This window comes from Botryllus schlosseri, chromosome 13, assembly GCF_051294905.1.
Source record: "Botryllus schlosseri isolate E-star chromosome 13, Bs_hap1, whole genome shotgun sequence".
Lineage (NCBI taxonomy): Eukaryota > Metazoa > Chordata > Ascidiacea > Stolidobranchia > Styelidae > Botryllus > Botryllus schlosseri.
The window spans coordinates 22,298,304-22,586,661 of NC_137248.1; the positions used below are offsets into that span (position 1 = coordinate 22,298,304).

General features: G+C 39.7%; 2 protein-coding genes and 6 long non-coding RNA genes across 17 annotated transcripts; 5 read left to right on the forward strand and 3 right to left on the reverse strand.

The window, feature by feature from the left end:
• Positions 1-28,758: 28,758 nt before the first annotated feature.
• Positions 28,759-54,719, reverse strand: LOC145453315 (uncharacterized). Of its 2 annotated transcripts, none has more exons than XR_013919712.1 (3): positions 54,561-54,719; positions 51,375-51,470; positions 28,759-28,847 (listed from the first exon to the last, which is right to left on the reverse strand). It is a non-coding gene; the product is annotated as an uncharacterized LOC145453315 (long non-coding RNA). The 2 variants fall into 2 exon arrangements; XR_013919713.1 differs by lacking the exon at positions 28,759-28,847 and adding an exon at positions 35,454-35,470.
• Positions 49,245-50,838, forward strand: LOC145453341 (uncharacterized). Its single transcript, XR_013919735.1, has 3 exons — positions 49,245-49,720; positions 50,243-50,584; positions 50,647-50,838. It is a non-coding gene; the product is annotated as an uncharacterized LOC145453341 (long non-coding RNA).
• A 136-nt stretch (positions 54,720-54,855) lies between the features above and the next one.
• LOC145453318 (uncharacterized) lies at positions 54,856-64,057 on the forward strand. Of its 2 annotated transcripts, none has more exons than XR_013919719.1 (2): positions 54,856-61,559; positions 61,791-64,057. It is a non-coding gene; the product is annotated as an uncharacterized LOC145453318 (long non-coding RNA). The 2 variants fall into 2 exon arrangements; XR_013919720.1 differs by having other exon boundaries at positions 54,856-60,021.
• Positions 64,058-92,201: 28,144 nt separating this feature from the next.
• On the forward strand, positions 92,202-95,054 carry LOC145453317 (uncharacterized). 2 transcript variants are annotated; one of them, XR_013919716.1, is made up of 3 exons: positions 92,202-92,330; positions 92,410-92,584; positions 94,777-95,054. It is a non-coding gene; the product is annotated as an uncharacterized LOC145453317 (long non-coding RNA). The 2 variants fall into 2 exon arrangements; XR_013919717.1 differs by having other exon boundaries at positions 92,209-92,340.
• On the reverse strand, positions 92,406-95,675 carry LOC145453324 (uncharacterized). The gene is made up of 3 exons (XR_013919725.1): positions 95,473-95,675; positions 94,766-95,099; positions 92,406-92,526 (listed from the first exon to the last, which is right to left on the reverse strand). It is a non-coding gene; the product is annotated as an uncharacterized LOC145453324 (long non-coding RNA).
• Positions 95,676-108,695: 13,020 nt separating this feature from the next.
• LOC145453295 (uncharacterized) lies at positions 108,696-243,139 on the forward strand. 6 transcript variants are annotated; one of them, XM_080331278.1, is made up of 27 exons: positions 108,696-109,620; positions 109,674-109,812; positions 109,868-109,931; positions 112,889-113,057; positions 113,525-113,698; positions 117,225-117,312; positions 172,148-172,293; positions 185,035-185,131; positions 186,799-186,944; positions 193,832-193,867; positions 203,473-203,631; positions 203,697-203,781; positions 210,558-210,604; positions 214,262-214,297; positions 218,211-218,307; positions 225,759-225,842; positions 226,961-227,021; positions 228,108-228,197; positions 229,640-229,769; positions 231,834-231,991; positions 232,053-232,234; positions 233,441-233,566; positions 238,235-238,345; positions 238,416-238,637; positions 239,846-240,000; positions 242,589-242,756; positions 242,818-243,139. In XM_080331278.1, exons 1-27 carry the CDS (start codon positions 109,377-109,379, stop codon positions 242,919-242,921), a joined length of 3,318 nt encoding a protein of 1,105 aa, XP_080187404.1. In that variant the 5' UTR covers positions 108,696-109,376; the 3' UTR covers positions 242,922-243,139. The 6 variants fall into 6 exon arrangements, 4 of the variants coding, with proteins under 4 accessions (XP_080187404.1, XP_080187405.1, XP_080187407.1 ...); XM_080331279.1 differs by having other exon boundaries at positions 185,035-185,128; XR_013919700.1 differs by lacking the exons at positions 242,589-242,756; positions 242,818-243,139 and adding an exon at positions 239,578-239,743 and having other exon boundaries at positions 239,846-239,979.
• A 16,479-nt stretch (positions 243,140-259,618) lies between these two features.
• On the forward strand, positions 259,619-269,539 carry LOC145453310 (uncharacterized). Of its 2 annotated transcripts, none has more exons than XR_013919704.1 (3): positions 259,619-260,515; positions 263,695-263,796; positions 268,518-269,539. XR_013919704.1 is itself a non-coding variant. In XM_080331297.1 (3 exons), exons 1-3 carry the CDS (start codon positions 260,044-260,046, stop codon positions 268,647-268,649), a joined length of 396 nt encoding a protein of 131 aa, XP_080187423.1. In that variant the 5' UTR covers positions 259,619-260,043; the 3' UTR covers positions 268,650-269,539. The 2 variants fall into 2 exon arrangements, 1 of the variants encoding a protein (XP_080187423.1); XM_080331297.1 differs by having other exon boundaries at positions 259,619-260,205.
• Positions 269,540-285,498: 15,959 nt separating this feature from the next.
• LOC145453321 (uncharacterized) lies at positions 285,499-288,035 on the reverse strand. The gene is made up of 2 exons (XR_013919723.1): positions 286,718-288,035; positions 285,499-285,690 (listed from the first exon to the last, which is right to left on the reverse strand). It is a non-coding gene; the product is annotated as an uncharacterized LOC145453321 (long non-coding RNA).
• Positions 288,036-288,358: the final 323 nt, after the last annotated feature.

A 288,358-nucleotide genomic window follows, 5' to 3' on the forward strand; every position in this document is an offset into this window, starting at 1 on the left:
GCTTAACTGTCGTTTTTCATTGTGTCGCATGCTCATATGTCGGGCAACCATATTAATATTGAAATAAACTCGGTAGGAGTTATCTTCGGGAACAGATTTCTAAAGGAATGTAGTAATCAAGTATAGGCCTACACATATAAATAGCTAAATAATTGTCAGACACGTCCGAGAGAGAATTCACACGAGACAAAATGACCTACCACTGTTGCAGTAGGGGGGTGCCTTTATTTTGTACATGCAAGCTAATGAAAAGCTAATGCAGCTAATTAAGCTAAGGAAAAGCTAATTAAGCTAATGAAAGGCTAATTAAGCTAATGAAAAGCTAAGTAAGCTAATGAAAAGCTAATGAAAAGCTAATTAAGCTAATGAAAAAGTAAGCTAATGAAAAGTAAGCTATTGGCAAATGCTGCTATTCGATCTATTTTTAGAACATGCTCGCGGGCCACTCCTCTGGTCCTCGCGGGCTACCTGGTGACCCCTGCCCTACATAAACCAGAAACACTTGGGTAGGAATACTGGAACCGATTTGGGCCTGATTCGAACTCCCAACCAATTCGTTTTGCAGCTGCGGAGCTGTGAATATATTCAAGCGAACTAAAGCGGAACTAGTCAAGTATATTCCGCGCTAAGCATTATTCTTGTCGGATATTATAATAAAAGATCACGAGCGTCAATGCGTTACGACTCGCTAGTCGATAGGCTATACCTTGCCCCTCCCTGTGAAATATTATAAAGCAGAAGTGATACGTGAATATCCCAATTCAGCGCAGCAAATATATGCAATTACAAAGTAGTACATATCCGGACGTTTTAAACGTTAGTTTACTCATTGCTCATGATCAGGATGACAATGGTGCCGATGTCTCACTAGTACGTCATTTAGGTTTCGCAAAGGTAACGAAAAAGAAGTCTTCCCAATTTTGAAATTATGCGCAGAATGATTCAGTTCTAAAGAAAACGATCAATAATCTAAATTATTATCTGTCGATCATGATGTGAAGTTTATTTGTAAAATAAAAATTACTGTCAAGCCCGCAACCAATATCCGCGCGAATTCGGTTTACCAGACATATCGCGTGCCGAAACGGGTTAATCCAGTTTTGTATGATGCATTGATTGATAGCAGGCATGCTGAAGCTTGTGAGACAATGCTGTTTTCAAATCCTCCTTGCCTTCCTAACTAATTACCATCAAGAAATGAACTCCCTTTGAAATGTCGTTGATGTTCATGTTCGTTCACGCTATCAAATTCAGTTTGCAAACATAACCGGCCACATTATCATGTTAGGCGTGCTGGCACTTTAGCACCGAGTAGGCAGAAAAACTTCGTCAGAGATCACCGCTGTATGTAGTGCCGAGATAACGTAGTGGTATAATCCACAGCTGCCACACCAATGGGTTGTGGGTTCGAGTCCGACCGAGGTCGACTCCAGAATTCCTACCTAGGTGCCATCTCATCCGTGTAAGCGGTGTCTTATAAAAGCCAAGAATGCGGGCCGTTGTACAAGTCGGCCGCTACGGAATAGAAATGTAGAAAATTGCCTGGTGTAAATGACCAATGACCATGACCATGACCATATTAGTCGAGACACACCATGAACACCTCAAAACAAACCTGTCGGTGCCGTCAAATCTTCCGGTTTGCAGGGTGCAGTTAGGTCTGAATTGGCACTATTGCAATCATAATTCAAAAATCCCTATTGAGAATCGAATATCCAGATTCTAAACTTGGATTTAAAATTTCGGATTTGATACATCCAGAATCATATGAGCAAAATACTAACCTGGACTTACTTCCTTGCTTCATTGGCTTCATTTTTACATTCGCTGGTTTCATTAGCTTTTCATTAGCTTAATTAGCTTTTCATTAGCTTACTTTTCATTAGCTTACTTTTTCATTAGCGTAATTAGCTTTTCATTAGCTTCATTAGCTTTTCATTGGCTTACTTTTTCATTAGCTTACTTAGCTTTTCATTAGCTTTTCATTAGCTTACTTAGCTTTTCATTAGCTTAATTAGCTTCATTAGCTTTTCAGTAGCTTACTTTTCATTAGCTTACTTTTTCATTAGCTTAATTAGCTTTTCATTAGCTTACTTAGCTTTTCATTAGCTCAATTAGCCTTTCATTAGCTTAATTAGCTTTTCCTTAGCTTAATTAGCTGCATTAGCTTTTCATTAGCTTGCATGTACAAAATAAAGGCACCCGTATCGAAGGGGAATAGACCAAACGCCACGCGTGCTAAAATTAACGGGACATGCACAAGTAACAGATTTACCTATCAATACAATTGAAAAAGGTTTCTGACATCTGATGGGTCACAGTGTTTATTACATGAGTGGCTTCAATATTCAACATTCTACGAAAACATATGCACTAGGCTAAGAAATGCGTAGCAAGGGTCCTCTGTTACTAAATCACTGAATTGGTCAATCCAAAGCTTGCCACAAATCGAGACACAGATTTTAAGTCTCGAGCCTGTTCGGTATTATGCGGATGTTCAATGTTCATCAGTTAAGACTCTAAATTGAAGGATAAAACTATGCCAAGACCAACTAGTCATCAATACTGTTTCTGACTTATATATTACACTGGTGAGCAAAATGAAATAGGCTACACATATTTTGACAGAATATCTAGAAGTGTTTCTGTTTTTTGTTTTGTTTTGTTGTAAGGTTGCTGATAACGGATATGTGACATTGGTTTCGCTCTAGTTTAAAAGATACGTATACCCCTATAAAAGCCTCAATTACTGTATTAAGCCCCTAAATATTTGATTACCAGAGAACCCGGCCCTTGGAGAACCCGGCCCTACCAACCCGGCCCTTGGAGAACCCGGCCCTCGGAGTATTCACCGGCAATCCTAATATCCCACCTCCGGCAACCCTAATATCCTCACCCTACCCCTAATATCCAACCCCCGGCAACCCTAACCCTATTCCTGATATCCCACCTCCGGCAACCCTAATATCCTACCCTAACCCTAATATCCCACCTCCGGCAACCCTAATATCCCACCTCCACCAACCCTAATATCCCACCTTCGGCAACCCTAATATCCCACCTCCGGCAACCCTAATATCCTACCCTAACATCCCACCTCCACCAACCCTAATATCCCACCTTCGGCAAACCTAATATCCCACCTCCCCCAACCCTAATATCCCGCTCCCCCAACCCTAATATCCCACCTCCGGCAACCCTAATATCCCACCCCCGGGAACCCTAATATCCCACCCCAGGCAACCCTAACATCCCACCCCCGGCAACCCTAATATCCCTCCTCCACCAACCCTAATATCCCACCTTCGGCAACCCTAATATCCCACCTCCGGCAACCCTAATATCCCACCTCCCCCAACCCTAATATCCCGCTCCCCCAACCCTAATATCCCACCTCCGGCAACCCTAATATCCCACCCCCGGCAACCCTAATATCCCACCCCCGGCAACCCTAATATCCCACCCCGGCAACCCTAATATCCCACCTCCGGCAACCCTAATATCCCACCCCGGCAACCCTAATATCCCACCTCCGGCAACCCTAATGTCCCACTCCCCGAACCCTAATGTCTCCTTTCCCAACTACCCTACCCAACCCTAACGCCCCACCTCAACCTACAGTTGCAATAACGAGCAGACCACGAGTGGTTGATATGTGAGCAATAACAATCGTTGGGATATATTTTTCATCTGAACATTCACACACAATGTACAATGCGATAAGACCCAATGCGATGTCATGAACAGATACGAGTATGTCGAACGTCGCACGTCCGCCCCGCGCCAAGTCAATTCAACACTGAGCCGACCACGCAAGCGTGATCACGTGATCTGATCACTCCGTGACTGCGTGATCTACGCATGCCCTGACCTCCTTACAAGATTGACAAATCAGTTGATAATAACATTATTACTTTATTAATTCATATTAATACTTGTGAATACACTTAATTTCAAAATTTCCCGAGGAATTCACCGAGGGCCGGGTTCTCCAAGGGCCGGGTTGGTAGGGCCGGGTTCTCCAAGGGCCGGGTTCTCCGGCAACCAAATATTTTACTTGGTAGGAAGCAAATTGTAGCTTTTTACCTTTATACTGCGCAGAAATAGATGATGGACTGTGGTAGGCTACTTAGTTATTCAATGAATAGGAACTTGAGCTGGTGCGAGATGTCTGTTTGTCTAAAAAGCAATCTGTTAAGTCTAAAAATTGTACTTTTGCAAGACGGAAATATAGTTTTACCTAAACCTATTCGTTATTCTACCAAGATGAAAGAATGGGTATAAAGCTATCAAATCTGTCCTTCCAGAGCTTACAATACTACCATGGACCTGGTATCATTGATGGACCTCAGATTTGAATAAGGATGAAGTATTCTAATTTGATATGAAGAAAGGAGCAGGGAAGCGAGTGGCGCAGTATGCTAAGCGACACCAATGGTTGTTCGTTCGAGTTTCGACTCGGCCACGTTTCTATATCGGCTCCTCGCATACATCACTGTATTAGCAGCGTTTCGAAAAAGTCCAGCGTGATGGTGAGCCGAGCCAAGGAATTCGGCAGCAAAGATAAAGTTCCGGGCGCACGCAGAACGGTAATCACTGATGTTGGGAGCGCGCGAGTGTGGAAGTCGTCCGGATGAATACGAAAGCGAAGATCATGAACATTACAAAATCATTGTCGTGAAGCACATGACCGCAATAGGCGATAAGCACCACTGTTATGCGTGAAATATATAAATAAACAAACAACAAAGGAGCAGCACTCTGCTTGGAATTCCTCTAGGGAAGTAGTAAAAAACGTTCTGTAAAATCACACAGCACCTACAACAGCGGGTGGGAAAATTGCTGTCTGTATTTGGAAAACTGGTAGAAAATATGAGCAATAAATTTAACTACCTGTTCAGTCATCATGTTATATTTACTGCTGATCTTGGTGATTAGATTGAAGAGCAAGTAAAAGTTTCCACAAATACATCAGAACAACAACATAAATATACCTGGGCATATGAGATGAACATATTATGGCAAACTATTGTTGGAAGCTTTCGAAAGACTGTCCTAAATTGCTTACGAGCAGAAATCGTACAAGAAACAATTATAATTTGAGACAAATTAATAATATTATATTCCCAGTGATTAGTTTGAATGTACAATAGGTAATTAATGACATAAATTTGATTGAACTAATGCGAGGTTATTGAGCACTTGTGCAGATACTTATATAGCAATTTTATTATAGTGCTGGACTTGGAAAAAAACATTCACGAGCGTGTTGGATATATTCGTTCGTTCTATGTGTAGAAGTAGCCTATTTATACATATAATAATTATGGATTGTAGAAGCGTATTTGAAGGTAATATGGTTATGATGTTGTCAGCATTGTGAGTCCTGGAGTTAATCCAAAAGTACAATCAGCAAATCTATGAACAAATAGCTGATAACAAACTCAAGCTTACATCGAGTTCTAAGCATCGGGACAACCTAATTTTGACAATGAGGACGACCAGCTTATAAATTATCGTCACTTTTCTAACGCGTACGTCATCATCAAGTAAATGTTTTTTATTTTTTATTTTTAATATACAAATACATATATCATATTTACATGTCGTCGATCACTATATAATAAAATTGCAATATTGAATTTTGGCTTAGTATCCCAATTGTATTTAGTGCGGCCCGCGAATGGACTCAAATGTTGAATGCCGCCCGCGAGCTAAACAGTTTGGTCACCCCTGATGTACATGATATCCGTGAAAGTTTTCAACCATGATAAATATAATTCCCTAAATTTACTGGCATCTCCTGTGTTTACAAATAACAAGAAGATTGAATTTCTAAACTTAATTTTACGACTGAGCTGTTTTTTGTTGTTGTTGTCGGGCCCATACAGCGAAAATATGAGATTTTAGTCAAAATATCACCAAGGGTTATCTCTAAAACCAGAGTCAATTAAAATAAACCAAGGACATATTTGGAATCGCTGCCTTTTAGAACACCCAAAAACACTCGTACTTTACCCGCATAAAACTATGTGTTGACGAATGTTATTGTAATATTTTGACCCTATCTCAGCCCACGTTATTGGATATACTATTAGATCGTATGGATGTGATGTCTTCGGAATCGTAGAGCACGTAATTGAACACCTCAAGCCATTTTCATGCAACACGGTCAAGATCAGTGGCGGCTCGTCCTATAGAGCAACTGGGGCATTACCACACCTAAAATTCTGTTCAATCACAGTTCTTTACCATTTATAGACGGACAGTAATCTATATATACCGAAATCACAGCGAAAATCGCATTCTTCTTGTCCTTTCGCTTGTAAATGCCCATATATAGCGAAGTCTCTGCGAAAATCGAATTCTCTTCCGTGTTTTCGCTTTGCGAATGCCTAGCCGGGGCATGCCCCGGTAGCGCACATAACAAGCTTTCACTGTCTATTCTCTCAAAGCCGCGCACAATAAATAAACAGTGATTTACTCTCTTCTATTCATAAAATTACCGAGCAGGTGGGGCAACATAGCCTGGTTGCCCTTAGGGTGTGATGTAACAATCGTATCTATATCTGAACTCGGTTACCGTCATATGCGGTTAGTCGACCTTTGCTGGTATAGGTCGATTTTGATGGTGTTTCACACCATGATAATTCTTGAAACTTGGTATGTCATTTCGTGATGGTGGTATTTAACACTGTCCCAAGTTTCAGGGTTTCTACTTAAAGTTTAGGGTAGTAATTCCGTTTCTGAAGTTGAGTGTGTTCTGATCCGTCATGTATCGCAAACAGATTTTACTCGAAAGCCGGTATTGGTATCCCTTGATTTTGACGATGTTCCATACCGAGATCGGTCATGACATTTGGTACGGTAAGTCTTAATGTTAGTATCGAACGCTGTACCAAGTTTCAAGTTTGTCACTTTACTATGTTAGTGGTAATTTCGTTTCCTAAGTCGAGTGAGAGCTGACTCGTCATTTATCGTAAACATATTTTACGCAAAGCCGGTATTGGTCTCCATTGATTTTAACGATGCTCCTTACCTAGATCCGTCATGAGCTTTTGCATGGTATGTCTTGATTTTAGTATCGAACACAGTGCCAAGTCTCAAGGTTGGCACTCAATGATTAGGGCAGCAATTTCGTTATCAAGGTCGAGTATGGTAGAGATGTGCGCCGATCTGACACTTAGCCTACCTAACGCATTGAGGATTTCACGCAAAAGCCGGTGTATCTGTGTTAACGCTAACTGTGTTCCATACTCGATAGGTGATAGGTGATCAGATGATGATATCATGAAACAGTTAAGTAACATCCTCGGTTTGCATTCAAATATTTACTTTTATTTTATATTCTCCAATGTCAATTTCACCGTGAAATTGTGGCCTTCAGGCCATTTTCTTACAATTACAACCCCTGTCAAGCGCGATAGCTGTTTCGTTTTCGATGGCGGCTAACAGCTGATCGCTTAATCAGCCTATTCCTCAGCAAATTTGACGCAAAATTCGGTGTTGGTCTGTTCGTATTAATATTGACAGTGTACCATACCGAAAACGGTCATGAGGCTACTTGATGATTTCATGTAACAGTGTACCAAGTTTTCGGCTTTCATCCACGTATTTATTCGGTAATATATTTTCCAAAGGCGATTTTGTTCAGAACAGTCGACCTTTGGAGGCTATTTCTGAGTAGTTTTATTGCCCTGGCGAGATTTCAATTTGCATTTTTGGAATCAGTGCGAAACTAGCTTTCGATAAAGATCGGACCTCTCAAATTATGCGGACGCTTCGGTCGTGAGCTATGGGACTACCAATTATGCTGCTTTCGGGGCGATTTAGTGAGTCAGGTTTTAACGCCTAGACGCGCAGTACTTCGTCAGCCCCCCCCCATCCCCCCCAAAAAATAGTAAAATTGGGTTTGGGGCTCCCATAGGGTGATAAACCTATCCCTATCACCTTGTTCGCTTTTGCCACGAAACTAGCTGTACTGTTAAGTGAGCCAGTGCGAAGCGCGAAAATTTTCGATAATTCATGATAAAAATCGGTCAATATGATCGGGAATTGCATATATATTGCTATCATTTGCTTGTCCTCGCTGCTCACGTAATCAGATTTACCGGTAGAGCTGAGTGAGGTGTCTTGGAAACTGTAGGGCCCATTAGTATGATTCTGTAACATGTTATTTCGTGACCTCCTGTCTGCTAGATCAAAAAAATATAGAATCGCCCAAACGTAGGCTTATCAACTAAGAGAAGCACAAGATTTCAAATTGGTACTTCTTCACTGGAATATAATTTTACCCTGCAAGATGGTATTTGTCTCGTGAGGTTAAGATTCCAAGACAGTATTTTGCATATATAACGACGTTTTCGGTCAGCATAAGGGCAGTCCTGTTCGGCCAAGGTTTTCTCGCTTGGTGCGTCGTGGCGCGGGAAAGGCTAACGCCGATATGGCCAATGCCCATTTCTATAAATCTTGCGCATTTTTTCTTGTGGATGAGTACGCAAAAATCAAGATATTTGTCAGCATGAAATCACGCCTACAAAAAAAAAATTGAAAAAGGTGCATAAATTTTTATAAAAAATACTCCATAATTTATGCCAATTCACGAAATAATTTTGAGCCCCGTTCGAGCTCGCCCCCCCCCTTCATTGGGGGTTTGGCGTGCGGCAGTTACAGTCCTGTCTTTAACTATATCTATAGCTACTGCTCGTTCAACTGGACGTAACGATAGCAGTCTACTCACGACTTTCCTGCAATCTTAATTAAAAACTCCAGACTCAAAGCCAAGCTAGTGTATTTTATATATATAAATTTACATTTTTGTCATAACTCGATTTCTTAATATTTTTTGGTGGCCGCAAGAAGGCTAGCTTGGGCCGCATGCGGCCCTCAGGGCCGCGTTTGGGAATCACTGCTATGGACAGTAAGCCGTATGTGTTGTGTGACAGTCTCCAGCCCCAAGGCCAAAATCTCCTATGCTGTACCGAGACCGAATTTCCGAGGCTGCTATCCGTAGTTCCTCAGAATTATGTTTTGGATTCAATATGACGTGTCCAATATATGAGATAACAATTGCGTATGTGTCCGAACTCGTTGACCTTTCCAGTTAGGCTTACGCAATCTCTCGAGTTATAGTCATTTCCATTTCTGCAGATAATTAGTCAGGTATAGTTTGAACATGAACCGTGTCGAATCTTTGTTCCGTACGCCGTTTACGCAGTTACCACACTTCAAGTAGTCGCAGCACACCGGCAGACCTCTCGCGGCACATACGTTAAAATCACTGTTGTCGGGAAGTTCGTGTTACCGTACCACCAAGTTACTTGTTTACGTTGGAAAACGCCATTGTGACGTCATCTTGATAAAAAGTCGCTTGCAGCCCTTGCCCTACCACCCGATATTGTCACGAGCCGCCACTGGTCAAGGTTATCAATGAGTTTCAAGCTAGCAAGCTTCGAGCGGGTCCATTGTAAATGAATAGTCTATTCAAGCATGTTACTGTTCTCGCGAACAAGAACAATTGTCGCTATTCGAATGGTATCGCAATCGCTGAAACCTACCAAACCAATCGAAAAGTGAAGCTCTTTTCACCACACACACGCGATTCCAATTGAGCATTTTCTCACGGGTCTCAGTACTTTCGCATGCTGGTTGCATATATACTGCGGGGCTCAGATTACAAGGATAGGACCATTCGGCGACGGCAATTATGTAGGGTTACCATACGTCCTCTTTTAAGATGATTTGTCCTCTTTTTTTACTTTTTTGAAAGTGTCCTCGAAGGACGCCCTTTTGTCCTCTTTTTTGAGATTTTTTTTGAGAATTTTGGTCATATTTATAGCATTTTTTTTTTTAAGTCAACCGACTACCAAGTGGGTAAATTTTACCACTTTTTGAGAATTTTCCTCCGGTTTTACAAGTCTGAAATTTCTGAAAAAGTGTCCTCTTTCTAGATTTCCAAAATATGGTAACACTACAATTACGACACCTGGACATATCCATATCGAAGGTGTTAGCAAACAGAGGGCGGTCGTTTGGCGCCATGGTATTTTGGTAGCCCACTTCGAGGAGTCACATGTCGACCGATACTTCATGTCTTGGTGTGCCCTGCTGCAACACCCTATAGACCAGTGGTTTTTAACCTTAGCGACAGCGACCCCATGTGGGCGATTTGGATGTTGAAGTGTGCGTTACACAAAACAGTACATAAAATTATTACATCTTCAATTAGTTGAGTGGTCAGCGGGCTGGATTCAATCGCGAAGTATATTGAATAGCAAGGTTCAACCCGACAAGACCGACAAAAATTCGACCTCTCCCCCATCGTATTTAGTACAACCCTTTAAAATACGAAGGCGGCTCCAGGCTATGACAACTGGGGGCTCTGGAGTGAAGAAGGTTAAGAACCGCTGTTATAGACTAAGGGATCTCAGTGGTCTCAAGCAATGGTACAAATATTTCGCTCACCCATGACTGCTGCTACAGTTATAAATTATGTATATGTTTAATTTTGTGAGAATAATATTTTTATATTTTGACATGGGGGTACCAAGAAGCAAACGACACTGAATTGTGAAAAGCGCAATTTAAAATTTCAAGTATAAAAGATTTGATCAAATATATACTATTTGTATTTAATAATGAAATAACTTTGAGCCCCCTTCGAACTGGTCTCCGCAATTGGTGGGTTCGGGGTCGGTAGATATGACCATTGTTACACTTTCAATACCGAACAGATATGATCCATTCAGTGGCGGAAGATTTCTTAGAATGACATCATTGATTACAGAAGATTTAGTATGGTATAGTGGTGTAGGCAGAAAACAATTGGGGAGAGGGAAAATAGTTGATGAATTCATGGACCTCCCATCAAATAAATAAACAAAAGAATAAAAATATTATCTTTGGACATTAGTGGGTGACGGACACAATAGCTCAGGACTTTGCTTTCCAGACCCTCCATCCCTTTACGGGCAATTTTGTCGTTGCTCTTTCTATATACATACATTTCACAGGCACACACGGACGTTTTACGTAGCAAACTAAGTCTGGTATTACGTGGTTTGCGATCGAGGCGAAAGTATTGGTGAACGCAAGATTTACCTGTTTATGTCTAATAACTTTTACGCGGTATGCATGAAATCGCAAATAATCATGTTGCGAAAAAATGAATGTGCATATATGTGCAAAATCTTTTTAAATAATTTGGTCACTAATGTTACTTGCATGTATTGCATATCGTGATCAGATTTACCGGTTGGAAGTGATTTTTTCATCCATATGTTCATAAATTTTTCTCGGGTGCGCTTCAGGTGGCTTCATTGGTATTACTTAGTTTGTTGAAGCATGCTGTTATTTCGTGACCTCATTATTTCGTGACTTTAGCGAGAATTATCGGTCACAGATTTGACACTACATGCAACTGAAGTTGACGCTGCGGTAAAGCGTTTCTTGGAAGTCACTTCAAAATCGGATCGACAAGTGATTACTAATCTCTGCTTATGCGTTCTCATCGTACGGCGAGGTGTCAGGTTTTTGCAGTAGGTTTTCAATGTTATCAACAACTATTATTCAGCCTTTTGACATCTGATTATTATGACGAGTCAACGAATTTACGAGATATTACATGCATATACCGGTGCATGGTGGCACGGAATCTAAGTTTTGTCACAACACGCTACTTCTTTCATGTCATTCACAAAATATGACTTATACCTACGGTTACGATTAGGGCTGGGCAAAATCGAGTACCTGAGTGATTCGATTCTGGATCACGTAATGTACTTCGACTGGAGTCGAGTAATCGATTATCGCTCATTATGACGTCATAACAGGATTTTCTACGTCAAAGATCAAATATATACCGTTTATACTACCATATAAGAATATAATGCCTGTTATTCATCTCGCAAATGATACTTTGGTATTTTTTCGGCCATACCGATTTCATTCCACTTGATGACAATGTTGTGGGATAATCATGATTTCGTAAATGTGCTACGTCCAGTAACCTTCGTAGCTTTGTACTATATGTTTCGTATGCTACGATACCGCTAGATCAAGATTTCAAGGCTTCAACAGTGAAAATTAGTATCGAAACTATAATTCTTGTTGATAAATTAGCTTTCAGTGGCGATAAGCGTATCTTTTCAGTACTCGAAAAAATCGAATTTTACTACTTGACTCGAATCATTAAAATTAAAACTAGATTCAGATTCGAGTACTCGAATCATTGTGCCCAGCCCGATGTTATGGAATCGGGAAAGGAGGACACTTTTATGAGATCATAATAAAAGTTAGTTTACCGAAATAGAAAGCAGCTGATTTTACAATATTTACTGGAAATCTTGTTGAGTTGATTGAAAGGAAGGCCATCACTCCGGCTCGACTCACACATTACCCACTTTCTTCCTACATCTGCGGTGTTGACTAAAAAATGAAAAAGTCATTTTTCAGATTTGATTCCAGCATAATCCGTCTAGCTTTTAGCCCAAAATTTCCGTGGTCTTTTCATTTTAGGCTAAAAATAAGCACAAATTGTCAAAAAGGAGATCATTTGGCCGAAGGGAGTAGATTTCTTCCAAAAGAGAGCAATTCTTCCTAAATGAGGACCTAGGGTAAACCTCTTTATGGCATCAGATCAAAAAAAGGTATATCCAGGCCAACGAAACTAATCGCGGCCTCGAGGTGTCATGATCTCTGATTTAATTCGTATTTGACTAATATGATGATAAATAAATCATCCTGGCAGCGTAATAAAGAGTATCTTTGGTATTGCAATGTTTATTGTATGATAAACATAACCTTAACAATAGTTTATTTTGAAAATATATAATTTACGTTACACCGCACTTGGCGATAAACTGCATGTGCAACAAGTCAGTAAGTTAGCAACAAACAATATATTCCCATTGCCAAATATATTCCACTAGAAACTTTTCGACTGAATTTCATTAGGAGCGAACGTCAGTAAATGATGTTGACCATATTCGAAATATAGAAAGAATTCTGCCGTTGTGACGTAACAAAAATATGTACACAGAGTCGCGAGTGACAATAAAAATCGTGTATTCAGTTTAACGAAGGTTTTTTTGTGAGATATAATTCCTGAACATTCGTTTTACTTTCAGATTAAGGTTGTAAAATCGCTTATTCCTATGACTACCGTTTCACATCACAACAGCAGGAGAGTGCAAAACAAGTTAGTCGTATGGCTATTCATTGAAGATAAACGGAACAAGGCCCGGCATGTTCACTGAAATGTTGTGGTGTGGGTCTATCATTGCTGAACATACAGCATTTAAGTCCAACTATAGTTCCATTTATTATATGGTATGGGATCAGCGCCATGAAATGCGAGTTTTTGCAACTTTTGCAACTTTATTTTTACAGCTTCCAACAGCTTACTAGATACTCAGAATCTATGTACAAACTTGTTTAACCAGAGTTGTCTCCAGTTAACATCAAGCAGAAGCATGCGGTTTAATGGGTCGGATCACCTCGACCACGAACGAAATTGCGATGTCATCATAGTTCGCATACCAATGCGAAGAATCGCAATACCGATTGTCATTACATATGATAATTAATGTTGTGAAACTGTACCTCACACAAGATTTACAGAGTAAGATTTTCGTGGAATACATTTTCACCAAGTTCTTCAACTTTATAACTTGACTTCTTGACATCTTGACATCCCGTTATGAATACTCAAATGCAATCGGATTATATTGGTAAAGCTGTTTCCACTTGTAAGAAGTAGGCTATAAGTAAGGGTTAGGCAATTATACTTCCCCGCGGGCCAAATGAGAAGCAGAAATATGTTGGCGGGTCGAGTAAGAAATTTTAGAAGATCCAGCGTATTGATTTTATTTCTAAATTGGAAGGAGTGAATTGCACGAATTGGTGCTCAGTGGATGTGTTGATATTAGGAATGACAGAGTGGCGGTTAATTACCCAAAAAATATTTATTTGCCGTCATATTTTGAAACAATGTTGAACATGATACCTTTTGAACTTTCTTTAAACCCCTATCCACGTTTTTCTATCAATAAATAAAAATGTATTTAGAATGGCCGAAACAAGCCGTCGTCATCCCCCCAAACGTTGGTCTTGGGCCCCCCATAGAATTCTAAACCAATCTACTGGTGGCTTCGCCCCTAGACCAGCCCCTATCGAGATGCACGAGATGTCGTGTATACACTAAATGGCAACGAATATGCCCTAATCGCGCCAAGCGCGGATTTTTTTATTGATTCATGATTCAATCGGTCAATAATATAGGTAATTGCAAGTATATTGCTATATTTTTCAATCTCTCTCAGCCCACGTAGTGGCCTATTCAGTATTACCGCTAGCTGAATGAGGTACTGTCTTAGAAATATTCGGGAGGGCCCGTTGATATAATTACTTCGTTACATGTTATTATCTAGTGACCTCCCGTCTGCTATGTGAAAAGATATCGAAATCGCCAAAGCGTACCAAACTAAAAAGACGCACCCGATTCCAGATTGGTATTTTTTCACTGGCAAATATTCCGGTTCTGGTTTCCGGTTCGGTCTATACATCCTATGGTTTTAGTCCACGCAGTAACATTAAAAAGTAGATTTGATGTTTTAAATTTCAAGCAATCTTTCGCGGGCCGCACTTTGCCCAGGCCTGCTATAAATCATCGCCCCGGATGTTCAGGCACCACAAGGGAATCGACCATACCGTTATGTGTAAATTCAGGCTTGTGGTCACATGATTTTACTCTAATCTTTTCAAATCTAGATTCATATGCCACAGTTATAAACCGCTTTGTCGTCGATGAGCTATGCCTGCAACTGCCGACTATTTCTCCTTAACTGTTTTTGATATTTTCTTCCTCGTTCATTTCGCAACAAATTCTGTTATAATCGCCAGTTATTTACCGATTTACATCGTATTATCTATTTGGTTTGTGAAACTATTAACGCCCGACTTCTTCAAATCATGTCGGTTACAATATTATTATTAGGGCTGGGCAAAATCGAGTACCTGAGTGATTCGATTCTGAATCACGTAATATGCTTCGAGTCGAGTCGAGTAATCGAGTATCACTCATTATGACGTCACAACAGGATGTACTATGTCGAAGTCCAAATATGAACCTTTTATGCCACCACAAAGAACGTAATGCCTGTTATCCGTCACATTAAAGATACTTTGGTATTTTTTCGACCATACCGATTTCATTGCACTTCTTAACAATTTTGTTGGATGATAATGACTTCGGAAATGTGTTATTTCCAGTAACGTTCGTAGCTTTAAACTGTGCCTGGTGTGCTCAAACACGGCCAATCAAGGTTTCACAGCTTCCTCAGTGGAAAATAGTATCAAAACTATAATTCTCGTCAGTAAATTAACTTTCAGTTGAGAGGACCGTAAAATTTCAGTACTCGAAAAAACCGTCTTTTACTACTCGACTCGAATCATTAAAATTACTACTCGATTCAGATTCGAGTACTCGAATCATTTTGCCCAGCCCTAATTATTATCCGTATTGCGCAAGTTCAATTATTATTTTCCAAGTTTTCCACCATTACACTTTTAAAAATGCTTAAACAACTACAGTTTTACATATTTATTGATTCAATTAATTAATATAATTAAATAAATACTATGACATATTCTAACTTCTAATCTTCTGACGCACCACTGCTGCGGATTTATGGCAAACGATCTGGTTTTACCCCGCATTGGCGTACCCGCCGTAAGAACGGGTGGATGACCCCAGAAGACTCATCAATTGCGACCGCGTAGGAACACCAAATAGGAGATTTTTCTCAACATGGCGCATGTACAACTCCAATTGCGGCGCACGAAACAGCTCGACTGCAAAACAACCAAAAGAGAGACAGATGGAGTAAGAGAGACAGATGGAGTAAGGAAAGTGCAATAATGAGCAAAACAAGACAACTTTGCAGAAGTAACCGAAGGAACATTTTTAAAATGGAAAATGACAACAGCTCGCCAACCGTGACTGTTAATACCCTTGCAAGTACTAGACACTGTGTAATAAAAAAAATGAACACCAGAACTCACAGAAAGTTGGATTTTTAACAAAAACGAAGAAAACTATTAGGCACTAGAACTTCAATTTGGCCAATAAGACCCGACTCCGCAAGAATCACTTGACGATACGAAATAGGGAACTGGTTAACTTAATTTTGTCTCGGATTAAATTCGATTCTAATTGAAGCTATAATTAAAACAAATTATTCTTTATTTTTATGAACGTGGGATGAATGATGACCATGCCAAGCAAGGTAGTACAGGATTTCCTATCAACTCAATAATCCATGGTTCGGAAACACCATCCCATACTTGAAAAAGTTGAACCGGACTGGCATTGATGGGTCGCTAGAATCGTCATTAACCCGACACATGTTATGTAGGGCTGGGGCAGGGGCGGGATTGTAACCAGGTCGCAACGTTCTGATTCACAAGTCAATCTCACTTTCACAGTTTTGACTCGAGTCTCGTCGAGTCGCAACAGAGTCAATTCAGGGCGCAAAACCGACATTATATTTTTGTCTGCGCATAAAGCGTATACGTATATGAATTTTTCATGTCCTTTATAAAGTTGTAATTCCGACAATGTGTGATGTGTGGGACTGAAAGCCAAATATTCGATTCAGAATTGAATCCCTCAGGTACTAGATTTCGATCAGCCCTACTGTTGAGTCAAATCGGAATCATCCATAAGGATAACAATAGCATATATGTATCATGAGCATCGTCGATGATATCAGGAGTGGTCTCTGGATGCGAAAAAACATGTCCGGTTTATGTAAAATATACATGGTTTTCCAATAATAAACCACATTCACGCATATCTCCAGAAAATAAAACAGCCGCAAAAATATCAATAAAATCAGCGTGTGGAATCAAAATCACAAGTCAACACCGCTGGGCGGATGAATGAACAACCAATACCTAACGATGATGACGAAGATACAAAATTGGAGTTGGGGATCAAAAATCAAATCATCGACCGAAGGAACTCCATATTGAATGTAAATGACAGAGTGAAAAAATACAACAACTGAGAGAACTTAAAACTGATATTGAAATATCGAACAATTAAACGAACAGAAAAATCGATTATCGAACAGTCAGAAACCATAATACTGCAAAACAAGGAGAAAGGCTACAATGTTCCTTAACAACAATCGACAGCCTAATTTACTGCACTGCAGCAGTTATATCAGAATGTCACTGCAAAATATCAAGGCCTGCCTACAAAAAGAGGAGCCAAACGCTTGGCAACGTGGTATTGAAAATAATGTTGCAGAATTAAGGTGCCACGTTGCCATACTCTCAGAACTAAAAAGAGGAAATGTTACTTGTAAAATAAAACGCAAAGTAAAAGGAATTGAACTGGAGCACCACATCAAACTGCAATCAACGAAAAGTGACAATGTTCAATGCTGAATTGAAAATGAGATTAGCGCCAAACCACTTAGGCCTACTTGGTTGAGACGTTATGAAACTCGAGAAACACAATACCGTCAAAACTTACTATATACTATATACTCGGAAAGACGGCTAATTTTGCCGAATGGTGAAAAGGATTGAAACCACAGAATTAACAGCCACAACAGATATGGAATTATTTTGGAAGAATATATGGGACACTAACAGATCGCACATCTCAAATGCAAATTGGATAAAAGACTTCCACACGGACATGTACAGACACTAGAACAAAATGGTCTGAAATCATTAAACAAGAAACCAAACCGGTGCACAAGGCACGCTATAACGTATCTAATAGATAACCGTGCATGACAGTGAAACTAATTATGGCATTGCCGCTTTAGTACGGTAATAGCTTTGTGAATGTTGGACTGCTATGTTAATAAAATTAAATATACCCTTCATTTTGTTTATTCTAGACTTCACGATTTTGTATTAGCGGTATTATTGCTTCCAACAGCGAGGGATTATGAACCATGCATGTTTCATTTGCGAGATGTCACGCAGGTGTCCTGGTCATTGTATCATCCAGACAGAAAATAAACCAGCAGTTGCAATTCCACCCTCGAATTTGACGCCTGGAGACAAAAATATCATACGTGATCAGTTTGTTGATATAAAAAAGATCCTCTTGCCTCCTCTTCACATCAAACCTGGTCTCATGAAACAATATGTAAAAGCTTTGGATTGTGAAGGGGGTGTTTTAAAGGATATATGTTATGCATTTTCTGGTCTCAGTGAAGAGACAAAAGAACTGGGATTTTCAATGGACCTCAAACTAGGCAATTGTTAAAGGATTAAAATCTTGTATAATCAATGTTGCCATTCGAGGCTAGAGCTTGGAATGCTTTCGGTGCTGTTTTTTTGGAAACAGAAAAGCAGAAAATTATAAAAGATCTCTCAAGGGAGCTACTGCTTAGTTATGAAGTTTTGGAATGCAGGATGAGCATCAAAGTTAACGATTTGAAGAGCCATGCGGATGAGTTCAGACAAAACCTCGGGAAAGTTAGTGAAGAACAGAGTGAACGTTTCAGCCAAGCTATTCAAATTATGGAGGCACGTTTTCAAGGCCGGTGGGATTTATGGATTCATTTATTTCCCACACCAGTAAAAATCCGGTACGAGCAAGGACAAGGACACAGTCGCCACCTGTACCTGGATCTTCGTATGATAGCCGACTATTGATGGAGTTGGAAAAGTGAAATTCCAGATGCTGTTCGTAAAAGAACGTCCCTCAAAAGAGAATTTTTAAGCTTATAAATGAATACTTCATATTTTATGAAAGTTCTTTTTTATGTTTCTGAACTGGCCCTGCCCAAGTCCCTGTCTTCCGAATTTCTGCACTTCATTGGAATGTCTATGTGGATATTGTGTGAACTCTAGGCTGTAATTCAGATAATACCTTGTTATTGTCCTATCCACATGTTCGTCAGCATAATGTAGCATTTAATTTTATTATGGTTGCTCTTTTGCACGCCTATTTTTAATTCCGGGGCATACAACTTCAATAAAGACAACTCAAATTTGTATGAATCTAACATAGAATGCTTGTGTGCTAATTAAAGCTATATTATTGCGGGTAAAACAGTGTTTATTGCATCAGAATTCCTTGTTTTGACAACAGAGGGGGGTCAAAAATTGAATTTTTCAAAAAATTAGGGATATTTCATATCTAGAAAACGTGATGTGATGGAGAAAATCTGAGGCCATTTCCGGATTCAGCGCCCCAAAATTAGCCAAAATCAATTGTCAAAACCCAAACCTGTAATTTTGTGTAGACCAGTGTAATTATACATCTTCGGGCGTATACCCGTTGGCAGGAACGAAACGGCGCTTCGTCAGGCCCCCCGAAAAAAACTTGGGTCTTGGGCTCCCATAGGGTGATAAACCGACCGCCCCCCATCACATTGTTCGCTTTTGCCACGAAATCAGCTGTACTGTTTAGCAAGCCAGTGCGAAGCGCGAAAACTTTCGATAATTCATGATAAAATCGGTCATAAGATCGGGAATTGCATATATAGCCTATTGCTATCAATTTCTTTTCCTCTCTGCTCACGTTACCAGATTTAATGGTAGAGCTGAGTGAGGTGCAATGTTCCCGCTAAGCAGCGCACGTGTGCAGTGCTGTCACGGTCTCTGCGCACAGAAAATCTACGTTGCGTACAACAAATCCGAAGTTATGACCTTTTTTTAGTCGTTGCGCATTGTTGTCCAAGGGTGAGTTGTTGAGTGTGCGCAGACCCATCAAAACGTAGAGCGAACATTGTGAGGTGTCTTGGATACTGTAGGGCCCGTAACTAATATTTCAACATATTCGGGCGGGCGAACCCGTAGGTATGACTTCGTTGCATGATGTTCTTTCGTGACCTCCTGTCTGCTATATCAAAAAATATAGAATCGCCCAACAGAGATATCACCCAACAGGAATATCTAGTTTTAGATATCCCTGTCGCCCAATCGTACTAAACTAAAAGACGCACACGATTTCAAATTGGTATTTCTTCACTGGCATATAATTTTTCCCTGCCAGATGGAATTCGTCTTCTGGGGTTCAGATTGCCAAGACAGGAACATTCGGTGCCAGTAATTGAGGCGCCCATGGACCATTAAACTTATATGTATTTTGTATAGTCTATATAAACGATGTTTTCTGTGTTAATTTGCTCTGAATACTCATTAAGGATATGTCCTACCACCACATCATCTACTGCGAAGCCAGCATTTTTCTTCAGCGCCCCCATACCACCCCCTGAGCCCAGCGCCCCCATATCGCACCTGAGCGTTTCCGCCCCCTTCAAAATCGCCAGCGCCCCTTGGAGGGCGCTAAAGGCTAGGTTAAGAACCACTGGCCTATATTAATGTACACGATACCTAGCTACGACTCGGGCCACATAATGCCACAATGCTGGAGTACATATTGACGTTTTAAACGTCGCTAAATGTATCAACTGAGGCAATCAAAAGATATAATACTACCATAAAATCAATATCTCCCGTCGCTTTGTAAGCAATTTCGACGAGGACTTACCAGGGAATATAAGCTTACGCCTTAACGGTCCAGGCCAGACCGGACAATGTATTCGGCGTCTGAGTATCGCTACATTGATATTGAGCTGAGTGTAAATCAGGTTTCTATACTTGCTACAAATATTACCCCATTAACAAGTTATATACTATACAGCAGTGGCCAACACCTCAATTGCACGGATTTGGTTTTAATGATGCAGTAAAGATACGAAGTCAAGATTGACCCCGTCCGCCTGCTGGATTTTTTTCATCAGAAAACGATATCAGTTTCATTGATTGGTTGAATAAGCATCATTCGCTGGCTACGTATTTTGCTCGTGATGTTTTTGATTGCGGGTCAAACTTACTAAATATTCACAAACGGAAACCTGGATATTTCGAGCAAACGTTTGTAACAAAGCAAGTAAAACATTTGAGATTGTCAAGGTGTGTGCTCGTTTAGTGTTGATTTTTAATGCTGCCAGCGCCATGCATAGAGTGGCCCGCAGCAGTTGAAATGCAATAAATATGAACCAAAGATGTTGTAATGAAGTGAAAATTGTAATATGAAAAAGGTTCACAGTGTAGAACCTACCAAGGTTCTGTTGTGAACGCGAACCTCTAAATTTCCGAGGTTCACACCCAGAAGGCGAACGTGAACCTCACGTTCACACCATCCCTATTCTTTACAGTTCCAAACTAAACTTATTACAAGTTATTAGCATAAACTAATATTAAATCACCTTATATATACGCGGCTTCCTTACATTCCAATGGCGTGGTATTCAGAAACGTCGGCGAATATCCTCGTCAGGGGAGCAAAATGTGGCTGGTTCTAATCTTGGCCAGTCATACACTACTGGCGCCAGAGCGCTGGAAATCGTCTATTACAGGTCACCTTGTTCGCCGTAACAACTGGTCAACTTAGCATGCGGCGCTGATATTTCTAGTTTCCCGAACAATATTATACATCCTAAACTGATATTCCAACTCGTCAGTCCTATCCGTGACAACGAATGTAACCAGCGATACCGGCCGATAGCCACAGCCCTATAATATAATATAGTGGCTATATCTACGATTGTCAGTTGTTTCTTTTACCCTACTATGTACTATACTGAAATTGGTACTAGGGCCAACAATTTCCGTATGACAGACCCCAGTCTCGCGAACGAGGTTGAATCAGGTCAAATCACCACGAGAATGATATCAGTAACATTCAGTTCCACGTATACATTGGCTGCAGAGATTTTCAAGCTAATCAATTTTGCCAATAGCCTGGTAAACTTCAGAAACGAGTAACTGTCAGTAATTTTGCGAAGAAATTCTGGTAACTTGACTTTAGAGCTCAATTGAGGTAATATTACATATCAAAATGTAAAATGACAAGCTACGCACAGTTATTGGCAGCTACCGGTAATTCGTTGCAAAATTTACGGAGATTTCCCAGTAAATCTACCAGATTTTTTTACAGTGTAGGTTTATCACCCTATGGGAGACCAAGACCCAAGTTTTTTTTGGGGGGCCTGACGAAGTGCTGTTTCGTTCCTGCTAACGGGTATACGCCCGATGATGTTTAATTATTATTGAGGGGTCATATCTTGTCAAACACACATTACTCAGCTCTAGCCTACCTGTAAATCTGATTACGTGAGCAGAGAGAGGATAAAAATTTATATCAATATCTATGCAATTCTCAATCATATTGACCGATTCAATCACGAATTATAGAAATTTTTCGCGTTTTGCGCGTGCAGGCTAGAAAAGCTGACGCAGCTAACGGCCCCCATGTAGATAAGTAGCGATAAACAGTGTATAACTTAAGGGGGGTCTGGGGGGCGAAGCCCCTCATAATTTCGGTTTATCATCATATGGGGGGCCAAGACCAACGTTTTATGGGGGAGCCTGACGAATTGCTGTTACGGCCCCGGTGGTGAGGTGCCGTGTGCGTCTACTCTACAGCTTCCGCGAGCAAAATGAGCTAGCCAGTGGATTGTTATCTATAGGACCCTCCATAAGAATATCATCGCATTTCCGATACATTGGCATGAGGCACATGCAAGTTTGAAGTAAATATTCGCAAAATAATTTATGATAGTATATAGGCGCACCCATAAAATAGTCCAGCTGCAGGCGATCGATACTGCAGCGATTTGCGTGATTTTTAGTACAGTATTTGGTTGGGGTTAGCGTGGCGATCATTTCAAACTATATCTATCCCACTCCCTGATCTATAATCCTAATGCGAGAACGTTTGAAATATGACCAATAAGGTATCTCGGTATGTAAATAGCGTAAATGTGGCGGACAATGTTTCAGACGAAATATAATTATCAATCACATTGAGCTATTAGTACATTGCAGCATGATTTCTCGTAAGATGAATATGGGATCAACATTATTGTTGTTATTATTACATCACAAAATATAATGTCATTCCAAGTAGGCTACTCCTAAATCCGTTGTACAAGCGTGTATTTGTTCCTATATACACAGCGTTCAATAAGTCACACATATGCGATTGTATTTCGTGAACAGCGAACAGCGTACGCTTAATGAAGCTCGCACAGATCACGATAAAATGTATAAAATACCTAAGTATGAAAGTATGGAAATGTCGTTCCTTACCATAGATTAAAATCTTCCATTCCATACCATACTTGCATTTTTCCATATTCCATACCAAAATATCGATCCATACCATATCATACTTCCATACCATACCATACCATACCATACCATACCATACCATGCCCTGCTTGCAAGTGTAATGTACCAGATAAGGCCGTAAATATCATAGGCCCCGGGAAGTTATAGTCAAGTCAGACAATCATGTGGTTGTAACAATGATATATATCATTGGGTTGAATTGATCAATTTTTTCTGCCAGTTTGGTAGGAAAATAAAATGATAAGAGAAACGTTCACAAAACCCAGTAAATGCAAGAAAGCGACATACTAAAATAATGGAGCGACAGTGATGAAACAGCAGTCCACTTCATGGCTCCTGCGCAATGTGCCCTCTTAGGTACGCACGTGTGCGATTGCTTTGAGCTGACACGGTCTCTGCTCACATATTATTTTATTAAAATCTATGTTGCGCACAAAAAATCCGAAGAGATGACCTTTTTTTAGTGGTTACGCACTGTTGTCCAAGAGACCGCGCAGTGAGTAGGTGAGCGCTTGCTGCAGACTTGTCAAAATTAGAGGGAACATTGCTTCTGAGCTATATGTTAACGGGGCTAAAAGCACGCATTACTCACACTAGAGTCGTCAATACCGTTCAACATCTATTATAGAAATGCTGCATCATTTGAGCGGCTATATCCTGAAGCTCACTTCATCCCCTACCAATAACCCAGCGGGAGCAAACGGACCCCAGGGTCATTGGGTTTACCGATGACGTCGTGATCGGCACACGAGTGTACCGTACCTTACCTTGGATGATCTTTACCAATGACATTACGATAAGTTCCAGCAGCGTTTCCAGCGTCGACCTCACAATCCCTCTCAATCTTACTGATCTCACAACTCGTGCGGCGACTTACCGAACTATTAAAATGTATACGTAAACTCTTTCATAGTGATCAAAGCCGGAGACAGATGATAAGATGTGAGCAGAAGCACATATTTCGTAACTTTATCTGATGAAGTGTGGACTTGCACATATTATGACACCACTGCGGCGAAAGATTTGAGTCGACTTTATGTGTTTGTCCCATATTGCATCTTTGAATGCACAATTTTGTGTCTAAATCGATGCTTTCGATTTAGAGTGTAACATTACGGGAAATTTGAAAATTGAACTGTTATAATTGATTTCTTGAAAAAAAAGGTATTTTTTCCGATTCCACTATCGAACAGAGGTAGTCAAAGTAGTCACCGTCGCTACTCAAGTGGAAGTAGAAGTAACGCCGGAATTTCTACTCAAGTAGAAGTAGGAGTGGCGGTTCACAAGTAAGTAAGTAAGTAGATATTCTACGCCTATTTGTTCCTAAAAAAGTGAAAACTGTCAAATAGAAGTAGTCTAAAATCATAACTACTTAATAAGTAGTGCAGGCAGGCAAAATCTACTTTAAGTACTTCAAAAAGTAGAAGTACTCCGTTACTGACCACCACCGCCCCACGTATTATGGGTTGGTGCTTACTTTTTTTGAGTCAACCTTGTCTTTCAAATCGAAATTCCCATATATTATGGATTTTTAGTTGTCTCTGTACGATCGCATGACTCTCTAAGCTACAAAAGAGGGCAAATTGCAAGAAAGAAGGACATTACGGCGTCCTCGGCGAACATTTTATATTTCTAGAAGAAAAAACGACAAATTATCCTAAATGAGGACATATATGGTAAACCTGAGTAATGTGTCCTGGTAATGATACATAATCATAAAATTATATATGATACTGCGAAAATCGTTACTCGATCTGTTAGAAATTACCGCCTTACGTCAATTTTCATGATCGTAAATCACCGATCAGGGCAAGTTTTTGTTGCTGTTAAATCCGTGGAAAGCTGCATTTATTTTTGAAAAAAGTTGCAGAAGTTGCATTATGACCACATTTTGCTCGGTTAACTAAAAAAAATCAATTTTCCGGCTCAGCTCCCGAAATACCCGTAAAATCGTTACTTCAGTGCTGATTTACGGTGTTTCAGTTGAATTTGGCCGTGTATTTCACCAAAATCGAAAATACTTTCATGAAAAATCAAAAAAATTGCAAAATGTTACAAAAAGTTGCACTATAAGATTCCTTCAAACAGCTCAAAACAGCATTCTACATATCATACGAGTATTTAGGAAGCCGCCGGAAGCTGTAGAAAAGTTGCAAAAGTTGCAAAAACTTGCCCTACTGATCACTGATTTTTCGTAATACATTGTCCGACAATGGATACCGTGAAGTCTCAATATAGTGTTGTGTACATGGAACGTCCCAGCTGAAAGGGAATTCCGGGAAATTAGTCGATTAAAGTTAGTTGGATGCCTCGAGTTGGGTATTTGAGAGAAACATTTCGAAATATACCTAAACTAGCTTGTTAGACGATTTTCGGTGCACTGATCTCAAGCAGACATGGGGTGAGTACTTCATGAATGTAATCGATTGCGATTACGATTACTTCTGAATGACGCGATTACGATTACGATTACGATTACAGCAAAATCAGCAAGTAGTCGATTACGATTACGATTACATTGGAAAAGTAATCACGATTACTAACGATTACATTTATTTTGCATCTTAGAGATTATATTGGAAGACAATATATGGATTGCGCTGAAAAGGACTAATGAGATGACAAACTTCCTTGAAAAAGATGCGTCATTTGCTTGTTACGTCCTAATGTACACATTGCCCATTTTTATAATGGACGATTATTCGCACCCAGCGATTTGCATTCTTGCCAGGTCCATGACTGCCGTACCCCAAATTTCCCAATAGGGTGGGGAGCGAGCTCGAAAGGGACTGAAAAGTATTTCGTAAACCAACAAAAATTATAGAGTATTTTCGAGAGATTTAATTAACTTGAAAATTGTGTTTTTTCAAGTTGTAAAATTATGCCATATTTGTGTAATGCTTTCAAAAAAACATGTTGTATGAGCCTACGGACTATTGCCTCTCGATTTAGCCGACATACATCGATATAGGTGGGTTGGAACCCCTCAAGATAGTCGGTTCAACAGTTATACTAAAGATATTTCGTCAAAGAAGCTATATTTACCCTATATTTTCAATTGTCACTGTCAATCCACATTCGTGACGTCATTGCTTAAAAAAGAAGCAATAAAAAACATGTTTTAAACAATGGCCTTCTTTTAAACATGTTTGCTTTAAATTGATTTTTATTTTAAAAGCAGCCCTAATTTATAGTAATAGGGATTTAGGTTCCAATCAATAACGTGCCATGACACACCAAAAGACATATGCAGTTTCGACCAACACGCGACTTCACGAAGTGTGCTACTAAAGAAAGACCTTGGCCCAAACCTAGGGTATGTGCCCATTGTCAATCGCCGCGCTGTGTGGGCGTGACCAATAGTCTGGTCCTTCCAATCTGAGCCAACAATGCAAATGCCACTCCTGGGCACCCACAGAGCATTAAAGACATGACAATTTGTGTGTGCGTCTAACGAAAGTCTGCTTTTAGTCTGCTACGTTTTGGATACAACAATATCTTTCGATTATATAGCAGACCGAATGCCATGAATTAACAACATACACCAAATTAATTATAACAAGATACCAGACGTAAATCTGACCATCGGGGGCAGAGAGAGGATTAAAAATTAATAATAATATAATGCAATTACCAATGTTATTGACGGCATTCAGTCTTCAACTTGAAAATATCACCCTATGGGGGCCAAAGACCAACGTTTGGACTGGGAGACGAATTGCTGTTTTGGTTCTGATTCTAGCTATATCCCACGCTAACATGATATATAAGCCTATGGCTATGACGGCAGGTCCCTATGTTGAGTAAAGGATAGAGAAATAACGATTGGCACCCGTTTCAAGTAGAGTCATATGAGAATAAGATGAAGAGAACATAAAACTCTGCCTTCAACCTAATACAGAAAATGTAGGCTACTGCAAGCGGCCGTTACGAAAAACGGCAAAAACGGCTCGGTTATGATGTTAATCAGTAGTTGTTGATGTTTAATGCTTCGTTTTATTTGACGAGTACAAAATTTCAAATCTTTGTCCGGTGTACATACGTAGCCTACTACATGGGCCTACTGCTTGCCAATCAGCAACGGTCAGACTGCGTCTAACTAAGCATAACCAAACATCAATAGACAAGTTACTATTTTAAACTAGGCAAGTGGTGATTAATTATCCTGCTACGATGTACTATATGGCGTGGGGAACGTGTTGATAAGCTGATAAACAGCACGGCGGGTGTTCTTACAATCACACTAATGTACGTACATCGAATATCTATTTACTGTGGATACTTGTTACGCAATGACTAGCAAAGCTAATAGGCTACTTCTGACGTAATAATGAGCAATGGCATTTGAAAATAAGACGTTTGTGCTATCACGTAACTGGTATAACATCTCTTCCTTGTTCACGAATATTCAGTTCATTTCATAGTCCTTGTACAAATAAAAAGTAATCGTTCTTTCACAAAAAAATCGATTAGATATAGGAAGTAGTCGATTGCGATTACGATTACTTCGGAATTTTTTCGAATGTAATCGATTGCGATTACGATTACTTGAAAATGCTGTAATCGTCGTAATCGATTACGATTAGTAATCGCGATTACCCCATGTCTGATCTCAAGTCACGTGTTGATAAATATCTGTTGACGTCACAGTGCAACGATTCAGGTTTATTATGTTCCGGGGTGTAGAAGTAGGCCTTTAGCTAACCACAGTAATATAGGTTCAGCTGGCTGACTACTTAACCTGGAATCCCGACTCCTGGTGAGATCTCCTTAAGACGCAGATATGACACAAGACATACCAATATATTTCAGACGTTGATCTAAGTAGGTGTAGCAGATGAGTCTAGCTGATTCTGTGGAATCAGGGTTTATACTAGAAACAAATTACGGAACGGGATCGGATGTCTCTCGGTTGCCATAGAACGGAACTAGAATATACAAATTATACATTTCATGTTTGGACAATAACAGAGATCGCCTGCAACAGGTTTAAAATTGTGCCCATGTAAACTGGCACCTTCCAATATCGTGACATGTCCGAGTATCACCGAACGGAAAGACCAGCTATAATATAACCGTGACTTTGACATGCGTGATCCCGAGGTATGAAATCCTTTCGCAGACTCTTACGAATCTTTTACCCTACAATCAATGAGGTACCTCAGAGAGCAAAAAGGGAAGTTTCTCCACAAAATCTTCTACCTCGACACTGTCACTTTATACACTAACGCGAAACAATAACTTCATATTGTTAATTTATTCGCTAAAAGCTTTTCGACTAACTCTCATCAGTAGCGAACGTTAGTGATAGGGTGAATCAAATTCGAAATGTAAGAACTATTTTGTCTGTATGACGTAATAATAACAAAAACAAACTACTAGTAGACGGGCTAGATACGGTAGTAACGGTACAAAACAAACGTTAACGAGTACATATTCGGTTATAAATACACTCAATGCGTGTCCAACTGCCCATAGTCTCTCTCATCTAAGAGTTGCTGCCCTTGTCAAATTTTCTGTTCACCCTGCTATATCCTATATGTCCTATTTTAAACGTCTATGACACGACTCATAATGACACTATTTCTCGCCGCAGTCGGATATGTGTATTAAACAAAACGCAGTCAAATTTAACATATGCAACAGTCAGTGTTCATATCCGGACTTGGGACCTGGAAAATAAAATGTTATTTTTAATAGAAGAACATAATTGTTAGTCTTTCATTCATTATAAGAAAAATACTCCATATGGAAGTCAAGAAAGGCCATGTCACGTGTACGCAACCTTCTTTTACAGGGACTGTATAGTTATAGTAACATGATAGGTAATTATATTAAACACGTTTGGGTTTAATGGGGAGCCTTGGATATGTAGGCTATGTTACGCTTACATGCATACTAAGCATATTGGGCGTAGATCTCATTTCTGGATTGACTTAATGCATGGGCGGTGCAAGAGGCGTGCATTAGACTCATTGCATCTTGTATGAGAATCGAGTATCGAGGATGTAATTAATTATGGTTGCAAAAGGGTAAGGGTTGAATCGCTAACACATACACAGAACTGCTCATTAAGGTAGTTATGCTAGTCATGCTAGTCATGTCCACATTTTTAAACTTGATTTTATGTATACAAGTTACGGTCTCTGCAACCGAACTTCAACGTAACGATTTTTCAGTAAGCAGTTATGTTTCCATGCTACTTTTACTTCTATTTAACGGGTTTTCATAGCGATTTTGAGTGCAGGCAGATCGCGGTTTCGATTTCCGAGGTCTCCACATTTTAAGCCTTATTATCAGCTCGCAGTACAACCGCTACCCGTATAATGTTTGCATGTCGAGTATAAGGGTATTTAACTCAGCACTAAAATGCCAACGGACTAGCCGCAGGGGCCCGGTTCTCGTCGCTATAATTAAACGAATACCTTCGCCGCAGGTACGCGATCCCCGACGTTATAATGATAGGGCCAAATCAGCCGCATGAAAGCGAGTCTAATGAATATAACGACAGACACCAAGTTAGTTGAAAAGTAAAACTAGTCGTGACCGATGCAAGACGGATTGAAACAGCGCTTTCCCTCGATTCTTGTAGTGACCACATTTCATACGATTCAGTCCTTTTCATGTCACTAGAATAAGGGTGATTAAACAGACAGTGAAACGCCGCCGGCGTCTTATAACCTAATAATGTAAGCTGCGTCGGGTGCTGCTATAATGTTAGGAGCGAATATAGTAGAAAGTCCACGTCTACGCATATTACCGTAGTAAAACGCAATTCACGCAAAAGTCGATATTGCTTTGTGATGATTTTGATGTTGCTCCATACCGATTGGGAAGATAGGACTCCTAATTCCTTAACTAACTACATAATCTCTAGTAACGTAGTCAGACGCATAACGGAATTTACGCAAAATCGGTATTGCTCTGCTATAATTTTGACCACTATGTTTTGATAATAACTTGCTTCCGAGAAATAGATAACATTCATTACACGTTAGATGATACTTTTCCTTTATATTCTATTATGTGTATTTAGGGCTAATGCGACATCACTATGTTGGCGACAGGGCTGATTTGAACACACCAATTTTGCAAATTAAACTTATCACCCACCACGAACACTCAATGAAGTACACCCTGGAGCACCCTCATAAATGCTCCACAATTCGTGACGTATAATAATAAATAATTGAGCAGATAATAAGCTGACAAAACTGATACTTGAGTACTCCGAAATGTACAAGTACTTTACCTTTACACGTCGTTTTTGTAAAATGAATACTAATGGCACGCGAATGATCATAGACTAAGCTTGCTTTCAGAGTTGGAAACTAAATGCATATGAAAATTTAACTATGTTTTCCCCTCACGCATCAAATGTAGGCATACTCAAGTGTTTATAAGACGGCGAATAGTTCGAAGGTTGTTGGTATGCAAGGACGTCACATAGAATTGTGGAGTTTAAACTATAATCCAGTGATCTATTTTCAATCACTATACTTTTATTAATCTAAACTAAGTACTGTTAGTAGGCAAACCCTGGAAAAGTATCCTCTGATAAAAGCAGGAGTAATTCGTTATCTGTGAAATAAATAGATGGCGCGCAATATGAGCGGTGTTACGATGACTGACAAATACTTTGAATTAATGCATAGAAGTAGCGATTTCGAACTACGTAAAAAGTTAGTCGAGCTCACGCATTTTCCATTTTCAAAAGTCAAATTACGACGTTTTTTGTAAAATGAATAATTATTTTAATGAAAATTAAAAAATAAAGAAAAGAGCGAAAAATTACATTTTATCCTGGAACGCAACAAGAAAAATCGTATGAATTTAAACTACTTATTCATGACATACTAATAACTACTTGTAAACTTTTTCACATTTTATAACACTTTAGTAGTACTTGACAGTTTCAGTTTTAAATAAAATTCGGAATCTAAACTAATCAAAAAATTCGGTAACCAATTTCGCGTAGGCTATGCATAAAAATGAGGAAAGTTACATCAGCGCGTGTTAACTAGTTGTATTATGTAGCTTGCAATTCATGCAAGTTTCGATACTTCCACACTGAGTCTTTTAAAGTAGATAGAAACGAAAAAAACTAATCGAAAAAATTTACGAAGTTTGGATGCGGCATTTCTAAAAATTATTCATACCCATGACTCGAAATATTGTTAACTAACTCATGTTTTCGACATATGATGAGCGTGAAGTGTACAAATTTCGATGTTGCGCAAACACCACAAACTTTGCTTGCTTTCAGAACTGGTAACTAAATGCAAGACAGACTTATGCATTGCGAAAAAAATAAAACATTTGGGCGTCCCCGAATGACATTTTACTTAAACTACTTATTCATGACATAATAATAATTCTACTTGTACACTTTTTCACATTTTATAACACTTTAAGTAGTACTTAACAGTTTCAGTTTTAAATAAAATACGGAATATAAATATAATCGAAAAATTCGGTAACCAATTTCGCGTAGGCTATGCATACAAATGAGGAAAGTTACATCAACGCGTGTTAACTAGTTGTATCGAGTTATCGAATGATTTTTTCCTTACATCAAAACAACTAGAACGTGTAACTACTTTTAAAAACGTATCTAAATGAGCTCCAGGGCATTGTGATTATGCAGCATACCAAATTTCATCACACATTTCATGATGGAACAACTTTAAAACTAACGCAGTTCTATAGTAACTTTTGCCTAAATCTGTTTTCGGTAGCGTGTACATATACATAGTCAGCTTTAATAACAGAAATACCATGCTAATATGTGACTCCTCACCTTGAAACTTGGTACGTAGTTGTAGGACATTGTGATTATGCAGCATACCAAATTTCCTTGCGCATTTCATAATGGAACAACTTTAAAACTAACGCGGCTCCACATCGACTTTTTGCGTGCATCTGTTTTGCGGTAGCGTATAGCACGTACCTATACATAGTCAACTTTAATAACGGAATTACCATGCTTAACATTGAATCCCAACTCTAAACTTGATACGTAGATGTAGGACATTATGGCAATGCACCATGCTAAATTTCATCACACATCTAATGAAGGAACACCTTTAAAACTAACGCAGTCGAATACCAACTTTGACGCATATCTGTTTTGCGTGAACATAGCATATACCTATACATAGTCAATTTCAATAGCAGAATTACCGTGTTAAACATTGAATTCCCACCTTGAAAGTTGGTACGCGGTTATAGGACATTATAAAAATGCACCATACCAAATCCCATCACACATTTCATGATGGAACAACTTTAAAACTAACGCGGCTCTACATCGACTTTTTGCGTACATCTGTTTTGCGGGAGCGTATAGCACGTACCCATACATAGCCAACTTTAATAACGGAATTACCATGCTTAACATTGAATCCCAACTCTAAACTTGATACGTAGTTGTAGAGCCTTATGGCAATGCACCATGCTAAATTTCATCACACATCTAATGATGGAACACCTTTGAAACTATCGCAGTCGAATACCGACTTTTACGCATATCTGATTTTCGTGAACATAGCATATACCCATACATAGTCAATTTCAATAACAGAATTAGCATGCTAAACATTAAATTCTCACCTTGAACGTTAGTACACAGTTGTAGGACATAATAACAATGCACCATATTAAATTTCGTCAGACATTTCATGATGTAACACCTTTAAAACCAAAGCAGTTCGATACAGACTTTTGGCTAAATCTCTTTTTCCGTATCGTAGCACGTGCCTCCACGTACCTATACATAGTCAACTTTAATAACGGAATTACCATGTTAATATTCGACTCCCCACCTTGAAACTCGGTACGCAGTTGTAAGACATTATTATGACAATGCACCATGTCAAATTTTGTTACGCATTTCATGATTGAACAAATTTTAAACTAACGCAGTTCCATACCGACTTTTGCGGGAGCGTAGCACGTACCTATGCATACTCAACTTTAATAACGGAATTACCGAGCTAAACATTGAATGCGCAACTTGAAGATTGGTTCACAGGTGTAGGACATTATGACAATGGAACTTATCAAATTTCATCGCACATTTCATGATGGAACACCTTTAAAACTAACGCAGTTCTATACCAACTTAGCATGAATCTTTTTGCAGGAGCGTAGCACGTACCTATGCGTGATCAACTTTAGTGATGGAATTACATATGTAGGCCTAATTAAGTTGCGACACTCTTACAATGATTCGTCTTGCTTCCTATAACATCGCACTCGATGCCCTCGTTATTAGGCTGTAATCTCAGCCTGAGCTATGTCTTGAAGCCTACGGGACTCTGCAAATTGTTTCGATTAATTTTGTCCGTTTCAATTTAAGATAAGGAAGCCAATTTCACTCAATGAATCGCTGCCTACGGTACTCTACAAAATTTTCTGATTAATTCTCCCTATGCTTATTAATCGTAAGAAAGATGAGTTGACACCTAAAGTACGAAATACTTGTTCACTTGAGCTAATCCACAGCGCTTGGAGTGGAATTTTACGGGGTATGTGGACTCATTTCGTAGGGCTCTATGCCATAGGAGCATACTTCACGCTCCAATTCGATTCCCACACATTCCATATAATTACTAACAGAACCATTGAGTACCAGCCTTGACCCGACAGTACGACGGAGACTATCAAAATATCGAGAGGAGCCCTCTATTCTTTTCTGAAATAATCAAGGTTTTATCAGGACTTCCCTTTGTATAAACTCCAGCAGAATCACTAATAACCTCTCAAGTTTACTCAACTCGTTTAATCTCATACTCGTGTACCAAATACCTATTTTCCGAAAGTATGATAGAGGCTATCCCTCGACACTCAACGATTCGTAATTTTGCTGGAATACAAGTACAATTAGGGTTGAAAAGTAACTGATATAGGTTGTTATGTTTGTAGGATATTTACACTTCTACTTACCGCTTTTTCAGGAGAAACTGCCTACTTTTAGGACTTTATATTTCAAAGTAGTTTGAGGTTACGTTTGTATAACCTTGATAAGGGCTATTATCAAAAACTGCTTTTGCTAAACTCTTACACTTTCACTGAACTTTAACACTGAATCTTGTAAAGTAGATAGAAAAGGAAAACTATTAACATAAGGTAAGTGAGAAGCACGCAAATTTCGATTGCATACAAATGCCACAAACTGCGCTAACTTTCAGAGTTGTTAAGTATAGAAGTACTCGTACTTCTTGAGAATACTCAAGTAGGTTTTTTTGCCTACATGCACCACATAGTCTCAAGTCCTTATGATATTGGAGTACATCAACTTCATGATAGCTAGAGTATTAAACAGTAATAGACCTAGAGTACTAACGTTTTACTTACTCGGAAAGGACTACTTCTACCTTATTTTAAAGGATACCTCGTTCGAAGCGAAAATGTATGTGGTTTAGGATAACATCCAAGATGTAGGCTCACTTTGAAGGTTACTTCGTAAAACTCAAATATTGCGCAGTGAGAGTTCGCAAATTCTCGAAGCATTTTTGTTATTTTATTGCGATAAGTCATTCTGCAGCGCGAAAATGCGTCGTAGGATATAGATGAAACTAGCACCACTCATCAAGACCGCTGAAAACAGTACGTTTCAACATTTAGTAGCAGTAAATTTCTAATCAAGTACAAGACGTGATGATTTCCGAGTGAGTTAAAAAGTAAGTATTGCAGGTATAGTTTACCTGAAAACCGAATACTCTGAAATAGAAGTAGATGCAGTGTAAATAGTTAATCACTTAATTAGGTTTAGTGCAAGCAGATAAAACCTATACTTGAGTAGTACAAAATGCACGAGTACTTCGCTATCGCCTCCCTCCACGTAATAAGTGACTACGGTTTAAGACTGCTTTTACCGATACTCGTCGGTTTCAGTTTTAGATAGAATTCGGAAACCAAATAATTTCATAAACATAAGCTAATTTAACGAATTTACTCGAATGTACTATGCCGCGCTGATAAGATTAATTATAATATACTTATCATGTTACAGCGATTTTTCTAGCGTAGAAAATCTTTAAAATGTAGTAAGCAGGCCAAATGAAGATATTCGTTGAGCTGAATAAACATAAAAATACTCTAGACTACTTTATCGGTACTTTACAGTTTCAGTTTTAGATAAATTTGTCCCTTTCACCTATAATTACAACTCCTCGCTATCTAAACATGTTTAGAATATATTATTCGCGATGATACGAACCCGTGAAGTACTCAAGTAGCTTTTCGTAGGATATAGATGAAACTGACAACACTCCCCAAGACCGCTGGTCCACTGAAAAAAGTACATTGTAGCAGTAAAGTCCTACTAAAGTACAAGAAGTAATGATTTCCCAGTTAGCTGAAAAGTAAGTATTGAAGGTATAGTTTGCTCGAAAAGGCGACAAACTCTGAAATAGAAGTAGATGCAGTGTAAATAGGTAATCACTTCATTAAGTATAGCGCAAGCAGGCCAAACCTATACTTGAGTACTGCAAAATGTACAAGTACTTCGCTATGTTCTCCCTCCACGTAAAAAATGACTAGGTTTTAGACTACTTTATCGGTACTCGACAGTTTCAGTTTTAGATAAAATTTGGTAAGACTTTAAATTTTAAAGTAGTTTGAGCTTACGTTTGTATCACCTTGACAAGTAACATTATCAGACACGAAAATGATACTATCACCTAATATAGAAGTTAACACGCGTCAATGTGCTTCGGAATCCACGAGAAATTGCTTACTAAGAGAAGTATATTCTTGTATACACAATAGTGGAGAGAATCTTTCAAATGTAGTAAGCAGGCCGATGGGTATTGGTTTAGTTGTATAGGCATAAAAAACATTCCCGCGCGCTCTTAAACAAAACACTTCCTAACCCTACCACCTAATACTAAGGCGCGCGCGGGAATGTTTTTTATGCCTATACAACTAAACCAATACCCATCGGCCTGCTTACTACATTTGAAAGATTCTCTCCACTATTGTGTATACAAGAATATACTTCTCTTAGTAAGCAATTTCTCGTGGATTCCGAAGCACATTGACGCGTGTTAACTTCTATATTAGGTGATAGTATCATTTTCGTGTCTGATAATGTTACTTGTCAAGGTGATACAAACGTAAGCTCAAACTACTTTAAAATTTAAAGTCTTACCAAATTTTATCTAAAACTGAAACTGTCGAGTACCGATAAAGTAGTCTAAAACCTAGTCATTTTTTACGTGGAGGGAGAACATAGCGAAGTACTTGTACATTTTGCAGTACTCAAGTATAGGTTTGGCCTGCTTGCGCTATACTTAATGAAGTGATTACCTATTTACACTGCATCTACTTCTATTTCAGAGTTTGTCGCCTTTTCGAGCAAACTATACCTTCAATACTTACTTTTCAGCTAACTGGGAAATCATTACTTCTTGTACTTTAGTAGGACTTTACTGCTACAATGTACTTTTTTCAGTGGACCAGCGGTCTTGGGGAGTGTTGTCAGTTTCATCTATATCCTACGAAAAGCTACTTGAGTACTTCACGGGTTCGTATCATCGCGAATAATATATTCTAAACATGTTTAGATAGCGAGGAGTTGTAATTATAGGTGAAAGGGACAAATTTATCTAAAACTGAAACTGTAAAGTACCGATAAAGTAGTCTAGAGTATTTTTATGTTTATTCAGCTCAACGAATATCTTCATTTGGCCTGCTTACTACATTTTAAAGATTTTCTACGCTAGAAAAATCGCTGTAACATGATAAGTATATTATAATTAATCTTATCAGCGCGGCATAGTACATTCGAGTAAATTCGTTAAATTAGCTTATGTTTATGAAATTATTTGGTTTCCGAATTCTATCTAAAACTGAAACCGACGAGTATCGGTAAAAGCAGTCTTAAACCGTAGTCACTTATTACGTGGAGGGAGGCGATAGCGAAGTACTCGTGCATTTTGTACTACTCAAGTATAGGTTTTATCTGCTTGCACTAAACCTAATTAAGTGATTAACTATTTACACTGCATCTACTTCTATTTCAGAGTATTCGGTTTTCTGGTAAACTATACCTGCAATACTTACTTTTTAACTCACTCGGAAATCATCACGTCTTGTACTTGATTAGAAATTTACTGCTACTAAATGTTGAAACGTACTGTTTTCAGCGGTCTTGATGAGTGGTGCTAGTTTCATCTATATCCTACGACGCATTTTCGCGCTGCAGAATGACTTATCGCAATAAAATAACAAAAATGCTTCGAGAATTTGCGAACTCTCACTGCGCAATATTTGAGTTTTACGAAGTAACCTTCAAAGTGAGCCTACATCTTGGATGTTATCCTAAACCACATACATTTTCGCTTCGAACGAGGTATCCTTTAAAATAAGGTAGAAGTAGTCCTTTCCGAGTAAGTAAAACGTTAGTACTCTAGGTCTATTACTGTTTAATACTCTAGCTATCATGAAGTTGATGTACTCCAGGGGTGGGCAAACTTTTGAGCTCGCGGGCCGCATTCAACATCTAAATCCATTCGCGGGCCGCATTGTATAAAACTGAGATTATATGGCGAGGACATGGAGATTCTATGTTCCTATTTAAAAAAAAACACATTGCTTTGATGATATCGTACACACGTCAGAAACATAGTGGCGAGATTTCAGAGGCTGGTCGACCTCAATAACCAATTTGTCAAAATTATAGAGATGAAAGCCGTTTGTCCCGATTCTTAGAACAGGATTGCAATTTAAATCTATGAGCAGTGATCCGTTCATAGAATTACTAATTCCACTTTTGGCTCAGTTCCAGGACACATCATAACCATGTTAGCTTCAAACACGCATCTGCGATGTGTAGATAAAATATTAATACCCCAATTCTACGCATACAGAGAACGAATCTACCTAAGACACGCGCAAATCGTTTCTATAAGCACATCACTGATATAATTAAAACTGCAATGAAGTGGCCAATATGAAATCCCACTCGTCATCCGAATAATGTCAATCTCGTTCAGGATTTCTGTGATATAGTTGAAACCTTTCAAACTGCGTGCGCCTTGAGATCGGGCTGTCGCGCCAGAAATTATTCCTAAAGTAAGGAAGTATTTACCTCATAACAGTGGCTTTCAAATTTTTTGAGACACGCTCCCCCCCCTTGTGATGGTGAAAAATTTTGCGCCAACCTTATCGTCATATAACAAAACGCAACTATAGGGTGCTAGCAACCTAACAGATAGTTTGATGGCACGGATGGTTACGAATGTGGATGAGGAATTTTTAAATATGAAATTGAGACTAAATACAGAGCAATAAACATGACATGAATGAGAATCGCGCGAAGCGCGAAAAAATTTTTCACTGGAGGGAGGGCGTACCCCAGTTTTAGAACCACTGTCTTCGAATTATCATGGTGAAATATACTAAGAAAAAGTTTAATGAAGTCCCTTCATTAATTCGATTTTTAGTGCGGATTATATCAATATTTAAAATAAGTTTCTTTAGACTCTCGCGGGCCGCACAGAACGGTGTGGCGGGCCGCATGCGGCCCGCGGGCCGTAGTTTGCCCACCCCTGATGTACTCCAATATCATAAGGACTTGAGACTATGTGGTGCATGTAGGCAAAAAAACCTACTTGAGTATTCTCAAGAAGTACGAGTACTTCTATACTTAACAACTCTGAAAGTTAGCGCAGTTTGTGGCATTTGTATGCAATCGAAATTTGCGTGCTTCTCACTTACCTTATGTTAATAGTTTTCCTTTTCTATCTACTTTACAAGATTCAGTGTTAAAGTTCAGTGAAAGTGTAAGAGTTTAGCAAAAGCAGTTTTTGATAATAGCCCTTATCAAGGTTATACAAACGTAACCTCAAACTACTTTGAAATATAAAGTCCTAAAAGTAGGCAGTTTCTCCTGAAAAAGCGGTAAGTAGAAGTGTAAATATCCTACAAACATAACAACCTATATCAGTTACTTTTCAACCCTAATTGTACTTGTATTCCAGCAAAATTACGAATCGTTGAGTGTCGAGGGATAGCCTCTATCATACTTTCGGAAAATAGGTATTTGGTACACGAGTATGAGATTAAACGAGTTGAGTAAACTTGAGAGGTTATTAGTGATTCTGCTGGAGTTTATACGAAGGGAAGTCCTGATAAAACCTTGATTATTTCAGAAAAGAATAGAGGGCTCCTCTCGATATTTTGATAGTCTCCGTCGTACTGTCGGGTCAAGGCTGGTACTCAATGGTTCTGTTAGTAATTATATGGAATGTGTGGGAATCGAATTGGAGCGTGAAGTATGCTCCTATGGCATAGAGCCCTACGAAATGAGTCCACATACCCCGTAAAATTCCACTCCAAGCGCTGTGGATTAGCTCAAGTGAACAAGTATTTCGTACTTTAGGTGTCAACTCATCTTTCTTACGATTAATAAGCATAGGGAGAATTAATCAGAAAATTTTGTAGAGTACCGTAGGCAGCGATTCATTGAGTGAAATTGGCTTCCTTATCTTAAATTGAAACGGACAAAATTAATCGAAACAATTTGCAGAGTCCCGTAGGCTTCAAGACATAGCTCAGGCTGAGATTACAGCCTAATAACGAGGGCATCGAGTGCGATGTTATAGGAAGCAAGACGAATCATTGTAAGAGTGTCGCAACTTAATTAGGCCTACATATGTAATTCCATCACTAAAGTTGATCACGCATAGGTACGTGCTACGCTCCTGCAAAAAGATTCATGCTAAGTTGGTATAGAACTGCGTTAGTTTTAAAGGTGTTCCATCATGAAATGTGTGATGAAATTTGATATGTTCCATTGTCATAATGTCCTACACCTGTGAACCAATCTTCAAGTTGCGCATTCAATGTTTAGCTCGGTAATTCCGTTATTAAAGTTGAGTATGCATAGGTACGTGCTACGCTCCCGCAAAAGTCGGTATGGAACTGCGTTAGTTTAAAATTTGTTCAATCATGAAATGCGTAACAAAATTTGACATGGTGCATTGTCATAATAATGTCTTACAACTGCGTACCGAGTTTCAAGGTGGGGAGTCGAATATTAACATGGTAATTCCGTTATTAAAGTTGACTATGTATAGGTACGTGGAGGCACGTGCTACGATACGGAAAAAGAGATTTAGCCAAAAGTCTGTATCGAACTGCTTTGGTTTTAAAGGTGTTACATCATGAAATGTCTGACGAAATTTGGTATGGTGCATTGTTATTATGTCCTACAACTGTGTACTAACGTTCAAGGTGAGAATTTAATGTTTAGCATGCTAATTCTGTTATTGAAATTGACTATGTATGGGTATATGCTATGTTCACGAAAATCAGATATGCGTAAAAGTCGGTATTCGACTGCGATAGTTTCAAAGGTGTTCCATCATTAGATGTGTGATGAAATTTAGCATGGTGCATTGCCATAAGGCTCTACAACTACGTATCAAGTTTAGAGTTGGTATTCAATGTTAAGCATGGTAATTCCGTTATTAAAGTTGGCTATGTATGGGTACGTGCTATACGCTCCCGCAAAACAGATGTACGCAAAAAGTCGATGTAGAGCCGCGTTAGTTTTAAAGATGTTCCATCATGAAATGTGTTATGGGAGTTGGTATGGTGCATTTTTATAATGTCCTATAACCGCGTACCAACTTTCAAGGTGGGAATTCAATGTTTAACACGGTAATTCTGCTATTGAAATTGACTATGTATAGGTATATGCTATGTTCACGCAAAACAGATATGCGTAAAAGTCGGTATTCGACTGCGTTATTTTTAAAGGTGTTCCTTCATTAGATGTGTGATGAAATTTAGCATGGTGCAACAAAAGTCTGTATCGAACTGCTTTGGTTTTAAAGGTGTTACATCATGAAATGTCTGACGAAATTTGGTATGGTGCATTGTTATTATGTCCTACAACTGTGTACTAACGTTCAAGGTGAGAATTTAATGTTTAGCATGCTAATTCTGTTATTGAAATTGACTATGTATGGGTATATGCTATGTTCACGAAAATCAGATATGCGTAAAAGTCGGTATTCGACTGCGATAGTTTCAAAGGTGTTCCATCATTAGATGTGTGATGAAATTTAGCATGGTGCATTGCCATAAGGCTCTACAACTACGTATCAAGTTTAGAGTTGGTATTCAATGTTAAGCATGGTAATTCCGTTATTAAAGTTGGCTATGTATGGGTACGTGCTATACGCTCCCGCAAAACAGATGTACGCAAAAAGTCGATGTAGAGCCGCGTTAGTTTTAAAGATGTTCCATCATGAAATGTGTTATGGGAGTTGGTATGGTGCATTTTTATAATGTCCTATAACCGCGTACCAACTTTCAAGGTGGGAATTCAATGTTTAACACGGTAATTCTGCTATTGAAATTGACTATGTATAGGTATATGCTATGTTCACGCAAAACAGATATGCGTAAAAGTCGGTATTCGACTGCGTTATTTTTAAAGGTGTTCCTTCATTAGATGTGTGATGAAATTTAGCATGGTGCAACAAAAGTCTGTATCGAACTGCTTTGGTTTTAAAGGTGTTACATCATGAAATGTCTGACGAAATTTGGTATGGTGCATTGTTATTATGTCCTACAACTGTGTACTAACGTTCAAGGTGAGAATTTAATGTTTAGCATGCTAATTCTGTTATTGAAATTGACTATGTATGGGTATATGCTATGTTCACGAAAATCAGATATGCGTAAAAGTCGGTATTCGACTGCGATAGTTTCAAAGGTGTTCCATCATTAGATGTGTGGTGAAATTTAGCATGATGCATTGCCATAAGGCTCTACAACTACGTATCAAGTTTAGAGTTGGTATTCAATGTTAAGCATGGTAATTCCGTTATTAAAGTTGGCTATGTATGGGTACGTGCTATACGCTCCCGCAAAACAGATGTACGCAAAAAGTCGATGTAGAGCCGCGTTAGTTTTAAAGTTGTTCCATCATGAAATGTGTGATGGGATTTGGTATGGTGCATTTTTATAATGTCCTATAATCGCGTACCAACTTTCAAGGTGGGAATTCAATGTTTAACACGGTAATTCTGCTATTGAAATTGACTATGTATAGGTATATGCTATGTTCACGCAAAACAGATATGCGTCAAAGTTGGTATTCGACTGCGTTAGTTTTAAAGGTGTTCCTTCATTAGATGTGTGATGAAATTTAGCATGGTGCATTGCCATAATGTCCTACATCTACGTATCAAGTTTAGAGTTGGGATTCAATGTTAAGCATGGTAATTCCGTTATTAAAGTTGACTATGTATAGGTACGTGCTATACGCTACCGCAAAACAGATGCACGCAAAAAGTCGATGTGGAGCCGCGTTAGTTTTAAAGTTGTTCCATTATGAAATGCGCAAGGAAATTTGGTATGCTGCATAATCACAATGTCCTACAACTACGTACCAAGTTTCAAGGTGAGGAGTCACATATTAGCATGGTATTTCTGTTATTAAAGCTGACTATGTATATGTACACGCTACCGAAAACAGATTTAGGCAAAAGTTACTATAGAACTGCGTTAGTTTTAAAGTTGTTCCATCATGAAATGTGTGATGAAATTTGGTATGCTGCATAATCACAATGCCCTGGAGCTCATTTAGATACGTTTTTAAAAGTAGTTACACGTTCTAGTTGTTTTGATGTAAGGAAAAAATCATTCGATAACTCGATACAACTAGTTAACACGCGTTGATGTAACTTTCCTCATTTGTATGCATAGCCTACGCGAAATTGGTTACCGAATTTTTCGATTATATTTATATTCCGTATTTTATTTAAAACTGAAACTGTTAAGTACTACTTAAAGTGTTATAAAATGTGAAAAAGTGTACAAGTAGAATTATTATTATGTCATGAATAAGTAGTTTAAGTAAAATGTCATTCGGGGACGCCCAAATGTTTTATTTTTTTCGCAATACATAAGTCTGTCTTGCATTTAGTTACCAGTTCTGAAAGCAAGCAAAGTTTGTGGTGTTTGCGCAACATCGAAATTTGTACACTTCACGCTCATCATATGTCGAAAACATGAGTTAGTTAACAATATTTCGAGTCATGGGTATGAATAATTTTTAGAAATGCCGCATCCAAACTTCGTAAATTTTTTCGATTAGTTTTTTTCGTTTCTATCTACTTTAAAAGACTCAGTGTGGAAGTATCGAAACTTGCATGAATTGCAAGCTACATAATACAACTAGTTAACACGCGCTGATGTAACTTTCCTCATTTTTATGCATAGCCTACGCGAAATTGGTTACCGAATTTTTTGATTAGTTTAGATTCCGAATTTTATTTAAAACTGAAACTGTCAAGTACTACTAAAGTGTTATAAAATGTGAAAAAGTTTACAAGTAGTTATTAGTATGTCATGAATAAGTAGTTTAAATTCATACGATTTTTCTTGTTGCGTTCCAGGATAAAATGTAATTTTTCGCTCTTTTCTTTATTTTTTAATTTTCATTAAAATAATTATTCATTTTACAAAAAACGTCGTAATTTGACTTTTGAAAATGGAAAATGCGTGAGCTCGACTAACTTTTTACGTAGTTCGAAATCGCTACTTCTATGCATTAATTCAAAGTATTTGTCAGTCATCGTAACACCGCTCATATTGCGCGCCATCTATTTATTTCACAGATAACGAATTACTCCTGCTTTTATCAGAGGATACTTTTCCAGGGTTTGCCTACTAACAGTACTTAGTTTAGATTAATAAAAGTATAGTGATTGAAAATAGATCACTGGATTATAGTTTAAACTCCACAATTCTATGTGACGTCCTTGCATACCAACAACCTTCGAACTATTCGCCGTCTTATAAACACTTGAGTATGCCTACATTTGATGCGTGAGGGGAAAACATAGTTAAATTTTCATATGCATTTAGTTTCCAACTCTGAAAGCAAGCTTAGTCTATGATCATTCGCGTGCCATTAGTATTCATTTTACAAAAACGACGTGTAAAGGTAAAGTACTTGTACATTTCGGAGTACTCAAGTATCAGTTTTGTCAGCTTATTATATGCTCAGTATATTATACGTCACGAATTGTGGAGCATTTATGAGGGTGCTCCAGGGTGTAATTCATTGAGTGTTCGTGGTGGGTGATAAGTTTAATTTGCAAAATTGGTGTGTTCAAATCAGCCCTGTCGCCAACATAGTGATGTCGCATTAGCCCTAAATACACATAATAGAATATAAAGGAAAAGTATCATCTAACGTGTAATGAATGTTATCTATTTCTCGGAAGCAAGTTATTATCAAAACATAGTGGTCAAAATTATCGCAGAGCAATACCGATTTTGCGTAAATTCCGTTATGCGTCTGACTACGTTACTAGAGATTATGTAGTTAGTTAAGGAATTAGGAGTCCTATCTTCCCAATCGGTATGGAGCAACATCAAAATCATCACAAAGCAATATCGACTTTTGCGTGAATTGCGTTTTACTACGGTAATATGCGTAGACGTGGACTTTCTACCAGTGGCGGCTCGTCCTATAGGGCAACTGGGGCATTGCCCCACCTAAAATTCTGTTCAATAACAATTCTTCACCATTTATAGACGCACACCTATCTATATAAACCGAAATCACAGCGAATATCGTATACTTCTTGTCCTTTCGCTTGTAAATGCCCATATATAGCGAAGTCTCAACGAAAATCGAATTCTCTTCTGTGTTTTCGCTTTGCGAATGCCTAGCCGGGGCTTGCCCCGGTAGCGCTCATAACAAGCTTTCACTGTCTATTCTCTCAAAGCCGCGCACAATAAAGAAACGGTGATTTACTCTCTCCTATTCATAAAATTACCGAGCAACCGGGGCACGATAGCTCTGTGCCCTTAAGGTGTGATGTAACAATCGTATCTATAGCTGAACTCTGTTACCGTCATCTGCGTTTAGTCGACCTTTGCTGGTATAGGTCGATTTTAATGGGGTTTCACGCCATGAAAACTCTTGAAACTTGTTATGTCATGTCGTGATGGTGGTATTTAACACTGCCCCAAGTTTCAGCGTTTCTACTTAAAGTTTAGGGTAGTAATTCCGTTTCCGAAGTTGAGTGTGTGCTGATCCGTCATGTATCGCAAACAGATTTTACTCAAAAGCCGGTATTGGTATCCATTGGTTTTGACGATGTTCAATACCGAGATCGGTTATGACATTTGGCACGGTAAGTCTTAATGTTAGTATCGAACGCTGTACCAAGTTTTAAGTTTGTCACTGAACTGTGTTAGTGGTAATTTGGTTTCCTGATTCGAGTGAGAGCTGACTAGTCATTTATCGCTAACAGATTATACGCAAAGCCGGTATTGGTCTCTATTGATTTTAACGATGCTCCTTACCTAGATCCGTCATAAGCTTTTGCACGGTATGTCTTGATTTTAGTATCGAACGCTGTGCCAAGTCTCAAGGTTGACACTCAATGATTAGGGCAGTAATTTCGTTATCAAGGTCGAGTGTGGTAAAGATGTGCTTCGATCTGACACTTTAGCCTACAACACATTGCGGATTTCACGCAAAAGCCGGTGTATCTGCGGTAACGTTAACTGAGATGATGATATCATTCTCAGTTTGCATTCAAATATTTACTTTGATATTATATTCTCCAATGTCAATTTCACCGTGAAATTGTGGCCTTCAAGCCATTTGCTTACAACCCCCTGTCAAGCGCGATAGTTATTTCGTTTTCGATGGCGGCTAACAGCTGATCACTTGATCAGCCTATTCCTCAGTAAATTTTACGCAAAATTCGGTGTTGGTCTGTTCGCATTAATTTTGACAGTGTACCATACCGAAAAGGGCCATGAGGCCACTTCTCGATAATGTCATGTAACAGTGTACCAAGTTTAAGGCTTTCATCCACGTATTTATTCGGTAATATATTTTCCAAAGGCGATTTCGCAGCAGACCTATAAGACAGTAATAAAAACGTATGTGTCGTGTTACAGTCTCCAGTTTCAAGACCAAAATCTCTTATGCTGTACCGACTACCGAGACCAAATTTCCGAGGCTGCTATTCTTAGTTCTTTAGAATGATGTTTTGGATTCAATAGGACAGGCCCAATCTATGAGATAACAATTGCGTATCTGTCCGAATTCGTTGACCTTTCCAATTAGGCTTACGCTATCTCTCGAGTTATAGTCATTTCCATTTCTGCAGATAATTAGTCAGGTCTAATGCGAACATGAACCGTGTTGAATCTTTGTTCCGTACGCCGTTTACGCAGTTACCACACTTCAAGTCACAGCTCACCAGCAGACCTCTCGTGGCACATACGTTAAAATCACTGTTGCCGGGAAATTCATGTTACCGTACCATCATTAAGTTACTTGTTTACGTTGGAAAACGCCATTGTGACGTCATCTTGATAAAAGTCGCTTGCAGCCCTTGCCCCACCACCCGATATTGTCACGAGCCGCCACTGCTTTCTACTATATTCGCTCCTAACATTATAGCAGCACCCGACGCAGCTTACATTATTAGGTTATAAGACGCCGGCGGCGTTTCACTGTCTGTTTAATCACCCTTATTCTAGTGACATGAAAAGGACTGAATCGTATGAAATGTGGTCACTACAAGAATCGAGGGAAAGCGCTGTTTCAATCCGTCTTGCATCGGTCACGACTAGTTTTACTTTTCAACTAACTTGGTGTCTGTCGTTATATTCATTAGACTCGCTTTCATGCGGCTGATTTGGCCCTATCATTATAACGTCGGGGATCGCGTACCTGCGGCGAAGGTGTTCGTTTAATTATAGCGACGAGAACCGGGCCCCTGCGGCTAGTCCGTTGGCATTTTAGTGCTGAGTTAAATACCCTTATACTCGACATGCAAACATTATACGGGTAGCGGTTGTACTGCGAGCTGATAATAAGGCTTAAAATGTGGAGACCTCGGAAATCGAAACCGCGATCTGCCTGCACTCAAAATCGCTATGAAAACCCGTTAAATAGAAGTAAAAGTAGCATGGAAACATAACTGCTTACTGAAAAATCGTTACGTTGAAGTTCGGTTGCAGAGACCGTAACTTGTATACATAAAATCAAGTTTAAAAATGTGGACGGATGAGTTATCTCTGACCAATAGAGTAATATAACCGCCTATAGTTTGGTGGGGTATTGCTATAATGTATATCCAAACAATCGTTGCAGACTCTGAATGTTGCCTAGGTCCTTATCACAAAAAATCATGCCGTCGATTCTAGCCAAGGTAAGTTTTGACGTGGAAATCATAAGTCGTAAAATATGGAGACTGCAGAAACCGTAACTTGTACACATAAAATCAAGTCTAAAAATATGGACGGATGACATTAGTCCTAAATACACAAAATAGAATATCTGAGAGAAGTATCAAGATGCGGCAATCAATGCAGTGTTGATATAGCAATGGATTGATGATGTGGCACTATAGGCGTGGCGCTTGATGATGTGGCACAGATGACGTAGCAGATGAATATACCCTTCGGGTATGAAAATGGGCGTGGCAATTAGGATGACGTGGCGCTCTCTGATTGGCGGGCAACAAAATTGCTTACCCTCACTACTTACATCACTCTCAAAAGCTACCATGCGGTGAAAAATCAGGCTTATGAAGCATTTCTAGTTCATGATGATAAAACATGACCAGTGGATGATTTGTGACTGAAAATTGTGATTTGGAATTGACGCGACCGTTCGTAAATTTACTCGAATACGGAATGACTGGATGATACATAAAAATGACTGGAGTTGAGTCGTGTCAAACGTTAAAATTAGAGAAGGACTTGTGACTTGGAACGCCGGGACTTGGTACGACCATGGACGCAACAAACTATCAAGCTTTCATTTTGCAAACCAAGTAAATGTGCATATTTCTAGGCTAATTTATTCCATTCCGCTACGTGTGTTTTATGTGAATGAACTTTTTGATTTCAATTCGGGTACCATCATAAATCGGGTCGGAAATGGACAGAGGGTATGATAAATCTTATCGAAGGTTATATCACAAAGGGTACGATCGCAAGGAAGACTGCTATTACTATGACTCAATATTTATCATATTTAGGTTTTTATTGATCTGTTCCATTCGAAAGAAAAGGTAACGCTGATTGATTTTGACTTTGGAAACGACAGGAATAATAGCCTAGGATCAAAACTCTGCCAAAAACAAGGATTAGGCTACATTGCTTGAATGCTCCGATATCAGATCAATTTTTGGTAAATTCTAACATATTCTACCTATAATTGTGGCACATCACATGTCCGCTAGCTGCAATATTATAACGTGACAGTTTTGACGTCACGATGCATTTGTCCTCTCGCATGATGTCGCATGATGTCTATAACTCAGTATTTTGGAGAATTATGCCCACCATAAAATATGATTATGTTCAAATCTCATAACCGGGATTTTTATCATGTCAAGAGTGAATAATACGACAGCAAATTAAGTTTTCACGAATTTTGTGGAATGCCTGTCTGCATGGCCCCGTCGAATAAGGCACATTTGCAAATTATGCCATTGAATACCCCTTTATGCTGCAGCCCGCAGCCTATTCAAATACTAGGAAATTGGCCTGTGAGCACATTTGATTTTAAGACTTCTGGTCAAGGGTTACCATATTTTGAAATCGGGAACGGAGGATACCATTACCAAATCATAAAAGTTAGTTAATGAAGCCGGAAAACAGTCTATTTGCAATATTTACTGGAAATTCTGTGGCGTTGAGTAGAAAACGGTCATCGTTGTTACGCAACACTTTTTACTTGAATTTTGTGGTTACATTCATTGGACTTCCGAATGACCCCTTTTACTCAGGTTTTCAGTTGGGCATGTCCATTATCTTACACGTAAAAGCTGTAATGGAGGACGAATTGTCAAAATGAAGGACGTTTAGGCGTCCTCGGAGGACATTTTTAAAATCCTGAAAAAGGAGGCCGAATCCTCCTAAAGGAGGACGTATGGTAACACTGCTATTGTTCGAATCGTAGGTTTGTAATACACTCTCTCCTCTGAAATGAGTCCGTAAGTTTGTAATACACTCTCTCCTCTGAAATAAGTCGGACGATATACAGTACGGTGGATAGGGTTCTGGTTTAAATCAGGCTGATTTAAATCAGTGTGATTTAAATCAGGTTTTTTTCGTCGATTTTTGATTTTAATTTCACCATTTTGATTTTAATGATTTTTTTGATTTTTTCAAATTTTCTGACGAGATGCGTGAATGTGGTTTATTATCGGACAATCATGTGCGTTTTATATAAACCGGACGTAGTATTTCGTCACCGGCACCGTTATGGTTCAGCTATTTGACAGACAGGCGGGAAAACAGCAAAGAGCGGTAGTCAATCACTATGTTAGTGTTTTTGCTGTGAATGGTTAGTTGTCTACGACATGCTGCTGCTATTTCCGAGGCACTCGTGCGATACCGACAAGGAAGCGCAATCCGGAGTCTCTATCGAAAGATTCCCTAATCTCTGATGCCTAAGCGTTGCAAAAATCAGTTTGCAGTTATTGCGGGCTGGAGCGATGGGCCAACTAGCTGTGGAATGTGAACACAAGTAAGATACCATGTCATTATGTGTGATTCCTATTTATGTAGCTGCTTGAATACTGGTTATGGATTGAAATAGAAACGAATCTGTGCGTGCCGTAAACAGGAATGCATACCGTAAAACACCATTTCCCTAGATTTATCAGAACACGCGCATGACGTTCGGTGAAAATCTCACCCTTGACTCATCCCCTCAAGCTCGATGCTGAGCAATCAAAGGCTATACCTTTTGCCATTGGCAAACATCTATTGGGCAATCCCGCTTGTATCTGTTATCCAAAAATATGGTAGCTCGTAAGATTGCTATTTACGTTTAATTTTACTTCAGAAAAGGAGAGACAATGCGGCACTTGGTTTTTGACTTAAACATGCATGCTGTGCTCAGAACAAGCAAGCTCCAATTACATAGAATAACTGTAAGCAATGATAGCGACATCAAAACATATAGAAAGAAAAGATTTAGACCAGTGGTTTCAAAACTTTTTTTGACTAATCGCATGTCTGAATTAAAAATCTTGCATTTTTGCAGCCATCTCTGGACAATACCTCTGCTGCCCTTCTCTTATCAAGCTGGATGTGGCTCAAGCTCGACATTAAAAAGACAATTGCTCTTTGTGCGGACGATAAAGTCTAACGTTGTCAAAGATGCAGCTATAAGAGCATTAACTCATGTCGGGGACCATCATTTAGTTTCATGGATTCTAGATCCTCGAGTTAGAGGATGTGGCTTGGACAATGGACATTAATCGCAAAAGAGTTGTTCGAGACGTGGCAAAATGATTATTTTCAAAGATGGAACCAAAATGCAATGATTGGTCTGCTGGTAACCTATAATCGAACAATGAATGGATTGATTATGATTGTGAAGTTGGTGAGTATAATTGTGTATACTCCACACACACTGAATGTCCCTTATCTTCCCTTGATTTTTAGGAAGTTTCGATGCAGAATCGAGTATCTCGGTACCATATCTAATTCATCAGCCAGCATTATTCTCGATGGATCATGCCGGTGTTCTCCAAAGCTTTCAAGACTCGCCTTTCGTCCGTTGCACATGCTGCATCTTGTGAGGGGCATCAGTCATGTGCAGCCGCAACTGCAAACAAGAGTCGTGATTGCCTGCCACAGGCAAATCTTGAAGTGATGCTGCGAGTGAAAGATCACTTCATGGACTATGGTACTAACAAAGCAGAAAAGATTTCAGGAAGACCAACAGTTTGCTGGCAGAGACCAATCCATCAATCAAGATAAAGATGCAACTATAATGGATGGTCCCGAGATAAATCAACATGTTTCTCGCTACTGGAACAGATCAGTAATGATTCTAACGACCCATCATTACCACATAGGTTAAACGAACGTTTTCAGCTGTGTGGGTGATGATTCACAGCCCTACATTATGAAAGTTTAAGCGTTATCCTTCATTACCTTGATTGAAAGTGTCGTCATTCATCGCATTTTCTTTTATTCGTGTTGTTGTTGTTATTATGGGTAAAAAAACCAAAAAAATCAAAAAAATCATGATTTGAATTAATTATTCGATTAAAATCGATTTTAATCAGAGGCAAAATGATTTAACCCGGAACCCTAACGGTGGACGTTTTCAGCAATAATTTGACTGATTGAGACAAATTGATGCGGAGAAAAACACGTATACTCACATATCCCCGCTGCATCGGCCGCAACTGCCACAGCCAACCAAATTCCGAGTTTCAATAAAACATTCATTTTTGATGGTGATATTGTTGTCGCTCTATCTGAAACATCAACATTAAGTTATTCAGACTCCCATTCTTAGTCAAGTATTGGAGGTTTGTGTTAGCTCTTTCTCACCATCTCATCGACGGAAGCGATATCTTGAAAAGCCAATAAGTGGGTCATACATAACGGCAGATACGGAATCATAATATCGAAACACCATGAATCCCACATACAACAATCCGGGCTGTTCATCGTCACCCTAAGCGCGTGTCTTACAAAAGTGAAAAACAGTGGGAAGTGCTATAAATCTTTAGATTGTCCATCGCATGAATATTCTAACCTAAACGCGTTCCAGTAGATTCGCAGAACCAACAGTGAAATTCTCACCGTGTAAAATCAATTTCCGCACTAACACCGATAGGTGTCGAAATTTGGTCAGCGGAAAGCCACGTGAAATTCGTGGCCAGCAATTGCAGTTTTAAAATTAGCCGAGAAGTATTTATTACACATATAAACAAGTATAACCTATGTATTACGATCATAAAATGAATATGAAATGGGCTATATCCTGGATATGTAATGTATATGATAAGGATTTTGGATTCTAACCGGAACGGGATGCGAGCGGTTTTTCCGATCATGCCATTGCCAAAGTCAAACTGAAACAGATCAATAACAACTGCAAAATATTTATTGTGCCATTGTTATGTAAATGTCCTACCTTCGAAAAATATATATTGGTGTTACAGTTGTGGAGCTTACCTGACCCATGATGTAACGAAAAGGGTAACAATATGCCAATGATTGCCACACCGACCTGATTAGATAGCTAAACGCTACGCAACGCAAGTCACAACCTTTCGATGTAATACTATTCTGATTCTAACGTTTGACCCGACTCAAATCGAGTCATTTTTATTTTATCAACCAGTTAGTCAGAGTTCGAATAATTGTACCACAGGTCGCGCCCAATTACAGGCCAGAGTTTTCAGTCACGAATCAACAACGGGTCATATTTTATCATCATGATCAGGTAATGTTACATTGGTCTGTCATCGCATGGTAACTTTTGAAGATGATGTGATAGCATAGTTTGATGAGTAGTTTACACTTTGGGAGTAGTTTTTGAGTGAATTTACAGTTTTCAAATCAGAAATAAGATATTTGCCAGTTGGATATTGTCGAAGACTTCAAAATCCGAAATACCGGCGCACGCCGCGTGTTAGAGACCACTGATCTATTCTATATGCAAGGATAGTAGGCCTGCGTAGTGAAGATGGTACAGGTATTGATTTTACAGATAATAATACATCGTTTTGTCATGCCACAGTGGTTTTATCAACTCTAGAATTGAAGGGGGAAGTCTTAATGTAGGCCTAATTGTGTGCGAAACGGTAATCCATATTGCAAAATATTTACTGAGAATTTACTCTAAAGCAAACCCCAGCTCGGATGGGTTATAGAACAGTGTTAGGCAACCTATGGGTCACGACCCCAAGTGGGTCGCCTTCACTTTTTCTGGTGTCGCCATAACCCATCATATTGGATTGACCACCGTAACAGATGCGAGTGTTTTTTTGTTCTAGTTTGAAACGTTTCACTGTATTTTTACGTACACCTTGCTTCATCGTGTCACAATTAGACTATTATGGTGTAATAATGTAAATCTATAACCGAATAATTGTGACAACGAGGCACGAGCCGCACAACACTTTACCTTTTTGTGAAGTGTCGTTAGATGTTCATATTTTAGTAAATACTTTTTTAAAACATTCAATCCGACATACTTTTGTGTAGTCACATTTCACTATATTGTGCTTGCGCCAGTGTATACATAACTCTTGTTATTAGTGTCAGCATTTTTTCAAATGCGTTTCTCCGTATTGAAAGACAAAATGGTGTCGCATGAGGATATTTTTGTTTTAATTGAAACAGCGTCTGAAAAAGGTTGCCAGACGCTGCACTACACCTCAGGCTATACTCATTTGAGCACTACTGTATTTTTCGCGGAAAAAGGATCGTTAAAGACGGGTTCAGGATCGATCATTTAATGGGATTCTTCAACGAAAAGGTTTGTTCCGGGATTTTGACTTTTCTTACTGTCCGAGTACCCGCATTACAATCACTGGCGACGGGAATCACCCGACAACCCAGTGACTCTTCAACGGGGATCCCACGAGCCAGTTGCACGTTTTCCGCACACATAATTAAGATTCGTGATGAAACGCCCGCCTTGGCCACTCATGGTTGCAGGCAATTGGTCCCGATTAGTGGTAGGATTGTGACTGTGGCGGTAGTACGTCGTCTATCGAAATCGAAACCACGTCTTTCTGAAATGCCGAGTATCTTTCAATTATCTTCAAGCTCATTTAAAATTAAGTAATTGGTTACACGCTGTTGCGTTTATACGGAAATATAAGATGCAACATTATAAAGCGAACTGGTTTCTAAAGGGGAAGAACTCAAGTCGCATTTATGATGTTTCGCTTCGATTGACACTTTGGACCCGGTCGTATGACTACAAGGAACATACGAGGACCTGGTAGCGATGAGGAGCCTAGGTTTGTCTGTTTGTGGTATTCATGGTGTTTGTCGACTACTATGGTGATTTACACCTGGCCAATTCTCTTCATTTCTATTCCGTAGATGCCGACTTGTAGCACGGCCCACTTCTAGGCTTTTTTAAGATTTTAAGACACTGTTTACTTTACACGGATGAGACGGCGAGGAGGAGCCTAGATAAACCTCCAAAACTTCAATATGAGTTCTGAAGTCGACCTCGGTTGCAATCAAACCCGCAACCCATTGGTGTTGCATCTGTGTATTATATCACCACGCTATCTCGCCACACAGGAGCCTAAGTAAACCTCTTAACACTTCGGAATGAATTCTTGGGTCAACCACATACAAACTCGACGCTCCTAATTTTCGGTGTTGCATCAGTTGAATATATGCAGTGACGTGCGGCCCGGGAAGGCAAGTGAACAGGTGCGTCACCTGCTAATTGCGTAATGTTGGGTACAGAAATGTTCATATAATTGGTAAAATGGTCATTCATGAACAATTGAACGTCGCTAAGAAAATATCGACACTGAAGGTTTTCACAATAATTTTCGTTTATGACAGGGAGTTAATGTTTCACTTACCTGTCCTGACCGCACGTCACTGAACGCTACTCTTCAGAAATCTAGGGCGTTATTAAATTGACCGTATTATTCGCTGAAGAACAATTCGCTTATTCGCAGGCACAGATGCAGGCACACGAGGATAATCCAACTGAGCTCCCGAGTTTTCGACACCATACTAATGAACTGATGCAACCGGATTTGTAGGCCATGTACTTTGCTTCCACTCGATATTATTCGTGTGAATTGTGAAATTGATGAGCTCAATGCTTCCTATGTTTTAATTGGATGGGAACGAGGAACGTAAGCCATCCGATAAATGGGCATTTTTACACATATGCTATGCTGTATAAACGGTCAAAACATGTCGATAAGTTACAGCGTCGTACAGCGTACACCAAAAACGTAATGCCAAATACATAATAAAATATTTTGTCTCAAAAGATTCTAACTTGCGAAATGCTAAAATTGTCAGTAATCTATAAGGAGACAACTTGATTCGACGAACAATAATCTCCTATACGGTTTAGGCCAGGTGATTCAAACTCAAAACTGGTCGCAGGTCAATATCCAGGTACATAATACGTCGCTAGTCGGCTGTCAGTAAGATGATGCAAGAGTGTCTAATTGAAGTAATTAAGCTCTCGTTGCTCGCATCGTCAAAATAAACATCGGAGCTGGCAGTGAATCGCACAAAGCGCGACATAAATCATCATGGTCATTGTCATGAATTTGACGGACAATTATTCTGAATTCGAGAGCGTAAGAATCATAATTTATGAAAACAAAGATATATATATATATATATATATTTACCTATTAGACTACTTTGGTGGACATTCCTGTTTTGAAGCAGTTGGGCGACAATTATCGCCAACAGAAGGAGGCAAGCTAGGCGGCTTGAAATAACTCGATTGGTTTTGGAATATCGATTCCGCGCTTTGTCACTGGTGATTTGCGGTTTATATCGCAGCGTTTAGAATATACACGAAATGTCCTCCAACTGCGGTCGCCCTAATTTTTCCCAACTTTTGCAATATCTAATAGACCACTTTAGTGGACATTTGTTACTTAGGGAGACAATTCGCCATTTTGAATTACCAGACCATGACCATTGCTGTTACTGAACTTAGGTGGACATTGACGTCGTATTATATGACAAGGTTCGGGAACCGGTTTCGTCAAAAGAGTCATTTACCAATGACAATCACTTATGACGTCACTATTTGAAATCCACGACGTCATCCTTGTACGATATCGATGATCGCGATATATAATTCGCCGTTTGTTAGTTTTTTATTCATGGTGTTTTGACTAATTTGGTAGTTTTAGAGTATGCCTATATTCATTTTTTGATTCCGTATTCACCGACTTTTAGCACAGCCCACTCCTAGGCTTTTATAAATCACCGCTTACGCGGATCACATGACGACGAGGAGCCTAGATAAACCTCCAACACTTGGGTAGGAATTCTCGTGTCGTCCTCAGCCGGACTCGAACCAACAACCCATTGGTGTTGCAGCTGTGGATTATACCAATGATCACGCCATTTCACCACGCACATATTTGCGTTTGAAAACTGCAGTGAAAATACGGAACATGTGTCTTTATAAGAAGCTACAGTTGGCCATGCTGCAGATTAGATCACCAGTTCTCTACGGCTAGTATGCAAATAACTACGACATTCAATAGCTACCTTGCTGCGATAGCCGATCTCAGTTACCATAAAATAATAAATATATTCATTTATTATAATCGACCCTAATATCCATCGGAAGCTTCTTGTTTCATGGACTTGGAGTGTATTAGCAGGTATAAGGCAATTTTCGGCTTAACGTAAGGCACACTTTTTGATCAATTATTACTAGTGCTGCAAGACAGAAACCTTCGAATAAAGACCACTTTAACATGTCTCTACCTCCTATCTCAGACTCTCGTCATGTTAAAGCCGCTTCAAATCGTTACGGATTAGCTGGAAATTAGTCCACTTCATTAAAATAACTCCATTAAAGGGTGGTGGGATAATTTTTTGAAATTAAGGACGACGAAAATGAAATGAGCTGACAAGCAGGTAAAATACGGGTAAATATATTTCTCCAGTGATAGTAACATGTATTTTTGTCGGACCAATTTAGATTTCATGAAATCAATCCCAGTTATGCAGGGCACACCGATGTCTCTCTGCCTTGATTCGAAGTTTTTACTGATTGCAAAGTCGCCATTCCTAAAATCTCATCCACAGAGACATCAATTGCATTCCTCAGCAACTCAGCGTTCGAATATTTCTCTGCCACTTGACATTGACTGATCCAGGGCGTAAATGATGCCGATTGCAATTGAGAATGGGCTATGCCAATGAATGGTATTTATGAGTTGAAAAAGCATTTATGGTACTTCACTTAGGCGTTGATACTAGAGCTGTGCATGTGCTGGAAACTTTGCGAGCTTCAGGGAAACGAAATGGTAACCCACTGAGCTTATAAAGCACATTAGATATTTTCTGGTCTTTCAATATCACCAGAACCCCCTTCTTGTCATAAAGTAATAAAAAACATTGGTGATTTAACACGATATATGGATACAATTAGTTATTAGATGGTATTCACCGAATGTGGAGGATGACATGAAAAAAGGACGATGACTTTTGATAGGAATAAGATCCGTCACGATGCCAATAAGTCTTATAATCCGCCTGTAAGAGTACTATAGGAGTGCTGCAGAGCAAATGATAGAATATCATAAATATCAAATTGTAGCGTGAAGGAATCCACCTTGGACCGATGAAGAATATAGATATTGACTATCACTTGAAAAATATATTTACCCGTATTTTGCGTGCTTATTGTGGTCGTGAATTTCAGTGTGTAAACTACTCTATTGGAAAATTATCTCACCATCGTTTTAACGTGTCTATTTCAATGAAGTGGACTAATTTACAGCTAATATGTGTCATCAATTTCTTTCATTTACTGGCGATGTAGGCCCTTGTCAAGATCAAAACAAGTCTAAGGGACATCCCTGCCTCTTCAGGCATAAATGGAACACGATTTTTGGTCATGTCGGTGTGACGAAATTGGTCACCGTAAATACTATTATTTCAAAATTGACCGAAATTTGCATTTCACTGGCCTCGGCTTCTACGCAGCGGGAAATCCAGCAAACCTAACCGAACATTCGCCGCATTCATAGACACGCCTAGATCTCCAATTCAATCATGCTCGCTAGTGAGAGCGTGGCGAGATAGCGTATAGTGGAATAATCCACAACCGCAAGACCAGCTGGTTGCGGTTTCGGGTCCGACCGAGGTCGACTCCAGAATTTGTACTAAGGTAATAAAGGTTTATCTCGGCTTCTACGTAGCATCTCATTCGCGTAATCGTTGTCTTATGAAGGTAAATATGGCATAAAAAACATCGCCATGGTGTAAAATGTGAACAATGTAGTCGAGCACCGTGAATATCAAACAATAACGACCAAAATTGTTGCGGTACGCTATATTGCGGCGTGAGAATTGCTTTCATGAATCGCATCGATCTGATATCGTCTATGTTCACTGTTCATACTTTCGCAGTTGAAACACATTAACCTAGATTTACCGGCTCGGAGTCGAATGAATCTTCACTAATCTATACTAAAACAGTCAGAGTGGGTTTGTTGATGCAGCCATCCACCAGTAAAACCAGATTCGAAATAGTGAAGTCATGTAATATTGACCTTGATACCGATAGATTTCATTCATGTGTAATTTCGTAACTAAAGCTATATTTGTCGCCAATACTCCGTTGAATACGCGTTTTGTAAGGTATCATAAATGTTACGGGTAATGACCCTGCCCGATCAATTATAATTACAATTATCAACATGGCCAAAGCGTCAAACCCTGTATAAACCAATCCCAACCTATCTTCATTTCGAATTGCGAACCTCCTTGATTACCTTGGCGCTTGATGGGGTCATCATCATTGTAACCGAGGTATTGCACGCGACGTAATATGATTTAATAGGCTCCAGGCTCCGCCCATGTCTGCAGGCCTGAGCTTCAAATCCCGCACTGATCATAAATGTCATAAAAAATAATTCCGGATTCCAGCCATTCACTTATTAAATTGTCAGCTTACTCTAAAAAAACACTGCACACCAAATTTGGTTCAATTCTAACAAGCATAGGACTCCGCAGATCAAATTAGAATTTTTAATTTATTAGGTAAAATTTTTAAAAAAATCAAATTTTTCTGCCAACCCCATGAAATTGTTGAGCTGTTTTCAAAGACGATGCAAAACAAATTTGACTCAATTCCGACCAGTAAAAGCGGAGTTATGTGAGTTTTTCGATTATAATCCTCGGATTATCCTGGATCGGTGGATCATCCGAGAAGTTCACGTTTTTCATAGGCGGGCTATCCGAGGTTCCGTCTCGGTCGTTCACACCACTGGGCCATACGAGGTACCGCTGCGTTCGTCTTCGGGCCCCGCGTAGACCGATACCCGATACGATCGTATCGGACTTTCAGCCGACTTGGGATCGGCCTTCAAAAAACAGTGTATAGCGCTTTTTTCACAGTTTTTTTAATCACCGATTTCTCGCCAACCGAATATCGTAGCCGGATAAATTTGGTACCGGCAGACGCGTAATTCGATTACGATTCCAACGATGCCCGGGAAATGGGGCTGGGACGCGTAGAAAAAGTTTTCTTCCAAAAACCCGTGATGGTACGCCAATACGGGTTACGCAATTGGTTTTTCGATCGGTCGGTATCAGAACAGACATCGAAATACCGATCGACAACCGCTGGTCCTAGGGGTTCGACAGAGTTATCCCCGTTTTCCTCTCGTCGAACTGAACGCGATGATATCCGATTCAACGGCTTGGGACCCGGGGTTGGCCCGGTATTGGCGTTTGAAAAGTCGGTTTTTGTCTCCCAAAGGCTACCGAATTCGCAGAATATACAGATCGATCAGTAGCTTAGGAATAGCCTACTTTTATCACAAAAAATTTAACATGCCGCCTTACTTACAGAGATAGGCGCAATTCACAATGTTGAATTAGGTCGATGACTTTAGTGTTGTATACGTACGTGCGACCAATTGCGTGCCATCAACTGGTAAGGTCTCATGTCCGCTGTCACCGAGTGACTGAAGGATTAGTTTCAGCGTTTTAGCACTTTAGCAGGTTATAGTAAATGGACGTTACTTTGGAAGATGTAATAGCAGATGATGTAGAATGATGAAGATGATGTTATTAGCAGCTCATGGCCCCCAAGTTTCATGACAAGTATATTAGCATGAATCCTATAAACACGAATCTCATAAGAAAAGTTTAAGATGCAAACATGCCATGCGTGATGGAGTTACTTCCCAATCAGTGTTTTCATCGAACGATCCGTTGTGCGTATTGAAGAGTATTCTACATAGCTGCTGAATTCTGCGTACAAATAGCGTGTAAAAATGGATCGCCACGCCGACTCCATTTCCATGACAAAAAGTGAGTATTGAGTAAAGAATGCATTTCTCTTCTGTTGTGTTATATTTCACGCTAACTTTATATTTCGCGTTAACTTTATATTGTTTCCCGATTAATTTCAAATAGTTCAACTAGATAGTTTCTAAATATTGATAAATCGTATTTAAACGCTGTTTGAGAGAGCATATAGTTACGATAACATCTGCATTTTCGTTTCATTGATTCTTTTTAAAATCCAGTGTGTGGCCTATGCCTGATCGATACGATTGTCTCGGTCGTGAGACGGACGCAATTGTTCACTAACACGCCTCCTTTGATCTAAGATATCTGGCGTTGTACCGGTCATAGACGGTTACAGTCTTTTTGTAATGATAATTTTTATCAATACGCGTACATCAAGCTATATATCATATACGCGAGCAGCGTATAACCTGTTCAAATGCTGGTTGAATACAGAAAAACGAATTTTGCGCGTGTCGGTAAGACCAGACATGCAAAGTCTTCCCTGAACACGCTTCACCTAATCGGAGATATAATGCGTTATGATGGTCTTATGATGTTGCAGTACTGTGCTGTGGATGGCTTCTATCGACACACATGTACCCAGCCATTTATAAGCTATTTTATGATGATAAAACCTGTTAAAAGTGTAGGTTCTATACGGCAAAACATTACGCGGCTAACGATGTCGGCAGGCATGATTGAATTTTCACAAATGCCCGTCCGCCATGGCATCATATTTGCTTTTATGAGACTTTTAGGCACTTGCAAATTGTACAAGATAGCTGCAATTCAAAAGAATTCATTACTATCAATCTATTGGACACTGGCGTAGCAAAAAATTGCCAACGTGACTGGTGAGGCCGTACAAATGAGCCCGCAGACTTTGCCGTAATTTAGCTGACTGGTGTATATAATAACGCGCCATAAACAGCGATATCATAAGTTCTGGATAGGAAAGGACGTATGCCGATCATGACGCCAATAAATCGCACGTGGTGATGTGTATTGCCTTTCATATTGATATGAAAGAAACATCACTTATACTGCGTAGAAACGACGCCCGCGTGTCACCTATGTGAGACAATATACCCTGTATTATGATTGTCTTTCGAATTGGCAGATTTGCTAGATGTCTAATGCCATGGATAACAATACTTTATTCGTTATCATTAGTTATCATTGATCACAAAAACAATAGCTTAGTGACTGTGAAGTGGCTGCCGCGTTGTGTAATCGACACGCGGTGTGAGTCATCTTACGCAAACCGCAACACGCACGCTCAAATCGCATGTACGTCTGAGTTCATTACTTGATAACTGCATAAGGTAAACACGTCACTCAGGACTCTTTCGATAGATGATACAGCTGAGAATTCGGTCAAGCGATCACTATAACATAATAAGGATTAGAAATGGCGTCACGGCCAAATGAATACCAGTTTTCTCTTTTCTCAGATGAGAAATCGAGAACACTCGGGATAATTAAACTATGATATCCCATCGCAGTCGCCGTCAAATTAGCTCAGTTGGTTGAGCATTGAAACGCAGAATCTGGCGGTACGTTAGGCGTTGGTACAAGTCCCGGGGTTCGGATTTTATGATCAGTTTTGTGAATCCACCCAAATTTTTGCATATAGGCCCGCCGTTCAGTAGCTCAATCTTGATGAAGCAACTTATCATGCTGCATTTTTGTTTTGAAATTTACTGAAGTTGTGTATCATCTCCAAACGCGAGTGTACTGTGCATGTAGTTACCAATTTGGCACTACATCGCTGCATTATTTTTCAGCCACTACAAACAATCGAGACGTCAAGATAGCTGGGAACTCACTCCAATGAATTTGCCGTCGAGCTGTTCAATGCGGACTGCGGAGGCTTCATATAATCAGACGCAAATGTGAATATCACTCCCTAGTCTGCCATAATGAGCAACGATGATGACGTTATACGCTCTGATCTCTTCAACATCAGTCAGTCAATATATGTAGTGTTGCCTTGCCTTGGCTTGAACTGACGGGGTCGTAATTGATACCCGAATCTGACTGCTTCTTACCGTGTTTTATAATAGGGAAACTAAAATATCTGTACTCGTGGAAATTATTAGTTAGTGCAACGTATACAATGTAGAATTGTGGGCTGTAAGCCTATACTGAGCGTTGTAACCGACGCATTGTGCGAATTCGATCCTCTGGTATTTAAAGCTGATACTAGGGATGGTGTGAACCCCTGAAAGGTTCAGGTTCGTGTGAACGCGAACCTTTTTAAAAGGTTCTGTGTGAACACGAACGTGAACCTCATGACGTCACGTGACGTCATATTGCTAATTCCAACCCTATCTTTCAATGAAGTTATAGCCTATATTAATGTACACAATACCTAGCGACGACTTGGGCCACATAATGCAACAATTCTGAAGTACATATTGGCGTTTTAAACGTCGCTATATGTATCAACTGAGGCAATCAAAGGATATAATACTACCATAAAATCAATATCTTTCGTCGCTTTGCCAACAATTTTGAAGAGGACTTACCAGGGAATATACGCTTATCCCTTATCGGTCTAGGCCAGACCGGACAATGTATTCGGTGTCTGAGTATTGCTACATTGATATTGATCAGAGTGTAAAATGGGTTTCTATATTTGCTACCGATATTACCTCATTAAGAAGTTATACAACAGTAGCCAACTCCTCAATCGCACAGATTTGGTTTTAATGATGCAGTAAAGATATGAAGTCCAAAGTGACCCCATACGCCTTCTCGAATTTTTACATCAGAAAACGATATCAATCTTATTGATTGGTTGAATAAGTATCCTTCGCTGACTACGTATTTCGCTCGTGATGTTGTGTGATTGCGGGTCAAGCTCACAGCAGAGAGTCACTAAATATTCACAAACGGAAAACTGGATAATTCGCGCAAACTTTTGTAACAAAGCAAGTAAAACATATGAGATTGTCAAGGTGCATGCTCGTTTAGTGTTGATTTTGAATGCTGCCAGCGCCATGCATGGTGGAGTGGCCCGCAGTTGAAATGCAATAGATTTGAACCAATGATGTTATAATGAAGTGAAAATTGCAATATATGAAAAAGGTTCACAGTGCAGAACCTACCAAGGTTCTGTTGTGAACGCGAACCTCTAAATTTCCGAAGTTCACACACAGAACGCGAACGTGAACCTCACGTTCACACCACCCCTAGCTGATACCATAATATGTTTGATAAGTGTTTGATTTGACGCTCTCCTGCCTCAGCATTGTGACGTTATGAAATGACAAAAACAAGTCAACTAATTTACTACTTGCACTTGGCTGCTTTTCAATCCTATGTTGCCACATTTCAGCCTGATCATAATTATTTGTTTATGTTAGCTTTTGCAGAGTCATTTTATCCGTGTATGTGATGACGAATAAACCAGCTCGATTTTTCTATCAACACTCCTGCATGGTATGAGCGGATGACATGAGCTACGTAGTTGAATTTAATGTAAAACGTATACGCTTGATTGATGTCAGGCGTTTTCGACTCAGATATGTGTTTCTGGTGACGATGATAGGGTGATTACAATAATTTATGGAATAAAACAAACTTACGAAAGTATGGAAAGCTGTTTGGGGTCACATAGTCCGTTGGACCTTGCGTATAATTCGAAAATTACGAGATATATTGTTATTTATTATGCTGGTTGGTGCTGTTCTCCTCTCTCTAGCAACGAAATTGTTGTGGATGTGGAGAGGGGATGATTACACCCGCGGCCATATTAGGTCACATTTTATATTCATCTGCTTTGACTACTGCGTTCTGAGCAATATATTATTCTTGTATAGGTATAAAAGCCATAAATCCAGGGACTGTTACATAGCATCTCGCCTCACATTGATACAATTAAGAATCCTATATCTATTCGGTGATCGCCACTTTGACCGAATGTAGCACTTTTGACCTATGCAGTCTCCATTTAGATGCGACCACGTGGACCTGGTAAAATGTTTGTATAATTAATGATTGATTAGGTCTATAAAATATTGATAATTGCGTGTATATTGCTATAAATTTTGTATCCTCTCAGTCCGACTTCCTGTGCGGTATGTAATCAAACGATATTGAACTCGCCTATACGCAGGCTACTAAACTAAAAGAAGCGCACGATTCAAAATTGGTATTTTTTCACTGTTCAATAATAATTCGGGATGGGATGTCAGTTGCCCTGTGGGGTCCAGATTGCCACGACATGAATATAATGTGCCAGCACTTTAGGCACCCGTACAAATACATTTTTATATCGAAGTTTACGGTCAACATAAGGGCAATCCCTTTCGACTAATGTGTTCTCGCTGACGATCTTTTTGGCACACTTCTATGAGACCCATGCTCGCCCAAACTTCATATATCTTCTTACATCTTGGCGTGGTAATGGTCAACGCTTAGATGCCTACTTTCATAAATGATGCGTATTTTTTGTGGAGGAAGGGTGCCTAATAATCAAAACATTTATCTACATGAAATCGCGTATAGTGCGAGCAGAATTAAAAAGATGCAAAAATTTTCAAATATTAATTGTTCATTCACGAAATAATATTTGGCACCCTTAATAAATACCGCGCTTCGTAGTTTCATCATTCTCCTCTTTGTTCAATATGTCGCAATGCATCTTTTGTACCGCACTGTTCATTGTCTGGCTTGAGCGGAAACAATAATTTGAGCTAAATTAGAAATAAAAGTCGGGTGTCCGCGGAGGCTCGAGACGGTCCAAAGGGGGTCCGCAAGGACATAAAAGGTTGAGAATAACTGACGTAAGGTATATTCCTTATGCTCGCAACTGACAGAGCATCTTCAAGCGGCCTTGACACAAGCAAATCAACGACCTATCAGCTCAATATATTGGGTGCGAGAAATACTACAGAATATTTATCATGCTATAACCAATACATATATTTGATGGAGCTGTATTAAGGTAAAGCAGTAATTCTTTTTCACAATGTGTATCACGAGTGTTGAACAACATGTAACAATGATGTAGTGCCTTTTCGCCTATGCTAAGAGCTAATAAGGGCCCAAATATTAGGAGTCGACATTAAAATCGTACTACCCGCGGTGTCTACCAAAATCGCAACTAGAACTTATGTTGAGTCATCACAATGGTGGTCAGCATTTTTTGTGTCGTCATTTTTTAACACAGTGTATAAATGCTTAAAATCCCTATATATACCGGAATGGTTCGAACTGAGTGAATCCTAAACAAAAACTATCATGTATGCAAAGCGGTGTCATTTTATACACGCGAAAAGTGGAAGAAAATCCCCCCTATTGGTTGTCGACTTAATGCCACTTTTCAAAATACGGGGTTTATACAGGGGTCAAAATGTCGCCATTGTAACTCTAAATTCCTGCTACTTCATGGCTTGATTTCTTTTGTAAGGGGCAAATGAGGGACTAATGAGCGTGGTCCCAAACGGATTTGCTTAACAGACGATAACAACTGAGGGAAAAATGTCGCCAAGAATTAGGGGGACACAAAATTGTCTCCCTATTTTTTTCGTCCCCCTACTGCTACAAAAATAAGTACGATTGTCTCCCAAAGTAGCCTAATAGGTAAATCTATATATATATATGCAATGCATTGACCCCCAATCGGGAGTACTTGTTATTTTGGTAATAATGGAGTTCTGACTCTGCGATCATATCACACGCCGTAGTTCTGAGCTGCCGACTTGAAGCACAGCCCAGTACCATTATATGCTTTTACAAGAAATTGCTTATACGGATGAGTCTGCGATCATTGATGCGATTGAGAGGTCGACCTCAATCGGTCTCGAACCTGCATCATCGCCAATCCTGCCGTATAAACAGACTGTGTTGTGTGTCGTCTGTTCCTCAATATTTCCGATTAAGAAGTAGTAACAGGAAATTACACCGCAATAGAAGCATTGAGCGGAAGCTGTAATATAAGCGGCTTCCTCGAGCTGAAATGAATTCAGCTGTAAACGAAATAAATGTAGTTCCACGGTGTTACATTTGTTCCAACCATGTGAAGCGGCGTATTTGCATTTCATAAACATCTTGTGTGTAAAATTTTGCAATTTCACCTCGAAATATTGGGTGATAATTGTTGCAACACACCCGTAAATGTAGAAGGATCTCAAAGAATACACGACCACATCTTTAGCGTGTTTAAAGAGGCACTGCACTCTAAAAATGATGTGGTTTCAAATTAAAGGGTAGGACGTTTGCTTCAGAACGCCACCGTAATGGAGTGGCAATGTATTGAAATTTACAGAAACACATCAAGCTCCAGCAGTCAGGCAGAGATCAAGCCTTATATAGTTGTCAGCCGACTTCAAAATCTGTACATATTAATACAGTCCATCCTCAAGATTACCGGACCACGACTGACCTATTGATCTCGCTTTCCATGACATGCCGCCCTATTCCTTGTCGCTTTCTTTTTCTATACTATCTTCTTTACTTTCATTCAGTGTGCATGCCTCCTCTTTACATCGCCAAGGCCAAGGTGGGTGTCAGATTCCATAGACTACTCCTAGTCGCTTCGACATCTTCCTGTCTTTTCATTGTAGCGCAATGTAGCGCAATGTGGTGTATTGAACTGATAAAATTGCTAATAAACCAATGATGAACCTGCACGACAGATGGCGTGATCACATGGTATGCCCACCTTGAGAAGAGCTTGAGCCGTCTGGATAGAAAACAGATATTCGAGACTCTATGACTATTCCTATATGTTTTAAAGAAAGAGCAGCAATGACAGTTAATAACTTCAAGCAGCTACTGACCAGAAAAGATTTCTTCATGTGAGATGACTACAGAGAATGTGTGACTAATTCTCTTGCTCTTCTCAGTGCAGGTGAAGATATACATCAGGAGTTCTCAACTTGCCTTGTATAACAGGCCGCATTTTAACGGCAAAAGATGCTGCGGACCGCAGAATAATATTACCATGTATTTGTGGGCTACTATTAAATTTAGGCTAATGTAGCCTATTTACCAGTCGTATACGGGCATTTAGTACATTTTTATGCATTATAAAGTATTAATGGACAGCGTTCGTAAGTTTGCAGCTGCTGCTTGTTGTGAGAATATGTGGGCCTATCTTCTAGCGGCGCAAGTAAATCATGTCATGGAGCGTGCATTGCATTCGTTGCCGAGTCGGTATATGCAACTTCAAACCCTACCACCAGAGAACCGAGCTCAGTTTCAATGCGTGAGCGAGCAAGTATAAATCCCGGTAACTTTTGCGTTACAGACGCCATTATCACATTGAGCTCTGAGTGATATGAGAAGAAGTCTGGCGTTCGGGGCCGTTTCTGAGCAAATCAATCACCCCTTATCATTTCCTTCCATGCCTGGGGCCCTGCACCAATAGTTACAGAAGCCGGCTTTGTCAAGTTGATATTTTTCGCTGGTCCCCTCCCCACGTTTGCCCAGCCAACATTTCCTCTGCATATATTATGCAGAGTCGGTGGATTCGTCCGAGGCTGGGTTAAAGTAGTCTATGCGGCAACGTGTAGGCAACACTTTTTAAAAGTGTAGGCCTACTACATAGCGGGATTCTCTTGAATCCGAGTCCAGCCGAATACCGATTCAAAACAATAATAATCTGAAGTCGAGCATACATCAAGAAACGCCCCAGTAAAGCAGTTGTTCTCAAACTATTTTAGACTCGCCCCCCTTTTTGACAGGGAAAAATTTCAAGCCCCCTAACGCCATATAACAAAATGCAACCAGAATGCTAGCAATAAAAACCGCTAGTTTGATGGCATACTATACAGCCAGGCAGACTATACACAGTGAAATAACTGTGAATTGGAGATAAATTGCGCCCAGCGCGATCATTTTTTTCAGTTACCTCAGTTTCGCGCCCCCCCCCCCCTTCAGATGATTCACGCCCCAGTTTGAGAACCACTGCATTCAGCAACGAGTAATCAAACGAAACGATAAAAGCGATAAAAGTGCTAAGCATATAAATTAATTTAACAATACTGTGTCAGTAGTACTTGTGTTAATAATGAAAAATGTCGCGGGCCGCAAAATAAACGTCTGCGGGGCGCATGCGGCCCGCGGGCCACGGGTTGAGAACCCCTGATATACATCATCACAAACTTGGTGCAACACACCATGCAAGATGGATGGGCACGATTCTGTATGCTCAGAAGATATTCATGCAGGATTATCAGTTACAATACAAATCTGAAGAAGTGGAACTACTGCATCGCTTCAATTTGTTTTTAGTTCACTTTTATATACCTGCCTGGGTTGATTCCAGCATCGGTCGTGATGGCATCAGGTAATGACGTGATATTCACCCAGGACATGTTGAGTTACAAGGAACATGATGAACAAGTTTACAAAGCTGCTTTACAAAAGCTTTTAAAGTACGACTGGTGTATCGTGGAGGAACCCGTTGCATATGCCTTGTTTTCGCCGAGTGAGAGCATTGAAACCCGAGAAAATATGGAAAAGACGCTCCTGCAAGTAGAGCGAACTTCAAGTTTCAGAAGTGCAACCGTACAGATCAACAAGGACATAATTTGTCTTATTTTATTGGGCCACAGTTGTGGTACATATTTGATCTTTTTGAATGCTCTGGGGCGTGGCTAACTCAACCAGTTGATGTTCGGAACTTACCAGATTCCTACACAAGTGAGCTCCTACATCAATTCTGTCAAAGTCGTTAATGATACCGCAGAGCGAGGTTTAAAGCTAAGCACAGACTTTGCTGCAATCTTGACTGACAATGAACAACAAAGAGATAGCGTGCTTCAAGCTGTGGAACAGCATAGGAAGACAGTTGGAGACAGCAGGAATTCAACTGTAATCAAAAGCCTGTAATCTGCAACTTGTGCCTGACAATACAACACTGATCCTGCAGGGTACTTTTTTAATGTCTTTTGTAAATAGTGCTTTTTGCCTTCATTCCATGGTGAATAAAAAGTGTTATATGCGTTCATTTATTGGTGAGACGTCGACCAGACGTAACAAGTACTACTGAGATGTTGACTACTGGTGGGAAATTTTTGAGCTTCACTCATTGTGAGTAAGTTTTAGAAAGGTCGAAGGTAGCAAGATGCATGCATCTAGTTTATTCGCATCTAAACTACGAGAGCACCTGTGCAATACATAGTAATACTGTTATACACATTCTGCAGGTAGATAATAACTTGAGGGGTTGCAATTTTGTACTATGGACTCTCGATTTCAACATTAACAAAGGCAATATATCATGTCTGCAATGCCACCAACTGCAGCACAACAGAACACAGAAATATCGTTACCAGCAGTGTTCGCAAAGTAGGTGTTTCAGTCAATCAGTAGCTTATTGTTATCGGCTTCAATCAATCAAGATTATTGGCTTCTGTTTGCCCGCCCACTTCATCGATGCCCCGCCCACTCGCCGACGGCTACTTTCAAGCGCTTTCCTGCGAGCTTCTTTCAGGCCCATTATTATTTTAACAATAATCTACCGGATAAGTCATGAATACGCAGTATTCCAAACATTTTCCAAATTTTGAACAACCCTAATGTACACTGTAGAGCCGGGAGTCGCAACTTCCAGCCTAAAGCACTGCCTCGCCAGAGCATGTGTGTCACATGTAATCTAAGTACATGAATAGGTGATGTACCTTTTTACGCATCACGACGCTCTGGTAACCCAGAAGAATCAGCTGGCGTTCGCGTGCGTTGGCAGACACGGGAATTGAGTTGTTATTTTCATCTACAGATGACGTTGACCCATGATATTGAACGTACATATCGTTACAGAACAAAAAATTCAACTATATCGTCGTGTGCATACAATCGATGTTAGCGCCTATCAATAAGGAAAAGGGCCCAAATATTATATGGATGGCATCGACCATGAGCAACAACTTCAACCTAAAAGCACGCAACACGATATCAACGCAATACATTGCACCGTAGTAATCATCAAGCGATTAGGATTAGTAATAACTTTTTGTTGCACTAAAATCGTGAATTACGCTTAATGTTACCAAAAGTTGCAGTAAAAAGTGGCATTTATAATTTTTTACAATTTGTAGGGTATGAGATATTCAAAAGGTACCATTGTATCACCCGACAGCTTCAGATTTGTATGATCTCTGCATGTTTCGTTTTTCTACGCTGTTCAGTCGATCATGCATACATTTTGATGTTCTTTAGGTTTGAAACCTACATGACAGCATTTCGCAGTCAGCTCCTGAAGAGCTGTCAAATTTGGTACTTTCTCATATCACGGACGGCGAGACAGCCAGAAATTACACTTTATGCCGTTCCGTAGCTCGAAAATAACGCAATGCGGAAATAACTTTTCGCAAAAAGCTAAACAGCAAAGCGATAACCCATAAAACAAGTCAAATACCACACCCCAAGGTCTATAAAGATGACCCAAGGCATAGCAGCAAAATTAGTGTTGGCGAATTAATAGAATGAGGTGACCCAGTTACAATCGAATTTTCGGCGGTCTCGCCTCGGCACCCGTCAAATGGGGGAGGATCTCAAATTTAAACGGCAGTGGATCAATCAAACGATCTACTTCCGTATAATTCAGATACTGTCGTGCTTAGATGGGGTTGTTGGACTTCTAGCTTGCACGCCATTGCGTCATAGATAATAATGAGATGCAAATAACAAAAATTTACTTGAGCCAATTTTTTGATATTTGCTATACCATATTCCTTAGTAAAACATGTTTCTGGCATTTAATTGCCCCAAGTGTCGTTTAAAAAATGTCATTTTAAGCTTTCTTAACTGCCCGCACCATGTTCGTCAATCTCCTTTATTGGCATTTCTATTAATTGTGACGTCACATTGATCTAGCATTCAATTCATAATAGTTGGTTGTTAGCAACAACCATCTTCTGGGTCTCAGGTATTCTGTATTGGCTACACCAAGAAATCTCAAATTCCTTTTCGTCTTATTCTGATTGTGGATCTAATGCAGGAGTGGTCAAACTACGAGCCGCGGGCCGCATTCGGCCCCCAACACCGTTCTGTGCGGCACGCGAGAGTCTAAAGAAACTAATTAAAATATTGATAAAATGCGTACTAAAATCGAATTAACGCAGGGACTTGATCAAACTTTTTTTTAGTATATTTCTTCATGATAATTTTAAGTCAGTGGTTGGCGACGTGAAAGCATCTGAGGGGGGCACCAATCTGGACTCAACCGAAATTTTTTTCGCGCTTCCTCAATTCATAATTAGTGCTCTGTATCACGATTGTTGAAATACAATGTTCTTTCAAACTCTCTACTAGTTGCTGACGATTACCCCTGACGAGTGTCAGCCGAAAATATTCGGGTTCATTTCAATATGAATAGACTATTCAATTGTATATTGAAATTCTGTACCTCCAAGAAGCTCTTCAAATAGCAACTTTATACAGTGCGGCCCGCGAATGGATTCAGATATTGAATGCGGCCCGCGGGCTCAAAAGTTTGCCTACCCCTGATCTAGTGAGTATATCATCTCATCGTTAATGTCAACATCACAAATGTAATATTCTGCTGGCTGATTTTGAAATATATGTGGTCTGTATAACAGTTTGAAGATAGAAGGTTTTTATACTTATTAACTTTACTTTGACATGGAGATTGGGGACAAAGATAAGTACTGGGCTTTTCATGTATTCTGCGAAACATGAGAATGAAATATGGATGGGTGGCTCTGGCTAAGGGAAGATCGGCATTCAATGTGATTTGTTATTAAAGAAGTTGACGGGAAATTCAAAACCTCATAGATGACTGTTATTTCTGTATGGGTAACATTCCAAGGTTCAGAATAACTACAAAAAGACATTGCATATCCTTCTATGCCATCTACTCTTTAAGCACCTGTTCCGTATCGCAGTAAGTTTTCACTACCCAAACTATCAGGGAAAAAGGCTCCAAAAGACTCGACAGTGCTTAAAGATACAGAAAATGACTCCGATGACGACTTCAACATCTACCATATAGATATAAATCCCAAAGCACACAGTAACCAACACGAACTTGATGATTTAGTCGGTACTCGCTAAATTAGATGAGGAAATTCTAACTCCAAGGTTGAAACTAGGGAACGATGTCATTAGTCGAGAAAAGGGCACGAACGATTTTTACGGTATTCCATAATCCCAGCAGATTTCTCAGTCTATAGACCCAAATCATGCAAACAAAACTACTTCGGAAAATTTTTGAAGTGTTTCCATCCTTTTTTAAATCTACGGTAGCAACTATTTGTGTATATTCCATCGTTTTGTAAGTGGATTTGTACGTCCAATAAGGAAGTATGCGTATTATTACAGGGCAATTTTGAGTAAAACGAGAAATCACATAAAGAGACATTTCTCAAAGACCATGGATACTTCAAAAGAAATTTTTGTATTTTAGTGATTGGTTTGGAATAGAAAAACACAATAGGGGAGATGTGGTACCGATGGATCAAAAATTGGAAAATGATCGCTGGCCCCAAAATGTTCAGCCGAAAACAGCAGATCTTTTGCTGGCTCAGCACTTTGATACCAGCTCTACCTGTCGCGCACGTGTACATGAATACCCGTCTTTTCGAAAAATATTTATGGACGTTTAATATTTGTTGCTCGAACGCGTCATCGGTCCCCACCCGGTGGGTCCAATGGCACACAACCCAGGGACCTATGACACATATACCCTAAAAAACTCAGATGTGACAACTTTTCTTGCTCAGTATTATAATCTGAGCTACAGCAAGCCAAAGAAGAATGTTTGGTCGCAACTGTCAAAAAATAGAATAAGTATTAACTCAAATGTTGTCATAAAATCACGTTTCGATTTAGGCTCGGACTTAAATTTGAAGATACATACATATTGCCCGAAAATCGACAGTGTGACTTCCAAATACCTCATTATAGCGATAAAACATCATATGCAATTATTACATAAAGATTTTCTGTACGTAGGCATGTTTTATTTGTTTCATGATTAGTATGCTTGATTATTTTGCTTGATTTGACTATTGTATCATCGGTCCCCACCCTACGAATTTTTTACATGATTCGAAAAATATTCTACTCAAGGAAAGTACTGAAAAAAAATAATAGGTGCCATTATATAGCCTGATACAAGCCCTAGACTTCACAATAAATATGATTGCTGGTTTGTTCGTGTTGAAGGTTACAAAGAAAAATGTCTATGTCGATCTAAATTTAGTTCACACCCCCCAAAACAAAAAACATCTGTGAGAGACCACATAGCTCGCGCACGTCGAATTTTTTTGTATGTGAGGAAAGATTTTGCCAACATGCAATTGTAGACAAGTTCACGGAGGGTAATCATGGAATTATCATACAGAATTTTCAAAGTATTTTCGGTCCCAGTGATCCATCGGTACCACATCTCCCCTACACAAAAATTTTGCAAAGTTTTGTTACATGGTGTTATTTTTGGTCCATAATAAGAGAAGATTTCTCATTTCACATACGCCAGTCACGCAAACAGAACCACTTCTGACAATTTTTAAAGTGTTGGTTTGTTACTTGAGTAAGCTATTTTTGTTCATATTACCATTTTCATTAGCGTTTTCTTACCTCCAGTAAAGAATTCTGTGATTAATACGGAGCAATTATGGGTAAAATAAAAAATTAGAGATATTGACATTTTTTCAAAATTTTTGGCACTTCAGGAAAAATTTTGGTATTTTTGTAATTAGATTGGAATACTAAAACACAGTGCATAAAATCTTTAGCCAACTAAAACTTTTGCAAAATTTTGTTACATGGTTTAATCAATCACATAACTGTTTGTTAAGCAAATAAAAGAGAGAACCATACTAGAAATAGTTTTATTGCATGTTGTTTTAGATCCATCGGTTACATTTTGCGCACCACTTGATAAATTTGCAGAAAAAATAGCATAAAAAATGGGAAAAATTGTACAAATTCCTTCGAAAAGCTCAAAACATCGCACTACATAAATTTTGAGTATTTAGAGAGCTCCCGGAAGCTGCAACAAAGTTGCAAAACTTGCTCTATGATTAGGCGCCGCAATCATTGTTCGCTTGTAATTGTTGATTCGACGTCACCTATTCTTAGCTCAGTTGGTTTGCTGTTGGTACGCTGTTAGTTGCAATGTGTTACGTGTGGTCGTTGGTTGTTGACTGTTGTTTGTTCTTCGTATAGATTTGTCTCCCTAACCGCATTAAAAAAAAACTAGTTTCGCGACCCTCTTTAAATGCCATTAACGCGGATTATTCCAATGTCAACCTTTATCAGCGGAGTTCCATTTCGGAAGAACGGTTTCGGAATTTGAATTGAATTTACAAAGGGATTTCTGAAATGGCATTGAAAAAGTCTCGTTAAGAATCGCTGTCTTTAAAACAACGCGCATCGGTATGGAACGATAAATATCTTTCATCGAAACTGTCGATGTGAGAATCCATACGATTGCTAACTAGTTTTATGTATACATACATTTATAGAAAAGTATAGGACACAGCAAAAATCGATAGGCAAAGCCTGCGCAGCACATGCTATCTGTTAAACGAATTCTCACATCATTTCCTTTGTCGATGGAAAAATCCGCACGAGTTTGTGACGAGGTGGCAACTTATCACTTGGCAGGATATATCCTGCCATCAGTCACTACGGTCGGCGGTTATTTCATCGTTGAGTTGACGCACGTTGTTCATGTTCCGGACAGTATAGGTTACTATCAAAACTTATTCTAATTCGGTTGAGCACATATGCGTTTTGTAATGTTAGCTCATGGAAAAGTAAACAATCAGTGTTGTAGAATTCTATGAGAGGTAACATTTGGTGAATAGGAGAAATTAAATAGCCTGAGTATGTTATGCCATCTTAGCAGTCAAATATTACTTGAGTACCTAAATAAGTGAAGCTACTTCGATACTCTGGTTTTCAATTATCTGGTTTCAGTTGACGCAAGTTCTAGGGCATAGCTAGGCGGTGGTCAAAACTCTGTAACCCATTACCGTCAAATATTTTTTTTAAAAGAATAGTATAATAACAAATCCTGTCACATTTTTCAATATACCGTATATGCCGTCCAGAAATGTAGAGACGTATCTGGTGTGTACGGCCGCGCTCGTAGATCTTTCCTGCTACATCTGAAATGTTCATTGAGCAGATTTAAGTTTAGCCAGACTGAGAATGCATCAAGTAAACGCATTGAGCTGCTTAGCCAAGGTGTTTGGTAACGAGGCTTTCATTCTTTGTGCGGGCACTCGAATTACAGGATGCTTCTTTGCTGTAAAGCATGGTGGCTATTTAAACCTTGCGTTCTTGTTACCCGAGCTTGTTTCACCTGATTTCACTTGTGCTTCATCATTTGTAAATTTCCTATACATAAAATTGTTTAAGTATGATCTATAGATTGATTGCCGGATTACTATTTATTTTACACCTCGCCACACAACTGTCAAAAAAGCATATAGTATCTGTGGAAAACATGACATAGCCAGATAGCATTACCACGCTACGAGCATTATTAGCTTTGGAAATTTTGCAAAGGAATAGTACTTGTTGGCAATAACCATGCTTGTCTTGAACTGATTGTTTAACCATTTTGTGAGTACTTTTGGCGTGCTGACTAACGTACTGTTCATATAACTATGTGATTTAAAAATCTCATACTGCAACACAAATGGATTGAATACGACTCTATGTAAAAGCTTTGTTTCTTGTATAAGACCTACAAATCATAATAGGTTTAGTTGAACCAAGTAACAATATACGGTAGTACTTTGATTCAAACTGTCATAACTTCGTTGCTTGCTGTTAACTATACGCCAGAGGTCGACCTAAACCGCAACTCTATACAAAATGTGGCATCGGCATATAGCCTACACCAGCGGTTCTATAACTTTGTAGAACACGTCACCGATCTGTGTTTCTCACCAGCCAAGCCTGACACATGATAAAAATTGTATTTCCAATATTAGTATATGCTGCGCTTTGATGGGCGGGTATGAAACAGAGAATGTGTCCTTCATGGTATTTTTAATGCAGGACTAGTTTGTATTGGGTGCTAAACATACATTATTATTTTCCATCCGTTTTCTAGTCATTATGGCGAGTGGAATATCTTGAAGCTCTCCAATCCCCGAAGATGGGCGATTGATTCTTCAAAACCAAGCACTTAACAACAAATGTTAGCTTGATTTAGATCGGTGGTTCCAACCGTTTTCGACTCATCGATCCCTTATCCATCTCGACACAAATTTTCACTCCCCATATTTACGGATGCGAAAAAGAGGACATATAAACGGGATTTTTATTCATTTTAATCTAATCGCTGACGAATTTACTTCCAAAAAAGATATTTTGAGGTGGTAGGTTCTCGGAAAACTCGGTTTCCGCGTCTACTTTCCATTGAGTTGATCTTTTTTCGCGTCATATACAGAATAAGCCGTCTTCACGTGCATTTTTGACGGCGCTCATTAAATATATTTCATTTGCACGTTCTAACATTTTCACCTCCTATCGCCTCCCTGTAGACCCTTCGGAATTTTCGCTCCTTGTTTCTCAAATTCACCCTCAGAGGGGCGATATCGCCCACGTTTGGAACCAATGATTTAAATCAAGATTTTAGACGTTTTTGTATTTCCATCCTGTCCCCAACTCTACTACTGTAACTGATACCATCCCACGCTACCCTTCCTGTCTGTTGGAGATTTCAAAGATCCAACAGAGTTTTCCAAATGTTACACAAATTTCACTATGACTTCAAATCTGTTTTTTGACACGGGGGTGAGCACCGTTTTATGATCAAATTATATTGCCATGACAAAGTTTTTGCTCGTGCACTTGGGAATGCCAAGTATCAGCAGATAATTATGCAAATAAATTTATTTTCAAGAACGTTACATATTACATACATTTAAACAATCGGTCTGGTGGAGTTTAACTTCGTAAACCCATGTTTGGGGTCGCAACTAGGTCAGGGCAAAATCGAGTACGTGAGTGATATCATTTCGAATTTAATTTTGAGACGACCAATCGAGATTTAATGCGTTCCACCGTAGAAAAAGTATCGCGCCAGTAACTCTCATTGACCAATTAACTGTTAGAGACAAGAAGCGTATAATTTTGGTGCGCGAAAACATCATGTCGCACGATTCTACTCAAATCATCAGAGGTAATACTTGGTTCCTATTCGAGCACTCTATTCATTGTGCCCAGCCTAGTCGAAACACATACGTTGAGATTCGCTGGCCTGACGTATTTCCTGACGCATTGATTACGTTCACCATCTAATTTAAGATGATTGGCGATGGAGTTTCAATAGGAATAAACCTAGTATGAATTCTAGAAAGGCATCTTTGTATTATTCCTCATACGGAATTTAAGTGCCCCTGACTTCAATACAATGTACCAGTGATGGTCCAATATTGGCATTTGAGAATATTGGTTCATCTAACATATAATGAAGGTTGGGGTGATCGTGGTACGTAGAGCAGTGGTCGACAAACTTTTTATGACGCCACCCAAATTTAAAGGAAAAGGGAAATGGTATTTGCATCCTTGTTTTACGATACTGAGAAAATATTTCATTTCGGGCTGAAGCTAAATAAAGAGAGTTAAGTATGCACCAATTACAGCGAAATGTTGGTATTTGAAACTTAACTGAAGTGATTGTTTTCAATAACTTTTAAATTACGAGATCAGATTGATGTCCCGAACAAAGTATTTGAAGGTGTTTCAACATTTAAATTTCCCTGTTAACGTGATGGTTGCTCCTGCAGACACGGTTTCACTCTGCAAAAGCTTAACCGCATGCCATGCTCTACTTACAATCGATTCATGTGATTCGTTTTAATATACTCTTAGTAGTGAATCCGACTTCACATAGTCGTGTCCTTAACAGTCGCTGAATGACAAAATTCACGTACGTTGAGTTGCATAGACAATTAAAGTTAGAGGTGCCAAGCCTCGCCGGCGTTCACAAATAATCCATAGCTGATGCGGCATGGGAATGTACCTGTTGCTTTATATTTCCAGAATCCAGATAGGTCCATATGTCCTCTCCTAGTTGTCCTCCGTTTTCAATCCAAGTAAGATATCCTCCGATAACTCCCAAATATCCGCATTTTCGCTTGAAGATTTAGGCGATCAGACAGTGAAGTCTGCACCAGCACCAGCAATAACGTAATAAATAATATAGTATGCCCATATCATCAATATCATGGCCAAATATATTACGAAAAAAATTATACATGACGCATTTTATCAATATTTTTCAAAATATTTCTTGAGATTTTCATGGACCGCTCTAATACGATATACGTGTTGTTTATGTTATCATCTATGGCAGGGGCGGTCAACTTCTCCGGTCGGCAGGCCGGATATGGGAAAATAAAGCACTGGGCGGGCCAGATTACAGAATATATATATTATACCTTAATCGCGTATTTATCCACCTATAAAAGGAATCAATTGTATTTAATGTAAACTTCAAGTTTAAAGCACAGATACCGAAAACAACATTTAATGAATTTATTTACAACAGCTATTGAAGTCAATCACACATCTGTGGTCGTTCAATATTTTCAACTAGTTTTCTGAACTCTGGTTACATGTCGTATGCGGAAACCCTTAGTAAAGACTGTATGCTAACATCAGTCATATTGGAACGCAGCCTTCCTCTTTAATGTTCGTGGTTACTACCTTCGAGTCACAAGTCATCTCGAGTCATTGCACATTTTGACTCGAGTCAAGTCGAGTCACTCGATTTTCAAAGGTGACTCGGGTGAAGTCAAGTCGCTCGATTATTGGAGGTTACTCGAGTCAAGTCGAGTCAAGTCAGGTCAAGTTGAAATTTCAAAGTACTAGACATGATTCAAAGTCATTACATTTTGCTGACTGTTTTAAATACAGATGAAGTACCCAATTCTGAATCGAGGAACGAATAAAGAGTTGATTATAAGCGCAAAAGGCGCTGTATCGCTCACGCATACGCAGAACTGCTCAACTACGCAAGTATAGCCTCAGTCTTTAAATATCAGCCAAAATACAGGATAACATACGAAACCTCAGAAAATTTAGAAATGATATAGTTCAATACCCTACCCATCTACTTATCAACGATATACAATTATAAACGTATGAGCGATACAAGAAGAGGATTGGTTGAGGTGAGCAAGTTTACGACAACGTAAGCTGTTGTATAAGCTCCGATCACTGCGTTTGCGTTCAATTTAAATGTGATATAACAATGGAGGCTCGGTAAAATGCACAATCACTGATTCATTGGTTGGCAATCTGAACTTATATAAGATACAGCGATTTAGTTTACATCGATTACTTGGTGACTTGAAATTGACTCGTAAATTTTGTTTCGAGTCATTCTGCATTTCTGAAGCGTCGGGTCAAGTCAAGCCAAGTCATTTTTCCAGGGTGACTCGAGTCAAGTCAAGTCATGCGAAAAGGTGACTGGAGTCATCCCAACACTGGTTCATGGTCGAAAACGAACAGAGCAAGTAGTTTAATGTCCATCTCTCGCAGCTTGGCTAACTTGGATTCGTTCTGTGACGCATAGAATTTGTCGAAACTTTCAGAATAAAATTTCATTTTCATGGAAAAACTCTCAGTGGGCCGGTCAAAATCCCTTCGCGGGCCGGATCCGACCCGCGGGCCGTATGTTGCCCGCCTCTGAGCTATGGCCTAGATTGCATCAAATAACTGTCCATCGGCAATTACTCATTCTTGGTTGTATCGAGAGAATGTTGGTCGACCATGATGATTAAAATCGTTAGACCTATTCCATTAATGTTTGAAAGATTAAAAGAAATACATAGTCATTAACTTAACATGTGATATCCCAAGAGTATAGCTGAGCGTTGCGAGGCATAGGCCTACTCGATACACATATTTATATCGAATTTATATAGCTGACTGGCAGCACATAAACTCTTCGTTTTTAAGACTTCGGTGATATTTCTCACTTAGCAGGAGACTATAGATAACTGAAAATATACATTGAAAGTTCAAGGAAATGGAACCAGCTCGAAATAGCCTTCAAAGTCTGGTAATTGGCATTGTTGCTAATAATGGCAGCGACGCAGCACAATGACCATAACAATGGCCCTTGCACGGTTGCGATTGTTTACAACAATGCAGATTTTCAGACTTTGATGTGTATTTTGAGTAGGTTCCGCTGTCCTGATCATGTTTTAATGTATATTTTCGGAATCAGTGCGACAGTAGCTTTAAAATAAGATCAACTTTATTTAATTTGAGCGCTCAGGTAATCAGCTATGAGATTAGCAATTATGCTGCGTTCAGATTGCTGAGCAGTAATTTGCTCCGGGCAAGCAAGCGTGACGACGGGTGTTACGTATCTATCCGTAGCTTAGTTATCTATAATGAGACGGATGCTTCCGCTAACGCCGGTATACGTGCGCACAATTTCCGCGTGGTCTATGTTGGGATACCGTATTCACAATGAATAGTCGAGATGAAACTTTCTGTATCAGTTAATGACACCCAGAGGTATTTGACATCAACTCGGATTCAACGCCGAACATAAATCATCCAAGGTTGTTTATCTGATATGGTTTGGTTACACGTGTCTATATTTGAAAGATTTTGCCGCATGGTTCTGGATTGGTTGATTGAAAATCGGTGTTTTTAGAAGCCGCCCAGAAGTTAGATTAATCACTCGTAGGGGTACCTAGACTAACGTTTTTTTAGGGGGAGTGGTCTGACGAAGTATACTGTTTCGATTCTTGTTGTCAGTAGAGTGTACATTGATAGAGGTATGGGACATTTGTAACAGATAATAACCGTACGCCTTAAATTCTACGTAGATATTAGCTTTATAGCTTTCGCATATGTGTTAAAGTGAAAGTAACGAAAGGTAACTTGAGTCAAATACATTACTTGTTTAATTTACAGGTGTAGTGGCCTTTTGTGTTGTGCTTGGTCTGCCTGCGGTAAGCACGGTGCTGTGCTGGAGCACGCCAAACACCCGTCTTGTATAATCTTTGTTCAAATAAGCCTCATCAATATGATTGTCTGGCTGCAAATTAGCTATAGAATACTACATGCTTTCATTCTTTATTTCATGTTGATTTGCGAATTCATTTCAGTCTCCCTTCGCGCTCGCCCCTGGGGTGCGACAGTTATGATGCTGACCTTGGCATATAGGAGGACGGTTATGAATTTTCGATCCATTCAGTGTGGTCACTAGATGTGGTCAGTAACGAATGACTTCTATTTTTCGAAGTGTTCCAGTAGTTTCCCTCTACTTTCAATACTTACTCAAGTAGATGTAATTTTCAGATACTTCTAGTTCATCATATTTTGTGACTTACTTACTTTTCGCTATTTACAGTTTACCATGTGAGTAGTGTAGTCGATCGGTCGCACATCGCGCTTTTTTGCATGGGGTAGTATAGGGCGCGGTCGCATGCTAACGAGAAACCGCGGGTGGCATGCTAACGTTTTCGGGTATAGGCTCCGGTCGCATGATAGCGTTACAGAGATAGGGATCGGTCGCATGCTAACGTTTTCGGGTATAGGCGGCGGTCGCATGCTAACGTGAAAACTCGTGGTGACATGCTAATGTTTTTTGGTATACGTGCGGTGGCATGCTAACGTTCCAGTTATAGGGTGATGAAGTGGTGTTTCGGCTCCTCTCGGTGGCATGATAGCGTTACGGAGATAGGAATCGGTCGCACGCGGCTTAGTTGTTGACATGTCGTACTTCGTGTTGAATATGCATTAGATAAATAGTCACGTGATTGAACCTTAGTTAATGTGTATATCCCAAATTATTAAATATGACCGATTCGAGTTAATCCCAACGTTTACGGTGATTACGACTTCAATATATCGTTATTCTTATGGCGGGGGTGGCATGCGGCTATTGCGTCTTATGGATGCGGCGGTGATTCGTACTTTCGTTGATAGAATGCGAGCGGCATGTCCTACTTTCACCAAAAAGGGTGTGAAATAGTTTGCTAAATCTAGGAATCAGTCGCTTGGTAATTAGTTTACCACGGAGCCGGCGTAGACGGTGATTCGAATACCAACAATAGCCGCGTTCACAAACTAACACTCCAAAAAGGTGTGAAATATTTCCTACAAGCGCTCGCAAGATAACACATCATAATAGCCATCTCTCGCGGTTTGGTGTTACAGAGACAGGAATCACTTGCAAGGTAATATTTTGGTAATTAGTTTACCACAGAGCCGGCGTAGACGGCGATTCGAATATCAACAATAACAACGGTCACAAATTAACACTTCAAATTGCTGTGAAATAGTTTGCAAAACTCCGCGATCGCCCACAAGATAACGTCTCGGACATAACCATATTTAGCGACTTGGTGTTACAGGCATATCGATCACTCACGCGGTGAAATTTTCGTAAACAGTTCGGCACAGAGCTTGATTTCACTCGTAAGATTTAATAAGTAACGAATAACAGACCGCCAGTGTCGGTAACTTGAATAGCGACAAATTGTCACTTATTTCCGCTCTAACCCTAATCCTTTGTGAAGTGAACGCTTATTCAAAAGGGTGTGATATCATTTTAAAATCCAACGACGACTCACCGGATAATGCTTCAGACATAGCAATCCCTCATACCCGCCCACAAGGTAATATTTCGGTAATTAGTTTGTCCCAGAACCGTCGCAGACGGTGATTCGAAAACCAACAATTTGTCACTTACACGCGATCGCTATATGTTTCACGCCTCCCGAATAGTGGCTGACTTTAGTTGCGTGATAAGATCCATGAAAATATTCAATCAATGTGTTAGTTTGTCAACTTGAAATGTAACTCACTACACAAATCAAGTTGAATCGTATTTGAATGTATTGATTCGATCCAACTCAAATCCTTTGACAAATCCTATTAACGCGATCTGTTGAATCGAACGTAACCTGAATATTACTGACGCCAACATTCACCCGCATCGGATCATTCACACATTCCACGCCGCTGTTTTAACACTTATAGAATCAATACCAACTATCTCTAACCCGATAATATTCAATCATTTTGGTAATTTGCCAACTTTAAATCCATTCGCGGGATGTACTAAAGGTAAATCCAAATAATCCAGAATGAAATATTTGGACTTTGACATTGCGTGAATTGAAATAGGTTTGACAAACATGACTACCAACTTTCACCCAGTCACATTTCAAGATTATACTTTGAAACAATCCTTGAAACTGACAACTCTATTCACGACTCCGTTTCCGTTTGTAAAATAGAGTTTCAGAAATACTATCACTATGACAACTCAACATTTTAACATCTCGCCATGCACAAACGAGTAAAATACAAAAACCTTGGTAAGTCAATCCGTATGTAGTAACTCACCAAACCAAAACAAAAAGTGTCCGTATGAAAAGTAGACAAGACTACGCGAGTAATCACTACAACCCACAAACATACCAACTCAGTTGTATCCATATCCCATATTTTTTATTCAACTGTAAGATGAAGTAATTACTACTTGGCGCGCGGTTTGAGATTAACACATTACATTTGAGTATACGAGATTTGAATGTCTGACCAACGTAGTTGAGAATTCTTACAATCGAACGCAGGTGTTATATTGAATTGAAAATTTTCACGAATTGACACATTGATTTTGACATATGAGATTTTATAATAGTCGATCATGACTTGATTAATAAATTATGACATTATTAGACCAGGGTTGTGTTGATGGTTATTACGATACCAACAAACTTTTCAGAAACATTGTTATTAACATATCGATTTGTAAAACTAGATTAACATGTCTGAAATGTTTTGATTGGGAAGATTAAGCCGTGTTCGTAAAGACTACGCAGCGTATTGTGGAAATCAGGAAATAATTTACAAATGTAATTGTCTCCAGTAACCAAGACTAAAGATGAAACAACAATTTTCTTTGTTGAACAATAACCGGTACAATACTTTATCGTCCTAATCTGCGGTGGGAATTGAAACACTTTCGCACATTTCCCGGTGTCAAGATATCACACTAGGTGAATTGACATATCGCCGCTTGATTAATGCTTAATCCGCTCGCACCATTTCACACACTTTGATCATTACAAAAAACAAATTGGAATATGTTTGCTAGATGCATTCAATTCAGTTAGAAATGTCTGGTACACAACAATCGTAATATCAATGAAGTACTTGCTACACTGTAATTCACTTAACGTGTTTTGCATTGTTGTTCATTTGTAGTATTGATTGTTTTTGAACCCCCAAATAATAATTCCCCGACATGAAACCAAACCGCTGAAAGTCGTTACCATCACAACGAAACAATTTGTACGATGTTTGCCAAATGTATCCTATAGTTAGGTGTACTAGAATTATTTGTCTAACTCTAACACATACACCGACAATGCAATCGAAAATTTTTCCGTTGTCATTCGCTAGAGTAAATGTCATCACAATACTCTGTCACTAAAAGACGTTACTTGTATGTGATTGAATCCCTAACAATTATCGCACTAAACCGAGCTCCAAAGAAATTTTACTCACTCGACGGATATGAAACAACGTCGCTTAATCGGTCTACATCGTTTTTCTAAAGGTAAATCATATCCATCCAATAGAAAACAATTTTCACTAGCTTGGTAATGAAACCGAAGTCTTCATTCAATATTTTGTTTGTGTCAAATACTTTGCAATAAACACACTGGAGTGGTTGAGCTTTACATCATCAGACTGTAATCTGTAAATCAAGCTTACATCCGATTTGTAACTGTATTGTTTACCTAACCGAGTTGTATGCACAGTTTGATATTGTCGTCATTTAGTGATTGTTGAACATACCACTTCGAAATACTGCGTTGATCATAATTTCCATCATCGTGATAAGCGAAGTACGTTTGTTTTGAATTCATAACAACCGGTTTTTCTATGACATGATAAATAATTGATAAGTTCTGCTTAGAAGATTGGTTGCATATCACGAAAAATAATATACCGCTCATATTATTACTGTTACTCCATTCATCGGTATTTTTTCCGTTGTCGATTTTCAAAAGAGTAAAATTTATTACTTGAGTTGTTCTGCTTACTATATTTAAATATAAACTCACCCATCTTTCAACAACAAACAATGATAAAAAAGTATGCAATCAAACATAACAAGTTTTACCGTAGGACACTAATTATTATCCCACATAACTCATTTCTTACCGAAGACATACGAAATATATTCATGTTACACGAAAATACTCGATATTCCCATGCTACAAACCTGTACAATGATTGGTGGTGCTTTCAAACTGTTTCGATACCTCAAGAACTTTATTGTCTGAATGGTTGTTCATGTATCTTAATAATCAAGTAGTTCAACACAGAACTAGTATTAACAGAAACACGAGAGTTGTTTACACAAAAGTTTGTATGTGTAGAGTATGCGAATACCATGTGTAAGTCCAGCGCAATTGTGGTATCCATCCGGGTTTAGTTAACACAATTTACGACACCGAGATCGGCTCATCTTTCGTAAGACAACGAACCAACCAAGGCTTCAGGATATGTCCACGTCATAGCAATAAATCAGCTACTCCAATAACAGAGTACAAATGTTTTCTAGATGCGGTGCTTACATCTTACACACAAATCAATCTACTTTGCTAACGAAAAGTGCTGAGTCATCACATGGTTGTCCTCACAACAATACAACTAAAACATACTATCATACAAAATGGTCGTTATAGTCACCAACGGTACATCGTACAAGTAACAAGTCTCGAGAATCCAGTTATTCAAAAAGTGCGAAAGTGTTTCTACGCCAAGTCGTTATGTTGACGAAAGCGTATATTGTAATATCATGATCGATTTGTATTCATTGGTCACAAAATGTCACTACTCTAAATAATTATTTTTCACTCAAAAGCATACTTGTCACCATTCGTTTTCATCAAGCCCGAGTTCAAGAAACTTACTTACTACGACATGATTGTTATTTTTATGTTGTGTAAATAGGTAATAATTAATTTTAGTAACACTATATCAACATCATCGAGTTGTGCGAAAAGATTTACATGCGGTCTTGTGGTTTTAATCGAAGTACACAGCACGGTCTAATGTAGAGTCATCTCTATTGTACAGCAACTCGGTAATCGAAATGCATGCATTAACATTTAAACAGCGATCTTGTTTCGTCACGCGAAAAATATGTTCCCTATCGCGATACTCTGCACAGGGAGTGTAAATCCTTTTCACACTCGTAATAGTACACCAACGGCTACCGGCGACAACGTTTAACAATACCAATGACACTAAACATACGACGCCTACCCAAGCAAAATTACGATTTCACCTGGAGGTCAGCCGTTACCTGAGTAAAAATACCATTGTCCTTTGGGGATTTATCGTTTACTCAGAGTAACAATACATTTTCACTTGGGTCTATCGTTTCCCATAGTAACAAACCCCTTTTCCTTTGGAACTCTATTTTTTCCCTGGGTAACAAACCTTTTTCACTTGGAAATATATTTTTTCTCTGGGTAACAAACCTTTTTCACTTGGAAATATTTTTTTTCCCTGAACAACAAACCATTTTCACTTGGAAATATATTTTTTCCCTGAGCAACAAACCATTTTCACTTGGCGGTCCGTCGTTTACCTGAGTAAAAATATCATTTTCCTTTGGAGATCTGGCGTTTACCCAGTGTAACAATACATTTTCTCTTGGTCATCTAGCTTTTCCTAGAGTAACAAAACCATTTTCATTTTGAAATCTGACAAACACACCTGACAATTTGGTATTTGTTGTATTGACGATAGTTTGAAATAGATTACAACGAACAGTGACGGAAATATACACGGACTACCGGTTTCAGAGTATACCCCCCATCAGTCGTATCACATCAATATCATCAGTTAACCACATACAATATGCTCTTGTACACCGAAATGCATGTTTTGGAAAATTGGACAATAGGCTTCGATAGTTCTGTGATGTCCGGGTTCGTGCTTTGGATTTTCCAGAGTCAAAAGGTCTGAATAAAACACGTCCTCGACGATGGTTGATATGTGGATAACGGTGTTCGGAAAACGGTTGGATTTATGTCACCCATCGCGATAACAATTCCAGGTCGAGCTTTCCCCCGCATGTTTACTATATTGTGTCTTTATTGGTCAATGTATGTCTCGACATTCAGTTTGAAATCGGAAACCCTGATATGTATGTAGCCGGATCCGGATATCAACTCTGAATCGATAAACCAATGAACAATATTCAAAGTAAACATGTTACACCCTGTGTTTCCACGAAAAACTACCAACCAGACACACGTCGCGCTTGTTTGCCCACACCAGTATACGCGTAAATGGAGGTGTGTGACATTGCATGCAATGTGTTGGTATACAAACATCGGGGAGTAAGCCTTCGATCCACAGACATTATCATAGCCGGTAATTTCGATGCAGATCGAATGTCATCACACCCGATAACAATACCAATAAGCCACATTGCAATGACTCTGAGTCCGCGCTATTACATCGATATTTCGACACCGTTCACTGATTTACTCGACGGTGTTATCGTGTTGTAACATTACAAGATAGTCATGACTCTATCTGCAGACGGACCACCCAGACCAATTGGATACATCGGTCAATATGCACTGTGTTGTCGACACCGAAGTTTTCTGCTGCAGCGTTTGATCTAGTTGAACTATCGAAGTACGGTGCTCGAAATGATTGCGATCAGTCTTTCAGTCACGATGCATGGATGTCGCTACTCTCACATACCGACTCCAAATAAATATCGTGAACAGTGATTAACCAAATCTCGGACTGATACTGTGATCCAATAAGGTGTGTTTCTGTGGAATAAATAGTGTAATCGTACACCACAATAGAACACCACCTCGTGATTTCACACGCAATCATAAAACACACTTTCGTAACGGTCCAGTTCGTCCGGTGACATTTCGAAACGGTCATCGCCACAAGAGATCGAGGTTGCGCTCGTCATATCGGCAACATTTTGAAACGGCATCGTCACAAGGCTATTGACGTCGATTCTGTTGGTCATATCGAAGAACAGGACAATCCGTTTTAGAATGTACCGTTTTTCAAGTCCCTGTACCATAGTGTTACGACACAGACAAGATGCGATGGCGGAAATAATAAAACACGGAAGGCGCACTTTGGTGTTATTTGACATGGATTTTACACCCGACGAACCTCACATTCGAGCGATGCATTGGAATGACGCTTGTATTATTGACATCGAAAGGAAAGAAATGTATCGATTTATTGGTTTCGTACATATCCAACAAAAATCTGGGTATATGATTGTGCATTAGGGTTGTTCATAATTTGGAAAATCTCAAAATTTATGCGTATCCATGTCTCACTCTATAGATGATAGATAAAAAACGTCAATGAACCAGCAATAAGCTCACAGGAAAGTCGTTAACATTTGTCTAAATGCGTTTGAAAGTAGCTGCCGTAGAGTGGGCGTGTCAGCGACCATAGAACGGCAAGCAGACTAGTAATCACGAAATCATGGACCTTGATTGGCTAATCTGCTATGCTTGAATGATCATGACCACAGCGGCTTGCTGATCAGCAGGTCAAGGAGTCGGCTAACAGCGGTGTTTCTGTAAGCGCATTGCATGATGGTCCCCAGATAATGATTTAGGATTAATTCAGAACATTTTGAGTCACGAAATACATGATGAACAAAAACAGCTGCTTCAAAAAAACTTTAAATGCATGACTGGATGGCTTATTGTGAAGGTAACCTTTGTAGCCAGTATGCCTCGTTTTCATTGAGGGAAAGCATAAAAACACGCCAAGAAATATTGCAAAGGCGCTTGGGCAAGTGGAGAGCGAATATCTAGTTTCAGAGGGGATGTACCATCATTGAATACAAATATAAAACTTGACATTTATACTACTTCGTCGGATCTTATTAGGCTCTTGTCGTGGTATATAATTGAAGTCTTGACTGCTGTAAGGGATGGATGAATCAGCCATTTATGCTTGGCACTTGTCAGATTCTTGCAGGCTAATGAATTTTATTGGCAATTGCTGTCAAAGCCTTCAATGATGTCGCGGAAAGAGGTATAAATGAAATCATAGACTGTGCTGGTAGGACCAGCAAAAAGACAGATCGCTTGCATTGCTTAGCATGTCCCTAATGAATCTTGATTCGTTACCGGCTGCATCACGACTAATGCTTGAATCAAACCAGACATGGACATAAAAAGAATCTATTGAAGCGGTGTGGTAGTTACACTTCTTCAGAGTTTCAATGTTAGCTACCTGGTCGGCCCACATATCTTTTCAGCATACAGGATTGTGTCAAGAATCCATTTCACACGGTGTGCTGCACCAGTTTGGCGATTACTAGTATACCTTACCTTCAACGAGAAAAGCAGTACCACTTGGCGTATAATCTCAAGCATATCAGATAGGTATTTCTCGGATCTATACTTAGTTCTATAAGTTCACAATCATTCGCTCTCACCCCTGTTATGCCTACAAGAGGGTATTGTTGCTCGAAACCTCTCGTTACCCAGTTTTAATTCTAAAACATTCAATGACCAGGTGTCTCATTTTATTATTAAATCACCAATGTACAATGCGCTTACAGAATCATTGCCGTTAGCGAACTTCTTAAACTCGTAGAAGCACATAATCAGCAAGTCGCTGCGGTCGTCATCATTCAAGCATAGCTGATTAACCAATCGAGAGACGTGATTTCGTGATTACTAGTCTTCTCGCCTTTCTATGGTCGGTAACACGCCCACTCTACGGCAGCTACTTTCAAACGCATTTAGACAAATGTTAACGACTTTCCTGTGAGCTTATTGCAAGTTCATTGACGTTTTTTATCAATAATCTACAGAATGAGACATGGATACGTATCTTTTTTGAGTTTTTCCAAATTTTGGACAACCCTATTGTGCATGGTTCGCATATTCGACTGTGAACGCTCTATTGGTATATGTTGTACAGTTCACTTTCACCGTTGTGTGAATAACCCATGTTACGGTTCCATGTTTTTGTGTCTGTATGCCATGCTTCAGATTGACTCAGAGTCATTGCAATGTGGCTTATTGGTATGACATTGTTATCGGGTGTGCTTGATGACATTCGATCTGCATCAAAATTACCGGCAATGATAATGTCTGTGGATCGAAGGCTTACTCCCCGATGTTTGTATACCAACACATTGCATGCAATGTCACACACCTCCATTTACGCGTATACTGGTGTGGGCAAACAAGCGCGATGTATGTCTGGGTGGTATTTTTTCGTGGAAACACAGGGTGTAACATGTTTACTTTGAATATTGTTCATTGGTTTATCGATTCAGAGTTGATATCCGGATCCGGCTACATACTTATCAGGGTTTCCGATTTCAAACTGAATGTCGAGACATACATTGACCAATAAAGACACAATATAGTAAACATGCGGGGGAAAGCTCGACCTGGAATTGTTATCGCGATGGGTGACATAAATCCAACCGTTTTCCGAACACCGTTATCCACATACCAACCATCGTCGAGGACGTGTTTTATTCAGACATTTTGACTCTGGAAAATCCAAAGCACGAACCCGGACATCACAGAACTATCGAAGCCTATTGTCCAATTTTCCAAAACATGCATTTCGGTGTACAAGAGCATATTGTATGTGGTTAACCGATGATATTGATGTGATACGACTGATGGGGGTATACTCTGAAACCGGTAGTCCGTGTATATTTCCGTCACTGTTCGTTGTAATCTATTTCAAACTATCGTCAATACAACAAATACCAAATTGTCAGGTGTGTTTGTCAGATTTCAAAATGAAAATGGTTTTGTTACTCTAGGAAAAGCTAGATGACCAAGAGAAAATGTATTGTTACACTGGGTAAACGCAAGATCTCCAAAGGAAAATGATATTTTTACTCAGGTAAACGACGGACCGCCAAGTGAAAATGGTTTGTTGCTCAGGGAAAAAATATATTTCCAAGTGAAAATGGTTTGTTGTTCAGGGAAAAAATATATTTCCAAGTGAAAAAGGTTTGTTACCCAGAGAAAAAATATATTTCCAAGTGAAAAAGGTTTGTTATCCAGGGAAAAAATAGAGTTCCAAAGAAAAAGGGGTTTGTTACTCTGGGAAACGATAGACCCAAGTGAAAATGTATTGTTACTCTGCGTAAACGATAAATCCCCAAAGGACAATGGTATTTTTACTCAGGTAACGGCTGACCTCCAGGTGAAATGGTAATTTTACTTGGGTAGGCGTCGTATGTTTAGTGTCATTGGTATTGTTAAACGTTGTCGCCGGTAGCCGTTGGTGTACTATTACGAGTGTGAAAAGGATTTACACTCCCTGTGCAGAGTATCGCGATAGGGAACATATTTTTCGCGTGACGAAACAAGATCGCTGTTTAAATGTTAATGCATGCATTTCGATTACCGAGTTGCTGTACAATAGAGATGACTCTACATTAGACCGTGCTGTGTACTTCGATTAAAACCACAAGACCGCATGTAAATCTTTTCGCACAACTCGATGATGTTGATATAGTGTTACTAAAATTAATTATTACCTATTTACACAACATAAAAATAACAATCATGTCGTAGTAAGTAAGTTTCTTGAACTCGGGCTTGATGAAAACGAATGGTGACAAGTATGCTTTTGAGTGAAAAATAATTATTTAGAGTAGTGACATTTTGTGACCAATGAATACAAATCGATCATGATATTACAATATACGCTTTCGTCAGCATAACGACTTGGCGTAGAAACACTTTCGCGCTTTTTGAATAACTGGATTCTCGAGACTTGTTACTTGTACGATGTACCGTTGGTGACTATGGCCCTTTTCATACCGGATTTACGAAACTCTTTCGGGAACAAGTTCCGAAACAGGCGATGTTCACATAGAGAAAAAATTACCGAAACAGTTCCGGGAAAAGGGCGCGTTCATACCTATTTAGAGTTACCGCGAACTTATGTTCATACAGGTCGTTTTTTCGGTAAATTCGCGGGAAATAATGGCCAGTATGAACGCGATTCTCCGTAAGTGTTGATAGTTACGAAACCATGTCTGTGGGGTGTTCCAGTTGTAATATGCTTGTGGAAAACAATGTGGGAGAGGCATATACGTGAGATGCGAAGAAGTTGGCTCCAACTTTTAGCTATGGGATGTTGCGGATATGCCTTCTCGAAGTGTATGGGGCTCTATACTCAATATCTGTATCAGTAATAGAGCCCGAGCATGTTCCTGGCTTGTATATTATCAACCGAAGCTGAGAGCAGAAACTGAAAGCCAGCAAAGAGGATAGAGTCCTGGAATGAAAAGAGCCACCAAGGCGATCACATCTGCGTACCAGGTACGACAAAGTCAGTTTATCTTTGTGATTGCTGTATAATAATGGTTTGGGTAAATCTAATCTTATGTACACTGTACAGAGAAACCAGGGAAATCGAGAAATTCGTGAGAGAAACATTTGGTATACTCTGCGACGAGCTTCGAGACCATAACGAAAAGCAGCAAGCAAATTACACGAACTCAATTTCTCTTGCTTGCTGAGTAGCTGTCGCTCTTTCGAGGCTAGCCAATGAAGCCAATCGTTTATAGATCCAGGTAAACATCAGATGGATTTTAAGAAGGCAACTGTCACAAGTTGATTTTAATAAAAATTGCTGGTGCCTAGTAGGGCTAGCCACAATGATTCGAGTACTCGAATCTGAATCGAGTATTAACTTTATTGATTCGAGGCGAGTAGTAAAATACTACTTTTCGAGTAGGCTACTGAAATTATACTGAAAGTTGATTTACTAACGAGAATTATACCGTAGTTTTGACAAACTTTTCCACTGAGTAAGCCTTGAAACCTTGATTGGCCGTGTCGCAACATACGAGATATAGTACAAAGATACGAACGTTGCTGGAAATAACACATTTCCGAAGTCATGACCATCCCATATAACACTGTCAAGCAGTGCGATGAAAACGGTATGTCGAAAAAACATTAAAGTATCTTTAATGTGACGGACAATAGGCGTTATGTTCTTTATGGTGGCATAAAAGGTAGCCTACACATTTGAATTTTGGCATGGTACATTGTGTTGTGATGTCATCATGGTGATACTCGACTCCAAGCGTAATAAGTGATTCAGAATCGAATCACTCAGGTACTCAATTTTGCCCAGCCCTAGTGCATAGTAATATTTCAAAATTTGTCATGGCGGAATGTCAGCCAGTTTTTGCGTAGCATACCACTGCAAAAAGGTCAGACAAATTTGGTCTTGAATCATTATGTCAGAAGAAGAAGTCTGAAAGACCAATTGTTCTTGCCAAGTAGGCTACTTTCTGTCTCAAAAGTAAGACCCAAATTGATGGAAAATAGACTTAAACTGGAAACTGAGCAATCAACGCAATGTCTTGGACTCGAGTCATAGAACCATGACTCGAACTCGATGCTCTGATCGATGAGTTGGACTCGGATTTGACTCGGTGATAAATTGAAAATGACTCGACTTGAATCTAGTCAAAACTATTGAAGTGGGATCGACTTGTGACTTGGTTACAACCCTGCTCACTTGACTGAAATTGCTGAAAATGAGACCAAATTTGTATATTTTTTGTAGTGTAGTCAGACATGCACATCAACCTACTTATTTAGTTACTTTTGAAGTTACTAAAACTATGTAGTTCTAGTTGTGGATTTGAAAAAGTGAATAGTTTCTGGTTCTAGTTGCGGATATTTGAAAGTGAGTAGTTCTAGTTCTAATAGCAGATTTTGAAAGGTTGATAGTTCTAGTTCAGGGCCGGCCAACCCGTGGCCCGCGAGTTAATTTCCGAAATTAGTAGTATTATCAAAAATGGATTGCACAGATTGTGAACTTGCAAGGCCAATCAAAAATTTGATTAGTCTGGCCGCAACACTTAAGATGTGATGACTGAAATATCAGTTCCTACGCATTGGTAGGTCTATGAGCCAGTCACATTTTGGTAGATCTTCATACACTACAATAAAGCAGAATACTTTGCGATAGATTTCAAATGTAAAAATTTTCTACACGCTCGGCTTAGCGCAACATCTTGTCACTCGATTTCTTGCTTTTAATATTGTTACCCCTTTGTGAAAATGAAAGAACGCCTAATCTATCAGATTGAGTCTAACTATATATATATTCGCGACCTCCCGTTTGCGCTCGCAGAAAGACCGTCGACTATGAAACCTAGGCTCAAAATGATTGCCGCATGTTGGACGAAGCTTTCGATATCGATATGTCCAGGTGCCGAATAGTCCTGTCCTTGCAAACTGAGCCCAGCGATATACAGCAGGCTTGCAATATAGTCAAGTGATAATATTATTAATTTATCAACTTAAAAAAATTTTCGTGCTTTGCGCGGCTAGTGGCCGGCAGAATAGTTCGTCAATCGAATGTGGTGATTTGGCTGAAAACGTTGGCCACCGCTGTTCTAGTTGCTAGTTTAAAAAATTGAGTAGTTCTAGTTGAAGTTGCGTATTTTGAAATTCCAGTACTTTGTACAAGTCTGAGTGTTGTGGGTGGATCAAAAATTACCACAGCAACATTTGTACCAAACATGCATTTGCTGCATTCAAGTTTTTTCAGGCTGACTTCATGATTGGGAGCCAGAGGGTTCCGTACTAGCCTACATAACTGATGACGCAGCCTATCCCTTTCGGCCCCGGCTCATGGAGCCTTTTCCCTGAAACACAAACAGAGCATAAGCTAAAGCTAATTTCAAATATGTAATATAAATTTCCTTTCTGCTGCCCTTAAAATTCACAACTGCTTTTTCAGAAACTTGGCAAAGCACACATGAAGGTTGAAAGATTTTGGTCGACTGAAGGCGCGGTGTTCAGCTTTTATCATAAACTGCAATCCGCTAAGGCCAGAATGATACAGAGGATGGTATACGCAATGAAGACAAGACCTGGTGGTGATCCAAGTATCGCTGGCCCAGATGTCGGAAATGCCCTGTGTGACTTTCTCAATAAACAATGCTCTTGCTTAACCAGATGTGTTTGTGCTGTTTCATTTTATTCATGAGAGAAACTATAACTTAATGCACACTTGCACAGTTCCGCCTTTTCACCTTTTTCGTCAGTATCCTCCATCTAGACCTGTGAAAAGATCAAATTGAGTTACACTTGCCTAACCTTGCATAACAAAGGAATGACTTGGTTGTAACAAGAAAATGAAGGCATAGGTGAAAACCAAATTATGGCTCGGATGATGTACGATGGCTTACCAGCCCGTTGGTACAATTTGAATTTTTGGTTAGTGAGTCAGAGCCAAGGACATCATTCTCTGCTGTGCTGCCACTATCAAAGCAGATGTTACTAAATCCCCTTTTCAGTAGGCGTATATGACGGTGACTAACCTACAAACAGCATATCCATGGTTAGAAACTTGCCTTTGATGTAACAAATTTGGTAAGGGTTAAGATCACCTGCCAAATTAGTGTTGAAGTGCTAACGTTTTCAGGCAACTCACCCAACGCTGCATCATTTGGAGATGGTGTTCTATCTTTTTAGCCGTGCTCTGTTTACAAAACCACAGAAAAAAGAAGCTGACTAGTAGTCAGTGACTACGTATTGTGAGCATACAGAATATAAATCCAAGAATAATGCATTCCCAACACCATTACCAAGAAGATCAAAATGCCGCAGGTATCTGACCTTGAAATACAAGCAGCCTGAATGAACAGCGCGTTACGGTAACTAAAAGTTTGATTGACAGCGTTCCGGGAACCCAGCTGCGCCATTCATGTTCATACTCAGTCGGTCCCGTAAAAATCTCCGAAAATAAGCGCGTTCATACCGCCCCGAATCACCAGTGTTATGTTCACATAGAGGGGTTCCGGTAAACATTTTCGAGAAATGTTATTCCCGGAACCCCGGTATGAAAAGGGCCTATAACGACCATTTTGTATGATAGTATGTTTTAAGTTGTATTGTTGTGAGGACAACCATGTGATGACTCACCACTTTTCGTTAGCAAAGTAGATTGATTTGTGTGTAAGATGTAAGCACCGTAACTAGAAAACATTTGTACTCTGTTATTGGAGTAGCTGATTTATTGCTATGACGTGGACATATCCTGAAGCCTTGGTTGGTTCGTTGTCTTACGAAAGATGAGCCGATCTCGGTGTCGTAAATTGTGTTAACTAAACCCGGATGGATACCACAATTGTGCTGGACTTACACATGGTATTCGCATACTCTACACATACAAACTTTTGTGTAAACAACTCTGGTGTTTCTGTTAATACTAGTTCTGTGTTGAACTACTTGATTATTAAGATACATGAACAACCATTCAGACAATAAAGTTCTTGAGGTATCGAAACAGTTTGAAAGCACCACCAATCATTGTACAGGTTTGTAGCATGGGAATATCGAGTATTTTCGTGTAACATGAATATATTTCGTATGTCTTCGGTAAGAAATGAGTTATGTGGGATAATAATTAGTGTCCTACGGTAAAACTTGTTGTGTTTGATTGCATACTTTTTTATCATTGTTTGTTGTTGAAAGATTGGTGAGTTTATATTTAAATATAGTAAGCTGAATAACTCAAGTAATAAATTTTACTCGTTTGAAAATCGACAACGGAAAAAATACCGATGAATGGAGTAACAGTATTAATATGAGCGGTATATTATTTTTCGTGATATGCAACCAATCTTCTAAGCAGAACTTATCAATAATTTATCATGTCATAGAAAAACCGGTTGTTATGAATTCAAAACAAATGTACTTCGCTTATCACGATGATGGAAATTATGATCAACGCAGTATTTCGAAGTGGTATGTTCAACAATCACTAAATGACAAAAATATCGAACTGTGCATACAACTCGGTTAGGTAAACAATACAGTTACAAATCGGATGTAAGCTTGATTTACAGATTACAGTCTGATGATGTAAAGCTCAACCACTCCAGTGTGTTTATTGCAAAGTATTTGACACAAACAAAATATTGAATGAAGACTTCGGTTTCATTACCAAGCTAGTGAAAATTGTTTTCTATTGGATGGATATGATTTACCTTTAGAAAAACGATGTAGACCGATTAAGCGACGTTGTTTCATATCCGTCGAAAGAGTAAAATTTCTTTGGAGTTCGGTTTAGTGAGATAATTGTTAGGGATTCAATCACATACAAGTAACGTCTTTTAGTGACAGAGTATTGTGATGACATTTACTCTAGCGAATGACAACGGAAAAATTTTCGATTGCATTGTCGGTGTATGTGTTAGACAAATAATTCTAGTACACCTAACTATAGGATACATTTGGCAAACATCGTACAAATTGTTTCGTTGTGATGGTAACGACTTTCAGCGGTTTGGTTTCATGTCGGGGAATTATTATTTGGGGGTTCAAAAACAATCAATACTACAAATGAACAACAATGCAAAACACGTTAAGTGAATTACAGTGTAGCAAGTGCTTCATTGATATTACGATTGTTGTGTACCAGACATTTCTAACTGAATTGAATGCATCTAGCAAACATATTCCAATTTGTTTTTTGTAATGATCAAAGTATGTGAAATGGTGCGAACGGATTAAGCATTATTCAAGAGGCGATATGTCAATTCACCTAGTGTGATATCTTGACACCGGGAAATGTGCGAAAGTGTTTCAATTTCCACCGCAGATTACGACGATAAAGTATTGTACCGGTTATGGTTCAACAAAGAAAATTGTTGTTTCATCTTTAGTCTTGGTTACTGGAGACAATTACATTTGTAAATTATTTCCTGATTTCCACAATACGCTGCGTGGTCTTTACGAACACGGCTTAATCTTCCCAATCAAAACATTTCAGACATGTTAATCTAGTTTTACAAATCGATATGTTAATAACAATGTTTCTGAAAAGTTTGTTGGTATCGTAATAACCTTCAACACAACCCTGGTTTAATAATGTCATAATTTAATAATCAAGTCATGATCGACTATTATAAAATCTCATATGTCAAAATCAATGTGTCAATTCGTGAAAATTTTCAATATAACACCTGCGTTCGATTGTAAGAATTCTCAACTACGTTGGTCAGACATTCAAATCTCGTATACTCAAATGTAATGTGTTAATCTCAAACCGCGCGCCAAGTAGTAATTACTTCATCTTACAGTTGAATAAAAAATATGGGATATGGATACAACTGAGTTGGTATGTTTGTGGGTTGTAGTGATTACTCGCGTAGTCTTGTCTACTTTTCATACGGACACTTTTTGTTTTGGTTTGGTGAGTTACTACATACGGATTGACTTACCAAGGTTTTTGTATTTTACTCGTTTGTGCATGGCGAGATGTTAAAATGTTGAGTTGTCATAGTGATAGTATTTCTGAAACTCTATTTTACAAACGGAAACGGAGTCGTGAATAGAGTTGTCAGTTTCAAGGATTGTTTCAAAGTATAATCTTGAAATGTGACTGGGTGAAAGTTGGTAGTCATGTTTGTCAAACCTATTTCAATTCACGCAATGTCAAAGTCCAAATATTTCATTCTGGATTATTTGGATTTACCTTTAGTACATCCCGCGAATGGATTTAAAGTTGGCAAATTACCAAAATGATTGAATATTATCGGGTTAGAGATAGTTGGTATTGATTCTATAAGTGTTAAAACAGCGGCGTGGAATGTGTGAATGATCCGATGCGGGTGAATGTTGGCGTCAGTAATATTCAGGTTACGTTCGATTCAACAGATCGCGTTAATAGGATTTGTCAAAGGATTTGAGTTGGATCGAATCAATACATTCAAATACGATTCAACTTGATTTGTGTAGTGAGTTACATTTCAAGTTGACAAACTAACACATTGATTGAATATTTTCATGGATCTTATCACGCAACTAACTAAAGTCAGCCACTATTCGGGAGGCGTGAAACATATTGGGCTCGAAAGTCACGTGACTTTTCAGCATAGCAACCACCGTCTGGGGCCAAGCGCGTTTCTGGTATCATCTTCTCTGCGGCAGTAATGCATTTGTATGTCGCAATTTCTGCTACTGCGCTGGTCTTTGCTGTCACATTATGTGTTTGTGTTACAGGCTTGATTTTTTTTCCTGCAGATAGATGACAATGTATAGTATTCAATTAACATGATGGAGTATAGAGCAGTTTAAGATAGCCTATTTCAAACAAGTAATTCCAAGGTTTAGTACTTTCATCTGGACCTACTAACTATTCATCGTATGGCTGCAGCATTATTATGCTTCAAGTGTATACTTATCGACACGGAGACAGTGATCAGTCAACATCGGAGATTATTAATATTGTAACATTACCGTACCGTGTTAAATTTGATTTCAGATGGATTTGGTTAAGCTACTTTTACCATTTGCGAGTTCTTCAAAAATAATCCGAATCTGGTCAAAAGAAGTCAAAATGATTTAGACAACGACCATCCAATATCAGCAATGTATGGTGGTGATGGCAAAGAATTGGGAAATATTCAGTTCAGCCATGAGTATAATGAAAGTTTATGACGTAGAGGTTGGTAACTGCAAAATTACCTGAAAGATTGGGGAAGCGTTGGAATTGAGTTCGAATCCCACTTGACGCAAGTTGGTCGGAGGCTTATCTGGACTCCCCACTGCTTACCTAACTACATGAGCAGCGTCATGTAATCAAGCCCAGATGGCTAAGTAAAGCCGTTGAGGCTCGAAAATCGGCACCACTGACGAGGACGTATGGAAGCAAGCAAGAGAAGAAAGAAAGAAAAAGCTTATCAAAAAGCAAAGAGACCCTTGAACTTTAAAGCATTTATGTTGTGGTGGAAACAGACGATCATCATCATCATCATTGGTTTATTAGCAATTTTATCAGTTCAATACACCACAAAATGCGATACAATGAAAAGACAGGAAGATGTCGAAGCGACTTGGAGTAGTCTATGGAATCAGACACCCATCTTGACCTAGGCGATGTAAAGAGGAGGCATGCACACCGAATGAAAGTAAAGAAGATAGTATTTCCACCTTTTCAGAGTACTATGTAATATTGCATACTTGCCGGAGTGTTATATTTTTTAAAGTAGTTTTAGGACATGTTTGCGGCACTTTTGTAATGTGTGTATATTGACTGATATCAAGTGTCCCTATTCTACCAAATCAAGATCATTAATAGACTTGAGCGTTTAGAAGAAAGACTTCATTTTGAAATGAGTCGGTGATACTATAGTACTTGCCCAGCATCACAAGTACTTTGACAAGTGCAGGGCAGCTTGTGCATTGCATACTCAAAACTGGACCCGACGATTTCCTCGAGATTCTGAATAGAAGAACTACCTAATTCTGATATAACAATATTTCCACAACAATACTTTCTTAATCTTGCATAGTTGCATACTCTCGCTTGATTTTACAAAATTCTAAGAGTGCTGACGAAATCAATAACTGGCCAATAAATTCGACAAATTCACAACTTGAGAATGTATTTCCTTTGTACCGAGAATGAAACAAATAGAATGTAGGTATTGGTCACAGATTAGGTATTCCTGATTAATGTTGCCAACTTGCCATAAACGGATGCAGGTTTGACTTAAGCTATACACTGCTACTGTGGAGGTAGTCTTAAACTGACGACTCACTTAAACACACAGAGTTGGCTTGAAAATGGGCAGTCATAAGCAATACAATTGATAGGAATGTGTTGGTATATCGAAATTGACGAGAATAACAGCAAGCAGTGTAACGAGCACTCCATCGCAATCTGTAGTTATTGCGTTTCTGCATCGCGTCGACGTAAGTATCTTCCATTGACAAGCCAAGATCCTGAACGGCGTTTGTGTAAATTCACGGTGCTCTGGCCATGAGAACGACGGTAAGGGATACCAGTGTTGTTGGGTCCGTATGGTTACGAGGCTGGTCTCACAAATGACCTACTGGTGGCATTGATGTACCATATGTCGACAACAATGTCAGTTCCTTCCCAGCGTTTTGGGTGGATTTCTACAAGTTCAGGAAGTATATGTGGTCCCGACTTTTAAGGCCGGTAGCGTCTTGAAGTGTGTCGCTCCACCTCCCTACGGTGACGTCATTCCATAGACAGTTGAGCTGCATTTTCTCACAGTTCAAGGGGTAAATAGCGTGCGTGTGCTTCTCGTTCTTGCGATGATGGAGATGGTGTCTTCTGGAGAGCAGTTTTTGGCAGAGATACCAATTGCATCATACAAGATGCCGGGATCAGAGATGCCCCAGATATGGTTTACATATAGTGCACAGTGCAACTTCACTAGCACAGCAATCAGGTACAGATTAGTGAGGCTACCATCAATGTTTGCATTGATTTGTTAAACATCTAAAAGTATCTATAAAGAGAAGCTACTGAAAGTAGAAAATTTTTAATTTGGCTCAACTAGCCAAATTTGCTAAACATTTTTTGAAAACTCAACAATTTCATGGCATAGCCAGTAAAATTTAATAAAACTATTTTATTTTTTCGATAAATTCAATTTTTTTAAAAATCTGATAGCTTCACTTCTGCATGTTGGAATTGAGCCAAATCTAGTGTGCAACCTTTTTTCAAGCCACCTAACAATTTTGTTCATGAGCCAGTGAAATTTGGAAAAAAAGTTATTTTTGAACAACACTGATGTATAGAAACTTGACCAAAATTTAGAAAAACATTGGCAACAGTGCCAGTACTAAATTATAGGAAGTAGTGTCATGAGTAACAGCAAGACCTGGTCTCCCATTAAAAGAATATTTACATTCCAGTTAAAATGATACCAAATTGTAAATCGCTGCATCATCAAAAAAACCAAGTCGAAAGTACGGTACTCTTATCCTTGTCCGGCAATAGCAGTCTTCTCAGCACTATCCTTGAAACAATCAATAACTTCCTTCTGATTGGCATGGTTGAATATAAATTTGGCTGACCAAAATTCTTGATTATCTTTTTCGATAAATGGCACAGATATCTTAAAAGCTAACCGATGCCTCCAGTTGATGCATCTATTCTTAGGCCACTTTCACTACATAAACACTTTTAAAAAATCTAATAATTGTGGCTTATCTTAAATCATTTGCTATTGAAGCTGACTCGATTACGCTGTCTTGGGGCACACGAGATACCGGTATGATATTTGATACCACCAAACAAACAAGTCAACATAGTTCAAATGTTAATTATATTTATCAACATAGTTCAAATGTTAATTATATTTATCATTCTCACTAGCTTTATTAATTTCAGTCACTTTCCTGTCGTTTTCTGGCAATTCAGAAGTCGATGGAAAGACTACTCCGAATTGTTTTCTCATCCATTATAACAAATTGGCACGTTATACCCTGGCATTTTGCGCGGCTGCAAAACAACATAATCCTACCTAGTTAGTATCTAAAAGTCCTGAAACTAGCTAATAAGTCATAGAAGATAACATAAAACCCAGAACTGTACTTCAAACAACCTCACTGAGACAGAAAATACGATTTAAAAACAGACCAATATCGCAAATTAACACAGGCAGCGGCTATCTAAGATAGTTGTTTGGCCCCAGCGAACCAGAAGTCACGTGACTTTCGAGCCCAATAGCGATCGCGGGTAAAGGCTGTATCAGACGAGGCGATGTCGGCGAAGCGTTAGTGTTTGTTTTATCATCGCTGCCATCGGCCGAAACGCCGCCGATTTAAGGCTTCTCTACACGGCAAGTCGCCTGACCAAACCCAACCCAACGTAACCGTGGTTTCCATCTATACGGGTTGCTGTCAGCGGTCCAATGGGCCGTGACCGTCGTGTTTGCGCAATCTAGGGGCTGCTATGTACTTTGAGTGAGGTGTAGGCCTATTTCATCGCTATATAGAATTCACGCGCCGTGTTCTCTACGAGATTTAAAAAGTTGCCTGTGGCTAGTTTCAAGTTGGCGACCCCTGAACTGAACTGACAAATCTAGACACAAGCTGAAGCAACACATTCCAGGACACAAGTGCAGGGCAGACAGATTTTTTCATTCGCCACAGTAAAAAAATTTCTCAGGGGTCATCCGTAAGTACCGACGATATTCCGAAACACGCTCCAGACGATACTCTTGTATGAGCCGATGATATTCACCATACCGCTCTCGTCGCAATAAAATTGGATGCACCCAAAATGTACGTTTTTTGCGTTTCTTTTTCAGTACATTTTTCCAATACCAAAGCATTCCCATCATCTGCTGCTGCCACGCCATTACTTCATTGGGTCGAATCCTGAAACGTCTTGAGGGTACCATAATGTATACTGGTACCACAACCACTACATCACTGTTCAAAGAAACAAACAGAATATACCGATACTGTAAACATTCATCAAGGCTATGCTAAAATGCTATATTTCACAACAACAAAATAATATACTCATATCCGATTCCTCACCCTTTGAATTACACAGAAGAACCCACAAAGATACTGTTCTTCTTCAGGAATACTATAATATCTGTATACTATACTATACTATACTATATTATACTATACTACTATAATATATCTATATACTATACTACTATAATATATCTATATACTATACTACTATATATTATATCCCTATACTATACTATACTACTATAATATATCTATATACTATACTATACCACTATAATTTCCCGACGAGACTACGGTCCCGCAGACCGACGAGATCGCTCGCTGAGCGAAAGCTTGCAAACCGATCCGTAAATTAGGAGAGAAACCAAACCGATGTTCAGTGAACCATATACATAATAGAACAAACTAAAGAAATCCGGTTTGGTTTGGTCCGGCGACTTGCCGTGTAGAGAAGCCTTAAATTGACAGTGTCAATTAACTCGGCGACATCGCCGGCGATGAGAGAAGTGGGAGATGCGCTCATGCGTATCCATATATAAACCAGTGTTGAGACTTGAATAGCGTCACTTTTGCTCAAGCCGTTTGGCGGACGGACCTTCTGGCGAGGCATTGCGAAACGAATTACTGCTATATAGTACTAAATTATTGAGCCGCTCCACTTATCCAGTATAAGCCGCCGTTGCAAAATCGGATGCACCCACCACCTTCAAGTAGCATCAGCACGCGCATATTCTTCTGCAGCTATCATGGCAGTCAAAACTCGTGCTACCTTCAACTTTTTTGACCTACCCTTACAAATACCATACTACCATGGTTCAGAGAAGGTTTCATTCGACAAGACATTGCAGCATGAACACATTGGACAGACCGCATCATAACCATATTGCAGAATTAGTTTCTAACAGTATATTCATATTTATTGACCCGAAGAACTTTTCGCGTGCCTCTTATCAAGAGCAACCGGCACGATAAAGGATACAGAACAGAGATGGATTCAAAACCAAATGGCGAATTGTGACGCAATAATGCAAATTTATAAATAACATGAATGGAAATTCAGCCATAGCAACAATGCAGCGTATATAGCAACAAGCAACTTGAAAAGTAGAGCGCGTGAGGTATAAAATACAAATACAATGAGACAATGCAGCAACAGAGAGGAAAAAATTGAACAAAAACACGGACGAACAGCTAAGAACAACTAGTGTGAAATTTTAAGATTATACAAAAATTCTTTCTGGCGACAAAGGACCGGGTTGTTTAGTTTGATGAAAGTGGATTCCAAAGCAGTTAAATGAAACATTGATCTACCCTTGGATAAAACTGAAAACTTGTCGTCTGAATAGTTCAAGGCGCAAGACGGGTTGTCGATCAAATGTTGGCCAATTGAAGAACTGCTTGCCAGCACTTGGCTGTACGATTGGGATTTTGATGCGTGTTTGCATTGCTGAGTGACACTTTCAGAATCAGGGGACTGCGATGCCGATCTTATCCTCTTAGGAACGTGCTGTTTGATACGCTCAAGCAAGCGTTGGGATGTGCGTCCCACGTACCGACTGTCACAGTGGCATTTGTATTCATATATTACCATACTTTGATGAAAAGCAGGCAGCACATCCTTTCGCGTGTTTGGCAAAATTTGTTTCGTTGTATACACAATCCTCGCATTAACAGTGTTGTAACAAGATTCGACGCATGATCTGATTGATTTGGTGAATCTATTAGAAACAGAGCCAAGCCAAGGAAGGTGTATGTACACCGGGCATTTGTTAGGGCCGAAAACTGTAGGTTGTCTGAATTTGCGCATTTTCTCCGCAATAGCAGAGTCAATGATGCAATCGGGATATCCATTTTTGGACAGAATGGATCTAATCCAATCTAATTCTGTGGACAATTTGTCTTTAGAGCAAATCATAAGTGCTCGATGCACAAGGGTGGAGATCAAATTTAATTTACGCTTTTTCGGGCAAAATGGGTTCCCCATAACATAATGACCGGTGAATGTTGGCTTCCGATAGACTGATGTGGTGAATTGGTGACCCGTTTTTTCCACCAATACATCAAGAAATGGTAGGGAACTATTTTGTTCTTTATCGACTGTGAATTTAAGGGATTGGTGCATTGAATTTAACGTATCGAAAAAGGCATCACACTGTCGCTCACTTTGAAAAACTACAAACGTATCATCAACGTATCGATAATACATAAGAGGTTGATCAGGGCCCGAGAATAACTTATTCTCATGGAACCCAACAAAAATATTCGCGAGGGTAGGTCCCAATGGTGAACCCATAGCAATGCCGTCAATTTGCTTATACATCATATCGTTGAAACTGAATTCAACCGACGAGGTTGATATTTCAAGCAGCTCCAAGAAAATCTCCCGCGGAATTGGAGGAGGTTCAAGATCACCATTGTAAAGAGTGTCAGCGCAAATATTGAAAGTTTCAGTCAATGGCACATTAGTAAATAAACTAACAATATCGAATGAGCTCATATAGACATCATTGGGATCAAGGCCGAAATTTCGAATTTTCTGAACAAATGTGAAGGAGTCACTCAAGCAATTATCTGAATAAACAGACCGAACCGGTTCGATAATTGCGTTGAGCCATTTTGCTAAACTATGTTGTGCCGAACCAGACATAGAAAGAATCGGACGCAGTGGCGTGTTAGCTTTATGTATTTTCGGCAAGCCATACATACGCGGTCTTTGTGATCCACACGGTCTGATGAATTCATAGACTTCTTTTGGGATAACCTTCTGATTTTTAAGAGCTAGTAGACGACGATGTAGTTTACCCTCATTCTTTTTCGTATTATCATTCGAACTCGATGGTCCGAGGAAACTGAACTTGGAAGAATCTTGAAGAATGCTCTCCATCTTTTGGCAATAGTCTGCTTTGTTGAGAATGACTACTCCGTTACCTTTGTCCGGTTTTGTTATGTAGATATTCTTGTTGGAGCGAAGTGATTTGATCGCTTGCCAACATTCCTTTGTCATTAAAAAATCACCAACGTCAACAGGAGTACCAAAGTATGCATGGGCTAAGTCACTCAACCTAGCTTTCAAACTTGAATACTTCTCTCGGCTATTCGCGGTATGATGCGCAAGTTGAGCCAGTAATACTTCAAATTCGGAAAATATCTCTTCACGCTTCACATTCGTAGGCGGCATGCAGAAGTCCAAGCCGTGCGAAAGCACAAATTTTTCCGAATTCGTGAGCTCATAGTCGGAAAGATTATGAATCAAGTTATCGTTCACTTTCGATTTTCCAAACCGGTGTTGAAATAAAAATTGTAAGTTGCGTTCATTCTTCAATTGGTTTTGCTTTTCTTTTTGAGCATCAATAATAGCATAGAATTAGTTTCGAATATTTTCGGCTAGTTGTAACTTTGTTTCTGGATAATTTTGACCAGACGTGACTTTTGACTTCAAGTCGAAAGAAAGAAATCGTCAGCTCGACAACCAAAACGGACAGTGTACCCCTTGTTATAGGACTGGTAGCACTCTAAAGTTGTTTTGTCAAAGGTCCAAGCAAATACAAACCAGCCAACTCTAGGCCTTAAATGTATCTAGCTCCGCTGCACAATTGGGATTCTTCGGAATATTTATTCTGTTCGGATTTTCTGGAATATGGACAAGATTTTTCGGATTTGCATGGGTATTTGGATGAGATTGTTCGTGTTCGGAAGGATTGCTCATCAGAGCTTTGAGCTGTCGGATGGATTCATATTCTCAGAAATCACTATCCGCCCATCACTGATCAAAATACGATTGTATGTACGTTGGTCAGTTCAGTGTACCTGATCTGTACAACAACAAAAAACCGATTCGCAGATGTCAATCATCCCCGAGCAGGTTTAAATGCAACGGGTCAACGCCTTCTGAAACTAATCAAGTGCAACGATCTCTCACATGGTGGTGATCTCTCACATGATGGTAGAGAAATTATCGGCCGACATCGCCGGCATCGCCTCGTCTGATACAGCCTTAAGTGACAAATTGTTGGTTTTCGAATCACCGTCTGCGACGGTTCTGGGACAAACTAATTACCGAAATATTACCTTGTGAGCGGGTATGAGGGATTGCTATGTCTGAAGCATTATCCGGTGAGTGGTCGTTGGATTTTAAAATGATATCACACCCTTTTGAATAAGCGTTCACTTCACAAAGGATTAGGGTTAGAGCGGAAATAAGTGACAATTTGTCGCTATTCAAGTTACCGACACTGGCGGTCGGTTATTCGTTACTTATTAAATCTTACGAGTGAAATCAAGCTCTGTGCCGAACTGATTACGAAAATTTCACCGCGTGAGTGATCGATATGCCTGTAACACCAAGTCGCTAAAGATGGTTATGTCCGAGACATTATCTTGTGGGCGATCGCGGAGTTTTGCAAACTATTTCACAGCTATTTGAAGTGTTAATTTGTGACCGTTGTTATTGTTGATATTCGAATCGCCGTCTACGCCGGCTCTGTGGTAAACTAATTACCAATATATTACCTTGCAAGTGATTCCTGTCTCTGTAACACCAAACCGCGAGAGATGGCTATTATGATGTGTTATCTTGCGAGCGCTTGTAGGAAATATTTCACACCTTTTTGGAGTGTTAGTTTGTGAACGCGGCTATTGTTGGTATTCGAATCACCGTCTACGCCGGCTCCGTGGTAAACTAATTACCAAGCGACTGATTCCTAGATTTAGCAAACTATTTCACACCCTTTTTGGTGAAAGTACGACATGCCGCTCGCATTCTATCAACGAAAGTACGAATCACCGCCGCATCCATAAGACGCAATAGCCGCATGCCACCCCCGCCATAAGAATAACGATATATTGAAGTCGTAATCACCGTAAACGTTGGGATTAACTCGAATCGGTCATATTTAATAATTTGGAATATGCACATTAACTAAGGTTCAATCACGTGACTATTTATCTGATACATATTCAACACGAAGTACGACATGTCAACAACTAAGCCACGTGCGACCGATTCCTATCTCCGTAACGCTATCATGCCACCGCGGTCTATACCCACAACGTTAGCATGCGACCGATCCCTATCTCCGTAACGCTATCATGCCACCGAGAGGAGCCGAAACACCACTTCATCACCCTATAACTGGAACGTTAGCATGCCACCGCACGTATACCAAAAAACATTAGCATGTCACCACGAGTTTTCACGTTAGCATGCCACCGCCGCCTATACCCGAAAACGTTAGCATGCGACCGATCCCTATCTCTGTAACGCTATCATGCGACCGGAGCCTATACCCGAAAACGTTAGCACGCCACCCCCGGTTTCTCGTTAGCATGCGACCGTGCCCTATACTACCCCATGCAAAAAAGCGCGATGTGCGACCGATCGACTACACTACTCATGTGTAGAAGTATTATGTTCTTCCAATTAGATAGGCACCGAGAGACAACCAGAACGACGATACTCAGGGTTCGTGGAAATAAATATGACGTGACCAATATGTTTCCACAAAAGTCACGGTCAGGTGACACAGTAAATAGAGCTCACCGAAATGTTTGGAATTATACGATTTACCATATTTTCAGTTGCTATCCTAAAGCGTTAATGTAGTGTCCGATACAACTTACCGTATCGCTCTGCCTGTTAACTACAGGCCGCATAATATGAGCGCGGGCGTCATACAATCACATTTTCTGAAAAGGGGCACTGGGCCGAAAAAGGCTATGAAATCACTGCCCTATAGCAAAGCTATCATTTGTATCGCATGATGCGATAGAATTCGTATGGTATCAAGAAGAAAAAAATATATCACCTGTATGGGAATTAGCAATTAACACGACCCACCTCTCTACACCGTCCGCAAATGTCAGTGGTAAAGTTTTGACTGTTCCTAACTGCGTAGTTAAGACTGGTTTTCAGAACAACTTACCGACTTGAGTAGTTTTGTGTAAAGTTTGCGCTGCTTCGCAAATCATCCCTTGTACTCGTACTTGAGTATAGTTCCGCGTCGCTACTTCTACTTCCACTTGATTAGACTCCTTGATTACTTTAGTAGTCTCTGATACCAATCGCAGCTCAGCTTTGTCATGTTGGGTTTCAGATTCTCAAGTGCCACTGCCAGATCGTTCATAGCTCCTGGTCAAAATTCACGTGCTAATTTCCACTGCAAATGTTTAGTATCTCCAACAATTACCATGATCAACTCATTTCATCTGCTGCTACTGATCTTTTTGTTTGTGTCAATTCGTGGACAAATAACACCTAACAGTGGAGTTCTGGCATCAGCTGGTGGGCCGACTGGTTTGAGACTGGGTGAAGTTAAAGACAGTGGTAAGCATACCGCGATGTTTCCCCCTGTGCATGTGAACGAACATAATTTTCAGGAAAGAATTTCGAAATACTGGTTCTCAATGGAGTAGCAGCTACATGGGGACAGTGGGACAGCTGGAGTGCGTGTACTGGATCATGCGACATTGGTATTCAACAGCGACGCAGAGAATGTCGGCAAATAGTCGTCATTGGGTAATATTCTTGACATAACATCGAACAAACACACTCCAGTCGAGATTTTATACAGACAGGCTCCGGGCTCCGATATCGGTACAAGAGTAGGATGCTTCGGATATAAGGGTCAAATTAAGGTAAAGCCCATTCATGCCGGTGGATTTGTCACATAGCATGCCATTTACGCCGGAATAGCCAGGTGCATTAATCCTGCAGTCTGCAAACCACATTCTTAACTTGATACTGAAATGTTTGAAATTTAAAACAATACTACTGCATTTGTAGACAGGTTACGTATTCTACCATATCCTTTAGTTTAGCTGATAATCACAGACTGTAGCATGCAGCTATACAGTTACTCAGGTGTTTTATTGTCAGTTCTAGGTGTCCATGAGCGACACAACGCCTTTTTGCATGTCTCTTTAACATTATTTTCGGTATTTGACTCAAAAAAGTGGCCAATTAATCTGTCTTTCACATAGCTAGCAGAATTTAATGACTTTTAATCACCACTCAAACTTCGAAAATTCAATTTGAATTGAATTGTGACTGGACTCGTGACTCGACTTGACTCGAGTCACCGTCGAAAATCGATTGGCTTGACTTGACTCGAGTTACAATGTGCAATAACTCGAAATGACTCGTGGCTGGAAGGTAGTGCTTTGGTCCCAACTCTGCTATTGACTACTGACGCCGTGAATTACACAGTCCACCGTGTCAGTAACGAAGTAAACAGCACGCTCACAAGTCACAATTCGGAAACACTCCTGTTTCAAGTACACAAGAATGAAAGCACAAAACAGATCATTACATACTGGAAAGCGCGCATCCAATCACTAACTCTTCTCATATATTCAACACCATGGGGTTCGGTAATCGAATTGACCAGCTTCCAGGGTTGTAACCAAGTCACAAGGCTCCGAGTCACAAGTCAATGTCACTTTTATAGTTTTGACTCGAATCAAGTCGAGTCATTTTCAATTCACCACCGAGTCAAGTCCGAGTCCAAGTCATCAAGCACAGGGTCGAGTCCGAGTCATGGTATTATGACTCGAGTCCGAGTCCAAGTCATTATGTTGACTGCTCAGTTCCTAGATAAAGTCTTGTTAAACCCACTTTTTATAAATTTGTTTGGTGATATCGAATGGTTCGCATTTATAATATACTAATTTTCCTCACTTTTAGTAGTTTCTGGTCACATTTTCAAGTACCAGTACCAATAGGCGAAATCCCAATCGGGTGGTTAATTTACTATTCTTCAAAATTACAATGAAATGTCGGTCTTGGTCATCTGATTCTCGAGTCATATGACTTGGCTCGAGTCATGAGCAACGACTCGAGTCCAAGTCGAGTCAATACACAGATTACTCGAGTGGAGTCGAGTCATTTCAGTATTTTGAAAATATTTACTCGAGTCAAGTCGATTCATCAAACAATCGTGACTCGAGTCGGACTCGAGTCGAGTCATGACTCGAGTCATTACAACCCTGCCAGCATCCATATCGAAAATTGTTCGCGGACTGTAACGACGTTCTGGGCTGCTTTGATGCGTTTCAGCATTACACGATCATGCGCAGGATTGAATTCCAATTCGCAGGCATACACAATAACACACTGTTAAATTTCGTAATACGATTAAAAAGCTACCATCAAAGAACGGGCATTTGCTCGTCTAATTTAAAGAGACGGCTTATCTCTGCGTGAGTGCCTCCAGATCGACATGTGCAAGTCAAGCAAGGTCACAATTATCCTCTGGAGTCGCTTCGTCTTACTCATTAATTCATTTCCTCAGCTCATATAAGCATCACTCCCATTTTGTGAAATACATAGTGATCAATATTTTTCTAACCGCACAATCGGCCACCAGTGTTGGTATACTGATGAAGAAATTCTGAGTATGACGAATACCCACGTCCCAAAATAGAGTAAATTACGGAGTATGTATGTCATATCTCGCATACCCAGGTTTAGCGCGTTATGTCTGAACCATTTGGACATGCTTAGCTAGAAAAGGGTGGCGCCAATTCCTAATTTTTAACGATCACCGCTATATTTTGTGAATTCAGACAATAGTACTAGAATATAGCATCTTATTAAATACATCGGAGCAGGAGCTATTTTTCAAACAACCAGCTTCGGTTTGGGATCCGGCTCCATTCGAAGTTTATTTAAAGCTTCGGCTTCGGCTCCGGTTCCGTTGAAAATACACGCTCTTCGGGAACCTGGGTTCTTCGCGTCTTCATCGGCAACCGTGTCATAATCAGCAGATTTAATATATTAATCAGTTTTAAACACACCATGAACAATGTAATACACGAGACACATAGTAATGTATTGAATAAGGCTGGACACAATGATTCGAGTGCTCAAGTTTGAACCGTGTGTCGGTTGACTAAAAAGGTCAACTTTCAATTTTCTCGCTCAGTGCCCAAAATACAGTTTTTCTATCACTTTATCAGGTGGTTGACTAAAAAAAGGCCAACTTACCGGCTCAGCTGCCGAAATACCCACCGGAGCGTACTTTGGTGCTGATTTACGGCATATCAGTCGAGTTTAGCCGCGAATGTGACCAAAATTCTCAAACATCATGACAAAATCTCAAAAAAGAGGACAAAGGGCGTCCTCCGATGACGCCTTCAAAAAAGTCGAAAAAGAGGACAAATTCTCTTAAATGAGGACGTATGGTAACCATAGGATTATACCACTACGCTATCTCGCCACTTTTTTGCCCTGCGTTAAATCCTTGATACCTCGATTGGTCGTGTCACAGTATCCAAAACATGCAATGCATTTCCATGAAAAGGTATGGTTGAAAAATATTAAATTATCTTTGTGAGGTAGCACTAGTATGATCTTTGATGGCGTGTAAAGGTTATACATTTGTACTTGACGTAGCATGGATATGCGTATCATACAATAATGTCTGATACTAGAATCAAATCAAATCGAATCACTCAGGTAGGCCTACTCGACACTGCCCGGTAATAAGAATGATAAGAAAGTAGGATGTGAGAACAATCAATTACTGTCTCACAATCTCAATGCTCCGTCGTGACCATTCAATTAACTTCCTACATTTGCCTGTTCCTTACAGGGTTGTGCTTTAAGACCTTGCGTTGGTATTATATCACCATGGTCACAATGGTCACCATGCAGTGTGGAAGTCGGAGATGGTGTACAAATGAGGACTCGAATTTGCGTAGGACCTGGAGAATGCGTTCAAGACACGTTTGACATAAGAGGATGCAAGAGTGTTTCACGCTGTAAGATGCTTAAGCTGTTACTGCTTTATCACATCAAAGGACCGCATAATGACTCCGTAATCTCTTGTTGACAAGACCAGTGCATTTGTGGAAAACAGTAAGATAATGTGTGGAGTATTTTTCTGCTCTGCATTCAACTTTGCAGCTGAATCTAACTGTGATTGCTTATTAGTTGCATTATAACTGCCGAATCTTCAAGTCTCTCGATTCAGTTGAACCTGGAAGAGAGTAGCCGAATCTTCTGAAAGTTAGATAGTACTACCACCGAACAGCTACACTTCCAACATCATGAAAAGTTATATGTTGACAAGGCCCATCCGTGACTGAATGATAGCAGAAAATTCAATCATTTTTCGACTCCCACACAACAGGTTGTTCCCACGATTGGGCTTAGTCTTGGTGCTTGCGCCAGTAATAACCCAAAATGTGGCACAAGATGATTTCGTACACATGAAAGTCTATCCCAGACTCGTGGACGGGATGGACTGCCTATACAGTCTGCACGGTGTCATGCGGAGGCGGTCAATCGGTTCGAACAAGACGCTGTGCTGCACCTGACGGTAGCCACGCAGCAAACATATCACAATGCTCGGATCCATTGAATTTGGGATTTTTCCAGTTTCGGGCATGTTGGATTCGTTGTGAGTACCTATAGTAGCCTACATCGTGTAATCCAGGGGTCTCCAACACGCGGCCCGCGAGGTCCTATTTTGCGGCCCGCGACCTGATTTGAAAAAAATTCAGAAAAACGCTTAGTAAATCATGTTGAAACGCTAAAATTGATTTCAGTTGAAACATAATGTTGTTGTTTTTCAAAGTGAGCCATTCTATGTGCCCACTATCACTATTACTCACTAGTTGATACGGCTTCGGCATGGTAATATCATTCCATGGATGAAGAATTTGCTGGTACGAATGGGCATATTGCCTTGACGTGCAATGGCCCACCACTGCCAAGACCGAGACGCCTGCAAAACGACTTCGGGCGCTCCAAAAGACCATGCTTTACGAGGAGATAGTTGTCTAGCAAGTAGGCCTACCGTGTATAGCTAACCCCAATATTGATTCTTCAATCCATGGGTGGCCAATCTGCAGCAGTAGAAGGAACATTATGCGGCTGTCGACACTTGTAATAACAACCCTAAGTTTTCACAGATACCCCCTGCATCAGCTGTATCTGGGAATCTGATCACATTGGCCGAGAAAGGATAAATATTTTATAGTAATATGTGAAACTATACTAATATTTATTGACGAAATTCACTCATGAACATGAAAAATTTTTCGCGCTTCGCGCGACTACAGATTGGATCTCTATGGCTCTTTACAACATAACTACTAACGATTTGGTGCGCATAGTAAGTCGATATGTGCATATAGATTAGTTCGGAGTGTACCGGCAATGGACATGGACATGATAACGTGGGTATTTGGCCCCAGCTAGTTTATCACGACTAACCACCGGTATGCGGCCGCAGGCTACATGAGTACGCGAAATGCGGCCGTGAATTACAAAAATGTTGGCCACCCCTGTTTTAGCGGCTAAAGAGTGTTGTCATTGTCAGGTATCGTGTACAGCTCATAGTCCAAAATATAATGACATTGATGATCATGATACTTTTTGTTGTATTTGTGTTTGTTCAATAAAATATTAGTTCTTTTGTGGTGACTATAACCGTCGCCTATTTTAGAAAGCACAGCGTTGTAATAACGTAGAGTTATCAGACGTGGTTGTTGAACTGCGTTGCCTACTTTTATATCGATATTGATGTCATGCGGCCCGCGGCCTCCAGGAATTTGGAAAAGTGGCCCGCGACCTATTTTGAGTTGGCGACCCCTGGTGTAATCCCATAGAAAGGGATGATTTTAATAGGTTTGTAAAGACAGAGAAAGAGAGCGACCTTAATATATTCTCGCGTGAGTTTGCCGCATCGTGTCAGTGCCCAATGCTACGATTATGCGAAACAATAACATGATATTGTTTATTTGTTCGATAAAAGCTGTTCGACTGACTCTAATGAATTAGTCGCGAACGTCATTAATTGGGTGAAGGAAATTTGAAATGTAGGAAATATTTTCTTGCATGATGTAATAATAACAAAAACAAACAAATAGCAGACATACTATCGAATTTCTTACTGCAAATGTTATACCTCGAAATGGATCTTTGTATTCAGTTCGTGCTACTGCAAATGATAACATCAATAAAACTGATTTAGTATTATCAGAAGGGCAATTTTATTTGATAAGTTAAAAAATGTAAAAAATTAGGTCAAAATTGTTTGTATCGTAGAACTTATCGGGGAACTTATCATTTTAGATTTTACAGCTTGTAGCCGGCCCATTTTCTGCTCATTGTAAATCATAAACATTCAAATGAAACAAATAGGTTGGCATGGTGTTATGCTCAACGTACCGCAAAATCCTAACTGAAGCAAGACTGCGTGGGCATTGCAAGGTTCTTATATCAAGAAGCGCATTATGAAAAATTGTGAAGTAGACACCTCTGTCAGAATGACGCAACACTATGCGTCACCATCAGTGTACGCAAACATAACGTCAGTGTTGGCAGCCAACAACTGCTACTGTTGAACGTTCTTTCTCCATTCATGACAAGCTACTTAGTAAGGACAGACACTCTCTACATCGAGAATGTAGGAAAGTATCTTTCGTTGTACTGCAACAAATTTTAAATATTTCTACCATAATGTGTGATGTACTATTGGAATTCTTCATAGGGCCAGATTTCGTTAAAATCAAGATTTTTCATGAAAAAATATGTCAGTTTTGAGTCAAGAAAACTTTTTCAGGCCAAACTACTTCGTAAGGATCGACAGTTTGACCCAGAAATGAAAATAAGTATAGTACAATTCTAACAACATGTGTGAAAACACCTAATTTTCATACGTTAAGTCAAAATTTGGTCGAAATTCAGTTTTTGAAGATAGAAAAATGTCAAAATTTTGATTTTAGGTAACAATCTTTCATTTTCAGGTGAAAAAATAGACCTAATTATCGGAAATAATTTTAATCGGGAACATTCGGTTCCACGATCACTGATGTGATAACAGCTCTACGATCACTGATTTGATCAAATAGAACAAACCATAAATATTATGCGTGTTCGGTACAACATTGCTGCATGTTAATTACTATCTAAATCAGGGGTCGCCAACTCAAAACGGGTCGCGGGCCACTTTTCAAATTTCGTAGAGGCCGCGGGCCGCATGAATTCGATATCGATGTAAAATAGGAAACCACGTTCTAAAACTCTACGTCAGTACAACGGTGAGCTATCTAACATATGCAATGGCCATATTTGACCACAAAAAAATATTTTATTAAAGGAATGCAAATACAACAAAAAATCATTATCACCAATTATATTTTATTTTGAACTGTGAGCTGTGGACGATGCCTGGAAACGGTTTTCAGCGACTAAGGAATCGATATTAGGACAAACGAGACTCGTTACTAGCTGAAAGACCATCGCGACGTAAAGCGTGATCTTGTGGGGAAGCCCTAAGCCAGTGGCCCTCAAACTTTTTTAGACACACACCCCTTTATAATACTGAAAAATCGTTATATCACAAAATGCAACCAGAATGCTAGCAATCCCAACGGCTAGTTTGATGGCATGGAAGGTGCTAGCTGTTGATAACATAATTCTATAAGATGAATTCCGGACTATACACATAGCAATAACTATGAAGTAGAGGTAAACCGCGCAGAGCGCGAAAAATATTTCATTTGAGCGCATCTCCGCCTCCCCTTCAGATGCTTTCGCACCCCCACAAGGGGCGCGCGCTCCCCAGTTTGGGAACCACTGCCCTAAGCCGTTTTCTATGTCTCGGTCTTGGCAGTGTTTGGGCCGTTGCAAGTCAAGACAATATGCCCAATGCCCATTCACATCAGCTGATTCTCCCTCGATGGAATGCTGTTGCCATCACCACAGCCGTTTTAGCTATAATGACGAATAGTGATGTTGGGCACAAGAGAATAGCTTATTTTGAAACAACAACAACATGTTGAAACTGTAGTTAATTTCAGCATTTCAAATTGGTTTTCTTAGCTTTCTTCCTAAATCTCAAGTCAGGTCGCGGGCCGCAGAATATGACTTGGCGGGCCGCGTGTTGGTGACCTCTTATCTAAATGTTACTGTAACAGGTGGATGTCCGGAACACATGTTTGAATGTGACGATGGGCATACATGCATTGAAGGTTATCAATTCTGCGATGGACATAGAGATTGCAGGTAATATAGCTAATGGCTGATTCTTCTAACATTTCGTGAATAATTTTATCGCGATTTTCGACACGTGGGCGCTGTGCCAACATGGGTGTTACGAAACAGAGAATCGACACTATGTTATAATATAAAATATTACAAAAATTGGGTACAATAACCCCTCAGGCAGTGTTGGGGGGAATGTCTTGAGTCAGTCTCGGGTCAACTTGTTCACTCTTGACCCAACACAGGGGTTGACTCGATGCGATATTTTCTGGTTCAATTCAAATCAAAAACTAATCTATCTCGTATCGACTAAGTCGCTGTCGACAAGATGATGTGACTTTTGAGTGCATTCAGTCATGAAAGACTGTGCTGCCTGGTTTTACTAAGCATCCATTGTTTTGTCAGAATTAAGTTGAAAGCAAAGGAAAGGATCAAAACAGCGATTCTTTACCTACATTCCCGGTGTCCCCGCAGTTAGTCTCGGTGGCTCCCTGGACACACATCCTGATGGCATACTCGTCACAAGTCATCGAGTCTTTACAAAATTTTACTCTGATCACGTCAAGTCAAATTCAAGTCAAGTTGGCTGTAAAATGCGGAGTATAAGATATCATTCAAGATATTGCAATCTGCAGGGGATTTGTTTGTTTGTTTGTTTTGTGGTATTCATGGTGTTTGTCGACTACTATGGTCATTTACACCAGGCAGATATTGTTCATTAATTTCCGTAACTGACGACTTATAGCACGGCCCACTGTTACTGTGGGCATTTCATGTTAATCTTGGGGGGTTCAATAATTTAGGAGCCACACTTGTATTCGCTAGATGGCGTATGCTTGACGATACTGCCTGGTCTGGTCTAAGGGAATATTCTGGATATAGCTGTGATAGAGTACAGTTTGTCAATAGTAATTGGCCCACCGGACGTTCCCCCACTGTATCTATCGATCTTGTTGGGACAATATCTTATTCACGCTACTACTGTGTCGTATTATAATTTGGATATAAGGAAATTCGATCAATTGGAACTTCAAGCAATATACTGTTTCTACCGTACTTCAAGATCGCGTATATTTACATCGGGAAACTTATAGGACTTTGCGGCGCTGTGAGTTGAAGGGAAGACAGCTTACACAGAATCATATAGGCAGTTCAGCGACCGCAACACCCACCTCTAGGCTTTTTGTAAGACACCGCTTACGCGATGAGGTGGCGAGGAGGAGCCTATGCAGGGGATTTGAGTACAGAGTTAATAACACTGGCCTGGCCAGGGTGGGGTGAGTAGTTATATAGATCGGTCGTGACCTGCCATTGTGGCTTATGGGCCCGCTGACACGGTGCCTCGAAACTCGTGGTGGCACATCGTACTTTTGGACCCCCCCTCTCGGTCGCACATCGTAATGCGTTCTTATGGGTGCGCTCACACATCGTACTTTCTGGTATAGGCATCTGTCGCATATCGTATTGAAAACTCGTGTTGGCACATCGTACTTTTAGGTATAGGCATCTGTCGCACGTCGTACTTTCGCATGTCATGTTTCGCGTATAGGCAGTGGTGGTGATTCGCCATGTGTTCTTATGGGTGCGTCGGCATATCGTACTTTCGGGTATAGGCATCTCTCGACTGGTGTTGAATATGTATCAAGTAAATAGTCACGTGATTGACTCTTAGTTAATGTGTATACCTCAAATTATTATATATGTCCGATTCGAGTTAATCCCAACGTTTGCGGTGAGTGCGACTTTAATATATCGTTATTCTTATGGGCGCGGCGATGATTCGTACTTTCGTTGATAGAATGCTAGCGGCATGTTGTACTTTCACCAAAAAGGGCGTGAAATAGTTTGCTAAATCTAGGAATCAGTCGCTTGGTAATGTTTTGGTAATTAGTTTACCACAAAACCGGCGTAGACGGCGATTCGAATACCAACAATAACCGCGTTCACAGACTAACACTCCAAAAGGGTGTGAAATATTGGTAAAATCCCGCGATCGCTCACAAGATAATACCTAAGACATAACCATCGCTCGCGACTCGCTGTTACATACATGCCGATCGTTGACAATGTAATATTTTGGTAATTAGTTTACCACAGAGCCCGCGTAGACGGCAATACCAACAATAGCCGCGTTCACAAACTAACACTTCAAAAAGGTGTGAAATAGGTTGCAAATCCCACGATCACTCACGAGATAACACCTAAGACATAGCCATCCCTCACAACTTCTTGTTACATACATTCCAATCGCCACAATGTATTATTTTGATAATCGGTATGTCACAGGAACTGGATTTCACTGGTAAAATTTAATAAGTAACGAATAACAGAACCGTCGCAGACGATGATTCGAATACCGACAAATTCTCACTTATTTCTGATCCCACCCTAATCCTTTGCGAAGTTGACGCTTATTCGAAAAGGTGTGAAATAATTGTAAAACCCTACGTCGCTGACAGGATAATGCATCAGACATAGCGATCTAGTTATAGCACGGGTCGGAATCCATTCGGGTTCTATAGGTAAATTGAGATAATCCGAAACCGAATATTTTGACTTTGGCGTAGTGTGAATTGAAATAGGATTGACTAACAAGACTACCAAATTTCAACCCGGTCATATTTAGAAATTATACGCATATTGATTTGAAACAAGTAATGAAACCTTACAACTCTATTCACGATCTGGCTTTCTGTTTGTGAAAGAGACATTTTAACATCTTACCATACTCAAAAGAATTATTCATAATATCAACCGGTGTTAAAAATATAGTTTTCACTTACTTGATTATACCACTACAACTCGCAAACTTGAATTAATTCATCCTGGTTGTATTCATATGACCGATAATTTTTATTCAACTGTAAAGGCCGTTACTACACTGCAAGACAAGGTATTTACTAATCGGTACATATACGACTTGACATAACCTATTACATTTTGAGTATACGAGATTTGAATGTCTGAACAATAACTGAGAATTAAATGATCACGAGTGAATCCGTATATTACAGCGTAAAAGATGTTGGAATGTCAGCAACTCTGTACGGTCATAGTTACTACCACTAATTTACCCGGCCAACTCGTCATGATCATTCCTGAAATATACACAAACATGACCACTGCCTAGAGTTAACCACAAAATAGCATCGAGTTTTAAATCCAGTTGTAGCTTACGTATTATTTGAATGCGGGGTATGTTTTGTTATAATTGGGTGTACGGATAAAGTATTAGGTCTCGACATTTTAACATTATGCCATACTCAGTCAATCAGGAAAACATTGGCAAGTAAATCCGTTTGTAACTTACCCGACCAACTCCAGCAGTCAGCCAAGCATACACGAGTCCATACAATCACTAAAACCTAAAATCCATAACAAGCTCGGTTGTATTCATATCCCAACGCATCTTTTTTATTCAACTTGAAAAGTCGTTACTATTCTTTAAGATAGAGGAATTACTACGCGGTATATTCTCCAAGACAAACTAATTATTACTCGGTATATTTTGTAAGACAAAAGTAATTACTCTTCGGTACAGGGGACTTGAGTTTAACATAATATGTTTGAGTATACGAGATTTGAAAGGTCGAGCAATCTAGTTAAGAATTCATTTCTTACACGATCAAACGCCGGTGCTACATTGAAAGTTATCATGTTGTAAACATCCTTATTGACAAATTGATTTGCCATATGTAATAGTTGATCATGACTTGATTATTAAATTATTCGCGTTAATTAGACCCGGTGTTGTGGTAAAGGTTATGACAACAACAAACTTTTCACTACCGTGGTTATTAACATATTGATTTGTAAAACTATACTTGTCTGAAATATTCTTGATTTGAAAGATATTCCGTGTTGGTACAAATCACTCTGCGTATTACGGATATCAGAAAATATTTTTACAAATGTAGTTGTTTCCACTAACCAAGACTAAAGATGAAACAACAATTTCCTTTGTTGAACAATAACCGGTACAATACTTGATCATCGTAATCTGCGGTGAGAATTGAAACACTTTCGTGCATTACTCGGTGTCAAGATATCGCACTAGGTGAATTGTCATACCACCGCTTGATTAATGCTTAATCCGTTCGCACCATATCACATACTTTGATCATTACAAAAGTAAATTGGAATATGTTTGCTAGATGCATTCAGTTAGAAATGTCTGATACACAACAATCGTAATATCAACGAAGTACTTGCTACACTGTAATTCACTTAACGTGTTTTGCATTGTTGTTCATTTGTAGTATTGATTGTTTTTGAACCCCCAAATAATAATTCCCGACATGAAACCAAACCGCTGAAAGTCGTTACCATCACAACGAAACAATTTGTACGATGTTTGCCAAATGTATCCTATATAGTTAGGTGTACTAGAATTATTTGTCTAACACATACAGCGACAATGCAATCGAAAATTTTTCCGTTGTCATTCGCTAAAGTAAATGTCATCACAATAATCTGTCACTAAAAGACGTTACTTGTATGTGATTGAATCCCTAACAATTAACCCACTAAACCGAACTCCAAAGAAATTTTACTCACTCGACGGATATGAAACAGCGTCGCTTAATCGGTCTACATCGTTTTTCTAAAGGTAAATCATATCCATCCAATAGAAAACAATTTTCACTAGCTTGGTAATGAAACCGAAGTCTTCATTCAATATTTTGTTTGTGTCAAATACTTTGCAATAAACACACTGAAGTGGTTGAGCTTTACATCATCAGACTGTAATCCGTAAATCAAGCTTACATCCGATTTGTAACTGTATTGTTTACCTAACCGAGTTGTATGCACAGTTTGATATTTTTGTCATTTAGTGATTGTTGAACATACCACTTCGAAATACTGCGTTGATCTTAATTTCCATCATCGTGATAATCGAAGTACATTTCTTTCGAATTCGTAACAACCGGCGTTTCTATGACATGCTAAATTTTTGACAAGTTATGCTTAGAAGATTGGTTACATATCGCTTAATGTAAATGTAAACACAACCGTCTTTCAACATCGCAAAGACATCGATACAAAGTATACAATCAAACGCAACAAGTTTTACTTTTGTAGGTTGTGTATGGCTATACTGCATAACTCATTTCTTACCAAAGCCATATGAAATATATTCATGTTACACAAAAATATTCACTCATGCTACAAACCTGTACAATGATTGGTGGTGCTTTCAAACTGTTTCGATACCTCAAGAACTTTATTGTCTGAATGGTTGTTCATGTATCATAATAATCAAGTAATTCAACACAGAACTAGTATTAACAGAAACACCAAAGTTGTTTACACAAAAGTTTGTATGTGTACAGTATACGAATACCATGTGTAAGTCCAGCACAATTGTGGGCGAGTTTAGTTAACACAATTTACGACACCGAGGTCGCCTCATCTTTCGTAAGACAACAAACCAACCAAGGCTTCAGGATATTTCCATGTCATAGCAATAAATCAGCTACTCCAATAACAGAGTACAAATGTTTTCTAGTTACGGTGCTTACATTTTACACACAAATCAATCTACTTTGCTAACGACAAGTGCTGAGTCATCACATGATTGTCCTCACAACAATACAACTAAAATATACTATCATACAAAGCGGTCGTTATAGTTTGCACACCAACGTTACATCGTACAAGTAACAAGTCTCGAGGATTGAGTTATTGAAAAAACGTTAAAGTGTTTCTACGTCAAGTCGTTATGTTGACGAAAGCGTATATTGTAATATCATGATCGATTTGCATTCGTTGGTCACAAACTGTTACTACTCTATATAATTATTTTTCACTCAAACACAAAAGCACACTTGTCACCATTCGTTTTCATCAAGCACGAGTTCAAGAAACTTACTTACTACGACATGAATTGTTATTTTTATGTTGTGTAAATAGGTAATAATTTTAGTAACACTATATCAATGTCATCGAGTTGTGCGAAAGATTTACATGTGGTGTTAATCGAAGCATACAGCATGGTCGAATGTAGAGTCTTCTCTATTGTACAGTAAGCCGGTAATCGAAATGCATGAATTAACATTTGAACAACGATCTTGTTTCGTCCTACCAAAAATAATTTTACTGTCGCGATACTCTGCACAAGACGTGTAAATCCTTTTCACATTCGTAATAGTATACCAACGGATACCGGCGACAACGTTTAACAATACCAACGACACTAAACATACGATACCTACCAAAGTAAAATTTCCATTTTCATCTGGAGGTCAACCGTTACCTGAGTAAAATTACGATTGTCCTTTGGAGATTTATCGTTTACTCAGAGTAACAATACATTTTCACTTGGGGGTCTATCGTTTCCCAGAGTAACAAACCCCTTTTCCCTTGGAAATCTATTTTGTCCCTGGGCAACAAACCCCCTTTCCTTTGGAAATCTATTTTTTTCCCTGGTAACAAGCCTTTTTCACTTGGAAATATATTTTTTCTCTGGGTAACAAACCTTTTTCACTTGGAAATATATTTTTTCCCTGAACAACAAACCTTTTTCACTTGGAAATATATTTTTTCCCTGAGCAACAAACCATTTTCACTTGGAAATATATTTTTTCTCTGGGTAACAAACCTTTTTCACTTGGAAATATATTTTTTCCCTGAACAACAAACCTTTTTCACTTGGAAATATATTTTTTCCCTGAGCAACAAACCATTTTCACTTGGTGGGTCGTCGTTTACCTGAGTAAAAATATCATTTTCCTTTGGAGATCTGGCGTTTACCCAGTGTAACAATACATTTTCTCTTGGCCATCTAGCTTTTCCTAGTGTAACAAAACCATTTTCATTTTGAAATCTGACAAACACACCTGACAATTTGGTATTTGTTGTATTGACGATAGTGTGAAATAGATTACAACGAACAGTGACGGAAATATACACGGACTATCGGTTTCAGAGTATACCCCCCATCAGTCGTATCACATCAATATCACCGGTTAACCACATACAATATGCACTTGTACACCGAAATGCATGTTTTGGAAAATTGGACAATAGGCTTCGACAGTTCTGCGATGTCCGGGTTCGCGCTTTGGATTTTCCAGAGTCAAAATGTCTGAATAAAACACCTCCTCGACTTTGGTAACTGGGTGGTACACGGATAATGATGTTCGGAAAACGGATGAATTTATGTTCCCCCATCGCGCTAACAACTCCGGGTTACTTGCGGGTTTCCTCAGGTCTGTTTACTATATTGTGTCTTTACTGGTCAATACATGTCGCTCCAGTCAGCTGAAACCGGATCACTAATATGAGAAAGTGTGTGGGTCGGATCCGGATATTCACTCATGAACCAACGACCAATATTCAAGTAAGCATGTTACAGACCGTGTTTTGTCTCCATGAAAAATACCAATGCATACACCATCACACCAAGTACGTAACGATTGTTCATACATACCAAGTATTCGCGTAAACGAGGTGTACATACAATGTATCGGTGTACAAACATCATGGAAAACAAATTCATGTTCTCAAGTATCATCATGCGACGACTCTGTACATTCAATGTGGGCATAGAGGACTTGGGGACAGACAAGCAGCCATATTTGGACGTAACACGATCTTAGTATGAACCGGCTCCACCCAACTTGTGAAAAATGAATCTCACACGAGTAGAATCCTTTCACGGGTTCACACCTTGATTTTGTAAGATTGTTCGGATTCTCATGTAGACTTGCATCGTGATCCAGACCTCGACATAATCGGGTTGCGTAACTCGCTCAACCCCTGCGTATCGTTGGTCATAACCTGCTAACTTTTTCGCTGAGACCGCAGTGTTTCACCTGGTTTTATGTATTTGGCGATTACCATCGTTATCAATCTTTCACGCGATGAATATGTCGGATGTCGCTACTCCCACATAACGACTCCAGCTAAATATCGTGAGCAGTGACTCCGGATTGAAATCGTAAACAGAGACTCTGTGTGTGTGTGTGAATCTCGAGTTCGAATACGATTAGATAATGTAATCCAAGGTGTGACTCTGCGAGTCGAAGGCTTATTTCGTGTTAAAGGTTGATTTCGTGTTAATCACACCGCAAGAGGGTGCTATCTCGTAATTCTACAGGTCGTTATAAAACGCGGTTGGAAACTTTTGGTCTAGTTGATCCAGCTACGTATTGAAACGGTGCACCCACGCAGACCACTGAGAAAACGTTGTCGTTACCTGACTATATCCACGAGTAATTATGGGACTACGCGTAACGTTCCATAAATGTATTGTTACACTGGGTAAACGCCAGATCTCCAAAGGAAAATGATATTTTTACTCAAGTAAACGACGACCCACCAAGTGAAAATGGTTTGTTGCTCAGGGAAAAATATATTTCCAAGTGAAAAAGGTTTGCTGTTCAGGGAAAAAATATATTTCCAAGTGAAAAAGGTTTGTTACCCAGAGAAAAAATATATTTCCATGTGAAAATGGTTTGTTGCTCAGGGAAAAAATATATTTCCAAGTGAAAAAGGTTTGTTGTTCAGGTCAAAAATATATTTCCAAGTGAAAAAGGTTTGTTACCCAGAGAAAAAATATATTTCCAAGTGAAAAAGGCTTGTTACCAGGGAAAAAAATAGATTTCCAAAGGAAAGGGGGTTTGTTGCCCAGGGACAAAATAGATTTCCAAGGGAAAAGGGGTTTGTTACTCTGGGAAACGATAGACCCCCAAGTGAAAATGTATTGTTACTCTGAGTAAACGATAAATCTCCAAAGGACAATGGTAATTTTACTCAGGTAACGGTTGACCTCCAGGTGAAAATGGAAATTTTACTTTGGTAGGTATCGTGTGTTTAGTGTCGTTGGTATTGTTAAACGTTGTCGCCGGTATCCGTTGGTATACTATTACGAATGTGAAAAGGATTGACACGTCTTGTGCAGAGTATCGCGACAGTAAAACTATTTTTGGTAGGACGAAACAAGATCGTTGTTCAAATGTTAATTCATGCATTTCGATTACCGGCTTACTGTACAATAGAGAAGACTCTACATTCGACCATGCTGTATGCTTCGATTAACACCACATGTAAATCTTTCGCACAACTCGATGACATTGATATAGTGTTACTAAAATTATTACCTATTTACACAACATAAAAATAACAATTCATGTCGTAGTAAGTAAGTTTCTTGAACTCGTGCTTGATGAAAACGAATGGTGACAAGTGTGCTTTTGTGTTTGAGTGAAAAATAATTATATAGAGTAGTAACAGTTTGTGACCAACGAATGCAAATCGATCATGATATTACAATATACGCTTTCGTCAACATAACGACTTGACGTAGAAACACTTTAACGTTTTTTCAATAACTCAATCCTCGAGACTTGTTACTTGTACGATGTAACGTTGGTGTGCAAACTATAACGACCGCTTTGTATGATAGTATATTTTAGTTGTATTGTTGTGAGGACAATCATGTGATGACTCAGCACTTGTCGTTAGCAAAGTAGATTGATTTGTGTGTAAAATGTAAGCACCGTAACTAGAAAACATTTGTACTCTGTTATTGGAGTAGCTGATTTATTGCTATGACATGGAAATATCCTGAAGCCTTGGTTGGTTTGTTGTCTTACGAAAGATGAGGCGACCTCGGTGTCGTAAATTGTGTTAACTAAACTCGCCCACAATTGTGCTGGACTTACACATGGTATTCGTATACTGTACACATACAAACTTTTGTGTAAACAACTTTGGTGTTTCTGTTAATACTAGTTCTGTGTTGAATTACTTGATTATTATGATACATGAACAACCATTCAGACAATAAAGTTCTTGAGGTATCGAAACAGTTTGAAAGCACCACCAATCATTGTACAGGTTTGTAGCATGAGTGAATATTTTTGTGTAACATGAATATATTTCATATGGCTTTGGTAAGAAATGAGTTATGCAGTATAACCATACACAACCTACAAAAGTAAAACTTGTTGCGTTTGATTGTATACTTTGTATCGATGTCTTTGCGATGTTGAAAGACGGTTGTGTTTACATTTACATTAAGCGATATGTAACCAATCTTCTAAGCATAACTTGTCAAAAATTTAGCATGTCATAGAAACGCCGGTTGTTACGAATTCGAAAGAAATGTACTTCGATTATCACGATGATGGAAATTAAGATCAACGCAGTATTTCGAAGTGGTATGTTCAACAATCACTAAATGACAAAAATATCAAACTGTGCATACAACTCGGTTAGGTAAACAATACAGTTACAAATCGGATGTAAGCTTGATTTACGGATTACAGTCTGATGATGTAAAGCTCAACCACTTCAGTGTGTTTATTGCAAAGTATTTGACACAAACAAAATATTGAATGAAGACTTCGGTTTCATTACCAAGCTAGTGAAAATTGTTTTCTATTGGATGGATATGATTTACCTTTAGAAAAACGATGTAGACCGATTAAGCGACGCTGTTTCATATCCGTCGAGTGAGTAAAATTTCTTTGGAGTTCGGTTTAGTGGGTTAATTGTTAGGGATTCAATCACATACAAGTAACGTCTTTTAGTGACAGATTATTGTGATGACATTTACTTTAGCGAATGACAACGGAAAAATTTTCGATTGCATTGTCGCTGTATGTGTTAGACAAATAATTCTAGTACACCTAACTATATAGGATACATTTGGCAAACATCGTACAAATTGTTTCGTTGTGATGGTAACGACTTTCAGCGGTTTGGTTTCATGTCGGGAATTATTATTTGGGGGTTCAAAAACAATCAATACTACAAATGAACAACAATGCAAAACACGTTAAGTGAATTACAGTGTAGCAAGTACTTCGTTGATATTACGATTGTTGTGTATCAGACATTTCTAACTGAATGCATCTAGCAAACATATTCCAATTTACTTTTGTAATGATCAAAGTATGTGATATGGTGCGAACGGATTAAGCATTAATCAAGCGGTGGTATGACAATTCACCTAGTGCGATATCTTGACACCGAGTAATGCACGAAAGTGTTTCAATTCTCACCGCAGATTACGATGATCAAGTATTGTACCGGTTATTGTTCAACAAAGGAAATTGTTGTTTCATCTTTAGTCTTGGTTAGTGGAAACAACTACATTTGTAAAAATATTTTCTGATATCCGTAATACGCAGAGTGATTTGTACCAACACGGAATATCTTTCAAATCAAGAATATTTCAGACAAGTATAGTTTTACAAATCAATATGTTAATAACCACGGTAGTGAAAAGTTTGTTGTTGTCATAACCTTTACCACAACACCGGGTCTAATTAACGCGAATAATTTAATAATCAAGTCATGATCAACTATTACATATGGCAAATCAATTTGTCAATAAGGATGTTTACAACATGATAACTTTCAATGTAGCACCGGCGTTTGATCGTGTAAGAAATGAATTCTTAACTAGATTGCTCGACCTTTCAAATCTCGTATACTCAAACATATTATGTTAAACTCAAGTCCCCTGTACCGAAGAGTAATTACTTTTGTCTTACAAAATATACCGAGTAATAATTAGTTTGTCTTGGAGAATATACCGCGTAGTAATTCCTCTATCTTAAAGAATAGTAACGACTTTTCAAGTTGAATAAAAAAGATGCGTTGGGATATGAATACAACCGAGCTTGTTATGGATTTTAGGTTTTAGTGATTGTATGGACTCGTGTATGCTTGGCTGACTGCTGGAGTTGGTCGGGTAAGTTACAAACGGATTTACTTGCCAATGTTTTCCTGATTGACTGAGTATGGCATAATGTTAAAATGTCGAGACCTAATACTTTATCCGTACACCCAATTATAACAAAACATACCCCGCATTCAAATAATACGTAAGCTACAACTGGATTTAAAACTCGATGCTATTTTGTGGTTAACTCTAGGCAGTGGTCATGTTTGTGTATATTTCAGGAATGATCATGACGAGTTGGCCGGGTAAATTAGTGGTAGTAACTATGACCGTACAGAGTTGCTGACATTCCAACATCTTTTACGCTGTAATATACGGATTCACTCGTGATCATTTAATTCTCAGTTATTCTTCAGACATTCAAATCTCGTATACTCAAAATGTAATAGGTTATGTCAAGTCGTATATGTACCGATTAGTAAATACCTTGTCTTGCAGTGTAGTAACGGCCTTTACAGTTGAATAAAAATTATCGGTCATATGAATACAACCAGGATGAATTAATTCAAGTTTGCGAGTTGTAGTGGTATAATCAAGTAAGTGAAAACTATATTTTTAACACCGGTTGATATTATGAATAATTCTTTTGAGTATGGTAAGATGTTAAAATGTCTCTTTCACAAACAGAAAGCCAGATCGTGAATAGAGTTGTAAGGTTTCATTACTTGTTTCAAATCAATATGCGTATAATTTCTAAATATGACCGGGTTGAAATTTGGTAGTCTTGTTAGTCAATCCTATTTCAATTCACACTACGCCAAAGTCAAAATATTCGGTTTCGGATTATCTCAATTTACCTATAGAACCCGAATGGATTCCGACCCGTGCTATAACTAGATCGCTATGTCTGATGCATTATCCTGTCAGCGACGTAGGGTTTTACAATTATTTCACACCTTTTCGAATAAGCGTCAACTTCGCAAAGGATTAGGGTGGGATCAGAAATAAGTACGAATTTGTCGGTATTCGAATCATCGTCTGCGACGGTTCTGTTATTCGTTACTTATTAAATTTTACCAGTGAAATCCAGTTCCTGTGACATACCGATTATCAAAATATTACATTGTGGCGATTGGAATGTATGTAACAACAAGTTGTGAGGGATGGCTATATCTTAGGTGTTATCTCGTGAGTGATCGTGGGATTTGCAACCTATTTCACACCTTTTTGAAGTGTTAGTTTGTGAACGCGGCTATTGTTGGTATTGCCGTCTACGCGGGCTCTGTGGTAAACTAATTACCAAAATATTACATTGTCAACGATCGGCATGTATGTAACAGCGAGTCGCGAGCGATGGTTATGTCTTAGGTATTATCTTGTGAGCGATCGCGGGATTTTACCAATATTTCACACCTTTTTGGAGTGTTAGTCTGTGAACGCGGTTATTGTTGGTATTCGAATCGCCGTCTACGCCGGTTTTGTGGTAAACTAATTACCAAAACATTACCAAGCGACTGATTCCTAGATTTAGCAAACTATTTCACGCCCTTTTTGGTGAAAGTACGACATGCCGCTAGCATTCTATCAACGAAAGTACGAATCATCGCCGCGCCCATAAGAATAACGATATATTAAAGTCGCACTCACCGCAAACGTTGGGATTAACTCGAATCGGACATATATAATAATTTGAGGTATACACATTAACTAAGAGTCAATCACGTGACTATTTACTTGATACATATTCAACACCAGTCGAGAGATGCCTATACCCGAAAGTACGATATGCCGACGCACCCATAAGAACACATGGCGAATCACCACCACTGCCTATACGCGAAACATGACATGCGAAAGTACGACGTGCGACAGATGCCTATACCTAAAAGTACGATGTGCCAACACGAGTTTTCAATACGATATGCGACAGATGCCTATACCAGAAAGTACGATGTGTGAGCGCACCCATAAGAACGCATTACGATGTGCGACCGAGAGGGGGGGTCCAAAAGTACGATGTGCCACCACGAGTTTCGAGGCACCGTGTCAGCGGGCCCATAAGCCACAATGGCAGGTCACGACCGATCTATATAACTACTGGGGTGAAAATGACTTTTTTTTCAAATCGAAAAAGGGGGTTCCTCAATCCTGACAAATGACCTAAAACTTCAATAAAAACTGACGTCGGGGGATTACCCCTATTTTCCAGCCGGTAACCCCCCGATTTCTGCGCGTGGGGGGGGGGGGGGTAAAATGGCGCATCTCGGCAACCGCTGGTCGTAGAGTCATGATATATAACTCAAAATCTGCGGAAACATCATGTTTCTATCTGTCTTAAGAAGAAAGTTTTCTCTATTTTGAACACAAAATGAGTTATAGCCAAAAAACAATATATACGCACATTTTTGTTGAAATTCAGCATATATTCTGACGAATTGTGATCTGTCATCAGTTTTTTTGAAAAAAAAAGTAACACACTGACAATACCGAATATTGGGCCCATGATACAAATATTTTCACAACACAGTCCTTTTAAAATCGGTTCAAAACATCATAATGAAGCACTCACATTCAACGACTTATTAAAAATGCATTTTTTAGTCCAATCTTTTCATCAGTTTACGAGACTTAATTTCTTGGCGAATGAGGCCATCTCGTCTTTCAAATCCTGAAACTTGTGCTGATGCTTCTGTTACGAGCTGTACATGTCGTTCCACTGTTTGATTGTGGCATGGATGAAACAAAATCAGAGGCAAGTTACGAAGAGAACGTGACAGATGCAGAGAGGCACTACGGCAAGAAGAGCGACAAAATTTCAGTATGGTGGATGATATATACTTTGATGGACGTAAAGATGCCACACAAATGGTTATGCACGGCTCAAACGAGAAGTACTACAGATCTCTTCAATTGAAAGAACACTATACTGTAGTTGGCGAGAGGGGGAGTTATTACCTCACCCACCTTTCTCCTGAAGATGGAAAGGGCATAATCATAGCTCAACATCTATTCAATGCAATAAAAGATACAGAATTGAAAGATAAAGTGGCAGTTGTCGGTACTGATGGCACTGCATCAAAGACAGGAAAACATAATGGATGCATTAGAAGCCTGGGAGAGTTGCTGAATAAGTCACTTCAATGTATAGTATGTCTGCTTCATGCTAATGAATTGCCTTTGCGACATGTGTTCGGAGGTCTCGATTGTGTTACAAGTGGCCCAGATACATTTTCCGATCCAATTGAAAAAAAACTACATGGAAGTGTATCTTGTTGGCCAGTTACTCAATTCAAAAAGCTCTCGCCACCACTTTTGGCCATTCCAAAGCTCCCATCCGAAGTTGTGAATGACTTAAGTACGGAACAGTTATATGCTTATAAAATGTGCTGAGCAATTATTCAAGGAAACGTTGATGATGATCTCGCTTATTTGGAGGTTGGACCAGTTGTGCATTCAAGATGGCTAACTTTGGGATGCTGAGTTTTACGGTATTATGTGACAGTTGATGAAACTCCTTTGAACCTGAAGATTCTGGTTCGTTGTGGCCTTGAAGTATATTTTCCGACTCGGTTTGAGATCAAGCTAAACAAACAGATAACACCTGGATCCAGAAACTTCTTCAACTTGATTCACCGGGTTTTGTATTTCTCTGACCAAAACGGGAAATTGCTTTGAATGTGGTGATAAGAAACGGTTATTTCGCACTCCCCGAAAATATTATGATTGCAATGCTGGCAGATGATAATGAAGACATACGAAATAAGGGTGTGACCAAGGTGCTTGCGATTCGAAAACATGCCGCTGAAGAAAATTCACTTATGGACAATGAAAGTCATAGCAGTTCCAACCAATTGATCTACGGTCCTATTAGTTTATTCTGTGTTCCAAAGTTGAACTTGGAATCAAAGGCATACCACGAGTTGGTTGAAATTGAACCTTATCAACAACTTCCCCCAGCGATTGAGCACTTAACTGATGCATAGTTGGAAGAATGCCGCGAGAAGCATCTGATTTTGTTTCATCCATGCCACACGAGCAGCATCTGATTTTGTTTCATCCATGCCACAATCAAACAGTGGAACGACATGTAAAGCTCGTAACAGAAGCATCAGCACAAGTTTCAGGATTTGAAAGACGAGATGGCCTCATTCGCCAAAAAATCAAGTCTCGTAAACAGGTGAAAAGATTGGACTGAAAAATGCATTTTCAATAAGTCGTTGAATGTGAGTGCTTCATTATGATGTTTTGAACCGATTTTAAAAGGTCTGTGTTGTGAATATATTTGTATTATGGGCTCAATATTCGGTATTGTCAGTGTGTTACTTTTCCTTTAAAAAAAAACTGATGACAGATCACAATTCGTCAGAATAAATGCTGAATTTCAACAAAAATGTGCGTATATATTGTTTTTTTGCTATAACTCATTTTGTGTTCACAATAGAGAAACCTTTCTTTTTAAGACAGATGGAAACATGATGTTTCCGCAGATTTTGAGCTATATATCATGACTCTACGACCAGCGGTTGCCGAGATGGGCCATTGTACCCCCCCACGCGCAGAAATTGGGGAGTTGCCGGCTGAAAAATGGGGGTAATCATCAGAAGTCACTTTTCATTGAAGTTTTAGGTTATTTGTCAGGATTGAGGAACCCCTTTTTCCGATTTGAAAAAAAAGTCATTTTCACTCCACCCTGTGGCCAACAAAATGATAGATTGTTTTGGCAAGACATCGAGGTGTTGTTTCTTCAGTTTTCAAGGTTGCTGATTTCAAATATCACTTTCCTGGTACCACTCCTTGGAATTACTTCTAGCATGTGGTAAATATACTTTTTTGAAATATCATAAAGCACCCAACGACAAACAGTTTGTCCGAAAATTGGTATCTGCATATGTGAAACTTAAAGCAAACGCAAGCATTAAAGTTCAATTCCTGTCCATTTATCTTGATATATCTCCTGGTCATCTTGGTGATTAAAGTGAAGAGCAAGGGGAAAGTTTCCAGCAAGAAATTAATACAAAAAAGAAAGATATCAGGGTAGATCACATGAACGTATTACCGCAGACTATTACTGGAACCTTTCGAGACTGCACTAAATTACTTACAAGGGAACATCGTACAAGAAACGATTTTGTTTTAAGAAGAATCATTAATATATATTCCAATTGATCATTAACTACACAGCCCCGCCATATAACCTTTACATTACCCCGGCAAAACAATATGTAGGGGAGATGTGGTACCGATGGTTGAAAAATCGGAAAATGATCGCTGGCCCTGAAATGTTCAGCCGAAAACAGCAGATCTTTTGCTGGCTCAGCACTTTGATACAAGCTATACCTATCGCGCACATATACATGAATATTCGTCTTGTCAAAAAATATTTATGGGCGTTCAAAATTTGTTGCTCGAACGTGTCATCGGTCCCCACCCGGTGGGTCCAATGACACACGACCCGGGGACCTATGACACATATACCGTAAAAACTCAAATGTGACCACTTTTCTTGCTCATTATTATAATCTAAGCTACAGCAAGCCAAAGAAGAATGTTTGGTCGCAACTGTCAAAAAATAGAATAAATATTAACTCAAATGTTGTCATAAAATCACACACAAAAAAATCTGGTAGATTTACAAACAAATTTTTGTAAATTTTACAACGTATTACCGGTCGCAGCCAATAGCAGCGTGTAGCTTGTCATTTTACATTTTGATATGTAATATTAAATTCATTTAGCTGCTAAGTCAAGTTACCAGAATTTCTTCGCAAGGTTACTGACAGTTACTCGCTACGGCATTTTACCAAGCTAATGGCAAAATTGATTAGCTTCCAAGCCCCAGCAGCCAATGTATACGTGGAAGTGCATGTCACTGTGATGTCATTGTCGTTGCGAATTGACCTGATTCAACCTCGTTCGCGAGACAGGGTTAGGTCACACGGAACTGGTTGACCCTAGTGCCAATTTCGGTACAGTGCATAGTTGGGTGCAAGAAACAGCTGACAATGTGGTTACACCATAAGACATTATATTATAAGGCTATGGCTACACGGTCGGTCTCGGCGGCTAGATTTGTTGTCACAGATAGGGCTGATGAGTTACAAAAATCAGTTTAGGATATATCACCATTTCCAGAAACTAGAAATATCAGCACAGCAGGCTCAGTTGACTATTTCTTAATGGCGGACACGGCGACCTATAATAAGTTACCTTAGGTTACGCGTTGCAGGTTTTTCTGAGATTCGTAGTAAACAACCAACGTGCAACTGTGACATCACAAGCAGCGTCCGGTTAGGTACAAGTAAGTAGGGAACCACACATGGAGGAATAAATATCAATATATACGAAATTAGATGCGAAAGAAAGGGACTATATGTGTTGATAGATGTTTCTGTATGAAAAACCAACCTATATTAAACATTATAACGCGGACAGTAAATATTATTGGTGGGATATGTGAGCGGATGAATATCACTTATTTCAAAGTCGTCTGCGTGTCGAGCCGACTGGTCGATCATTAATATTGAGCTTTGAGCATGCAAAGGCTGACGGTGCAAAGCTTGTGACCTGTGATTGAAGAAAGTAGAGACTTTTGTTGAAGATTCCCAGGACTGATGAATGGGATGCGCACCGTAAAAGGTACAGTACGGTATAGTATTGGTTACCGTGAATATCTACGACTGTGCACACCATCTGGATGACTGTGGTTTCATGATTTAAATATTTCAGTCGCCCCATTCTCTGTTCTATTTTGGGATATTAGTCGACTTGTATAATGACCTGCGACACCACATACTCTGCCGCGGAGTAGTTGAAACTGTTAGCTTGTTATTGATATTTATCGGGTCATAGCTTAGATGTGTTTTCATCCACTGCTCGAATATGTTTGGCTCACATGCCGCATCAAATGAGGCACCTTTTCTTTCTATACATTGATCATTTAAGTCATGAATCTCTGCCATATCATGTCAAATGAGGAGTCGTCAACTCACAATGTACCAGTACCGGTACTTCAAAACTTGTTCTATTTTGTTAGCCTATTAGTCTTTATAAGTCATGTCTAGGTTAGCAACTTAGCTTAGTATAGCGACTTACGCATGAATTATTTTTAGTGGAACTGCAAGATACTAGTCACACAGAAGGAATGAAGACGAGAAAAAGAAACAATTGGAAGTTTATCCGGCGGTGGAATTAATTCACCTTTTCTTGTGACCACTCCTGCTATATTTGCATGCCTCCTAAACAAGAATTAGACCTCCAGCAGCAATACTTTTTCATCGTGAATCATGAATGAATATACAGTTGTCCCAATGTCGTCTTGAGAGCGTGAGGAAACCTTTGCGGTATTATGACATCGCATTGCTTTGGATAGGTATGGATGTAGGCTACGTGAATTTACAAGCTGGCATGTAATCTGATTTACAAGGACAGCATGTAGGGTTGTAGGTAGGTAAGGCGGTAATGTACAGAAGAGAATGTAGATTGAATGTACCAGAGGTGACTGTAACATTACAGTCCGGCGTGTAAAGTTAGATTACCGGACGGGTGTAAGTTAGATTTACATTGAGTGATGGTAATGTTAGATTACTGCCAAGTGGCTGGCCACCCTGCTTCCAGAAATTTCGCGGTAAATCGAGGTAATCTTTTTTTTTTCAGTGCACGTTTCGATTTAGGCTCGGGCTTATAAATTTGAGGGTACATACATATTGTCCGAAAATCTACAGTGTGACTTCCAAATACCTCGTTTTAGCGATAAAACATCATATACAATTATTACATAAAGATTTTCTGTACGTAGACATGTTTCATTTGTTTCATGATTAGTATGCTTGATTATTTTGCTTGATTTGGCTATTGTATCATCGGTCCCCACCCTACGAATTTTATACATGAATCGAAAAAAGTCCACTCAAGGAAAGTACTGAAAAAATAATAGGTGCCATTATATAGCCTGATACAAGCCCTACACTTCACAATAAAAATGATTGCTGGTTTGTTCGTGTTGACGGTTACAAAGAAAAATGTATATGTCGATCTAAATTTAGTTTACACCCCCTAGAACAAAAATCATATGTGAGAGACCCCATTGCTCGCGCACGTCGAATTCTTTTGTATGTGAGGAAAGATTTTGCCAGCATGCAATTGTAGACAAGTTTACGGAGTGTAATCATGGAATTATCATAGAGAATTTTCAAAGTATTTTCGGTCCCAGTGATCCATCGGTACCACATCTCCCCTACATCCAATATTTCAATAAGTTCGTAGCTTATTGTTCCGGACAGAAGCATCGCGTCACCACAGCACTTATAGTATGTTACTATAGCTAATGTCTGGCTCCACTTTATTGCCAAATCCTTGGCCAGCATCTCCATTGCTGCTTTATAGCTCCCTGGATAATAGGTAACTGAAATCAAATCACAGGATCACGAGATCACATGATTCGACTTCTAAGTGGTGAGATAGCTAGGGCAGTGAGTGGTATAGTGATTTCTGCTGTACCAAGCTATCGCAGCGGACGTCATTTTAGTAGTAAACAGCAGCACCACCAGGTTTCTGCCGTCTAGTCAGCAGAATAAGCTGTGGGGAAGGCAGCATTTAGTGCGTACTGGAAAAAAGCGCAGTGCAGTCGACACTTGGGTTAAAAAGTACTTAAGCTATAATTCATTGATAAATTTATCCAAATTATATTGCACATATAGTCTCAGCTATAAATAAGGTTAAATCTGTTTAGTTAAAATTAGTTTAAAGCAGGCGTAATAACGTTTTTCGTGATGATTATGAGAGAAAATTCAAAGTATCAAATGAAGCTTTAAGGGCGAGTGTTTCGCACATTGCAATATCTGCAATTGTGCCATTAACCTGGAGGCCACAGGATTGATACCCCAAAACACAAGTTTGTCATAATTATTGATTTGAGCCAGTCGATGAACAATTTTTCACAAGTGGATCAACACCAACGACCTCATCACCACGATTCCTCTACAACGATTGCTCATCGCAATTGTCCAAAGAAATATCCCTCGATTCCAACATCGCAGAGAAGTTTGCTTCCGCCAGGACCAAGACTACATGCATTGTTACTGGAGTTCTTGAACAGCCTTTTTCCATCTTGGCTGACGCTTATTTAAAGAACGGGGTGACGCAGTTTGGTTTATCACCCTATCGGTGGCCCAGACCAACTTGTTTTGGGTGGATGAGCTGACGAAGTGGTGTTTCGGCCCTGAGTAAAGGTAAACGTAGACCTGAGCTTTCCTCAGATCCATGCAGTACTCTCTAATAACAAAGAGTTGCAAGAGCCGATGTTTCTTGCGAAAAGTATGGAATGTGATATGCCACGGCTCGTATAAATACAAAGTATGTACACAATCGCTTTTATGGTAATCTAATTTTTCGACTGTCCTTATTTTTTGGTCTATGTCGATGGCAACCCTGGGTATAGTAAATACCCTCAGTAACGACAAAGATTTGATGAAATGTTCTCTCCCTAAAGTTTATAGAACGGCTACGAACTTTTAAGTTCGATAGAGCTAAAGGGGCGAATACACGATATCGAAATGCACTCGCATTTCTTTTCCTTTCTTCGCTTTGCTCATTTAGTCGCAAGTTGCCAGTTGTGGTTTCGAGGTCGCGAGTTCGCCGCAGAAGCATTAAAAACAAAGATTTTGGTTTAAAAAGCTTCGGCGAACAGGAGCGACCGCAGCATTTTGGTTCTGTATAGTTCTTATAAAAGAGGTGGCTCTCAACTTATTGTAGAAAGCCCCACTAGCCCACAACTTATTTGGCCGAAAAACGCCTTAATGCACTATTTGGCATCAAATCGAGGAAAAATATATGTTTTCTTGATGAGTCACTTTATGACCTAATGCGGTGTGTGTAACTGGTTTAAATTTCCAAAATCATTCAGAAGCAACCGAGTCATTTATAAACTGGTAGCCTACATGTTGGAAGTTTGAATAAAAATTTGTTGAGTTTCTTCATTTTCCTTGTTGGTTTGTGCGGATGAAATTTTTGCCCAGAAATAAGTGAGGATGGTACCCAAAGTTGGTGAAAAGCACTGCCTGAAAGAATAAACCTTTTTTAAATGTTGTGGTCAGAAACGTATCCGACGAACCGCATGTTCGTACCGCGACTACAATGTAAAGCTACGTACAAGTCTGGGTAATCTATATTTCAAACAGAAGAGATTGAATCTGACCACTACTGGGGTACTTATAGCCTACTTTGTGACACGGTGGATATTATTTTCTTTATGGCTCACTCGCCACTTATACTGCTTTGAAACGCACGTGTGTTCATTTTCGTAAGCGACGTGGTGAGAGCAGCCAGCTTTGTTTTGTTGTTGTAGGTCTGCTCATTTATTGTTTATTTACTGGAGCATTTGGTCTTACCAGGTTATTACCTGCAATTTTTCTAGGGTATTTTAATAAGATATTCGTCCACTTCAGACTTGTACAAACTAAACATTTAGTTAGTTGACGGTCAACTAACTAACAGTTTTTTGAGTAGTTCTAGTTGTAGTTGTAGTTGCGGATTTTGAAAATTGTGTAGTTCTAGTTGTAGTTGTAGTTGCGGATTTTGAAAATTGCGTAGTTCTAGTTCTAGTTGTAGATGCAGATTTTAAAAATTCAGTAGTTCTAGTTTTAGTTGCGCATTTCAAAAAAATATTAGTTGCCTAACAACTAGAAAATACTCGTGTGTCCTCCGTGATGAGAACTCTCCTCGCGTGACAAGTGAGGTTACTAATGTGATCATGACAAAGGACAAAATTATAGATTGTAAACGTTTACATTCTATAATCAAATGCTCATTGTTGGATCATAATTAATACATTGATTATTGATCACTGATAAGTGATAACTCGGCAAATTTACAACAATGGACAGTGCGCAGGGACACGCGATCTCCCGCTGAGGTTGTTTACTAATTGGAATGTGAGCTTGTGATCTCCTGCTGTGCGCTGGCGCGTATTATCTCGGAACTAAGGGGGCTTTCTCACATGCAGGGATTTTGTATTCCCGAAAGAGGGCAAAACTCAATGAAAAAACATTTTCGCGACGCATGTTGATTCGCTACAATCAGCAACAGCTGCAGAAAATGGTTTAGTCTATCATGTACTGATTTCAGAATTGTTCTGTCTGTCTGATTTTTCAGTAATTTCGTTGTACCGACGTTCATGTGGAAGGCTGGAACGCCGAATTCGAATAAAATAAAATTGAATGAGTTGATTGAGAATTAAATTTAGTTAGTTGTGTTTTAGTTAGTTAGTTGCCGATAATTAAATTTCGTTAGTTCTAGTTATAGTTCTAGTGGCGAGTTTTGGAAATTGAATAGTTCTAGTTGCAGAATTTGAAAATTGGGTAGTTCTAGTTCTAGTTATAGTTGCGAGTCTTAAAAATTGAGTAGTTCTAGTTATAGTTCTAGTTGCGCTTTTTGAAAATTCAGTAGTTTGTACAAGTCTGGTCCACTTGGTCGTCTTGTTTCGTACCAGCTGAGAAGGGAGATCCAGAGTCAGCCTACTCCAATCACTTTCTTTATAAGTCTCTACTTGGTGACAACAAGTTGTGTACAATATGCATGATCGACACATTTTGGCATACTGCCATGTCTCTAATACTGGAGCTTAACAATAACTCAAAGTTGATATGTGGGACCCAACATTGATCTCATTCCTATCAGAAGCAAATTGGCTCTTGAACACTATTAACCTTAATATTATAAAGATTATTGGGAACAAACTACATATGCAGGCCTATTTCAGACTAGTTATATTAGTATTATGATTTAGTCAAAATTGCTCTTCCCTAATATCAGTTTCATTCATGATATTATGCTAGATCAGTGCTTTTCAACCTTTGAGCTCCATTCGCACTTTTTTTAAACTTCATTCGCACCAGCTAGTCGAAATTTACTACACAAAAAGAAAATGGAGAAACTTTAACACTGTTGTATTCGAATAGCTTCTTGGAGGTACAGAGCTTAATTATTTTTACATTTAACCTATCGTGTTATTGATTAATCAAGTGCTAAAAACACTGCAATAAAAAAATCTAAAATCACAGACATATTGTTATAAAGATGTTAGTTGCTTTTTCCGGGGGTATCGTGCAGTTACATCCCTAGAACAGTGGTTCTTAACCCTGCCTGGCGATTTTGAAGGGGGCGGAAACGCTCAGGGGGCGATATGGCGGGCGCTGGGATAAGGGGCGATATGGGGACGCTGAAGAAAAATGGCTTCGCAGTAGTAGGCTTACCATATTTTGGAAATCTAATAAGAGGGCACTTTTTCAGAAATTTCAGACTTGCAAAACCGAAGAAGAATTCTCAAAAACCGGTCAAGTTTTCCCACTCTGTGATCGGTTGACTAAAAAAAAAGGTCATATCTTTCCGCTCAGAGCTCAAAATATCCTTTTTCTCTCCACATTGCCAGGTGGGTGACTGAAAAAAAAGGTCATCCTTTCGCTCAGAGCTTTAATCACCGTTTTTCACTCCGAAATACCCGCCGGAGCTTCACTCACTTCTGTGCTAATTTGCGGCATATCACTCGCAATTTGCTCTTAATCTGACCTAAATTTTCAAAAAAGATGACAAAATCTCAAAAAAGAGGGCAAAAGGGCGTCCTCCGAGGACACTTTCAAAAAAGTCAAAAAAGAGGACAAATCCTCTTAAAAGAGGACGTATCGTAAGCCTACGCAGTAGATTATTATCATTATTATTATTGGCAAAAACGATGAAAAGATAGTGACGCTTTTTACATTAGAGCCTTTTGCGTCACACCATAGCATGCATATGAGAAATGCACAAAGTTATCACCAAGAAATATTAGAATGATGAAAAAAATGGTCGACAGAGGCATACACAGGCATATTTGAGTGATCTGTAGGCACACATCCAATTCGGAGATATAACCACTACGAATTCAGAGATATAAACATTCAAATAAAACGCCTTGTTTCCTTGACATATTGAATGACATGATCCAACATGCATTCATTAGTTAATAGGCCTACTGTATTAAAAAGACTGTCATTATTAATATAGCGTTTCAGATTTGCACGTTGCCGTACATACTTCAAACAGTTCATTAGATAATGATCGACGGTTTCGGGCAACGAACATTGTTCACATAGAGAATCATTGCATCCAATCTTATGCAGGTGGTAGTTGAGCCGACAATGGCCTGATCGCAACCGAAACAGAATGATTTGCTCTTTTCTCGATGCTAAACTTGGTAACCTCTTGTAAATCGTGTCTTTGATGAGCTTGTACTGACTTCCGGTGTCGCTTGTCCTGTACAGTTGATCCCAGTTGTTTCTGCACGAGTTCCTAAGGAGCGAGTAGGCATCCCCTACGGACACGAAGTCCAATTGTTGACGGGGTGGTGTTTCTGATGCTGTAGCGCTTCTTGCAAATTGGTCGGCGATTTCATTGTGCTGAATACCACAGTGTGCTGGAATCCACACAAGTGATACTGTGACCTCGCGTTGTTTCAATTGGTGTATCTTCTCGACGATCTCGGTAATGAGGAGAGTAGCTGCGAAATTGAAATTTGCTATACACGTTAATGCGCTCAAGCAATCACTGAGTATTGCCACTCTAGTGTGGGTATTATTCAGCACCCAAGATAGGGAATCTGAAATAGCGATTAGTTCGGCTGAGAATACTGAAAAATAGGGCGGCAATGAATTTGCAGACGTAGTAATATTTGGAATATTATAAGCGTATCCACACCCTGTCTCAGTCTTGGATCCATCTGTGAAAATCTGAGTGTAGCCATGATATGTAGAAAATATCTATTCTAATGATACAGATTTTCTGACATCGGGGGGATATATCTTGCGTATTGAGTGGCACAAAGAAAGGTCCACATTTGCTGTTAAAATTGTCCATGGAGGAGTCGTCGAGATTTCGCTTCCACAAATCCGTAGTTGGTCGATATCAGCAACCCTAGATAGGATATTAAAGGTGACGAACCGTCTATTTAGCAGACTGTATGTTTCTTCCCACGAGCTTTCGAGTATATCATTGGCCAGATTGTCCTGTTGCGTTTTTAGATGGTAGCGATACTTTGAACATTTCAACGCATGTCTATTTTTCAAAGGCATGTCATTGCATTCGGCCTCTAGGACGCATATCGGCGTGCTTCTCATAGCCCCAGTGCATATTCTGAGTGCCTGGTTACGTAATGTCTCGATTTTTGCGTCTTGGGGGCGAAAAAGTACGCTTCCATACCATATTCTAAGACAGATCTAATAAGAGTTTTATATATAACTGACAGGGTTTCTTTACATGCGCCCCATGATGTGCCACAACGCATTCGCATAAAGTTAATTCTCTTCATACATTTGTCAGCAACATAAGTTATATGACGTTGATAAGTCAGTTTACTGTCAAAATCGATACCGAGGCATTTGAATGAGTTCACAAACCGTATTGAATTTTCCCCCACATAGATCTCGGGCATTGTGTATTTTATTTTCTTTGTGAATAAGACGGCCTCTGTTTTTTCGACAGATATGATAAATCCCCATTTTTCGCACCATCTTTGAATCTTGTTGAGATCATCCTGTATTCGGTTCTTGAGATCCTGTATCTGTAGCGACGTCTCCCAGATAACACAGTCGTCTGCATATAAACCAAATTGACAAAGCAATGTTGAGGGTAAGTCATTAATCATTATTGAAAACAAAATTGGACTAATTACACTGCCCTGCGGTATGCCATTCTCTAATATATACCTTTCGGATAGACTCGCGCCAACCCGCACTTGAAACGTCCTGTTTTGGAGAAAATGTGCTATCCATGACAACATGTAACCGGCGACACCCATGCATTTCAGTTTGAAGACAACTGCTTCCCGCCAGACCATATCATAAGCGCGCTGTATGTCGAGGAATACTGCGAGTACGAATCTTCCATTATTGATAGCTTTGTATATATCATCGTGCAGCCGCATTACATTGTCCAGTGCTCGTCTTCCCCGTCTGAAACCACATTGCGACGAATTCAACAGTTTGTTCTTCTCTAAGTACCAATTAAGTCTAGTCGTTATCATCGTTTCTATTATCTTGCCAAAGTGACTGGTCAAGGAAATCGGTCTGTATGAATTGGGCGACGACACATCCTTATTCTGTTTCGGTATAGGGATAACTATGGAATGCTTCCAGTCTTGCGGTATATTCCCTCTTATCCATGAAAGGTTGATAATATTCAGCATATTTCCAGTCCTCCAGTAGGAAGGTGTTTGAACATTGAATAACACAAGATATCAGCTCCAGGTGACGTATTCTTTTTTCCGTTTATCGCCATCAACAACTCCTTCATGGTAAATAAATCATTAAGCTTATCATTGCTTTCGGTATTTCTGGTACATTCTGGTACTACCAGTGGGATACTGAGTGTAAACGTTGGCGAAAAATTACTGGAACTGCTTACTTTTTGGAAAGTCCGTGCAAGAACATCGGCCTTCTGTTTGCTTTCCGTGATATTCCTACCATCAATCTTTAACGTTGCTACTGACGTGTTATTCGATTTATCAGAGAGAGATTTAACAACCCTCCATACCTGTTGGAAATTGGCTTTATTACCGAGATTATCGCAATACGAAGTCCATGATTCCCGTTTGCATGCTAAAATTGTTCTTCTGCACCCAGCTCTCATTTTCTTGAACTGTATTATGTCGGTAGGATTAAAGGATCTTTTCATTTTGAGAAACGCAGCTTTTTTCCTTCGGACTGCCCTGGCACATTTGTCATTCCACCATGATTTGGGTGCCTTCCTATAGCTTCGCGTCATTGGAATTGAGAGGCTTGCTGCATGCACAATCCTCTCCGAGAAATCCGCTACCGCTTCATCAACGGAACTGCAGAAGTCGGCAGTTTGCGGGTACGTGAAGTGACTGCTGAAGCTATACCAGTCGGCTTTCTTGAGAGACCAGTTTAGAGGCCGTAACTCTACCCTCTCTGCACGCGCCATAAAATAGGTTGATACGATAAGATGGTCACTTCCTAGGAGATCATCTGTTACTGATGTGTTACATTTATAGGCTATGTCAGATGATGCAATGCATAAGTCAATGAGGGACCACCTCCTGATTGCGTTGATAGCGATATGTAACCGCTCGGTTCCGGGGCCATAATGACTCCGGACTATCTGGTTGCAAGACCAGTCATGCGTAAGGTAGCATGTGGGATTGGGAAAGAGGAAGTGATTGGAGTTCGTCTTTTGTATCGGATTGTAGTTGGGTTTTGTATGGAGTTGGTCTTGGAGTATCTTTGTGTGGAGTTGTTACTGTGTTAAGTCTTGGATTGGAAGTATTGATGTGTTTATTGTGCCTGCCTTCGTTGTAATATATCCGTCGAATCTGCAATGTGTCTCTGGGTCTAGGGCTGGGCATAATGATTCGAGTACTCGAATCTGAATCGAGTATTAATTTGGATGATTCGAGTCGAGTAGTAAAACACGATTTTTTCGAGTACTGAAATTATACGCTCCTCGCAACTGCAAGTTAATTTACTAACGAGAATTATACTTTAACACTATTTTCCACTGAGGAAGCCTGAAACCTTGATTGGCCGTGTCGCAGCATACGGGAAATAGCGCAAAGCTACGAATTTTACTGGAAATAACACATTTCCGAAGTCATGATTATCCCGCAACATTGTAAAGGAGTGTAGTGAAATCTTTATGGTTGAAAAAATACCAAAGTATCTTTAATGTGATTGGTAACTTGCGTTATGTTCCTTGCAGTTGCATAAAAGGTACAAATTTGAACTTTAACATAGTACATGTTGTTGTGACGTCATATTGAGTGATACTCGAATACTCGACTCGACTCGAAGCATAATACGTGATTCAGAATCGAATCACTCAGGTACTCGATTTTGCCCAGCCCTATCTGGGTCCAGTCGAACCTGAAGTAATGTAGCCGCATTCAGTTAGATAGCGAGGACTACGACCGAACGGCTACAAATGGCGAGCACGCAGCCTGATGCTGGATCCGGTATAGAGATGCCGCTTGCAGTAAGAGGCGGATGCGGTGGACTTGAAGCAAGACAGGTATTGAAGAGGAAAGAAGAAGTTGCACTTGCACGGTTTTTTAACAAGTTAGCAAAAGGAGTGCTTGGGAAGGAAGCACGACGAATTGTGAAGTTATTGGACACTCGTGCTGTTGGGAAAATGGATAATGTGGCACGTGGTGACTTGGTACATGGGTCGGTGTGCTCGTCCGTTGAAAACTCTGTTGTTGATGTGACCTTGGAAGAGGAGGATTTTGAAATACCACATGTAGAGGAAATCGTTCATGATATGTTGGCATGTGAGAGTAAAATGGATTCGGTTTCTGAAGAGACTATTACTGCGCCGGTTGTCGAAGATATTGGATCAGGGATGGTAGTCATGGTACCATTGAAGTCGTGTGACGAGACAGATGATGATGACAGTCATGGTGAAGAAAGAAGTGAGATGGAAGAACAATTGGCTGAGGATTGGGGAGATGAATGTGTTGCAATGGCATCGTCAATTGGAGACATGAACTCGCTATGGGACTTGGTTGGTAGAGAAGTAATCGTATCGGATATACTTGGAACTTTCGAGTCGTTGATGGACTGTGAGATGGCCATTGGACGTGTCAATGTGAATATAAAGGAGCCGTCGCACCGTAAAGCTTTTACTTCGAGAGATATTTGAGCGATATGACGGGTCATTGGGATTCGACAGCGGACTTGGACTACGCCCCTGATGTTGAGATGTTTAGAACCGTGATCTTGATTTGATAATGATCTGCTATTTTTGATGGGTGTTGATACCTCGTGTTTTGTTTCTGCTATTGGCTTGGTTTTTGCGCATGCCGGGTTATGTTGTGGAGAACTGTCTGTGGCAAATGGTTGCTTTTTCGTAATTGTTATTGGATTTGTGTGTGTGTTATTTTGTATTGTTGACAGTTGAGAGAACTTTTGGAGATATTGTGGTGGCCTTCTTTGTGTTGTTGGTGGATCTCACTAATGTGTTGTATTTACTATTGGTGGTTGTAGAACGTTGCAACAAGCCTTGCCTGATTCTGTTTCTTCTTCGTACATAATCTTGCCATTTTTTTAGACTCTTTGCATTTTTATACTTATTTTTTATTTTATTTTTATTTGTGCTCCTTCTTGTCGCGTGTGAGTGATCTTTGCTACTAGATCACTCAACTTGGGAACGGGGATGTGTAACCGCTCGGTTCCGGGGCCATTATGACTCCGGACTATCTGGTTGCAAGACCAGTCATGCGTAAGGTAGCATGTGGGATTGGGAAAGAGGAAGTGATTGGAGTTCGTCTTTTGTATCGGATTGTAGTTGGGTTTTGTATGGAGTTGGTCTTGGAGTATCTTTGTGTGGAGTTGTTACTGTGTTAAGTCTTGGATTGGATTGGAAGTATTGATGTGTTTATTGTGCCTGCCTTCGTTGTAATATATCCGTCAGTAGTATATACGATCGCTCGCGAACTAGCGTGGGGTTCTTATGGGCGCGGCGGTGAGGTGCCTGAAAACCGGGGGTGGCGAGCGGCTCCTTATACCTTATGGCGGGGTGGCGAGCGGCTATTGCGTCTTATGGCGGGGGTGGCAAGCGGCTCTTATGTCTTATGGCGGGGTCGCGAGCGGCTGGGAAAGTGGGGGTGGCGAGCGGCTCTTTTGTCTTATGGCGGGGGTGGCAAGCGGCTCTTATGTCTTATGGCGGGGTCGCGAGCGGCTGGGAAAGTGGGGGTGGCGAGCGGCTCTTTTGTCTTATGGCGGCGGCGGCATGCGGTTATTGTGTCTTGTGGTCGCACGGTAACCCTTTTCAGCATAGGATAGCTCGCACGCGGCTTCGTTGTTGGTATGTTGTACTTCGTGTTGAATATGTATCAAGTAAATAGTCATGTGATTGGTCCTAGGTAATGTGTATATTCCAAATTACGGCGAGTACGACAATGATATATCGTTATTCTTACGGGCGTGGCGGTGATTCGCACTTTCAGGTATCTCTCGCGTGGTGTTGAATATGTACGAGTCACCAACTATAACCGCACAAACGGAAACGTGGCTTGTAAGAGGATTTACGCAGTGCGTGCGACAGACGGCGATTCGAATATCAACAATAGTCGCGTTCGCAAACTAACACTTCAAAAAGATGTGAAATATTTGTAAAATCCTACGATCGCTCACAAGATACCACTTCCGGCATATCAATCTATCACTCAATACACAACCGAAGTTGAATTGTAATTGAATGCGTAAATTTAGCACCTCGACATCAAAATTCGAAAACAACAACTTGATGCTTTATGTTCTCACTCTAATTTCATGATAAGTGTAATAAGTGCCGAATAACAGATACACCACCGGCGAGACTTGAATACCAACAAATTGTCACTTATTTCTATTCTAGCCGTAATCCTTTGTGAAGTTAACGCTTATTCAAAAAGGTGTGAAATATTTGCAAAACCCCGCGATCACTGACAAGATAATGTCTCGGACATAACCATCTTTCACGACTTGGTGTTACAGGCATATCGATCGCTCACGCGGTGAAATTTTAGTAATCAGTTTGTCACAGAACTTGATTTCGCTTGTAAGATTTAATAAGTAACGAATAACAGACCATCAGTGGCGGTAACTCGAATAGCGACAAATTGTCACTTATTTCCGCTCTAACCCTAATCCTCTGTGAAGTGAACGCTTATTCAAAAGGGCGTGATATAATTTTAAAATCCGACGACCACTCACCGGATAATGCTTCAGACATAGCAATCCCTCATGTCCGCTCACAAGGTAATATTTCGGTAATTAGTTTGTCCCAGAACCGTCGCAGACGGTGATTCGAAAACCAACAATTTGACACGTTCTGGTGGTCGCTATATGTTTTGACACTTCGAACAGTGGCTGACTTTAGTTGCGCGATAAGAATTATGAGAATATTCAACCAATGTATCAATTTGCCAACTCGAAATGAAACTTACTACACAAACCAAGTTGATTCGTATCTGAATGTGTTAATTCGGTACAGTTCTAATTATTTTGAGAAATCTTTTCGTGATCTTTTGATTCGACCATTACTGACGCCGACTTTCAGCCACATCGAATTATTCGCACATTCCACGCCGCTGTTTTCACACTTATAGAATCAATACCAACTATAATTCTACAAGAATCAAGAATCACAAGTATGTGCATTATACAGTTATTGTCTTTATCAACATGAAATCAAACTCTTAACAAAAAACACGCATCTTATCACTCGTCAACTCTATCATGAAAATCCTTGAATCCTTATTATCAAAAAATGTTATAGCGCGGCGTCGGAATCCATTCGTGGGATGTACTAAAGGTAAATCCAGATAATCCAGAATGAAATATTTGGACTTGACATAGTCCGAATTGAAATAGTTTGACAAACATTACTACCAACTTTCAACCCAACCATAGTTAGAGATTATACGCATATTGATTTGAAACAAGTAATGAAACCTTACAACGCTATTCACAGTTTTCCGTTTGTCAAATAGAGTTTCAGTAATTACTATCGCTATATTTTAATGTGTTACTACACACAATCAAGTCAATCAATGAAATACCACCTGTGCATACCACGATCGAGTTGCGATGCGATGAGTTGAATCGGAATATTTCAAGCTACTTTGTCATATCACGATTTGAAGTAGGATTACCAGACAGACTGGGTAAACTTTCACTCCAATGCGTTTCAGATTAATTTATTCACACGATCAGCATCTCGCTGTCCTCACACTTACACAATCGCGTACTGTTCCCACTCACAACTTCGGTACGACATTTCAACTTGTCACAATAACTGATTATTCACATGTTGATTTGAAACAAAAGAAGCCTTGAGCAACTTATCTGGGTATTTTTTGTCACAATTGAGTTAATGGAAATAGTATTACACCTCGAAATTTTAACATCTTACCATACTCAAAAGAGTAAATCATGAAAACCTTGTCAAGTAAATCCGTTTGCAACTCGGCCAACCAACTATACAGAAAGAAGAAGACAATATTACGCGAGTACATACAATCGCTACAATCTAAAATCCATAACAAGTTCGGTTGTAGTCATATACCACCAAATCATCTTTGTTCAACTGTAAAAGTCGTTACTATGCTGTAAGATAAAGTAATTACTACTCGGTAAATTTTATAAACCAAAGTAAATACTACTCGGTGTGTGGTTTGAGATTAACATATTACATTTGAGTATACGAAATTTGAATGTCCGAACACGTAGTTGAGAATTCTTACGATCAAACGCGGGTGTTATATTGAAAATTTTCACGAATTGACACATTGATTTTGACATATGAGATTTTGTAATAGTCGATCATGACTTGGTTATTAAATTATGACATTATTAGATCAGGGTTGTGTAGAAGGTTATCACGACACCAACAAACTTTTCAGAAACATTGTTATTAACATATCGATTTGTGAAACTAGATTAACATACCTATCTGAAATGTTTTGATTGGGAAGATTAAGCCGCGTTCGTAAAAACCACACAGCGTATTGTGGATATCAGGAAATATTTTACAAATGTAATTGTCTCCAGTCACCAAGACTAAAGATGAAACAACAATTTCCTTTGTTGAACAATAACCGGTACAATACTTTATCGTCGTAATCTGCGGTGGGAATTGAAACACTTTCGCGCATTACCCGGTGTCAAGATATCACACTAGGTGAATTGACATACCGCCGCTTGAATAATACCTAATCCGTTCGCACCATTTCACATACTTTGATCATTACAAAAGTAAATTGTGATATGTTTGTTAGATGCATCCAATTCAGTTAGAAATGTCTGGTGCACAACAATCGTAATATCAAAAAAGTACTTGCTACACTGTTATTTGCTAAACGTGTTTTGCATTGTTGTTCATTTGTAGTATTGATTGAAATTGTTCTTGAACCTTCAAATAATAATTCGTGACATGAAACCAAGCCGCTGAAAGTCGTTACCATCACGAAGATACAATGTGTACGATGTTTGTCAAATGTGTCCTACCTGACCAACAGAAAACAATTTTCACTCACTCGAAATGAAACCAATGTGATGGTCTCCATTCGATATTTTGTTTGTGTCAAATACTTTGCAATGAACACATTTGCGTGGTTGAGCTTTACATCATCAAGCTGTTATTTGTAAATCAAGATTTCGGTAAACTTGTAAATGTATCGTTTAACTAACCGACATTTAGTGATTGGGGAACATACCAGACGATACACATCCATCTCCGAAATACTGCATTGATCTTAATTTCCATCATCGTGATAATCGAAGTAGATTTCTTTCGAATTCGTAACAACCGACTATGACATGATAAATTTTTGACAAGTTATGCTTAGAAGATTGGTTGCATATCGCGAAAAAAAAAATATACCACTCATATTGATACTGCTACTTCATTGATCGATATTTTCAAACGAGTAAAATTTATTACTTGAGTTTCCCAGCTTAATGTAAATGAAAACTCAGCCGTCTTTTAACATCACAAAGACATTGATAAAAAGTAGGCAATCAAACACAACACTTTGTACGACACTAATTATTGTTCCACACATCTCATTTCATACTAAGTGTATACGAAAGATATTCATGACACATGAAAATATTCCCATACTACAAACCTGTACAATGATTGGTGGTGCTTTCAAACTGTTTCGATATCACAAGAACTTTATTGTCTGAGTGGGTGTTCATGTATCTTAATAATCAAATAGTTCAACACAGAACTAGTACGAACAGAAACATCAGAGTTGTTTACACAAAAGTTTGTATGTGCACAGTATGCGAATACCATGTGTAAGTCCAGCACAATTGCGGTATCCATCCGAGTTTAGTTACAAAAATTTATTACAACGAGCCACGTAAACTTTCGTGAAAGAAAAGCATACTCACTTCCAGAGGGTTATGTCAACGCCATAGCAGTAAATCAGCTACTCCAACAAGAAAGTACATTTGTTTTCTAGTCACGGTCCTTACATCTTTCACATAGATCAATCTACTTTGCTAACGAAAAGTGCTGAGTCATCACATGATTGCCCTCACAACAAAACAGCTAGAAGATATTATCATACAAAAAATATTCCTAACCCTTTGCGCACCAGTGACAAATCATACAACAAACATTTTTTGTGAGTCGAATTGTTGTTCAGTGTCAAGTCTACCTGTTGAAACGTACATTAAAACAACACAGTCACAATTCAATTAAAACCACGAATCTATTTTCAGTTCGTCACATATAGAAAAATAAATTTTCTTTCCCCAACACATACTTGTAACCAATCGCTTTCATTAAACACACAACTCCATAAAAGTATTTACTTTCTACAACATAGACATTCCGATGTAGTCAAGAAATATTAAAACGGACACGACACGCCTGAATGTAAGGGGATAGAAGTCTATCGCATCGATTTACATGTGGTCTTCGCTACCGTTTCAAAAAACGAATCATCTATTTTGCATTGGTCGAGACCGAGCGAGCCAGTTACATGTATTCGCGGTAATGATTTGTCTTGTCATATGCGAATGATAGGTTTGCTACTCCGACAAATCAAATCAACAAACAACAACAATCTTCTGACGATCATAATAGCAATTTCATTTGCCACCCCTTCGTAATTGTACACGCACGAAAAGTATATTGTACAACTCGGCAACTACGTTTAACAAGACCAATCACACTACCAGCGTTGAACACAAGATACCTACCCAAGTCAAAAATATCATACGGGTTTGGACAACTGACGTTTACCTGTGTAAAATTATCATTTTCACTTGGCGATCTATCCTTTCCTAGAGTAACAAACCCTTGTCGTTTACAAATCTATTTTTTTTTTCCTACAGCAAAAAACTATTTTCACTTGGAAAAATACTTTTACCTAGAGTAACTAATCATTTTCTTTTGAAAATATATTTTCTCCCTGGGTAACAAACCCTTTTCGTTTGGAAAACTATCATTTACCTGAGTACCAAACTACCAATACCGTTTTCACTTGGCAGTCCGTCGTTTACCTGGCTAAACATATCATTTTCACTTGGAAATCTATTTTGTCCCAGAGTAAGAAACCTTTTTCACTTGGAAATCTATTTTTTCCCTGGGTAACAAACCTTTTTCACTTGGAAATATATTTTTTCCCCGGGTAACAAACCTTTTTCGCTTGGAAATATATTTTTCCCGGGGTTACAAACCTTTTTCACTTGGTGGTCCGTCGTTTACCTGAGTAAAAATATCATTTTCCTTTGGGGGATCTGGCGTTTACCCAGTGTAACAATACATTTTCTCTTGGTCATCTAGCTTTTCCTAGAGTAACAAAACCATTTTCATTTTGAAATCTGACAAACACACCTCACAATTTGATATTTTTGTATATTGTTACAACGGATAGCGACAAAATATACACCAAAAACAACTCCAATACATTTGTGTAATCGCATATTCACTTGTGCTGATGCAACCCATCAAAATCATCGGTTACCCACATGCAATGTGTTGTTGTACATCGACGTTTATGTTTTTGGAAAATTGGACCATAGACTTCGATAGTTCTGTGATGTCCGGGCTCGTGCTTTGGATTTTCCAGAGTCGAAATGTCTGAATAAAACACCTCCTTGACGATGGTTGGTATGTGGATAACGGTGTTCGGAAAACGGTTGGATTTATGTCACCCATCGCGATAACAATTCCAGATCGAGTTTTCCCCCGCGTGTTTACTATATTGTGTCTTTATTGGTCATGTATGTCTCGACATTCAGTTTGAAAAGTAAACATGTTACACCCTGTGTTTCCACGAAAAAATACCATCCAGACATACGTCGCGCTTGTTTGCCCACATCAGTATACGCGTAAATGGAGGTGTGTGACATTGCATGCAATGTGTTGGTATACAAACATCGATCCACAGACATTATCATAGCCGGTAGTTTTGATGTAGATCGAATGTCATCACACCCGATAACAATACCAATAAGCCACATTGCAATGAGTCCGCGCTATTACATCGATATTTCGGCACCGTTCACTGATTTACTCGATGGTGTTATCGTGTTGTAACATTACAAGATAGTCATGGCCCTATCTCCGGACAGACCACGTAGACCAATTGGATACATCGGTCAATATCCGTCGTGTTGTCGACACCGAAGTTTTCTGCTGCAGCGTTTGACCAAGGTGAACTATCGAATCACGGGTGCTCGAAATGATTGCGATCAGTCTTTCAGTCACGATCAATGGATGTCACTACTCCCACATAACGACTCCAGATAAATATCGTGAACAGTGATTCTGCAAATCTCGGACTGATACTGTGATCCAATAAGGTGTGTTTCTGTGGAATGAAGACTGCAATCGTACACCACAATAGAAATCATAAAACACATCATCGTAAGGGTCCAGTTCGTCCGGTGACATTTCGAAACGGTCGTCGCCAAAAGAGATCGGTATCATTTTGAAACGACATCGTCACAAGTCTATTGACGTCGATTCTGTTGGTCATGTCAATCCGTTTCACAATCCACCGTTTTTCTACTCCCCGCACCATAGTGTTACGACACAGACAAGAAGCGTCGGTGGAAATAATAAAACACGTAAAGCACACTTTGGTGTTATTTGACATGGATTTTACACCCGACGAACCTTACATTCGAGCGATGCATTGGAATGACGCTTGTATTATTGACGTAGAAGGAACAGAAATGTATTGATTTATTGGTTTCGTACATATCCAACAAAAACCAGGGTATGTGATTGTGCGTGGTTCGCATATTCGACTGTGAACGCTCTATTGGTATATGCTGTATTGTTCACTTTCGCCGTCGTGCGAATAACCCATGTTACGGTTCCATGTTTGTATGTCTGTATGTCATGCTTCAGATTGACTCAGAGTCATTGCAATGTGGCTTATTGGTATTGTTATCGGGTGTGATGACATTCGATCTACATCAAAACTACCGGCTATGATAATGTCTGTGGATCGATGTTTGTATACCAACACATTGCATGCAATGTCACACACCTCCATTTACGCGTATACTGATGTGGGCAAACAAGCGCGACGTATGTCTGGATGGTATTTTTTCGTGGAAACACAGGGTGTAACATGTTTACTTTGAATATTGTTCATTGGTTTATCGATTCAGAGTTGATATCCGGATCCGGTTACATACTTTATCAGGGTTTCCGATTTCAAACTGAATGTCGAGACATACATGACCAATAAAGACACAATATAGTAAACACGCGGGGGAAAACTCGATCTGGAATTGTTATCGCGATGGGTGACATAAATCCAACCGTTTTCCGAACACCGTTATCCACATACCAACCATCGTCAAGGAGGTGTTTTATTCAGACATTTCGACTCTGGAAAATCCAAAGCACGAGCCCGGACATCACAGAACTATCGAAGTCTATGGTCCAATTTTCCAAAAACATAAACGTCGATGTACAACAACACATTGCATGTGGGTAACCGATGATTTTGATGGGTTGCATCAGCACAAGTGAATATGCGATTACACAAATGTATTGGAGTTGTTTTTGGTGTATATTTTGTCGCTATCCGTTGTAACAATATACAAAAATATCAAATTGTCAGGTGTGTTTGTCAGATTTCAAAATGAAAATGGTTTTGTTACTCTAGGAAAAGCTAGATGACCAAGAGAAAATGTATTGTTACACTGGGTAAACGCCAGATCCCCCAAAGGAAAATGATATTTTTACTCAGGTAAACGACGGACCACCAAGTGAAAAAGGTTTGTAACCCCGGGAAAATATATTTCCAAGCGAAAAAGGTTTGTTACCCGGGGAAAAAATATATTTCCAAGTGAAAAAGGTTTGTTACCCAGGGAAAAAATAGATTTCCAAGTGAAAAAGGTTTCTTACTCTGGGAAAAAATAGATTTCCAAGTGAAAATGATATGTTTAGCCAGGTAAACGACGGACTGCCAAGTGAAAACGGTATTGGTACCAGAGTTGGATCAATTACATTATTTCAGTTCAATTACAATTACAATTACAATTACTTTCATGCATGTTTCAATTACATTACAATTACAATTACTCCATGCTAAAAATATCAAATTACAATTACAATTACAATTACTCCTTGCATGCTTCAATTACATTACAATTACAATTGCTGCTGTTGAACATGTAATTGAATAATCATAAATTCAACCGTGCTCCTTGACAACCGTAGCGTCGTATTTAACAACAAATCAAGTCTAGTTCATATTGTGTAGTAATAAATGCGTTTATGTGCGTACGTAGTATGCTCTGTAAGATGTCATTGTGACGTAATATAAGCGTGTTTTGTATGCTCGGTAATTATGGCTCACGTAATTGGAAATGTAAAATGTTATTTACGTACTTTCCTATGGGTTAGGATTAAGGATAAGGTGCAGTATGTCGTTGAAAAAGTATTATAATATATGCACGTGTTGGATTTGCGTATATAGTATATAATTAAAGAAATAATATTATTTTTATCGAGGGACGTAGGAATTAGGATGAGGAGTAAAAACAAAACCGTGCTTTGTCAGATAAGACGTTATATAATATCCAGTGGTCTGGTTAGTTAGCCAGACGAAGTAACGATGCAGCATCGTGATCTGAAATCGTATTGTAGATTGCCAACCCACGGACAGATGCGCAAGATGTGAGTCACGGATGAATGCACCGACAAACGTACTGCAGAGCCGGCTAAAAGCAGCAAACTTTGTAGTCCTAGAGCTGGCGATCCATGCGTTCAAATTTGACGCATCTGGTCTTTATCGTAAGCTATTGATATACTAATTCCGAAAATACAAAATAAAATCTCGTCAGGGCAATGTAACTTCTCCAAAATAGCCGTTTAAGACCGACTGTTCTGAAAAGTGAGAGCGCTGCAGCGGCATGACCACAACAATTACCAATTACGCCCAGCGATTGTTCAGAACAATGCGGATTCCCAGACTTTCACGACTATTTTGGGATGGTACCATAGCCTGGAAATATACTTTTATTGCGGAATCAGTGCGACACTAGCTTTCGATTAGGACCATACATATCAAATTTCGACGCTTGGATCGCCAGCTATGGGACTATCAATTCTGCTGCTTTTAGTCGGCTCAGCAGTTCGCTTCTCGGCGTATTCAATCGTGAGTCACGTGTTGCGAATCCATCCGTTGGTTAGTAATCTAAAAATTGTATACAATGGCAGCCGAGGCCAGCATAGCGGTAAAAATAAAATAAACTTCGCCCGCAAGGGCGCGGTCAAGGGCTTCCGCGAATGGATCCACCAAATTCCTTGTCGACATTTCAAGAGAATGCATTATAAGTCAATTATTTTATGTTGTGCTTGTCAGGTCTCAATAGCAATTTAATGTAATTGAAATTGTAATTGAGCAAAATTTTTGTCAAATTACAATTACAATTACAATTACACAAAATAAAAATGCTTCAATTACAATTACATTACAATTACATTGAAAAATGTAATTAATTACATTCAATTACAATTACAAATTACAATTGATCCAACTCTGATTGGTACTCAGGTAAATGATAGTTTTCCAAACGAAAAGGGTTTGTTACCCAGGGAGAAAATATATTTTCAAAAGAAAATGATTAGTTACTCTAGGTAAAAGTATTTTTCCAAGTGAAAATAGTTTTTTGCTGTAGGAAAAAAAAAATAGATTTGTAAACGACAAGGGTTTGTTACTCTAGGAAAGGATAGATCGCCAAGTGAAAATGATAATTTTACACAGGTAAACGTCAGTTGTCCAAACCCGTATGATATTTTTGACTTGGGTAGGTATCTTGTGTTCAACGCTGGTAGTGTGATTGGTCTTGTTAAACGTAGTTGCCGAGTTGTACAATATACTTTTCGTGCGTGTACAATTACGAAGGGGTGGCAAATGAAATTGCTATTATGATCGTCAGAAGATTGTTGCTGTTTGTTGATTTGATTTGTCGGAGTAGCAAACCTATCATTCGCATATGACAAGACAAATCATTACCGCGAATACATGTAACTGGCTCGCTCGGTCTCGACCAATGCAAAATAGATGATTCGTTTTTTGAAACGGTAGCGAAGACCACATGTAAATCGATGCGATAGACTTCTATCCCCTTACATTCAGGCGTGTCGTGTCCGTTTTAATATTTCTTGACTACATCGGAATGTCTATGTTGTAGAAAGTAAATACTTTTATGGAGTTGTGTGTTTAATGAAAGCGATTGGTTACAAGTATGTGTTGGGGAAAGAAAATTTATTTTTCTATATGTGACGAACTGAAAATAGATTCGTGGTTTTAATTGAATTGTGACTGTGTTGTTTTAATGTACGTTTCAACAGGTAGACTTGACACTGAACAACAATTCGACTCACAAAAAATGTTTGTTGTATGATTTGTCACTGGTGCGCAAAGGGTTAGGAATATTTTTTGTATGATAATATCTTCTAGCTGTTTTGTTGTGAGGGCAATCATGTGATGACTCAGCACTTTTCGTTAGCAAAGTAGATTGATCTATGTGAAAGATGTAAGGACCGTGACTAGAAAACAAATGTACTTTCTTGTTGGAGTAGCTGATTTACTGCTATGGCGTTGACATAACCCTCTGGAAGTGAGTATGCTTTTCTTTCACGAAAGTTTACGTGGCTCGTTGTAATAAATTTGTGTAACTAAACTCGGATGGATACCGCAATTGTGCTGGACTTACACATGGTATTCGCATACTGTGCACATACAAACTTTTGTGTAAACAACTCTGATGTTTCTGTTCGTACTAGTTCTGTGTTGAACTATTTGATTATTAAGATACATGAACACCCACTCAGACAATAAAGTTCTTGTGATATCGAAACAGTTTGAAAGCACCACCAATCATTGTACAGGTTTGTAGTATGGGGATATTTTCATGTGTCATGAATATCTTTCGTATACACTTAGTATGAAATGAGATGTGTGGAACAATAATTAGTGTCGTACAAAGTGTTGTGTTTGATTGCCTACTTTTTATCTATGTCTTTGTGATGTTAAAAGACGGCTGAGTTTTCATTTACATTAAGCGGGGAAACTCAAGTAATAAATTTTACTCGTTTGAAAATATCGATCAATGAAGTAACAGTATCAATATGAGTGGTATATTATTTTTTTTTCGCGATATGCAACCAATCTTCTAAGCATAACTTGTCAAAAATTTATCATGTCATAGTCGGTTGTTACGAATTCGAAAGAAATCTACTTCGATTATCACGATGATGGAAATTAAGATCAATGCAGTATTTCGGAGATGGATGTGTATCGTCTGGTATGTTCCCCAATCACTAAATGTCGGTTAGTTAAACGATACATTTACAAGTTTACCGAAATCTTGATTTACAAATAACAGCTTGATGATGTAAAGCTCAACCACGCAAATGTGTTCATTGCAAAGTATTTGACACAAACAAAATATCGAATGGAGACCATCACATTGGTTTCATTTCGAGTGAGTGAAAATTGTTTTCTGTTGGTCAGGTAGGACACATTTGACAAACATCGTACACATTGTATCTTCGTGATGGTAACGACTTTCAGCGGCTTGGTTTCATGTCACGAATTATTATTTGAAGGTTCAAGAACAATTTCAATCAATACTACAAATGAACAACAATGCAAAACACGTTTAGCAAATAACAGTGTAGCAAGTACTTTTTTGATATTACGATTGTTGTGCACCAGACATTTCTAACTGAATTGGATGCATCTAACAAACATATCACAATTTACTTTTGTAATGATCAAAGTATGTGAAATGGTGCGAACGGATTAGGTATTATTCAAGCGGCGGTATGTCAATTCACCTAGTGTGATATCTTGACACCGGGTAATGCGCGAAAGTGTTTCAATTCCCACCGCAGATTACGACGATAAAGTATTGTACCGGTTATTGTTCAACAAAGGAAATTGTTGTTTCATCTTTAGTCTTGGTTACTGGAGACAATTACATTTGTAAAATATTTCCTGATATCCACAATACGCTGTGTGGTTTTTACGAACGCGGCTTAATCTTCCCAATCAAAACATTTCAGATAGGTATGTTAATCTAGTTTCACAAATCGATATGTTAATAACAATGTTTCTGAAAAGTTTGTTGGTGTCGTGATAACCTTCTACACAACCCTGATCTAATAATGTCATAATTTAATAACCAAGTCATGATCGACTATTACAAAATCTCATATGTCAAAATCAATGTGTCAATTCGTGAAAATTTTCAATATAACACCCGCGTTTGATCGTAAGAATTCTCAACTACGTGTTCGGACATTCAAATTTCGTATACTCAAATGTAATATGTTAATCTCAAACCACACACCGAGTAGTATTTACTTTGGTTTATAAAATTTACCGAGTAGTAATTACTTTATCTTACAGCATAGTAACGACTTTTACAGTTGAACAAAGATGATTTGGTGGTATATGACTACAACCGAACTTGTTATGGATTTTAGATTGTAGCGATTGTATGTACTCGCGTAATATTGTCTTCTTCTTTCTGTATAGTTGGTTGGCCGAGTTGCAAACGGATTTACTTGACAAGGTTTTCATGATTTACTCTTTTGAGTATGGTAAGATGTTAAAATTTCGAGGTGTAATACTATTTCCATTAACTCAATTGTGACAAAAAATACCCAGATAAGTTGCTCAAGGCTTCTTTTGTTTCAAATCAACATGTGAATAATCAGTTATTGTGACAAGTTGAAATGTCGTACCGAAGTTGTGAGTGGGAACAGTACGCGATTGTGTAAGTGTGAGGACAGCGAGATGCTGATCGTGTGAATAAATTAATCTGAAACGCATTGGAGTGAAAGTTTACCCAGTCTGTCTGGTAATCCTACTTCAAATCGTGATATGACAAAGTAGCTTGAAATATTCCGATTCAACTCATCGCATCGCAACTCGATCGTGGTATGCACAGGTGGTATTTCATTGATTGACTTGATTGTGTGTAGTAACACATTAAAATATAGCGATAGTAATTACTGAAACTCTATTTGACAAACGGAAAACTGTGAATAGCGTTGTAAGGTTTCATTACTTGTTTCAAATCAATATGCGTATAATCTCTAACTATGGTTGGGTTGAAAGTTGGTAGTAATGTTTGTCAAACTATTTCAATTCGGACTATGTCAAGTCCAAATATTTCATTCTGGATTATCTGGATTTACCTTTAGTACATCCCACGAATGGATTCCGACGCCGCGCTATAACATTTTTTGATAATAAGGATTCAAGGATTTTCATGATAGAGTTGACGAGTGATAAGATGCGTGTTTTTTGTTAAGAGTTTGATTTCATGTTGATAAAGACAATAACTGTATAATGCACATACTTGTGATTCTTGATTCTTGTAGAATTATAGTTGGTATTGATTCTATAAGTGTGAAAACAGCGGCGTGGAATGTGCGAATAATTCGATGTGGCTGAAAGTCGGCGTCAGTAATGGTCGAATCAAAAGATCACGAAAAGATTTCTCAAAATAATTAGAATTGTACCGAATTAACACATTCAGATACGAATCAACTTGGTTTGTGTAGTAAGTTTCATTTCGAGTTGGCAAATTGATACATTGGTTGAATATTCTCATAATTCTTATCGTGCAACTAAAGTCAGCCACTGTTCGAAGTGTCAAAACATATAGCGACCACCAGAAAGTGTCAAATTGTTGGTTTTCGAATCACCGTCTGCGACGGTTCTGGGACAAACTAATTACCGAAATATTACCTTGTGAGCGGACATGAGGGATTGCTATGTCTGAAGCATTATCCGGTGAGTGGTCGTCGGATTTTAAAATTATATCACGCCCTTTTGAATAAGCGTTCACTTCACAGAGGATTAGGGTTAGAGCGGAAATAAGTGACAATTTGTCGCTATTCGAGTTACCGCCACTGATGGTCTGTTATTCGTTACTTATTAAATCTTACAAGCGAAATCAAGTTCTGTGACAAACTGATTACTAAAATTTCACCGCGTGAGCGATCGATATGCCTGTAACACCAAGTCGTGAAAGATGGTTATGTCCGAGACATTATCTTGTCAGTGATCGCGGGGTTTTGCAAATATTTCACACCTTTTTGAATAAGCGTTAACTTCACAAAGGATTACGGCTAGAATAGAAATAAGTGACAATTTGTTGGTATTCAAGTCTCGCCGGTGGTGCATCTGTTATTCGGCACTTATTACACTTATCATGAAATTAGAGTGAGAACATAAAGCATCAAGTTGTTGTTTTCGAATTTTGATGTCGAGGTGCTAAATTTACGCATTCAATTACAATTCAACTTCGGTTGTGTATTGAGTGATAGATTGATATGCCGGAAGTGGTATCTTGTGAGCGATCGTAGGATTTTACAAATATTTCACATCTTTTTGAAGTGTTAGTTTGCGAACGCGACTATTGTTGATATTCGAATCGCCGTCTGTCGCACGCACTGCGTAAATCCTCTTACAAGCCACGTTCCGTTTGTGCGGTTATAGTTGGTGACTCGTACATATTCAACACCACGCGAGAGATACCTGAAAGTGCGAATCACCGCCACGCCCGTAAGAATAACGATATATCATTGTCGTACTCGCCGTAATTTGGAATATACACATTACCTAGGACCAATCACATGACTATTTACTTGATACATATTCAACACGAAGTACAACATACCAACAACGAAGCCGCGTGCGAGCTATCCTATGCTGAAAAGGGTTACCGTGCGACCACAAGACACAATAACCGCATGCCGCCGCCGCCATAAGACAAAAGAGCCGCTCGCCACCCCCACTTTCCCAGCCGCTCGCGACCCCGCCATAAGACATAAGAGCCGCTTGCCACCCCCGCCATAAGACAAAAGAGCCGCTCGCCACCCCCACTTTCCCAGCCGCTCGCGACCCCGCCATAAGACATAAGAGCCGCTTGCCACCCCCGCCATAAGACGCAATAGCCGCTCGCCACCCCGCCATAAGGTATAAGGAGCCGCTCGCCACCCCCGGTTTTCCAGCCGCTCGCCACCCCGCCTATACTACCCCATGCAAAAATTAGCCGTTCGCGACCGATCTATATACTGAAAAGGGTTACCGCGCGACCACAAGACGCAATAGCCGCATGCCAACGCACCCATAAGACATAAGAGCCGCATGCCAACACGAGTTTCCCAGCCGCGTGCGAGCGATCGCTATACTGAAAAGAGTTACCGTGTGAGAGGGGTCATAAGACGCAATAGCCGCGTGCGAGCGGGCCCATAAGACATAAGGAGCCGCGTGCCAATACGAGTTTCCCAGCCGCGTGCGAGCGGGCCCATAAGAACCAACGCTAGTTCGCGAGCGATCGTATATACTACTTCCGTCGAATCTGCAATGTGTCTCTGGGTCCAGTCGAACCTGAAGTAATATAGCCGCATTCAGTTAGATAGCGAGGACTACGACCGAACGGCTACAGATGTTCACGTGAGTTGGCATCGTGGTGTTCAAGATGACTAGGTTAAAACGATCCAATGAATCGTACAGAATAGCACCTCTTTTATTTGCCCTATCCGATCCCCAGGCCTGGTGATGGGAATTGAAGTCTCCCACTATGATAGATTTTGTTGCTAGTTGGTTCAGAAAGACGAAATCATTTTTTGTTGAAGGAGAGTCCGGGGCTATGTATATACATTACAAATCTTGTTACCAGCAACAACGATACATAGAACATCGATTGGTTCAGGCGCAACAATATCGACGCAGCTATGCGGAATATCCTCCCTGATTAGGATTGCTAATCCACCACTGCGTGCAGTTTTGTCCTTTCTGTATAGCTGATATCCATCAAATTTCGGCTTATATCTTTCCACTAAGCGCGTCTCTTGCAACACAATTATGTCTGGCGGTTGTGTGAGCTCGCCAATGTATCTCTTAAACTCCGGCAATTTTCGATAAATTCCTTGGCAATTCCATTGTAAAATATGGATTCCGTCACTGCTGAACATTTTGAGGTATTGAGCTGAGCATATTCTTCAGGGATTCAGTGTCAATAGCCACGCTCAACCATTTTTTTGTAGCAGACGAAATCAGGTAAGACATATCTACAGCAGCGTCGGACCGGCTGGCAAGTACCGACTCGTTCACTATATCTGTTAAGAAGGCGAAAAACAAAAGCGGATGAACACCCGCAAAGAGTGACTGCAAGTTCGGAACGTTGTCGCTGCCTTCCCACGCGGCGGAACTCGTCGACAAATGACTTGGATTGCAATCGTTTCCACGTGGTTGGGTGGGGATCGTAGAACTGCGGGTTCTGATACCTTCTTGGTTGTGCTCTTTCACAACCTGTGGTTCGCTAGAATCTTTACCAACATGGCTTGAGCATACATCCGCATACGTTTCATATCTTGTCTTTTAGGGATGGTGTGAACCTGTGAAAGGTTCAGGTTCGTGTGAACGCGGACCTTTTTGAAAGGTTCTGTGTGAACACGAACGCGAACCTCATGACGTCACGTGACGTCATATTGATACTTTCAACCCTATATTTCGATGAAGTGATAGCCTATATTAATGTACTTGTATCAGACATGGGGTGATTACTTCATGAATGTAATCGATTGCGATTACGATTACTTCTGAATGACGCGATTACAATTACGATTACGATTACAGCAAAATCGGGAAGTAGTCGATTACGATTACGATTACATTGGAAAAGTAATCGCGATTACTCACGATTACATTTATTTTGCATGTTAGAATTTTTATCGGAAGACAATATATGGATTGCGCTGAAAACGCCTAATGAGATAACAAACTTCCTTTAAAAAGATGCGTCATTTGCTTGTTACGTCATAATGTACATATTGCCCATTTTTATAGTGGACGATTTGTCGCACCCAACGATTTGCATTCTTGCCAGGTTCATGACTGACCAGTGCCCATCCCACATTTCCCAATAGGGCGGGAAGCGAGCTCGAAGGGGACTCAAAAGTATGTCGTAAACCTACATAAATCATAGAGTATTTTTGAGAGATTTTAATAACTTGAAAATTGTGTTTTTTCAAGTTGTAAAATTATGCCATTTTTGTGTAAATGCTTTCGAAAAAACATGTTGTATGAGCCTACGGACAATTGCCAGCCGATGTAGCCGACATGAATCGATATAGGAGGGTTGAAACCCCTCAAAATAGTCAGTTCAACAATTATATTAAAGATATTTCGTCAAATGAGCTATATTTCCCCTATATTTTCAATTGTCAATGTCAATCCACATTCGTGACGTCATGGCTTAAAAAAAGAATCAATAAAAAACCTGTTTTAAACGAGGACCTTCTTTTAAACATGTTTGCTTTATATTGATTTTGTTCTGAAAGCACCCCTAATTTATAGTAATGGGCATTTAGGTTCCAGTCAATACCGTGCCACGACGCACCAAAAGACATGCAGTTTCGACCAACACGCGACTTCACGAAGTGTGCTACTAAAGAAAGATTTTGGCCGAAACTTAGGGTATGTGCCCATTGTCAATAGCCACGCTGGGTGGTCGTGACTAATAGTCTGGTCCTTCCAATCTGAATCCACAATGCGAATGCCACTCCCGGGCACCCACAGAACATTAAAGACATGACAATTTGTGTGTGCGTCTCACAAAAGTTTTTTCTTTTAATCTGCTATGTTTGGGATACAACAATATCTTTTGGTTATATAACAGACCGGAGGCCTTGAATTACCAACATACACTAAAGTAATTATAACAAGATACCAGACGTAAATCTGACTATCGGGGTGCAGAGAGAGGATTAAAAATTAATAATAATATAATGCTATTACCAATGTTATTGACGACATTCAGTCTTCAACTTGAAAATACCCCCCTATGGGGGCCAAAGACCAACGTTTGGACTGGGGGACGAATTGTTGTTTTGGTTCTGATTCTAGGTATATCCCACGCTAACATCATATATAAGTCCAATAGTCCATGGCTATGACGGCAGTAGAGTCATACGAGAATAAGATGCAGAGAACACAAAACTCTGCCTTGAACTTAATACCGATATGTAGGCCTACTGCAAGCTGCCGTTACGAGAAACGGCAAAAACGGCTCGGTTATGATGATATGTATCAGCAGCTGTTTTATTTGACGAGTACAAAATTTTAAATCTTTCTCCGGTGAACGTACGTAGGGGAGATGTGGTACCGATGGATCAAAAATTGGAAAATGATCGCTGGCCCCAAAATGTTCAGCCGAAAACAGCAGGTCTTTTGCTGGCTCAGCACTTTGATACAAGCTCTACCTATCGCGCACATATACATGAATATCCGTCTTTTCAAAAAATATTTATGGACGTTCAAAATTTGTTGCTCGAACGTGTCATCGGTCCCCACCCGGTGGGTCCAATGGCACACGACCAGGGGACCTATGACACATATACCCTAAATACCTCAGATGTGACAACTTTTCTTGCTCAGTATTATAATCTAAGCTACAGTAAGCCAAAGAAGAATGTTTGATCGCAACCGTCAAAAATAGAATAAATATTAACTCAAATGTTGTCATAAAAACACGTTTCGATTTAGGGTCGGACTTATAAATTTGAGGTTACATACATATTGCCCGAAAATCGACAGTGTGACTTCCAAATACCTCGTTATAGCGATAAAACATCATATGCAATTATTACATAAAGATTTTCTGTACGTAGGCATTTTTCATTTGTTTTATGATTAGTATGCTTGATTATTTTGCTTGATTTGGCTATTGTATCATCGGTCCCCACCCTACGAATTTTATACACGAATCGAAAAAAATTCTACTCAAGGAAAGTACTGAAAAAATAATAGGTGCCATTATATAACCTGATACAAGCCCTACACTTCACAATAAAAATGATTGCTGGTTTGTTCGTGTTGAAGGTTACAAAGAAAAATGTATATGTCGATATAAATTTACTTTAGATCCCCAAAAACAAAAAACATCTGTGAGAGACCCCATAGCTCGTGCACGTCGAATATTTTTGTATGTGAGGAAAGATTTTGCCAGCATGCAGCTGTAGACTAGCTCACGGAGTGTAATCATGGAATTATCATAGAGAATTTTCAAAGTATTATTGGTCCCAGTGATCCATCGGTACCACATCTCCCCTACTACATAGGCCTACTGCTCGCCAATCAGCAACGGTCAAACTGCGTTTAACTAAGCATAACTAAAAATTAATGCACAAGTTACTATTTTAAACTAGGCAAAGTGGTGATTAATTATCCTGCTGTGGGGTACTATGGCGTGTGAGACGTGTTGATAAGCTGATAAACAGCACAGCGGCTGTTCTTACAATCACACTAATGTACGTACATCGAATATCTATTTACTGTGGTACGCAATGACTAGCAAAGCTAATAGGCTACCTCTAACGTAATAATGGGCAATGGCATTTGAAAATCAGACGTTTGTGCTATCACGTAACTGGTATAACATCTCTTCCTTGTTCTCGAATATTCAGTTCATTTCATAGTCCTTGTACCAATAAAAAGTAATCGTTCTTTCACAAAGAAATCGATTAGATATGGGAAGTATAGTCGATTACGACTACGATTACTTCGGAATTTTTTCGAATGTAATCGATTGCGATTACGATTACTTGAAAATGCTGTAATCGTCGTAATCGATTACGATTACTAATCGCGATTACCCCATGTCTGACTTGTACACGATACCTAGCGAGGAATCGGGCCACATAAATTCCACCATGCTGAAGTACATATTGACGTTTTAAACGTCGCTAAATGTATTATCTGAGACAATCAAATGATCCCATAAAATCATTATCTTCCGTCGCTTTGCCAACAATTTCGACGAGGACTTGCCAGGGAATATAAGCTTACGCCCTAACTGTCTAGCTCAGATCGGACAGTGTATTCGGCGTCTGGGTATTGCTACATGGATATTGAGCAGAGTGCAAACGGGTTACTATACTTGCTAGCGATATTGCCCCATTAACAAGTTATACAGGTGTAGCCAACACCCCAATCGCACGGATTTGACTTTTATGATAAGTAAACTTATGAAGTCAAGATTGACCCCGTACGCCTGCTAGATTTTTACATCAGAAAACGATATGAATCTCATTGATTGGTTGAATAAGCATCATTCGCTGACTACATGTAGTGTATTTCGCTCTTGCATGGTGCTGTGTGATTGCAGGTCACAAGCTCACGCAGCAGAGAGTCATTAATAAATATTCACAAACGGAAAGCTGGATATGTCGAGAAAACTTTTGAGATTGTCAAGGTGTATGCTCGCTTAGTGTTGATTGTTTATGCTGCCAGCACCATGCATATAAAGTGGCCCGCAGTTGAAATGCAATAAATTTGAACCAAGATGTTTGACGTTAAAATTGTAATATATGAAAAAGGTTCACACTGCAGAACCTACCAAGGTTCTGTTGTGAACGCGAACCTCAAAATTTCCGAGGTTCACCCACAGAACGCGAACGTGAACGTCATGTTCACACCATCCCTATTGTCTTTGCTTCTTTGTACTGTACATTTTCCCTTTCGCAGATAACTTGGATTTTTGCTTCTCTTTTGTACGTAAGACACCAATGTGGTTAGGCCTACTCTAATTTCATTTTTGTACAGCCTCTAATACTATGTTAGGTACACGAGTAAACAAGACTTGTTACAGATATAATGTGTCAAACGCGGAATTCCGGTACCAGCATGAATATGTACCAAAATTCCAATACTTCGCATTGAAATATGCCAAAGTCGACACTGGTATAGGTTGCTATTACCTACAAGGAAAAAGTCTCTCAAAGTTTGCAATATAAACGCATCGGCAGCGTTCCTCCCTTGTGAACTAGAATAGCACAGCTACCAACAAGTTTTTTTCTTAATTGGGTCCTAACGACAAAAGTTACGGTCCCACTGTATACTTAATATCCTAATAAGTTTATTTGAATTATTCCATGTCAGCAAATTGAGGAATATGGACAATTTTCATTCGCACCCATCCGGATTTTTATTCGCACCACGCTTGTCATTTTCGCCCTGAAATTAATTTCCTTCGCACAACTGCGAACCGTCACACAGGTTGAATAGCACTGTGCTAGATTATAGTAAGTTTATCGTTTATGAAGTATCGGTATATCTTGGCCTTGCGTGTGTAATTCCGCACGACTTTCCCGCGTATCACATCATTATCCATAGCTCAACTCAACAGGTCACTCATTATGAGTAGGGCTGGGCACAATGATTCGAGTACTCGAATCTGAATCGAGTATTAATTGTGATGATTCGAGTCGAGTAGTAAAAGACGATATTTTCGAGTACTGGAATTATACGCTCCTCGCCACTGGAAGTAAATTTATCAACGAGAATTATAGTTTCGACAGTAATTTTCACTGTTGAAGCCTTGAAACCTTGTTTGGCCGTATCGTAGCATACGAAACATATAATACAAAGCTGCAAAGATGCTGGAACTAACAGATTTCCGAAGTCAGGATCGTCCCGCAACAGTGTCACTAAGTGCAATAAAATCGGTATGGTCGGAAAAATACCAAAATATCTTCAATGTGATGGATAACAGGCATTATATTATTCGCGGTGACTTAAAGGATACATATTTAAACTTTCACACATCACGTTATGTTATGACGTCATAATGAGTGATACTCGATTACTCGACTCGACTCGAAGCATATTACGTGATTCAGAATCGAATCACTCAGGTACTCGATGTTGCCCAGCCCTAATTATGAGTACGAGTTGATATGAGCGACGCCCCGTTTTCATTCCTGTCGTCGATGCGTCTGTTGTAGGTTATATACTCATTCGCTGTCTGATTTAAGCTGTAGAAGCAAGCGCACTGCGTTTGTATTAGATTATTGGTAAGAGGATTTTTTTACCTTAAAATAGGAATTTTGACTTGAAAATTGAAGGTTTTTACATTTTATGATATTATAAAGCTACTTTTTGTTGCGGACATTGCTGCATAATCAAAAAGTGCCTACTACAGAAAAATATACGTTGAACATTTTTCATGCCTTTTCCCCAACGAATAACATCGACACGCTGAATCTAACAACTTTCCCAGTTACAACCTTCCATTAAGATCGTGTTGGTTCGGAAAGTCTGGTGCTTGGATTTAGATCTATATGAGAGATATTTGAGTCGTCATCGGAGTTATTTTTTTCATTTTCAACCTCTGTCGATGTCGATTCTTCTGGAGCTTTGTTGCCTGGGAGTTTGGGCAGTGACAACTTACTGTTATACGGACGGAATAGGTGCAGAAAAAATAGGAGGATGGAATAAGGATATGCAATTTCAGGCAATTTTTTATTTCCTCTGAATCTTGCAATGTCACCCATTCAGAAACAACATAGATCTATAAGATTTCGGGGATCCCTCATCATTCTTTATTAGCGTATGACATTGAATGCCGGTCTCCCCTACGCTAGCCATTCGAATTCCACCAGCGTGTTCCGCAGATCACATGAAATTCTCAGTTTTATTTTGATCTCCAATTTTCATAATAAAGTAAAGTTATGACCAATGTTCCCTCTAATTTTTCAAGAGTCTGCGCAAACACGCCAACTCAGTGCGCAGGCCCTCGGACAACAGTGCGCAACCACTCTCCAATAGGGTGATAAAACTAACTACTGGGGGGCTTCGCCCCTCAGACTCCCCTGGGGCTGAAGGCTTTTCCGGTGCTTATCATCTACATTGGATGCTCATTTAGTAGCAGGGTCCCTAAACGGGCGAAGCGCGAAAAATTTATATAATTCATGATTGCATCGGCCTATATGATCGGGAATTGCATATATATTGCTATCAATGTTTATCCTCTTCCTGCTCACATAATCAGATTTACCGGTAGAGCTGATCCGGTGAGGTGTGTTGGAATAGATATGCCCTCTAAATAATAATAAAACATCTTTGGGCGTACCCGTTGATATAATGACTTAGTTACGTGATGCTATTTCGTGACTCCCTATCTGCTATGTCAAAAGATGTTGAAATCGCCAAAACGTACTAAAGTAAAAGACGTACACGATTTCAAATTGGTATTTCTTAACTGGAAAATAATGTTCCCTCGATATGGCATTTGTCTTGTTGTGGGACTCGGTTCGCCAGGAGAGGAACATTCAGCGCCAGCCATTTAGGCGCCTATGGACATGGACAATTACACATATATTTGTATATATCGAAGTTTTCGGTCAGCACCGGGGCAGGCTTTTTCGCCCAAGCTTTTCTCGCTGCTGATCGTTCTGGCGCACTTCTTACATAGCCTTCAACTACATATGCCTTGGCGCGTCATGGTGCGGTAATGGCCGACGCTCAACTGCCCATTTCTATAAATCATGCGTAATTTTGTTGGGAAAGGGTACCCAATAATCAGATATCTGACAATAATAAAACGTGCCTAGCGCGAAAAAAATTCCTGAAAAATTTGATGTTGACACGATGAGATTAAACTCATTATATCCACAATCTGGATGTGTGCGTGTACATTGTGCATGTACAGAACCAAGCCATTGCTGACTAACCGGGATTGAAAAGATCATTGTTACTAACAAACAACTCTTATTATGAATTGAATGATGTACCATTGTGAAGTCACAGTTAAATGGGAATTTAATAAAGGAGCTTGAAAAACAGGGTGCGAGAGGTTTCAAAAGCTTTAAATGACACTTGTAGCAAAGAGATGCCAGAAACATGTACTACCATGGATATGGTATAGGAAACATCAAAAATCGTCTCAACTAAATTTTTGTTTCATGGTGTAATCTATACTATGTTACAATTAAACATTATTACAAAATGAGAGGGGGGCATTCGACTGGACGCGTGCTCAATGGATAACGGAACGACAAAAAGTACGGAAAGTATGGGAAAGTATAAATCTTTATGTCATGAAATTACTCCCTGGGGGTGAGTTATACCGAACTTGAGTCTGGAATACACGAATGAACGAGCTAGAGATAAATAGACCGTTCACTGTATGGGGAGAGTGCAATTGCCGTCATATTTGGTGTTTTCGAAGTTCTGTTAGATTATTTTGTCATACCATGCACATGGATAATTATTAGAAATGATCTCATCCGCACACATGTCGTGTAAAATGCAATATATCCGTTGATTACATACTTCAATCAATATCAATGTATTTCGATTGTATTCTATGCTATTTCGAATAAGTATTTTCACAGAGATGGGTGGGACGAAGAGTATGCCACGGATGAGGATAATAATAATCTAACGCTGTGCAGAGGAACAAGCAGTAGGGGAGGGCTCAGGCCACTTTGTATTCTTCCCTTGGAATCGGAGAAACATAGAAACAGCTTGTGTGCTGACGGTAAGTAGATATCATGTATATCGTGCTTCCCGGCCAGACGTTCGCGAAGCTATCTTAGGTAAGTCGCGAATCATCTCTAAATTTTATAGTTCTCTATTTAATACGTCATAGTGACGTCTTTTTTGGTTTATTGGATGCGAGCAATCTTCTTATTGATAATATAGCAACTTTATCAGTATGAATAAAAAGCTTCTCGACTATTGACGATCTTACATCATGCGGTTGGTCGAAATTAGGTGTATAGGCTACCGCATTTTTTTGTGTTTCCTGATATCTCGGAGTAGGAAAATCAAGTCAATCAGGCCGAGACTTGATATGATAGTATCTAATACTGTCACCTCCGCGTAATTAGGACACCAGATAACCCGGACAACGGCCAAAATCTTCTGGCACGAGACAAAAGTTGAAATTACTCGTATAAATCGCCGGTTAATTCGGACAGTCCTTCGCTTAATTCTGAATCAGTCTCGCAATTTACATGACGAAATAAGCAGCACTCAATTTGTTTTAATATAAAATGAGTGATTATGGTGAGAGAGAGGCTATCCGTGCAGTAACAATCGCCAATGAGCTCAGAAGGCCGGGCGAGCATCAAAGTCGCTCTTAATTCGACACAATTGCGTCCATCTTGTAGAACAGAATGGTACAGAAACATTGATTTTTGTGGTTACTGCTGTTGCATCAGATGCGGCATCATCATTCCGTTATTCAAGCTTCACTTGGTGCCCTATTTCTTCCGCGACCGTAGAGCGAACGTACGGGTTCATGTAGGCAATGTTTCAAGGATTTAGCCTGAAGTTAGCGGTAACAGTTTTTCCGTAAATAATTTTCTTCCCGGTCAAATGCTTTTTGCTTTTATTCCCACTGTTTCGTGGTGTAGATTTACCAAGTCAAGATACCGTTTAAGCCTGGTCTGCTTGGGCTACTACCATATTTGAAAAATAACTATAATATTGCAACCCTAAATGTGTCAAATGCACTGTAAACAGCAGGGGTGGGCCAACTACGGTCCACGAAACGTTTTTTAATATATTTCAACATGATAATGATAAGTTATATTCTTACCATTGGTATCTGCATATGGAAAATTTGAAGCATAAACGAGCTTTTAATGTCAACTCCTGTCCATTCATCTTGATATCTCTCCTGGTCATCTTGATGATTAAAAAAATATTATTATATATCCGGATTGATTATTTTGAATTTGTGGTTAACATAAAACCTATTTAATTAATGCAACTTTATTTGAATATTTAGGTAATAAATCCTTATATCTACGATTGGAGTTTATTTATATGCAGTCAGTCTCCAACTATGATAAGTCTAATACCCTCAAATATAATGATGTTGCTGTATTGGCATTTAAAAGTGTCTTCAGTGTGTAAAAGTTACAAGTAGATTACTTTTTCTGAACTTTATAATACGACGGAGCCGTTTTTTCATTTAGCCAATACAGCGAAAATGTGAGATTTTTGTCATGGGTTCTCTCCAAAAGCAGAGACAATTTGAAAAAGGTAAAGTCATATTCGGAATCAGTGCAGGTCAGAACCCCCAAATCACTCTTACTTTGTGTACCTAAAAATATGTGTTGGTCCTAATTCGGTTAAAGCAGTTTCTTCGCTCAAACCGTCCAAAGGTGAGCGGAACCAGTGTTCGAATTAGGCGTGGAGGACTGTATATGCAAACTAAACCTTCGCATTAACATTAAATTGTTTTTCATTCGTTTAGTCCACATGTGACCAATCTTTTGGCTATTCTCGGCCGCATTTCGAGTGCTTATGTAGCCTACGTCCGCATTCCAGGGCACAGTCGTAATGTACTAACTCAGTAGGTCTCAACCTTTTCGACCTCGTGGCACCCATAGGGAAGAATAATTCGCGGCACCTCATAGCACTTCGAGTACCCTGAGTAGATAGTAGCATACATTGCACCACTGCAACACTAATGGCTTGCGTATTCGAATCAGAGATGGAAGTCGGGCCGGGCTTTTCGGGTTCGGGCCGGGTTCGGGCCCAAAGTTATAAAAATTATCGGGATTGAATCGGGCCGAATAGTCACTACGAAAAGCATTGACTTCATATACAAATTTGATTTGCAATTTTGTTCGAAAGTGGCACAACTACATATAAGATACACCAATACCGTATCACGTAAGTATGGCAATATCTGTGAATAAACTTTATACGAAGTACGAACCCAGATAAACTTCATTATAAGACGGCCCGAAGACTATGATTGAATAATGAAACAATGTCAGCTAAATAGTAAACAAGCGTCCCAAATACGCCAGACATTGATCATTGTTCAGGCCACATTGTGACGAAAACATGAATTACGGATGGATGGATAACCATGCTGGAGCCTGGATTACTACCAATTTAGTTTTATTTTCGATGAGGCATGCTGAACTGAACAGCTAGAAGCAGGTGATGAGACGACGGCTTCCGTTGTGGCACAGCAGGATTGATCGATAGATGTGTTAAGGCGGTGTTAATATTTATTAAAGAAAGCTTTTAGATGCGCCATAGTGATTTTGTCGTCCATGGTGAATTGCTTTAGGTCTATACGGAAACTAACTTATATTGTATTAGGCTATGTGACAGCGGTAGTATTGTTATATAGTAGGCTACACTAACAGTAAATAATGCAGACGATACATGAATTATCAAAAGAATTGCAAAGACATCCAGAACGGTTTACGTTTTCTCCTGCTCCAGGTCGATCAGAGTTTTGGAGGACAATGAAAGTCGTAGCACGGCGTTGCTAATGCTGTAATTGGTGTCACGCCGGAAATTTTGACCGGAATAGTTTCATGCGGTGTTTGCAAACTAGTATTAAAATACGATTGCCAAAAAACAGGGTCGTCCCATATCAAGCGCCATTCCGAACATTGCAAGCCTGGGCCTCATGGAAAAAAGAAGCAGCAGCTAATGTTACAGTTTGCAAATAAAACGCTTAGACTAAGCGAATCTGAAAAGCTGGACATAAAAACTGCTGAATTGGAGTTTTGCGTTCGTGGCTATCATGCCTTTCATTCAGTTGAAAATGACGGCCTGATCAAGCTATTACAGTAATTTGTGAACATGTCCGCGACGCATGGACGTTTTAATGTATCAGACGTGATATATGGACGTAAAACTATATCGTTACATTGCAAGGAAAAAGCTGCAGTAATAAGGGAAAGGATAACAGAGGTTTTAGTTGAACCACAGTTAGCCGAAGCCGTCGCAGTAACGTTGGACTTGTGGACGGACGAATACAAGCATACGTCATACCTAGACGTACACGTCTTCTGGATTGATAAGTCCTTTGAAATGAAACATCAAGTTTTGGCGGTACGTCATTTTGGGACTGAACGTCACACTGCTGAAAATATTTCACGGGCTATACAGACTATATTGGCTGAATATGCTATTGATGCTTCAAACATTACGGAAACTATCGACCACGGTGCAAATGTTGTCGCTGCCTTTCGAGTAGGAATGTTGGAAACGTCCGCACGCCTTGACTGTATGGCACATAGGCTACACACTTGCTTCTCAACCATGTGGTCACGGGTATGCACTTCACAGTCAGAATTGCTCGATTACGATAACAATGCATCTTCTCTGGTAAAGTATTGTAATCAAGCCTCCGGTGTGCAGGAACAACTGCCCGTGTCGTTGAAAAAAGGCTCGTCAACTCGGAGATGGCAAGGCTATATTGATAGAGCATATTCCATCAACGAAAGTTATGAAGCTTTGGTGCGCATTCTTTCAGAACCACACAGAGACCGCATGCAGCTCATAGCATCTGTTAATCGAAGAATGAACGCGGAAATTTTACAATTCATGAAACCATTCGGCGATATATTTGATGTTATGCAATTTAATTCCAAACCAACGATAGGCTACGCCGTGCTAGCGTATTATAAGGCGTTTGAACTTGCAAAACCTTGCCAGAATGACCATCCCGTTATCAAGGCCATGAAGACAGAACTTAGACAACTTTTGGACACAGTATATTTTGAATCTTCGCTGAAGGCCCATCACTGGCTAGCTACCTTTCTCGATCCAAATTTCAAACGATTTGAATTTCTGCCACTTATCAGTAATGAAGAGGTCTCATTCAAGATAAGATTGCTCTCGGACATTGATAAATGGGTAATTGAACACATGGAAAAGGTTGCCGATAATAGCCCAGGCAATCAAGACTATGTTCGATCAGAAGCAAGAGAAATGCGACCAATCGAACTTGATGATCCATTCTCCCAATTTCGCGACGGTCTTGACAGACATTCTGCTCCAAGCCTCGCTTCGTCTGACAGTATCAAGCGAAACTTACTCCAGGAACTTCAACGGTACAAGGAATACCAAAATGCATCATCGCACCCCAATCCGCTGGACTTCTGGAGAAAATATGAACGCGACTTTCCAACGCTCTCCAGGGTGGCTAGAAAGATGTTTGCAGCCCAGTGCTCAAGTGCGCAATCCGAAAGAGATTTTTCATCGTGCGGTCTGACCTTGTCCCAGAGACGAACCCGACTGTCTCCAGTAACTGTTGAGGCTATTGAAATAATCAATTCTTCGTATAACGTGTGAATGCAACGCCCTTTGTATGGATGAAAGTTGAATTGTATTTTGAACACACTATTTTTTCTCATCTTGGCCAATTTCATTCCTTTATTTCTTTAATTTAGTTTGGTATTGAACCATTCAATACAGTTCACATTTTGCAAAAAGGTTTGGTAGAACTATGTTAACAGTGGGGCTGTTTTCAGCGTATTCTCATTCAGATATATTAAGCTCTCTTGCCATATGCAAGATTGCTATCGAAAGAAAACAAAGTTAGAGCATTGAAAGCGTTGAAATGCTCGAAATTTGAATCGTATATCAGCTTATTTGCTCGCAACAGTTGAAAATTGCTATTTGAACTTGGTTTCGGGCCGAAACGGGCTCAAAACTCAACCGTCTTGTTCGGGCTGAACTTGTCGGGTTCGGGTCCGGCTCACCCGGCCCGCTTCCATCTCTGATTCGAATCAAGAAACGTTTCCTAAGTGTTTGAGGTTTATCTAGGGCAGAGGTCTCAAACTCAAATGTGCTCGCGAGCCAATTTCCTAGTTTTTGATGACGCCGCGGGCCGCAGGGATATTCAATGTATATTATTTCCAAGTATGACTTATTTGACGGGACCTTGTCCGACATGCATTCCATAAACATCGTGGGATTGTAATTTACCATTGTAATATACACGCTTGACACCGAAAAATGCACATTTTCAAATACTTGAATGAAATTGTTTTTGCGCCGGGCCTATTTTTTTTTAATTAATGAGTTAGAGCAGGGGTGGGCAAACTTTTGAGCTCGCGGGCCGCATTCAACATCTGAATTCATTCGCGGGCCGCATTATATAAAATTGGAATTATAAACCAAAACGCAATATTGATATTTGATTGTATAGTGAGGACATGGAGACAATATATGTACTTATTTAAAACAAGCCGAATATTGCTTTGATGATATCGTACACGCGTCAGAAACATATGGTGGCGAGATTTCATAGGCAGGCGGACCTCAATAACCAATTTGTCAAAACTATAGAGATAAAAGTCGGTTGGTCCGATTCTTAGAATAGGATTGAATTATAAATCTGTGAGCAGCGATCTGTTCATAGATTTACTAATTCCACTTCTGGTTCAGTTCCAGGACACACAATGCTGACAGCATCATAACCATGTTAGCTTCAAACACCTTAGATCAGTGGTTCTCAAACTTTTCAAGACACGCCCCGCCCCCTTATAATGGTCAAAGGTTTCGCGCCCCCTTATTGTCATATCACAAAACGAACCAGGATGCTAGCCAACCTAACGGGTGGTTTGATGGCGTCGAAGGTTACGATTATGGATGAGAGATTTTTAGATATGTATTTAAGACTAACATAGCAATAACTATGAGATGGATGAAAATCGCGCGTAGCGCTAAAAATTTTTTCAGTCGAGGTCAGTTTCGCGCCCCTATCAGATGCTTTCACGCCCCCAAGGGGGGCGCGCCCACCAGTTTGAAAACCACTGTCTTAGAATTATCATGGTGAAATATACTAAGAAAAAGTTAATCAAGTCCATGCATTAATTCGATTTTTAGTACGCATTTTATCAAAATTTAAAAAAAGTTTCTTTAGACTCTGGCGGGCCGCACAGAACGGCGTGGCGGGCCGCATGCGGCCCGCGGGCCGTAGTTTGCCCACCCCTGAGTTAGAGACATCATGCGCGAGGATGCATCATGACATCGTAAAACTATCCGTGGACCTTTGACGTGCCACAATTTTATGCAGAATATTTTAAAATCTACTCAAGATTGACTTGATATGAGAGCATAAGCGGTATAGCCTATCTGGTTTTGATATAGTCGTGATAAGTATGGGCTATTGTAACTGTCATTGACAAATTCAAATTAAATCAGCATCAGATTTTGCCTTCGATTACTATTGGAATATATCAATAAACATGAATATAACCATTATTGAGCCATAGTAATAGCATTGCTTCGTAACCTTTTTAGCGATCGCACCCCTTGTGCCTCCAATGAGAGTTATCGTAGCCCCTGTCCATTTTCAACACAATTTTTGATATTACCTATATTAAAATCAGAAAGCCCATTAACATAAAATCGCACGTGTCGCGAAGACTATGTTCCAGTTGAACGAATGGGCCAAGAAATATTCCACATATAGGCATAATTCCACAATCCATCTCGTACACCCCACTGGCTGCTTCGTACCCCGATGGGGTCTACGGACCCTGGTTGAAGACCCCTGGAATATAAATGTCCAATCGGCGAAGAATTCATTGGTGTTACAGCTGTAGAGCGTACTAATACCTTACTCGCCACCGATAATAACACGGATAAAGAGAACAAACAACACACAACATATAATCAACTATGCGTCACGGGGGTCACGGAATGCCAATGATTGCTATACTGACCTGATCAAAAAGCTATATACTCAACGCAACGCAAGCTACGACCTTTTGACAATTACTATTCCCCGTGACAGTTTCATAGATTGTTTCATCTGTAGGATTACCAAGTTACCGTTCCAAGTCGCAAGTCTTTCTCTGATTTTAGCGTTTGACCCGACTTAACTCGAGTTAACTCGATCGAGTCATTTTTCTTTAATTACCCAGTCCATCCGAAATCGAGCGATTTTACGAGAAGGTCGCACCAAGCGAAATCTCAATTTTCAGCCACGAATTATCAACGGGTCATGTTTTATCATCATTAACTAGAAATGTGACGTACAATACCTTATCTCCTACCGCATGGTAGTTTTTAAAATTGATGTTATCGTGAAGTGTGTTGAGATTTCAGTGATTTTTAGAGTAGTTCTTGGGTGAACTATAAGCTCTTACATCTAAAAAAGTTTTATAGCACTTGAATATATATTCTTGAACACGTGAAATTCCAAAATGCCGTCGCAGGCCGCACAAAATGCTCTGGCGGGCCGCATGCGGCCGCGTGTTTGAGACCTCTAGGGTCCTTCTCGCCCTCCAACATGCATAGGCGTGTGTTACATAAAATTCTGGAGCAAAAGTGGATATCTCAAGAATCATAATAAGCAATATCGTTCTGGTATAAAGTGTACGTATATGTGAGCGAATTATCGTACCATCGCCATTGAAGCTGGAGGCCCCGGCTTGATTCATGGCAGTTGGAAGTTACGAAACGTCGGAGGTTTCTTTGATATTTGATATATCCAGGGTTACCACAGACATGGACCCAAAAATAAGGACAGACAAAAGATTAGATTAGCATTAAAAAAGTGCTTTTGTACATACGTTGTATATATACGAACCGTGGCATATCACATTCCATACTTTTTGCCAGAAAAAACTGCTCCAGCAACTCCTTTCCTTGTTATTAAAAAGTGCTTCATTGCCAGCTCACTTACCTTCACTTGTACCTGGGATTTGACTGTCATTTCACTGAGTCTGCTCCTTTCCTTTGGCCCACTGCGCCGAAACAAGAGAGAACACTCTTTAACTTTACCACTGAACTATTTGAAAAGAATGATTTCTTGTGACTTTAATTGTTACGGCACCCTTTGCTACATTGGCTTTATTTTGAATCTGGATTACGCATGCGAGGTACGTAGGTTGCTTAATCGCGGCATGTTATTGAACAGGCTTCAAAGTTAACGAATTTGTCGATCAGAATTTACAGCCTGTGGTTTTAATCCACGCATCAACATTCAAAACTGGGTTTTATGTTTTGAATTTGAAGCAACTTTTCATGGGCCGCTCAGAATAGCGACGCGGGCCGCACTTTGCCCAGGTCTGATCAAATCAGTATCCCGGCTCTTTCGTACAGAACGAATGGGTTATGATTGCGGCATCGCATTGAGAAGCTCGTCTCGCGACAACTGTTCTTTGACTACATTTTAGATAACTAACCTACGGATAGATACACAACACTTGTCGTCACGCTTGCTTGCTCAGAGGTAATTACTGCTCCGTAATCTGAAAGCAACGTAATTGCTAATTCCAGAGCTGACGGCTCGAGTGCTCAAATTAAATAAACTTGGTCTTATTTGAAAGCTACTGTCGCGTTGATTTTGAAAATATACATTGAAATTTCATCAAGGCAATGAAACCACCCCGAAAGTGCCTTCAAATTACGTAAACCGGCATTGTTCTAAACAATCGCAGCGGCGCAGCACAATGACCATAACAATCACCCTCGCCTGGTTGTGATTGTTCAGAACAATGCCGATTTCCAGACTTTGAAGTGTATTTCAAGGGGTTTCTATTGCTCTGATCAGATTTTAATGTACATTTTCGGAATCGGTGCGACAGTAGCTTTCAAATAAGGTAAACTTTAATTAATTTGAGCGTTCGGGTCGTCAGCTATGGGATTAGCAATTATGTTGCTTTCATTTGACTGAGTAGTAATTACTAGAGCCCGACCGATTATCGGCTCGCCGATAATATCGAGTCGATATCACGCTTGGAGAGAAATATCGGTATCGGCCATTGAAGGTAAAAAGATATCGGCCATATTCGTGACGTCTCAACATGGTGGCAGGGAGTCAGAGAAATCGATAGAAGACGTGAGGACGGTAAATTATAAAAATAAATGGCCAAGCTGCATATAGTGCATACTGCATACAGGGCAGTAGGCGTGCCTATATGAAAAATATTATAGATAACTAACCACCGTTATGCCCCACTGACTTCGTGTGAATCCCCTGCAGTAATCGATCACCAAAGACAGCAGAGATGAGCATGGATTAGGATTAGGTTTTGAAAAAACAGGATTTGTGAAATTTTGTCGGATTTGGATTGGATTTGGATTAGACATTTTTTTAGAACGGATCAGGATTTGGATTGGATTTACCTATTTTCTGGGAGATTGAAATGTCGAATCCCTCCATTGCATAAATTAGTTTTTTTCTGAATTTCCAGTTGGAATCGGATTAGGATTGGACATGGACTTGAATATGAAAAAGTTATGGATTAGGATTTGGATTTGAAGGTTCGGATTTGGATTGGATTAGGACATAGAAATTTCAAATCCGCTCATCTCTGAAAGACAGAGAGCAGCTGGATGGATAGTTGTCTGCAGAAGATTTCAATCAGTAAGAGAAATGAGAACTCCAATCATGCTGGACTGACCCTCGTAATGATAGAGAAAATCGTCACGTCGAAACATTTCTCGGTTCGGTACCAACGGAGCTAATTATACCAGTAATGTATGAAGTCGTCTGACTGCGGCCTGCGGCTGCGGGGCCACCATGATGGGAAATATGCGAGCATAGAGGGCAAGAAAATCAAGCAAACGTGGAGTAAAGCCAATAATTGATACGAACATTTTTGATTCCATGATGACATTGGTCAATTCTGACAAAAGAGCGTAAAATAGTGATCGATTGATTGTTGAAATGCTGGTCATGGTCAAGGCCCAAGGGGGATGGGTGGAGCAGTTGCAGACGTGGACAATTTGAGTTGTTTTGCGCATTCTCTTCAGCTATTTGTTAATGATGTGCTGAAGGCTCCAGGTGCATTTCCAGAAGAATATCAATATAAAAATCAATATGTGGTGAAACCATTGAAGGAAAGATCGCCTGCAAGGGAGCGGTGAAACCGAAATGAAGAAAGATTTCCAATTCTTGCTGTGCCACTAACTATGGTACCAAGTGAAAGACTGCTCACTGTGTTTAGTACTATATACATCATCTATGGAAGACCACAGAAGTTCACTCCTTGGAGAAAGGGCCGAGAAATTGTGCTTCGTGAACTGTAATCTGCAACTGCTGGATTGGTGCTTTTGATATATTTTTATAGTTCCTTGATCATTTATTTCATGTTCAAGCATATCAATGGCTGTAAAGTCGTTAAAAGAAATGCTGTTAGGTGTTAGATATGGGCCTTGAGCTAGATTCCATATATTTTGAAAATCGGCTGAATATATCGGGGTTATCGGTGGAGGTACTGGATATCGGTCTTATCGGTATCGGCTCAGAAATCCATTATCGGTCGGGCTCTAGTAATTACCTCTTAGCAAGCAAGTGTGACAACGGGTGTTGCGTATCTATCTGTGGGTTAGATATTTATAATTAAATCGACGACGTCTCTGACGAGGTCGGGTGGATTCGCCTAATTACTAATTACTATAGTTACAAATTACTGGTGTGTTTGAGCATTTTGTACGAGATGGCCTCCACCTCGTAAATATCGAAGCGAGGTGGCGCTCGTAACCTCGCAAGTTGGCGTCTGTGCTGCTGTTTACTGCTAAAATGACGTCCGCTGCGATAGCTTGGTAGGCTACAGCTGAAACTACTATACCACTCATTGCTCTAGCTATCTCGCCACTTGTTTTCGTTCATTTATGATGTCCTAAAATCTCGACGCCAAATCATAATTTTAGAATATGATGCAACACAGATACCAGAGGAAAACGATCTGTTCTACAGTTGTTGAAAATAAGACAAAATAAGAACGCAAGTCGAAAACAAGGACATTTCTTAGAAATAAGGACAGTTGAGTTTTCCAAGACCTGGTCCTTCAAAATAAGGACAAATCTTAGAAATAAGGACATTATGGCAACCCTGCATATATAGCTCTTTTGGGTATAAGATATGGCTCTTTGCACAATTTTTATTTTTGTACTGAATTGATCAATATTGCAGCAACTTGTTAGTAAATTTTCGTCACGGTTAGCAGAATACTTATTCTCGTGGTAGTAAAACATGTCTTTGAAGGGTACAGACAATGTCGTATTCGGGGTTAAGGGTTCGGACCCCCCCTTTCAAAATCCTCAAATTTGAGTTGCTAACGCCCCGGCGACCAATATTACTCGCTAATTCGTTCTACCTGACATTAAATCTTGGATTGCACGATACGTTGATTGATCAAAAAGAATAGCAGACACGGTGACGCCTGTATGAAAATGCCAAATTTAAATACACAGCAATGTCTCCCTGATCTACGGCGAGAATTGAACTGCCGTGGAAGTGATATTCACAAGTGCAAACTCAAATTACAAACAACGCAATAGCTATCCACGTTCTTGATTGGTAACTATAGCTTCGTAGTATTGGCAATAAAATGTAGGCGTGTAGCGCAACATTCTGTTACCGCCCAATACTTCAAGAATTGAGAAGTCGATCAATATTTAGATTTTCGGAATCACTCCGACAGCTTTATTCGAATAATATCGGTTAGTATAAATGCCAAGTTAGTTACGATGACTTGCGCTTTCAATGGCGAGGCTTGGCCCATCTGTGCCTTAAACCTCTTGTCTCGCGCATTATTTTCGAACAATAAATACCCAAATTGCGTGACTTTGGGTGTAAAAATGTTCAAAATATAGTCATTGATGAATATCGATGGGAAATACCAACAGTAGTTTACAGATTTCACAATTTTGTTCACTCATCCTGACGACAGGTGAGGCACTGCGTCACTTGCCACCCCTGACCCCACGTCCCTGATGTATCATACCTTACAGTATGGCTATATATTGCTGTGATGGCATTACGACGAACATATGTTCTCGTAGAACTGACGAAGGTCTCAAATTTTGTATGAAGCTTAGAACCTCACAAGTATCAACCAAGACTGCAAAGTAATACCATATAACACTAAAACACGCATGAACTGTTAAAAGCGTGTAAATAGAACATTCACCCTCTTGTTGTTATCTACGTCTGTTGGATATGTTAAATTTTCTTAAGATTCGAAAAGAGAAAATGTGGCGGAGACGACGAATCCCATGTAGATATAGTTCGAATAAGTGATACCGTGACGTCACGAATTTTCAATTGTGACGTAGCAGTTGATTTGCATGTATGGCTCTTTGGGATTTAAAATGGAAATAAATAGGGCCAATATGACTCTTCGGACGAAATAGGTTCCCGACCACTGCCTCAGCCTAATGCCTGTTGTAACAGTGGTATAGATCTTTATCTCTCCTCTTTATACCTACTCGATCGTTTCATCTCTTCTTTGAATTCGACTTTGATCGGGTCTTTCTCTGGGATAAACATATGTCGCTTCGGAACTTGCTACCGCCAAGAATCAAGCCAATGCATCCGTCGTCAAGGATGGTGGAATATCAACTCGTTCACATATAGTCTCCTTTAGAAAGAGTACGGAAAACTGATTGTCGTAGAATAATAACTCGAACGATTGTTCGACGGATCATCAATCTGTCATTACAAAAACAACGCAACCAGGTTCATTTTGTAGCCCTTACTTCATTATAGAAATTCATTGTTGGGGAGGAGAGTTTGAATGTCGCAATCCAACAAGCAAGTGTATTCCTGCTACATATTTCTGCGACGGATTTAATCAATGCAGGTAGTATGTACTTATATGACTGCATAAGCTTGAAATGATGATGCATGAATCTGATTTAGAAAAATTTCGTTATTTCACTACTGTTAGCGATTCAATTCTAGCTTTTAGGCCATTCTATGCGTTAATCTATATCAGTGGTTTTTAACCTTTTTTCCTGCGGCGCCCATTTTCTAAAATTGCTTAACTCTGCTGGTGCCCTTTCCCCGATATTTTAAGGACTGTAGTAAAAACAAGGGTTACGAGTTCGAAGTCCGGTTGGTCTTTTGGGATTGGGACTTCAATTTTGGAAACAGCTTGAGTCGCGCCAACTAATTAACGGTATAATAGTTGTATGTACTATATTCGGAATCAAATCCAGTTTACCAGTTAATCGCAGTTTTTTTTCTATCTGATATATGGATATTATTCCGCCGTTTAACCGGATAAAAGAGTATCGTTGCTAATGCGTTTTACACTTTGTATTGAGTTTGAACATTCTTTGTTACGTAAGACGCGCACTTCCACTGAACACAATTAAACCTTAGTTCACACATCTATTGCCTTATACTTTTAACTACGGTACCGGAAGTCCTAAAAATGGACGAGTGAAATTCTCCATCACGTCACCAAGATAAGGATAATGGATGATTCTTTTGATACAGAAAAGCATAATGGATGATTCTTTTCTTACAAGACTGCATTCTCATTACAAAGTAAAGTCTGTGAAGTGTCAGTTGAAATGCTTTGACTACAATCTAGTTTGAAGTGACTGAATTGAAGAGATGGAATTGAAACGTTTCAGGTTGGGGATACTTTCTACGATCAGGAAATGGTGAGAGGGCTAAATGCGATACGTGCCAAAATGCAATATATTTTATAGGGGGTCCACAGGAGCAATGAGAAACCACCTTGGTTTAAAACATATGATTGCTCTTGACACAAAGAAAGCAAAACAGCAAGTTTCTTTGGAGAGCACTAACAAATATTCCACAGGTAGTAGCAAGATTAAAAGCTATTTTAAGCCTGCTTAAGAGTCGCTGGACAGGGTTGTTGCAGAGCTAGCAGCTATGGACAGAATATCTTTCAACACTATAGCTACTAGTAAGCAGCGGAGACGAGCATTTCTAGCAAGAAGGTACAATCTACCACAGACGGTGCAAAATGTCAGAAGTATTATCATGATCTTTTTCCAACCACTGAAAAGCGATACAAAGGAAATGATTGAAATAAAAAAAAAGAGACTGGAAAGTTCTATTCTGTCACTCTTGATGAATATACATACAAGCACAAGAAGCAGAAGATACATGAACTTGAACCTTCACTATGATTCAGACCCCGTTAATGTAGGAATGGTGAGAATCAAAGGTTCTCTTCCGGCTGAAAGAATAGTGAATTTGGTGGAAGAAAGATTGCAGCAGTTTGGATGACATTGTTGCAGCTTCGACAGATGGAGCTAGTGTGATGAAGAGTTTTGGAATTCCTTCAATTGTGGATATGTACAGGAGCTTCTTACCAGTGACGAGCGGTGAGGTTCATGGCTGCTGAGGCTCTAACCCCTTCCACCCAAACCCCACCCCGCACCCCCCACAGCCCTCTCTCACACACACACACGCGCACACTCACACATACACACACACACACTCAGTTTTCCCGGTACAAAAAACCGCCCTAATGATTATATACAATTTTAGTGATGGAAGCGACGAAATCACCTCTTCACCAGCAGCAAATTCGGGGTATCGAGCGTGTCTAGGAAGACAAGTGTCACGTGTAGTGCGACAACCATGTCAACTGAGCGAGGAATATTTCTGTGATGGGGAACCAATATGCTATGAAGGTATTATTATTGTTGTGAGCAAGGTTGTAACGGAATCACAGGGTTACGAGTCACAACGTCAATCTCCCTTTTATAAGTTTTGACTCGAGTCAATACGAGTCATTCTCAATTCACCAACGAGTCAAGTCCGAGTCCAAGTCAGTGAGTAGAGGGTCGAGTCCGAGTCATAGTGTTTTGTCTCGAGTCCGAGTCCAAGTTATTGTGTTTACTGTTCGGTTTCAAGTTCAATCCGGTTCACCCTACTTTTTTCAATTCTGCTCTAATGCGATAGAATGGAATGTATTCCTAATATCGTAATTTTCCTCGGTCCTAACAGTTTCTGGCCCTATTTACAAAGTATCGGGACTGATAAACGAAATACCAATAATGTGGTGACTTCGAATTCTTTGAAGTTATGAGGAAATGCCTGTCTTTGCCGTCCTAGTCTAGAGTCATATGACTTGCTTCGAGTCATTCACAATGACTCGAGTACAGCAGGTCGAGTCAATACACAACTTGACTGGGGTCGAGTCGAGTCATTATACGCGATGGGAAAAATGACTCGAGTCAAGTCGAGTTACCAAAAAATCGAGTCATTACAACCCTGGTTATGAGAGAGAGAGAGAGTCTTTATTTTCATCCAACCAAAACACATAACAAACGGCAGTGATGGTGGTACAGAAAATATGCATGCACAGTATTCGGTATTAGATAGAAATGATCGATAAGACCGTGAAGTTCATCTAGTCTGATCACACCAGCATCAAAGAGGTACACTTGACTCTGAACAGTCTGGCTGTAAAAATGTTTAGGTAAAAACGGAAAATAGAACAGAAAATTTAACGATGGTAGAAAATGATCAATGAAGCAATGTCTGGGCGAGGTAGGGCAACAGTGTTAGTGGTATAACGACAGGAGGTGATCAAGTAGGTCTTTTTTGAATCTATTATAAGGCAATTCACGGATATGTGGTGAATTCACGGATATGAGTTGTATAGCAATCTTCTACTAAGGAGGTATACGTAAATTTGAAGTGCAAAATGTAGTGTCGGCAATCTAAAATGGTACACTATGGGTTCGAATGTTATATTGCTAGTTTCATATGGGCAATTTCGAAGATCACCAAATGCTGGGAGTGGTTCTATTAGATTTCGATCAAAGTGTTTACTCTCGAATAACTGTTGTACATTACCATTAACTATCCATTAAATCAGGATTGACCAACCTTTTCGCTATTCACGGCCGCATTTCGACTACTTATGTAGCCTACGGCCGCATTCCAGGGCATAGTCGAAATGAACTAGCCGAGGGTCAAATACCCATGTTAAAGTGTCTGTGGATATTTCCAGTGAACTCCAGACTAAGCTATTTAAGCATATAGGCATACTATACGCACGAAAGTCCCGAGTGGTGACTGCGTGGTCATGTTACGGAACTGTTCATAGTCATACTAACGAATTTCCTCATTAATATTAGTAGTTTTATATATTAATATCAAACTGTTATCCTTTTTTATGCTATGCGATCAGATTCACTGGTAAAGTTGATGGAGAGGGTGTTTCTTAAAATGTAGCGCAAGTTATAAATGATGATGCGTCTTCGGGTGGGCCAATTGTTAGTCACTTTGTTGCATGCCGTTATTTCTTGACCTCCCATCAGGATTGTTGGTATAGTTAGAAGCACACGATTGGGAGTTAGGATTTGACACCCCTGTATTAGATGAATACATACATTCAATTTAAAGATGCACGGATAATATATTTCTTCTGTTTATTCAACTTTATGTATCAACATGCGAGACCGAGCGACCACCATTTTGACCAGTGATTCCCAAGTGCGGCCCCAAAAATTATTAAGAAATCGAGTTAAATTAAATTTATATATATAAAATACATACTAGCTTGGCTTGGAGTCTGGAGTTTTAATTAAGATTGCAGGAAAGTGGTAAGTAGACTGCTATCGTTACGTCCAGTTGAACAAGCAGTAGCTATTGATATAGGTAAAGACAGGACTGTAACTGCCGCACGCCAAACCCCCAATGAAGGGCAGGCGAGCTCGAACCGGGCTCAGAATTATTTCGTGAATTAGCATAAATTATAGAGTATTTTTTGGAAAATTTATGCATCTTTTTCGATTTTTTTTCTGTAGGCGTGATTTCATGCTGTCAAATATCTTGATTTTTCGGTACTCATCCCCATGAAAAAATGCGCAAGATTTATAGAAATTGACATTGGGCATATCGGCGTTAGCCTTTACCGCGCCACGACGCACCGAGCGAGAAAACCTTGGCCGAACAGGACTGTCCTTATGCTGACAGAAAACGTCGTTATATATACAAGGGAAAAATTATATTCCAGTGAAGAAATACCAATTTGAAATCGTTTGCGTCTCTTTAGAAGCCTACGTTTGGGCGATTCTATATTTTTTATATAGCAGACAGGAGGTCACGAAATAACATGTTACGGTATCATACTGATGGGTCCTACAGTTTCCAAGACATCTCACTCAGCTTATCAATGTGAAATTCAAAAAGGTGTAAACATATGTTGGATTACAGTTGAGATTTAGCGCTAGGTTTTCTGAGTAGCTAGTATATTGGTCTATATTTCCATGTGGTATTGAATGCCATGCGGTGTAGTGTTAAAGGTTAAATTGAGGCGAAACTTATTCGATGGTCTGAAATCGGTCAAGCGTTACACAATTTAGAATGCGAATTGAGCAAAACCTTATAAGTATATTCAAGCAAGTAGGGTATCATATGAAAGCTGGTTACAAAGACAATTTTCCATAGCTTTTTCATTTTGGTTTTTGACTGTATGGTGGGGAAATCGCCAACTCAAGAGTACACTGCATTTGTACATGAATATGCTTAAGTTTGGAATATGGTAAACCGATGGTTCCAATACTTTTTCGACTCAACACACCTTGTTAAGCTCAACTTATATTCATTACTACTCCTGAAGACTATATGTCAATTTCCAACAACCTAGTTGAAACCAAGAGCTGTTCCTTGGGTAGGGGAGATGTGGTACCGATGGATCAAAAATTAGAAAATGATCGCTGGCCCCAAAATGTTCAGCCGCAAACAGCAGATCTTTTGCTAGCTCAGTACTTTGATACAAGCTCTACCTATCGCGCACATATACATGAATATCCGTCTTTAAAAAAAATATTTATGGACGTTCAAAATTTGTTGCTCGAACGTATCATCGGTCCCCACCCGGTGGGTCCAATGGCACACGACCCGGGGACCTATGACACATATACCATAAAAAAGTCAGATGTGACAACTTTTCTTGCTCAGTATTATAATCTAAGCTACAGCATGCCAAAGAAGAATGTTTCGTCGCAAATGTCAAAAAATAGAATAAATAATAACTCAAATGTTGTCATAAAATCACGTTTGGATTTAGGATCGAACTTATAAATTTGAGGGGTACATACATATTGCCCGAAAATCGACAATGTGACTTCCAAATACATCGTTATAGCGATAAAACATCATATGCAATTATTACATAAAGATTTTCTGTACGTAGGCATGTTTCATTTGTTTCATGATTAGAATGCTTGATTATTTTGCTTGATTTGGCTATTGTATCATCGGTCCCCACCCTACGAATTTTACACATGAATCGAAAAAAATTCCAATCAAGGAAGGTACTGAAAAAAATAATAGGTGCCATTATCCTGATACAAGCCCTACACTTCACAATAAAAATGATTTCTGGTTTGTTCGTGTTGAAGGTTACAAAGAAAAATGTATATGTCGATCTAAATTTAGTTTACACCCCCCAAAACAAAAAAACATCTGTGAGAGACCCCATAGCTCGAGCTCGTCGAATTTTTTTGTATGTGAGGAAAGATTCTGCCAGCATGCAATTGTAGACAAGTTCACGGAGTGTAATTATGGAATTATCATAGAGAATTTTCAAAGTATTTTCGGTCCCAGTGATCCATCGGTACCACATCTCCCCTACATATTAATGAGAAATTTAAACAATAACCTAACCGTTAACATGGCTGGTCAGCCCGTTTCCAACACAGATAATGCCAAATATCTCGGGGTTTTATTGGACTCGGACATGTCCTGGAAGAGTCATATTCAGTCCCTAGACACTAAATTATCACCGAAGTGTGGCCTGTTCTACAGCCTTGGACGCTTCAGGCTAGCCTGGGTTCGTCTGATACTCTTTACATCCTTAATCCAATCGAAGTTACAATATGGCCTCCTTTGTTGGGGGTTGGGTTGCTGCAAATAAAACTGCACTCGAGCCACTGCAACAAATACAACATAAGGTACTCCGTATCATATCTAGAGCCCCATAGGGCCTTGTTGTCCACCCAACAAGTCGCTGCTGAAGAGATTCGGTGTCCTAAACATAGAAGATATGTGGAAACTAGACATCGCCAAGTTTATGTATCAGTTCCACTGCGGTCGTTGCCCCGAATATTTCAGTGATTTTTTACCTCGGAATCAAAAGCGCACAAGTACAACACACGCGCGTCCACGTCGTCCAAATATCATATGATTGACCAAAAAGATCATCGCTCCATCAAATATGCTGGACCTGGTGTGTGGAACAGTATTCCACCGGCTATCCGACAGGCGACGATCATGTCCACATTCAAGTCGAAATACAAGCAATTACTACTAAATGAATACTAGTCCATCCCCAAGATTACCGGACCACGACTGACCTGCAGATCTCGCCTTCCATGACATGCCACCCCATTTTTGTCGCTTGCTTTTTCTATACTATATCTTCTTTACTTTTTTCTTCAGTGTGCATGCCTCCTCTTTACATCGCCTGGGCCAAGGTGGGTGTCCGATTTCATAGACTACTCCAAGTCGCTTCGACACCTTCCTATCTTTCATTGTATAGCATTTCTATGGTGCATTGAACTGATAAAATTGCTAATAAACCAACGCTGATGATGAGAATAGCTACCCATTGGTCCCGTCGTTTATCCGTCCGTTGCTAAGTTTCTCAACTTTGACATTCAGAGTAATATATTTCAGCAGAAACTCTACCTATAGTGCTCTGAATGTCAAAGTTAGGAAATTCAATATAGGTGCGGGTTAACAACGGGAGTATGGGTGACCCAGGGGGCACCCAACTCAAAACGGGTCGCGGGCAACTTTTCAAAATTCCGTGAGGCCGCAGGCTTCAATATCGAGATAAAAATAGGCAACGCCGGGGCCTCGGCAACGCAGTTTATTAGCCGCGTTTGGATAACTCTACGTCAGTACAACGCTGTGCTAACATGGGCGACGGGCATAGTTACCACAGAAGAAAAAATTTGTTACTGAAGAAATACAAATACAACAAAAATTATGATCATCACTTTCATTCTATTTTGAACTATGAGCTGCGCACGATACCTGACAAACATTTTCAGCAACTAAAGCACGAATGGCCAAACTTTTTACTATTCCCGGCTGCATTTCGATTACTTATGTAGTCTGGTCACATTCACATGCATAGTCGTAACGAACTAGCTGAAGGCGAAATACCCCCGTTGAACTGTCCATATCGATGATTGTTTAATGTCCATTGCCAGTGAACTCCGGACTAATCCAAGGAATTTCCATACTTCGACATTCAGAGCACTATCGGTAGAGTTTCTGCTCTTTGTTAAAGAAAATATAACTCTGAATGTCAAAGTTGAGAAATTTAGCAACGGACGGGTAAACGCCGGGAGCATTGGATAGCTATTCTTATTAATATACTCAAGGAACAGCTCTTGGTTTCAAATCGGTTGTTGGAAATTGACATATAGTCTTTAGGGGTAGTGATGAATATAAGTTGAGCTTAACAAGGTGTGTTGAGTCAAAAAAGTATGGGAACCATCGGTTTACCATATTCCAAACTTAAGCATATCCATGTACAAATGCAGTGTACTCTTGAGATTGCGATTGCCCCACCTTACAGTGGAAAACCAAAATGAAAAAGCCAGGGAAAATTGTCTTTGTAACCAGCTTTCATATGATACCCTACTCGCTTGAATATACTTATAAGGTTTTGCTCAATTCGCATTCTAAATTGTGTAACGCTTGACCGATTTCAGACCACCGACCAAGTTTGGCCTCAATTTAACCTTTATCACTACACCGCATGGCATTCAATACCACATGGAAATATAGACCAATATACTAGCTACTCAGAAAACCCAGTGCTAAATCTCAACTGTAATTCAACATCTGTTTACACCTTTTTGAATTTTACATTCATAAACCTGAAGGCTGCAGATCTGAAATGAGCAGAAAATCGTCAATTTTTCAACATGACATAACTTTTGACCCTGGGGATCAATTTTCCTCAAATAAACTTTAATATGTTCGAAATCAACTCATCTATGCATGTACTAAATTTCAGAAGATTGGGGAATGTGGTGGTTCCAACTTTTGTTGTCCAGGTTGGGAATAGCCCAGTAGCTATTGAGCATCGCACTCTCAGTGTGGTGGTTAATAATAATGAGACAATACTAGGGTTACCATATTTTGGGAATCTGAAAAGAGGACACTTTTTCAAAATTTTTAAACCTGCAATGTAAAATCCTGACAAAATGATAAATTTTCGCCGACTTCGAGGTCGGTGAACTAAAATATAAATCATTTTCTGGCTCAAGTCCCTATAAACCCGTCGGACCGTTGCTTGATCGCTGATTTATTATATCTGAGTCCAATTTACACGTACATTTAACCTAGATTTAAAAAAAAAAGACATTTAGGCGTTCTCCGAGGACACTTTCAAAAAAGTCAAAAAAGATGACAAATCCTCTTAAAAGAGGACGTATGGTAACCCTAGTTAGACAATACGACATTTTCCACATGAAAAATATGTATTATTATAGGCCGACGCATTAAATCAATAAATATTGCTACTAACGCTTCATTTTCACAGGTACAGATGAATGCTTATGTGGAGAGAAACACAAAGGTAAAATCGCCTTCCTCGACATGCCACCCCATTTTTTGTCGCTTTCTTTTTCTATACTAACTTCTTTTTCTTGTCATTCAGTGTGCATGCCTCCTCTTTACATCGCCTAGGCCAAGGTTGGTGTATGATTCCAAACACTACTCCAAGTCGTTTCGACACCTTCCTTTTTTCATTATATCGCAATTTTTGTGGTGTATTGAACTGATAAAAGTTGCTAATGAACCGAACTGAACTAATACTCAATGTAGAAAAGGTGATAGCGCAGTAGAAATCAGTCCATCTTATAAGATAATAGAATTACCTGTCAAGACCAGGGCCGGCCAACCCGTGGCCCGCGAGAAGGTTTTGAGTGGCCCGCGAGGTAATTTCCGAAAATTTTAATGAATATCAAAAATGGATTGCACAGATTGTGAACTTGTGAGGCCAACCAAAAATTTGATTAGTCTGGCCGCAACACTTGAAATGTGATGACTAATATATCAGTTCCGACGCATTGGCAGATCCATGAGCCAGTCACATATTGGTAGATCTTCGTACACTACTATAAAGCAGAATAATTTGCGATTGATTTATCAAAAGTAAAAATTTTCTACACGCTTCGCGCAACATGTTGTCACTCGATTTCTTGATTTTAATATTGTTGCCCCTTTGTGAAAATAAAAGAATGCCTAATGTATCAGATTTAATCGAACTATATTCGCGATTACGAGGCAGAGTGGCGTTCAACATATGCGACTTTGCGTTTGCACTCGCAGAAAGACCGTCGACTATGAAACCTAGGCACAAAATGATTGTTGCTGATGTTATTGACAAAATGATGTTGGTCGAAACTATCTATATCGATATGTCCAGACACCGACTGCCCAGTCCTTGCAAACTGAGCCCAGCGATATACAGCAGGCCCGCAATATAGTCAGGCGACAATATTACTGACCTGTGAAATTCAAAAAATTTCCCGCTCCGCGCGGCTAGTGGCCCGCGCAACAGTTCGTCAATCGAATGTAGCCCTTTGGCTGAAAAGGTTGGCCAGCCCTGGTTAAGACGAACACAAGGTGGACTTATAGGTGACGGACGCAGGTCGCTCGCTTATCTAGCATTTTTTTCGGTATGCGGCATGCCCGCAACTATAGCTGCTGGGGAATTATGCGATTTAGAAATAAGTAATTTTTTTCCGCAATTGAGTAAATGAAATACCCGACGCGAGATGACAAGACTTTCAATTAGCAAGAATCAAAATTCATAAGTACACTGCACAGCGGGAGATCGTATCCCAATCTCGATCAACAGCTGAGATGTTTATTCATTTGTACGGCAAATGGAGTGATTGATTGTAATTTGATTACACGTGGCATGTTGGTGACATCGCATCTCACTGGTGATTTGACATGCAAATGAAATTATATCTTTGGGTCTCTTCAAGTTGTTATAGTATATGTGCGGAATTTGAGCTTATACCGGCATCATAGACATCATTTATACTATACGTAAGTAGGGCTGGGCAAAATCGACTACCTGAGTGATTCGATTCTGAATCACGTAATATGCTTCGAATCGAGTCGAGTAATCGAGTATCACTCATCATGACGTCATAGCGGAATGTTATATGTTAAAGTTCAAATATGTACCATTTATTCCACCACAAAGAATATAATGCCTGCTATCCATCATATTAAAGATACTTTGATATTTATTTGACCATACCAATTTTATTGGACTTGGTGACAATGTTGTGGGACGATCATGACTTCGAAAATGTGATAGTTCCAGTAATGTTCGTAGCGTTGTACTAAATGTTTCGTATGCTACGATACGGCCAATCAAGGTTTCAAGGCTTCAACAGTGAAATTACGGTCGAAGCTATTATTCTCGTTGAAAAATTAACTTCCAGTGCCGAGGAGCGTAAAATTTCAATACTCGCAAAAATCGTCTTTTACTACTCGACTCGAATCAATACAATTAATACTCGATTCAGATTCGAGTACTCGAATCATTGTGCCCAGCCCTATACGTAAGTTCATCAACTCCGACAGTTCCAATCCTAGATATTTATTATTTACATAGCTAATTCATCAATTTTGCCACATTATGACGTCATCCTTTTGTAGGGTCATCGAATCCGCATATCTACGGAACATTAGCGTCTGACGCGTTTGGATTGTTAACTTGTTATTGTATGTGGGGTTAATCGTGCTTTGTTGCTATGGTCTTTTGCAGCAGACCGGTTCAAACTTGGCCACCGCTAAATAATAAATTAGTCGGGCGTCTAATACGAATTCAATGACAAGGCTTAGAAAGCCGTAAAAGGCCATACCTGCACCTTCCTTGTCCAGCGGCATATGCACATCATGCACTCATGGTATGCATATGCAATGCACTGATCGTGTGTATGTATATCATGAGTCGGTGTATATGCCGCCAGAATATCATGGACAAAAATAAAGTACGTTCTTTCCTTTCCATTCAACCAGGTTGAATTTTGTGTGAACCCATTACTATGGCCCGCACTTTAACCAAGTCATTTTCAAGTCGCCGCCTAGTCAAGTCTGAGCACAGTCGGGGAGCAGAGGGCCGAGTCCAAGTCATTGTGAGATGACTGTTCGGTTTCCAGTTCGGGTCATAGTTCAACCGATTTTTTCAGCTCTGCTTAGATTATATCGATCACCTTCGCCTTCATAAAATAAAAATTTCCTCACTCTTAACAGTTTTTGACTTTACTTTCTGAGTTACCAGTACTGAGAGACGAATTACGAATAGTGCGGTAACCTTAATATTCTTCAGAGGTGGTCAAAGTAGTCGAGAAAGCTACTCAAGTAGAAGTAGAAGTAGAGACGAAAAATTTACTCAAGTACGAGTAGAAGTACTTCTTCAATAAGCAACCTGAAACTACTTGAAGTAGAAGTAGAATTGACTGACTTTAAATCTACTCAAGTAAGTAAGTAGTTTTGAAAACAGTCCTAATTCGTTTACGTAGACTGTCAAAAAGCTGTAAATTGAGCTCTGCGGAAGGTGCAGAGAGCTTGATTCGTATATTGATGCATCCCATGAGGTATACATTTTTGACAGAATACGCATTTTTCGCATCATGGGATGCAAATGACAGTATTGATATGAGAATGCGGTGCTAACCCTTTGTTTACTAGAAGACCCTGTTTCAGAGAATACCATGGCATGGCGCCCTACCCCATATTATAAGGCCCAATAGGCTTAGGCGAAGCGCAATACGGACAAGTTCTATTGTATATGGTTTCAACACTTTTCGCGATTAGTATACGTTAATAAAAATATTATGGATCGTAAAATTTACATTTAGTGTAGCTTTATTTTCGGAAAATAGAGGCATTACTACGCCTGCTTTTATGCTTCAACATGTATGTTCTGCAGACGAAAGAACTGAAAGAAATTATAAGTTAAGAAAAAGTATCATGCTCGGAATAGAAAGTGAAATACAAATACCACTTCTAAAAAGCGGAAAATATATTTCATGCCTTCTGTTCATAGACTTCAAAGGTGATCTGCTAAAACAGGTGTAACGTTCCAAAATGCCGGATTTTCCAGATTAGCATGACATGACATGGGCTGCTAGATAACGATAGAATAGGTAATTGCTAGATTGCGAAACGGTAGTTTCAAACGTTTTGGTGGGCCATATTTACTGTGATGAAATATTTGATATAGGCGAGCGGAGCGGAACCATTAGCAATCCGGCTCCTAGATTATATTCACGGATACTTTCGTGAAACCATATTTGCCACTCCATAACTACTGTGCGCGGAGCGCAACGAAATTTTTGGGCCTTACGTGACTTTTATCGATATTAAATGTTGGTACTCCGTGAAAACAGCCCCGACATTCCTCAGGCTATCTTTATTATTGGGGGATTAAACTATTTTTACTTGACAAACTGAAAATAGCGAAAAGTAAGTACGTAGATCACAAAATATTACGAAGTAGAAGTAGATAAAATCAGATCTACTTGAGTAAGTACAAGAAGTAGATGAAAACTACTTGAGTACTTCCAAAAAGTAGAACTACTTCGTTATTGACCACCTTTGCTATTCTTCGAGGTTAAAATGAAACGCCTGTATTAGAAGTCCGTATCTCGAGTCATATGGCTTGGTCGAGTCATGCACAATGACTCGAGTACAAGTCGATTCATGTCAAGTCGAGTCATTTTCCGTATTTCGAAAATATCACTCGGGTGCAATTGAGTCACCAAAAATCGCGACTAGAGTGTATTCATGACACGAGTCATTACCACCCTGAAGCACGGTAATATTCACATGGTTCCTTCTGATTTCTCCAGATACCTTTGGTTGGAGGCTTGGATTATCTCTGTTTTAAATATTTTATATCAAATTACCGGTCTGGTCCTGGTAGCAGTTTTACGAATCTGAGACAAGTAAATTTGAAAAAAAAATTCCCGTAAATATTATTGCCCGTAATTTAATGACTGACAGTGGGAAATTTTACGGAAAATTCCCGTCACCAAAGGTAACAGAACACAGCTGAATGTAATAGCATTACACTGGTCTGGTCGACTGCAGCAGTTGTACAATCCGGAGACCAATGTTCCCTCTAATTTTTTACAAGTCTGCGCACACTCGCCAACTCACTGCGCAGACCCTTAGACAACAGTGCGTAACGACTAAAAAAAAGCTCATTCTTTCGGATTTTTTGTGCTCAACTTAGATTTTCTGTTCGCAGAGACCGTGTCAGCACTGCGCATTTGCGCAGGTGCGCAGCTTAGAGGGAACATTGCCCGAGACTAGTAAATTTGAAAATGCTTTTCTCGTGTTTTCTTCGCATTACTGTTTCTACCGAGTAACCACATGCCGTAAATATACAGCTCCCCAATGACCACACTCTCGTAATCTTTTGGCAATTTTATTGGTCACTGCCTAATCCCAATCACAAATGGTTGCTGCTTAATGCCAATCAAATGTGAAGTCATCATCATCATTCAGAAAGCAGTCTCACTAGACCAGTGGTTCCCAAACGGTGGGGAATTCCCCACTGGTGGGGAATTCAATGATTTCTGGTGGGGAATAGACGCATTTGTTCGAAATTATATACAGAACAGCCTACATATTCACGGAGACACATGCGCAATTACCGCTACCAGTTAACAGCTCTGAAATGTATGTATCGAAAATTACATTGCGTGTTGTTCACAAAACCTCATTTTTAACTCAGGATGGCCAATCATGGCGTCACAAACCCATCCAGCACGACTAGTTTGACGTGAAATAACGATTTCGCGAAATTTTCGGCGATACTGGTATAGGTTTACAATACGTTTTATGTTGCAGTTAAAGGCGATTGTCTTGCGTACTGGTGTGACTGTGTGTCTTGTGTAGACAAACCAGCAAATAGTTGCTCTGTGATGACAAAAGTGCTTTGGTAGTGGGGAACAGGACCGTAGCTGCCGCACCCCAAACCCCCCAATTTTGGGGGACGAGCTCGAAGAGGCCCAAAGTTATTTCGTGAATTAACATAAATTAGGTATTTTTTGGGAAATTTATGCCACTTTTTCAAAGATTTCATTTCATATCCGTATTCGAATCTAAAATCTATCAAAGACACTAGATTTAAGCTTATCATTTTACAGGGGTAGGTATACCCACTTTGTTGACTCAGCGGAAAATTATTCATTTACACAGTCAAAAGAAATAAGACGCATATCAGCATTGTAGTTAAGATTTTCAAGGAAAAAATTTATAGCTTTCATCTCCACTTTAATATTGGTAGAATGGCCAATTGATACAGGAGAATATGTATCTCCGTTGTGCAAAAGCACAATTTTTGGGCTTGACAAACTGCTTTTTTGACAAACAAATATTTCGCACCGGGTCATGTTATTATTGATAGAATGACTTAGAACGACATGAGGGTTCTTCATAGTCAATTATAATTATCTATTTATGCGCAGTATAAAATTAGAAAGAACTAAGATTTGCAATATTAATGAAACGTCAGATTCTCCGTGGCACCAATTCAGATTTTATTCGATTCGTTTCAACGGAAAAATATTATATTCCGATAAACTTGATCGACACCGGATGGACTGGTAACGAATGCACCAATATCGAACGCCAAACCATTGGCTATTTGGCCCATATTGCTCTTACAGCGGTTACAGTTGAATTATAATCGCCCATTTAAATATTGAATTCAGCTGTATGGCCTAATGTTAACGAGTACAGTGCCAGTGTTAAAACGCCGCATCAGAATTTTGATGCTGTACACAGCAATGGCATGGAGTTACGTGCGTTCTATATTGCAACTATGATGTTATCGACAATTGACGAGTAGGCCTATTCATTATGATGTCAAAAGCCGATACGGTGGCACCTATGTCTTCGTTGCTGCATCCGATGTTACTGAAGGCTAACAGTTTATATATTACTATACATAAATAACCTACGGGTGATTAGTAACTATATAGACCAGGGGTGGCCAACCTTCTCGGCTGAAGGGCCACATGAACTGGACGATTGAGTGCACGGTCCCCTAGCCGCGCTAAGCGCGGAAAAGTTTGAAAGTTTATAAATGAATTTGGTCCATAATATTATTACTTGAGTATATTGCGGGTCTACTGCATATCGCACGCTGGGCTCAGTTTGGACAGGACTGTTCGGCATCTGGACATATCGATATCGAAGGTTTTCGCCAATATGCGACTATAATTCTGTGCCTACATTTCATCGTCGACGATCTTTCTGCGAGCGCAAACGCGAAAATACTTTCTCTTGTAATTGCGAATATAGTTGGACTCCATCGGGTAAATTAGGCGTTTTTCATTTTGAGGAAGGGGTAGGCTACCAAGCAACAAATACTATGACAATTAAAAACGCGAAGCGTGAAGAAAAATTATGTTTTAGTATATTGTAATGTACGACGATTTACTAAAAATATGACTGGACCCTGGATCTGCCAATGCGTCGGAACTGATATTTCAGTCACACAACATCCCAAGAGTCGCGGCCAGACTAATCAAATTTTTGGTTGGCCTTGCAAGTTCACAATCTGAGCAATTCATTTTCGATAATATAATAGGATTTCGATGATATAATAGTGAATGACCTCGCGGGCCACTCTAAACCCTCTCGCGGGTTGAACCCCTGATATAGGCAGACCCATTCGATAGTTTTCAGAGCCAGAGCCGAAGCTGAAGCCGGAGCAGTGATAATAATGCGGCTCCTGAGCTGGAGCCGGAGCTGGAGCCGGAGCTGGAGCAATTCAACATTTACGGCTGCTCCAAAGCCCTGCGTGACACCCTATATACCCTACAAAGATGACAGTTCAATCGAAAATGTCCCGATTTCAATCTCAGCTCTATAGAGAGGTTCAGCAGTGTTGCAATCTCTGTCATTTGTTTGCGGATTTTGTGATATACCGAGTTTAAGTCTTCAGACTATTTGTCTCGGCATAAGGATAGCCTACTGTAAGCGTCTTCACTTTTGAGATCGATAGCTCGACTGGATCAACAATGTCTTCTCCATGATCCGTGAATGCTGTTATTCTAATTCGTCAGCCTTGTCGTTTTGTCTAACTCCCCTGTCGGTAGAAATATATATTATATTTATGTGCCATTCATTTGCTTTCAAGATCGGAGCATATAATGGAATTATATCATATATTACTGCGTACTTAGCGTAACTGTTGGTCATGGTTGGTAATGAATGGAATATTGGAAGTTTTCCTGAAACTAAATTTTCATTTGCCGATGCTAAGTCACGCAGAATTGCAGTAGATTCGGACCAGAAAACTTCTGAATATATACTCAGATATTAGGGATGGTGTGAACCTCTGAAAGGTTCAGGTTCGTGCGAACGTGAACCTTTTTGAAAGGTTCTGTGTGAACGCGAACGTGAACCTCATGACGTCTCGTGACGTCATATTACTAATTCCAACCCTACATTTTACCCTATATTAATGTACACGATACCTAACGACTCGGGCCACATAATGCCACAGTGCTGAAGTACATATTGACATTTTAAACGCCACCAAATGTGTCAACTGGAGCAATCACTTGATATAATAATCCTATAAAATCAATATCTTCCCTCGCTTTGCCAACAATTTCGACGAGGACTTGTAAGGGAATATAAGCTTACGCCTCGACGGCCTAGACCAGACCGGACAATATATTTGGCGTCTGACTATTGCTACGTTGATATTGAGCAGAGTGTAAAACGGGATTTGATACTTGCCACCGATATTACCCCATTAACAGGTTATACAGCAGTAGCCAACACCCCAATAGCACGGATTTGGTTTTCATGATACAATAAACATATGAAATCAAGATTGCTAGATTTCTTACATCAGGCAACGATATCAATTTCATTGATTGGCTGAATAGGCATCATTCGCTGACTCTAAATGTACTGTATTTCGCTCTTGAGTTGTGTGATTGCGGGTCAAGCGCACAGCAGATAGTCACTAAATATTCACAAATGGAAAGCTGGATATTTCGAGAAAACACATTTGTAACAAAGATAATAATTTTTTTGAGATTGCCAAGTTGCATGATCCATTATAGTGTTATTTTTTATGCTGCCAGCGCCATGCGTAGAGTGGCCCGCAGTTGCAACGCAATAAATTTCAACCAAAGATGTTAAAATGAAGTGAGAATCGTAATGTATGAGAAAGGTTCACAGCGTAGAACATATCAAGGTTCGTTAGTGAACGTGAACCTCTAAATTTTTTGAGGTTCACACACAGAACGCGAACGCGAACCTCACGTTCACACCATCCCTATCAGATATTCTTTGAGAAACCAGAATTAATTCAACTACGAACGCCTATCGGTATATTATTTTATATGGTCCAATTATACTTTTCTGTGATGTACCGCTCACACTTTATTTATTCTGGCAGTTCTATGCGACAACAAATTTACTATCATAGTGAACGAGAAACTACTTCTTGGTTTTGCTAGAGCTTCGCATTTTTATTTTTCATATTGAAGGTTAATCGTGCAAATAGTCATTCATTATGATCGTGCATGGATGATTTGGGAACCAATAAGATATCGCAGTTCGGTAGATGTAGCGCAAACTTGCGGTTACCGAATAAGGCTTGTTAGGCGCAAGAGTGTCGGAGAGCAAAGGCAGGAGTTCTACTGCATATCCATATAGGGCGGTATCATGAATTTATTGGTCTCACTTTTTACCAACATAGCGCTGAAAACAAAAAAAACGCAATAATCCAAACTGTATTAAGTATCTATTCACTGATCTATAGACCTCTAGCAAGACATCGCAGATTGCGTGGCTTTGCTAGAAGATCTATAAATTATCAACGAAAAGTCACTCACTTCACTAAACATCTATTGTGTCGGAAACGAGTCAAATTTAAATAACTATTCGCTTTAAACCCGAAGGATCGAGTACCGTAATTAATCAAAGATATATTTCAACACCAATAGTGGAGAAGTAAAGTAATGCAATACACATGTGCAATCTTAAACTATAACTCAGGAATTCTATCTTCACATTTCGGACAAGTAAAAAATAAACAAATGAATTTAGACTTCAGACCGGAGAAAACATCCGCTGGTTATCGTCAGGTGGCTTAATTTTTGAACTTTACTTAAGATCATATTGACAACGTTTGCTTTCGCTGCTTCGGAAATTCCGCAACACACATCCCTATCAAAAAGGTCTGCAATGGATTGTTTGACTGTCCTGATCTGACTGACGAATGTCTTTGCCCCTCGACGATACGTCCAGATATATGTGAAAGTCTGGAATGGAGTGCGGAGTATATTTTATATATTAAAATATATCGCGTTCTAATCCAGTTATATTTATGATATCAGAAGAAGAGAAACCGTATCTTCGATGTAACGGCTCGAACAATTCAATATGGGTTGATGTCATTGCAGGACAAGTGTGCGACATCAAGTAAGTAGTATAGAGGTAGACCACCATTATCAAAGTTTCAGTAGGAAAAGTTGAATGCAGTGTGCACTCTGAAACAGCACACCATGTCTGAAGGCATATATTTAACCCTGGAATCCTGCATTGATCTGAATGCGCAACGTTGTACTCGACGATACCACAATGTTATTTCGGTACACACCATGAATATTTGAATCATTAATTAGTAGCTATAGTTCTAACTCGCAACGCGTATCTCTATTCGTGTTTGTCGATACTGCATATCGCACTGGTTAGAAGATATGATATGCATTGTATGTCTCCATACATATAGTTCTGTCACACGGACTTCCGTCAGAATATACCCCAGACATGGTATCCGTGTGGCAAAATTGTCCGAACCTGCCCCAGACATCATGGTGTCCAACCGATTACATACAATATCGATTTGCGAAGCGACCTGCAATCCCAATTGTCCTCTGGGTACTCCACCGTGACTGGTTAGTTTTAGATCTATCCGTAGATAAATAACACTGGTCAACAGAATGGGGTTTTCGATGTTGCTGATTACTCTCGGATATTTCACTTGGTAGAATTGCGCATCAATAGATAACAGTACGCAACGATTTTGAACTAAAAATTTGTTGACTTTGACTTTGCACATGACTACGGCTAATTTTGGTGTCCTGATTCCAAAAATGCCGCTGGTTTCCTTTTATCACATCAAGTTTTCGCTCTACGACAGATCTCCAAACATGCAACTTTGACGAATTTAGTTATATTACTTTTCCATACCATACAGAAATCCACACGTTCATCATATAATAAGTTATATAGCCAAGAGGCCAATTGACGTATTAGGAAAAAAGGTACTGGTATCGATCGATCTAGCACGATGCTTTCGCCCATTTTTAGTTAGAGGATGCATAGGCATCCTAGGAGATTTCAGACACTTATTTGATGGAAACTGTAGGATATGACAAGTAAAATATACATTACATTTTCTTTCAACTATAGGTCCAATGCCCCATCCTACACGATCATTAATTTGGATCAAGAGGAAGATTTTAGCGATACCAAGCCCAATGATGAAGATTTTGAGATCGAAGATGACTCAGAACGTAGAGTAGTCCATCAACATAAGTTAAATTATATGATATAGGCTTTAGGACTTAGAAGAGAAGTATTAGGAACTTTTAGCGTCTTTGCGAATTGAGAAAATATTACTTGGCAAGAGAGAGAAGATAAGATGATCAGGAGAAACGGCGTTTTCATCGTAGGGCTACTTTACTGTATCTGTAAATTTGTGTATTGCCGTGATACTGACATTGGCATGATACTGTTACCATGGGTTGCCAGAGGAGTTGGGCATTCCGATTTACAACTCAAGTGAATGGCAAATGTCTATTGGTAGCTCAAAAAGGATCCTAAAGTGTGGCATTCTAAAAAATGGAAACGTCTAAGGTGCAGTAACAATCGCAGATTTAGTTAGTCTTTGTAAATAATACAGAAATATTGAATTGTTGCAACATCACAATCACGATTGGATCATATGAGTCATTTTTGAAATATTGTGTATTCTTGGTGGTAAGACAATAACGATGTACTGTGTAACCCTGATACACATTTGCCACCACACTGCCATATGTTTATGTCGGACAGCAGAAATTCAAAAAAAGCTAAAATATCTAAACAATTTTCCGAAAAACCTTGGCATATTCAGCGACGGGCAAGGAGAAAGTATCCCCCAATATCTGAAGATGATAAGGTAAGATACCAGAGTAGATTGGAACTTACATATGTCAGCTGACTATATTGCTCGAGTATCAAACGAGACAACCCACATAATTATGAGTTATTAGGGTATAGCCTATTTGGACCCTGAAACTCCTCGCACTTTATTTGTCCGGCAGAAGCAATATCAGTTTAAATCACCCAAATAAAGCAGTGCAAATGTTTATTTAGAGTCTATTGATTTACTTTCGACTGCTTGTGCTTTTTGAAACGTATTATACAATAAATACTAGGGATGGTGTGAACCTCTGAACGGTTCAGGCTCGTGTGAACGCGAACCTTTATGAAAAGTTCTGTGTGAACGCGAATCTGAACCTCATGACGTCACGTGACGTCATATTGCTAATTCCAACCCTGCATTTCAGTGAATGTGAGCAATCTATAAAACAGCGATACCTTGCAATTAAATTATTTTACTTTTTACGACAACATCAGCTACAAGAAGGCATGTACGCAATAAAATTGAAGAATATTGGCCTGGTGTAAATGACCATAGTAGTCGAAAAATTAACGCGTTTTGCCACTAACAGTTTGTTTATGAACGATAACGACACGAAAACCTTTACATCGGACAAGTCGGGTTTCCACAGATTCAAATCCGCATCAATTTCTCACGAAAAATAAGTATTCGTTATCTTCAACAATGAGTTTTGCAAGGAATCGTCGATAACCTTACTAATTCACCGTTTCCCAAATGCACGAGACGGATTGAGGTCTCCAGGCATCAAGATTCACGCCACATATTTTTGAATTGTTCAGAAACTTCGGTAACTGCATTTTCCGAAAATCACAGAGGAATTTCAGTCCAGTGTTACGTCCATATACTTGAGATGAGGCATTCAATGTTCACATAATCTCTCGTCGAAGATTTCGAATTAAAAGTATTTCTTTCGCTATAGTGGGGCGGTTTAGCCCAAATATTCGAAAGGATTGTGCATTTTGTGATAGAAGCACCAAATTTGGCACACATATTAACATGTTGCGAACATTTTCAGATATTGAGCCACTCGGAATTCTCTCTTTATGTCCGCCATATTGGATTTCAAAATGGCCGCCATTTGAAATCTACATTTGCGATTATCCCTGGGCCTAATGCTGCAATTGACTTTATTTTGGTATCTAAATGTATGTTTTTCGGGTCAAGGAATCCAATGGTAACAATCTGCAATACGTAATTTTACCAATGTGCCGCCATATTGGATTTGAAAATGGCGGCTTCACATTACATGGCTACTTATCGATCTACATCTGTCGTCATTATAGACTAATGACTCGATTCTGGTGGTGGTGGTGGTAGAGTAGTTGTTGTAGTGGTAGCTGTATTGCAGCACGACGATAACAGAAATGTTACTTTGTGTCATTCCAGGTTCATAGTGATGCATGCATGTCTGTAAACTGACGGTGCTAGCTGATATTAATCTGAAGACAGTTCTACTATGCCCAAGAGGTTCAGACTATAGCTCCTTCTGAGGGAACTTCATCATCAACATCACCGCACCTCACCACAACTGACTGGAGTTTGTGCCTCATATGTCAGAAGGACAAGGCGGAGACACTGACCAAACCCGACCAATCAAAGAGAAAAGACATTGGTAGTGGGTACAGTTCACTCGCAGAGAACTTGATCAAATTCAGTGAACTTGGATAGCTTCCAGGATCATTTCAGTTGGAACGACTCGATGATGGTCATGGCATTGAAGCTGCGATGGTTGCACACGGTGCACAATATCACCACACGTGCAGGCTCCAGTACAACAACACCAAACTGCAGAGGGCACAAAAAAAGAGCACTCAAGAAAGAAGATCAAAGCGACGAAGAACAATCTGTATGCAAACGCACCAGGGGACATTCTCGTTCATCGGTTACAGAAAAGGTCCCAGAAACTTGTTTCTTCTGTGCACAACCTGCTGGGGCTAACAGTCTTCGAAAAACTGCAACATTCCAAATGGACAGACGGGTGCGTGCCTGTGCAACCCTTCTTGGTGATACAGAACTACTGGGCCGGCTCAGTGGTGGGGACATGGTAGTGTTGGATGCCCAGTATCACCCACAGTGCTTGATAGGACTTTATAACCGCACAAGAAAGGTCCAGTCAACATTACCACGGGACTCGTCAGACCAAGAGCGAGCAATGTCGGCAGTTGTCTTCGCTGAACTCGCACTCTACATTGAAGAAACCAGACAAGATGAGGCGACGGCAACAGTATTCAGATTGGCCAATCTTGTCAACCTCTATCAGTCCAGAATGGAACAGCTTGGAGTGCAGCTCGACACGAGAGTTCACTCCACACGACTGAAACAGAGACTGCTATCTCACTGTCCTGACTTGCGGACATACTCCAAGGGGAGAGACATCCTGATGGCATTTGAAAAAGATCTCGGTTCTGCTATTGACAAAGACTGCGAGCTGGACAGTGACAGTGATGCAGTCCATCTTGCTCGTGCTGCACACATTGTTCGCCGTGAAATGTTTGGAGAAGCTAAGCCCATCACAGGATTCCCCGAAGGAGGTCAAGAAAAATCAGTACCACCGTTGCTGCTTGTCCTAGCCAGCATGATCCTAGAGGGACCCAGCATCAAAGACCAGATGACAGACACTAACCCTGCAGCAATTACCGCAGCCCAGATACTGAAGTTCAACAGCGTAAAGCACAAGCGAACACGTGGCACCACATCATCCACATGTGTCCGGCACAGTGTTGCACAGGAGACCTCACTTCCAACATACATCGGGATGATGTTGCATGTTCATACACGCAAGAAGGAATTGGTCGACAGACTGTCACACCTTGGCCTAAGTAGGCCTATCTCTTATGATAGAGTGCTCCAGCTCTCAGCACAGATGGGCAACAATGTCTGTCAACAGTTTCACAGATAACAAGTGCTCTGCCCTCCGAATGCCTACCAAGAATGATCTCATCACATGCTTGGAAGAAGTCTCCGACCCCAAGACAGAGACTCCTGTCACTACCTGTATAGTGCTTGATGGAGCGGCCATAGTTCAGATGCTGAAGCCGGCTGCATTAAAGACCTTTGAAGAGTATGCACATCAGATCTTCATCCCATATATGTCTACGAAGCTGCAAACAGTGTCACGCCTGGATCTGGTCTGGGATACTTACATTGCTGATTCATTGAAATGTAGTACACGTGCAAAGCGGGGACAACGCGTGCGGAGACGTGTGGTGGCCGCCGCATCCATACAAGGAAACTGGCAAAATTTCCTACGAGTGGACAGCAACAAAGCCGAGCTGTTCAAGTTCCTGTCAGCAGCTCTCATGGAATGGTTTGAACAGGAGGACAAGCAACTGGTCATTACTGATAGAGAGTCAGTACTCAGCAAGCCACTACTACCAGATCTGACCTCACTCGCCCCATGCAACCATGAAGAGGCTGACAGTCGGATGTTGCTGCATGCATCTCATGCAGCCAAGCATGGACACCACTCAATAGTCATCCGGACTGTAGACACCGATGTTGTGGTACTGGCAGTGTCCGTGGTACAGGATTTGCAACCAGAAGAAGAACTGTGGGTGGCATTCGGAACAGGCCAAAGATTCCGATACCTAGCAGCACACGAAATTGCAGCTGGAATGGGACCAGAAAAGGCTCGTGCACTGCCAATGTTCCACGCTTTAACTGGATGCGACACTGTGTCTAATTTTGCCAGACATGGCAAGAAGACTGCGTGGGCAGTCTGAACGGTACTGCCAGAACTCACTGAGGCGCTGCTGCTGTTGTGCTCCGCACCACGTGACATACCAAATGATGCAATGTGCATCATCGAGAGGTTTGTGATCTTGTTGTATGATCGAACCAGTAAATGCACGGACATTGACACGGCCAGGAGGAAACTCTTTGCCAGGAAACACGATGTGCAGCTGATCCCTCCAACGAAGGCAGCTTTAGAGGAACATGTCAAGAGGGCAGTGCATCAAGGTGGATATGTGTGGGGTCAGATATTGCTGCCAGCACCTGAGCTCCCTCCACCAACCAACTGGGGTTGGTCAATGACTGGAGGACAGTACACACCATACTGGACCAGGCTACCTGAGGCAGCTCACAGCTGCATTGAGCTGATTTCTTGCAAGTGCCAGAAAGGGTGTGCGAAGCGCTGCAAATGCAAGAAGGCTGGCCTTCAGTGCACAGCCCTCTGTGTGTGTGACGGGGACTGCACAAGACGATGAGTCCACAACATACATGTACTTGTGGCAGTGCTGAACTTGTTAACATGACACTGTTTATGTACGCGTATCCTCAGTACCGATATCTACTTTTTCCCAGATACCTATCATACCAGACCATTGTAGAATGCCAGTATACACCTAGCCTCAGATTTTAGACCATGTAGCATGTCAGAATTTTACACCCATTTAACATGCTTGCATAAAATCATTCTTTTCAAAGTATCGTGTTCAATCAAATATTTCCTAGATAAGTTGTAATTACAATTATACAACAGACTATGAAAGATAACATTACGTTGGAATTCGTACCGTTGGATTGTGAATTGGATTAGGTCTGTGCATTGCATTTGATTTAGATTTGCATATTAGAATTTTAGATTTGTGCATTTGATTTAGATTTGTGCATTAGAATCTTAGATTTGTGCATTTGATTTAGATTTGTGCGTTAAAATTTTAGATTTTTACATTTGATTTAGATTAGTGCATTAGAACTGTGTATTGGTTTGAGCATTGGATTGTGAAATTGGTACCATTGGATTCCTTGGCCCAAAAACATACATTTTGACACCAAAATGAAGTCAATAGTAGCATTTGACCCAGACATAATCGCAAATGTGGATTTCAAATGGCGGCCATTTTGAAATCCAATATGGCGGACATAAAGAGAGAATTCTGAGTGGCTCAATATCTGAAAATGTTCGCAACATGTTAATATACATGTGTGCCAAATTTGGTGCTTGTATCACAAAATGCACAATAGGTTTGCTATGTTGCCCCCATAATGCTACAACATAATCTGAATATTTCTTCTTTATCAGATCCGAGAGAGGCGTTGATGAAAAGATAAGGCTATGTGGATTTGGCCGTGAGTGTCTGTAAACTAATTCGTAGCCTAGTTCGTAACTTCTGCATTGATGCTTGCTAAAATTTGAAGAAAAAAAATATCCGTCTCATCGAAGCATACGTGTCACTGCCTTACTGGGCACCCTTTCTTGATCTAGAGCACCTGTTCGTAACCTTTTTTTTCAACCTTCGCCCTATTTCAGAAATTTCCATGGTCTGATATATATATTTAATGGTTGTAATAAGGTTAACTAAACGCCGTAGATTCGTTTGTTAATAGTACAACTAAATATGATTGGTCGGTCAGTCCAGTCGGTCATGCCGGGTTTCGACTTGACTACTGGAAATATGTTGCACTTGAATCGTGCCCAAGGACCACGACACGAATTATCGATATAATATTTGTATGTACTATTTTCTGGGTATGAAATCATTGTTATAACGATTTTCCAATATTGGCTTGATGCAGGGGCGGGCAACATACGGCCCGCGACGGGACTTTGTCCGGCTCGCGGACAGTTTTCCGTCTTACATGTCAATGTGGCCATAGCGGCCCCAGTCAGTGCACTGGATATATGCCGTGAACATCTGGATAAGAGATGAAATAGCAAGATTTTACACAGTCCGGTGTATGGACACCAAGGGTAGACACGGGCCAAGCCTCGCCTGTGATTATAAACAAAGCTTATACGATATGGATATGTGACTATCGTCTGTATATTGACTTCTATTTCTAGAATATAGATACATTTGTATACCTAGATTTTCTTACCAATGTCTTCAACCAATTCAATGTAATGACATATATGGTTTTCATGATGGAACAGAAGATAGTGAATCAACACCCAGGAAAAAGAAGGTATAACGAGATCTGTAGAACCACGTAGAATCACTCGTATATGATTCGACGGTTTTTTGTTGCTACTGGCTGACGATCCTAGCTCGGAACTTGGCGACCCCGTGAAAGTTAAACCGACCCCACCCGTGGACGCGACCTACCGGTTACCGACCACTATAGTGTATCTGTATACCAGGGTTGTAATTACTCGAGTCATGACTCGACTCGAGTCACGATTTTCTGATGACTCGACTTGACTCGAGTCATTTTTTCAAAATACGGAAATGACTCGACTCGACTCGAGTCAATCTGTGCATTATGAAGATCAAAGAAGGGTGGTGGGCGCGATTGAGAACCACTGTCCTAGAAGGAATTCCAGGCAGTGTACTCATTTCTAAATATGAAATTGGAATGTTTTATCTCTATTTGCATTCGAGGTCCATCAAAGATATCAGGTTTAAGCTTCTCGTTTGCTAGAGATACTAGGTTGCTGACTCAGCAGAAAAATTGTCCATCAACTAGCCAAAAGGCACGAGACGGGTAGTTATCCAAGAGGTAACAGGAGAAAATATATTTCTTATTCCGGCGTAACACAACGTCAACGCGTAACACAACCAAATCCACACTTGTATATCTTCAATATATTCGCTGACTAAAGCGAAGGTGCATGGATCTTCCTAAATCAGTGGAAATACGGAAGTGATATGGTGAACTAAAAGTTAAACAAAAACAGAATCAAAACTAGCCAAGTGTGTCTTATCTTACAATGCAAATCTTACCAATTTATTCCGTCAACAATCTCACACTGACATCATTGATCCGAATTACTAAATATGCCTGTTGAAAGGTAAACAATTACTAAATCGCTATCTCAACCGTGTAAGCGGTGTCTTATAAAACTTAGAACATGCGGGTCGTGCTACAAGCGGAACAAAAATGAAGAAAATTGGCCTTCTGTGAATGACCTTGGTAGTCGAAAAACACCACGAATACCACAAACCATCAGCAACAAGTCGCTGTCGTTGACGCCCAATTCTGAGAAGGAAAAAGTGAACACTGAGCTACGGGTTTTGTGGAGAAATGGACCAACAATAGTAAAAACGCCAGTTAGAAACCAGTATATGCAGGCCACATGGTGAACATAATTTTCACACGGAAATATGATAGAAATATCTGCGGTCACATAATTTTCACACAGAAATATAATAAAGATATCTAGGGTCGCACTTCACTTTCGCTTTTGACAGGTCCTCAACTTCCAGAAAAATCCTAATCGCGATATTATAATAATGAATAGAATTTCAACGTCTGCATTCACAGTTTTAAATCGCTGGTAGGCCTCACAACGCACACAGAGGACTATTGCCGGATTACGACTGAAACAAAGCAATCATAGCGATATGCCTAGTTATAACGTCGGTAAGGTTACCATTTTAGCAGTTAATATAATTGTTTGATAATAAAGTTGTTTAGAGAATAGAGCTCTATGATCCGTAGTCCGGATAACTGAATATTCAAGTGGACAACACGGGTATGGACTTTAAGAAAACATATTTGAACAATTTGACTGGTCCGTCCCGCAAGCGATTGAAGGTTTGAATCCGGCCCGCGACGCAACTTGAGTTTGACACCCCTGGGGCAAACGGAGTAATTTGGACGTTCTTATGGGTGTTTATATCTTGTAAACAAGAGTCAATATGGCAATTGGCAATACTAATGTGATATTCGTATTCAGCAACCTTGAAAACCCCAGAAACGACGCCGAGATGTTCTGCCTATACAAAGTTTGATTTTATTGACCATTCTTTATGGTCGACAGGAAATATACCGACATTGTCATTTTATAGCTCTCAAATACAAGGATATATAGTTTAAACATGACTACTGTACAAAAGGTCCTCGCTGTCAAAAGTTGTATAGGGCAGTGGTTCTCAACCTTCTTGATCTTGCGGACGGGTAAAACTTCAAAACTAATGCTCCAGGCAGTGAACCTTCCAAAATCGAATTAACCCGAAATTATACTACGAGTCGTACGAGTACGACATATGTATGCAAATCAAATGTGGCATTGGAAAATTTATTTAATGCTGCCTTTATGATAGTAGATATTTATATGTAGTTCTATTGAAGTTTCTCCAACACGACGCTTTCGAAATCCTGGTAAAGAGCAGTAACTTGAATTGTGATTGTGCGGTATCATTTGACTAAATAGTATATTCATATTGAAATGAACCCGAATATCGGCAAACATCTGTTGGATAATCCGATTTGTGCGAATAATTATCGATACGACCGATTTCGAATCGTAGGGCGAGGCCGTTCACAATTCCATTTGTGTGCCTTGGAATCAACTTTTATCAAAATACACCAACCAAAACTCTGTCAACAAAAGGAGTTCGTGTACCACCTAAAAATAGTACATTGAACGCTCTCTCATTCGAAATTTCATGCTGGTGACGTCATATTTTGTGATACGATTGTTGATATACAATGTTTTTTCCAATTCTCTACTAGTTGCTGACGATTACCCCTGACGAGTGTCAGCCTAAAATATTCGGGTTCATTTCAATATGAGTATACTATTTAATTGTATATTGAAGTTCTGTACCTCCAAGAAGCTCTTCAGGTATCGTTTGAAAGCGATATAGCCTTTGTTATGCTGTCGAAAGTCACTTGATTGTACCGTCGGAATTTGACGAAGTGTTCAAAAGTCTCTTAAATTATATTGCGCGTTTGACAAGCAAGCTATTTCTGTAAGTCGTCTCCAATTCGGGGTTGAATTTTCAAACTCAGATTTCCAGTTGGATTACAGCATGATTTATAGTTTTCATTCGTTTCCAGCGCTATGGGTGAGAGGGTGCTCCCCCAGCGAAAATGGTAAGTGAATGAATGTTCATTTTTCTCTCATTAATGAGCAGTACTAGGGTTGCCATACGTCCGGAATTTCCCGGACATGTCCAGAATTGCACTGTGGAAACTGTGTCCGGGAGGAGAATCGTAAAATATGGTTAAATATCCGGAATTTTGAAGGCTTGAAGTAAGCTCGAAATTTTTCTAAAAATTTGTTCGTAAATCAACATAAACAATATTATTTTTAAGCAGATTTAGGCTCTTGACATTTTTCTTCAGGCTGCTCGCGATTTTGTGTAAGGTTTATTGTTTTTCATGAGACCACCACCTTCGCAAAAAAAATCAATCAAAATCAAATATAAATAACCATCACTACTTAAATAAGTCGCAATTATAAGATAGCGGTATAGTTCTAGAGATCGTTAAGGCAATTTTGATGTTTTCGCCAAAGACAATAGTTCAAAGCCTGGGGATCGTTTGTCTTTATTCCGGAGATCGCGAAGACGTTGAACGTAATCAGCTTCTGAAATATGCCCTGAGCAATTCTAGGCAAGCTGACCTTTTTCAGTAATTAGCTTACCGATATCTGAGCTGGGCCACGGTACATTTTCAAATTGGAAATGAGGACGCGAACATAAAAGGTTTGAAACCACCAAATGTGCCACCTGCTGGTGCATTTTATAGTAATATATGCAATAACCAACATAATTGGCAGAATTCAACAACCAGATGCATACAGTAGCCTAAGCCCCAAGAAATTAACTTCTGGTGGGCCCAAAATCAGTATTTTTTGGGTGGAATAGGGTTGAAAAAATGTTGTTTCGGATCGGGCTGCAACACACAACCAGATAACCGCACCGACCTAACAAAATTGCAGGGCTGTCGAACACACTACCGACGGGCCGGCCCGTGAAGAAATATGTTGCAGGCCCTGAGCTCACAATATAGATTGCCTAATTCCACTCCACTCGTTATATAGTCGATAGGCAAAGCTTTGGAAGCGTGGCGTCATATTGACAGACACCATGTTCATGCTCCGCTATAGTAGGCGCAAAAGAGTGTCCGGAATTGGGGCCACAAAAATATGGTAACCCTAAGCTATACGGCTACATAGCCAATTATTCTGCATTCTATTTTCTTTTTGTTATTATCCAAATAACTGCTGATTGTACCGAAATTGATAATGGCTTTTTATCCGAATTGGCTCATACTCACAGGTGTACGACGAAACAACACCATCTTGCACACAGTCACACAAATGAAATATTCAAATGAAAACACATCGCATTTTAAAGATCCTATAGGTCTCGTGAATTTACGACCCGCGAAACACCCATTGCTTTTTCGATGGTGGCGTATGGCTCTCAGAAAATACGCGTTGCCAACCATCAAGTAGCGCGATTATCACAAAAAAATCGTTGCAATCGAATGTATAATTTTCAAGAGAAGGATTGTTGGAGTGCTCTGGATATCTTTCGAGTTCGGAAACGAATTTACAACATGAGTTTTATTTGAGTTGAATTGGGTATGAAGTTGGTATCTATTTACCAGTAATGAGCGTGGATTAGGATTAGGACCTGAAAAAAAACGGATTTGTGAAATTTTGTCGGATTAGGGTTGGATTAGGATTAGAGATTTTTTCTGAACGGATTAGGATTTGGATTGGATTTACTGATTTTCTGGGAAATTGATATGTCGTGTGGCGAATAGCGATAAAATTTATTCCGATCAGTTACTAATGTACTTATGGCATACTACGCTATGCTACACTCGGTGCCAATGAACATGAGAGATGCAGCCCTATGCTAATTTATCTTCAAATGAAGCGAATTGTTGGCTGTGAAAGAAAAATTTTCAATTCCTCCCCTGCATAACTTTGCATTTTTCTGAATTACAAGTTAGAATGGGATTAGGATTGGACACGGATTTGAATATACAAAAATTATGGATTAGGATTTGGATTGGATTAGGACTTGGAAATTCCAAATCCGCTCATCGCTGGCTCATACCAGTCTCCGGGTTAAGCACGTAGCCGTGACAGACATTAATACAGCGCCGACAAAAAATCTTTACATTCAGTCGACTGAAATAAAACTTGGTAAGTTCGCAGCTTAGTGTTTCGGGAAGAAACATCGAGTCATTACAACGCTTATAGGATGTCATAAGCTACCGTCTGGCTACGATTCATACTGCAAGGACATAGCTCCGCGTTCCCACAGCTGCTTTACTGCTTCATGAATAGCAAGGTCACTGAAATCGCACAAAATTTTCATATAATATCGACAGCTTTCAAAATCGATTCAACAACTGAAGTTCTGTACCCAACAGAGTTGGATCAATTGTAATTTGTAATTGTAATTGAATGTAATTAATTACATTTTTCAATATAATTGTAATGTAATTGTAATTGAAGCATTTTTATTTTGTGTAATTGTAATTGTAATTGTAATTTGACAAAAATTTTGCTCAATTACAATTTCAATTACATTTAATTGCTATTGAGACCTATCAAGCACAACATAAAACAATTGACTTATAATGCATTCTCTTTAAATGTCGACAAGGCATTTGGTGGATCCATTCGCGGAAGCCCTTGACTGCGCCCTTGCGGGCGAAGTTTTTTTTATTTTTACCGCTATGCTGGTCTCGGCTGCCATTGTATACAATTTTTAGATTACTAACCAACGGATGGATTCGCAACACGTGACTCACGATTGAATACGCCGAGAAGCGAACTGCTGAGCCGGCTAAAAGCAGCAGAATTGATATTCCCATAGCTGGCGATCCAAGCGTCGAAATTTGATATGTATGGTCCTAATCGAAAGCTAGTGTCACAATGATTCCGCAATAAAAGTATATTTCCAGGCAATGGTACCATCATAAAATAGTCGTGAAAGTCTGGGAATCGGCATTGTTCTGAACAATCGCTGGGCGTAATTGGTAATCGTTGTGGTCATGCTGCTGCAGCGCTCTCACTTTTCAGAACAGTCGGCCTTAAACGGCTATTTTGGAGCAGTTACATTGCCCTGACGAGATTATATTTTGTATTTTCGGAATAAGTACATCAATAGCTTACGATAAAGACCAGATGCATCAAATTTGGACGCATGGATCGCCAGCTCTAGGACTACAAAGTTTGCTGCTTTTAGCCGGCTCTGCAGTGTGTTTGTCGGTGCATTCATCCGTGACTCACATCTTGCGCATCCATCAGTGGGTTGGCAATCTACAATACGATTTCAGATCACGATGCTGCATCGTTATTTCGTCTGGCTAACTAACCAGACCACTGGATATTATATAACATCTTATCTGACAGAGCACGGTTTTGTTTTCACTCCTCATCCTAATTCCTACGTCCCTCGATAAAAATAATATTATTTCTTTAATTATATACTATAGACGCAAATCCAACACGTGCATATATTATAAGACTTTTTCAACGACATACTGCACCCTATCCTTAATCCTAACCCCTGGGAAATTAGGTAAATAACATTTTTCATTTCCAATTACGTGAGCCATAATTACCGAGCATTCAAAACACGCTTATATTACGCCACAATGACATCTCACATAGCATACTATATACGCACATAAACGCATTTATTACTACACAATCTGAACTAGACATGAATTGTTGTTAAATACGACGCTACGGTTGTCAAGGAGCACGGTTGAATTTATGATTATTAAATTACGTGTTCAACAGCAGCAATTGTAATTGTAATTGTAATGTAATTGAAACATGCAAGGAGTAATTGTAATTGTAATTCTAATTTGATATTTTTAGCATGGAGTAATTGTAATTGTAATGTAATTGAAACATTCATGAAAGTAATTGTAATTGTAATTGTAATTGAACTGAAATAATGTAATTGATCCAACTCTGGTACCCAAATGGCTTGTTTTATTAATTGTGTATTCCCAAAAAACTTTTCAGGTAACAGGGAGTGTTCCTATATGATACTAACCTCAACACCACTTGATACGTGCCCCGGTGACATCGTAAATTGCATGACCTTTCTGGACCAAGATCAGTGAGTATCCAATGAATGGTAAAGGTTGTAGCAAGGTGTCTCCGCGCTAGAATTAGAACCAAATCGGTCAAGTAGGTTTTCTTCAAAAATTGTGTTTGTCAACAATAGGCAGGCCCATTTTACTCGACATGCAGGGCCGTAACAGCACTTCGCCAGGCCCCCCCAAAAACTTTGGTCTTGGGCCCCCCATAGGGTTATAGACCGAACTTCAGACCCCCCTCCGGCGATACACTGTTGACCGCTATTCATCATATTCACTGGGAGTTTGTTTAGTCAATCAGCTTTTGTCGCCTAAGCGCGCGAAGCGCGGAAAATTTCTAGAATTCATGATTTTATCGGGCAGTATGATCGGGAATTGCATATTTGTTATCAATTTTTATCTTCTCTCTGCTCACATAATCAGATTTGCCGGTAGAGCTGAGTGAGGTGTGTTTGAAAAGGTAGGGCCACTCAATATTAACTAAACATCTTCGGGCGTATACCCGTTGGCAGGAACGAAACAACACCTCGTCAGGCCCCCATCACGTTGTTCGCGTTTGTCACGAAATTATCTGTACTGTACTGTGAGCCAGCGCGAAGCGCGAAAATTTTCGATAATTTATGATAAAATCGGTCAACCAGATCGGCGATTGCATATATATTACGCTATCAATTTATTGTCCTCTCTACTCACGTAATTAGATTTACCGGTAGAGCTGAGTGAAGCGTCTTGAAAACGGGTGGGCCCGTAATGATTAAACATCTTCGGGCGGGCGGACCCGTTGATATGACTTCGTTACATGATGTTATTTCGTGACTTCCAGTCTGCTATATCAAAAAATATAGAATCGCCCAAACGTAGGCTTCTAAACTAAGAGACGCACACGATTTCAAATTGGTATTTCTTCACTGGCATAAAATTTTTCCCAGCGGCATGGTATTTGTCTTGTGAGGCTCAGATTGCAAAGACAGGAACATTCGGCGCCAGTCATTTAGGCGCCTATGGACAATTAAACCTCCTATGTATTTTGTATAGCCTATATAACGAAGTCTTCGGTCTGCATAAGGGCACAGACCTTTTCGGCCAAGCTTTTCTCGCTGCCGATCGTTCTGGCACACTTCTTGGAGTCGCATGTTATATGGCCTAAAACTTGATTGTATGTCTTGGTGGGTCGTGGCGCGGTAATGGCCCAATACCCAATAATATAGAAAAATGGCAACTTGAATTCGCGCCGGGAAATTGCATGAATTTTCAAAAAATACTCTATGATTTATGCTAATTCACGAAATAATTTTGGGCCCCCTTCGAGCTCGGCCCCCCCCCAATTGGGGGGTTTGGGGTGCGGCAGTTACGGTGCTGTCGACATGGACAGGAATTCGAATTATATAATATTATTTGTAAAGAAATAATTGGCACGTAACATAAGAACAAACTGACCCACTTCTGACTCACTTGCCTACCCTGACCGGACGTCACTGATCTTAACCAGTGTTCCTGGGAAGTCCAGGGTTTCCCTGAAATACTCTTAGGTTTTTCCTGGAAGCGGCGAGACACACCCATCGCCCATACACATGATTTGTAAGGATACGTCGGTCTTGGTCGTCATTGGTTGTAGGCAATTAGGCCCGTTCTGTTATCGGAATATTACTGTTGTGGTTGTGCATCGTGCGCATTGGCGTACACAAGCGAGGTTGGTGTTCGAAATCGAAACCCCGTCTTTCTGAAATGCCTGGTACTCGGCGGTGTCACAGGGTGCCTTTTTCGTATGAAGAGCCATAGCGGCCGTATATTTTCCATTTCAACTCCCAAATTACCATACATGTCAATCAACTGCTACGTCACGATTAAAACTTTCTGACGTCATGGTAGTGCTAATTTAAACTCCCGTCATGCGATTCGTCTTGGACACCATATTTTCCCTGTACAGACTCGTAGGCTATTATTATCGCGTAATAGCGCAATTCATCGTAAATATATCAGGATTTAAAATAACTGATATTAATTTATGATAATGTAACTATAGCACTGATTCCTAAAATCCAAATATTGATCGACTTCTGAATTCTCAATTGTCATTTGGATTTGTAATTGTGAATGTCACTTCCAAGGCAGTTCATTTCTTAACGTAGATCAGGAAGACAATAGGTATTTGATAACTAGATTGCCATATAGACATACCTAGGGCTGCATTTAAAACAATTGGTTGTTTAAAACACCTTGTTACAACATTTAAACAGTGTTTTAAACAAAGACCTTTCGAAAGAAATCCTGTTTGTTTTTAATTGTAAAATATGCCATAATTGTGTAAATACTTTTCTAGAAACGTGTTGCATGAACCTACGGACAATTACGACCCGAGCCGACGTATATCGATATGGGATGGTTAAAACCCTCAGAACAGACTTGGACAGCTAGAAAATTTTCAGCTTTTCCGAATTAGATTAGAATTAGAATTAGAACTACACAGTTTTCTCCAAATTAGACTAGAATTAGAGCTATACTCAAGCTGTTCCAAATTATATTAGAATTATAATTAGAGCTACATCGCTTTTTCCAAATTCGATTAGAATTAGAATTAGAGCTACAAAGTTTTTTCGAAATTGGATTATTATTAGAATTACTGAATTCGTAAAAACTTGGGAATTGAATGAAATTGTGAATGATGTTGTTGTTGATTATTATTTGATTGGCGATTATAACGCAAGTGGTTTTGTTTGCTATATCCAAGAAAGCATTTAACATCTAGGGGTAGGAATTACATTACAAAATTTAAACTCGAATGTATGGCTTCGTATCGAGAACAAATGCCACAACATATGGAAAAATAGGAGCGTCCGTCAACAAAATTGTGAATGTGAAATGATAACGGCAAAACTCATTACATATCAAATCACAGTGAATACCCATAACCACGAGAATGGTTAAAGTCTGTACACCAAGCTTGGCTCGTTTTTTACTGTACCAGGGTACCGCGCAATCGCGATATGATTTGAGATTTTGGAAATACGCTAAATAAAGCATTTGATAGGCTAAAATTGATTTCGGTTTCAAATCATTGCTGTTGTTTCAAATTATGCTATTCGCCTGTCTACAACAACACTAATCCATACTAGATTAAACGGAAATGGCAGCAGCATTCTATCGACGGTGAGTCTGCTGATCTCAATAAGCATATTGCCTCGACGTGCAATGGCCCAGACAGTGCCAAGACATATACGCTTAGAAAACGGCATAGGACGTCAAAATCGATCTTTAGGATGAGATAGTCTTTTAGCTATTACCATGTCTGACTAGTCCCAATATCGATTCAGTAGTCGTTGGAAAGCGTTTGTCTGGTGTCGTACGCAGCTCATAGTTTAAAATAAAATGACGGTTATGAACATGATATTTCTCGTTGTATTTTCACTATACTTTAAAAAAAATATTGCTTCTTTTGTGGGAACCATGAGCATCGCCCATGTTAATCAGGACGGCGTTGAACAAAAGTAAAGTTTAAAAAACTAGAATGTTGTTCGCAGACTACAAGCTACTATGCTAGCAGGTTATTATTATTTGTTGCAATATCTACTATGACTGTACACAAGTGTACAGTGTGAGTAAGGAGATGTCGGCTTGAGACGAGATTTCCCTGCGCGAGAGGGATATATTCTCTCGCTGCAAAATGACTCGGAGAAAGAGGCATTTTCAGCAAAACAATGAATTAGAGTAAAACTAGATTAGAGCATAAACAAATTTCACAAATTAGATTAGAATTAGAATTCGAGCATTGAAACATTTCACATAATGGATTACAATTTGGATTACGTGCATTTCCCTCTATTTTAGTGAAATTAGACAACTAGAAGTCTGCCTCAAAATAGTCGGTTCAACAGCAATGGTACAGATATTTCGTCATTTATTAAATTGATTTTTGTTTTAAATGCAACCCTAGACGTCCCGATGTCTTCTATTCTCTTTGATCCATCAACGTGTGGTGCAATCCAAGATTAAGAGGCGCGCGATGTCAGGTACATCGAATTCAAATTTGAGGATTTTGTAAAGGGGTCCGAGCCCGTAATCCTGAACACGTTATTGTCTTGACAGACGTAAGACATGTTATCCTGCCACGAGAATAATTATTCTGCCAGGTATGAAAATCTAGTAACAAGTTGACGCAATATCGGTAAAATTAAGTACAAATTTAGGAAAATGTCAAAGAGCCATATCTGATACTCAAAAAGGGCCATATATGGCCCACGAGCAATGTTCCCTCGAAGCTGCACACGTGCGCAAATGCGCAGTGCTGAAACGGTCTCTGCGCACAGAAAATCTACGCTGCGCACAAAAAATCAGAAATGATGTTTTTTTATAGTTGTTGCGCACTGTTGTCCAATGGACCACGCAGGCGCGCAGATTCGTGAAAATTAAGATGGAACATTGTCAGGGCCAAATATTGTTATCACTGAAGTCTGAAATCGAGGTGCAAGTGCGCCCCACAAAGGTAACTATTGCGCTCCGTGAAGAAATAAGAGTTCACAATCACGTGCGCCTCACGGAAGATATTTTTTTAGTATGTCCTCGTACGCGTGAGCGATACTGATATCATTTCAATAGCGCATTATTTTCTGGGAATAGCGAAATAACATGGTTTAACAAAGTTATAAAGAATAATGGGCTAGCTCGAAGTTAATCTCCGAGAAACTAACGAATAGTCTTCTCCGCGTGGCATGACCATTGCGTAAGATTTACTCAGGACCGCAACTTTCGCAGCCAAACCGCCTAATTGGAGGGGCCGAGCTCGAAGGGGGTTCAAAATTATTTCGAGAATTAACATACATCATGGTGTATTTTTTTGGAATTTTTCAGGATTTTTTTTCTCGCTACGCGCGTTTTATTATTGTCAGATATCTGATTATTGGGTACCCTTCCCCAACAAAAATTACGCATGATTTATAGAAATGGGCAGTTGAGCGTCGGCCATTACCGCACCATGACGCGCCAAGACATTTGAAGTCAAAGGCTTGTAACATGCGGCTCCAAGAAGTGCGCCAGAAAGATCAGCAACGACAAAACCTTGGGCGAAAAAGACTGCTCCGGTGCTGACCGAAAACTTCGATATATACAAATATATGTGTAATTGTCCCTGTCCATATGCGCCTAAATGGCTGGCGCCGAATGCTCCTGTCCTGACGATCCGAGTCCCACAACAAGACAAATGCCATATCGCGGGAACATTATTTTCCAGTTAAGAAATACCAATTTGAAATCGTGTACGTTTTTTACTTTTGTACGTTTTGGCGATTTCAACATCTTTTGACGTAGCAGATAGGGGGTCACGAAATAGCATCATGTAACGACGAAGTCATTATATCAACGGGTACGCCCTAAGATGTTTTATTATTATTTAGAGGTCATATCTATTCCAACACAACTCACTGGATCAGCTCTACCGGTAAATTTGATTATGTGAGCAGGGAGAGGATAAAAATTGATAGCAATCTATATGCAATTCCCGATCATATTGGCCGATGCAATCATAAATTATATAAATTTTTCGCGCTTCGCGCGTTTAGGGACGCTGCTACTAAATGGGCACCCAATGTAGATGATAAGTACCGGAAAAGCCTAGGGCCCTAGGGGGTCTACTAGTTCGTTTTATCACCCTATTGGAGAGTGGTTGCGCACTGTTGTCCGAGGGCCTGCGCAGTGAGTTGGCGTGTTGGCGCAAACTCTTGAAAAATTAGAGGGAACATTGCCCACGAGCCATAGGTCCTCGACCCCTGCTATAGGTATTTGGGCTTCGTTCGTTCGTTTTCGTTTTTTTTTCTACTATTTATTCTTTCTACAGTTGATTACTGGCCAACAAAATGAATTTTTTTAGGCAGAACATCTGAGAGCCGTTTCTGGGGTTTTTGAGGTTGCTGATTACGAATATCACATTGGTTTTGTTTGATTGGCTCTCTGTCAGAAGATATTTATACCCCTAAAAAAGCCCGAAATTACTGTATTTACCCTTAAATATTCCGCTTGGTAGGAAGAAAATCGTAGTTTTTTCTAATTTTATACTGCGCATAAATGGCTAATTGACTATGAAGAACCCTCATGTCATTCTCAGTCATTCTATCAATATTAACATGGCGTGATGCGAAAAATTTGTTTGTCAAAAAAGCAGTTTGTCAAGCTTAAAAAATTGTACTTTTGCAAAACGTAAATTCATCTTATCATGTATCAATTGGTCATTCTACCAAGATTATAGAGGAGTATAAAACTATAAAATTTGTCCTTGAAAAGATTAACTACTATATTCATATGTGTCTCATTTCTTTTGACTGGTAAATGGATAATTTTCCACTGAATCAACAAATTGAGTATACCTAGTAACCCTATCAAACGAGAAGCTTAAATCTGGTATCTGGTATATTCGATTACCGATGAAAGATTCCAATTTCACATTAGGAGTTCACAGCATGTAATTTCTCCTAAGATGTAGTAAATAAAACTTTTTAGCTGATCACAAAGCACCGAACTACAAACAGTTGGTCCGAAAATTCGTAACTGCATATTGAAAACTTGGAACAAACATGACCATAAAAGTTCACTTTCTGTTCAGTCATCTTGGTATATTTCCCGATCATCTTGTTGATTATCAAGGGTAGAGGTTCTAACAAGACATAGGAACAACAAAATAAAGATGCCAGTGCAGATGATATGAACCATTTTACATATTATGTCAGACCATTGCCGAAACCTTTCGAGAAACTGCACTAAATAGCTTACTGGCGAAAATCGTACAAAAAACAATTTCGATTTAACATATATCAATAATATTGTCTTCCAACTGATTATTTCAAATTTACAATATGTGGTTGACGTAAAACTGATTGAACGAATGTCACGTTATTGGAGTATCTACGTAAATACTCATATACATGACTGGAGTTTATTTATGTTTATGATATCCTGTGAAAGTATTTAATTATGATAAATCTAATACCCCTAAATATAGTGCTGTTGCTGTATTTTGATTTACAATAGTATTTTGTGTGTAAAAATAGCAAGTAGATTGAATTTCTTAACATTTATAGTACGACTAAGCCGATTTTATATCCAGTCACTACCGCGAAAATGGGAGATTTTGGTCAAAATAGCCCCATGGGTTATCTCCACAACAAGAGCCAATTTGAAAAAACTAAGGTCATATTCGGAATCAGTGCCCTTCAGAACCCCCAAAACCACTCTTACTTTGTCTGCCTAAAAATATGTGTTGACCAGTATTATGTATGATGATTTATTTCACCGGAGTCATGGACTTATATATTTGTTGTATTCACAAACATTTATGTCAACGCAGAGCACGAAAGTTAATTGGTTAAGATGAGTGATGAGATAATGTGTGCATGAGATATCCGCGTGGCGTAACAAAACACAGATTTGATATTCTAATATGGCTTTCACTCATGGACAATTCAAATCAATATGTGTCTTACAACAGGTTTGCAGAGATCAATTCAAATTCGTCAGATTCCTGGATCACCTGCAATGTGTATCTTACTTCAAGCAGTCACTTTAACATTCAGTAAGTACTGGAATCATTCGAAACTAGAATGTTGAAATATAGCAGACGGGAGGGGATCCTGTACAAATGAGCAATTGCTCTGCGCCGAATCGATAAATGCTAACTAAGGATAGCACTCATAGTTGCATACAATAGATATGCTCGCATCGATGAAATATACATGGCCAGTATCTCAGTACCAAGTGACCTGCAGTTCGTGATCACATAGCTCTGATGTTTTATGATCGACCGAGAATGTGTCAGACTGTACCCCACGGGCACCGAACCTTTCTATTCCAACTTCGTCGGTTTGTTATTTATCCCAACTTGATAAACGACTCGTGCTTCTTTATATCTTAATTGGATCACGTTTTTCGAATCCAAGGCAATCCACGAATAAAGTTTGGTTCTGTAGGCCCCTGTGGTTTCTTTGAACATGATTGCGATGTGGTAAAAGTGGTAAAACATCATTCAATAACAAGGTAAATGGCATACATCAGAAGGCATGCGTGCAACTGCTGACGACTTGCAGTTGAAATGGTGGATGCAGTAGCTAATTTATATCATAAATCTTGTTCTACTGATAGTGCGAAAAGTTTTCTTTTCATATCCACACAAGTGACATGTAGTTTAATCAAATCTTTTTTTCTGGAATGGAATTCATCAAAAAATCTATAGAGAATGTCATCACGACGGGCGGTTGATTATTATACTGGAGTAAAGATTGTTAGAAATCGTAAGTTCGTGGTCGTTGTATAATTTCCATAATTGATGAATTATTTAAAAAATAATATATTATAAGATATGCAGAAACTACACACAAGTAGAATTACAAAGCGGTAGACCAAAAAGTGGTTATTTTATAGCTTGCTGCCTGATGATATTCAGAAAACTGACTCAACGCTCCTTGCCATGATTTGATTCATTTCTGGGCTTCTTCAAGCAGGTAGCAAATTGAAAAACCTTAACTAGACTATCGTCTCATGACAACATATCTACTTTTTCAAATGGTTGTCGTTTTATAACGCTCGAGCCGAAAAGCGCAATGCAATACATAATATAACGTTCACGATCGTCCTCTTTATTACGCTAACAGGTAAAGTTCATCGGTAGTAATTGAAATTCAGACTTATTTCCAGGTACGACTGTACCAGTGTAAACTATCAGAAAATATCTACGATTAAAGAATGTAAAAATCAGGTATAGTATCTTTTAGATCAGTGGTTCTCAACCTTTTTGTCTTCGCGGACCCCTTTGGATGAACGACAAGCCACGCACACCCCCCTCACAAATACACACAGATCAAATAAGTTATACTTCAAATATAGATCCATCATCGTGCAATCGTTACCTGTCTTGTGCAATTATTAACTGCAAGCTAGTGATAAACAGCAGCCCGATGACACTTCCTGAAAACAACACCATACTATTCATGTAGAACTTGGGAAGACATCTATTAGTTCAAAGCGGATACTTGAGCTGCATTTCTTGAAATTGTGCTGAAAATTCGCATCGTGGATTTGATATGAACTTGCGCCGAAAATCCATTTCCTCAAATATCGGTGACTGCGAATGTAATAATAACGCTTGACGCTTCCGACGACATCTCTGGGTATGATCGCAAAATATATGGCACAAAAATTGAGATACATATTTCTAATGGACTTATACCGTCCAGCCTAGTCATTTCTATCTCGCAGCTCATGATGAAGTGATTTTGGAATAGCGGTAACGTATATCATAGGCGAAAATGGATTTTTGCAAATAATTTTTTTCCAAAACCTAAACAAAACATCGCTAAACAGCAAAATGTTTGTGTAAGTAGGCTTTTGGCAATTTGGCCATGATATTGAGTTTACACAATAAAAAATATATCTCAGACGGCTATTCTGTTTATGTGAGTCCTGAAGTTTAAGCAGTTATGAAACCAAACTGTGTCGATCTTTCTCTAATTGAAAAAAAAATACAAATTAGGTTATCAACCCTTTTTTAATTTGACGGTATCCTGGACCTCCTGAAAATGCTTCGACGAACCCCGGTTGAGAACCACTGTTTTACATGATGAATTAGCTCTTCTAATACAAAGCTTATGACTATACGTGAAAACATCCACCGTTGACGTTTCATGACTGCCAATGTCGCATCTCCATGTCGAATCTACCTCGAAAATTGTTTTATTAGTCACTGAGATATAAAGCTATTCTAACGCAGTATGAAATTTCAGCATATCGTGTATTGACTGTTTTAAGTTGTTTTATTGCTTTAAAAACGTTTAAGAATATTTAGGGCGTCAATGGGTACTTTACGTCCACGTGCAATTGCTCCTACTTCAAATGTGACGATGATAATGGCGAAAAGTATATCGATGGAAAAGCGGTAAGGGACACAATTCTTTACCATATGGGCTGGTGTGAAATATTGCGCACTTTCAGTTCTTGGTGGTGTTTCCATCGATAGGGATCTACAATACGGACAGTAGAAACCACAAGTTTTCGTCATTATTGGAATGACTAACTTCTTTAACTTTGGTAACAGTTAAGCAAGGAAGAAAATAGGTAAAATTTACAATTAATTTTGCGACAACATAAATAACAAACAATCGGTGGTTCGCGGACGCCTGATATAGCGGTGAATGAGAACATCCTATCTAATAAGGCTTGATTGCAAATGATTGCTAAAATACGAACTCAATTGAAGATTACCAAATAACATGCGTATGTGCTATAAATATGTATCGAATCAAGCACATATAAAAATGAAAATAGTAAATTGCCCAGCTGCAAGTGCGGCGTGGTGACTGTCAACGACACTGTCATAAATATTTGAAATGTGCTGGGGTCAATGCAGACACTTTCAGATTTCAGCAGCTAAGATGTGAGAAACTTTATGATTTACAGTTTTCTTTTCTGCGGGAATACAAATATCCCCATCCATCTATCAACTATTACGGCTGTTATCGTCACGCCCAGAAAGCTCATCATATCATTTTAAACTCCCTGAATGATGATTTCCATAGTTCACTTTGACCTTCCTACACAGTAATTATGTAGACCAATTCACAACTATTCCTAATTTCGAAACTTTAGGTTGAATTAGTCCTTCAGTTTTGGTTATTTCAAGTCATCGCAGGTTGTCCTGCATTCGCTTAAATCTGATCTACATCAATTTCGTGACCTCCAGTAGGCAAATAATTATAGCTTCAGCTAAATATTTGCATGGTTATTTTAATCATGTGTACGAAACAGAATACCACAATTTTAAGTACGCCTATCTATTAATTCTTACATCGAGTGATAGCATCTGAGTGTGAAAGACATAAATTGTAGACTTGCGTCCAAACCCGGTGGTCTTCAAATTATTCTAATACCAGAATGATGAAGTTTATAGTTGTTCCAGCACTCACACACAAGTTAAATAATATGCGTTGTCTTTTTTGGGATACATCCTTGTTGAAGGAAGTCGATGCAACATGTTCTGGATTTTTCTGAAATAAAATTCAATCGGATTGTATTTCTGTGGTATAACCACATTCTTAGTTTACGTAGGAAATGCACAAAGCCACAAAACAAAACCCATTACCATTTCACAATATCACCAATCGTATAAATGGAATCGAGTTGTGTATATTGAACTCAAAACCGAAGGTTTTTATGGGCTGCCTGATTTGAACCCGAAAATAGGGACGCGAAATATTTTTAATCCGGTCCGACGCATACATCCGACCTCACCGCAACTTTTACATGATCTTTTTCCGTACAGTCTTTAGAATAAAGGGCACTAGTGGGAAAAGATTTCAAATCAATCTTTTGATTTTATAGGTATGCGATGGATTTGCGGATTGTAGGTCAGGAACAGATGAATGTCAGCCAGGCTGCATCGTTAGCGCATTTTCCGATGAAAAGTCTCTGATTAGAAACAAAGGTTTCATGACGCTTGTGTGGATATTTAGTAAGTAAGGTGTTGGAAAATCCACGATCTTCCTTTCCTCTTATGCAAATTTGGAGAGTACTTATGGGAAAATTATCAATCGACGAAATAGTACTGTGCAGTAATTACCTGAAAGAAGCTGTCAATGTATTCTTTCGGTATGCTATATGGCAGAGTTCGGAAACCTTTTTCGGCCGAAGAGTCATATTGGCCCTATATTTTTCATCATAACGCTCAAAAGGTCATACATGTCAATGAACTGTTTCGTCACAATTGAAAATTCGTGACGTCATTGCAACACTAAATCTACGTCACTACATGGGGTTCGTCATGTGTGTCGTATATTCTCTGTAAAATCTCGTAGTTGGTATTTTTACTCACAAAATCATGCAATTTCCATATTTATGGATCGAAAATAAAGCGCAAAATGAGAGGTAAGGCCAGGACCTAAACAGCACTTCGCGAGGCCCTGCCCCAAAACGCTGGGATCACATTGCATGATAAACCGAACCAGAACCTGTTTACCCCAAACCCATCGCTGCTATAGAAAAAATATTGACGTATGGAGAGTCGGTGTGCATTTTTTTGTGAAGTCGCGACAAACGCGTATAAAATTAAAAATTTCGAATTTCACTATGTCTCCAGAATATAGGTGATTGCAAATATTGTTATTATTATACCATCCTCTCTCAGCCCACGTGATCAAATTTAGCAATAGAGCCTAGGGAGGTGGTGTCTTGGAAAATTCAGGGCACGCAATTGAATAATAGTTATTAGCTCGGCCTGTTAATTACGTTGTTTCATATTGTTTTTTCGTGACCTTCGGTCTTTCACAGTCAAAAGATAATGTATTCGTCAAAACGTGCCAGTTAAAATTAAGAGTAAAACTCGTTTCGTGAGACGCTCACGATTAAAATTTGACTTTTCATCTCCGGACACACGCAACAGTTTACTGCGTGGATGCCATCTGTACACTGAGTACAGCCATTCTAATTTGGGGGCCAGAGAATGAAAATGCCTGAAGAGGTCGCGCGCTGGCAGCATAAATGTTAAGGAACACTGATTTAGTTTGATACAGCTGTGAATCACGTTGCAATCAATCAATCAATCAATCAATCAATCAATCAGGTTTATTAATATTTTCATCGTTTCAAAAACATCACAAGACGTTGCGTCGTCGAATTTGCATAGTGCTCAATGACAACGAGTGCAAGAACTCGTGTTAAACCGCTAATGCGGTGTACATCCCTGAAACTTGAACTGTCATGCAGCAATGTTGGGATTATCGCATCCATAAATCGGTGTGAGAAGATTTGAGACACGCGAGCAGGCCATCAAAATATAAGACCTGCATCAAGTCATGTAAGACGTCTCAAGTCATGTGACTGTAGGTCTATTCATGAGCAAGGAGTCGACTTTAAGTCAAGTCAAACACGATGTGACTCAAGTCGAGTCGAGACATTTTCCATATTACGAAAATTACTGCTGTCAAGTCGAGGCAACCAAAAATTGTGACTGGAGCTGTTGTTGTAGAATTCATTTTTTATTTTACTATACTATGGCCATTTATACCAGGCTAATTTTTCGTCATTTTTATTCCATAAATGCCGACTTGTAGCACGGTCCACTTCTAAGCTTTTATAAGACACCAGTTACACGGATGAGATGGCGAGGTGGAGTCGAGATAAACCTCCAACACTTAGGCAGGAATTCGGGAGTCGTCTTCGGTCGGACTCGGGCCGACAGCCCATTGTGTTGCAGCTGTGGATTATACCACTACGTTAGCTCATCACACTCCCGACTGGAGCCGTGTTTTGACTCAAGGTATTACAACCCTGATGTCTATGTTATAAATTTTCTGCCCAATAACAGTCAGTCGTGATGTTGAATTCCTGACAGATCTATTATTCTCTGTTAGGCTCGTTAAAGTCACTCCAAGCACCTCCTGCAATAAGTATGTGCAGTGTATTGCTGGCAATTGTTCATAGGCACATAGGCAAACGAGACAAACCGACTGACGTTCTACCAATTCAGACTTAATATCCTAGGCTAAGGAAATTACAGGTGAATTCACTCTATGTTTAGGTATTATCGCGATCATCGGATGCACCTCAGTAGTTGCTTCAACACTGCATGGTATCGTTCAATCTGCCAGACGTGATGGCAACAACGATATATCATCGCATTCAAACATCAACAAATTACTCGTCATGAGTCTATCCATTTCTGACTTACTAGTCGGGGTATAAAATTGAATTCGAATTTCGTGTGTCCTGTCTTTACAAATCCTTCGAACTATTACAGATATACACCATGGCCATTTGCATAAAGGCAATTGAAGTAGAAGGGAAGTATTGTAAAGTTGATGTTGAATGGAGAGCCGGCACTACTTGCTCAATTTTGGGCGCTCTGCTGATCATCGGTTCTGAGCAATCTGTCTTCACGATGGTTCTGATAACAATATTTCGTTTGAATGCCGTCATGAGGTACTTATGAGAATGGCAACTTAAGCAGTGTTTCTCAAACTTTTTTCGACTCGCCCCCTTGGAGATAGTAATACAATTCGCGACTAGAAGGAAGACATTAACATGGGATGAAGATATATCGTGCTTGGTAAGGGGGGATGAGTCGAATAAGTTTGAGAACCTCTGCCGTAGCCTACACTCTGAGCGTAAAGAGTGCGTATTCGCATCCAACGGACCGAAAAGGGTGGTAGACGAGAACAGAACCCAACTCAGAACTATATCGCGCTCACAAATCCGTCGTTTCCACATGCATACCTTCCAGCGTTCCTAAGTGCATGCATAATTTGGATTAAAACGTTGTACTCGATTCATACCGCGGTGTAAGTCTGAGTTAGGTTCTGGTTTCGAGTATCATGGGTCTATATTGAGATCCGTATATCAGGGATGGTAGGCTACATATGGTTGAAATACAGTCTTTCCGGAATGAGAGTGCAGCTAAATCGGTAATGCATTTGCTGTGAACCGTCCTTGTTTATGTACCACCGTGTGTAGACGTCGACTCAAATCCAGATTCAAATCTGAATACGAAAAATACATAAAGTATAGTCGATAATGTGGCCACACGTCGCAATATACCGGCCTGTTATGCTCGCGTCGATTCTTGGTCGTTCGGCATACCCCTACCTGTTCATTACATCGCATTGTGTGTCTTGTATATCGCATTGTGTGTGTGCTGTCTCTTTGGCAGATGAAAATATAATCTGACGATTGATTGATGGCATGGAAGGTTATGACTATTGATGAGAGAATTCTCGAACATGAAACTAGGACTATACACAGAGCAATAACTATGAATTGGAGGTAAATCGCATCGAGCGCGAAACAAACTTCCGTTGACAGCTGCTTCCACACCCCCAATGGGGGCGCGTGCCCCAGTTTGAGAACCACTGTGCTAGGGTGTGTTGAGAACCACTGTGCTAGGGAGTGTTCTAACGGATTTTCAAACCAATGAATGAAATAAACGACTGCAAGGAACGTTGATATGATGGCACATTGGAGTCAAATAGTCTTATGGTTACCATACCATACCTTAAATTGAATAGGCTATATTAGCATTCCCCATCGTGTACATCTGAAAATCCTTGACAGTCAATTTTCTAATTGCGAGTCCATTTATATTCGAATTTTATGACTTCTTTTATTTGTATATGAATTGAATGATTTCAGACCACTTGCCAGCCCGAAGTTAAACCGGGCGTTCATGGGAGTAGCGATTTGCTGGTTTATTTCCATCCTGATTGGATCATTACCGTTGATACGTTACCTCGAAGATTACTTTCTGACCGATGTGTCGTAAGTGAATTTATTTTGCAAACACCTATGTATTGCTGCTTTAGTTGCTTTGCATCGCCATCCCTCATTACAATTGGATGGTAACTGAAGATTTTGATTGTATTGGCAATTGTAGGAATGCATTCAATTTGGTAGTATTTCACCATGTACTGGGCAGAGTAGTCAACAAAACTACTCAAGTAGAAGTAGAAGTACCGACGAAAAAATCTACTCAGATAGGAGTAAAAGTACTTTTTTCATAAGCCACCTAAAACTACTTGAAGTAGAGGTAGAATTGACTGACTTTGAATCCACTCAAGTAAGTAAGTAGTTGTGAAAACCATCGTAATTCGTTCACCTGGAATGTCAAAAGGTGAAAATTGAGGTATGCCAATGGCGCCGAGCTTGATTCATATTGATGCATACCAGGAGGTATCCAATTTGGAACAGCTAAAGCATTCGTTCGCATTATGAGAAAAAATTATAGTGTTGATATTGAAATGCAGTACTAATCCTCTGTTTACTCGAAGAGCACGTTTTAGAAAATATCATGGTATGGCGCACACCCCATAATATAAGGCCAGTAGTTTTGTCGAAGAGCAATACGGAGAATTTGTATAGGATAAGGCAGGGGTGGGCAACCTTTTGAGCTCGCAGGCCGCATTCAACATGTGAATCCATTCGCGGGCCGCACTGTATAAAATTGGGATTATAAACCAAAACGAAATATTGGTATTTGATTATATAGTGAGAACATGGAGATAATATATATGTATATTTAAAACAATCCAAACATTGCTTTGATGATATCGTACACGCGTCAGAAGCAGTGGCGATATTTCATAGGCTGGTCGATCTCAATAACCAATTTGTCAAAACTATAGAGATGAAAGTCGGTTGTCCCGATTCTTAGAACAGGATTGAAATTCAAATCTGTGAGCAGCGATCTGTTTCATAGATTTGCTAATTCCACTTTTAGTCCAGTTCCAGGACACACAATGTTGACAGCCTCATAACCATGTTAGCTTCAAACACGCTTCTACTTCATAACCATGTTAGCTTCATACTCGCTTCTACTATGTGTAGATAACATACAAACACCCTAATTCTACGCACACAGACAACTAAATCTACCTAAGACACGCGCTAATCGTTTTTTATAAGCACATCACTGAAATAATCAAAACTGGAGTGGCCAATCTGAAATCACACTCGCGATCCGCATTATGTCAATCTCGTTTAGAATTTCTGTGATGTTTAGCGGTTGAAATCGTTCAAACTGCGTGAGCCTTGAGATCTGGCTGTCGCGCCAGGAATTAAACAAATAATAATATAGGAAGTATTTACCTTAGCACGGTAGTTCTCGTTCTTTTTAAGACACGCCTCCCCCTTACTATGGTAAAAGATTTCGCGCGCCCCTTATCGTCATATTACAAAACGCAACCAGGATGCTAGCAAACCTATCGTCATATTACAAAACGCCACCAGGATGCTAGCAAATCTAACAGATAGTTTGATGGCATGGAAGGTTACGACTGTGGATGAGAGAATTTTAATTATGAAATCCAGACTAAATTCAGTGCAAAAATCTTGAATGGTAGGGAAATCGCGCAGAGCGCCAAAATAGTTTTCAACTGAATTCAGCTTCGCGCCCCCTTCAGATGCTTTCACGCCCCCAAGGGCAGGGGTGCGCCCCTCCCAGTTTGAGAACCTCTGCCTTAGAATTATCATGGTAAAATATACTAAGAAAAGTTTCATCAAGTCCCTGCATTAATTCGATTTTTAGTACGCATTTTATCAATATTTTTAATAAGTTTCTTTAGACTCTCGCGGGCCGCACAGAACGGTGTGTGGGGCCGCATGCGGCCCACGGGCCGTAGTTTGCCCACCCCTGGGATAAGGTGTAAACACTTTGCGCAATTAGTAAAACTACTAAAAAATATAACGGATCGTAAAAATGCCATACTGTGTGGCTTTATTTCCGGAGATGAAAGGCATTACTACGCTTGATTTCATACTTCAACATATATGTTATCCAGATCAAACAACTGATAAAATTAGAAGTCAAAGTATATGATACTGGGAGTTGAAAGTGAAATATAAATACTATTTCTAAAAGCGGAACATATATTTCGTGTCTTAATGCCAGAAAGTTTCGAAGGTTGGTATGCTAAAACAGCTCTAAAACTAAAAATAAGTCAGAGTCCACTTTTCCAGATTAAGACACGCCATGGACTGCTAGATTACGATACGATAAGTAAATGCTAGATTGCGAAACATCATTTTCAAACGTTATGATGGGCCATAATAATATTTTGCGAATAAATATTTGATATGGCGAAGGGCGACAATGAGGTGTGAACGGAACCACGCCAACCCTCTACCCAAATTATCTCCACCGATACTATCGCGAAACACTCCTGATCACCACGTATCCAGTGCGCGCGAAGCGCGACCAAAATTCTGGGCTTCACTCAAATTTTATGAAAATTAAATGGTGATGCTCCGTGAAAACAGCCTCGAAATTACTCAAACTCAGGCTATCTTCCCGTTTGGAGGATTGAACTACTTCTTCTTGACAAACTGAAAATAGCGAAATGTAAGTAAATAGATCACAAAATATTACGAAGTAGAAGTAGCGAAAATAAGATCTACCTGGGTAACCACCAGAAGTAGAGGAAAACTACTTGAGTACTTCAAAAAAGAAAAAAGTACTTCGTTACTGACCACCTCTGGTGCTGCGCAGTAATGATAAGAGCTGCGGCATGTATCTAAACAACGAGCTTTCAAATTCATCTTTCTATACCAAGAGTAGGGAAACTTTTTTCAATAGAGAAATAATGGTTCTATATCTTCACTGGTAATTATTAAATAGTCCTATAACGACATCAATGAACTGCTACGACTCAACTAAAGAGGAGCGACGTCATGGTGATACCAAATCGATGTTCACTACATGGAATTCCTATGCGTCATCTTTTCTGTATTAAAATGTGATGTGATGTTGTAGGACCTGCACTATTCAAGTCATCGCGATGCGATCAGTACGTGCCGTGACCTGGCTATCACAAATCTATTCATTTTGATTACTAAACAGTTTGAATGAATAGGCCTACCCAACAGTTGGAACTTCGATTCTTGCGCTCTTGTATCGGTGATTGGTTAGAAGGCATAGTTCGCGCTTTGACTAACAAGTTAATTTGTGCTATTGAAAGTACGGTACTCATTCACTAAATAAATTCTGACGATGTGTCACTGAAACGATAGTGTTTGCGCAATCCTACTAAGCCTTATGTCTCGAACATACGAATGGTGTAATAAAAATCGTATGACATCTTTCAGCTAACTGATTGCTTGTTTTCCACGTATCTCTATCTCAGTTCCAATGAAACCATATATGAGGTTTGTGATTGATTTCCGGAAATCGCCTTATAATATAATCCCTCGGAAACTGTTTAATTTATAGGCTCATATCAGTCGATATGCATATGATCCCAGCTTCCCTATGAAGTGCATACTCTCTAATACACTCTTACTACCGTTGTAACGCTGAAACGTCCTAATAAAGAGCCCTTGTTGTGTTCCGCTATCATACGCTAGCCATCTAGTACACATCTTTGGATATTCCGACTCCCGGTCTTACACCGCTAATCAGGCCATATGAGACATAACAATGAAATGCACTGTATACTGTACAAACATCGCCAGGAAATATTATACGAAAGACACCAGATTTTGATTATTGATAATTGTGCTGATTGATAAATGCCAACTTTCTCAGAGAGTCATACGTCACCATCACAAGAGCCATAGATCTGGCCCCTGCTTGGCCCCTCTTTGGGTTGGCGCCTGTGGCGGCTTGAGTGTTTCCATGTTGCAGTCTGAATATAACCTACATTGTCGTATTATGTGTGTACCGACGTTGTCGGACCGCATTATTAGTGATTAAGCTGAAAAAAAACCTCAATTTCTGCACAAAGGCCTCCACACTACAATTCGGACGGATTGGCAACCATGTCATCAAACATATAATCATAGACATTGAGAATCGACCATTCATACGTGTAATTAACTAGTTTCGACGTGACAGCGTATGAATTGATTAGTGGTGTAGCAGACTTGGACAATATGGCCAATTCTGGTTCTCTAATTAAACTAATTGAAACGCAGTGCCAGTAATTCATATCTAATAAAGTTTATGAAATATTTGTATAATGCTGTATTGATAATCTAATTTCCAGTTTTTCTGAAAATGTTATTGGAGAACTTTATGATGCGAATCGTGCTAATCATGATGTAGGCCGACAGACACACGCCATTATCATGCAACGAATTTCCATGTATTAATATACTCTGCCTTGATCTGAACTGAACTTGAAGTCTGTTGTATTTTATTCTAATCCGGAATGTAATTCAATTTTCAAGTTTTCGTGAATTCAGCAATTCCAATCTAATTAGAAAAAACTGTATAGCTATAAGTTTAATTGTAATGTAGTTTGAAAAAGCTGGAAATTTTCCACATGCCCAACTCCGGTACGTAGCTTTTTTAGAAAATGGAAGATGTATTTTGATTCGATACATTTATGTATATGTCATTTAGTCGCGCTATTGATATCAATGTGTTGGCAAAGTTGTACATAGAAATGCGTCATTTATAACAAGACAGTCAATAACAGTCGTTGCTTCTAGATTCAATGACACTGTGCTATTCAAAACAGAAGTCAATCAGAATGACAAGCAACATTTGATAAAGTGGTTAAGCTTTCTCAACAACGGTAGTGGCGTTGAACATGGCGACAGGTAAGAAACCGCATTTCTTGCAAATATTCGTAGCGAAGCTACTAAAAAACGCCGTAATTTCCTATGACAGCACGGAATGGGGCCAACTGAGGAAACTGATTTCTCAAATTAATATATACAGTCCTATAAAGTCTACGTATGAGTTCGGATATTATTCGAGTCACACAGTTTGCCTCCCAACTTTCTTTCCCGACCGAAACAAAGACGGATCGTGGGCGTACTCATTCGCACTTCTGGTGCTCAATATTGTGGCATTTGTCTTCATGCTCGTCTGCTACATCGCATTGTACAGGTATGAACTTTACGTACATGTTGATGTGCCATGCTACTCATATTTTAAGGAAACACTTATATGGATATGAATCATACCAATCTTAAATCCATCATATCTACAGTAAAAAAGTTATATTCCTGGTATGGAGATTGATTTCCACCACGAGGACGCATACACTTCACATAACGGGACGTGGAGATTTTAGAATGGGATTGTTTTTATCAAAACTCAGCCTAATATAAAGAGTAGTTTAAGATACGGTCGTTTTTAAAAGTTTTGGAAACACTGATGCAGCCGTGCCTCTATTGGCACCCCAATATATCTGGATATAGAAATAACAGAACCTCCATTCTCTAACAAACTATAGGCCAGGTGCACAAGACATTAGTAGTCGAGCACCATAAAACCACTCATACATACGTACAGATGCCGGGGTAACTAGCGTAGTTCACGCCATATAAGCTAATAAGAATAGGGCGTTATATATTTGTCCTTTGTCCTTCAACAAACCACGATTAAATATCTAACATCAAAAAGGCAGCATTGAATAAAGTTTCGAGTATCACATTTGAGTTGCATATATTTGTCATGAATAAACTTAGGGTTAATTTGATTTTTGTAAGTTCGCCGGTCCGCGCGATTGGTTTTGAAATTTTAACATTCCGCGTGGTTAATAATGTTGAGAACCACCGGTTTATACCGTTGGTTCTTTAACTGCAGCACGCCTCCTCTTGCGGATCATGAAGAATTGTAGGGGTGGTCAAATATTCACCACTGCAGTAGTTCTCAGACACTTTTGACACTCACCCCTTTAGCGATGGTAAAAATACCTCTCTATCCCTTACATCGTCATATGAGAATGTATTGGTAATAACACAGGGACTATATGTATCGTAAGTCAGGCTCGACTTTGTAGTCGATGACACGCATATCGGGCAATATTAGGATTTATGTTCAGTTTTTCAGGTTGGTGTCATGGTTTGAGCATTTATTTGCGAACGCAAAAAGCCATAAGTTGAAATATAAGGAAATCGTCATGGCCAAAGGGTGCGGTAGGTGACGTGATAACCTCATTGCATAGGCCGATAACCATAGGCCGGAGTTTTTACTCATCCCGACGACAGGTGAGGCACTACCGCACATGACTATCGTGCCTGGACTCACTTACCGGGTCTTATCTGAATTTATTTGGAGATATTACTTCTCGCATTGCATGTATTCCACAGAAAAGCCACCAACAGAAAGATCGTGAAATCATCCACGGCTCGCAACAAACGCGACGAACAAAGTGCTGCAATGCAACGCAAACTTACTAGGATTCTTGCGTCTGATTTTCTTTGCTGGGTTCCAGTCTGTATCATGGGTTTTCTACAAGTAGCAGGTAATAAAACCAGACTGATCTATTGTTTTCTCTTCGTAATCCGATTTTTTTTGAGCTTTGATCGCATGTCCAAATTTAAATACTTCCCACTATATCTTTTCTCAATATCAGTCGATACACCCGTGCCTACAAAATTATTACAACACTTTTCCATAGTCACAAAATATCGTAATTAATATTTCAGTTTTGGACATAAACTTTACTAAAAGACATTGATCGATCAAGTGTATTTCACCGCCTCTGGTCGCGATTAATGGGAAACGTTCATTCAGACATTTTAACTAGACGTCGATAACCGCACAATGACTCCAATTGTACTTCACTAGCTATTAGTCATAAATAGGGCGATTTTGTTTACCTAAAAACGGAAGATTTTGACCTGGAAATTCAATATTTTGACATTTTTTGACCTACAAAAACTTATTTTTTTCCCAATTTTGACGTCATGAATGCAAATTAGGTGTTTTAGCACATAATGTTTGAATTGTACTACTTTTCTTAATTTATTCTTGTTGGAACATTTACTAAGTAGTTTGGTATGAACAAAACGATTTTGACTTAAAAACTGACAAATTTCTACATGAAAAAAGTCCATTTTAACGCAATCTGGCCCTATGAAGAATTCCAGTAGTTACGTATTCACAGAACTCGTCATGATACGTTCGGGGTACCCGTTATCCGCAAAATTCTAATCGATAACGGGTATACCCCGTACATATCATCAAGAGTTCTGTGGCCAAAAAACTATGTAATTTCAATCCCAGCTAATCACAAAACACGAACACACGGTCAGAGGAGAATGTATATATACATTTACCGTGGCTGGGCCCCAACTCTTACCGGTTTGAACAACATTTGATTTCTGCTGTAAATCGCTGTTACGATAATGTAAAAACAAATGTCGTGTTTACCGGGAAACAATTCCTTCCTGAAACGCGCAAAGATGTTCTTCCTGCTTTTCAACGAAGCAATGTAGTCTATGTACTCTATGATCTCAAGTACCACTGTGATTGTCGGTACGTGCGTGACCAACTCAGCGCTTGCAGGAACGCATCAAACAACATGTTCCGAGCATTATTAGATCGCGCGCATTAGACTCTCGCGAAGATGCAGAGCCGTAACTGATCTTCGATTACTAGAACGTAATCAGGCCATGGCTATGAACTCTGGCTGAGAATGCAACTTGCGCTAAAAACTATCGCGATGAAAGATTCTCTATATTAGGTAATGGTCGCACTCATTTCCATCTGTCTGCACTGGAATCGACTTATATTAAAATCCACCGACCGCGCTTGTGTCAACAGACGGTATTTATAGTCAATCTAAAAATTGGCCACTAGCTGCGTTCGCTGTTTGCCTGCATTTCATGCCGTTTGTTTCTATGACGTCATAATAGGTTGTATGCAATGCAGCTGGATGCGTGTTTTTGAAATTTTCCATTCGCTGACGATTGCCCCTGAAGAGTGTCAGCTCGAAAAGCTTCAGGTTTTAATATATTTCGGCCATTAATATATAATTAAAATGTATATTAAATTTATGTACCCCAAAGAGTCCCTTACTAAGTAGCTTGCCAAGAATAAAGAAAGAACAGTCAACAGAAGCAGTTGTTTGTTGACAACACTAAAGTTTTGCGTACACTGATGGTGACACACCGTGTTGCTTCATTCTAACGATGTTGACTAAATCACAATTTTTCATCATGCGCTTCTTGATCTAAGAACCATGCAAGGCCCAAGCAGTCTTGATTCAGTTAGGATATCGCATTACATTGACCATAGCACCATTTCAACCTATTTGTTCCATTTGATCGTTGATGATTCACAATGAGCAGACAATGGACCGTCTACAACTGTATAAAGTTGGCTACAACCTGTAAAATATTAAATGATAAGTTCACCGACAGTGCAAAATCTCCGATACAAACGAAATACAGGGTTAAAAAATATTTTTGACTTTGTAAACAATTTTGACATTTTTTTTACCTAACGCTACAATTTTGACAAAATTTTGACTTATTTTGACATGTCAAAAAAATCGCCCCAGTCATAACTCATAATGTAAAAATAAAGGACTTCAAGAAATTTCCGGTATTTCAAGTATGGTTCGAAACCACTTAATAATCCCTTTGCGTTTAGTTGATAAACACGTTGTCCCGAGCATTTACAAATCGAAAATAGATTCACTTTGCGCTAGTATGTAGGCCCTATATATTAAACTTGAAATTAATTAATTCCCGTTTTCACTTCAACATCGGCATATAATTTCATACGTGCAATTTATACATCGTGGTCACCTATGGATATTTCTTTGAACTCTAACAGTGGCTATGCTACAACTACCAAGTGGGAGCAGGTTTATTGTGAAGACTTGAGCACAAGTCCACTCCGCATCAGCAGAGAACAAGTAATTGACAAAACTGTAGAATACTACGTGCAACACTAGGCACTAAATGTTGCTGTCTAGCATGTAATCATCTACAAAAACTGCAATGATGACAGCAGCCCCCTTAATGGCCGTGTCGCACGTTTGAAATATACAAAAGCGGACATGTAGTTGATGCGATGCTAGCTTTCGACAAATAATTCCAGGAATCGATATCCCGCCGGACGCCTATCTCCCGACCGGCCTATTCATCCTTCCGATAAACAGCGCTATGAATCCATTCCTCTATTCCGACCTTCCTGATCTCATACTGAGTCAGGGAAGAAGAAGTTTTACGTGGGTGGCAGAATCCTTCCGTAGATGGAGGAATAGAGGTCAGCATGCTGAAATATAAAGTCACAAATATTGTTCTAACAGTGAGATATCGCCCGTTAGGTACGTCTCCAGAGACACCTCCGGCCGAAGTCCAAGCGTTGGAACTGAACGTGCTTGAAGTGCAAGATGAGGCATCGCAAAGATTGACTGAGCTGACGTGTTGAAAATTGAAACTATATTCTAAATGAAGCAATATCATATGTAATATTTTACAAGAATGCCATTTTCCAATGGCTCTTGGTTCGGTTTTGCTTCAGATAGTCAACCACCGGTCCACCTCTACTCTCAGGGCGGTACGCCAGAATGCTTCCATTTTATTCTCAATTGCAAAATGTAACTTGTAACTTTTTGGAGAAATATAACACGGACATATCCCACATCACCATGCTGCAAGTATTTAATCATACAATTAGCCAAGAACTCGTTGAGGTAAGTAATCTTTCAAAGCTAAGAAGACTTCTTAATCAAAAGTTGGCGAAATTTGACAGTACAATCTGATGACAGTTGACAGCATACACAAATCTAACGAACAGAAGGTCGCATTTCTTTCAAAAGAGACCTAAGTGTCAAAACTGTCTCACCGGTTTCAACAGGATTTTAGCTAGCAGAAACTTCAATAGAACCACGCATAACCAGTGTGATATCGAAAGGATCAATTTTCCTATTGAATTAAAGTTCTTTTTTACGTTAGCGTATTTTGTCATAATAAGGTTTTGGGTTAGTTTCAATTGTTGAAAGTTCACATGTTACCAGTCTATTTGATGAAAAAGACACCGCCAGTTTAGACATGTATGTTGAACAGTTGTTGCTATGTTGGTTGGTTGGTACCGGGGCGGGTGGGGTAGGGTCAGATTGCTTGGCTGCGGTATCGTTGTGTACCTGAACGAAAGGTTTTCCACCTCCAGCACCACCAGCAAAACCCATGGTGCCAGTTTGAACCGGTTTCAATATCATGGCATCAACTCAAAGCTACTGCCAATTCGAAAGTACGCAGAAAACGCAGTTTCTTCTGATCGGAAGTGAGATACCGTCACTCCTTTTCCACGTATTTTTCACATTTAATCTGGATGCTAAAGATTCTGAAGCATATTTTCAAGTCCCAAATCTTGTGCCAAATCATTTAACCTGTGTTGATGGAGTATTCCGCGTTCTAAACCCTCTTCAATTTCTCACTCTTCATAATGACGCCTGCCAACACTAATATCTGAATCTGCAACGGTATGAGCTTGAAGGAACACTGAGACAGCTGAATTAGGCATTGGAAATATATCTGATTGTCAGTGTTGGGATGACTCAAATAAACTTTTTCGTATGACTTGACTTGACTCGAGTCGCTTTGGAAAAATGACTTACCTGACTTGACTCGTAGCTTCAGAAATGTGCAATTAGACACTTATCTGACATAACGCCGATCTAAGACTTTTGGATGAGCGAACACACCAAAGTAAGTTGAAGTTTCAGCGTGATCGCGGCAGTCCAGTTCTGTGATAGCGCAGGTAACAGCTAAAATTTCAAAACCTCACACGAAAGCGGGGAAAGTTATTATTCGGCTTGAATTGAACGGCGTAAGAATTGAAAACGATTCCCATGTTAAATGTTACCGTTCGTAGACGTATTTGTGACATGTCCGCAGATACAAGATACCGTAATTCCGCCTCTGAAGCAGAGCAAACCCTATGCTTGAGTACTCCGTAAAGGTAAAAATACTTCGTCAGAAACCACCTCTGTACAACTGTAGGTGCTGCTAAGTATCCAGGTAGTTTGCAGGTGCAATATAAGCCAAAATTTTGAAAACCACTGCGCTAGTTTGCCGCGAACTATTTTTCATTTTCAAATGGTGCCGCTAGGTCAAAAAGGTTGAGAACCACTGGTAAAATTCATGCAACATTTACCTATGGCTTAGCAACAACATAATAGTGCGCTAGTGTCGTTCAAGACACAGAAGTAGTCAAGACGAAGAAATTCCTTTATTCCCATGAAAATTTAAATTTTGTACTGGAATTTTTTATTCGGTCGTGTTGTTCTCAGTTTCACAAATCGAAGAAAGTACTCCAGACCGGATTTTCCCATCAAGCCTCTAACACAGTGGTTGTCAACCTTTTTGTCTTCGCGGTTATTGATTTGTACATCGTCCAAATTTCGTATTTCAGAAGTCTCTCATCAACATCCATGACCTTCATTGTCATAGAACTATCCGTTGGGAATGTTAGCATACTGATTGCTCTCTTTATTATTTTTTGATATCACGATACGGGGGCGCGACATTTTTGACTGTCATCAAAGTGGGGCGTGTCGAAAAAAGTTTAAGAACCGCTGGTTTAGATCAAACCTTCTTTGTTGCCATTATCCCATTAAGCATTATACAGTACGTGATTCAAATTGTTACGTGAAGCGTTTCGAAATCCCTAATTCGTAAAACAAGTCAATTAGTTCTCGCGGTTACTATATGACTCGTCATATCTATCACCCATAAGCAGGCCGTGTTATTTTTGGCATATGCAAAACTGCCAAAAATAACTTATTTTTGGCATTTTTCGATTTTTATTTTTGGCAGTTTTGGTATCGTCCTCTAAATAGATAGTTTCAGCCTCGAATTAGTCACAAAAACGCTTTATTTGGGCTAGTTTGTCAAAAGACACCACAAAATGTGCAGCATCCACGTATAATCAGTGCCAACAAACAATAAGAAGAAAAAGCCTAACGATTTCATCTATTAATAATATCAAACGAAACCACAAAATGTGCAGTATCCATCGGAATCGGTGCCAATAAGCAAAAAAAGAAAGAAAAGCCTAACAAACACGCTCAACAGTTGATTGTTACAGCTGTTGAATAGACTTAAATCGTTTGCACTGTACCAGTGCTTCCAAACTCAGGTCAGCTAAGTTTCTGCTAAATTCATTTCTCGCCCAGCGAATCTGAGAAATATCGGCTTCAACAGTAGCCGTTGAGGGAAAGAATGTTGCCAGTCATCCACAAAAGGTTTTCAGAGCTTCGAAATCTTTGGAGGGCCGAACCGGCCTCCATGCATCATGAAAAGAGATCACTTTGCCAGTGCCATCGATCTCATCGCGGAAAGAATTTTCTTCCCGATCCTTTTCCAGGAGTTTCGTGTGTTGTCTCTCAACACATTCTATTTAGTAGCCCGACTATCATTTCTCCTTCACCCTACCGATATATTTTCGAAGGACTTTTGTCACTTCAGGTGGCTTTAATATTACCAATTCGCATGGAAGAGTCCTGAGAAGGTTAGCTTGTTTAAGATCATTGACGCAACAAGACTGTCTGGCAAAACGAGACTATGCAGCTCAGAAATAGTCAGACAGTTTGTTGCGTCACAATGTTCAACTCGATCACAATGCAAAAATCGTGGTTGATTTTGGGGGTTCCAGTTCCATGAGCAGAATATAATTCATATTTTAATAATCAGTACTGCGGCAGCTGCTCATTGATACCCGTTTTACCAAATTTAGCGCTCGAGATGCCGGTCAAAAATGGTCGTAAAATTGCCATTGAACAAATGGAAAGTATGACGTAAACCAAATGCAGTCAGCCGTCAGCCGTCGCTTGTAACGCGGTCCTGTTAACACAACACCATGAACGAAATAGACTATTTGGCAAGCCGTATTATTTTTGGCATATGCCAAAAATTGCTTATTTTTGGCATTTTTAAATTTTTATTTTTGGCAGTTTTGGCATCTGGCTCCTGAAATGCCAAAAATAATACGGCCTGGTAATAATGCTGATGAGTGAATGTTAGGGTTGTTCAGAATTGACCGACTTTCAAAAAGTCTAGGTTTTCAGTCCGTTTCCCATGCCTTATACCTTAAAAACAAATTCTGGCTACTTTTTTTTGTAATTCATCCCCTGCATCCGTGTGCATTTTGCCGTTTTTTCATGCACCAAAAAAATTCTTCGGAATTTGGGGATTCCCCCGTTATGAGTGACTCGACAGCAATCGCATGTGTTCTCATTGACGTGAAGCGGATGTTCTAGCGTTGATGACGCGCTAGGCACGGCAGTGAAATGGGGATCATTGATTACTCAGGTGTTTTGCTGCTTTGTTGTTGAAGAACTGTGTTTACGATTGAGGTGCAGGACTTACCAGGTAGCTTTTTAACTCATGCTGTTAGCGAGTCTAGCGCAGGATTAGTGATTATAGTATTGTAGCAGTATTGAATTATTCGATCTAATGGACCTGATACTCTTTCTTGTCTACTGAGATAGAAAACAAAGCTTGTAAATGTCCTTTCCAGTGACTGTGGAAAACAGCCAATCGGTTGCTCTGAATTTTATGTTATTTCCTAAGATAGCAATATACTGGTCGGAGTATTTCCAATTTAGGAATCATTATCTTCCAGAATCAATAACTGGATCTAATCCGACTATTCTTGCTCAAGTTGTGCAGTATGTGTTTGACCTTAGAGAAATGAAATGTTTCAAACTATTCTTTGTTGCTTGACTGAGTTGATGTATATTTATTTTTCTAGGATTAGCTCTAGTGCAAAATATCTAAAAAAAAAAAAGAAAATTCCCATCTAGTGATATAGTATCAAAGAAAACTAGAAGATCACGGTCGCAGACACAGCATTTCCTAGCTGGGCCCTCTGAGAAGACATTACGAGATCGAAGCTGCTTACTCTCCGGAGTGAAATTGGTGGCAACGTCACGCAGGATTTTCTGTTTAATTCCTTAATTATTTTATATAGAAAAGCTCTCATCACGCAGGATTTATTTCAAAAAATGGACAGAGATTCCATATAGGCTTACTCTTAGGAAAGTTATGCAGTATGTGTTACACCTAAGAGAGCATTCATATGCAAAAAATGAACCAGTTTTTGGTTCCTGGCTGCCACAAAGACCATCACACAAGTCAATGCCATTGAAAGATTAGAGACAGTGTGAAAACAGAAACCAAATGGCTGTCACTAAAGGCCAGCAATATGTATCAAGAAAACAAAGTGACTTTGAAGCCAAGTTGAGTAAGCTATGGGCATAGAGGAGCTCCTGACGCGATGACGACAATTGAAGCAAGTACACTTCTCTCCGGCGATAAGAAACATGAATACAAAACATTTTATCAGGATCAAAGGGGTCCGTGATTAGCAACGATTGGTGGCAAAGATACAGTGTTGAAAGTGAAAACCATGCAACAAAAGAGACGGACCATGAGTGCGAGAGAGTGCACCAGCTTCAAGTAGCAAAGGTGAATTTACAGAGAGCTCATCTATATCTTCGCAGGTAGATGACACTTCCCACAGCAGTGATTTTGAAGTGGCGCAGTCGACATCGGGTCATTGCTTTAAATTTGTGACTCTAAAAGCGCCTGTAAACCTGTTCAACGACAAAGACATATGCCAGGTTTCCGATCGCTTGAAAGTCAGCGATAATGCTGCTACCATGATAACTGCAGCACTGATTAAAGCTTGCGATGGTGACCCTAATGACTTTCATCTTTCAAGATCTGGAACCTATCGACGACGCATTGCAAATCGTTTTAAAATTTCTGAGTCTATTGTTGAAAAAATAGCAAACGATCCACCAAAGCACATCACATTGCACTGGAATGGAAAGGTCACTGGGAGTCGTTTAGGAGAGCAATTTGAGGCCTTGGCAGTGCTGGCATCGTCTACGAGTTGTAACGCATTTGAGAAGGGCAAACTTCTTCGCATTCGAACTCTGGAGAGTGCTACAGGAAAAGCACAGGCTGATCCGTCATTTGAACTGCTGGAACTATATAATTTAACAAAACATGTCAGAGCTCTTGTGTTTGACACAACATCGTCAAACAATGGAAAAAATTGTTCTGTTACTTGAAGAATTGATAAACAGGAAAGTTTTCTGCAGTCTTGTCGCCATCATATTCATGAACTAGTCATCCGGGAGATTTGGAACTGAAGTGTGTATTTGGATCGGCGACCACAGGCCCTGAAAACACAGATTTTAATACCTTCCAAGAAGTGGAAAGATATTGATCAATTAAGAAGCTCTAAAACACTTCAGTTTGATGAAGGCAGCGGGTTGGCGATGAAAGCTGATGAAGCAAAGCAAGAATAATTCCACTGATTAAGCCATATAATGGAAAGCAGAAAGAAGTATTGATAAGAGATGACTACAGAGACTGTGCAACAGGCGCCTTGGTGATTTTAGATGACCAATATGTTGATAATCGTTTTCGCAAGCCTGGTGCTACTATAGCACTGGATGGACGAATCAAGTGCTGTACTGTCAAAAAATGTTCATGTGGAGTGAGCAAATGGGCTATTCTGAAGAGTTCATTAGAAAGTTGGTACGAATAAATATTGCCCAGTTTTCTGTCCCAGCTTAAAACTAATATTGCATGTGACGCACAGAGTAATGATCTCAAATTTCTTCATGACATGACAGACTTTACATCATGCGATTTCACAGTTGCTGATGTGGCATATAAAAAGATGTGAAAACATCATTGGCATCTCACCGAGGAAACGGTGGTATCTACAATGTTCTCGGCTAAACCAAAGATTACTGACAAAGTGAAGGAAGCGATGGCTGCTAAATTGCTGCAAATGCCAATTCTTGAACAATTTCGCAGAGGTTTACCTCTGAGTCTAATCTCTGACTCTGTCTCCGAGTCAATGAGTATGGTTGCTTTAATTGGACCGGAATCATGGTTTCTATTCGATGCTATACATGCCGAACATGATTAGTTGAGTCTTCCAGTTTCGGAATGGCACACAAATCCGCATTTTGTGACTGCTCAAGAATTTGTGAGTAGTGTTGAAGTAGTTAAAGACGCAGCAAAGCGTTTGGTAAAATTGAATACCGACTTTGATGCTTTAAAAACAGATGACAAAGAACAGCGGACGAGCCTCTTACAAGCCGTGGAAGATCACGGGAACAGATATGCCGATTTCTCTAAAGCAACCATTTCATCCACCTGATTTAAGTAGTATTTGCCAAGTTGATCTATTTCTTTTCCTTATTGTTTCGTTTCCTTTGAACAATGTGATGTTTAAAATGTGGCTGTGAGTGAATGATACATTCACAGTTGTATTGTTGCACATGGTGATCCCGGAAATTGATGGACAATCTCAGGTAGGGTTGAGGAGTGTAGGATATGTGATCCAACAACATGACTATCAGTCTTAGGCAGTTTTGAGGAGTTCTAAGTAAGGGTAGGACATGAAAATGGTGTCCTGAACCGGCAATACTTTCTATAATAAGGTTATGCAGCACTCCAAACCGCAATAGCTGCATAAACCCAGCTTATATATGACGTTTACTAGCCTAGTCCGAATGGCGACTCTCAAATTTTAGGGGAATCCCCCATTTTTAGCCGATAATTTTCCAGCTCAAAATGCACACGGATGCAAGGGATGAATTACGAAAAAATGTAGCTAGAATATGTTTTTATGGTATAAGGCATGGGAATCGGACTGAAAACCACGACTTTTTGAAAGTCGGTCAATTCTGAACAACCCTAGTGAATGTGTTGATGTTAAGTAATAAGAAAGTGGCGGTTAATTAATCTATTTGTCGCCATTACTCGAAACTATGTTACACATGATACATTTTACCTCTATTTAAACCCCTATCCCCGTTCTTCTATTGAGACACTAAAACGGTGGTTCTGAAACTTTATTTGGCACGATTCCCATCATGATAGTGAACAATTTCGACCCTACCTATCATGATATCGCAAAATAATAAAAAGAGCAACGAGATGGTTTGATGGCATGTAAGGTTAAGGCTGATGAAGACAGAATTCTGAAATATCAAAGTTGGACAATACACAGAGCCATAACCATAGTACCATAATATCGGAGTAGATCGCGCGAAGCGCGAAAAAAAATTCATTGAACTTCGGCTCCGTGTTCCTTCTGATGATTTCACGCCCCGGGGGTTGAGAACCGCTGCACTGAAACGCATATGACATAGTACAAAGGTCGCTGCCTTCCGAGCAGTGTGCAGCTCAAATTGCCTTGATGTTAAGCGAAGCTTGCGGTTTGTCTGAAATCCCCCCTCCCTTGACCGAGTGTTTCGTGTTTTTGCCATAACTAAAATCATTGATATCTGCGACATGTTTGGGGTTTACCCCCAACTCCAGTATACAACTATTTAGTGCTCTAACCTTCTTTGAATTTCAACTTTCGGCTTTCTTTTTTGACCAGCCCATTCATCCTTTATGGGCGATTTATATGATGAGTCATATAGTAATCGCGAGCACTGATTGACTGATTGTTTTACGAATTAGGGATTTGGAAACGTATCACGTAACAATTTGAAACACATACCGTATAATGCGCAAGGCGACAATAGCAACAAAGAAGGTATGAACTAAACTATATGGAAAGAGTGATTTATTGTGATTTTGATTGCTACTCATACTTTGCGAGATTGCCTTTATTTTCCATCTAGATTACGCATGTTAAGTAGGCCTACGTAGGGAGCGTAATCGCGGCATATTACTGAACAGGCTTCTAAGTCTACGAATTTCCTGGTTTTGGTCTACGCTTCAACATTCGAAAAGCAGGTTTTACGTTATGAATTCCAAGCAATCTTTCGCGGGCCGCACTTTGCCCAGGCCTGATCTTGACATTGGGAATTAGAAAAGTCAGAATGTATTGCGATTATTACCATTCCCATCCATTTGTGCTCGGATATTCTTTCGACTTGACGCGAGTGAAATTTATCGCATGACTCGAGTGACTTTGGAGGTATGAATTGACTTGGCGTTTCAGAAATGTGTATTGCCTCGTGACTTCGAGCAAATCTACGAGTCAAATTCAAGTCATCAAGTTACCGGTGTCGACCAAATTAATGTATCTTGTATAAGTATATGTTCGGACAGTTCGTGAATCGTGATACGCAGGTGTGACCTGCAACAACAGCCATTCATATCATGATTGCGCGTTTTACTGAGTCTATTGCTATATCATAAATGAATTGACCGTAAACGAAGTTGTCGCAAACTAATACTAAAGTAGTCTAATAACGATGTATCTCTGCTCCTTGCACTCGTTAATGGTTACATGACTTGATGCTCATTTTAACCAACCCTGTTGTAGGACTAAATCAGGGCTCGCCAACTCAAAACGGGTCGCAGGCCACTTTTCAAAATTCGTGGAAGCCGCGGGCCGCATGACTTCAATATCAGGATAAAAATAGACAACGCAGTTTAACAACCACGTTTTGATAACTCAACGTCAGCACAACGCTGTGTACTCTCTAGCATGGCGACGGGCTAAGATGCCAGAAAAGAAATAATATTTTGTTGAAGAAATACAAATCCGACGAAAAATATCATGATCAATACTTTCATTATATTTTGAACTATGAGCTCCGCACGATACCTCCAGAGGTGGTCAAAGTAGTCAAGAAGGCTACTCAAGTAGAAGTAGAAGTAGCGACGAGAAAATCTACTCAAGTACGAGTAGAAGTACTTCTTCCGTAAGCAATCCAAAACTACTTGAAGTAGAAGTAGAATTTCCTGACTTTCAATCTACTCAAGTAAGCAAGTAGTTGTGAAAACGATCGTAAGACGTTCGCATGGATTGTCAAAAGCTGCAAATTGAGCTATGTGAAAAGTGCCGAGCTTGATTCATATTGATGCATACCTGGAGGTATCCAATTTTCGACAGCATAACCATTCGTCCGGATCATGGAATTAAAATGATAGTATTGATATGGAAATGCGATACTAATCCTATGTTTACTCGAGCAGCACGTTTTAGAAAATATCATAGTATTGGGCACTCCCACATATTATAAGGCCCGTAGTTTAGTCGAAGAGCAATACGGAGAAGTTGTATAGGATACGGTGTAAACACTTTGCGAGATTAGTAAACGTTAATAAAAAATATGGGGGATCGTAAAAATGCCATATTGTTTAGCTTTATTTCTGGAAATTAAAGGTATTACTATATTTGCTTTTATACTTCAACATGTATGTTATCCAGACCAAAGAACTGATATCAATTAGAACTCAAAGTATATGATGATGGGAATGGAAAATGACATATAAATACTACTTCTAAATGCGGAAAATGTATTTCATGTCTTTAGTCCAGAAAGTTTCAAAGGTGGTATGCTAAAACAGCTCTAAAACTACAAAAAGTCTCACAGTCCCCTTTTACAGATTAGGACACGCCATGGACTGTTAGATTACGATATGATAAGTAGATGCTGAAGATCAGTTTCAAACGTTATGATGAGCCATATATACTATGATGAAATACTTCATATGGACGAAGGGCGACAATGCGGTGTGAACGCCAACGAGCTACTTAAATTATATTAACCGATACTTTCGTGAAATCATACTGGTTACTCCGTATCTACTGAGCGCGAAGCGCGACGAAAATTCTGGGCTTTACTAAACTTTTATGAAAACTAAATGTTGATACTCCGTGAAAACAGCCCCGAAATTCCTCAGGCTGTCTTCCTGATCGGAGCATTATACTACTTCTACTTGACAAACTGAAAATAGCGAAAAGTAAGTAAGTATATCACAAAATATTTCGAAGTAGAAGTAGTGAAAATCAGATCTACTTGAGTAAGTACCAGAAGTAGAGGAAAACTACTTGAGTACTTCGAAAAAGTAGAAATACTTCGTTACTGACCACCTCTGTACCTGACAACACTCTTCAGCAACTAAAGCAGGTGTGCCCTGGCCAACTACGACCGCATTCCAATTTATTATGTATCCTACGGCCGCATTACAATACAGTGCATAGTCGTAATGAACTATCTGGAGGCCAATATCCGCGTTAAACTGTCCATGTCCATTGTCGAGGAACTACGGACTAATCTATTTACTCATATTGGCTTACTCTGCGCAGCGAAATCGTGAGTAATAGTCATTTTATGAATAGCCACATGGATTCGTTTTCTAGTCGCACGAAGCGCAAATTTTTTTATAGTCATGAGAGTGAATTTCGTCATTAATCATACTATAGTCTCACATATTGCCATCAAATATCTATCCTTTCTCAGCCCATGTGATCAGATAAACCGGTAGAGTTGATGTAGGGGTGTCTTCGAAAATTTAGGGAAGTTATTAGCTAAAGAGTTACTTCCGTATAGTTTAGCAGCTCTACGTATGAGTGAGCGATACAACGCCTTTTTGTTCGTACGAACAGTACTCTATATGAGTGCTTTACCACCTGTGTGACGGTTCGTACCAGGGCGAATGAAAAAAATTGCAGTGCGAATGACGAAGGTGGAGCGAATGGTGAGAATGAAAATCGTGATTAATTGTTAATTTTTCTGATGGGGAATAATATAAATAAACCTAATACGAAATTTAAGGTCAGTGTAACTTTTGTAGTTGCAACGCAATTGTAAAAACTTGATACGACGACCACTAATCGTAGCTCTAACAAGCGGTAGTAAATTAATATTTTCGGACTTTAATTATCACGTAACCAAAAACCTGGTTTGGAAGCTGGTGTAGTGGCAGACATACAGTATATCAGCCCGTCTGAGCCTGCGATAGGCTCGAAAAATGACGTCAAATTGACTTTCTGCTTTTTTTCGCTAAACAATCACCATATTATTTTCGTAATAACTGTTCGATTAGCGCGAGGCACGAGGATAGTAGTAAATACCATCATTACAGACTCACATTTGCAAGTTACTGTACGCAAATTTTTACCCTTTCAAGGGTTATTTAAGTATGGACCGCAAAGGATATAATTTTAGGTCGACACGGTGCCATAGAGCTATGTGTTAATATGTGTATGTGATAGTTATTGAATTTATTGCAAAAAATCCTGCGATAGTTTTTACATATCCAAGGTCACTGTGTTGGGTACCGTAGCCAATAAGCGAGACGCAGAAAGTATGGCTTTATCATGAGAATTCATGATAAGATTTGTCCGACTGTTTTTTTTCTTCTGGAAAACATGGGAGAAGACAGTTGAGATGAACTAGTGTAGGAGTGTGCAACGAGCGAGTTCGGACCTATGAGACGCATTCGATCATTTCCAGGTCAACCCCTTCTGCGTCGGGGCACATGAAGACCTAAAGTATTGGCGAACAAACCGCTGATCAAATGCGGTGTCAGAAACATAAGCTGCGACCAAACCTTGGTCTAAAAATTACCGATGCTGGATGGCCAAACCCTTAGAGATGGATTGGATATGCTCCGTTGTCGGCACGGAATAGTCTCGTTCTTGCAATCTGAGTTGACAGTTATACAACAACGGCGAACTGCTATACGAAGAGGAATTTAATTCGCCCTAATTTGAAATCGCGTGCTTCGCTTTTGTAGAGCTGTGTTGGGTAGAATTGTGGTGTGCGCGTTCTGTATGTCATACATGCCCGTAAAATCGTAGCATACAAATGTAATATTAAAAACAAATTCCTTTTCATGTCGCGAGATGCCACAAAAACTCAGATATTGGTGGTAGTCTAAAAGCTGCTTTACCGTTTTAAACTGTTATAAATTCTCAAGTTAGATTGAGCTAAAGCGTAGAACACACAGTATCATGAGTTTAGTTGCTCGCCTTCTCATAAACTCGCGAGACAGAAGTTGAAGCCACGTATCATATAGGTAGCGAGCTCTAATGTGCCTACTCTCCTTGTTCGTTTTGCAGCTCATGTTCCGAGACATAAGTCAAAAGCGCCAACACAAATATGTTGCTTTTTCATCCGTTCGACAAACTGGAGCCGCCGGGACCTTTGTGCCAGCTCTCAAAAACGATTTCTGACAGCAAGCATTTTTCACTCGCAAAACTACGCTGTATTTTAGATGGGAGTGCAGAAACAGATTTTAAGACCTGGCCATCTAAGCACTAGTAGACGTTCTTCCACAAATTCGCAACAACATTGTTTGGCCGAGAAGGGTTTTAGTGAAATAATTGAAAGCAAAACGACGGAACAAGTTGCCTTTTTAATGAGACATTAGATAACTTAAGCTGCATAGTAGCCAATTTGTTGCACATCTGAACAAAATGTTGTTAAGTATCTTTACCTTCTTTTTGTATAACAATTTTCGAATGGTTTGTGCGAACGAAATTTATTTTACAAATAAAGTGCGAATTGAGCTCAAAAAGGTTGAAAAGCACTGCTCTATATTCGTTCCTAAATTCTGCAAGGCGACTGAAACTCTATTTCAAATAGCTTTAGTAAAGTGCAATGACTTTGAATCATTACTTTGAATCAGCATACCGGTTTATCTCATTCCTTCGACTTCCTCGCCGATTTGTCTTGATCATGAATTGTCACGCTTTAGTGATGATGACATCGAGGAGCTCGAATCCTCGAATGAAGTGCATCGAACCAGTATCAGGTAAACTATACATAGATATTATATACTGAATCCTCCATGCTTGGATATGAAGAAACATATTTCACAGATCAGACTCGCATTTTAAGATTTTATAAAAACTGAGCACTCCGTCATCAATGCGTTGTACTGCACACTAGTAAACGGGCACGGAAAAGAGTAACTCGAATATGAACAAAGAATACTGAACAGTAAGTTTATTATAAATAAAGTCAATAAAATACCAGGCGAGATATGCTGAAGCCGTCCAGGCTGTTATTTATGCTCATTTCGGACTTTGGCCGGGTTCTCGAGACTCTGGACCAGAGGTCGTCACGACCCGAACTAGGAGTTCACAGCTTCTTATCGTGTCCAGGTTCGATATGGGTTTTCAATTTGATTTATAAATCGTATTTCAGCAGGATTTTCCAACGCGTTAGGCCTGCGTAACAGTAGCTGGAATTTAGATATCATTCAGATTTTCTAGGAATTTCAAATTACCAGCCGGAAGAGGATGGATTCGGATTGCAGCATTTCAGATACGCATATCTCTGTTCTAGGAAATTTATGATTATTACACAGTATCAATATTTTAAAATAATATGTTTGTTATATTTTGAGGTCTCAGCGTAATTAACACATTTGCGGGCAAGCCTATATCACAAGGCACTCTCCATTACCAACAATGTAGTAGGGTTACCGCCACGTTAATTGAGGCGTATCCAAAACTGAATCGGGAATAATGACTCAACAAGACCGATTGAAAAATAACATCGATAGAAACCGATTGGTGTATCAGCAACAGACATGGGGTAATCGCGATTAGTAATCGTAATCGATTACGACGATTACAGCATTTTCAAGTAATCGTAATCGCAATCGATTACATTCGAAAAAATTCCGAAGTAATCGTAATCGTAATCGACTACTTCGCATATTTAATCGATTTCTTTGTGAAAGAACGATTACTTTTTATTTGTACGACGACTGTGACATAAACTGAACATTCGTTAACAAGCAAGAGATATTATACCCAGTATTGAGTCACAAACGTCTGATTTTCAAATGCCATTGCTCATTATTACGTCAGAAGTAGCCTATTAGCTTTGCTCGTCTTTGCGTAGGAAGTATCCACATTCCACACTTATAGTAAATAGATATATTCGATGTACGTACATTAGTGTGATTGTAAAACACCCACCATTCAGTAGGGATCGGGTTATCAATACATTTCAGACGCCACTACCTCGCTGCAGGATAATTAACCACCTCTCTGCCTAGTTTAAAATAGCAACTTAGCAACTTAGCAACTTTTGTATTGATGTTTGGTTATGCTTAGTTAAACGCAATTTGACCGTTGCTGCTTGACGAGCAGTAGGCCTATGTGCTGGTACCAACGTACACCAGACAAAGGTTTGAAATTTTGTACTCGTCAAATAAAATATTACGGTTTCCGCAACGAAGCATTAGAAATCAACAGCTGCTGATATATATTATAACCGCGCCGTTTTTGCCGTTTCTCGTAATGGCAGCTTGCATTACATTATCTGTATTAAGTTGGAGGTAGAACTTTATTTTCACCTTCTCTTATTCTTATATTATTCTACTCAAAACTGGCGCCAATTGCTATTTCATAATTCTTTACTGAAGATTTGGACCTGCCGCCATAGCCATCGGCTTATATACCATGTTAGCGTGGGTTGTAACTAGAATCAGGATCAAAACAGCTAAATCGTCCTCCACTCCAAACGTTGGTCGTGGGCTCCCAAAGGGTAGTCAATTTTCAACTTGAAGATTTAATTTCGTCAATAACATTGGTAATTGCATTATATTGAATTTTTTAATCCTATCTCAGCCCCCGATGGTCAGACTTACCTGAAGAGCAGGGGGCGCGTAATCCATAATTATAACATCTGGTATCTTGAAATAATTACAGTAGTACATGTTGTTAATTCGTGACCTCCGGTCTGTTATATAGTCAAAAGATATTGTAGTGGCCCAAACTTAGCAGACTAGAAGAAAAACTTACGTGAGACGCACACACAAATTGCCATGTCTAATGCTCTGCGGGTGCCTGCGTGGCATTTGCGTCGTGGGCGCAGATTGGAAGGACCGGACTGTTAGTCACGCCCACCAAGCGCGGCTATTGACAATGGACACATACGCCAAGTTTCGGCCAACGTCTTTCTTTGATAGCACACTTCATAGAGTCACATGTTGGCCGAAACTGCATATGTCTTTTGGTGTGTCGGAGCGCGGTATTGACTGGCACCAAAATGCCTATTACTATGAATTTTTCATCCTTTATTTCTTGAGGGGAGACGTATGCATTTCGAAATCAAGCTATGTAGAGACATTTAAATGGCAAAGCTCAAAGAGAATTTTCAAGTTAATGAAATCTGTCGAGAATACTCTATAATTTATGTTTGTTCACGAAATACTTTTGAGTCCCCTCCGAGCACGCTCCCCACCCTATTGGGGAATTTGGGGTGCAGCAGTTATGGACCTGGCAAGAATGCAAATCATTGGGTGCGATAAATCGTCCTCTATAAAATGGGCAATATGTACATTATGACGCAACAAGCAAATGTCGCATCTGTTTTAAAGAAAGATGTTATCTCATTAGCCCTTTTCAGCGCAATCCATGTATTGTCTTCCAATATAACTACTAAGATGCAAAATAAATGTAATCGTGAGTAATCGTGATTACTTTTCCAATGTAATCGTAATCGTAATCGACTACTTCCTACTTTGCTGTAATCGTAATCGTAATCGTAATCGCGTGATTCCGAAGTAATCGTAATCGCAATCGATTACATTCATGAAGTAATCACCCCATGTCTGATCAGCAATGCCGGGTATAGCCCGAGGCTGCGTAAATAGTAGCGCGCACGTCAGACAAAATAAATATATACACGAAGGTCAAATATAGTGTTGCAGAAAACAGCTGCCATATTCACGATGACAGGCAGCAGTTTAACAGCGGGAGCTAGTGTGAAATCTTGATACTATACTGGAATTCCTTCGCGCGACATAGGTTTCGCATTTCAATGCATATCTACAATGGAATCATACAGAAATATAATATAGGAAACGCATCGTCGGAATATCTCTGAGCGCAAACCGGGTTATGAATCAACTTTTGTCCATTGGATTAATTGTACGCTGCAAGCGGAATGAATCGTATAGAACAGCTTGAATAAAGCCTCCAATACGGAGTAAAGTGTTTCTGGAATTGCTAGAACTCTAGACCCGACCGATATTCGCTGTTCGTACCGATACCGATTAAATCGATAACTAGTACCTTCACCGATATCCCCGATGAAGTCACACGATATTTAAAAGGTAAGGCATATACCTAAAGTGGAGAATGTCCAAAACTTTAAGAACATTTATTTGAACAGCTTTAACCCCATTGCTGTGCTTGGACAATTTGGACATGAACCAAAAAGGCTGCAACTGGACTCCTCTAAGCAGAGGTGTTCAGCAGCAAATTACGTATCCTTTTTATGAGCATTCAAGTAGATTTTGCGCACTTGCACTAATTACTCAAGGCCGTCAAGGGGTTATAAATATAAGTTTAGACTACTTCTGCGTCACGTTATTCAGTTATTCAGATCAAATATAGGCCTAAAATACCAAATTTATTTCAGTTGTAAATCGGTAATTCTCATTGTATTATGAAGTTTAATTACGTTGTGACGTCCCAAAAATTCCCGATATTTATTTACTTCTCATGGCAGATACCGATATTTTTATCAAATTGTGATATCGAATCGATAATATCGGACCGATCATAATCGGTCGGGCTCTAGCTAGAACTCCCATGGTCGTCGGCCAAATTCAATACGATCTGCTTACAGTCATATTCTACACATGGCCTTGGTCAGACCGTCTAGTCTTCGCCTGGTGCCGACCTACTTTAACTTTAGGAAATACTCTTACTCAATCCATAAACCTAAGATCCCAACTAAACTTTGCGTGATGTTTCCAAGTGAACACCAACAGAATTATTACAGAGTTAAGTTATAAGCATGGATGCAATGTCATGCGAAGAGAATGATCGAGACGTCATGCAGAAACAGACATTGGAATATTCGTCATATTCCGTGCTCGTACCGGGGAACCAAACACCAGAACCTATACACTGCGACGTAAGCGACTCGCCGATGATCCAGCAAGACCCGCAAGGCAGGGTGAGGTAACATCCACGGCCATTAACCAAACATTTTTACCTCAATTCCATTGGCCCCAGATAAATGATAAACTGTAAATCGGAAATCGTATATTTCTCAGATTTTCAGGCTAGCCTAGATTGTAACTCGTGTCAATAGCACTTTCAGGCCCCAGATTATGCTTTCATGCCCTTCTAATGGTACGGATGAGTGAAATACACCAACCTATGGAGATATATTCAGCGGTAGAGTGGTGTGAACGCGAAGTCCACGTTACCGTTCGGTGTGCGAGTCTCCGAAATCTGGAGGTTCCCGGTCGCAACGAACCTTGGTAGGTTTTCCACTGTTAACCTTTTTCATAGATTACAATTAATAACGCCATTACAACATATTCGGCTGGAATTCTTTCGATTTAAGCTTCGGGCCATTCCTTGCATGGTGATGGCAGCGTGAAAGGAAATCCAGCACTAAACAAGCATGGACCTCGCCTTTTTAAAAATTTAGTTTACTTAGTTTGAAAAGTTTGCTCGAAATATTCAGCTTAGTGTTTGTCACCAGTGGATCGCGAAGCTATTTCAGGTGGGTCCCAAATAATTACTAAATGTTAAAGTTTCTTATTACATTTGCCACCTGTTCCAAACACTTATGTTCTCAAGGTTAGACAAGCAAATACACGTTCGCCTCTAAATTATATTGCGCCAAAAGCGCTTCAAGTCACGTCCCATGCTCACAATAATTCGTGAGTCAGGTTTTCGTGAGAGCCATTTTGATTTAAGAATGAAATTGGACAGTGCGTTATTGTGTATGCCTAAGACTTGGAATTTATTATTTCCTCCAAGCGCTTTTCGGAAATGACTCGACTCGAGTCAATTTGCGTATTGACTTGACTTGGACTGGTTCATTGCGCATGACTCGAACCAAGTCATATGACTCGAGACTCAGAAGGCCAAGACCGGCGTTTCATTGTAATTTCGAGGAATAGTTAGGTAATCACACTATTGGGATTTCGTATATTGGTACTGGTACTTGAAAATGCGTCCAGAAACTGCTAAAAATGACGAAAATTATAATATTATAAATGTGAACCATTCGATATCACCAAACAGAGTTATATAATGTGGTAAAACAAGCCTTTAACCAGAAACTGGGCAGTCAACACAATGACTTGGACTCGACTCGAGTCATAATACCATGACTCGAACTCGACCCTCTGCTCGGTGACTTTGACTCGGATTTGACTCGGTGGTGAATTGAAAATGACTCAATTTGACTCGAGTCAAAACTATAAAACTGAGATTGACTTGTGACTCGGAGCCTTCTGACTTGGTTACAACCCTAGCTGGTACAGGAAAAGAAATTATAGTAATATATGCAATTTCCAATACCATTGAACAACTTCAATCATTAATCCCGGAAAATATTCACACTAGCCGCGACCAGAAAACTGTTGCACACTGACAATATAGAAACTAGACCTCATGAGCAGTGGGCCAATATTCCTTGGTTTTGATTCCGAATCTGCCGAATTGTAGCAGTTGTAGACTAATTCTCACCCATCAGAAAGGTGTACCAGGAAGTGCCATTTGCCTGATTTACACCCCTCGCTATGGTGGAAATGTGATAAATACACCTATAGTCTTCAAACAGGACATCACTGGATTATACTGAGCTCGGCAATATATCGTCAGTAACACTGTTGTTGAAACAGTCTTGCTGAAAACAAGTACAGTAGCATGTATACTGTAGTTTGCTTCACCAATCATTCTTATTCGTAGAACATAATATCAGTCCTTATATCGGGGATTCGGCTGGTGTAAATAGTCAGAATTCACCTTATCCTCGGATTATCGATGGAATATTTCAGCTGATTCGTATAGGTGTGGATTTTCTCATATGCATGTTGCTTTGATTTGACTGCATCCCTTTCCAATACAACGCGGACAAAATTGAAAGGCTGAAAATGCATTGCTCGAAAATGGGTATATTAACCAGTTTTTCACCAAGTTAAGTATTTGAGTACTTCGTAAGTCCAAATTTTGTAAAATGTTTTAGCGTCACAAGAGATGGCGCCGATGCGAAGTCCCAAGTAATCAATTTAAAAGTGATAATTGTCGCTAAGGGGGTCCTGTATGATTGTCCGTTGGCCCGCGGCCGTATTCTATGAAAGTAAATGCGGTCGTAAATAAATAAAAGATTGGGCGCCCCTGGCTTTAGAGCGTATCACAACCTATGTATTCTCGCACCTTAACACCTCGTGTATATCGAGATAAGTATTTACATATTTGACTCGTTTTGCCCCCAATTTCGCTCGTAGTGTATAATGTGTATATTACCATTGAATCTCGGTTACCCCAACTTGTGCCACGAGTTCCTAACGCTAATCTATATAGAGAGATATGAGCCCACTCTACGATCTACAACAGGGGCGGGCAACATACGGCCCGCGAAGTGATTTTGTCCGGCCGCAAACAGTTTTGCGTCTTATATGATGATGTGGCCCGCGGCTACAATCTGCCGAGATTCCCCGCTACTTGCTTACTACGTCAATATTTAGTGACTGTATGCTATTATATACATGTATGCGCACTGCGCAGCGTGCGAGAGTGGAGCTTACGCGTAAGTTCGTCGAAGCGAGAATTAAGACTCGCATTATCGGCATTTACGATATACTCAACCCTAATATCGTTTCTTGTAATCATGGTGTTTGTCGACTACAATGGTCATTTACACCCGGCTGGCATTTCTTATTTTTGTTTCCGTAGCCGCCGACTTGTAGCACGGCATACTTCTAGGCTTTAGTAAGACACCTCTCATGCCTACTCAAAAGGGGTTGCTGGCCACTTTCCAAATGTCATAGAAGCCGCGGTCCGCATGAATTCAATATCGAGATAAAATAGGTCACATAGTTGAACAGCGACACTACACAGCTGAACAACGACGCTATCTCGTCACCTACTCATCCCTAATTAATTGATATCTTGGTAAATTTAGGGTACCGGGCTTATCGAACGCCTTGAAATCTTAATTAGTGATTGCAACGTGTGTTCATTGATCAGAGATAAGCAGACATGGCGGCGCCTGTATGACAATGTTGTTCTCAATCCACATTCTCTTCGTCATTATCGGCGAGAAATGGCTTTGAAGTGACATTGCTGTCGTTAAAATACATTCATTAAATACGATTTACAGTTACACCTTGTATATGTGGATAAATTGGAGAAAAATGTATCGATTAAGCAATCCAGCCCGCCAGGTACTTAATTTTTCTATATCCGGCCCGCCGACTGGAGAAGTTGTCCGCCCCTGATCTATAACATGCCAATACCTGATAGTTTAACGATTTGGTTTGTCTGCCGTCAGGTCGCTGGTATTATATTTATTTCCCTTATGACTAAGTTGTTTCAAATCATGGTAGAATCAACTATGCTGAAGTGATTATTGTGCCAGGCCATGACTAATATCGATTCGAGTTTTCCTTTGTATTAATAATTATTTCTCATTTCATTCCAGGAGGACGAACTACTAGTACCCAACTACTTTTGCTTATCCATCTTCACGATGCTTTTCTGCTGCTTCGCGATCGGCGTATTGGCCGTTATCGCTTCTAGTGAGGTGAAGTAGATAAATGGTTCTGATTTTCCAACATAAACAAAATCCGACAGCCATTAGATAACGTGTTGATGGTAGTTAGTAGTTACACATCCGAAGTCAGCCTCTACCTTTGTGTTGTGAATGAATCCGCCCGTGCAATTGTTCATTATCGATATGGCTGATATATTTGCAGAACTAGTTAACTAGTTAATGTTATTAAATTAACATAGATGATTGCAAAATATAAGTTGTGAAGTATGGCGATCGCTCTTCTCTTTTAAAATGTCTCTTCGCGCCGACCCAATGTCGCTATATTGAATTAACGCTGTAACATGCGTTATCCAGTTTATCGTATAGGGTTGGTGCGAATGTTCATTGTTCAGTTACCGGTCTATTGGATCCTTCATAATTCAACGTTTCGCGTTTGGATAGATGTTAGTAAATTCGACTTTGTAAGGATTACTGAGAAGTAATTGGAAATTTAAATTTGAAACTTGACACAAAGAATACAACTGGAAGTAAATAGCCAATCAAACATCAACCAAATTTCTCTTAAATATTCTCAGCATGTCCGATGCTTTCTATTGAGATTTATCAGATTTGCTTCGATATGTCTCACTGATATTATCTACTTACGAGCATCTAGTCATGGCTTTGCTTTCCATTGCAAAATTCAGGCTTATTACCGCCCCACTGGTGTGCGTATATCGTCTTTCTTCATTGATTTTTAACCCACGGGATCAACTTTCATGAAAACAAAAAACAATCCATATCAAGGAAAAGTGGGAGTTGTATGTATTGTCAAATGGCGTGGCATGAGCTAAGATCTCGTTGGCCAGGAGTGACCAATCCTCTGGTGATAGCGATATTCTGAGCTTCCATATATTCCCTAACAGTAGCAAAGTTAACTGAGTGATTTTATCCCGATGCAATCGCAAGTGATACTTAAATCCAAGGCTCTGAAATCCCCGTTAATCGTTCATAGCGTCATAGATTCGCCAACCAGTTGAACGATACTGAGTGCGCATTAGAGGCCATAGTGGCCATAATCTCATCCCAAATCTAATAGACCGTTTCAACAAGTTGTAATTACGACACTTTGCTGCAGCCACTGACACTCATCGTATTCCGACATGCCTATATATTACTTCGGTGACCGACGATGGCGTAGATAGGTTCGCTGATAATATCTATTTGATATCACACTTTGAAAGACATATCGGTAGTAGCGGGTCAGAGAACTATAATCTGTGACTGATGCTATAATGAGAATATTGATATTTTTCTTATATAGTTTACAGGCAGTGGTGGGCAAAGTAGTCATGGTTGATACTTGAATAGAAGTAAACATAGTGTCGTTAGTACAAATAGAAGTAGCGAGTTATAAGTAAAGCAATATTTGTACGAGGCAAAAGGGGAAACTATGGCTGGTAATACCTTATTACTAGGTTGATTTTTTTGACATGTCAAAAAAATTCAGAATTTTGTAGAGTTAGGTCAAGAAAGGTCAAAATTGTTTACAAAGTCAAAATGTTTTTGCAACATGCATTTCGTTTGTATCGTAGATGCTTGCACTGTGGGTGTACTTATCATTGTTATTTTACAGCTTGTAGGCCAATTTATCGGCCAAATGAAACAAATAGGTGGATATAGTGTTATGCTCAACGTACCGCAATATCGTAACTGAAGCAATTCTGCTTGGACATCAACAAGAGCATGATGAAAAATTGTGATGTAGACAAAATTGTCAGAATGAAGCAACACGGTGTGTCACCAGCCGTGTACTGTACACACAACTTCAGTGTTGGTGCCAGCCAACAACTGCTATTCGTGAACGTTCTTTCTCGATTCTTGGCAAGCTACTTAGTAAGGACAGACCCTTTCCACCCGAGAATGTAGGAAAGTATCTTTCGTTGTACTACAACAAATTTCACATAGTTCTCCCATAGTGCGTGATGTAACTACTGGAATTCTTCATAGGTCCAGATTTAGTTGAAATAAAGTTGTTGATGTAACAAATTGTCAGTTTTTAAGCCACAAAAGTTATCTCAGGCCTAACTACTTCGTAATGACAGACAGTTCCAACTAGAAATGAAAATAAGTAGTACAATTCTAAGATTTTGTGGGATTTTTTTTTCAAGTCAAAATCTTCCGTTATTTTGGTAAAAAAATCGCCCTACTTATTACAATTATCACATGACCAGGGAATCAAGCCAGATTTGTACAAAATTCTGGATTTTCAAAGTGCGCAACTACAACCAGAACTAGAACTACTCACTTTTCAAAACTATAGCAGCTAAAACAGAGGTCACCAAGGCAACACACGGGCCGCGCGATCATATTTTTACGGCCCGCGACCTGATTTGAGATTTCGGAAGAACAGTTATGTCGTAAACTGACTGTTGCGTTGTCGTCACTAACTAAAGCTATATATCGAGGTAAAGGTATCCAAAGTGGCTTTAACCAACATAGAATGACACGGTAACGATCAGGCGACAATGTACTGCGCAACGGAACTAATCAGATGAAAGTAATTATTGCCTATTTGCGGATCGCCACACTTCGTAATAATTTTAAACTGCTGAAATTGATTTCAATTTAATTTTTTTTGTTGTTGAATATATACTATTATCCTGTGTCCAACGTCACTTATTCCTCACTAGCTGATACGGCCTCGGCTATGGTAATAGCTAGGGATGGTGTGAACCCCTGAAAGGTTCAGGTTCGTGTGAACGCGAACCTTTTTGAAAGGTTCTGTGTGAACACGAACGTGAACCTTATGACGTCACGTGACGTCATATTGCTAATCCCAGCCCTACATTTTAGTGAAATCATATAATGTACGCCTACACAATACCTATAGCGACGACTCAGGTCATATTAAGCCACAATGCTGAAATACATGGTGACTTAGCCAAATGTATCAACTGGAGCAATCATATATGCTATATTTATTCCATAAAATCAATATCATCCGTCGCTTTGCCAACAATTTCGACGGGGACTTGCAAGGGAATAAAAGCTTACGCCGTAACGGTCTAGGCCAGATCGGACAATGTATTCGCCGTCTGAAATTGCTACATAGATATTGAACAGAGTGTAAAACGGGTTTCTATAGTAGCTACCGATATTATCCCATAAACAAGTTGTACAGTAGCCAACACCCCAATCGCACGGATTCGATTTCTTACATTAAACAAGCATGTATTATTTATATCAATTTCGTTGACTGGTTGTTGAAGAAGCATCATTCGTTGACTACCTAGAGGTATGTGTATTTCGTTTTTGATGTTGTATGATTGCGGGTCAAGCTCACAGCAGAGAGTCACTAAATATTCACAAAAGTAAAGCTGAATATTTCGAGTAAACTTTTGTAACAACGCGTGTAAAATCGTTGAGACCGGCAAGGTAGCGGTACATGCTCATTTAGTGTTGATTTTTTTATGCTGCAAGCGCCATGCACAGAGTGGTCTGTAGTTGAAATGCAACGAATTTCAGCCAAAGATGTTATAATGACGCGAAAATTGTACGAAAAGGTTCACAGTGCAGAACCTACCAAGGTTCGTTTGTGAACGTGAACCTCTAAATTTCAGAGGTTCACACACAGAACGCGAACGTGAACCTCGCGTTCACATCATCCCTAGTAATAGCATATTTCATGAAGGAATAATTAGCTGGTATGAACGGGCTTTTTGACTCGACGTGCAATTGCGCGCACACCGCCATTACGCATAGGCTTAGACACGGCCTTAGGCTTTCTCCACAAGATCAAGCTTTATGGGGAGATAGTTTTCCGGCGAATGCCGTGTCTAATAGCTAAACCTAAGATCGATTCTTAGGTCGCTAAAAAGTGTTGTCAAAGTGATAACAATGATAATTTCTTATTTCCCAAATAAATATACTTCTTTTGTGGTAACTATGCTCGTCGCCCATGTTAAATAGCATAGCGTTGTACTAACGTAAAGTTTTGAAAACGTGATTGTTACACTGTGTGGTTTATTTTATCACGATATTGAATTCTTGCGGACCGCCGCCTTTAAGAAATTTGAAATGGGGCCTGCCACTCGTTCTGAGTTGGCGAACCTTGACCTACAACTACAACTAGAAATAGCTATAGCCTACCTTTACAAATCGACTGCTAACTAACTATAAGACACAACTAATTAGATTCAATTCGGAAGAGAATCAGTAATTACTAATTTATCGGTTTGTTTAGGATTTCCACATCACTGCAAATTTGAAATGGAGGGGTTCCTACCCCCAAATCAAACCCCATGTCTTCGCAACTGTTGGCAGTGATGGGTTTGAGCTAGCAATGGCTGCAGGAACATCACACAACAGAACACCTTTATCTCAATTCACACCAAGCCACGACGAGTATTTACCATAGTAGTTTGGAAATTGGTCATTTTTCAAATGCTCCACTAAAACTAAAACTAGAAAGAGTCATTTTAAAGATCTGCATCTATTGCTATAACTAGAACTACTTCCTTTTCCTAATCCCTGACTGGAAATATAACGAGGACTACTTAAAGAAACAGTAGTGAATTGACCGTCAATTATCGAGATTGGTAGTTTTTGCAAGTCTTAATCACCACACAGACACACACACATTTAAACACGATTTTAAACGAAATTCCCTGCTTTGCTAAGTTTTCTTTCGTTTCATTCGACTCCAACATTGCTAATTGCTCATGTCACACAATCACTACTAATTTCTAATTTGATTTGACATGTTACAGGCAAGTTCCGTGAAACATTCCGAACCTCGCTGGGCAAAGAAAAAAGCAGACCACGCGAGAATTATGAACATCATTGGAATTGTCGTTGGTGTCATCGTCTGGATCATATATGTTACTTGTTTTTTCATTTAATTACTGATACGAGGAATTGGCAAGTAGGCTGAGTTGGCGATATCGTTTTGTATGTTTAACAATCATTTAACAATCATTTGCAATCATCTATTCTCTGATAAGCTTTTTCCATCGCTATATAAATCGTCGGCAAACAATCAATTGGTGTTTATTTAAGATGTCGCATAATTAGTTGTCTATACTTTCTTACGTTGCTTACGCTAATATTCGAGGCTTGGCCGCAAGTGATTCACCACCGCTAATATTCGGGAATGAAAAGTCATATCACGTAGGTCCCGCACGCTGGGGTTTCGCGCTATTCTTACTTTCAGGGGGTACCGCGATATCCAAGAGGTTGAAATCATGTATAGCTTTCACGCGCGATGCAGTGTGCATTTTTTGCAATGTAAGGACGGAGATAATAAAGTTGGATTAGCAATAAAGTCGATTATCCCGTTCGTCGGGATTTATCAACCCAGGATTAAGGAAACCGGTTGATCGCTGCGCATAAAGTTAGTGTTAATCTCATGATTTAACAAAGCGAAACAACCAATAGATAACTAGTTATCGATGAAAACTGCGTACACTGCGTACCATTCTTACGCACGAATATTTCCGATAATGACCGTGCCGATTCCCTTCTAGGTAATGGCATCACTAAACAATCAACAAATTATGTACCCGCCATTACAGAGCGATATCAATATTCTATAATCCGTTTCTTAGCTGTACCGAACGAATTGAACACGACTCTCATTTCGCGATGATGATAATCCTAGCTATTGCAGTGGGAGTATCGTTTTCAGCAGGCTGCTGCTTCATTCAACAAATTGAGAACTGATAGCCTATAACGCGTTTTCGCATTATGATGCAACGGATAACGCCACTTGATTGAAAACTCGGGACACCTCGACTAACCATCGCGCGTAACCTTTTCCAACTTCATGTATCGCGATTAGTCAGTAGTTAATCACACGATTAGCATTATTCCGGATCATCTAACTTTAATATCTTCGCCTAAAATGCGTCCCGATTAGCACTTTTTATTCACATGATTAGCATTCTCCCGGATCAGCTAACTTTATCATCTTCGCCCTGAATCAATCTCTGATGGACTTTGTCACATGGTCCAATAAGCGCACATAGTTTCACCAATGAACAAGTGAACATTAGGGCTCTTCAAAAATGACTTTTTTTCTCAAATCGCACTGGCTACTTGATAAAATTGTTAGGTTACCTAATTTAAGCCTACACACCAAATTTGGTTCAATTCCAACCAGTAGCCGCATTGCTACAGGAGAAGAAAGTTTCTATTTATTATATTAAAATAAATAACAAAAAATTTGAAAATTTTCCGTTCACCCCATGGTGTTGAGCTGTCTTCAAAGACGATGCAAAACAAATTTGACTCAATTCCGACCAGTAAAAGCGGAGTTATGTGAGTTTTTCGATAATAATCCTCGGATTATCCTTGATCGGTCGATAATCCGAAAATTATCAACGAAAAACACACATAACTCTAGAATTGAGTCGATTTGCATCGTCTTTGAAGACAGCTCAACACTTTCATGGGGTGAACATAAAATTTTCAAATTTTTTGTTATTTATTTTTATATAATAGATAGAAACTTTCTTCCCTGTAGCAATGCGGCTACTGGTTGGAATTGAACCAAATTTGCTATGTAGGCTTAAATTAGGTAACCTAACAGTTTTATCAAGTAGCCAGTGCTATTTGAGAAAAAAGTCATTTTTGAAGAGCCCTAGTGAACATGCATGGTGCACTAGCCGATAAGAAACTCCAATTTAGACGTACCGTACGTAGCCTACGTTCAGTCCCTTTCCTAGATTTTTCTTCGCCAATGCATATTTCTCATAATGAATTGAAAAGTGAAGCCTCTGATGGTTACTACGCATTGGCTAAATAGTGAAGGCTGTGGTCCAAAAGTGTCAGCAACCCTTTTCAATTGTTGTGATAAGTAGTATTGTGATATGTGTGCTGTCGTTAATTTTGCACGCATACCGAATCGACTTGAGCTGCGATATCAATAATAATAATAATCGTTAGATTATATTTTCATCCAAGTAAGACACACACAATGTATACAATGCGATACGCAAGACACGGTGCGATGTAATGAATAGATATGAGGATGCCGAAATGATCAGTAGTAGTGTCTTAATCTGGCATCCAGCTCGGCCTAGTGCTGAATGTTACAGTTTTTTGGTGTTAATCTTTATTCGGTGGTCATTAAGGCTCTCTTTCTCGCTCTTTTCTATCGATTTCGTTTTTGAGTTGTCAATTCGGTTTTTGTCTAGTTGTTTATTGGCACTGAGTGGATACTCTTCATTATTGAATTACTATTATTTATTATTGTAGAAAACCTCCATCGGAACGTAACTGTATTTCAATTTTCGATTCGGACAAGGTGTAAGAGGAAGGAGGAAAAAACCTTTCGGTAATTTACTACATTTTGTCAAAAATGTCAATGCGCAAAGTAAGCATATCCATTTATTAGTGGTTGAGAATAACTGGTTTAATATGAGAATAATTGGGCATTTATCACTATAACATAGGCGTCGTCAACTCAAATTGGGACGCGGGCCACTTTCCAGATTTCGTAGAGGCCATGGGCCGCACGAATTCAATATGGAGATGAAATAGGCCACACAGTTTGCCAATCACGTTTTTAAAAGTTTACCTCGGTAAAGCGCTTTGCTCTCCAACGTGTGCGACGAGCTGGTCTAATACTTGATTTCATAAATGCTTTCCGGATCGTGACCCCAAGGTGGGTGATGATGAGCTACTATTGGGTCGCGTCACGTTATCCGCTGCTACGCCATGTATGGTGTGGCTGGTCATCGGTATTCAACCTCTCACGATGATGATACTTGCTCTCGTAACACTCGCTTTCTTAGATACATCGCTAATACGACCTTCGTTTTTCGCAGTCGCTGTTTTCACTTTCACTATTATGAAGTATCCTATTTTGACACTTGCTATTTTAATCACCCGTCATTATTACACTGGCTGCTTTGTACTCGTTGTTTTGACATTCGCAATTGAGGTGTGTGTAGTGCAGGGGTTCTCAACCCGCGGCCCGCGACATCTTTCATCATGAACGCAATTATTAGTGCACGGTATTGTTACATATCAATTTAGCTACTTGGCTCTCTTATCGCACCGTCTCTGTTTCATTTGATTACTCATTCTTTGATGTGTTCTGGATTCTTGACATAAGCTCGAGTATAGATTGTTATTGTTTTGAATCGCTATTCGGCTGGACTCTGGTTCAAGGGGACCCCGCTTCGTAGTACACTTTTAAAGAGTGTTTCACTCACCTCGAATGATTTGAACAGAAACAAGAACAAGGAACGGGACATTAAACGTCGAAAACTGGCTTTGTAACTCTGCGCGCAACAACGAATTTGCTTTCTCGGATATAAACGGAAAACCAATGTGTCATATTTGTCGAAGGACACTTGTTGTAAAGAAGGGTTGAAGCTTACAATAGTACCACGACAGTTTCTTCTGGAGTTATAAATATCACCTGATCTTAGAAAAAACGCTGTTACCTAGGTGTCAAACCAAGCAATGCAAATTTCGAGAAATTGTTAAAATTTCCGACGACGGCACAGACGCATTGTTCAAAATTGATTGGAATATCGCTAAACCAAAGAAATCTGCTAGAGAAGGTGTATTTCAATTAAACTTTTACATACTGTGGGAATATTCGCTGGTTCCGGCGCTTAGCGCCAAGGACAACATCACCTGACAAATTTCGACGCTACAGTTGTCTGATTCAACCGTGACCAGATGAGTAACAGCAATGTCAGTCGATCTTTTACCGCATATTCTGAAACACGTTGCCGCGAAGACTACTCTTATAGCCTCGCATTTGACTAACCCACTGGCTCCACATACATTGCAGAGGTAATTATCTGGGTGCATTTATCAGAGTGGGCATATTTGCAGACGAAATGCGGGCGGGGCAAAAGTGGGGAGGGACCAGCGAAAAACATCAACTTGATAAAGCTGACTTTTGAAACTATGGAAGAAAGGAGAAGGATTGCTTGGTTTGCTCAGAAATGACCCCGAACGCCAGACTTCTTCTCATATATTTGCGAGCTTAAAATGATAATTACCTCAGTACCGAAAAAGTGACAGTAATTTAATGCTTGCTCGCTCACGCATTGAAACAGAGAGTTCGGTTCTCTGGTGGAAGAGTTCGAAGGTGCATATAACGACTTGGTAACGAATGCAATGCACGCTTCATGAAGGGAGTTACTTGCGCCGCTGGAAGATACTTATTCTTACAAAAATACAGCAACTGCAAACTTATACGAACGCCGTCCATCAATGCTTTAGAATTCATAAAAATGTCCTAAATGCCCGCATACGATTGGTGAACCCCTGGTGTAGTGTATGCTAAAATCAAGGTATCTAACAACAGAAAGGATACAAATTTCCAGACCAAAATTCCCCTGGAAAGCTCAACATTGTTAAAACACTCTTTTGAAGTGATCCCAGAATGCCAGAATATATTCTTGCAAAGTAAGTGCAGCCATGACACTCACAAACGAATGGTACGATTGCAACATTCGTGTCAACCCAGCCGTTATCGATAAGAAACAAGAACTGTGCTAACGTGTGTCGCGAGACCACAGTCCGATCGAAGATCAAGAATTCGTTTATTGCATGAAATCGTTAGGATTTTCGCGTAGGATTGAATGCGGCTCAATGGTTCGTTGCGATACCGATTAAGTATAGACTGAAGGACTCAGATACCTCCCGTTATAGGTGCATTTATATTGAGTATTGGTGTTGCCACCATGAAGCTGGTAATGAGCAAGATTGAGCACAATGATTCGAGTACTCAAAGTATGCCACTCAATACTCCAAATTAATGCACGCATAGTTGATGGGCAGTCAGAAAAGCAGTCAAGATTCGGATTGACGGACTACTCCCTCTCGTCTATAATAATCGATTGCAAGTCGTCGTCTGGGTTGCAGTCTGTGTCGTCGACATCATCGGAGGAGTCCGAAAGTTCCTCGGACGCGACGCTGGACGATTCATATTCTCTCAAAACAAGCAATTGCAAACATACGAACGCTGTCCAGTGTCCATTAATGCTTTATAATGCATAAAAACGAACTAAACGCTCATATATAGGCTACAGTAGTCTCATTTTGATAGTATCCCACAAATACATGGTAATAATGTTCTGCGGCCCGCTGTTAATTGCGGCCCGTTATGCATGGGAAGTTGAGAACCCCTGTCCTAGATCAAAGCCCCAAAATATACATATTCCAATCGATTTCCTGATGTCCACGAATGAAACAACTTGCTTCCGATTGAACAGTTTGCTTTTAATCTTGGGTTTTAGTGTGACCTTTCATATGCGAAAGATAATTAGATTTAAACCGAAATTCCTTGTCGCATATTTCACAACAGTGTGGCTTGACGTCCGCATGGATCAAAAAGTGATTTTTCAGTTTAGACTTTTCGCGAAAAGCAGTATCGCATATCACACACACATACTCTTTGACCTGGTTGTGAATTTTCATGTGTTTTCTTAAGTAACTCTTGTGACGAAATGCCTTACCGCACATTTCGCAAATATGATTTTCCTTTGCGGCGTGAAGTTCAGAATGAAACTGGAGGTATCGCTTTTGCAGAAATGTCATATCACAGATATCACATTTATAACGTTTCGTCTCAATGTGAATTAACGAGTGAATTTTCAATTGCGCCTTCCGCGAGCAGAGAAGTCCGCATATGTCGCACTTGTGGCGTTTTATTCCGGAGTGAGCTTTCATGTGTGATTTCATGTTAGACAGCCAGAGAAATCCTTTACCGCAAATATCGCACTTATAATGTTTGTTTTCGGTATGAATCAAAAAGTGAGTTTGTAGGAAGGAATACGTCCGAAAACTCTTCCCGCATATCTCACATTCATGGACTTTGATTCCTGTATGGATCGAAAAATGCCGCTCCAGGTATTGCTTATTCACAAACGAAATCCCGCAGATATCGCATTCCAAGTCCGTCACTCTGGTGTGAGTCAAAAAATGAGATTTCAGCTCCGACTTTCGCAGGAACGACTTGCCACATACATCGCACTCGTAGTCTTTCTATCCAGTGTGAATCAATGAGTGACTCTCGAGCCACCCCTTTAATATAAACGACTTTCCGCATATCTCACACGCATGTTCTTTCAAACCGGCGTGAATCAATGAGTGTCTTTTGAGTTCCGCTTTACACGGAAAAGACCTACCACATATATCGCACTTCTGCTCCTTTAATCCGATATGAACCGACGAATGGCGATTTAGGAGATACTCTTTCAGGAACAACTTGCCGCATCTATGATATCTGTACGTTTTCACTCCGGTGTGCGTTTTAACATGTGTGACCAAGCTACCCTTGCAGTTGTATGTCTTGCCGCATATCTCGCACGCCGTATCGTAGACTGGCAGATCTCTTCCGCAATCAGATTTTCTTGTCCCGGTTTTAGAAGTCATTACTCATTAGAACCAAAACATAAAAGCCTCTTCCGATAAATGTTGCGATGTCTTCAGAATAGTTGTATAATGTATATATTCATATAGTGTTTAATAGCTGAAGACGTGCTCTATAACATCTAAAAAGAATTATAATATGATACACTGCTATTCATATCTAAAATTCAATTAAACATGTAGGATTTAGGACGGTGGTGGCCCACATTTTTGACAGGGGCCACATGCGGTTTCTCAAGCCATTGCGCTGGCCACCTGAGTATTGATGATCTTTTATTTGAAGCTGGGTCTCTAACTCAAAACGGGGCGCGGCAACTTTTCAATTTTCCTAGAGGCCGCGGGCTTCAAGAACGCAATATCGAGACAAAACAAGCCACATTGTTACGTTAATACAATGCTGTGCCTTCTGACATCAGCGACGGGTTTGCATATGGTACTACACAAAAGAAGAAAGATTTATTAAAGAAATAGAGATACCACAAAATGTCCCGATATCATGTTGTTTTGAACTATGAGCTGCGCGTGATACCTGACAACGCTTTTAGGCGACTAAGCAGTCGATATTGGGGCTAGCAAGACACGGTGCTATCTGAAATACTATCTGCTTGTAAAGTTTGATCTTGTGGAGAAGCCCAGCCGCTTTTCTAACGTCTCGGTCTTGGCAGTGTCTGGGTCATTGCACGTCAAAGCAATATGCCCAGCAAATTCATATCATTTTAATAATGTATTCATGGCAGAAATATATTAAAACCCGAAGCTTTTCGAGCTGACACTATTCATGGGCAATCGTCAGCTAATGGAGAATTTCAGAAACATGCATCTAGCTACATTGCATAAAGCCGATTATGACGTCATAGAAACAAACAACATTAAATACAAGCAAACCGCGAGCGCAGCTAGTGGCCAATTTTTAGATTGAGTAAAAATTCCTTCTGGTGACACAAGCGCGGTCGGTGGATTTTATTATAAGTAGATTCCAGTGCAGACAGATGGAAATGAGTGCGGCCTCTACCTAGTATAGAGAATCTTTCATCGCGATAGTTTTTAGCACAAGCTGCATTCTCAGCCAAATGCTTGCCGATGGCAGAGTTCATAGCCATGGCCTGGTTACGTTCTAGTAATCGCAGCTCAGTTACGGCTGCATCTTCGCGAGAGTCTAATGTGCACGATCTAATCACGCTCGGAACATGTTATTTGATGCGTTCCTGCAAGCGCCGAGTTGTTCTTCCCACGTACCGACAATCACAGTGGCACTTGAAATCATAGACTATATTGCTAATCTAAAAATTGGCCACTAGCTGCGCTCGCAATTTGCCTGTATTTCATATTGTTTGTTTCTATGACGTCATATTTGCTGGTATGCAATGTAGCTAGGTGCATGTTTTTGAAATTCTCCATTCGCTGACGACTGCCCCTGAAGAGTGTTAGCTCGAAAAGCTTCGGGTTTTAATATATTTCTGCCATGAATATATTATTGAAATGTATATTAAAGTTCTGTACCCCAAAGAGTCTCTTCAAATTCATATCAGTTAATTGTCCTTCGATCGAATGCTGTTACCATCGCCTCAACCGTTTCAGCTAGCGGGGAATAGTGATGTTGCGCACAGGAGAATAGCTGATTTTGAAACAACAACAATAATTTGAATCTGAAATCAATTTCAGCATCGCAAAATGCTATACTTAGCGGTCCTCCAAAATTTGAAACTATATCAAGGGCCGCGTGACGGTGACTGCTGATTTAGAGCTACATTAGGAAACGGTGAACACGAGATTTACATTATATTACGCCCCAAATTGCTGAAATTTAGGCCATGAAGAATCTGTGCTCATTCGTGTTGTAGTCGAGCGAAGCGCGAATGTATTTCAAAAGTAACGTATAAATTCGGTCAATAATATCGATACTTGCATGTTTTGCGGGTCAGATCACAATGAAGGGAGTATTCGACGCCTGTACACTGTACAGTACACTCGTACAGGTTTAGGCCAACGCACGTCGATCATTTTGGGCCAAAATTTCATCGCTGATGATCCTTCTGCATGAATTAGTGTATACGCCAATGTCTATTTTTTGTAAAATGGCCATTTATGGCGGAAATTAATAAGAGTTGAAAATGCTGCCCTTATAAGACTTTTTATATTTCTGTCCTGGGTGTTTTGCGGCATATAGGCTACATGATGTATACAGATACAGACGGTATGTGGATATGCATTGCATACCATGTGTGCACGACGTGCATATGCCGTTGGACAAGGGAGGTGCAGATAGGCTTGAAACGCTTTCTATGTCTTGCTCCACCCCTCCATGCACTTTCTATGGTGCGATGCGCCAAGTGGGGAAGCCACTGATGCCGGTTTCACTGATCAGCTCTTCGGATTGAACCCGGTCGCTCCATTCCGCTATCCTGCGCGAAAAAAAAATTAAGATAACGTTGACTATGTCGCGGCTACGCCAAAGCGTCCAATATGTTGCTTTTTAGTCATCAACATCCCGATGCTTGGTTGATTTGCAAGTTCGCAAAAAAATACGTGGACAATTCATTTTTGATGATGTCATAAAACAACATACGAAAATTACCGCGCGCGCACGGGTCGGCCACCCCTAATTTAATGCATTGCATTGATAATATAAAATCGGGATATAAACGTATCTACGCTGTTGGCGTCAAGAAAAGATAGTGCGAAAACCATGCACCAGTGTACATGTATCAGTCTATCCGCGGTTTCAAATGGAGAGCGGGACTCGTTGTTGCTCTACTACACCGCGCATTTACCGCATTTTAAAAGATGGACCGATGGACCTTCCAGGTTCAATTTTGAGCGTAAAATATTCCGGATTAGCCGGATAAGCATATATTTGCGCCTTTGAGTTATTAATATTTTATATATTTTATATATAACAATAATAATAATCAACATTCGTCAGATTATATTTTTTATTTCATTAAGACAATACGAAAAGACACAAAAACGATGTAATGGACAGATAGGCGAATGCCGAACGATCAGTTGCGGTTTCTTAATCTGGCATCCACCCCGGCCTAGTGCCGACTTCTTCTGTTTTTCGCCGCCGTAAGAACAGCGACGCGGGAAAAAGGGGCCTAGATAAACTTCCGACGCGAAATCAAACCCAGGCCCCCGGATATAGCAGGCGCTTGTCGTCACTAGGGCTGGGCAAAATCGAGTACCTGAGTGATTCGATTCTGAATCACGTATTACGCTTTCATTCGATTCGAGTATTCAAGTATCACTCATTATGACGTCACAACAGAATGCGCTATGTCAAGTTTCAAATTTGCACCTTTTATGCCACCACAAACAACAAAATGCCTGTTGTCAGTGGCGGCTCGTCCTATAGGGCAACTGGGGCGTTGCCCCACCTAAAATTCTGTTCAATAACAATTTAACCATTTATAGACGCACAGCAATCAATATATACCGAGATCACAGCGAAACCCGCGTTCTTCTTGTGCTTTCGCTTGCAAACGCCCATACATAGCGAAGTCTCTGCGAAAATCGAATTCTCTTCTGTGTTTTCGCTTTGTGAATGCCTAGCCGGGGCTTGCCCGGTAGCGCTCATAACAAGCTTTCACTATCTATTCTCTCAAAGCCGCGCACAATAAAGAAACGGTGATTTACTCTCTCCTATTCGTAAAATGGCCGAGCAACCGGGGCAAATATGCTTGCTCGCCCCTAAGGTGTGATGTAACAATCGTATCTATATCTGAACTCGGTTACAGTAATATGCGTTGAGTCGACCTTTGCTGGAATAGGTCGATTTTGACGGTGTTTCGCACCATGATATTTCTTGAAACTTGGTATGATATGTCGTGAAGGTAGTATTTAACACTGCTCCAAGTTTCAGGCTTGCTACTTAAAGATAACGGTAGTAATTCCGTCTCCGAAGTTCAGTGTGTGCTGATCTATCATGTACATAGTAAAGCAAACAGATTTTACTCAAAAGCCGGTATTGGTCTCCATTGATTTTGACGATGTTCTATACCGAGATCGGTCATGACATTTGGCACGATAAGTGTTAGTATCGACCGCTGTAACAAGTTTTAAGTTTGTCACTGAACTATGTGGGTGGTAATTTCGTTTCCAAAGTCGAGTAAGAGCTGACTCTTCATTTATCGCCAACAAATTTACGCAAAAGCCGTTATTGGTCTCTATTGATTTCAACGATGTTCCATACCTAGATCTGTCATGAGCTTTCGCACGGTATGTCTGGATTTTAGTATCGAACGCGGTGCCAAGTCTTAAAGTTGACACTCAATGATTGAGGCAGTTATTTCGTTTTCGAGGTCGAGTATGGTAGAGATGCGCGCTGATCTGATACTTAGCCTACCTACGTCATTGCGGATCTCACTCAATAGCCGGTGTCGGTCTGTGCTAATCTATTGTCTGCGTTCCATAACGAGATCGGTGATGATATTTCCAATGGTATATCTCGATGATCGCATGAAACAGCTGACCAAGAATCTCGGTTTGCATTCAAATATTCACATAATTTTATGTTCGCCAATGTCCATTTCACTGTGAAATTGTGGCCTTCAAACCATTTGCTTACAATCCCCTGTCAAATGCGATAGCTATTTCATTTTCGATGTCGGCTAACAGCTGATCATTCGATCAGCCTATTCCTCGATCTATTTTACTCAAAGTTCGGTGTTCGTCTGTTTGTATTGATTTTGACAGTGTACCATACCGGAATGGGTTATGAGATTGCGTATGCTATTTCTCGATGATTTCTTGTAACAGTATACTAAGGTACGGCTTTTATTCATGTATTTATTGATTAGTATATTTTCCAACGGCGATTTCGCAGCAGACTTATAGACTGTAAGCCGTATGTGTTGTGTCACAGTCTCCAGTTTCAAGGCCAAAATGTCCTATGATGTTCCGAGACCGAAGTTCCGAGGCTGCTGTCCTTAGTTCTTCAAAGACCATTCAAATTGATGTTCTGGATTCAATATGACAGGCCCAATCTATGAGATAACAATTGCGTATGTGTCCGAACTCGTTGACCTTTCCAGTTAGGCTTACGCAATCTCTCGAGTTCTAGTCATTGGAATGAGTCAGGTCAAGTCAAGTGCGAACATGAATCGTATTGAATCTTTGCTCCGTACGTAGTTTACGCAGTTGCCTTTAGAGTGAAAATGAGAGGTCTAGAAGTTGTCCAGTCTATTGATCCAATCGTACGCCGGGTGCCTCCGCTTTGGTTGCCTATTATCACCTGGTCGTAACCAGAGATGGCCACAGTCCGGTTCAGGAGCCGGAGCAGGATTTCAATGTTTTTTTACCTGGCCGGACTGGATCCGGATTTTGAATTTGGGGTGACGGTCGGATTTTAGCCGGATTTTTTTGCTATGATATGATTAATTAGCATTGTTCTGGCAGGATTTTTTCGGATTCCGAACTGGACATTCACCAGCCGGATTTCTTTGGACTCTGAATTTCCAATTGCCAGCCGGATCCGGATAGATTCGGATCCCGAAATTTTGGAATCCGCCCATCTCTGGTCGTAACCACCAGCTCAGTGGTCGTAACACACCAGGATCGTGTACGAAACACTTTCGGACGGGCTTAGAAAAATTAGGGTCTATCGATTTGCGTAATCTATAACTATACCATGAAATCATAACGCATGCTACTAAGGATGACCTGATACTTGATTCGTGGCATAGGGACGATTCTTAGTTCACGTACATTTTGTAAAATAATCCTTTGTTAAAAATAAATGAATAAAACATTTGTTACCACACTTCAAGTCACGGCTCACCGGCAAACCTCTCGCGGCACCTACGTTAAAATCACTGTTGTCGGGAAATTCATGTGAGCATCATAAAGTTACTTTTTTACGTTGGAAAACGCCATTGCGACGTCATGTTGATAAAAGTCGCTCGCACCCCTTGCCCCACCACCCGATATTGTCACGAGCCGCCACTGCCTGTTGTCCATCACATTAAAGATACTTAGGTGTTTTTTCGACCATAGCGATTTCATTGCACTTCTTGACAATGTTGTGGAATGATCGTGACTTCGTAAATGTGTTATTTCCAGTAACATTCGTGGCTTTGTACCATTGCTCGTATGCGGTCAATCAAGGTTTCGAGGCTTCCTCAGTGGAAAATAGTATCAAAACTATAATTCTCGTTAGTAAATTAACTTTCAGTTGCATGGAGCGTATAATTTCATTACTCGAGAAAATCGTCTTTTACTACTCGACTCGAATCAAATTAGTACTCGGTTCAGATTCGAGTACTCGAACGCCGGCATTTCAAATGGACGTGGATTTGAGTTTGAAATGGAAGGCCTTCGACCCCGAACAACAACCCTGAGCTACGCCCCAGTTCCTAGTGATGACTCTGAGCTAGCAATGACCGCAAGAACAACCCGCAGCGAACACCGGCATCACGTTTCAAGCCGAACGACCACGTTCCAAATGTTCTACGACCACGTTAGTTTTAAAATTCGCAACAGGAACTGGAGCTACGCAAAAATCTTCTAGTTAGCCTAGTTGACCGAACTAAATTGGTAGTGTGTGCATTAGGGTTGTTCAAAAATAACTTTTTTCCGAATTTCACTCGCCTAATGATAAAATTGTCAGGTTGCATAAAAAACGCTACACACCAAATCTGGCTCAATTCCGACCAGTATAGGCCGTGCAATTTCAAATTGAAATTTCGATAATTTTCGAATTTATGGTATTTACGGTGAAAACTTTCGACACTTCGATATGACCAAATATCGTGTTCCAGGCATGCCTGAAGGGAAAGTGATACTTTTTTCACGGGTTTACATCTTGATACTGGGCTGTGGCTGTCATATAGAGTTGAGATAATGAAATTGATAATTAATGAAAAATTAATTTGACACTGATTTGCTGGAAATCAGTCAACAGAATTGAAGTAGTTTTGTTAAACGATTGTGATATATATTAGCAAATAAAATACTTTTAAGGCTGCAATTGTGCAGCATGAAGAGAAATGAAATGACGCATCGGTAACATACAGCAAAATATATTTCCCAGGATAATATCGATACCCGTAAGTATCCAGAGGTGGTCAGTAACGAAGTACTTCTACTTTTTGCAGTACTTGAAGTAGATTTTGCCTACTCAAACTACTTTTTAAGTAGTTATGATATTAGACCAGTGCTCTTCAACCTTTTTCGGAGTGGTACACCCTTTTAACGTTTGCTCAAAACTCGTACACCCCTGTTCATTAGGGGTCTTCAAAAATGACTTTTTTTCTCAAATCGTACTGGCTACTTGATAAAATTGTTAGGTTACCTAATTTAAGCCTACACACCAAATTTGGTTCGATTCCAACCAGTAGCCGCATTGCTACGGGAAAAATAAATAACGAAAAATTTGAAATTTTTCTGTTCACCCGATGAAAGTATTATGTTGTCTATGAAAACGATGTTCTTCAAATTTGGTTCAATTCCAACCAGTAGAAGCGGAGTTATTGCCGTCAAAAATTTGGATTTGAATAAAATAGTATTTGGTCACAGACGAGTCTATTCGCCGCCAGTTAGGCCGCCTGTCACGCAAATTGGAATTTATTTCGTGTCAGCCCCAAAACAGCATGACATTACGAACGATAATCAACCTAAATGTAACAGTATTGGGGAGAGAATAGGTAAAGCTACTGCTGCAGAAGCGGTAATTCAGATCAGCGATGATAGCAGGCGCACCAGCCTACTGCGTATCAGGCCTGCTCCACACCACACACAGTCGACAGAAGCACATGGGCTGCATGAAATGTCAGTAACCTCAGATCCTATGTCGCTATACACAGTCTATTGTCGCTAATTTGCATCACTAGTAACAAAATATTAAATTACAAATGTATGGCGAAATATTGGACATAACATCGGCATTTTAAAACAAAAGGGTTTCGATTTCATCATGGATGCTGTTTCGACCCTGGCTGGCTACGTCACTTTTTTATTTTCATTGCGGTATTTATTAACGTCGGGTATGAAGTACCGATTCAAGAAGTCTGAGCTATCGCGGCGGTTTCCTCAAAAATCACTAAAAGACAAATGACTAGCTGAACACATGTTTGTTAACTGCATACTTTCCAACACCAAACGGAGCCATTGGTCTATTGCCGACGGCTAAATGATTACGGGAGATTTTGCTTATGACATCACAATCAAACGGTGTACAGTATTACACTTGAGATAACATCATACCATGCTTTTTGACGCTATTTCACATCTCCGCTGGGTGTACGTTATGTGAGACCGCTTTTCCCGCCTAGGCGCGCGAAGCGCGAATAATTTCAGTAATTCAAGAATGTAATCGGGCAATATGATCGGGAATTACATATATATTGCTATCAATTTTGATCCTCTCTCTGCTCACGTAATCAGATTTACCCGTAGAGCTGAGCGAAGTCTGTTTTAAAATTGTAGGACATCCCAATAATAATTAGACATCTTTGGGCGTATACCCGTTGGCAGGAACTAAACAGCACTTCGTCAGCCCCGCCCCCCCACAATAACTTGGGTTTTGGGTTCTCATAGGGTGATAAACCGACCCCTCATCACAGTGTTCGCTTTTGTCGAGAAATTTGCTGCACTGTTTAGTGTGCCAGCTCGAAGCGCGAAAATTTTCGATAATTCATGATACAATCGGCCAATAAGATTGCATTGCATATATATTGCTATCAATATCTTGTCCTCTCTGCTCATGTTATCAGATTTACCGGAAACTGTAGGGCCCATAAATAATAATTAAACATTTTCGGGTGGGCGGACCCGTTGGTATGACTTCGTTACATGATTTTATTTCGTGACCTCCTGTCTGCTATATCAAAAATATAAAATTGCTCTAACGTACTAAACTAAAAGACGCATACGATTTCAAATTGGTATTTCTTCACTGGCATATATTTTTTTCTTGCTGGATGGTATTTGTCTTCTGAGGTTCAGATTGCCAAGACAGGAACATATGGCGCCAGTCATTTAGGCGCCTCTGGACAATTTAACCTATTATTTGGTATATATAACGAAGTTTTCGGTCTGCGTAAGGGCAGTCCGTTTCGGCCAAGCTTTTCGCACTGCCGATCGTTCTGGCACACTTCTTGGAGTCGCATGTAATAAGTACTAAATCATTATATATCTTGGTGCGTGGTGACGTGTTAATGGCCAACGCCGATATGTCCATTTCTATAAATGTTGCGTGTTTTTTCTTGGGGTAAGAGTACCAAATAATGAACATAATTGGCGAAAAATTTTGGAAAAAATTGCATAAATTAAAAAAAAAATACGCTATAATTTATGTTAATTCACGAAATAATTTGGGGCCCCCTTCGAGCTCACCCCCCCCCCATTGGGGGGTTTGGGGCGTGGCAGTTACGGTGCTGCATGCTCATTAACCTGTGCGTCAACCTGTCCTGACCCATAAACCTGCCTTTGTGATAGCTAGCCATCGGCTCATTGTAATTCGGATCTGGTACACCCCTGTACACCCCATCCGAGTGGTACACCCTTTGCAAATTCTGGTACACCCTAGGGTGTACGACCACCCCGGTTGAAGAGCACTGTATTAGACTACTTCTACTTCTACTTGACAGTTTTCAGTTTTGTAGGCAAAAATAAGCGTAGAATGCCTACTTACTTACTTACTTGTGAACCACCACTCCTACTTCTACTTGAGTAGAAATTCCGGCGTTACTTCTACTTCTACTTGAGTAGCGAAGATGGCTACTTTGACCACCTCTGTAAGTATCTTTTGTAATGCCGATGTAGATATTTGACGACGTTTTGGCTGTTTTCTTCGCATTGCGTTATGATATTTGCTTTTCACAACTCCAATATACCTCCACAAGGCGAATTACGAATGCTGAGACATTATTTTCGAATTTTACCGGCTCCGCATCATCATGGGCTATTTATATGTACCGTAGTGAACTCGCCCCAACCAACAATGGGATGTTTGAGGTATGTCATGTTACCAGCTGCACTGTTAAAAATATTCTATGCCATATTACTGGTCTGGTCCTGGCAGCAGTTTTACGACTCTGAAACCGGTAAATTTGAAAAATATTTTCCTGTAAATATTATTGACCGTAATTTATTTTTACAAAGACTGACTGTTAAATTTTTTACGGAAAATTCCCGTTACCTGATGTAACGGAAAACGGCTGTAATACCAAGTTACTGGTCTGGTCCAGTGCAGCAGTTTTACGCTGATGAGACCAGTAAATTCGAAATAACTCTCCCCGTAATACGATTTTACATATGCTGACCGTAGGAAATTTTACGGAAAATTTCCGTAACTGAAGGTAACAGAAATCTGCTGTAATATCAGTATACTCGTCAGGTCCCTGAGACCAGTAAATTTGAATCAGGTTTATTTGGTGCGGGAACACGTAAAAAAAAGTAAGTGTGGATAATGACGAAAATCCAGTCTTTCTTGTGGAGATCATCCGTCAGCAACTGCCTGAATGAAGAGCGCTTCATCAAAACTTCAGCAGCAGTTGAAGGACTGTACTTCGGGCCATGCTCTTTTGTAGGTTCTTCTATAATCTGAACAATGATTTTGCTGTCATCAACACAGTTACAATTTGGAAACTTTGAGACGCTATAGTATGACATACTGCGACTTTTCATATTCTTGTCTCGAATAATGATGGCCTAGGATAGCGGTGTCGAACATAAGGCCAGCAGGCCGCATGCGGCCTACGAAGCAATTCTGAGTAGTTTGAAAAAACCCTGTATTTCCCAGCACATTTTCTAACAAATGTTGAGATATTATTGTAAGAAATACTTTCCGCAAGGCCACAAATGTCAAGACCATAGACCGTGATATAATTATCCGACAGTGGTGTTATGGTTTTACTCTAGTCATCATCGGGAACAAGTTGGTGATACTGACATCCAATTCCCAAAACTCCAAAAAGTGCACACTGAGTTCATATTTTTATGAAGAAATGAGCCAAAAAGTAGTTATTCGTGAAGTGAAAAAAAACTGTTATATGCAGGTCGCATGGAGAATATAATAGTTATAAAAAATTCAATTCAAATATATTTAGTCGCACTGCTGTATCACTTCTACTCAAAGGCCCCAGACAGACAGAGAAACCCGAATGACGATTAATAATGAGCCAAATTCTAACGTCTGCGTTTAAAATTAAATCACTTGTGTTCCTCAAAGCGCATACGATGAGTTAACGGCAGATTACGAATAAAACAAAGGGAGCATACAAATATGTCAGCTTATTCCGTCGTTAGAGTCAGTGTTTTAGCGGTTTAATTCAAACGATCAATCCTTGCATTTTTGCCAAAATTCCGTTGTTTGCGAGTGAAGGCGCTGCTAGAATATAGGCCTATCCATATGATATGATCGTGAATGTTACCGGTATGTAATATAGCAAAATGTATGCAGGATTGATAATAAACTATTCAAGCGAAAAGTAAGGTGAGGGTGTTTTGATGTACCGTAACATTTTCGAATGATTTGACTGATCCGGCCCGCGAGCGGTTTGAAAGTTTGAATCCGGCCAGTGACGCAACTTGAGTTTGATACGGATACCCATGGCCTAGGACTTCGTACCTGAATCATCTTTTCCAGCGTGATTGCAAACTTTTCTGGCAATATTCCTTTGCATCGCACGTCCAATGTATTTCGCACGGCATCGTGCTAGAAGCGAGAGGCGAAATGATCCCATTCTATCACATAAGCATTCGACGTCATGATTCATAATGCCATAACGCTTCCATTTTCGTGTAGTTCAATGTCAGAAAATGTAATACATTCTTATAAGCCATAGCTTCTGTTCACCATTAAACTGTAACGAAAATACATACGTCTTCAGAAACAGGACTGTGAATAACTTGCCAGATTTGAGCTCGGATACTGCTATACCTACAATATCTGCTATGAACACCTGCAATATTCTAAAGCTAGAGTTAAGCTGTGGCTTCGAAACCCTTAATATCTTACAGCAACGCATCCTGTTATTATCCAATACGAAAACATCGCGTCGATATAATATCTATCTCGGAACATTCAGCCGCACGTGCTAAGGCTCCGATATGTCTGACGTCTGACGCCACTATGTCTGGAATATGTATGACGTCACAATGTACTGTTCGCTCGAGCAGCTACGAATTCATGATCAAACAATTCATAAGACCATTCGCAGGAAAAAAGGTGAAGGACGTGTACTACTTTCGTCGCAATGGCGAAGGAGCATGGCGGCTATACGCTATATACATATAGTTTGCATCATACACGCGTTAAGGAGTCAACAATGGTGGCAGAACTGGTCCAACAGATAAATACACAAAAGATCATACCTGCAGTAAAACTACATAACATGCCGAATTCGCGTGGCATGCTACTATTGCTAGACCTTGATGTATCAAAGGATACTATTTATAAATCGATATAAACGATGGTATTTGCAATGCCCAAATGTTCGGATACCATTCACCGATTAGCAGTCAGCACGGCCATCGATGTCGTAATTTGCTTGATGATTGATACATGATGTAATGACGAAAATCACAAATATATGTCCATAAGACCGTAAGCGTGTAAAATGATCGAATTGTAAGTGCGATAGCAATGTTGCAAATAATGATTATCCAGTAAATCGCTTTTACGAATGCAAAAGTAAATCCGGAATACTGATTATCCAGTAAATTGCTTTTACAAATCAGAAAGTAAATCTGAAATACTGGCTATCCCGTAAATTGCTTCTACGAACTTAATGTGTAATTTTTTTAACCTTTAAAAACAAGTAAATTTACTTTTGACGTGCCCGTATATTAATTTAACGGGCATTTACCGTTAATACAACTGACGGGACAAATTTACCGGTATAATTTGGGTAAATCTACGAATATTTCTAAGAGTGTGGTTGATAATAATGATGACAGATCTTCCTCATATCAAGAAATCTGCTGAACCAGTTCACATCATCCTCGAGATTTGGTGGTGAAAAACGATTCGACGAAAGATAGCACTCGTAAGGAATGGGAAGAGCTAGAACGAGCCACGGCATGAAGATCAACATTGAAAATGAACTGTGACATTGGGCACTAGGCCGAGGTGGATGTCAGTTTAAGAGATCGCAACTGCGCGTCGTTCGGCATCCTCCTATATGTTCATTACATCACATAGTGTCTTATCGCATTGTGCATAGTGTGTGTGTTGATCGGATAAAACTATTGTCTCCATATTATTTAT

What these genes read in the sequence shown, in the direction of transcription:
- LOC145453295 (XM_080331278.1), top strand. Translation starts at nt 109,377, where the DNA reads ATGTTGGGTTTCAGATTCTCAAGTGCCACTGCCAGATCGTTCATAGCT. An exon ending in ATGTGGAGAGAAACACAAAG is followed by an intron (nt 193,868 to 203,472) that starts GTAAAATCGCCT and finishes ACTTTACTTAAG; the next exon opens with ATCATATTGACAACGTTTGC. An exon ending in GGCGTTGAACATGGCGACAG is followed by an intron (nt 238,346 to 238,415) that starts GTAAGAAACCGC and finishes TTCCTATGACAG; the next exon opens with CACGGAATGGGGCCAACTGA.
- LOC145453310 (XM_080331297.1), top strand. Translation starts at nt 260,044, where the DNA reads ATGGATGCAATGTCATGCGAAGAGAATGATCGAGACGTCATGCAGAAA. An exon ending in AGCAAGACCCGCAAGGCAGG is followed by an intron (nt 260,206 to 263,694) that starts GTGAGGTAACAT and finishes ATTTCATTCCAG; the next exon opens with GAGGACGAACTACTAGTACC. An exon ending in CCGTTATCGCTTCTAGTGAG is followed by an intron (nt 263,797 to 268,517) that starts GTGAAGTAGATA and finishes GACATGTTACAG; the next exon opens with GCAAGTTCCGTGAAACATTC.